Source organism: Halichoerus grypus, chromosome 1 (genome assembly GCF_964656455.1).
Source record: "Halichoerus grypus chromosome 1, mHalGry1.hap1.1, whole genome shotgun sequence".
NCBI lineage: Eukaryota > Metazoa > Chordata > Mammalia > Carnivora > Phocidae > Halichoerus > Halichoerus grypus.
Window position 1 is genome coordinate 202954061 of NC_135712.1, and position 210923 is coordinate 203164983.

Here is a 210923-nt window from a genome sequence, read left to right on the forward strand (position 1 = left end):
TCTCCATAACCAAACTCAAGCCAGGCTCCTCTGAACCCACTTCTCGACTGGGCCTGAACCTTGGCCCTCTAAAGACTCACTAACGGGGCGCCTGGGTGGCTCAGCCATTAAGCGTCTGCCTTCGGCTCAGGTCATGGTCCCAGGGTCCTGGGATCGAGCCCCGCATCGGGCTCCCTGCTCCGCGGGAAGCCTGCTTCTCCCTCTCCCACTCCCCCTGCTTGTGTTCCCTCTCTCGCTGTGTCTCTCTCTGTCAAATAAATAAATAAAATCTTTAAAAAAAATAAAAAATAAAAAAAATAAAGACTCACTAACATGGTGCCTAAAGGCTCAAGACCTCATCCCTAGGATGACCCTAGCCCCTCTTAAAGTACCTGCCTGAGAAAACTCAAGGCTGCTCAACGAACTGGCCATTTGTTCCAGCAACACCTGAAGGTGGGCCCCATCTCCCAGCCTCTGGGGCCGAACTTCAAGAAGGACCAGTTAGCAAACCCAGATGGGTTTCGCAAGGACCAAGCCCTCCCTCCTTTCAGTTTTTTGTACTTGTTCAGTTCCCTGACTGTGAAGCCCCCCTCACCCACCTCCCCGTTCCCCCATTCTCCCTGTAAAGTGCCAAATTGATGTTGAGTTCACGCCACCCTGGGCCCTTTGCCTATTGCAATAGTATGTTACTGACTAAGGTCTGTCCCGACTTCAGCTAGGGTCTGGCTTTACCTTGGACAAGCTGGAACTTGTTTTGCTCTCGAGGCCTTTCAGCTGACTGGATGAGGCCCACCCCAATTACTTAGGGTCAAATGGTGTGGATGTTAATCACATCTACGAAATATCTCCACGGCAACACCCGGGCTGGTGTTTAATAGTCGACTGGGCATTAGGGCTTAGCCACGTTGACATGTAAAACTCCCCACGGCACTGTCTTAGGACAATCGAGATGACTGAACCACCGTTGAGCTCCACCCAGGCCAGGAGCTCAATGGTCGGAGGCAGGTCCACCAACTCTTATCAACTTTAATCACACACTGGGAGCCCAGTGAGCCAGGCCACTGGGAGCCGAACTTTCTCTGGGACTCTGTCAGGCCGGTTCCCTCTTGTTCCCACTGTGTCCCCAGCGCCCGACGGGGACTGGTGCACAGTGGGACAGTAGCAGGTGTTTGTTGAGTGAATACACGATGGAAAATACATCAGCCCCTGGCTTTAGCCCAAGCCTCTAGGGAATTTCTCCCCGGTCTGGGGGACAGGGGCGAGGGGGACTTTGCTCGGGTAGAGAGTCTCTGCAGAGCCTGGACGTCCGAGGAGGGCAGAGGAGGACGGGTGGGGTCTGAGCTGCTCTGCTGAAGGAACAGCAGCGTGACGAGGCCTTTCCACTCTGCGGTCAGACTCCTGGCCCCGAGAGCCATAAAACAGCCCTGCTTGGACTAGAAACATTTTCCTTTAATATGTTCCTGGAGGCGTTGGCAGAGCCTGTAAGGAAAATTCCAGGCGAATAAGGAGAGAGGTCTTCAGCAGCCACTGAGGGCTGGGAGGCGGTGGCCAGACCCGTGGCTCTGGGGGGACCCAACTGTCTTGAGGGGAGGGGGAGGGACCCGGGCAGGGCCAGGGAGCTGACACTGTGTTATCTGGGTCTGGGAGGATCCTGGGGACTGATGGACCTCCCTGAGCCTTGTGGTGGTGGGGATGGCGGGCGGCCTCACCAGTCGGAGGCAGTTCTCCACAGGAATTTGTATAAAGCTGCCTGGAGCTGGTCTCAGCAAGCATGAGCATGTTGACCCCACAGGGCGCTGAGGTCTGGGGAGGGAGCCTCCAAGGGCCTGGCACAGGGCGATGGGGGTACGGGTCTGATGTGCCTTCTGCTCACTCACCTCCTATGGTTCCCCATTGCCCTCGGATGGAATCCAGACACTGTCATCCCAGGTGCTGTCATCCCATCCAGCTCCGTCAGCCCGTCTCCCCTCACCCCATGTGTACCCAGTTCTAAGAACGCCGCCTCGTTCTCTGTCACCTCCAGGCCTTTGCTCACACTGGGGCCTACCACCCCAAGCACCCTCTGTGGCCTCTGACCTGGCTTATTCCTATCCCTCCTTCAGTTGGAGCTTAGAGGTCCTTCTTCCTGGTCCCCCGTGGCTGCCTGTGTGCCCCCCATCACGGCTGCAACCATCCTGGCATGTACTGAGAGCAAGTCTTGGTTACAAATCCCGGGGTGTTGCTGGGGGAGGTCAGGGGGTCTCGGAGGGATAGATGTTTCTCAAACTTTGTCATTGGGACTGGGTATGTCCCTTTGTCCCCAAGAAGACACAACCCCACCTACTACGGACCAGGCACAGTGGTATGCCCCAGGGGATAAAACACAGTTTGCATTTGCATGAACACACCAAGATGATAACTTCAAAGATTGGAGAGTATTCGGAAGAAAGTTGGGTGGAGGTGTTTCTGCTCAGGGGTTGGTGGAGGCCTCGTGAGGTGCTAACATTTAAGCCGAGACTTGAAGGAGGATAGGAGAGTATTGTGTAGCTATGGAAGATGAGCATTCCAGACAGAAGGGATGACTCGTGGGGCCCTGGGGCAGGAAAGGGCTTGGGGGCTGGAGGGACATGGAAGAGGCTGGCGTGGCTGCAGCCGAGTGAGCAAAGGAGGAGGAGACCTGCTAGAGGGATGGGCTGAGGCCAGATCACACGGGGCTCTGCAGGCTGCAGAGAGAAGGTGGGTTTTATTCTGAGAGAAATGGGGAGCCATGAATGGTGTGTGAGCGGGAGGGGAACACGATCTGATTTGTGATTTTGAGACATCCCCTGCGGCTGCTGTGGGGAGGAGGCCAGGGCCGCGTCTGGGCAGGAGTCGGGAGGGCAGAGACCAGGACCGGCTGGCAGGAGAGGACAAGTGGTTGGATTTGGAAGCTGAGGGGACAAGAGCTATTGATGTACTGGACAGAGGGGGGCAGGGAGGAGTCTCAGACGCCACCCAGGTCTCAGGCCCAGCGCTGAGTGAATGGTGGGGTCATTGTCGGAGACAGGAAGACTTGGAGAGATGACGTCAGGAACAACGGCCCCACCTTGGCCGTGCACTTGTGGTGTCTGGTTGGACCCATGAGCCCGGGCTGGGATGGCCAGGCTCCAGATGGAACCATGGGCTTTGCAGGCCAAGAGTGGCCTTCGGTGTCCGGGCCTGGATGGGGTCCACCGGGGAGAGGCAGGCAGGGGGCAGGGGCCAAGCCCTTGACGCCCAACTTTTGTGCACGATGCCGGGCCCACCCCAGGTCCTTTTGTTCCAGCTGGAAACCGGGACCAAATCGAAAGGTCCAGATGTGGAGTTGGACACGGTCCTGTGACCGTGCAGTTTGGGGAGGCCCAGCAGCCAGGCATCCAGTGGGTCAGGTCTCCCTCCGTGTGGCCTTGCTGGCGACCGCCCGGCCGGGTGTGGGGGGCAGGATGGCTTCGGCTTTGAGTCTCTGGCTGCAACAAAGGTTAAAAAAATAATCACCAGCACTGAGACCTGGCCCCTCCCAGCAGCAACCCCAGCGCCAGTGGAAAAACAGGTCCCGGGACCCCCGCCAGCCCACAGGCCTGACACTTGCCCAGGGGGCCCGCCCCGTTCAAGAGCAGTGGCAGGGGTCAAGAGGGCATAAAGCTGGATCCCAATCTTTCCCTACCCGGGTGACTCAGTTTCCCGTCTGGAAAATAGGACATTGCTCTAGAATCACATCATGCTCAAGTTCTCCTGAAACACCTACGGGGCACCAAGCCCCCCTCCCCCTCTCCAGGTGCTGGGGACTTGAATGTCGGACAAGCCAAGCCTGGCTCTGCCCTCACAGCCTCCCAGGCAGGTGGGATGAGATGCAGGATTCGCTGGACAAGGGCTGTCACATCCCTGGGCCTTGGTTTTTCCATCTCTATGATGGGGAGAAAAATAGCAGCTACCTCTGAGAGTCATCATTATTCCTGTGACAGCTTCCCCTTATGGGACTGTTTATGACCCAGCCTGGAGCACCAGGTGGTCCCAAATCTTCCAGGCCAAGGGGGCAAGTTGGCTGTTTAAAATCAGGTGTTCTCGGGGTGCCTGGGTGGCTCAGTTGGTTGGGCGACTGCCTTCAGCTCAGGTCATGATCCTGGAGTCCTGGGATCGAGTCCCACGTCAGGCTCCCTGCTCGGCGGGGAATCTGCTTCTCCCTCTAACCCTCCTCCCTCTCATGCTCTCTGTCTCTCATTCTCTCTCTCAAATAAATAAATAAAATCTTAAAAGAAAAAATCAGGTGTTCTGGGGGCGCCTCGGTGGTTCAGTCATTAAGCGTCTGCCTTTGGCTCAGGTCATGATCACAGGGTCCTGGGATCAAGTCCCTGCTCAGCAGGGAGTCTGTCTCTCCCTCACCCTCTGCCCCTCCCCCCACTTGTGCGCACGCTTTCTCTCTCTCTCTCTCAAATAAATAAATAAAATCTTAAAAAAAAAAAATCAGGTCTTCTGATCCCAGTTGTTAGGAGGAAGCAGTTCACTGTGTGGATGAAGAAGACGCAGACCAGACTGATGGCAGGGGCTGGGACAGGGGGAGTGGGGAGTTGCTGTTTAATGGGGACAGAGCTTCAGTTTTCGAGATGAAAAGAATTCTGGAGGGGCACCTGTGTGGCTCAGTCGTTGAGCGTCTGCCTTCGGCTCAGGTCATGATCTCAGGGTCCTGGGATTGAGCCCCCTGTCTGGCTCCCTGCTCAGCGGGGAGTCTACTTGTCTCCCTCTCCTTCTGCCCCTCCCCCCCTTTGTGCTCGCTCTCAAATAAATAAAATCTTTTTTTTTTAAGATTATATTTATTTACTTGACAGAGAGAGAGAGGGAGAGAGAGCACAAGCAGGGGGAGCAGCAGAGGGAGAGGGAGAAGCAGGCTTCCCGCTGAGCAGGGAGCCTGATCTGAGGCTGGATTCCAGGACCCTGGGATCATAACCCGAGCTGAAGGCAGATGCTCAACCCACTGAGCCACCCAGGTGCCCCAATAGATAAAATCTTTTTTTAAAAAAAGAAAAGAGTTCTGGAGATGCCTGCACAACAATGTGAACTTGATGTCGTTTAAAAATTATTAAGATGGGGTGCCTGGGTGGCTCAGTCGTTAAGTGTCTGCCTTCGGCTCAGGTCATGATCCCAGGGTCCTGGGATCGAGCCCTGCATCGGGCTCCGCGCTCAGCGGGAAGCCTGCTTCTCCCTCTCCCTCTCCCCCTGCTTGTGTTCCCTTTCTCGCTGTATCTCTCTCTATCAAATAAATAAATAAAATCTTTAAAAAAAATTTATTAAGATGGTAAATTTTATGTTATGTGTTTTTTACAACACATTTTTAAAAGCTGATTTTTTAAAAAGAGGGAAAAAAGGTAGAGTTTGGAATCTGATCTGCCTCTTTTTTTTTTTTTTTAAAGATTTTATTTATTTATTTGAGAGAGAGAATGAGAGATAGAGAGAGCATGAGAGGGGGGAGAGTCAGAGGGAGAAGCAGACTCCCTGCCGAGCAGGGAGCCCGATGCGGGACTCGATCCCAGGACTCCAGGATCATGACCTGAGCCGAAGGCAGTCGCTCAACCAACTGAGCCACCCAAGCGCCCTCTGATCTGCCTCTTGTTTACTGTGTGGCCCCGAGCAAATGTCTTACCCTCTCTGGGTTCCTGTTTGTTCCCTGCCTCCCTCCCTCCCAGCTCTGGGTCAGGGTCACCACCTTGATTTTACGGGTTCCCTTCAAGTCTGCGTTTCCCGGTTTCAGCCCTCTGGGGCTCGAAGCAGCGCTGGGAGCAAGGGAGCCGAACATCACTTGAGCTGCCTTGGAACTGGTGATGGGGTGAGGAGGTCCCTCCTGTGGGCTCCTCCACTACGAGCCAGCCATTTGGAAATAACAGGCTGGCAGTAGCAGCCGTTCTGGGCAAAGCCTGTTTCCTGTGATGTTCAAGGTTGCCTGGTACCCAGGAGAGGTCAAGAGGCCACCAGAGTAGGGAAGGGCTTTGGCTGGGCCTGCAGCCGCCCCCAGCAGCACCCTTCCAGGGAAGCCTGGGTCACAGCTGGGACCGCCACCCTTCCCAAGGGCAGAGGGCAGCAAGAAGGGCCTCTCATAGTGTTTGGAGACGGATGGAGAGGATGGGGGCTTGGCACGCTGCCAGAATCACCCCCCATTAAAGCAGGTCGAGCCTAACAGCCTGTGATCCAGAAAGCCCACCGAGGCAGGAGTGAGGGGTGGGGGATCCAGTCTCTACCATTTGCCTACTCAGAGTGGCATCCAGGAGGGGCTGACCACCACCACCGACACCGCTCCCCCCCGCCAAACCACACACCTAGAGAGGCTGGCTCGGGCCAGGGCACAGTGATTGGTCCTGGGAGGGGCATGGGACCTGAGCTGGACCAATGAGAGTTAGCCCTGAGATCTCCGCTGCGCCTATCAGGGGAAAGGTGCTCCGTTTCCTCCAGACCTGGGCTAGGAGAGATGTAAGCCTGGCCCGCCTGGCCCCCCAGGGGCAGGAAGAGAGCCGACCACTGAGACGCAAATCAGAGCCACGACGAGATACCACCTCACACCCACTAGGCTGGCCGTCATCACAAGCCGAAAAAATGAGTGTTGGCCAGGCTGCGGAGAAGCCGGAACCCTCAGGAAGTGCTGGAGGGCTTGTCAGTGGCCTGGCCGCTGTGGAAAACAGGGTGGCAGGTCCTCAGAAAGTCAGACATCGAGTTATAGGATTCAGGGATCTCACTCGCCGGTTACATACTCCAGGGACACGTTCACCGCATTCATTCCGCACAATCGCAAAAGGGTGGGAACAACCCAGCTGTCCAGCCACTGGAGGATGGATACACGAAATGTGGTCCATGCGTCCAATAAAATGCTAGTTAGGCATGAAAAGGAACGAAGCTTTGGTACAAACTGCAACGTGGATGAACCTTGAGGACACGCTCGGTGAGAGAAGCCAGATGCAAAAGGACACATGTTGTATGACTCTGTTTATATGAATCGTCTAGAACAGGCAAATCCATAGAGACAGAAAACAGATTAGTGGTTGCCAGGGGCTGGGGGAGGGGATGGGGAGTGCCTGCTAATGGGGACCAGGTTTCCTTTTGGGAGGAGAGGAACATGTTCTGAGATAGAAGGGATTATTGTGGGGTATCACGAATGTTCTAAAAACCACTGAATTGTACACTTCATAATTGTTGAAATGATACATTTTATGTCATGGGTATTTTACCACAAGCTTTTTTTTTTGAAGGAAGAAGAAGACAGCTGACAGACACAGACCCTGGAGGCTTCATTTGGGGTCTGGATCCAGCCATGCCTGAAGGCAGACCTGCCATTGGGGTAAGGCAGCAAGAGATGGGCTTTCTCTCCCTATAACTTGGCATTTCAGGAAGTTAGCTGTGTTTGTTCTTGCCCATGTCCCCATCATGATGAGAAGAGCCTCACCGAAGGTGCTGGAGGCCTCAGGAAGGTCCAAACCTCACTCCCTAGCCCTCTGCTTTGCAATCTCTAAGATGAGAGGGGGGCAAGGTCCCGCCACACTAGCAACACCAGGTCCCAGTATGCACTCACTAGGATGATGCTTCATTGTCCATCACAGCCTGAGAACAAGGTGTTCTGAGCTCAGCTAAGGGAAGAAATTGCCGGGGCCCATGTTCCTGCCTTCCATGCCATGCCACCTTTAAGCAAACTGCCAGGGCCTCAGGAGGAAGGTGGCTGGGGCCCTGAGAGGCAGCCCGGCTGGGTGCTGATGAGCTCACGCTTAGCATCTGATAAGTTTGGGTTCATGTCTTGGCTCTGGCCCTCTGTGATCCTGGGCCAGCTCTCTCCCGTTCTGGGCCTCAGTTTCCCCTCTCCAAAACAGACTGGTTGTTCTGGGTGTTTGGTGCGGGGTCTGCTGGGTGAACAGTTGCTATCTCAGGAGAGCTCATTAATACACGGATGTGTCTGGTGGCATCCGAGCTGGACTAGGACTACTGGTGTGGGCAGAGCTGGGAGCTGGGGGAGGGGGTGGGGACAGCTTTCCAGTTTACTGCGCCCCTCCCCCCCAGAGGGATGCGGCCAGGATACATCCTCCCCTCTGTGCTGTGTTGCTATTGGCTTCTGAAAGGATAGGGATGTAGAAGTAACTCGTTGATTCTTTTTCCACTTGCTGCCGAGCACTCAGCGTCCCGGGCGCGCCCGGCCGGAGACTGGTGCTGTTCCCAGGCACCTGGACGGCTTCGCTTGGCCCCGGCACAGGGACTCACTGAGTGTTTGGCGGCTGGCGGGCTCCGGGCGTCGGCACATGGCATGGTGCTTCTCTCCTGTGGCTGCTCCAGAGATGGGGGTGGAAAGCGCCTCGTAGCTCCCGCGGCCTCCGGGAGCCTCCCTGGACAGCCATCGCATGAGGGTATGGCCAAGAGGGCGGTTCTGTTGGGGTCAACTCGGAGACTCCCTCCTGTGGCACCTCAGATGTGGGATGCCCCCGTGCCGTGTCTCCAGCCTCCCTGGGGCCCTGTGGCTTCCACCATCCTACAGCTCCGTGCTCCCACTGACAGCCACATCACCCTAGGTCCGTGGCTCTGTAACACCACAGTCCCGCGGCTCTAGGATCCCACAGTCCTGTGGCTTTAGCACACTGTGGTCCTCTGGCTCCACTGACCCATGACGCTATGACTTTGTCATTCCTTAGTTCTGTGTCTCCTTGTTCTGTGGTCTCATGACTCAGATTATTTGGAACTTCATGACTCTAGAAAAGAGTAAGTCATTCACACCAGTGGGAAATAGAGTCAGGAAGCCTCATGAGGTGGGTGTTCCAGAGACCCCCCCCCAGCACCATGTGGACCAACAGCAACAGTGACATCACCCCTTTTCCAGAAGGCTCCATGGAGCCGTCATCGTCCCACGGCTCCCTCTCAGACTGCCCTGACAGTTGCCGTGGTTTGGCCATTCCTGGAGGGTTTTATTAAACACCTCAGTCTCCCTCTGTGGCGCAGGAATATGGACACACAGGCCAGAAAGCCTGGTCTGGCCTGAGGGAGTAACCTTTAGGTTAGGGTGAGCAGGGGCCAGCCAGGTAAAGAGCAGGAGGAAGAGTGCTCCAGGCAGAGGATACAGCCTGTGCAAAGGTCCTGAGACGGGGAGGAGCTGAAAGGTGAGAGGCCCAGAGAGGCAGCCACTGAGGCCTAATTGTTCACCTCCCTTTGTCTCAAGTAGGGCAAAGGGAACAGGGAATGGACAAAAAACACCTACTATGTGCTTCAATTTCATTCTCCCATTGACTCCTTATAGTGATTTCTGAATGGGGTTGCCACATAGCCAGAGAGGCTCCTGGGGGGGGTCCAGCCAGCCAGCCAGCCACCCATTCACCCCCCCACCCCCCCCACCTATCCACTCACTCATCCATTCATCTGCCCAACCACTTGACTGTCCATCCATCCACCCAGCCAGCCAGCCATTCCATCTATCTACCTATCCATCATTTATCCATCCATCCATCCATTCATCCATCCATGATCCATCCATCTATCCACTCATCCCCAACCCATCCAACAATACAAACATCCATCATCCATCCATCTATTCATTCAACCACGCACCCACTCATCATCCTTCCCATCTGTCACCCATCCATCCATCCACCTACTCACCCGTGGAGCTCAAACATGGTTCATGGCTCTGTCCCTGCACAGGGTTCCCATCACCACACCCCTCCCCCCTCCATTGCTCCCTCACCTCTCTGCTCCAGCCACACCTGCCTCCTCGGTGAACCTCCAATGCATCAGACATCTCCCACCTCTGGGCCCTTTGCTGTGCCCTCTGCCTGGGGTGCTCATCAGCCAGAACCCATTCACCTGCCCTGGTCTTGGCACCAACATCCCCCCACAGTGGCCTCCCTGACCCCTGGGCTTCATTCCCTGCAGTCCAGCTGGCTCCTCCTTCCGAGCAGCAAGCACTCCATGCCCCTGCGTGCACTTGTCCACCTTCGAGACCACCCACCTCGGGGCTGAAAAGCCAAGACCACCTCCTCCCTGTTGGCCATGTGGCAAGGGGTCTGTATGGTGGATGAAATTGTCTGATTTCATCCCACTGACCGATGATCATTTCTTTGGCACCCATTGTGTGCCAGTCTTCCTACATTGGGGCTGGGGCTCCTCCCTGCCCAGTACCCTCCCTCCCACACTGGCCCATGCCCTGGTCTGGGCCACTGCCTGCCAGGCAGCCGGTGGGTAAACACACCCCGCCCTCAGCCTCCCGCCCCATCCATCCCTGGCCTGAACAAGGGCCTCCTGTTAATGAGCTGGGGTGGGGGCCAGAGAGGGACAGGAAGAGGGAGGATGAGGAAGGATGAGGAGTCGGGGTCAGGGCCCTGCTTCCTGTGCTCTCTGCTGCCCACCCACCCATCCTCCCGACAGCTGCAGAAGCCTGGGTGGGGGACCCTCTCCCTATGGCCTTTGTGGGGAGGGGAGTGTGTGACTTCCTTCTTTGAGCATCCGGTGCCCCAACTGAGGCAACAGGACGAACCTGCCTCTCTGAGCCTCAGTTTGCCCATCTGTAGAGTGGGGACATTAATGAGTGCCTCCATGGAAAAGTGCTCAGCACACTTCTTATGTATGGGCTAACTTACTCAGTTCTCATGATGACTGTAAGATGTGGGGGCTCTTGTTGTCCCCATTTCACCTGGGTTTTTACTGCTCCTGTTAAGGTGCCCAAAACTTTAGCCATTTCTCTTCTTCACTTCATTAAACACACAGAGAGAAAGAGAGAACAAAACTTGTGTAGTTAGCCCCACAGGCTGTCTCTCTCCCTGTAACACAGACACAGACTTGTTTTACTATTACCCTACAAAACTCTCATTAAATGTGAGAGGAAAGGAGAGAGGAGCAAGGTGCTGATTTGCCCTGAATTATAACTTCATTCTCCAAAATCGGTACCTGCTGAATGCCACATCGGTCAATTCCAGTCAGTTCCTCATGAGGTGAAGTTCTTTCTCCCCTGCAATGACGGTTCAGTACACTCACTAACCTTGAGAATTCAAAATTTACATGATAATAAACTTTTGAAGGTGGCTCTGCCCTTCCCCCCCCCAAAAAAAAGGAAAGAAAAAAGAATAAACCGAGGCACAGACAAGTTAAGCAGCCTACCTCAGGCCCCACAGCAGAGCTGGGACACACGACCCAGGGCCCCCTGCCGGGAAAAAAGCAAGACCTTCATCGCTGTGCCCTGCTGCCCTGCATGAGGAGGAGTTCCGGCCTCCTGGGGCCAGGGGAGGGGGAGCAGAAAGGGGAAACCCACACATGTGGTATGGCAAGGTTTTGAACCCTTGGCACTTGCTCAATAAAATTGTAGCCACTATATTTATTGTTATCTCCTTTCTTTATCAGCACTTTCCTGGGCACCTGGGATGGAATGGGGACAGGGTTGGGGCAGATTGGAAAGCAGGAGCGTAGGCAGGGCTTCCTGAAGTTCACAGTGTAAGTCGGGGTGGGTGTGCCCGACTCCAGTGTCTGGGTGGCACCCTGGCACCCACTCCCATACCCCCAACTACTTGGTCCTTCTGGAGAGATGGGTCCAGTGGCGCCGTCTGAGGCAGGCTGGGTCAGACTCTCAGCTACGGATGCAGCCGTGGCCAAGTGGCCTCCCTCACGGCCCTGATGAATTCCCCAGACCCTGGGCCTGTGGCTGGGCCCGCCCAAGGCAGGGCAGCTGCCTTCCCGACATACTTTCCCTCTGGATTCACGAGAGGCGGCTGGGTAAGCTGGGGGCGCCCACATGTCTCCTAGCCCAGCAAACCCCTGCCAGGAAGGGCCCGGGGGCCCCATCACAAGGCACCGGCCCCTCTGCCCCAGCCTGGCCAGGGTCCCGGAACCACTGGGTCTGGTGTGATGGGAAAGGGAGCCGGCTGGGGCGCCAGCCAAAGGCTCAGGCCAGGAGGTCCTGGGCAGCAAAATCTTCACAGCTAATGAGGGGCCTGGGCCAGCATTTCTTGTCTGGATTCTGGGGCCAAGGGCAATGAGGGGGGTGTGAAGGCCTTAGAGGTCCCGCCTTCCCCAGTTCTAATTCCTGCTGTGTGACCTCGAGCTGTCTCGTTTCCTCTCTAAGGAAAATGTGAATAAGGGCAATCTGAGGTGTAAGTGACATAGTATATACATTTCATATTGTATAGCAAGGCTAATACTGGAGCCAGACATCAGGCACAGGTTAGCTCATTCAATTCTCTCAACCATGATCACCTGCATTTTACAAGTGAGGAAACTGGGGCACAGAGAGGTCATGCAACTTGCCCAAAGTCACACGGCAAGGCTGAGCCCAGCCAACATTTGAACCTAGACCATGTGGCCCCCAAGTCTGTTGTAAAGTATAGTGGGGGCAGGTATTACTATTATTAATAGCAAATAGTAATTAATAATGATTAATAGTAAGTATTAATATAATTAATAGTAATAGTAATGATGTCACATGAATGATAAGGAATAAGAAGTGACATGCTAATCCTAGTAGGTAACCTCACAGCTCACTAGCCTCCTCTCTCTGCACCAAGGGATCCCCAGGCTGTGCAGAGAGACAGAACAAAACAGAGACAATCCCAGTTCCCAGAGTCAGGCCATCCCAACCTTTTCTGCCAGGAATATTCTGCCAGGGATCCCAGAGGGCTGTCATACAGCCACCAGCCCCTGAGCCCGGCCCGGGAAGAGCACGGAGGGCTCCATGGAAGAGGAGGCATCGGAGCCTGGACTTGAAGGATGGAAGAAGGTATTTGGGGTGATGGGGAGCAGTATCTGCGAAGACCGGGAAGGACACCTGGAGTAAGTTATTCTGTAATGTGAGAGTGGTGTGGTGTGCTTGAGAGAAGGAATCACTGCCTGGAAGGAGGATTTCAGGGTTGGTGAGATCCAGGAGGCAGGACTGTGAAAGCAGACTGCTTTTCTGGGCCTCTGTTGTCTGATCTGCAAACTGGGACATCCTCAGGACCTCTGCCTTTGCCGTTCCCCCTGCTTGGAATGCCCTTCCCTGCATCTCCCCGTGGCCTGGCCATGAACAAGGCCACGTGCGTCCAAGTCCCAGCCTCGTGCCCAGCCTGTGGCAGAGGCCTGGCTTCCATGCGCCCTTGTCTCAGCTGCATGAGGCACACGCAAGCCCACGGGCCCTGCTGGAGTTGTGGTTTTCCCAAGAACTCCAGTGCCAGCCGGGAATGGCCCCCAGGCGTGCTGGGCGCCAAGGAAAACAGGAGGTGAGCTCATGGCCCGGCCATAGGCAGCAGGCAAGGTGGGCACTGTCAGGGAGCAGGCTTCACTAGAAAAGCCCACATTGGGGCTGACTGCTCCCACCCAGCCTCCCCACCAGGCCCACCCCCTCCTACACACCCTCTGCAGCTCCCTATTGCCCTAGAAGACAGCCTGAGCTCCGGACCACTGGTACTGCATCTTCTGAGCCCCAACATCTCTCCACGCTGAGATCATTCCTTCTAACAGACCAGGCTCATTTCTGTCTCAGGGCCTTTGCATATTCTGTTCCTCTACCTGGAATGCATACCACCATCTTTTTGCCTGGCCATGTCCTCCTCACCTTCCTGGTCCGAGTTTAGTGTTCCCTCCTCCTCTGAAAAGCCTACCCAGGTTCCCCCCAACCCCACCCCACCCACCCCACCCCAGGCTAGGTCAGGCACCTCACTGGGGCTCCCACCGCTGCCTGTGTATCCCCATCACAGCTCTGGCCCCTTTGGGTGATTATGCAGCTGCCTCCCCACAACCTGGTCTCCCCTCGAGGGAGGAGCCCAGTCTGGCTTGTTCATCCTGTGTCAAGAGTCCGGCCTAGGACATGACACATAGTAGGTGCTCAGTGTGTTTGTGGAATAAATCGATGTGTCTGAAATTTCCCCACCTCCAAGCCATAGGTGCTTCCTCTGCTGATCTGAGTCCTTCCTTTCCTTGAGGTTTCCGTTCCATCTCCTCTGGGAAGCCCTCGGTGACTTCTCTGCAGCCTCCCAGGAGAACAGATCTGGCTATGACCCTACTCTGACTTCACCCTTGCCCCTCGCAGTGGCCTTAGGCTAGCCACTTCCCCTTTCTGGGCCTCCGTTTCCTGATCTATACAATAGAGGCTTCGAGCACTTGGAGGGTGGGGTGGAGAGGGTTAACTCCAGAAAGTCGAGGTGTTTTGTAGCTCAGGAGCGAGGCTGAGGCTGCGCTGGGAGGGACGATTTTCCTGATTAGCAGTAATTTTTATTTTTATTACAGGCTGTGCCCACAGGAGCTGGATTGGAGCTCGGAAGGTATGGCGAAGTCTCCACAAACAGAAGCCCTGGCCACCCCCCACAGACCTCCTCCTGCTGGAGCCCTTGAATTTGTGCGCTCCCCTGCTGAGGATGGACCTGCACACAGCCCATTACACAGATTGGGAAACTGCGTGGGCTCCCGGCCAAGCCGTCCCTACCTACCACTCACCAGCCAGAGAACCACAGACAGGGAAGACCATAAAGCGGATCGGGGAGGCACTTGCAACCCTCTAGACCTGGGCAGGGAACCCGAGAGTCCCCGCTCTCACTTGACTCCCCGTTTTCCTGTAATAATGATAATCATTAACAATGATACTTATTACCTCCATTGTGCAGGGGAGGAAACTGAAGCACAGAGAGATGTCATTTGCCACATTTTGAAGCAAGTGAGGAAGGAGTGGAGGGCCAGTCAGCCTGACTTAAAGCAGAGTGGGGCGGGGGTGGAGGCTAACCTTTAGCCTCTCTTGACTCTGTTTCCCCAAGTGAGAGCTGAGGGGAGAGCCACCGGGATCACCTCGTACTCAGCCATGTCCCACTCGGCATACAGCAGGCACTCAGTAAATAAGGGAAAGAGGGCTGGAGGGTGGTCCCACCTGACAACCTGCCCCACTGACCTCTACACTCAGTTTCCCCCGTGACTCAGTTTCCCCGCCGTGTCCAGGTTCAGCAACACCGGGCGGGGCCTTGAATGCAGAGACCGGTGCCATCTGTTTACCTTGCGGCTGGACGCTGGGCAGGGCCGCGGGTGGGCCGTCCTGGGAGCCGGCTGCGCCGCCGGGATAAATAGGCCCCGCGGCCTCGTGGGCAGCAGAGAGCGAGCTGCAGTCGAGCTCCCCGCCGCCGCCATGGTTCCTGCCGCCGCCTGCGTTCTCCTGCTCACCCTGGCCGCCCTCGGCGCGTCCGGTCAGGGCCAGCTACCACTAGGTAAGCCGCCCCTTCCCCCACGCGTGGCCTCGACCCCCAACCATACCGGAGGACCCGTGAGGCCTGGGGTCGCGGCTCCCAGGGGCTCGGGGACTGTTCACCGGGACGTGCAGGACGGAGGAAGCAGGCAGCAGGGCGGACGTTCAAGGAATGAGGGCGTCCCGGGTCCCTGCCGCGGCGCCGTGAGGACTGGTGGTGGGGGTCTCCAAACCCCGACGCCCCATCAGCGCCTCCTGTCGGCGCAGGTGCAGATCTGGGCCCGCAGATGCTTCGGGAACTTCAGGAGACCAACGCCGCGTTGCAGGATGTGCGGGAGCTGTTGCGGCAGCAGGTGCGGACCAGGGTGGGGAGACCCGGAGTGCGGAGGAGGGGAGAGAGGCGTGGAAGAGGAGGGGAGGGGAAGGAGGATGGGAGAAGGAGGTCCCGGTGGAGAGGGAGAGGGTTCTGGGTACGAAGATCCGGGGAGGAAGTTGTAGAAAAGAGGGAAAGGGGAGTCCCAGGGGTAGAAAGTTCCGCGGGAGAAGACAGGGGTCCGTGAGGGGATTAAAGTCCCAGGGAAGGAGGGGAGGGGCGGGGAGGATAGGGAGTACGGGGTGGGGGGGGGATCCGAGGGGAGTGAGTGGGCCTGTGCGAAGGGAGTCTGGGGGAGGGGGAGGGGAGACCCAAGGGAGGAAGAGAGGGATGGGGCCCCGCTGACTACACCCCATCCCCCCCGCACCGCAGGTCAAGGAGATCACGTTTCTGAAAAACACAGTGATGGAGTGTGATGCGTGCGGTGAGCGCCGCTGGGGCGGCAGAGAGGCGGCAGGCGGGAGCTGGAGAAGAGATGGGGAGACAAAGAGACAGCGACGATAAGACCGGAAGGAAAAGAGACAGGAAGAGACGGAGGCTGACCGAGATGGAGAGATTGGATGAGGGATGGAGAGAGACGAACAAGGAGGGGAGACAGAGACTATGGGAAGGGAGATGGTGGACACACGAAAAGAAGCAGAGGCCGTGCGAGAGATGCAGGGAGATGCAGGGACGCTGAGGCAGAAGCAGAAAACGGACGGGCGCGGAGATACAGTGACTGAGAAAACCTGGCGGGCAGGGAGCGTGGTCCGGGGCGGGGTCCCAGAAAGCCCGGGACCTCGCCACGCCCCCAGGGGTGGCCCCCGGGACGGGGCGTGGTTCCGATAGACTCTGCCCACCCCCCACCCCCCACCCCCGGCGTGGCCCTGACCAGCCCCACTTCACTCCCCGCAGGGATGCAGCCGGCGCGCACCCCGGGCCTGACCGTGCGGCCCCTATCCCAGTGCGCGCCCGGCTTCTGCTACCCGGGCGTGCTCTGCACTCAGACGGCAAGCGGCGCGCGCTGTGGACCTTGCCCCGCGGGCTTCACTGGCAATGGCTCGCACTGCGTCGACATCAACGAGGTGCGCTCGCCCCCCACCGCCCCGACGATCTCCGTAACGCCTGCCCCCACAACTACCCACCTCCCCAACAATCTCCTCCCCCGCTGAGGGTCCTCACATGGAGGACCCCTTCACCTCTGGGGGCGCACGTCCGGACGACCTTGCCGGCGGGGGGCCCTCACCCCGACCACTTCCCTCACCCCGACCACTTCCCTCACCATCAGTGACTCTGGTCCCGCCAACCCCCTCCGTAGCCAGTGACGCCCGCCCCGACCACTCTCCTACGGCAGAGAGCCGTCCGCCCCGACGACCCCCCTCACCTCCGGGGCTCACAAGCCCCAGCGGCGCTTCCATCACCGCGAGGCCCCCGCCCGGACGACGCTTCCCCCGCAGGGCACGCACGCCCCGACGACCACTACCCCCCTCTGCTGGGGACGCCCGCCCTCGCAATTCCTTCCTCCACCCTTGAACACCCAGCTCTTCGGCTCCCGGGAACAGCCCCCTCCAGACACTCCCCTCTCTCCGCCAGGTCGCTCCCCTAGCCCCATCAAGGCAAAGTCGCGCCTGACCCCTGGGACGATGGCCTCTGCCCCACAAGGCACCCCCCTCCCCAAATGCTGGCTGATGGCCCCTGAATTTTCTAAGTTCAAGCCCAAAAAATCCTGAGGCGCCACTCTCGAGGGGGCCCACCTCCTGCATCCTCTGACCCTCCGTGGCCCTTCCTCCCCCAGTGCAACGCCCATCCCTGCTTTCCCCGCGTCCGCTGCATCAACACCAGCCCCGGCTTCCGCTGCGAGGCTTGCCCGCCCGGGTACAACGGCGCCGCTCACGAGGGCGTGGGGCTGGCCTTCGCCAAGGCCAACAAGCAGGTGAGGGCCATGGAGGGGTGGGCGCCAGGAGGCAATTGGGGGGGCGCCTCATTTTGTTCAATAAACTGGTCCTCCAGCCTTGCGGCCATTTTCCTGCCTCGCTTCAGCGGGAAGGGGTGGAGGACCGGGGCCTGGGGGATGGATAGGGGAAGGGTCCTCATCAGGATGGTAGAGGTTGGGGGAGGAATGGAGGGGAGAGGTAGGATGCAGAGGAGACGTGAACCGGGTGGGAGGCCTGAGGGTTTGTGCGTGTGGGCGGTGACCTCTGCGCTCCTTGCCATCCAGGTTTGCACGGACATTAACGAGTGTGAGACCGGGCAGCATAACTGTGTCCCCAACTCCGTGTGCGTCAATACCCGGGTAAGGCCCGGGAGGAGTGGGGAAGGATCGAGACACTGGGGGTGGGTGCGAAGTGGCAGGCAGCCCAAGCTCACTGCCCGCGGCCCGGGCCCAGGGCTCCTTCCAGTGCGGCCCTTGCCAGCCCGGCTTCGTGGGCGACCAGACATCTGGCTGCAAGCGGCGCTCACAGCGCTTCTGCCCGGACGGCACGCCCAGTCCGTGCCACGAGAAGGCCGACTGCATCCTGGAACGCGATGGCTCGCGATCGTGCGTGGTGAGTGCGGGCGAGCAGGGAGGGGCGTGGCATGGGTATGAAGGAGTGAGGTGGGGTGGGATGGGTGGCGATCACGCCGGGGCACCTACTCACTACCCCACCCGCAGTGCGCCGTTGGCTGGGCAGGCAACGGGCTCCTCTGCGGCCGAGACACGGATTTAGACGGCTTCCCTGACGAGAAGCTTCGCTGCTCAGAACGCCAGTGCCGTAAGGTGGGCGGGGTCTCAAGGGCGTGAACTGGACGGCGATGGGCGGGGCTGCCCCGACCACGCCCCTCATGCCCGATGTGCCCGCCCCTAGGACAACTGTGTGACGGTGCCCAACTCAGGGCAAGAGGACGTGGATCGCGACGGCATCGGAGACGCCTGCGATCCGGATGCCGATGGGGACGGGGTCCTCAACGAGCAGGTGGGGCCAACGTCGAGTCTTAGGCAAGGCTGGGTGGGGGTGTGGCTTGGGTGAGGGAAGTGACCTCAGAGGATGTGGACTCGGGGGTCCAGGAGGGATGAGGGTGTCTCTGCGGAGGGGGCGGGGCCTCGGAGATGGGCTGGTCTGGGGAGTGACGTTTGCCCCTCGAGGCCTACCCCCCCCTCCACCCGGCCCTGTCACCCAGGACAACTGTAAGCTGGTGCGGAACCCGGACCAGCGCAATGCGGACGGTGACAAGTGGGGCGACGCTTGCGACAACTGCCGGTCCCAGAAGAACGACGACCAAAAGGACACAGATCAGGACGGCAAAGGCGACGCCTGCGACGACGACATCGACGGCGACCGTGAGCGCAGCAGCAGAGGGGAGGGAAGAGGGCAGGGCCGGCAGCGAGGGGCGGGGCTTGCCTGGGGGCGGAGCTCGGCTACTTTTGGAAGCCGCAGCGGTGAGCTCCCCTGGGCTCCAGGCACCACGATGGTGCTCTGGTGGGCGGAAAGATACAAGCCGGGACACGACACAGAGGGTAAAAGGCAGGAACATTTGGAGGAGGGGAAGGTGGACCCTGTGTCAGATGCTGCAGGGATTAAGTAGGAGCACAGAGACGTGAGCTTGGGGTTTAGTGCCAGGGAGGTGCCAATTTTACATTCACAGTGCCATTGGAAGATCCCCCTGAGCTTCCCCTGTGAGAGTCAGTTCCCTCACCCGCCGGCCATCATTAAGTCTCTGAGGCTTGGGCCCGTGCAGAAGCACTTGATTTAACTTCGTATCTGCTGGAGAGGCGTGGTTTGCATCTGCCTTGCTGGTCAGCCTGGCCCCGCCCCCATCTTGGGATCCTGTGCTGTCCCCCTGCTTCTCACAGGGATCCGAAATACGGTGGACAACTGCCCAAGGGTGCCCAACTCAGACCAGAAGGACAGTGATGGTGATGGTGTAGGGGATGCCTGCGACAACTGTCCCCAGAAAAGCAACCCAGACCAGGTGAGCGCGGGCCACACCCCAGATGGGTCAGATCCCTGAGATGAGCTCTAGACTAGTTAAGGAGACTGAAACCTAGTCTAAGCGCGGTGGGGGGTGTTCCGTGGGGTCAGGATGACCTTGGCTCTGGAACGGGGGTGGGGGTGGGTGGGAGGCTTCTGAATTTCCCTGCCCTGATTTCGGACTCCTGCATCCTTCCTCCCCAGAGGGATGTAGACCACGACTTTGTGGGAGACGCTTGCGACAGCGACCAAGACCAGTAAGGATGCCATCTGGGGTGCGAGTGGGGACCGAGGGTGGGCGGCCCCGACCCAGCACTCTGGGAAATCTCACTGTCTCTGTGTCCTACCCACCAATTCTAGGGATGGGGATGGACACCAGGACTCACGGGACAACTGCCCCACAGTACCAAACAGTGCCCAGCAGGACTCAGACCACGATGGCCAGGGTGACGCCTGCGACGAGGATGACGACAACGACGGGGTCCCCGACAGTCGGGACAACTGTCGCCTGGTGCCCAACCCAAACCAGGAAGACGTAGACAGTAAGGCAGGGGGCGGGGCCTGTGGTGGGATTGGGGCTGGTGTGGAGACCTGGGCAGGTGTGGGCGGGTCTGGGACCTGGTGTGGGCGGGACCGATAGCAGATGTGGGCGGGACCAGGTCTTGGGCGGGGCTGGCGCTGACCCCACCGCTCGGGTCTCTCAGGGGACGGAGTCGGCGACGCGTGCCAGGGCGACTTCGACGCGGACAAGGTGGTGGACAAGATCGATGTGTGCCCGGAGAACGCCGAGGTCACCCTCACTGACTTCCGGGCCTTCCAGACTGTCGTACTGGACCCCGAGGGCGACGCGCAAATAGATCCCAATTGGGTGGTGCTCAACCAGGTTGGGACCGGGCCCTGGCGGGAGGTGGTGGGAGCGGGTCCTAAGCTGGGGGCGGGGGAACCGAGGGCCCACGCGGCCGGCCTGAGGCCCTTCTTCCTTTGACCCCTTCAGGGTATGGAGATCGTGCAGACGATGAACAGCGACCCTGGCCTGGCTGTGGGTGAGACGAGGAGAGGGGCAAGGCGGTGCAGCGAGCGGAAAAGGGGGCGGGGTCAGAGGAGGGCTGGGGCGGGGCGGGGCCAGGGGCGGGTCCGAACGCAGGAAAGGCAGAGCCAGGTTGGGACTGGGCTCCGGGGCTGGACAGTTCCGGACTCCGAAGGAGCGTGGCCCTAGGCGGTTGGCAGGCTCAGGGGAGTGGTCATGGCTGGCCTCGGGGGGGTTGGGGATGGGGAGGGCCTGTGGGTGGGGATCTGGGCCTAGGAGGCAATTTGGACTCCAGAGGGGCGGGTGGGGAGGGGGGCCAGGGCTCCGGTGGGGGTAAAGTTAGCGTCCCTTCCCCCAGGTTACACGGCCTTCAATGGCGTGGACTTCGAAGGCACGTTCCACGTGAACACGGTCACGGATGACGACTACGCAGGCTTCATCTTTGGCTACCAGGACAGCTCCAGCTTTTATGTGGTTATGTGGAAGCAGATGGAGCAGACATACTGGCAGGCGAATCCCTTCCGCGCGGTAGCTGAACCCGGCATTCAGCTCAAGGTGTCTGTGGCCCTACCTGACCTCTAGGTCCCTGTGCCCTTTAGGAGGCCCCAAATCCTTCTGCGGACTCCCAAAGCCTTTACAGGCCCCCAGCATCATTCTATGGATCTCAGAGTCCTCCCAGCCCTCCCCTGGGTCCCACAGGCCCTCACACACTCCCTCGGGGCCCCCCAATCTTCCTTTAGGCCCCAAAACCTTCTCATGGAGCCCTAAACTTTTCCTCAGATTCCAAATCTTCCTGCAGAACCTCTAGACCCCAGTATGTCACTGAAACCCTGTAGTAAATTCCCCAAATCTTCTAGCCCCCCGTTTATCCCATGGACACCCAAGACTTTCTATAGGTCACTAAGTCCTCTTGCAGACCCTTCCAAATCCTCTCAGAACCCAAACCTGTCCATGGACTCCCAAATCCTCTCATGAGATCCTGGACCATCCCTGCCCCCCATATCCCACCTACAAATCTCCATGTGATCCTCAAGAAGCTTCCTTGCAGGTCTCCCATCCAGGCACCCTAAGGCCTCCCAGCACTGCCAAGACCTGCAGCTCCCCACCTGTCCCAGCAGGCAGGGTTCTGGGGGGCTCCAGTAGCCTGTGCGGTCTCTGACTCTGTTCCCCCGTCCCTGGGCTTGGCAGGCCGTGAAGTCCTCCACAGGCCCTGGGGAGCAGCTGCGGAATGCACTCTGGCACACAGGGGACACAGCATCACAGGTGCGACTGCTATGGAAGGACCCCCGCAACGTGGGTTGGAAGGACAAGACATCCTACCGCTGGTTCCTGCAGCACCGGCCCCAAGTGGGCTACATTAGGTGGGGACCCCACCCCTTGCCGATGGACCAAGAGTCCCTTGTTCTGTCCTGGCTCCTGGCGGTTCAGGGGGCCTCAGTCCCCTTATCTGTAAAATGGGAATGATACGGGCAATTAGATTTAACTGTCTGGCTCTGGGACATGATCCTCCTTCTAAGACCCAGGACACAGCAGGTCCTCAGATAGAAGGTGGGGTCCTACTCACTCCCTGTTTCTCAGTCCCCACTCTGCGCTGCCAGCAAGTCCAGGCACTCTGCTTAGCACCTGCTGTGTCCATCCTCTCATGCAGGGAAACTGAGGCTCAGCTCAGAAGCCCCACCTGCCCTAAGTGTGGCCCAGGCAGGGGGGAACACATGGCCCCCACTCCCAGACAGGAGGGGACCCATCTTCCAAGGCAGACGCCAAGGTCTCAGACGGGAGGGCCTAGCCCAGGGCCCTGCCTCACCGTCCCATCCTCCTCACAGAGTGCGGTTCTACGAGGGCCCTGAGCTGGTGGCCGACAGCAATGTGGTCCTGGACACAACCATGCGGGGTGGCCGCCTGGGTGTCTTCTGCTTCTCCCAAGAGAACATCATCTGGGCCAATCTACGCTACCGATGCAATGGTGAGGGGAGCGTCCCGCCAGGGAGGGTGGGGAGTTCATCCTGCCCCAGCTCACCCCTTCTCGCTGCTTGCCCTTTCTCCGCAGACACCATCCCAGAGGACTACGAGACTCAGAGGCTGCTGCAGGCCTAGGGATGGGGGTGGGGATCCATTGCTGGAAGATGGCACCATCGTGGCGGCCCTTACTGCGACAAGCAGGGAACTCAACACCCGGCTCCCGGGGGTGGCTGCCCTAGAGGGGCTCAGAGAGGACAGAATAAAGTGTGTGTGCTGGAGTGGCTGGCTGCGAGCTCTGCTGCAGGTGGGGTGGGGCCTCTGAGGGAGCACTGGGAAAGGACCCCAAACCCAGGCCTGCCGCTGACTCCCTTCCTGACTGGCTAGGGCCCAACAACCTGACTAGGAGTGTCCAACCCCAATGTGGGAGGCCCCAGGCCTGCTGCTGCATCCCACCCACTTGAGGTCATGGGCCTGGATCCCACCACCGAGTGACTGCTCCAGGATCCTGGGGGGGTGGGGGGGTCCTTCCCCTTCCAGACATTAGGCCCAACTAGCTGGCCAGGGGTGGGGATGAGGGGCTCACGCCTGTGTGTCCATATTCATGTGTGTGTGTGGGGGGGGTGCCTGGGTGTGGCTCCCACCCGGCATATCCCACTAGGCCCATGTGCCATCCCCGTTGTGGGGGGAAAAAAGGGGAGGAGGCAGAGATGAAAACATTGGATTTTTATTATGTTTCATTACAAAGGATGCAAAGGTACAAAGACAAAAGCGTCCACGCCAGAGAGGATGGGCAGGGGCCGGCCGAGTGCGCCCTGAGCCGCCCGCCCCCACCCGCCATGGGCACCCAACCCACGGCCCACGGGACATCCACAGCAGAGTGTACATGCTGGGGGGGGGGGCAGAGCCAGCCTGGGGACAGAAGAACACAGGCGGAGCAGGGCTCGGACCAGTGGTTTGCATATATCAGTGGGCCTGCCCGGCCCCCTGGGGGGCAGTTTCCTATGGTGGGGCACAGAGGGGCTGGTGGACCTTGGCTGCCAAAGCCCTCCTCTCGGGGCCTAGTGGCAAAGGCCACAGCTGTGTCCACCTGTCCCGAGTGGGCAAGAGGTCAGAAGTGATGGGCTAGGATGGGTTGGGCATTGATTGCCCCCAAGCTCCAGAACCCTCCCCTGGCAACACCCCTCCCCCGCAGGTACCATGTGTCCCTGGCATCCTGGGACAGGGTGTGGAGGGCTGGCCAAGAGGGCAGAAGACAGGGGGAAACTGTCTGAAGCCAGCATCACTCTCATGTCCAGCCCCTACCCCTGACCCTGCCAGGGAGGAGCCTGAGGCCCCAAGACCCATGGGGTCTGAGCCAGTGACAGAGGGAAACTGAGGCCTGGGTCACAAGGGTCTTTTTCCCATTACCCTCCCCTCCCCCATACGTCTCAGAGTACTCCAGTGCCCAGGCCTGAAGGTGCGGGTCACCCCACCTCCCTCCTGGGGAGTGGCCACTTCGGAGAGAATGTGGCACACGAAGGGTGATGAGAGGTGCCTGAGCCCCACCCAACCAGGACCCCTGGGGGCCAAAGGCCAAGAGAAACCAAGAACAGAGAGTCAGCTCTGGCTGGGCAGGGCCTGATGGGGGAATGTCCCAGGAACCCCCAGGAGGTGGGGCAGCAACAGACCCAGCTGCCCACTCACCCCAGGCAGGCCTCCAGCAGTGGGCAAAGAACACAGAACCCCCCCCACCCCCCACCCCGCAGCTCTGCAAGCCAAGTGGGAAGGGCTCAGGTGGCCAAAGCTCCCTTACCTGGAGCGCCACCTGCAGGAGTGATGGGCCAAGACCAGGGGCACAGGGTACCTTTGACCTTGCAGCCCCCACACCCTCTGTGGTCTCTTAACTACAGCTCCATCAGAACCCAGGGAGGGTGATGGGTGCTGCTGCTGCTCTGTCAGGAGCAGGGTGGGGGGTGGAGGGCCCCCCAATACCACCAGGCCTTACCACACCCAGCCTGTACCCAGGAGTGGGGATGCCTTCTTTGGAAATGCAGAAAACCCAGAATCCATTTGGGGGGTGGGAGTCTGGAAGGATGTCTGGTTATGAACCAGCTGGGGGTTGGCTGAGATGTGGAGGCCTGGGGAGGGGGGCACATTCCCGTGTGGCCTCAGCTCCCCTGAGGGCCCAAGGACAGTCCCTCACGGGGGCTCATCAGGCCCAGGATGCTGGGTGGGGGAGAAGGCAGCCCAGCTCCCCACAGTCCTGACACCGGCTCCCGTCCTGCCTGACCGGGCCACAGCTAGCACCTGGCACACAGCCCACGAACCGGACCTCCACCCCTGCACATCTGGATGGACGTGGAGCCTTCTCACCCTCCATGCGGGGGTCTCCTGGTGTTGGACACCCGTCCTTGCCTGCCCCACTATGACGCATGGGCCTCACAACAGGGTCCACCCGGCTAGGCATCCCCTGGGGACCTCAGCCACCCAAAGAAATCAGGCCAAACACACAGACAGCAGAACCCTTCTTCCCAGCCCCCCAAACCCACAAATAGACGAGACCAGAAAGACGCTGCAAAGGCAGGACCCCTGCCCTCAAGGCACACCCCCCGGGGCAGGCAGGTGGCTCAGAAGCCAGCAGGGAGGTCTGCGTGGAGGTGTGGCTGGGGAAAGGGCCACAGGGGCAGGGGGGGCTGGACTCACCCCAATTAGGGCCCCTTCTGCTCTGGCTTGTCCCCCACAGGGGAGCATAGACAGTTCTTGGATGCTGTCAGCTGTGGGCCCCTAAATTTTGCTTAAGGGTCAACCTGCCTCCTGAGCTTTCCACTGAGGGTCTCAGCGTCCCTTGCCCCAAGGGGTTGGCACCCCCCCAACCCTTCCTGCCCAGAAGAGTGTCGGGAGGAAGCAGGGTGTGTGGGGAGAACAGGGAGGGGGCTGCAGGATGTCCTGAAGAACGCTGCCTATCTTCCCCCTGGTAAGGACTCGGTGGGGATGGAGGTTGGCATGGGTACCTGTGACAGGGAATACGATCCTGACAAGACCCCTTCTCCTCCCCGACGTCAGCCCTGGACACTGTGGGGGGTGACTCTGATGGGTGGGTGTTGAGGGGGCAGGGACACGAGCCCTCTTCTCTGGAGGACACAGAGAGGGGCTGATCCCGGCCTCTACTTTGGCCCACAAACCTCCCTGGGGGTAAACAACTCACTGTCCTGGGGGCTTGGGGGACAGAGGGTAAACTGAGGCAGGTGGGAACACACTATTTGGCTTGTTCCCGGGGCAGAAGTTCCCATAGCTGAGGGGACTGAAATCGGGAGAACTCAGGGCCAGCGGCAGGGGGACAGACTGGCTTGGCCTCTGACTTCACGTGGGCTGAGCATCCAGGCCTGTCCCGAGCGAGCGAGCGAGCGAGGACACAGGCGGCGGGTCTATGTACAATATTCCGGGGCCCCGGCCCACCCCTCACGGCGCGGCTCGTCTGAAATCACAGTATTTTCACATCACAAGTCAAAGGGCTGGTTCCTTAGGCTGTCCTGTTTCAGGAAATCTTGGCAATTCAAGAATACTTAGTAGAGAAGCAGGATTTAAGAAATAAGCAAACCCCTGTTGCAGACCTCAGGAGGCCTGCCCAGGCCCAGGCAGGGTGTGAACCTTTTTGCGGACACAGGGACGCCTGGCCACTGGCTCCTGGCTGGGACCCCCTCCCTGGGAAAACTGCACCTATGCCCCTCCTGGGCCAAAGCGGCCACACAAATACAATGTCACCTGTGCCCCCTCGCCAAGGGGATGCTGGACACAGGCTGCAGGGCTGGACACCCTCCCTCTCCTGCCCATCTGCACTGAGAACCGGGCGCTGAGCAGACGGGAAGTAGGGGCTGACGAGGCTCCCTCACGGGGGTCCCCAATGCCTCGTTTGAAAATTGCATCCAGGAAGGTTGCTTGTAATTTTATTAAGGCCATTTTTTAAAAAGTTCTACACACAAGTCTAATGGTAATCAAACTCTTCTATGTACATGTAGTTTTTTCTTTAAAAAAAAAAAAAAAAGAAGTCTCACTCTTTGCTCCCAGCCCCTGCCTCAGTAAGAGGCTGGGCCCTCGACCTGGACGGACTGACCCCGTGTCCCCCAGCCCAGACGCAGGCAGCAGGGGCCACCTGACGGAGGAGGGGGCCTTCTCACGCCTGTGGCCGCCCAGTCGCTTGGCCAGGTGCTACGAGCCTGGCCCGGGGGACGAGAGGGAGGGATGTCGCTAGGATGAAATCTGGCTCCCACACGGACAGAGCCGAGGGCTCGTAAGACCCAGAAGCAGTGGCCGCGACGCCACACGGAGAGACGCGCACCGCGCAGAAGGTGCCGCCCGGCCTGCAGGCCGAGCGCTCAAGGTGATGCGGCTTCGGAGGGACCGAAACGTAAGTTCCCATCTCAGAGCAGCTGACCGAAAACAAAGACACCCCTGTCACCCCCTCCCAGGGCCTGGAGGGCACAGGGACAGCGCCCAGGACGGTCCGAGCCCCGATGGTCACCTCAGCCTCCCGGAACGCCGCCGCTACAACGCACACTGCTCTTTCCTCCGGAGCCAGCCCTGCCCAGAGGGGCCGTGAGAGGGGCAGCTGGCGGGGACGACTGTCAGCTGGGTCTCAGGGCGAGGGGGCACCTCATCGCTGGGGTGCATCAGGGCAGAGGGGCTGCTGCCGCCGCCAGCCTCGGGGTCTGGGACTAGCCCTCCCTGAGGACTGGCAGGCACCTTGAGGATGACCAGGCAGAGGTGGGTCTTCGAGGGACCCTTAATAAAAGCCGTGGCTCCTTCCTGGGAGTCTGACACGTGGCTGGAGGGCACGGCACCCCCAGCCACCTCGAGCTTCTGCCAGAGACCCTACCAAGCCCAACCCGCCCTCACTCAGCCCTTCCATTTCGAGATAGCGCGGGCCTGAGCGAAAGCGGCCGGAGACTCAGCTCAGACCCTGCAGGCAGGAGCCTGCTTCCAGTTAGCTTAAAAAATATATAACATGGGATATCTGGAATAAAAACATGCTCTCAGGCAAGTGTTGGATTGAAGGAGTCAGCTACTCGTCTACAACCAAAGTGTAAATACAAACCAAAAGAAACAAACAAAAACACAACAAAAAATGCCCTGGCCACCCCCTCCCCACCCCGTTCTTTAAATAACAGTAACAGTGACCACAGTACAGAGAAGAAAAGATGAAAACAAGTTGAGAGACGAAAACAACCCCCAGAAATAACCCCCGTCTCCACATGCATCCCCTGGCAGGCCCCTTCATCCTGGCCAGGGGCTTCACTTTCAGGGCAAAGGTGGCCACAGAGGGACCTGGCTGGGGGAGGGCAAAGCAGGAGTGTGGGTCCCGGGAAGATTTAGCTGCTTTGCATGCTCTGTTCACACCTTTTATAGTCTACCTCCATGGGACGGACTCTAGCATTCTCTGAATGTGCTCAGAAATATAAAAGACAGCAGTCAAAATAGTGTTTATTTCACTTTGTGTCTGCCCCTCTCTCTGGCACCTTCTCCCTTTGGCGGGGCGGGGAGGGGGGGAGGCTGGCTCGCTACCTAACCTCAGGCTGGGGGGTGGCCGGGCGGGTAGGGGGGGGACCAGGAACGAAGGAAGGCAGTGAGAGCTGGACAACAGTCGGAAAATGCACCTCAGCCCACCGCCGCCGTGGACCACAGCGCCCCCTCCAGGCCGGTGGCCCTGCCCAACACGCTTTCCGCATCTTACAGAGGGGACGGCTCATGGCCCAGGGTGGGGGGCGAGAGAGCACGCGCAGGGAGGGACACGCGGCCTCCCGAGGGAGGTGGACAGCTGGGGGGGCGGGCGGGTGGGCAGGGGGCGCTTGGCGGCATTGCAAGCTCAGAATCACAAGCTCGGCCGTTTGCGAAGGACGGAGCGCGGCCGTCCCTGGGCTCAGGGAGATGCCGTCGGGACCACTGACCGGCGGGGTGATGGAGCCGGGGGCTGGGCGCCGATGTGCCGGGTGTGCAGCTCACAGACGGTCCATCCGGAAGGTGTCCTCGGTGGCCGGGTCGGCCAGGACCATGTCGGGGTCGTTGAGCATGTGCAGTCCGTCCAGGGTCAGGGGGTCAATCTTGAGTTCGTCCAGGGGGAACTGGTTGTCGGAGTCGAAGCTGACGTCACCGACCCCGGCCAGTGTGCTGGTCAGTTCTTTAGACAGGCTGGGAGGGGACTCTCCCGTCACTGGGCGGGGAAGGTGGGGGGAAATAGGACAGAAGTCTCAGCATGGCCCTGGCTCTCTGTTCCCATGCCCTGTGCCCCCATGGACCCTGTCAATGCTCAGGGAAGAGGGCCTTGGGCCACCCCAGGGGTACTTACCTGGGGGTTCGCCCTCTGGGGGTTATACTGGTGATGTCTAGGGGCATTTTTAGTTGTCATGACTGGAGAAGAGGAAATGCTACTGCCATCAGGTGGGTGGGGAGCAGGGATGCTGCTCAGCACCTCGGAATGCACAAGATAGCCCCCACCCCCCCCCAGAGAAAGATCCAGCCCCACGCGTTAGCAGTGCCAAGGCTGGGAAGCCCTGGGCTGAGACCTAGGTCACAAACATTCAGCGTGAGCTGGCAGGGGCAGGGGCCTTTCCTGCTCTGCCAGGACATCTCCTCTGTGCGCATCCCTGAGAAGCAGGCTGAGGTGTGTGTGAATTCCCCCCTATCCCCCCCCCAAGACCCGGGTTCAAACCCGAGCTCTCTCCTCTACTTGTAGTGACACCTTAGGCCTTAGTTTCCCAATCTGAGACATGGGTATGAAAATCCTGGTCTTTCTGGGCTACCAGGGCAATCACAGGGGCCTAAGCCTTCTCATGCGTCTGAAGCTACGGCCCCCAGAGCATCTACTGCAGGCCACTGCTCACCCCTGAGGTAGGGAGGAAGCACTACGCCTTGGGGTGGGGGTGGGGGGTTAAGGGTGGCTCTGGGCATGGACTCCTCCATCCTGGAGATGTCAGTGGGACCACCAGAGAGTGTCACTCTCAATCCTCAGGTAGTCCTCACTTATAAGGAAATTGCTTCTTTCAATAAAAGCCAGAACCTACCGGGTGGGGCGGAGGCAGCGAAGGGTCTGGGTTCTATGCCACATGGAGCAGGGACTGACTCACACGTGCTGTGCTCAGGCTGTTCGGGGATGCTCATCGCAGTGTGTGCGAGCTGTTCCATGTCCACTGACTGTGACAAGCCCTGCCAGGCAGGGCCCACCCCCCCAGTCACCTGTGACTCCAGTATACTCAGCTAATGGGGTTGAGGGGCCTGGGTAGCAGACGCAGGGCTGGGTGAGTGACCGGCTCTGCCCGCTCTTGCTCTGAGAACGGGATACGGGAAGCCTGGTCCAGGGTCCAGTGTGTCCCCGGGGGCCTGTTCCACACAGCCCAGCAATGAGTCAAGGTTGGTGGGGTCTGGCCTCCTCATCCTGCAGGGCAGGAGTGCCATCTCTTCCGGGGATGAGGCCCCTTGCAGCTGCCAGGCCCCCTGGAGGCACTCTGCCCAAGACCCCCACCTCGGACGCCACGGCCAGGTGGCCTCACCTGTGAGGATGATGTTGGGGATGCTGCTGTGGCTGGGGTAGCCAAGCTGCTGGGTGTCCGGCAGGCTCCCGTGGCTGCCCGTGAGGCCCATCATGGCCGCCTGCGAGTAGTTGAGCGTCGAGCCCGGGCTGTACAGGCTGCTGGAGCTGATGGCGTTCTCCATCATGTTGAACTGCTCCAGCTGCGGGGCAAGCACACAGGCATGAGGCCGGCCCTGCTGAGCCCCTGGCTATTGCTGGCTGGCTTGTCCTGCAGCAGCCGGGACCAGCTCCTCTGCAAGATGCCCGGCGCCTGTGCTCAGACACTGAGGGCTTGTTGAATAGGAGACTATGCCCTAAGGTCTCCCCCTCCTTCCTCTCTGAACCTGCCCGGGCCTGTCCACATACGGCCCCGTCAGGGCTTGCTGGATGGATGGATTGATGGAAGGATGGATGGGTGAGTGACCTGCTCCAGGAAGCGGCCAACCCTTCTCATGCCCACATGCCCTTGACCCTGACCTCCACGCAAAGCCAGTTCCGCCTCCCAGCAAACCCACATGCACGGCCCACGCTGAGGCGCCAATGCCACAGGCACCACCTGTCCCTGCCGGTGATCGCTGCCCACCCTTCCTCCCCCTCTGCCGCTGGCCTCATTCTGTGGGCCCGGTGCAGGGGCCTGGGGAGGCAGAGCCAAGCCACGCCCTCCAAGGCCTAGAGACAGGAGGGAGCCCTAGGAGCGAAGCTCAGGCCCGAGGGGCGGGCGGGGTCCGGGTGAGCGTCTGCTGTGGGCGCTGTGACCCGGGCACCCGCTCACCTGGTGGGACAGAGCATTGGCCTGCCTGGCCGCCATCTGCTGCTCATAGTACGAGTCCCCAAACACGCCGCCCAAGGTGGAGGAGTGCTGCAGACAGAAGAGAGGCCTGCTGTCATCACTGTCCCCAAGACCAGGTCAGGGGCTGCCGGGGTGGAGGACCTCCCACAGGCTGCTTGTGCCCATAGGGAGGCCCCTGGAACCTCCAATAGGATGCTCAGAATAAAGGAGGCTGAGCACCTATTACAGGCCTCCTGGGAGAGCCCACACCTTCCAGGATGGAGGGGTGTCCCCCAATCTCAGGATGTTTCCACCACCTGCTCCTGGGGGGGCCTCTGTACCCCAATATCCCCCAAAGCATCCCCCCATCTCCTCTACTTGAGCCCAGGTATGGGTGACCCTGTTTCTATCAGATAGAAGATGGGGGGCGGGCACAGGGATCAGGAAACCCCCGACAGGGTCCAGAGGAAAACACGTGACCGGGGCCAGGGTGGGGGGTGTTCTGAATTTCAGGAAGGGCAGTGCACTTGGTGACCCTTGTCAAGCCCCCAGGGAGACATGGGACATGGTGGCAGGCCATATACACGTGGACAGGACAGGTGCACAGAGCCGGATGCCAGCCGAGTGAGCACAGGACAGGCACACAGAAAGCCCCCCTGCCTGGCTATCTGCCCTGGCTGCCGGCCTGGGGGACCCCAGGGCCCATGGGTGGGCAGGAAGCCCACCTCCTGCTCTTCCAAGGCCAGCTGGGGGCCAGGTCTGCTCCTGGGAGAAGAGCAACAGACTGGGGACCCTCACAGGCAGTAGAGATGCCAGGGAACAGGAGCTTGGAGCCCCTGCCTGCTCCCATGATTCCAGAGAGAGACGGCAGGATGGAGCCTGGTGGGATGTGCAAGGGACGAGGGACAGCCAATGTGTGGCCAGACCTCACATGGGGCACCGGGCCCCAGGAAACATTTCCGCAGCCCAGACCTGAGTCTGTTTCCTCCTTGGTGAGTGAGCTGAGAGCAGAAAGAAAAAAATGCCACCTTTGCCCTAACTATAGCCAGCTTCAGGTTTGGAAAAGGGGGCTGCAAGGTTGTGGCCGGGATTCCCCATTAAGGAGGAAGCAGGTCTGTTCTGGGGTATCTGTGTCTATCCCCACGGCCTTGGCCTCAAAGGGGCCCATCACAAGCAGAGGACCCAGGCTAAGGTTTCTTTTGTGAGGCTGCCATGAGAGACTGCCAGAAAGGTCCACTCAGAATGGAAGGGAGGAACACAATACCGAAGGCCAGCTGCCTAAGGCCCAGGGTACGGTCAGACAGATACAATGTGCACTCGAGGCTGGGGAGGCTGGGGAGGAGAAGGGAGGCCCTGGCCCACGGGGCCACTGAATGCAACCTAGGGACCCAGCTGCAGTACGAAGCCAGGCCTGGCCTCCACCCAGCACGGTCTGCCCCCAAGTGAGCCTCTTGGCCATCTTAAACCCAGGTCTGGTTGAGTCCAGACAACCTGACAGCCCTGTCCTCACAGCCACTCGAGCTGCCTGCCTCCCTTGCCAGCACCCCAGTGAATGGATGGATAGACCAACACACAGTCTTGGGCTTGACGAGACAGCAACACACTTTCTCCCTAGGATGGATGAGCCCACTTTGGTCTAGGCAAATCTCTCCTGAGAAATCTGCTCCACCCTTGAATTCCTGTCCTGCTTCCTGTGTAAAAAGAGACATTACTCAAGGACCAGCCCCAGGAACAGGCCCCACCTGCCACTTCCCCTGCCTGAACTGCTTCTCCCATCCCTCAGCATTCCATGACACCACAGGACACGACTAGATGCTTTTCGGGAGCCACAAGAGCTGGGAGCCGGTGTGGATGTATCTAGAGCTTGCAGACACCAGGCTGACCTCTGGCCTGCCCTGAACTCACAGATGCCCTCCCCACCTGCCTCTGGAGCAGGAAAGCTGCACACGGATGGTCCCAGCAGGACCCCAGGCCACTGTGGGGTGGTGGAGGAAGCATCCTAGGAGAGCTCCTCCTATAGCAGATGGAATCATGAGAGCAGCCTTCCTGAACAGGACACCCACCATCTCAATACAGGGCCCAACCTGGGCGCACTTCTGAGAACTGGGGAAGTGGGGACAGCAGGGCATGTCCCCCTGGGACAAGGGAGCCCGACATTGTTCTTGCATGGTCCTGCCTGGTGGGACAGGTCCTCTCCCTTCCTTAGCAAGGAAGGAAAATCCTGTTGCCCCCCCCCCCGGGCCAAGAATGAGGCTTCAGGGCCTTGGGCACTGCCCTGTGGCAGCAGCTCTTGGGAGTCTCTCAGCTTGGTGACGTTTTGGGGATGGGGTGGTGGGGTCCTGAGGAGGCTCTGCAGCATCGAAATTCTGAGCCCAGATGTCAGCTTTGTAGGCACCTCTTCTCCTCTGGTGGAATGTTCCAGATAGAATTCAGCCATGGGCTGAGAGCGGTGCTAAGGAGAATTCTGAGGAACCTGGAGGGGGGTATGTGTGCATGTACATGTGTCAGAGACTGGGGTCCAACGGTGTTGGGGGAAAACCCAAGTCTGATGGATGTGGTCAAGCCCTTCTGTTGCCTGGGGCAAGCCTCAGTCTCCTCCTCTGCTCAGACGGGGACAGAGGCCCCTGAGAGGCTGCAGTGCCACTCAGAAAAGCTCCCTGTGAGGACCTGCCTTCCAGCGAGGCAGAGGGGAGAACAATCTGAGGACTCAGAGCCCCAACCACAGGCCAGCTGTCACCTCAGCTGTGCCCCATGGTGGGAGGAGAACCCCTCCACTTCTGGGAGTCTCGATGCTGTTGGACACGTGCTCTGAGCCGCAGGCTGAAGGGGCCCTGACTGCCGGGCAAGAGGCCAGGGTGTGGCCGACACGAAGGTCCCTAGTGCGAGTGAGGAGCCCACCACCCCCAGACGGGCCCGCGGGCACGTGGCCGCGCCTCGTGCTCCCTGCCCCGCCGGGGCGGACGAGATGGCGTGGAATGAGGCGTGAGGCACAGACGGCGGGCGGGTCGCTACGTGGGGGGTGCGAAGCAGGGCCGGAGTGCAGGGCGCTGGGCGAGGGGCGGCGGCGTCCCTTACTTGCGGGGAGCTCCCCGGGGAGAAGCCTTGATTGGAGACAGGTGAGGTGGGAGACTGGTTAGCCGGGGAGCCGGCGCTAGCGCGGTACTGCTGCAGAGCCGGCGCCTGCGACGACAGACAGGTCAGGACGCGCGAGGGGCCCCAGGCCTGGCGTCCTGGGGCTGGCCATTCCCCACTGGGCACCCCCCCAAACACACACCCCCTCCCCCGCACCTATCGGGTGAGCAGAGTATCGGGAGCACCTGCAAGAGGTGTGGGTCCCTGAGCCCTGTCTGAGCCTGGGGCCTTTTGGGGCTCCCGGGGGGGGGCGGCATTGGTCAGAGAACCCAGCTTCATGGATCATACTGGAGGGCTGTGGGAGGGGCACGGCGGGCTCCAGAGCACCCGCACGAACGCACGCCCGCACCCATACAGGTGTGCACACAGCCACACCTGTGTACAAACACACCCACACCCAGGTGTGCACGGGAGGCCCAGGGCGGGGCAGGGACGTGCTGCTTTCTGCTGCCGACTCCGGGCAGCGCCCTCAGGTCTCTGAGCTCCAGCTCTGCGTGCTGGCACATCCTGCCCACCTCCAGCAGAGGTGGGACGACAGCAAAGGCCACCCGGGGCACGCTGCAGGACACCCAGTACTGCGCAGTCACTATCAGCAGCATCACTTGGGACAAGCCTGATGGGTATGCTGTCCAGAGACCTCCAAGGGACAGCAACCGCCGCACCCGAAGGAGAGAGGGCCTTAGCTTCTCACCAGGGGCAGGATGGGCTGGGTCAGGAACCTGGATTTAGACCCTGCTCTGTTCCCAGTCCAGCCAGCACCCGCTGTGTGCCTCTGGACAGGCTGCCTGACCTCTCCGGGCCTGTTGTTCACCAAGGCCCGGACAACCAGCCCAGGGCCCCATAAACGCTCGGTCTCCCCCATTTCCTCAGTGGGCCGTTCTAAGTAGTCTGGGATAGGGACTGAGCCCGGGTGGGGCATGGGGGCTCAATTAACAAGGTATCAGTGTTGGAGGTGCCAGCACAGTCACTTGGCAGTGACTGGCTTGGACCTTCTCAGAGTTGAAAAGAAGAAAATGTCCAGAGGGACATTCTCCTTGCTTGGCTGAGTCAGCACAGACCAAGGAAGAGGCCACCAGAGCCCCTGCCCCAAGGCAGCCAGAAGTCCCTGGTAGGGGCGCCCGGCAGCAGACGCGCCTGCCTGCGAGCCTGGGGGTAATGCCTGTGCCCCGGACACCCCTGCCTCCCTTGTCTGCCCGGCTCAAAAGTGAGGTACCACTGGTGGAGGGCGTCAGGGAATGAGGTACCCCAGGCAGGCTCCACCATCAGAGCTTGCATGCGTTCCTATCTGGGGGACCCCTGGGGTCTGCCCTATGAGGGGTCAGAGCAGCTTGGAAACAGGTCTCTATTCACCCACCCTGCCCAGCTCAGGGGGGTAGTCTTTGCAGAGCACAGGATATTCTGATGACATTTATCTTGGGGTTGGCAGCCAAGGGCTGAGTGGAGAGAGCTTGCTGTACCCCAAATGTGGTCCCAGTTCCTTGGATATGGCCAAAGGTGGCTCTGACCACCCCCTTGCCACCAGGGCAAAAGCCTGAACAATCAAGAAGCTTTGGGGGTGCAAAGGTCGAAACCTAGCACCCATTACCCCGAGCCCAGGCCCAGGCAAGGGGTCCCATGGTCTAAATTGCACCTCTGGGCCCAGGGCACTGTGCTGCATGAACCACAGGGGCGCTTTAGCTCTTCCCCTCTGTGCTTCTGGCTCCCAGGATCTGTTCCCCAAGCCCTGAGAGTTCTGAGCCCTCCCTGCCCCAAGGAAGCCATTTCAGGTGGGAAGGGTTGAAGTACTGGGCATCAAGGGCCATGGGGGAGCCTTGGCAGTCAGACACAGGGTGGCCCATCTTGGGTGAAGTTGGGGCAAATGATTCCTGCTTGTGTCTCAGCCTCCCCATCTATACATGGGATGAGACCTCAGCCCAGCAGTGTTTGCTTCAGCTCTGACCCCTGGCCAAGTTGGCCTTGAAGTGGAACCTCGAGAAGGCTTAGGCCAGACGCCTGAGTGTTTCTGGGCCTTGGGAGCCCAATGGGGGCCTCCCACAGCCCCTGGGATCCTCCTGCATGAGCCCCCCAGACAGGCCCCACAAAACCCCACCCTGGGCTTACCGAGGTAATGTCGATCCCCATTGGCGGCTGGCCCGGGTTCTCTGAGGGGGACTGGGGGAGAGAGGACGGTACTGTGACCGCGAGCGGGGGCAGCTGGGGCCCCCGCGTCAAGCTGGCACTTGGCATCAGGGGGCCGCCTGGGGGGAGGCCGACGGGCACCTGCGGGGGTGGCGGGGGCGGCTGCTGCTGGGACGCGGGCGGCGGCGGAGGAGGGGGCTGGGGCTGCGGTGGCGGAGGCTGCTGGGAGCCCGCCTGGGTGAAGAAGGCGTAGGGCAGCTGCTGCTCCAGAGACAGGGCATCCATGGCCACAGCCTGGGGGAAGAGGAGGGCGTCAGGTGGGAGGCCACTAGGCAGCGGGGGCCAGGCTGGGAGTACCTGGGCCCTGGGGACACCCCATGACCTGACGTGCTCAGCAAAGATGTCATGGATAAACAAAGGGACATCCAGACCCTGGACTGGAGAAGCACAGGCCTAGAGAGGGCAGGCCTCGCCCAGGGCCACAGAGGGTTAGGCTGCAGCTGGACAGGGCCAGGACTTCTCATCCAGCTGGAAGTGCCCTGCCCCCAACGAGCCTTTCCTTCGTCTCTGCCACACACGGAGAGGTGGGCACCACCTTCCGTACCCACTCAGGCCCAGGAGGTCCCTGGCCTCTCTGAGCTAGAGTTTGCCCATTGCAGGCAGGCACAGGGCGCCACAGTCCAGCAACCCAGCAGGCAGCCTGCGCCTAGCCCAACTCTGCGGGGGTTGGAGACGGTGCGGGTGATGGACGCGCTGGTGTGGCCACTCGGTCATGACCAGCTCAGGTCTTCTTGGAGTTGGAAAGAGGAAAAGTTTTCCCTGGTTAGAGGGAAGTTTTCAACATTTGTGAATCTACAGACAGCTCCTGGGGCAGGCCAGGGCTCCTGCCCTCCGAGGGAGGCAGCATGCAACCAGGAGCTACAGGATATAATACTTCGCAGAATGCCTGGCCTCTAATAAGCGGTGGTTACTTCATGAACAAAAAAGGAGTCTCTAGAAAAGGAAGGCAGGTTTAAGGGAGAGGGAAGAAGGAACAGGGGTCACAGATGGAGAGCTACCTGTGCCTCTGTTTGGACCCTGGTCTGAACAGGTAGACAGAGACATAGAGGAGAACTGGGCCTAGGCGAGGCATTGGAGGGTATGGAGGAATGCCTGTCAGTTTTGTTGGAGGTGGACAATGCCACTGAGGTTATGTTAAAAAACAAACAACAAAAATATTATCTATTAGGGATTTAAAAAAAATAGACAAAATGGACAAATTCCTAGAAACACACAACCTACCAAACTGATCCAAGAAAAAATGGAAAATCTGAATAGACCTATATCAAGAAAGGAGATTTAATCAGTAATCAAAAACCTCCCAAAGGAAAATATTTGCAAATGGCATTTCTGACAAACGTAGTATCCAAACATATAAAGGTAGTATCCAAAACATATAAACGTATAAAGAACTTACAAAACTCAAAACCCAAGAAATGAATAATCTAATTAAAAAATGAGCCGAAGACATGAATAGATATTTTTCCAAAGAAGACATACACATGGACAACAGACACATTAAAAGATGCTCAACATCACTCATCATCAGGGAAAGGCAAATCAAAACTACAAAGAGGTATCACCTCACACTAGTCAGAATGGCTAAGATCAACAACACAAGCAACAACAGGTGTTGGCGAGGATGAGGAGAAAGGGGAACCCTCTTGCCCTGTTGGTGGGAATGCAAACTGGTATGGTTTCTCAAAAAGTTAAAAATAGAACTACCCTACAAGCCTGCAATCGCCCTATTAGGTCTTTACCCAAAGAACACAAAAATACTTACTCAAAGGGATACATGCGCCCCAATGTCTACAGCTGCATTATCTACAACAGCCAAATTATGGAAGCAGCTCAAGTGTCCACTGATTGATAAACAGGTGAAGAAGATGTGGTATATATACAATGGAATATTATTCAGCCATTAAAAAAGGATGAAATCTTGCCATTTGCAACAACGTGGACAGACCTAGACAGTATAATACCAAGTGAAATAAATCAGACAAAGACAAATACCACATGATCTCACTCATATGTGGAATTTAAGAAACAGAAAAAACAAGCAAAGCGGGGGTAAAAAAGAGAGAGAGACAAACCAAGAAACAGACCCAACTATAGAGCATAAATTGCTGGTTACCAAAGAGGAGGTAGGTGGGGGGATGGGGGAAATAGGTGATGGGGATTAAGGAGTATATTTGTTGTGATGAATCACTATATTGTACACTTGAAACTACTAGAACACTGTATGCTAACTGGAATTTAAATAAAAACTTGAAAAAAAAAAACCCTCCCAATGAAGATAAGCTCAGACCAGTGGCTTTGCTGGTGAATTCTACCAAATATTTAAAGAGTTTACACCAGTGCTTCTTAAACGCTTCCCAAGAAAACAGAAGAAGAGGGAACACTTCCTAACTTGTTTTGTGGGCCTAAACTAAGTAAAAAAGAATCAAATTCCTGAAATCAGAAATGAAAGTGGGAATATTACTACGGACTTCAGAAAATAAAAATGATTGAGTGCTATGAACGATCATATGCCAGCACAATGGATAACTAGATGAAAGAGATCAATTCTTAAACACACACAAGCTACCAAAAAAGCAGATGAAACAAAATTATGGTAAACTGAAAAATAAATAAATAAATAACTCTCTAGGGACGCCTGGGTGGCTCAGTTGATTAAGCGTCTGCCTTCGGCTAGGGTCATGATCCCAGGGTCCTGGGATCGAGTCCCGCATCGGGCTCCTTGCTCGGCGGGGAGCCTGTTTCTCCCTCTCCCCCTCCCCCTGCTTGTGTTCCCTCTCTCACTCTCTCTCTGTCAAATAAATAAATAAAATCTTTAAAAAAATGTTTAAAAAAATAACTCTCTAAACAACTAGACCCTCGAGGAAAAGTAACACAATGAAGAGTCACACAATCTGCCCTTGACAGGTACAGGAGACTGCAGGCCAGTAATGAACGCATTTCTGTGTGTTTGAAAATTTGACAAACAGCCAAAAGTGTTGGGAACCTTTGTCTTCAGGATTCTATAGCCCCCAGGAAGGAGAGGGAGGTCTCCCAGAGGGGTAGAGCTGGCCACACCTCCCCCACCCCCCCAAGCCCTCACACCTGAGTGATGGGTGACAGCTGGGAGAGGGTGGGTGACACCTGCTGGGCCTGCTGTCTCCTTGTCTCCGTGCTCAGGGACAATGGGCTGACACCAGCCGGGCGGTGCTGTGGTGAGGAGCCTGGTGTGCTCATCCCTGAAAGGAAGGACAGGAGAGAAGGGTGGGCCTGACTCTAGCCTCCAGAAGGCTGCTCACACACCATGATCACTGCTGACAATAGCCCAATCAGACAGAATCCATTGTGTCCTGGATCACCAAACCCAGGGTGCCCCCTCCAAGGCTCCAATACTTGTGTGGGCTCTGTTCTCCTTCCTGATCCATCCCCATGCTGGTCCACACTCTCCCACTTATCCTATCATCCCTCCAAGAGGAGTGTGTCCCACAGGCCCTGCCAATCAGCACTTCCCTGCCTCTGAACCACCACATGATTGGCTCCCAGATGGACATGTTACCACACTGGCCCAATGAGAGCCTGCCCTGGGACTTTTGAAGGAACTCCAAGGAGGGACGTCTGGAGCTGTGTAGGGGAAGCATCACACGGCTGCAAGGGGAAGAGCCAGCTGGACAATCAGGGGCTGAGGGGTACAGGCAGCACCTGTGCCCTGGATCCAGCCATACTGGTGCTTCCCGGTTTGGGGAGATAATCAGTGCCCTTTTTTGCCTAAACTGCCTTGGGGTTTGGTTAGCTTCAAGAAAGCTGGTCCTGGGGGCGCCTAGGTGGCTCAGTCAGTTAAGCGTCTGCCTTTGGCTCAGGTCATGATCCCAGGGTCCTGGGATTTGGCCCGAGTCAGGCTCCCTGCTCAGCTGGGAGTATGCTTCTCCCTCTGCCCTCCCCACCGCTTGTGCTCTTTCTCAAATAAATGAATAAAATCTTTGAAAAAAAGAAAGCTGGTCCTGTCCAGACGCTGCAGTTTCTCTAAAGCTTCATGCTCCCCTTATCCTCCTCCAACAAAATCGTACCTTCCTGTAACTGCTCCTTCAGCCCCTCCCCCCACACCACCTCGTGTGCTCTCCATGCTCGACCATCAGCCCTGCTAGAAACTCAGTTATTCTCTATCTTCTTCCGATACCCATGTTCCCAATTGACCTCCTGTCAGGAGGGCTCCATGTTGCCCTTTCCCTCACCCTGGCTCCCTCCCCCAGCAATCCTATCCCTGGATGTGTCTGTCGTGAAGGAGCTGAGTGAGGTCAAGTTCCGTGTGGCAGCAGTTGGGGCCTGCTGGGTTTTCCTGGGGCACTGTGCCAGGGAAGCAACAGGCCTCCTGATGTTTGGGGGAGCCCTGGGGGCTTGGCCTGATCCCCCAGACTTGCTTCCTTATCCTTGAGATGGAAATGGTAACAGCCACCCTCAAGAGTTCACCGTGAGGGCCCTAATGAGGTCGGGAGCAGGCTCTGAAGCCAGTCTCGCCTGCAGTCAAGGCCGATGTAGGAGCCTGACTCACCGGGGTCAACTGGGCACATCCTGCCAAGGCCATCAGATCAACCTGGGTCCAGCAGGTGAGACAGCGGGCTCACAGGCCAGTGGGAAGGCACCCAGCACACACCGAGGGGAGAGGACGGGCAGCCTTCTCACTGTGCAAGGCAAGCCTGGTCATGCCGGCATTTCCCCTCGGTCGCCCTGGCAGCTCCACGCAGCCGTGCACCACAGGAGGGCCTGGCGCCGCTGAGTGCTCCCGAGGCAGAGCCCTGGGTTCCAGGTTACGCACAGACCTCGGGCCCCAGAATCAGGCTGCTGCAGACACAGCAACATCAAGGGGGCATGGACAAGAAGCCTGAGCAGGAGGAGTCCAGGAGATGCCTGATCAGAGAACACTCAGAGTCAGGCCCACGGGCTGTTCCCTCCCCTTCTCTGAGCGTCCACGGCCTCTTATGTTCTTCAGGCTGAGAACACGCCACACCCAGGGAGAAGCGATGTCAGGGCTTGCTAAGCAGCAGAGGCCAAGGCCAGGAGAGAGAGGGTCAGTGGGGCAACAGGGGCTTGGGGCAAACTGGACCATCTCAAGGCCCAGGACCTCCACCCACCACTGCTGGGCCTTCCGATTCTTCAAGAGAAGCCAGAAATCCCGAGATTTACATGCACTCTCCTGATTTTTAAATGTTGATTCAGGGGCGCCTGGGTGGCTCAGTCGTTAGGCGTCTGCCTTCGGCTCAGGTCATGGTCCCAGGGTCCTGGGACTGAGCCCCACATCGGGCTCCCTGCTCCGCGGGAAGCCTGCTTCTCCCTCTCCCACTCCCCCTGCTTGTGTTCCCTCTCTCGCTATGTCTCCAACTGTCAAATAAAGAAATAAAAAATCTAAAAAAAAAAAATGTTGATTCAAACATCACGCACGCAACTACGGGCCAGACAAAACACACCGTAGGCTGGATTTGGCGCTTGGGCTGCCAGCCTCTGTCGATCCGGAATACAAGGGAGTTTTTAATCCTCTGCTGGGCTGCAGAGTGAGCTCCTGGTCTCACACTGGGCAGGCCACCACCCCAGGAGAGGCCAGTTGGACCGGGAGGGCGGACGGACGCCTTGCTGTTGAATTCCTTTTGGCAACCTGGATCACCTTTGGGAAAAGGAGTGAGGCCAGCTGGAAGGGAAGTCTGGGGCGGGCAGGGAGAGCTGCCAAGGGAGGGCAGGCCAGGTGGCAGGGGCCCAGCCTGAGGCACGCAAGCCTTGTGTGCGGGGCCGGCAGGCCTCGGAGCCGTGCCAGGAAGGAGGACCCGGGCCTGCCCTCCTCCGGGTTCTGGCCAACAACCAGGAAAACGACCTCAGCAAATGTTTAAGAGGACGAAAGGGGCCGCTGTCTCCCTGGTGGCGGAAGCCTCCCATTCTTTCTCGAGGGGCTCACGTTCCGACTGGCGGGTGGGCTGGGGTGGGGGGGCGATCTCCATGTGTGCCAGGGGCCAGCGGCTCGGCTTCATTTAAAATGCGCCCAGAAAGCGAAGCCCCTGCCAGGCGAGCTGCTAGAACGGCAGGTTCGCAAACAACCAAACACATGTCAGACATTACTGGGCTGGCGCTCCCAGCCAGGCGGGCCGGGGTCTGGGCCCCACGATCGGGGTCTGCGCTTGTTCCCGCGTCTATGACTTTCACATGTGCTGTGTTTTCCTGTGCTTGTTTAGACTCGGCGTGGGCCGGGGGTACACAGCTCCCGGGCCGGCGCTGGGGGGCTGCCAAGGACCCTCTGGAGGAGGGGGTGGTGCTCTCGGCGAGACGTGCGGAGAAAAATGGGGGGCCAGGAAACAGTGGTGTCTGCACACGGGGCCCCCCCACCAGCATCCCGAGCCAACCTTCTGATTTCTTGCTTTGCGCAGGCCTGTGTGGATGCTGCCTGCCCACCCACCTCTCAGGAGGCCGTGGGTCTCAGGCTGCCTGAATCTGCTCATTTTGTCTTCTAGGCCTTCCCTGGGGGTGGGGGGGGGGCACAGCGGGGGCTGGCATCCTCTGCCTGGTAGCTGAGCCTGGGTGGGCACGGGGCCAGGGGTGTACAAGCAGGAACAGAGCCTCAGTGCTGTTAGGCCAGGGTCTTGCTCCCCTTTGCACTGTTCTGGCCTCTATTTCCTCACCTAGAAACCTAGGAACACTTGCATTGTTCTCAACACCCTTCACCTGCCTCTGGCCCTGTCAGCACCAAAGCCAGGAACGGCTCCAGGCTCCTCAAGTTCCTCTGCTCCCCACATTGACCTAGCTCCCAGGCCAGCCAACTTTACCTGGAAGCCTCTCTAGAGCATTCGATGGGGCCCTGCCCTGGTGCTGCCGCCCCTCCTGATAGCCTGTTCTCCCTGGGCAGCCAGAAGGGCTGTGGCAAATGTGAATTTGAGCATGTGATTCTCCCTGGGAAAACCCTGCATGGTGCTGCCCACCACACTTGGGGCAGAGGTACGACAGGCAGATGGATGGGGTGAGCATTGGCTCCCGGGCAGGCCGGAGGGCACAGCAAGGTAGTACTCTCACTAGCCGCCAAGTCCTGACATGTGTGGACTCACAGAAGGGTCCCCCCACAGCCTGTCCTGCCTGTCTCACCACAAGGCTGCCAGGGCTGCCTTATCTCCTCCGTGGATGCAAACCCACACAGCCCACAGTCAACATGGGTGCAAGAATGACAGCGGGGACATGGGGGTCATAGTGGGGACATGGGAGAGCTGGCCCTGACCCAGGCGACAGATGAGAGCAAAGGAGTGACTCAAGAGCAGCAGAGTGAATGCAGAAAAGCGATGCAGAGTGAGACCGGGGGTGAGGGTGTGTGGGCAGGGGGCCGAGACGGCTCACTGAGAAGAGGAGGTATGAGCGGGGATGGCGTGGGTGAGGGGCCCTGCGGCCACCTGGAGGAAGAGGAGGACTGTAAGAGAGGAGCAGCACGTGCCAATGCCCTCAGGCGAGCTCACTGGCTGGACGGGAGATGCTGTGGGGGGCAGGGGTAGGGGTGGGGGCGGGAGACCAAGTCGGAGGGTGAACCGGACCTCCCAGGCCCCAGGGGTCTCAGGTTTTCACTGGGAGGGAGCTGAGGACCCGTGCAAGGTCCTGAGCAGACAAGAGCCACGAGGTGATTCTGGGTGAGAAGAGGCTGGGAGCTGGGGGGTCGGGTGGAGGGCAGGCAGGTGGAGGCCATGCAAGGTGGAGGGGATCCAAGTTGGGCGGGGCCCTAATGGTGGGGCTGAGGGGATGCATCAACAGGCTAGGGCAGGCAAGAGAACAGAGGAATCATGCCACTGGGAAACAGTGCTGCCCGTCCCCAGAGGAGCAGGACTGGGGCAGCACTGGGAGGTACTACGAAGGCGAGGGGCCCGTGGGATGTCCCCATGGCCATGGCCTGGGCTGGAGTGTCCCAAGCAGGTGGGACACCGTCAGCCACTGAGTGCGAGGGAGTGTGGAGGGAGCAGGTCAGGCCTGGTCCTGTCCCTCCGTGAAGAGCTGAGGACAAGGAGAGGCAGGGGCAATGTCTGGTATACCCCAGGTCAAACTCTTGGGGGCTCCCCTCCTAGAATGTTCTGGACTCACTCAGACTCTCTGAAGCCCCCAGTCCACCCTCAGAACCACTGTCTGATCCCTGGGGACACTGGGAGTTTTCCCACCTCCAGGCCTCCGCCAAGGCTGTGTGCCCTCTGCCCAGGATGCCTTTCCTGGGCAACATTGGGAAATGCCAAGCCCCTGTGGTAGGTTCTGCCTCCCACTCCGTGCCCGGTATTTTGGATGTCATCCTGCTAAATCATCATTCAAACCCGTGTGGCATCTTCACTAGATGCTGAGCTCCGCCGGGGAAGGAAGTCCTGCCACCGCCTGGCCTGGCCTTACCCTGGCTGGTGCCGCCGATGCCCAGGTGAGTCAGGTTGGCTGCGAGGCTGCCGGTGCTGCTGGAGCTGCTGAGCACGGGGAAGGTGGGCTCCTCAGGGTCCAGTGGGGTCGGGAGGGGGGAGGGGAAGTGTATGTTGGTCAGGTCAGGCAGGGAGCCCCCTGTGTTGTGGGTGGCAGGGATCAGGGCTGTAGTGTTTTCCTGGTCAGCGGATGGAAAGATGCTGGGGGGAAGGCCAGACAGAGGGGGGAGGTGAGCTCTCGCCCCGGCCCATTCTCCCCCAGAAGCTGTAGTGGGGGGTGAGGGGGTGGGGGGGCTGGCGCAAGAACATTAGGGGGCACCAAACAGTACCCTGGGATTAGGTGCTGCCATGCTCAGAAACGACCGTCAGCCTGCACCTCCAACGGGACCTTAGGAAGCAGCCTGTCTACGCAGGACAGGGGGCTGGGGTGAGGGTCCTCCGGCTGCCCAGGGACAGGGTGTGTCTGATGAGCCCGTGAGCTGGGGCTGAGCTGGGGCTGAGTGGCGGGGAGAGGAGGCTCGGTCCCCGCAGGCAGGGAGGGGTAGGAGGGCCCCTTCTCCCCCCACCCCCACCCCGGTGAGGCTCGTTGGATAGCTGCCAGCGGCAGCGCAGCCCTCTTGTCAGGACTTGCAGCCTGCTGAGCGGCCGGGAAGCCCGGGGGTCATCTGAACGGCCCCAACAGCCCCGGGCATGCAGGGCGGGCCCTGCTGAGACTTACTTGATCCCAGGAACCTCGCAGGACTTGGGCCTGGACCCCGTCTGAAAGAGAAGACAGCAGAGGCTTAAGGGGCCTCCTCGCACACTGCAGCTCCTCGGGGCACGGCTGACCATGCCAACAAGAGGGGGAGTTCATCAGGCCCCAGGATGTCTCACAAACCAGAACCAGGCAGCCTCTAAGGCCAAGGGGCCTGTCGAAGACATGCCCAGGGGCAAAAGCAAGAGTGATAATGGAGAGGGGTCGCTACAGCTCCCACCTCCAGCTCCTGCCCTTGGTGGCAAGCAGGCACATCCCAGCCTAGCTCTGCCTGCCCGTAAGGTGGGCACAGCAGACAGTGGTGAAATGGTCCCTTGTCAGAGCAGGCATTTGAGGAAGAACGTGCCTTGTCCACTCTTTACACCTGGAAACCCCAGGGGCGTGCCACCGCGGTTAGACATGAGCTCAGCGACGGGCCCACTGGAAACCCAGGCACCCCGAGGCCAATCCCCCATTCCATTCCTGGATCAGAGCGGGTGGGGCTCCTGGGGAAGGAGCTGCCTCTGCTCAACACGCGTTTGTCTACGGCAGGCAAGTACCTCATGTGGGGCAGCACGAGGAGGCTTGGACTGGGCACCACGAACACACAGAGGGCGCTGCCCATGCCCCTAGCTGACCCACAGAGGTCCCTCAGCTACGGCTCCCACAGGGACCCACAGAGCCGTGGGTGCTCCCATGCCCCCACCACCTGAGGACGAAGACTCTGGCTGCCCTGTGGGCTGGGGAGGGGGTCCCAGGGAAACCCCGCTGGCAGCAAGACCCTGGCTTCCTCCTCTCGAGCTAGGGCCACCAGGTCACCCGAGAACTGCAGGCTCTAGGCAGAGCCCCCTAGACTCTCATTCAAGGACAAAGGAGGGAACTCTTCAGATGGTGGCAGACATGATGGGACAGAGCCCGCGTGCTGATGGAGGGCTCCAGCTGTGTCACATTCCCTAATTCCCCAGTGGCCTCACAGGCCCTCAGGCTGATGTGTTCTTTAGGGATTATCAGATATAAGAAGGCGGATGCACTGGCGGAGGGCTGGGCTGGCGGCCTCCATGCGCATGCCCAGAGTGCTTGCCGGTGCCGGCGGTGGGGGCTGGGGGGGTGCTGGCAGCGACTGGGGAGCCTGAGGGGTAGTGTGCGACCAGCAGCGTTAAGCCTCTGCAGAGAATGCCAGAGGAACGGGTTTCTACTTGGCCACGGGCTCCTTAATTCTGTGAGTAAACAGTCGCTTCATTACCGGATTTCTGCAAAGCATGAAGACAATGACTTTCTAAAGAATCCTTTCAAAAGCATTCCACGAACATTATGGGGATAACAGTGGATTTCTAAACAGTATTAAAAATTTACCCATCACTGCCTGCCTCCCCCAGTGCCACCCCACTCCCAACAAATCCAACGGAATTCCTTTACTGACATCCTTGCAAACACATCATTTCGCGTGGGCGGTAGTTAAAAGTTGGGCCACAATGCTGGGTCCCGCCACCCTCTTCGCACTCCCAGGATGTCAAGTGTGTTTGCACCAACATTCATCATCACTTTAGGGCTCAGCAGCACATTCAGCTGCTCAGAAGGACCCTGCTGTCTGTCCTTACCCACCTCTCTGCAACCACACATTTCAGTTGCTCCCCAATTTTACTGGGGTTGTAAGAATTCTTTTTGAGTTATTTTCTTCCCTGAATATGAAAATCACATGCAAAATCATATGCCTGTGCAAAACTGGAACATGCAGACAGGGATAAGGGCTGACAGTGGCCATGCGAGAGGACACGCCCCCTCGCACATCTCCCCGGGCATCTGTGTGTAGACAGGCGTACCCTGGAGATACTGTGGGTTCAGTTCCAGACCACCGCAATAAGGCAAGTATCACAGTAAAGCAAGTCAAATGAATTTCTTGGTTTCCCGGTGCATATAAAAGTTAAGTTTACCCTATCATGCAGCACAAGTGTGCGAAAGCACTATGTCTAAAAAAACAACTTAGGTACCTTAATTAAATATGCTGATCATCATCTAAGCTTTCAGCGAGTTGTAATCACTGATCAAACATCACACGACAAATATAATAATAATGAACACAGGGGCACCTGGGTGGCTCAGTTGGTTAAACACCTGCCTTCAGCTCAGGTCAGGCTTCCTGCTCAGCAGGGAGTCTGCTTCTCTCTTTCTCCCTCTCCCTCTGCCCCTCCCCACCACTCGTTCTCTCTTTCAAATAAATAAAATCTTAAAAAATAATGAAAACATTTGAATTACTGCGAGAATTACCAGAATGTGACACAGAGACACAAAGTGAGAAAACTGCTGTTGGAAAAATGGAACTGATATTCTTGTTCAACACAGAGTTGCCACAAACCTTCGACTGGTAAAAAACACAGCACAATAAAGAAAAGTGCAATAAAATGAGGTGTGCCTGTCCGTTTCTAACTGTTGTATGCCTTTCTAAATAGCTTTATCCTGCTCTTTCCACACATGAGGAGTATCACTCATGTCTCTGAAATTCCTTCAAAAATCCTAACTCCAGGGGCACCTGGGTGGCTCAGTCAGTTTACGTCAGACTTTTTTTTAAGATTTTATTTATTTATTTGAAAGAGAGAGTGATTGAGAGAGAGAGCATAGCAGGGGGAGGGAGAAAAGGAGGCTCCCCTGCTAAGCAGGGAGCCCAACACGGGGCTCGATCCCAGGACCCTGGGATCATGACCTGAGCCGAAGGCAGACACTTAACCGACTGAGCCACCCAGGCGCCCCTAAACGTCCAACTCTTGATCTCGGCTCAGGTCTTGATCTCAGGATCATGAGTTCAAGCCCTGCACTGGGCTCCACGCTGGGCATGGAACCTACTTAAAAAACAAAATCCCAACTCCATGCATATGGAACTTTCCGGGGACTGAGGATAATTTTCTTATAAATGCCCTACTGTCAAACATTCAGGTTGTTTCCAGTTGGTTTCAAAAGCTCTGAACACACACCTTTGAGGAACACATTAGTGTTTGCTCATTTGTCACCTCCCTACGATTTCCTGGAGGGGATGAGCAATTCATGTTGCTGCCCCTTTCACCACAACTTGACCAGTAATGGGTTTTAGTGTTTTTTTTTTTAATATTCAAAATAGCTTTGGTGTTAAGTGCATTTTGTTCTATGCAAATTCTCTGAAATCTGTATTCATGGCTCAAATTCTATCTTACCACTAGACATTTTATAGATTGAACTTGAGAAATTTGTTTCTGGACCTGGAAATAATACAGAAATTCCAACTGAATTGGAAATTCCAAGTAGACTTTGTAGTCTAATAAACGTTGTAGTTATTTGTGCAGATGAATGAAAGTTTAAGGATGACTGTCAACATTCATAAACATTAACGACTACCCAAAACTATGGGTTAGTAGGAAGATCAGAGGCTAAGAAGTAGGAGGTATAGGTTCTAAACCCTGAGTATCTTCACAGCCTTGGACAAATCACTTAACCTCCACAGCTTCAACTTTTTTTTTTTTTTTTGAGCTATAACGGACCTATAATATTGTATTAGTTTCGGGTTACATAATGATTCAATATCTGTATATACTATGAACTGATCACCACAGTAAATCTAGTTCCCAGCCAATACCATACATAAAAATCTGGAGCGCTTCATGGATTTGCGTGTCATTCTTGGGCAGTGGCCACGCTGAGCTCTGTACCATTGTACTTTTAGTACACGTGCTGCCACGGCAAACATGGATTTTCATTTCTCATGGCTTCTGCCAGCGTAACAGGCCTGCCGTTCATGTTAAAGAGGCCTATACGACTAATCAAATCTGAGTGAGGGTCACCCTTGAGGGAAGGCAAGACTCCCCCGATAGACTATTTCTCCATCTTGGACCAGGCTATGCTTGAAGAAAAGATCAAGAAGGAAAATCGTTTCTGAAAGCCCTTAAGACTCTCTTACCTTCTTGGTGTCCCATGCTTGCTTAGAAAGATTCTTATCTGTCTCCGATGTGGTTTCCTCCATTCCTGGAACTGTTAGTAGTAAGACTGGGGTGGGGTGGGGTGGGGTGGGGGAGAGAAGGATGAATCAGAACCTTTTCACTCTGAAGCTATGTGGCACCAAGGGGGGAGTTTCCCCAACATACACAGTCATGACCATGACACAGGTGTAACTGCCCCAACAGCAACTTCTGGGGGTTGCACTCAAGTACAACAAAGGGTTTCATTCAGAGCAAAACAAAATAAAACAAAAAACTTAAAAAAAAGTAAGGGGCGCCTGGGTGGCTCAGTCGTTAAGCGCCTGCCTTCGGCTCAGGTCATGATCCCAGGGTCCTGGGATCGAGCCCCGCATCGGGCTCCTTGCTCGGCGGGAAGCCTGCTTCTCCCTCTCCCATTCCCTCTGCTTGTGTTCCCTCTCTTGCTGTGTCTCTGTCAAATAAATAAATAAAATCTTTAAAAAAAAAAAACCCAAAAAACAAACAAAAAAAAGTAAGTAAGTGGGGGCGCCTGGTTGGCTCAGTCGGTTGAGGGTCCAACTCTTAGTTTTGGCTCAGGTCAGGATCTCAGGGTCGTGGGCTCGAGCCCCACGTCGGGCTCCGTACTCAGTGGGGAGTCTGCTTGGGATTCTCTTTCTCCCTCTCCTTCTGCCCCTCCCCATGCTTAAGCATGAGCATGCTCTCTCTCTCAAATAAATAGGTAAATCTAAAAATAAATAAATAAATAAGCCAGAGACCCTGTGACTTAAAAAGAAATGAAAATGGGAGCTCTGGAGCTGAGGACATGTATTAATTCTGCCTCCCATGGGACCGACTCAGGCCTTGGAGGTCAGCAGAGAAATTCTCCCGGCCTCCTTGCCCCACCTGCCACCTTGTGGTCATCTGCCTCCTAGCCCATGATGCTCAATGTCAGCCAGGGGTTGGTTGATCTACTCATTGTAGCTGTGGCATATGAATTAGTTGCAATGTCAGCCAGCCCCACAGGAGGAGAGGAGGGGAAGGAAGGTCTGAGGGACTGGACGGGCATCCTTTAAGGCCCTGGAACCAGCTGTGCCTGAAGGCCCCTTTCTTTGGACCTTTTGGTTAAGGTGAGATTAAACATTATCTTTATGAGACCCGGTTTCTTTATGCATCTTGAAGGTTCAGTCTTTCACTTGCAATAGAGCCATACTGAACACAGATGGGTCAACAACTCCTTCTTAAAACCCAGAGAGACCAGCTGTGGTGGGTGGGAGGGCAGCCAGGCTAACCCCCCACCCTGTCACTGCTTGGGTCCCTCCTAGAGAAACAGGGGCAGGTGACAGGTCTCCCCTCTCTCCACCCCGAGGACAACTGGACTCTGAGCTGCCAAGGGCCCCTGGGTTGCAGCTCCCTTTCATGGTCACAGAGTCCTGAGGGATAATGACGCTTGCCTTGGAAAGCCTACCTTGAAAGTCCCACTTTCCTGGGGAACCCACCAAGGAGACAGCCCCCTCAGAATGGTTCCCAATATTGGGAACAGGAGGGAAGCACCAGGTGCCCTGTGTCCTCTTCACCCCCGGAGCATTTGGAATCCTCACTTTTATTATGGAGACAGTTCCTTCTGCAATCTCACCTTCACTGTCTGATGAGCAGGGATCCTGGGAAGATGGCATGTGCACAGCCCCCACCCAAGGGGTGAAGTTCTGGTTGATAATCCTTATTCTACCAGCAGAATCTCCCTGGTATGTTTACATGTTCACACAGTGCAATGCTACCCAAAAAACTGTAAGTGTTCGGACCTTAACTGTATGTGATGAATTCTCTGGTTTCTGCGTCTCTGGGCAGATCAAGCCTGGGTGGGGTTTCCCACAGCCTCACAGCACTGTGCTCCCCTTTCTGGGTGATGCTGCCCCACTTTTTAAGATGGCATCTACCCTCCCACAAGGCCCAGGGACACTGCCCCTGTGCCCAGCTCTGGGGAGAGGCTGGGGGCCTGGGCACAGATCTGCCCTAGCTACTGCAGGGGTGCATGCAGAGCCCAGTCAGAGAGGAGATTAGGAAAGAGGTGGGAAAGAACTGGCCCCATTTCCACCCACAGTAGGCAGAATGGGTCCAGGGACTGTGAACCATGAGGGTTCTGAGCTGCAGAGCCAGGAAACGGTCCAGCATGAAGCCCTGAATTGAGCCACACCTAAAGCTGAACATCTAGCTCTAGACTGCTTGGTCATGAGCTGATAAATGCCTCCTTTTGCTTGGGCTGGCTGCCCCCTACAACTGTAAGAACTGGCAAGGCCCGCATATTGTGTGGCCATGCCCTGAATCCATGAATGGAAGCCAATGTGTCTTTGCAGGGGCGGTTTTCTCTGCCCAGAAAACTCCTATGCACTCTTCAAAACCCAACTCAAGGGACGCCTGGGTGGTTCAGTCAGTTAAGCGTCTGCCTTCGGCTCAGGTCATGATCCTGGGGTCCTGGGACTGAGTCCCACATCGGGCTCCTTGCTTGGTGGGGGAGTCTGCTTCTCCCTCTACCTGCTCTGCCTGCCACTCCCCCTACTTGTGCTCTCTCTGACAAGAAAATGAATAAAATCTTTAAAAAGAAAAAAAAAAACTCAAGCAGCACCATTTCTGAACATGTTCAAGCCTCTCCCCTTGTCCCATAGCACCCACTGACTCTTCCTTTGCAGGTCTGTCCACCTATGAGTTTGTGACCTCTGGGAGCAAAGGGGCCACCCACTGGACTCGTGTGACCTGAGGAAAGAAGCCCACGTGCCCTGCCAGTACCTCTTTTCTGGTGTGCATCCTGGGACCCGCCTGTGAAGGGCTCTGGTTGGGTGGGTGTCATTGTGCTCTGGTGCAGGGCAGAGTCAGAATTGGTCCTGAGGAGAGGAGAGAGACAGTGAACCTAGGCCCCAGCGGGGACAATGGGAGAGTCCTGGCCCCACTCTATCCAGGAGATGCTCAATGGGACAGGGTGGGAATAGTGGGTCATACTTGCGAGCTGTTAGACCTGCATAAAACCCCAAGGACACTGTTCTCAAAAGAACCACCAGAGTGACCATGAGTTTCATCTGCAAAGCCCGCGGAAGACAAAAAGCTGCTGTAGCAGAGATGTCCCTCCACTCCTAGCCAGCCCCTCCCCACTCCCACCCTGTCTGTGGGCTTCTCAGCTTTGGGGGAAAGGATGGTGCCTTCCTGCGGAAACTCTCTGGAGAGATGGCCCCACGGTCCCACGGTGGCCCAGCCTTGGGAGTACAAGTCCCAGCCCATCGCTGGGTCCCCTTCTGGTGACAAACACCAATGGGCAACCATGCCACCCCAGGGTGCTCAGCTGCAAACCAGGTGTAATGAGCAAAAAGGAGAGGCAGTAATAGGAGGCTCGAAGAACAACCCAGAAAGAATGCAGCCCCTTGAAAGCTGCCAGGAGCTCTGCCTTCTGCACCAGGGATGGAGTAACTCAATGTACTCCCAGCTGCAGGTGCCTGGAGGGATGGTCCCCAGAAGAGCCCCTTGGGTACCCAGGAAACTGTGGGCACCCAGGGGAGCTGGGCAGGTCCAAGCCACATGGCTGGCAATCTGGGGATGAAAGTAAGAGCAGCATGAATCCAAAAGGGACATCCTAGCCACTGAGAGTGACAGGGAGGAAACTTAGTTGAAGGAGACGAGCAGGTTACAAGGGATTGGGTCAGCTGAGTCTCTGACCCTGGGGCCATAGGAGCAGTGAGAAGCTGGTCCGGATCCTGGCCCCCCCATCAGATGTGCGTCCCTGAACAAGTCTTCTGACCTCTCTGTGCTCACTTTCCTTATATCTAAAATGTGGAGAATAAAAGCACCTACTCCACAACACTCTGTACATTTTTTATCAGTTAATGAATATGATGGTTGAAATTGAGCCTGATATATAATACATGCTCAGTAGGAGCTTAATTACATTATTGAATGATACATTACATGACATATTATATTTCATACATATGGGGTTCTTTTTTACAACTTACTTTCGGTCTTTGGTGAAGTCACCTATATTTTTTTATGTATGGTAAAACAGATGTAACATAAAGTTTACCATTTTAACCATTTTTAAGTATACATTTCCATGGTATAAGTATATTCACACTGGTGCGCAACCATCCTGTTATTTGCTGTAGGTATTAGTATCAACTACATTGTTATTCTAGACCTCTGTAGATGATGGCATTATTGATTTTTTTTTCATCTTCTAGGTACACTTGTGTATTCCTAATCTTCTGGTAATAAATATATAATACTTTTATAACTACATCTTCTGTGACTGTTCAGCAATGTGAGAAACCATTCATAATATAGCATTAAACGAAAAAAGGCAAGGGGCGCCTGGGTGACTCAGCCGTGAAGCGTCTGCCTTTGGCTCAGGTCATGGTCCCAGGGTCCTGGGATCGAGCCCCGCATCGGGCTCCCTGCTCCGCGGGAGGCCTGCTTCTCCCTCTCCCACTCCCCCTGCTTGTGTTCCCTCTCTCGCTGTGTCTCTCTCTGTCAAATAAATAAATAAATAAAATCTTTAAAAAAAAAAAAAAAAAAGAAAAAAGGCAAGTTACAATACTGAATATCCAACCTAAACCCAACTCTGTCTATAAAAGAAGAAAAAAAAAAGTCATGGAAGGAGAAAAAAAAAATCCCTGGAAGACTCCAAAGCTATGACCTTGGCGTTACACGGCTAGAGATGATTTCTAGAAACTTCTGGATACTTCTTAGTTTTGTCATTTTAAAGTGACTGCATATTGGTTTTCCAAGCATAAGCATGATGTAAGTTTGTTTTTGTTTCCAACAAGAGGGCTGAGGGCCGGTTCTGGGTCACTGACCTTCTCCAGCTGGTGTCCGCAGGCGGCGAGAGGTACACGGTACCGTACGGGCAGCTGTCCGCTTGAGTGTGAGTTAAGGGGACAGCACTGTTGGCTCAGGCCCCACCCTGAGCCCCAGGAACCTTGTGGCCAGGCTGCTGGGAGCCTGCAAACAGCTGGGGCCGCAGGGCGGGGGCCTTTCCTGCCTGGCTGCAAGCAGCCCCCGGGGTTCGGCCTGTCCACCTAGCACTCAGCACTCACCCCCTGCAAGCACACGTGCGGGCTGCGCCCCTTCCAAGAGGGGCCTCGGCTGTGAAACTGGGGCCCGTGGGGGGCAGTGGGGAGTCTCGTTCAGCTGACCTGGGTCTTGACTCTTAATTCTAGGCCGACAGGGCGGCTCCCGGGGCCCGAGGGCTCTATCTGGGGCCCAGCTGGTTGGGCTGCCCCAGCCATGGGAATGAGAAGTGGGAAATAACAGGCTTCTCTGTTCTCGAATGCTGGGGGGTCCCAAGAGCAGCCACTCAGAATCTGGTGATGGGGGGGCTGGCTGGCCAAGCACCAAGAGGCGGCCAAGTGTTGGGGGCGGGGGAGAAACTCCCGACGATCTCTGCTTGGCCAAGGTGCAGAGGAGAATTCTGTGTCTTCAAATGGAGCCTCCCTTGGATCTGTCTGGGTCTGGCTCAGACCCCCCTCGGCCCGGCTGCCTGGGCTGGGCTGCCCTCTGCATGGCCCCAACACGTGGACACCGTGCTCACAAGCCTTTCTGGGTTCCACTGCTGCCAGGCGTCCAACACAGTGTGGGTCCGACCTTACCTTCCCCAACCCTCCCCGCAGGCTGCATGCTCCAGCAGCCCGGGGCCTCTGTCCCCATGTGCCCCTGCCCTAGCATAAGGCTCTTCGGCTAGCCACACTGCCTCTGCCAGGGTTGCCCTGCAGCTGTGCCCTCCCTCAGTGCTGGCCCGGGAGCGCTGGAGGGCTGGGCCAACCCCTATTCCAGCTCCAGAGCTGGCAGCTCAGTCACCTAGACTCCGGGTCCTGCAGTCACCAACAGCCCCCCTCCGTCCTCCGGGTAAAAGATATCTGCCGTCCGTGTTTGTCCACTGACAAGGGCCGGCGATGTGGGGAGCCCAGCCGGCCACGCTCTCGGTATACTCTGTCCACCAGCCCGTGGTGCCGGGTGGTTCGGCTGGTGTCCAGGCCCGAGGACTGGAAGGGTGTCTGGGCGGGGGGGGGAATGGGGGGGGGAGAAGGAGACCAGAAAAGAGAGAGAAACCCAAACAGTTATCAGCCGTGGCCTGAGATCCAATGCAGCTCTGCCCCCAGGATCTGACCTCAGGGCCCACCCACCCACTCCTGAGACACCCTTTGTCCCCACTCTGCAGCCCAGACGGGCTTCCTCCTGCAGCCAGGGCCCCCCAGCCTCTGAGCACTGCCAGGGTAGGGGCGAGCTGGGGATCCTGGGTGCCGGGCGGCAGGCGTGCAGTGCGGCTGGCATGCACGGGCCAGGCAGCGCAGCACAAGCTCGGGGCCCGGTGCCGGCTGGGGTGCCAGGGGTGCAGACGGCCCAAGCGCCCCCCAGCCTCGCCAGGTGCAAACAGGCCTCCGCCTTCTCTCCCTGGGCCTGGCTGGCCTCCTTTCCCCACCCACGTCATCCCTGGAGGGGCCTGCCAAAAGACAGCCCCCAGGGCTTCCAGCCGAGGACGTCAAGGGGCCCACCTGGCCAAGTGCTGGCTCCCCAGAGGCTCCTTATTGAGCCCTGGCCGGGCTTGATTGAGATGAGCCCCCCACGCCCTCCCCCACCACCTCATCCCTTCACCACTGGAGCCAAGTGCAAGCACTTTCCGGAGCCCTGGCCCACGGCTTGGCTGGAAGGGGCTTCCTTCCAGCACCTGGGGCTGGCACGAGGCCTCCAGCCAGACCTTGCTCCCTCTCCCAGCTCCATGCCCCTGGGGCCCCTGGGAGCCTGCTCCCTGCCTACCCTGGTGCCATGGGGCCCCTCGCCATCTGACTGGGGCGAGACTGGCAACCTTAGCCAGCTCTGGAGGCAGCCAGTCCCCCCGCCCCACCATCTGGCCCTTGGGCCCTTCTGTCTTCTCTGGGCAGCCAGGCAAAAGCAATTTCCTTCCGGAAGACTGCCACTGGCTGGAATCACTGCTCTTCCCTACCCGTCCGAACGCCTGGGCCAGTGTTCAGGGCTGACCGATCTCCCTGGAGTCTGGGGCCCCCTGTTTCTCTCTGGCCCAGACAGAATCCTGCCAGCTTGGGTCTTTCTGCACTTCTGCCCCCAAAAGGCCTTGGGCCTGGAGACTTCAGTGACTGAGGGAAGGTGGGAACCTTGCCATCCAGGCACAAACACCGGAGGGCAGGGGCTGTTCATCTCCCAGAGATGCTTAGAAGGCCGGGGGGTGGGGGTGGGGGGAACCAAGGCAGCTGAAGCGGAGCCAGAGGCAGAGAGAAGCTCGGGCCCGGCCACAGCCCGGTTCACCAAGCTGTATCTGGGATCCACACACACATACATGTGCATGTGTCACAGGAACGAACCATGCAGCATTGATGCCCATGCTCGGATCCCCCAGGTGGGGGCCTCTTGACGCAACTAGACGCACTTCCCCACACAGGGCAGGGGGAGGCGCAGAGTGGATCCACTTCCGTTTGGCAGACAGGACACTTCCCGCCAGGCCACTAGGGCGACCACGCAGGGATACCCAGCACCCGCGCACGTGCCAGGGACGCCGAGGCCTCAGCCCAGGGGCTCATTTACCAGAGAGACAGGAGCCGCTGCCAGGGCCTCCCCCAGATATCCGCTGGGCTGAAAATGCAAAGAACCGATACTTTGAGACACTCCTGCCTCATCCGGCCCCCCAGCGGGATGCCCAACAGGTCCCAGGATACCCTTGGCCCGAGGAGGCTCTACGCCAGCCCTAGCCAGGGCCATACCGGGGGGCTGCCCAGAGAGATGCTCCCTTTGAGGGAGAAGGGGATAGGGGAAACAGAGGAAGGGGAGAGGCAGGAGGAGGGGAGAAAACTCAAACTAGGATGGGCCTTGACAAAGAGGTCAGGGTCTTGGAGCACATTCAGGATCGGCGCAACAGCCCCATGTGTCTGCTCCAGCAAAGAGGCCATCTGAGGAGGGCCATGCTCCAAGGAGCCCAGGGGATGTGGAGCTGAGCCAGGTGGACCCTGAGCCAGCCTAGGGGACCCCAGGCCAGTGCCCTCCTGCATTCCAGCAGTAGTGTGGGAGGAGGAGGAGCTGAGGAGTGACTCGGGTGGGTGGGGGACTGAACTCCATGCAGGACGGGCCTGGCTCCACCTGGCCTGTCAACACATGGACAGACGTGGTTGTTTCTGAGGCCCTGTCCCAGAAAAGGGGCGGGTGTGTGGCCGTCTGGTGGACCTGTCCCTACAGAGGCCAGACAAGCTGGGGGTGGCCCCAGCGCCCGGTCCCACTCCCAGGCCCACCTCACCCCTGCTTCCACCTGCAGACTAGGGTCAGGGCACAGCCTGGGGTAAGAGGCCAGCCCGGCACCCAGGCGGTGGGCCTTATCTCTCATTATTTATGATAAGGACGTGCATGGCGGCCGTGTGGCCTGCGGGAGCCGCGCTGTGTGCGTCTCTGCCAAGAAACGTTTGCAGACAAGTGGGGTCAGGCCACAGGGCCTCCTTCTGAGAATTGCTGGGCTTGCGGATTAGTGAGGCAGGATGGAGCCAAGCCCCAGAGGCCCCGAGCGGTTCCCAATGCCGCACAGCCGGCCAACAGGTGTAGCGGCTGCCGAAATGCTCTTGGCCAGACCACAGCCTCACTGTGGGCTCTGCTGACAGGGGACAGGCAGGGGGATCCAGGCAAGGCCTGGCCAAGCCTTCCCAGGGACAGGAAAAGAGTAGGTGGGGGCGGGGGGAGGCGGGCTGCTGCAACTATCTGGTGACCCCAGCTATCCGCAGTGGCCAACACACACGCGTGCTCGCTCTGTGGCCAGGGTGGGGCCCGGATATGACGTGCACCAGGTGGGAGGCTGTTGGGGGGGGGCGGGGGCTCACCTGGAAGGGCAGATCCACGGTGCCACTCCCGATCTGGTTCACGTTGGGCAGGGACCCACCGTAGTACTGGCCACGGCTTGGGCCCAGCTGCAGGTACTGAGACTTCTGGAGCTGGAGCTGCAAGAGAAGCCAGCAGCTGCAGTGCAGGCCCGACAACTTCCCCAGCACATCATGAACAGTGCCACCCCGGGGGGCTCCCAGAAAGGAACCAAGCGATGGGGTCAAGGGCACCAGTTACGGAGAATATGGGACCCTGTGACTCAGATACTCAAAGGAGCCAGGTGTCTCTCCACCCAAAACAGCAGAATCAGAAAGCCAAGGTGCCCCAGGCAGCTCTCCCTAGGCAGGGCAGCGGGCCCTGTGGGGAACTGCCTCCGTGAACCTGGGGGAGCCTTGCTGCTTCACTTGCATGGTTTGTGAATGAGCAACAGAGCATCGGGCAGACGCGGAGCCTAGAGCCCGTGGAGGAGGCCCCTCACCCACCCAGGGGAGCCATTTCTTATCACAGCCAAAGACTGCGTTCCCGGGGCACAGGCCAGAGGCTGTGAATGGACGCCCGGACACAGGAGAAATTGTCTTTCCAATGGCCTGAAGCCGAGGGACCGTCTGAGAAGCACAGTGCTGACTTTCAAAGAGCGTGATGTGTGATCCCTCCGGCAGCACACACAGGGCAAGTGGGTTGGCCAGACCCTGTCTGAGTGCTAAGGGGGCCTGCCCAAGCCCCCAGCCTCCTTCTGCCTCTCTTGCTGGCCTCCCTGGAGCTGCGCCCAGTGGAGGGCCTTCATCTGGGATGGCCGAATGCCTGCACAGACCTCCACCCGTCACTCACATGGGGATTTGTCCCACTGGGCCACACCTCAGACCCAGGAGCCCAGCTCCCTGACTGGCCAAGGCTGCCTCGAGGTGAGGCTGGGACCTGGCCTCCTCTCCCTTGAATAACTGATTCCACTTTCCTGGGACCAACAGCAGATGTCCCTGGCATGGTCAGCGCCACTCGTGGCCCTCAGGGCTGAAGGTCCACGACGCCTGTCCCACTCCCCTTTGGAGGCAGGCGTCGTGTCCGAGGGGTGGTGGCCGGGCATTCAGGGAGGATGGGCGTCCGCTCTGGCCCGGGCTGGGGTGGTTGCTAGGGTCGACACTGTGTACACAACAAGGCCGGCTCACGTTCCCTCACAAACAGCTCCTGGCAGCGCTCCGTGAGCTGGCTGCCCGCGCCGCCCCGCTCTCCCACACCGGCCCCTGCTTCCTGGGGGGCCTTGGATCCTGGAGGGGGAAGTGAGGCTCAGGAACTGGCTGCCCGCCCAGCAGAGCACCTCACCCAGGTAAACAGCTGTTTCCTGCGAGCTGTGGTGGAGTCAGGAGGGAGACTGACCTTGTTCCATCCTTTCCGGGTGGTTCTTGGGGTCTGTGGGGCCCGCCCAGGATCTGTCTCCAATGGCTGGAGACCTCACTGGGAACACCCCACTGTGTCCCTCCCACCCTACAGTCATGCTAGATGAAACAGGTCAGCCTCCGGCCAGGGGAAGGGGGAGACCAAGCAGGGTGGGGCCCCCACCCCTGCCTGGGCACAAGTCACCTCAGACCCAAGACACCCACAGGCTTCCTTGTGGCAGAAGCCTACATTGCATCCAACTCTCAAGAACCATGTGGCCCCCCACTTCGTGGCCTCGGTTTCCCCCTCCCATTTGTCCAGGAGTAGGTGGGAATGCCTGCCATGTGACACAGAAAGTGCTTACACCACAGGCTGAACTGTCAGCTCAGGGAGCCCGAGCATCCTGTCCAAGCACTCCACAAAGCCTCCATGTTCCAGGCCAGAAAGAGCCTGGTGTTGGGGACGATCTACAGGACCGGGGACTGAGAAGATGCTCATGCTCGCACACTGCCATGACACCAACCCTCCCAGGCCCCACCTCTGTCTGAGCCTTTCTTTCTAGCAACGGCCTCCCGCCCACCTCCCCACTCTGCTACAGGACTGTCAGGCTTCGGAGGACAGCCTCTAGGTTTGCAGTGGAAGGTGTGTGGGGCCCTGCACTTCTTTTGGGGGACCCTGTGCCTGTCCCTGGTTGCATACTGGCAGCACAGGAAAGTGTCCACCTGGCCTAGAGAAGTCTGGCCTCTGTCCCCAGCTCCTGAGAGGTGGAAGCCCTCTGAATATTCTGCCTGACAAGACTATCTTTGTTTGCCTGGGATCTTGGGCCACACTGGGTGGTCTATGCCAAGGGTGTGATTTAGGGTAGGGGGTCTTAGGCCACGTGGAATCAGCTCGCCCCCTGCAGGGGCTAGAGACGGAGATCACCCGTGTGGCAGTCCGCCGGGTCCGTGTGAGTGAGCCCCAGTAAAAACCCTGGACACCGAGGCTCAGGGAGCATCCCTGGACGGTAGTACACCATGCGTGTTGTCACACACTGCTGCCAGGAGAAGTGAAAGCTGTCCACAAGACTCCACAGACAGGGGACACCCAGAAGTTCCATGCACAGAACGCCCTGGGTGTCTCCACCCCAGACACCCCTTCCCTTTGCCGACCGTAACCTGTGTCCTTTCGCTTGTCATAAACCCTAACTGTGAGCGTAACAGCTTCCAGTGAGTCCTGTGTCTCTCAAGTGACCTGCTGATCTGAGTATGGTGTTGGGGACCCCCTAACTTTGCAGGAGCTGACTGCCATCCAAGGTCTTGTCAGGAATCCCCAGGAGCAGGGTACCGAGGTGAGAAGTGGGGCCCTGCCCAAGAACCTGCTGCTCAGAGGGCCCACGGGAAGAAAGGACAGCAGAGTGACACCACCAGGCAGAACCTGATGAGCTGCTGAATGTTGAAACTCAAGCCTCTTCCTATTGCCAAGTCACAGCCCCTCGTGCATCCTTCCACCCGGCAGTCCTCACTCTGTGCCCCCCATGACGGCACTTGTCCCTAACCTCACCAATAGAGCTCCGCAAACCCAGCATCCAAGCCAGGGCTGTCACTCAGCAGCATCTGCTCATGGAACAAATACATGTATGAACACATGAGTGAGTTAATGAATGAACACCGCTATTCCTGCTCTCAAGGGCCGACTTTCACAAGCCAGGTGACAGGCCCATCTGGAGGCCACACAAGTGCCTTTCTGAAGGCCAACATAGCTTCCAACACAATTAGAGGCTCAAAGTCAAAACAGGGCTTGGATGCCTCCCCCCACCCCCATCCCATCCTCATGGCTGTTGGAAAGGGCAGTGCAAAGAGGCCCAGACAAGGCCATCAGGTGCTGGAGGCCACATGCTCTAATAGGAGACCTGCATCTCTCAGGGCGCCCCCTTGCTTGTGGCCTGTGGTTGGATATCCCGGAGTAGGAGTCCCGGCCTCCCAACTGTGAGAGTGGACTCCACGCCAGATTCAGAGGGCCTGGGCTGAGGGTGGGTGGGTGCCCCATTACCCATGCTTTTGCCATAACCTCCCTATCTTCCGCTCTCCCCACTCCTTGGCCCCAAAGCACCCTGACTTTATGCACCTCCAGGGCCTTGGCCTGTGACAGCCCCCCTTCCACGCCCATCCCACAGGGGCCTCCTTGACACCCCACCCAAGGAGTAGCCCCTCCAAGTCACTATCACATCAGCTTCTAGCTTGGTTTGTATTGTTTTTAATAAAGTTTTCATCACAGAAGTTTCAGATTTACAGAAAAACTGCAAAGATGGTACACTGTTCCCCAACACCCCTCAGCCAGCTTCCCCTAAAGCCACCCTCCTGCCTTACTGGGGCAAAATTAGGAAAGTGGCGGTGGTGCGGCACACCTGGCCGATCCAGACCCACTTGTGTGAAGCCTCCAGTGTGCCTCATCAGGTTTGCTGCACTGGAAATACCCTTGCTCCAGGACCCTGTCCACCATTCCTATCTGGTCCCCACCAGATGGCTAGGACCCAAGACTCACGGTCTGCTGGTCACACTGTGTCTGGTGCCAGGACCATGCGTGGTCATGCTGGACCCCCAGTAAGTACTATCACGTGTCTGCCTTACCTCCCACCAGCCTGCTGCAGCCTCGGATCTTTCCAGAACAATATTCCCAGTCCATGCCTCTCAAACCCTCTTGCTCTCAGATTTGAACCGACTAAGCAAGCAGCATCAGGCCCTAGGGGACAGAGGTATCTCAGGGTTGACGCCGTCCACGATCGATGGCCACGAAGCTCAGCGCAGACCTTGGCCACCCTGCGCTCAACGTTTCCCCATGCCAAGCATTACAGATGGCACTCCAGGTGTCCCTGAGCCCCCGCCATGGGCACAGAGCCCTTCCCAGCACATTTACGCTACCACAATAGTCCTACCTTCAGTGTCCCAGGGCTACCGTAACAAAAGACCACAAACAGGGTGGCTTAAAACAGTAAGAATTTACTCTCTCATGGTTCAGGAGACAGAAGTTCAAAATGAAGGTGTGGGCTGGGTTGGTTCCTTCTTGACGGTCTGAGGGAGAGTCTGTCCCAGCTCCTGGCAGCTCCAGGGCTCCTGGGCTTGTGGCCACATCCCTTCAGCCTCCGCCTCCATCCCCTCATGGCCTTTCCCTGCATGTGCCTCAATTCTCCCTCTCCTTTCTCTTATAATACCTGTCACTGGATTCAGGGCCCACCCTAATCAAGAATGATCTCATCTTGAGCCCCTTAATTACATTTGCAAAGACCCTCCTGCCAATAAAGTCACATTCCCAGATTCTGGGGTAAACACATGGACACAGGTTTTGGGGGGATACAAGTCAACCCAAGAGAGGCCCTCTGAGGGGAGCACCAGCACACACCACTTTCCAGATGGGAAAAGCAAGACTGGCCAGGTAAGGGAACTGCCCAAGGTCACCCAGCTTAGAAGTGGCCGAGCAGGGCACGGACTCCACTTCTGGAACTTGACCCCTGCATGACCCTGCAGACCAGCAGGCAGCTGGTGCCACAGTGTCAGAGACAACGTGGCATCGTGGATGAGAGCACACCAGTTCCTCTGGGAGCCTCCAGTCAGAGCACCGATCCGATGACAAGTCTACCACACTGACTCCGTCAAGGTGGGACCCAACACAGTCTCTCTGTAAAAAGCCACTTGGGGTCCTGCCTCAGCCCGAGGACCCTTGTTTCCAGGGAGGCCACCCCCACTTCTTGACACAGCCCATGCCTGGACTGCCTCCCTTCCCCCAGAACAGTGCACATCCCCCACCTTTGTCCATGCCCACACCCTCTGCTGGCCTGCTGGACACACCCCCGCCCCCCTTCCACCCTGGCAGTATCCACCAGCCAGGCAGAGGGGAAGCCACAAGGCTGGGGAATGGGGGCCGGCGGCCCTGGAAAGGCCTGGCGTGACAAACACACATAGTTCTCCAGGGCAGCCCCCAGTCCTCCAGGACCCCACACAGCATGCAGCGACACCCCTACCTGCCAGCTCCTCCCAGTCCTCACTCTATAGATGAAGCTGGCCTTGGCTCCCCCCCACCCCTCACCCCTCCCAGCAATCGCCGTGGCAACTGGCTGGCCTTCTAATGAGATTAAGGGGAGCGGACCTGCTGAAGGCTGAGCTCTGTCCTCTGCAAAGCCAAGGCAGGCGTGGGGGCCAGGCTGCAGAGGGCCAGGGAGGAGCTCTGTGCTCCAAGTGGACCCTAATACCACCCCCCCCCAACACCAAAAAAGGGCTGCATGGTCTGGCCCTCTGCTCTCCACCACCAGAGCAGGGCACTGCCTCGGGGTGTTCGCACGGGCACCACCTCCTCCACTGGGTCAGCCCAACACTGTGCCCCTCACCTCCACAGGATCACCTCCTCCACAGCTCACTGTCCACACCCACCTGACTGAGGTCCATCTCCTCTCACCAGACTGTCAGCCCCACAAGGACCCTGGTACAATGGAGTGGCTTGGCATCCACAGGCGGAACCTTTGTCTGGATGAACATGTGAGTGTAGGATGCACTCAGAGTCCCTTCCTCCCGCAACCACACAGGACTACCTGCCCCCCTCACCTCCTCAGGTAAAATGAGGCCCAAGGGAGAATGGCCAGCTGCCCAAGTAGAGAGAGGCAAAGAACCACCCATGAGAGGGAAGGTAGAGAGTGAATACTCTCTGGAAAGGATCGGAAACCTGGGGCTCTGGGGGAGACAGCTGTGCACGCACACGTGCCCCACCAGGAAGGTCCGTGACTGCTTTTTCGGTCTTTCTCAATTTATTCATCGAAGTAAGAGTCACATAACATAAAATGAACCCTTTTAGCATGTACAATTCAGTGGCATACAGTACATATGCCACGTTATATACAACCATCACCTCCATCCAGGTCCAGAATATTTCCATCACCCCAAAAGGAGACCCCATCCCCACAGTCACTCTCCATCTCCCTCCCCCTGGCAACCACCACCCTGCCTTTGGTCTGATGGATTTGCCTGTTCTGGACATTTCACCCTAAATGGAATCACATAACATGTGGTCTTTTATGACTGGCTTCTTCCACTCAGCACAATGACTTTTTTGGTTCTTTTTTAAAAAGTAATCTCCATGCCCAATGTGGGACTTGAACTCACAACCCCAAGATCAAGACTCACATGCTCTACCGACGGAGCCAGCCAGGCACTCCTCACTCAGCACCATGTTTTTAAGGTTTATCCATGTTACAGCATGTATCAGGGATTCGCTCTTTTTTTTTTTTTTAAAGATTTTATTTTATTTTTTTTATTTATTTTTTATTTATTTGACAGAGAGAGACACAGCGAGAGAGGGAACACAAGCAGAGGGAGTGGGAGAGGGAGAAGCAGGCCTCCCGCTGAGCAGGGAGCCCGACGCGGGGCTTGATCTCAGGACCCTGGGATCATGACCTGAGCCGAAGGCAGACGCTTAACGACTGAGCCACCCAGGCGCCCCTAAAGATTTTATTTTATTTATTTGTACAAGAGAGAGAGAGCACGCACAAGCACGGGGAGCGGCAGGCAGAGGAGAAGCAGGCTCCCTGCCGAGGAAGGAGCCCAATGTGGGACTTGATCCCAGGACCCTGCGATCATGACCTGAGCAGAAGGCAGACGCTTAATCCACTGAGCCACCCAGGCATCCCAGGGATTCGCTCCTTTCTGTGGCTGAGTAATATTCCATTATAGGGATGGACCACATTTTGTTTACCAATTCGGCTGCTGATGAACATTGGGTTGTCTCCACCCTTTGGCCATTGTAACTAGTGCTTCTGCGACTGAACAGGCAAGTACCGGTAACTGTTTGGGTCCCTGTCTTCAAATCTCTGGGTAAATGGCTAAGAGTAAATGAGGGAATGAATTGCCCAGCGTGGAACCCAATGCAGGGCTCAAACTCACGACCCTGAGACCAAGACCGGAGCTGAGATCAAGAGCTGGACGCTTAACCAACTGAGCCACCCAGGTGCCCCTGTTGTTTATTGTTTTACTGTCATATCGAAAAACCCATCACCTCCGGGGCGCCTGGGTGGCTCAGTCGGTTGAGCGTCTGCCTTCGGCTCAGGTCATGGTCCTGGGATCGAGCCCCACATCGGGCTTCCTGCTCAGCGGGGAGCCTGCTTCTCCCTCTGCCTGCTGCTTCCCCTGCTTGTGTGTGCTCTTTCTCTCTCTGACAAATAAATAAATAAAATCTTTAAAAAAAATAAAAAAAATAAAAACCCATCACCTCATCTAAGTCCAGGATGATTCACACTTATGCTTCCTTCCAGGAGCTTTCTAGATTTAGATCTTAGAGTTCGGTCTTTGGTACACTGTGAGTTAATTCTTAAGTCCGTTGCTGCCCCAGCCCCACCTGGCTGGCGGGCCCGAGAGGGCTCTGCAGGGAGGAGCGCCCGGCTGACCCCGCGGAAGCGTGCTGGTACGCTGGAGTAGCGCGGGACGGAATACTGAATGAATGAGGGAATGAATGAAAGCGTCACAGGCGTGTGGCCGAGCGTGGATTCCAGGCTGAGTCACCCCTGCCCCCGGCCCCCTGGCCGACTGAGACACTCCCCAGCTGCCTCCTCACTCGTTCCCAAAGTGTAAATACAGAACCAGATACACAAACACCGAGTGCGCCTCGGAATGCCTTTAATCAGGCTCTGCGGCCGCTGCCAAATTCCCAACCCTGGCTGAATCAGAGGGTCCTCTGTGAGCACGTTTTGTTTCCCTTGCTGGTGGCGGCTGTTGAGCACAGACGTTCCGGCTGGGATGTGTGAAGGGTCCCTCGGGGCCTGAGCATAGCACAGCTGGCTCACGGGGGCCTCTCTGCCTGTGAACGAGACCCCGGCCCTGCCAGCCGGCTGCGAGCCAGACCTGGGTGGGGACTTGCAGCAGCTCTGAGATGGGGAGACATGGCTTCACCTCCATTTTACAAGGGGGGGGAACTGAAACACTGAGGGACAACAGGCTTTCCCTGAGGTCACTCGGCAACAGGAGGGGGCCTCAGCTACAATCCAGGGTCTTCCTCCAGCAAGGCCCACAAGGCCCTTTTAGCTCTTTCTGCCTCTGGGCCCCTGTACCCAACTCACTCTTTTCTGGAACCTTCCATGGAGCTCCTTCTCATCATTTAGGTTTCAGCTCAGTATCACCTCTTCAAGAAGCTCTCTCCATGACCCCCTACTTCTAAAATAACCCTCTGCATTACTCCAGCCGCCGTAACAAAATACCACAGACTGGGGCAGCTTGAACAACAGATGCTTATTTCTCCCAATTCCGGAAGCTGGAAGTCTTGAGACCAGGGTACTGTCCCTGTAAGAGCCCGCTTGCTGGCTTGCAGAAAGCCACCTTCTCCGTGTCCTCACGCGGCCTTTCCGGGTGGTGCGTGTGGGTGGAGAGAACGCCCTCTCCTCGCTCTTCCTCTTCTCATAAGGATGCCTGTCCTATCAGATCAGGACCCCACCCTTATGACCCCAATTCACCTGAGTCACCTCCTCCTCACAGACCCCATCTCCACATACCATCACACTGGTGATTAGGGCTTCCACGTATGAATCTGGGGGACACAATTCAGCGCACAGCACGCCCTCACGGGTATGTTGCCTGCCGGTGTCTGCCCCGTGGGCCGGCCTGCCCTAACAGCTACAGCCCTGCTTGCCAGGCCGCCGTGGGCACCTCAGGCACCGGTGCCTACCTCCAGGAAGTGACCACTGAGAGCTGTATCTGGAATGGGAAACCTCCGCGGGAGTCCTCTGGCAACACCCACAGCTAGCCAGTCCCAGACAAAACCCAGGGACCCCAGGAGTGTCCCAGCAGGAGCCCACAGGGTGCAGGGTGCGGCGGCCTACGAGGAGAGACCTTCTCAGGCCCCAGAGAGCCCCAGAGTCAGTGAGGTAAGGGTGACAAACACTGCATGCTCCCGGGGCTGCCAGGCTACCGAGACATGATGCGTGGAGAATCAGGGATGCCACTGTCCAAATATAAAATGATGCGCCTACTTAGTGGGGTCATGGGCTGGCACACAGGTGAGAGTGTACCTGGAGAGCAGCTCAGGCAGCTGCAAGGGAGTGTGACAAAGCAGGAACAGCCTGAGGTAGATCAGCTCAGCCCCTGCACTGGGCTGATCAGTGGTCCCCAAAATTCACACCCACCTGGAACCTCAGAACGTGACTTTGTTTGGAAATAAATAGAGTTCTTGCAAATGTAATTAGTAAAGACTCTTGAGATGAGATCATCCTGGTTTTAAGGAGGTCCCTAAATCCTATTCCTGGTGTCCTTATAAGAAGAGGACACACAGGGGTGCCTGCCTGGCTCAGCTGGTAGAGCATGCGACTCTTGATCTTGGGGTGGTGAGTTCCAGCCCCACACTGGGTGTGGAGATGACTTAAAAAAAAATCTTTAGGGGCGCCTGGGTGGCTCAGTCGTTGGGCGTCTGCCTTCGGCTCGGGTCATGATTCCAGGGTCCTGGGATCGAGCTCCGCATCAGGCTCCTTGCTCGGCAGGAAGCCTGCCTCTCCCTCTCCCACTCCCCCTGCTTGTGTTCCCTCTCTCGCTGTGTCTCTCTCTGTCAAATAAATGAATAAAATCTTAAAAAAAATCTTTAAAAAAGAAGAGGACACAGAGACAGGAAAAAGGCCATGTGCAGATGGAGGCAGAGATCAGGGTGATGCAGTCACAAGCCAAGGAACCCCAAGGGTTGCTGGCAGCCACCAGAAACTGGGAGATGGGCCTGGGACAGATTCCCCTTCAGGATCCCCAGAAGGATCCAACGCTGCCCACACCTTGATCTCTGACTTCTAGTCTCCAGAACTGTGAGAGAATAAATTTCTGTCATTTTAAGCCTCCCAGTTTACGGTTCTTTGCTATGGCAGCCCCAGGAAACAAACTGCTGCAGAGCAGAGTTCATGGGGGCCCAGGGGGAGGCAGGGCTACTCAGAGCCAAGCTTAGGGCAACGAGGGACCCTAAAATTAAACAGTCCAGGAGAGTCGACCATGGGGACCCTCAAAGAATGAGCTAGTTAGGATCTGGGCAGAGGGAACAGCACGGGCAGAAGTGAAGACCCAGGGAGAGAGGGAGGAAGGACAAGGCCAGGCCAGCTCTGATGGGCAGGCACTGCAGAAGGGCAGGGCAGGCGACTCTGGAGCCCAGACCAGGGCAGCACAAGGGATGGTGACTCAGGGGCTGGTAACACCACAGTGGGCTCACCAGGCAGGGGAGTCTCGGCACATTAGCAGCTACAGAAGGGCCCATCCCCAAGACACGCCTCCCTGTTAGGTCATGGGAGCACCCATCCATGACCTCATGCCAACCCCACCCCCCAGGTCCTGGGGACTGCACTAGGTGGAGCGACAGGGATGTGGGGTCTCACCGAAAACAAAGCTCAGCCCCGGCTACACGTGCCTCCCTTTGGTCTGTGTGTGGGCCCCACATCCTACAGGGCTGGGGTGGGATCCAGTGAATAGGGGCCTGGGCAGCATGACCCCCCTCCCCATTCCCTGACCCACATACTGACTGCAGGGCCGCAGCACATCACTGTTGGACCCCCAGGGGGCTATGCACAGCAGACCAGGGGGATCTAGTGTTCACTCACCCACCTCTGCCTTATACAAGCCCAGGCAAGCCCGGGGCAGGCGTGAGGGCCCCAAGCGGGAGACGGGACGATACTTGGTGGGGTCCACACGAGGCCCCAAAGCAAAGCCCAGTGCCACCAGCACAGCCAACATCAGACAGAGGCCCCCTTCCACCTTCACCTGCTGGAGGCCACGGACGACCCCGCACTGTTCAGATGGCTTTTTACATTCCACCTATCTGCTCCCCCTGGCTCCACGTCATGGTGGCCACGGGAGAGGAAGCCGATTGGCCCACACGGGGACAGGATGACCAGCACCCGAGAGCCACCTCACCCCCCATCTGTCTGAGTGCCAGATTCCCACAGCACAGCTGAGCATGTTCGCTGTTGGCCAGGGTCCCCTGAGACAGACGGCCGGCCCCGGGCACACATCAAGGCCCTGCCCATAGGGCCAGCAGCAGCTGGCTTCACCTGTGACTTCTGGAAGCTCTCCCAGCCAGCCTCCACAGGGGCTGCCCAGCCCTGGCCCGCCAAGAGGCTCTGGGGAGGCCACAGGGCTGGAGGGCTCACGGACAGAGGGGCTTTAAGAAGAAGGCAAACGGCATCAAGTCCACTTCTAAAGATCAGGCTTAAACAAGTCACTTGGAGCTGCTGGTTATGACTACGTCCTAGTGTGACTTGCTTTCGGGAGCTGATAAGATCTAGATCTCTGATATTTTTAAGTCCAAACCGCTTGGACCCTGAAGCTCTTTCCGGGTTTTGCTCCTCCACCGCTCGTTCTGTACAGCTAATTAAGCTGAAGAAGCCTGGGAATAAAGTGCAGAACAAGGTTAATAAAGTTCCTCGCCTCATAACAAAAACAAAGAAAGCCAGAAAGAGGGAGAGGGCGGGTGGCAGGGCACCGGGAGAGGGGTGCTTCTCCAAGGGCAGGGACCCTGGCCCCAGAGGCTCTCTGTCCACTCCCACTCTCCAGCACTCTCCGAGTTTCCTGGGGCTGCCGTGACAGAGGACCACACACCAGAGGGCTTCTAACAACAGGAATGTATTCCCTCACCACGCCAGAGGCCAGACAACTGAAATCAAGGTGTGGGCAGGGCTGGATCCTTCTGGAGGCTCTGATGGAAAATCTGTTCCAGGCCTCTCTCCCGGCTTCTGGGGGCTGCCGGCAGTCCACAGTGTCCCTGGACTTGTAGACGCCTCAGTCCGACCCCCACCTCTATGTTCACACGACCTTCTGCCTGTGTGTCTCTGTGCTATCTTCTTGTAAGGACACCAGTCTCTGGATTGAGGGCCCGGCCCGCCCGACTCCAGGTCGACCTCACGCTGACTTGATGACATATGAAAGACCTCATTTCCAAAAACGTCTCATTCACAGGTTCTGGTTGGACATAAATTTGGGGGCGGGGGACACTCTTCAACCCAACACTGGTGGCTGGCAGTCTGGAGAGTCATTTGGCAGGGTCTGTAAGGAACCTGAACAACGTTCCTGCCCTCTGACCCAGTAATTCCACTTCTGGGAAGCTCTCCTGAGGGAGATCATCCAAAATGCAGATTTATGCACAAAGATGTTCCTGCACGGTCAGTCATCAGAGCAAGGAGCTACACTGTGCTGCAGGATCAGGCCAGGCCAGGGTGGAGCCTCCACTCTGGAGAAGAGCAGAGGACACGCACCCCCAAGCAGGAAGTGGAGAGGAGGGAAGGCAGCCCCTGCAGAGATCAATCCCTGAAGGTTCAGGCAGACCCGAGGTAAGGCCGGGCCACTCCCTTTCCAGGGACGTCCCCAAGTGGGGCTGGACACCAGAGTGTGCAGGGGGAAGGCGGGGGAGCAGGGTAGCCAGCAGCCCCATAAATGCCCCTTGGGACAGGAGAGGAATTCTCCAGAACAAAGGAAGGGCTGTGGAGAACCATATAACGAGTGACCAAGACCACCTGAGCTCAAAGCAGGGTCCAACACTCCATGTTATCCCCTCCCGGCCAGAGGCTGACACAAACCCAAACACAGGCCAGTGCAATGATCTGGACAGTGAGGGGTTCTGTGAGAATGGGGAAGGCTCCCTGGAGACCACGGGGGGGACACCCCACTTGGATGGAGCTGGGGAAGGAGGATGCTTGGGGTGCAGAGGCCCCACAGAGTTTAGAAAGGAGGTTCCCCCTACTCAGGCCAAGATTGCCGGGGGAGTGGCGGGAGTATGATCCCACATATGGACAGCAGGTCACAGACATCAGCCCGGTATACTCAAGACAGAGGGGCATCCCCAGCTCCAGGAAGGCCTCCCCAAAAAAGGGCACGAGGATGGGAGGGGCAGGTACCCGTGAAAAGGTGAAGTGGGTGGGGGGTGGGCAGGCAACAGGGTTGGAAGCCCCTAAACCGACAAAGTCAACAACACAGTAACAGCAAGATCCAGCCGGTGCCTCCCCCCACCTCATGTGGGTGTCATTTGAGCACTCAATGTGGGTCAACTCAGATACACGCAGTGGGTTCACTTGAGTCCTTGAAACCTTATGTCCCCATCCTCACCCCTGGAACCTGTGACTGACCTTATTTAGAAAAAGGGTCTTTACAGATATAAATTAAGGTAAGTATATTGGGATGAAGAAATCTCCCTATGTTATCCGGGTGGGCCCTCAATCCAAAGACAAGGGTCCTTATAAGAGACCCGCAGGGACAAGGCCATGTGGAGACGGAGGCAGAGACTGGGGTCACAAGGTACAAGCCAGGAAACGCTGAAGCCCCCAGGAGCTGCAAGTGGATCCTCCTCCAGAGCCTTCGGAGACGGCATGGCCCTGCTGACACCTTGATTTCAGATTTCTGGCCTCCAGCCTGTGGGATAATAAACTCCTGCTGTTGTAAGCCCCCCAGTGTGTGGTCCTTGTTACATGCATACCCACAGCGCCCCTGAGCCAGGACAGGTGCTGCCATCTCCCCTGCTCAGGGGAAGCTGAGGCCAGGTGGGTGGGCCCTGAACCCCAAGCTCATACCAGGAAACCCAACCCCCCAAACAGCACCCCATTACCTCTTCCTTTTATTTTTTTATTAAGATTTATTTATTTGACAGAGAGAGACACAGCGAGAGAGGGAACACAAGCAGGGGGAGTGGGAGAGGGAGAAGCAGGCTTCCGTGGAGCAGGGAGCCCGATTCGGGGCTCCATCCCAGGACCCCGGGATCATGACCTGAGCGGAAGGCAGACGCTTAACGACTGAGCCACCCAGGCGCCCTACCTCTTCCTTCTAACGTGAAAATGAAACTGACGTCCAGCAAACACAAAAAACAACACACCTCTGCCCCAGCCCAAGACCTAACAGCTGTCACTACCGCGTCGCGTCGGCCTCCGCAAAGTGGACAAGGGGGCCCCCGAGGATGCCACTGGGGACCTGTGTTTGAGGCACGCTTCTCTGTAGGTGATGCGGGATGTCACGACTGTTGACACACTGACTCACGTCCTGCCTTCCAGGGGCTCTGAGGGGATGGCGGCCAGGGGGCAACCCTCTCCCTCCATCTGGGCTCCGCATCCCTCCTGCTCAGAAGCCCCTCTGACCATCCAGGGCTCATGGCTCTTTTAGGCAACCCCACCCCCAAAGGGCCCCAAGCCAGGAAACACCAAAGCAAAAGCACATGCCCCAGAGTCCCCCAGAACGCCCTCCGTCCAGCAGGCACCAGGCCCATCGCTGGGAACGCTGCGCTGAACGTGCCACAGCCAGTCCCCTGACCCTGAACACTGTGCTGTGGTGGTGCTACACGTGCCCCGAGGCTGGGGAGCCCCACGGCCGGACAGAGCTCTACACCTGCTGGCCTTGGGAGGGCGGACGCTCACCCTTCCAGGGCCTCTTGCATCTACACCTGGCTCACAGGTGCTTCCTGAGCACCGGCTTCCGGGGCCGGAACACTGGGGCAGACAGGGACAGATGTGGGGAGACTGAAGGTCAGGGGTAAACAAATGCTGCCACAAGCCAAGAAACACCAAGGATTACCAAGAGCCCCTAATTTTTAAATTAAGATAAAATTTACCATATATTTTTTTAGAGATTCATTTGTTTTACTGTAGAGCAAGAAAGCAGGCATGGGGTGGGGGAGGGGCAGAGAGAGAGAGAGAGAGAATCTCAAGCAGACCACCCCCCCGCCCGCCAAGGGTGGAGCTTGATGTGGGGTTTGATCCCACGACCCCCAGATCATGACCCGAGCTGAAACCAAGAGTCGGACGCTCAACCGACTGAGCCACCCAGGTGCCCTAAAACTCACCATATTTAAGTGAACAGTTCAGTGGCATAAACCGTAGATGAACCATTCACAACTGCCAAGGGATGGAAACAACCCTAGGATGAAGGTGTAAATAAAACGTGGTCCATCCGAGCAGGGGAATATCATTCAGCCATAAGAAGGAATAAACCTCGGACACACGCTACGACGTGGACGAACCTTGGAAACTTTATGCTGAGCGAGAGAAGCCAGACACAAAAGGCCACATTGTGTGTGATTCCATGTATATGGAATGTCCAGAACAGGCAAAACCACAGAGACAGAAAGCAGATTAGTGGGTGCCAGGGGCTAAGAGCAAAGAGGTGGGGGGGAGTGGGGAGTGACTGCTCATGGGGCCAGGGTTTCTTTCTGGAGTGATGAAAATGTTCTGGAACTAGACAGACATCATGGCTACAACAGCATTGCGAAGACACTAAATGCCACTGAACTGTTAACTTAAATATGGTGAGTTTTAGGGCACCTGGGTGGCTCAGTCGGTTGAGCGTCCGACTCTTGGTTTCAGCTCGGGTCATGATCTGGGGGTCGTGGGATCAAGCCCCACATCAAGCTCCACCCTTGGCGGGCGGGGGGTGGTCTGCTTGAGATTCTCTCTCTCTCTCTGCCCCTCCCCCACCCCATGCCTGCTTTCTTGCTCTACAGTAAAACAAATGAATCTCTAAAAAAATATATGGTAAATTTTATCTTAATTTGAAAATTAGGGGCTCTTGGTAATCCTTGGTGTTTCTTGGCTTGTGGCAGCATCCCAGCAATCTCCGCCTCTGTCCTCACATGGCCTTCTTAGAAGGACACAAGTCATTGGATTCAGGGCTCGCCCTACTCCAGATGATCTCATCTCAAGATATTTAACTTAGTCACATCTCCAAAGACCTTTTTTTCTAAATTGGGTCTTGGTCACATAGCGGGGTTTAGGACCTGGACATAGGTGTTTGGGGGATACCATGCAACCCACTCCACCAGGGTTGCTGTAAGGCTGATGGCAAACAGGGAGTGTCCAGTGTGCACATGGCCTGTGTCTGTGCCCAGCCCTGCCCCTGGCCTGCCACTGCCTGGCCCGGGACTACAGCCCAGTTTGTAATCACTTGGCCTCAGTTTCACCATCTGCAACATGGGGCTGGGAGTGTCTCCCTGGCAAGATGGCAGAGTGCTCAAATGATTCTCACACAGGAAGTGTCACATGGTGACTGGGACGCAGTGAGCCTATGCACGGACACCAGGGGCCTACAGTGCCTGTCCACAAAACCCACGGCTCTGTGCCCAGACGGCAGAGACCCCACCCACATTCAGCTAAGCCCCTGGCCTCACCGTGACCCAGGTAATCCCCGTGTGCTTGAATGTAAGGTGGCTATGTCACTGTACCTCTCAGGGGGCCTCACTGAGGGCCAGGGGGCCTGCCTGGTGGAGGATCTGTTGTGGGATGAATTGTGTCCCCCCAAAATCTACATCCATGTCCTAACCACCTGTACCTGGGAATGTGACCTTATTTGGAGACTGAAGCTCACATTAGTTAAGATGAGATCATACTGGAGTAGGACAGACCCTAATCCACTGACTGGTGTCTTTATAAGATGAGGAGGAGCAGACAGAGACACACACACACGGAGAGGACCACGTGGAGACAGAAGGAGGGACTGGGGCGATGCAGCCACAAGCCGAGGAATGCCAGAGCTTCCGGAAGCTGCAAGAAGCAAGGAAGGATCCTCTCCTGGGGAGCCTCTGGAGGAGCACAGCCCTGCTGACACCCTGATTTTGGACCTCTGGCCTCCAGAACTGTGAGAGAACCCATTTCTGTTGTTTAAGCCCCCCACTTTGTGGTTATTTATTACGGCAGCCCCAGGACACTAAGAATGGCCACGAGACCCCACATATACATGCGTGTTATAGGTGCGAGAGAGAGAAAACTTAAAACTTGTCCTTTCTCCGCCTTGACTCTGAACATGCTAAGGTGCACACAGCTTCTGGAGCCTGCGAGTACACTTCTCTATTTGTAGCCGAGGGAACAGATCCTTCGCAGTTTAATTTTAAATCTCTTCACCAATTGGATAACACAAATCACCAGCCGGAACGCCGGCCACTAGAAACGGGGGCTGCCTCCCAGCAAGCGGGAGCCCCCCCACCCCCGGCCTAGGCAGGAGGCCAGACAGGGATGCTGCCGCCCGCAACAGGGCCCGCACCTCCCTTGGCCCATCCCACCTTGAAAACATCAGGCTGAGTTTCTGACAGGTGCCGGACCAGCCTTGGGGAGCGGGGTCCCAGAGGCGACAAGAAGTCAGCCTTTCTCATGCTGGCCTGCTGGCCTCCCCTATCCCAGGTACCACAGGGCGATCTGCCAGAGCTGCCTCGGGCTGATGCCAAATGACTTTTGAAAACGGCATCCACATGCTGACACACAGCCTTGCTCGGGTTCTGGGATGAAACCACCTCTTGCAAACAGCTCCTTCAGGGCTGCCCCCCCCCAGGATGGCTGGCAGGGGCCACGGGAAGATAAGACAAAAGCGAGATGCCCTCATTACCATGGCCCCAAAATAGCTTTATGCTCCATTTTTTAGACATAGCACAACTATGGAGTTACATAACAATGAAAGCCATTTTGTGGTCTGGAAGACAGGATCCTGGAGGCCACCCAGACCCCCTCTGTGCCCCTTGGGTGCCAGTCCTGGCCCGAGCCCCCCAAGCTCCCACATACCCTGGGCAGCACCTGCTCCAGGCATGGGGACAGGGCAGGGTCGGCCCTACGGCTGCCTCGCTGCCCTCAGACCACACGCTTGGCCTGGTGAGACAGGCCCCACACAGAACCATGTGTGGCTCAGGTAGCTGGACAGGCGACACGGCAGAAAGACCGTGAAGGGGTCAGGCCAGAGGGCTGGCCGGGATGGGCTGGAGCCAGGCCTGAGTGCTGCACTGAGGAGGTAAGGGGCTGGCAGGGGAACACTGTGGAGTCTCCTCGGGCCCCCCTTTCCCTCTCCCCCTTGTCCCTTCCATGAGGAAGTCCCAGCAGCTCAACTGCCAGGGCCATGTGTGACCCCTCCCTGGCCCCAGCCTGCGTCATCTCGCACCAGGACATCCACACAACCTCCTCCCCAATTCTCCTGCCCGAAGCCCTCTCTTTCTCTGCACACCGCTGCCAGGAACCCTTCCTTTCCTTTTCCTGATTAATTAAGTTCAAATCACCTCACGCTCCTGTTTTAAACACACCAGTAGGTTGCCATCCTACTTAAAATAAAAACCTGACCCCAGTTTGGCAGCTCCTGAACACGTTAAACAGAGTTACCAGAGGACACAGCAACTCCACTGCTCAGCATACACCCCAACAAAACGAAGACTAACATCTACAGCCACACTTGCACATGCACGTTCCCAGCAGCCAAAAAGATGGCAACAGCCCAAGGGTCCGTCGACGGATGAATGGGTAAACAGAACACAGTACATCCATACAATGGAGTTATTCAGCCATAAAGCCCGGACACACGCTACGGCACGGATGAACCTCGAAAACCCCATGCCCAGTGAAAGAAGCCAGTCACAAAAGACCACATGGCTCACGATTCCACGTATATGAAACGTCCAGAAGAGGCAAGTCCGTAGACATAGAAAGCAGATTAGTAGGTGCCAGGGGCTGGGGGAGGGGTGCAGGGAGTGACTGCTTGTGGGGACGGGGTTTCCTTTTGAGGGTGACAGAAATATTTCAGAAGGAAATGATGGCAGCAGATGCGCAACACAGTGAATGTACTAAATGGCATTTGGTTGTTCAATGGTTAATTTTATGTTACCTCAAAGTCACCTCAAAAATAAACAGACCACCAATGAAAATCAAACCAGATCCCATCACCAGGCTGGCCATGCCTTGCCATCTTCTCTCTTGCTCCCCGGCCCACCTCCCAGGTCTTCCTCCTGCTCCCGGAGATGGCCAAGTCCCTCCCCCTCAGGGCCTCTGTCCGTGCCGGCCCCTCCTGCCTGTGCCCCCGCCGCCCCCAGCTCTGGGAATGGCTGTGCCCCAGCCTGGGGCTGGCATGCGAGCCCCCTCCTCCAAGAAGCCTTGCCTCATCCCCAAGCCTCATCTGCTCCCTACCCGAGGCGCAGCCCTGCCTCCTCCCTCGGGTCCAGGACAGGAGCAGTGTCGCAGCTGCCCGGGGTCCGGGAGGGGCTGCCCATGAGGAGAGGAAGGCCTGGCCCCTTGGCTCTGCCAGCACAAAGTGCACCTGCCCGTGCATGCGGGGTGCGGTGGCAACCCTGATCCTCTTCCCGGACCACTGGGCTTCACCCCGAGGACTACGGCCCGGAGGCTATTAACGTCCCCAGGACAGAGGACCTGGAAGAGAGAGAACTTGTCCCGAGCTCCACACACCCTGGACCCCCATAAACTAGAGGACCCCCTGGGAGAGGGTGCCGGGCGGAGGGGCCCTCCCCTTGGCTCCTGACTGAAGCCCACTTGGACGCCCACTCCCCAGTCCAGCAGCTGTCTTTTCTGCCCCACCTCACGCTTGTCAGGATCCTCTTGAAGCCCCCAAATTCATGCCTCCCACCCAGCGCCTGCCACCCTCCTGAGAAGGCTGTACAGATATCCCGGGCGAGCACACGGACACACCCTCACTCACACGTACGCGCACAGAAGCACGCACGCACTCCCAGGCGCACACACCAACACAAATGTGTTCACACACATCCGGCTGCCGAATACATACACGCAGACACCAGCGCACACTACTTACCACACACTCCTGTGTGCACGCTGACCTGTGCACACATTCACGTCCTCCCCGGGACGGCATCTCTCTCAGTCACAGCCCCCCGACTCGCCCCCACACCTGCTCCCGCACCAGGCCCGTCCACCCCCAGCCATCACCCTCGCCCACCTCTATCCACCGGATCCGAGCCCCACCACCGCCGGCCCCACAAATGCAGAAGCCTCCTGCCTGGGCACCCGAATCAATTCCGCAGCCCCCAATCCCCTTTGCAGGTGGCAGCCACAGTCTCGCCCAACTGCCTACCTGAGCAGAGCGCCTCTCCTCACGGGGGCCCTCTGGCCCTCACTTCCCCAGCGGCCTCTACCAGCACGCAGTCCTTGCTCCCCTACCCACACACACACTTACCCCGGGCTCCACCCCGGAGCTGCAACAAGGATCCACAGAACAAGGTCCCCTCCTTGGGCTGTGGGACCCACAAGGGGGGGCCACCGCTGTTGTGCTCACCATGAAATCCTCAGAGCCCCCAAGGCTTCTCCCTGCCTGCAGTCCAGCATGGGGCCAGGCCTGGCCTCGCATCGCCCCCCTGCACGGCCCCCTGCACCACAGGCTAGGATTGCAGGAACGCAGGCAGCAGCCCCGCACAGCTGCAAAGCGGAAGCCCACTGGGCAGGAATACTAACCACGGCAAACCCGACTAAGGAACACGGTACGGCGCCGAGCAGGGCAGGAGTGCGCACTCCTTGGCCGAAACGAGCCTCAAGACCCAGGCCAACTCAGAGAGACGCCAGCCCTGGGGGATCCATCTGCACGCAGGCAAACGGCACTCCGTTCTGGGCTATGAAAATTCCACGGCAAAAGCAAAGGTGTGATGCCCACACACTGAGGAGTGCGGTGGAGCGGGAAGACGGGGGTTTCTGTGGAGGGCGTCAGGCGGCCGAGGGGGACGTTTTACCCCTGCGCTGGGCTCAGAGCCTTCATGTGCTATTGCCTTACTCACATAGCTTCTGTTGCAGCTTGAATTACGTCCCCCCGAAAAGAGATGTCCAAGTCCTAGCCACTGTACGGGGAATGTGACTTTGAAAATAGGGTTATTTGCAGATGTGATCAAGTTAAGACAAGGCCATACCGGAGCAGTGTGGGCACTAACCCAATGATGGGTGTCCTTCTGAGAAGATGGGACAGAGACACACAGGGGAAGGCAGAGACGGGGTGATGAGGCCACAGGCTGAGGACGCCTGGAGCCACCAGAAGCTACAAGAGGCGAGGAAAGCTCCTCCCCTAGGGCTCTCAGAAGGAATGACCAACCCTCATGACACCTCAATTTCAGACTGCTTGCCTCCAGAATACGAGACAATAAATTCCTATTGTTTTAAGCCACCAGGTTTGTGGTCATTTGCTACGGCAGCCCCTGGACACTAATACACACAGTACCCAAACTGTCCCCGAACATTCCCAGGAGACCCTGCCCAAGACTGCCCTTAGGCCGTGCACGCCAGAGCCCAGGGGGAGCAGGAGGGGCCCTGAGAGGCACTGGAGGAGGGCAAGGAAGGTGCAGGCAGCAGGCTGTGGCTGGGGGATGGAGGCCCCTGAGGTCGTCACCACCCCTCCAAGCGGGGAACGATGCCCCAATCCCTCCGTCCTGCAATACTGAAAACTCTGCAGAAACCCTTCTGGTGAGCGTGGCACAAACCCGCCAGCAGTGACGTCTGATCAGTGGACGGGAGACTGCCCTGGTCTGTTCTCAGAGCATCACTTCTGCTGCAAACATACCCCCAGGTCCATACCGGCAGGCTGCCCAGACTCCACTAAGGGTGCTCCTGCACATCGGCATGGATACTACACCATCTTCCCAGAAATGGAACAGATACGATTTCTGGGGCACCTGTGACCCCCTGCTTCAGACGGTCTGCCTGCGTGTACGGCTTGCCTGGCATTGTGGCACAGGCTGCAAGCCAGTGGGGGGCTGTGTGGGCCCTGGCCAGCACCCCCACTCCGAGGCCTCCGGGCGGGCCCCGTGCACGAGGAGGAGGCCAGCACAGGGTGCCCATAGGGAGCACGTGGCAGCTATATACAAGGTAGGTTTCCACACTCACAAGCCCTTCCGCTAGGACAGAGAATGGACTGCATGGGTCTGAGGTGCAGCTGGGCTGGGGACTCACTGGCTGCCATGGCACTGGCATCCTGGAGTGACCCCGGGCACACAAACGGGTTCCCCACTCCGATCCATGCCCTGGGTGTGCTGCGTCACATCCCTAGGCCTTTACTTCTTGGCACACAAATGGAATATTCTAGATGCACCAGGACAGGAATCCCAACATTCATAGATTCCTTGGACACTGAGCTAAGACCAAACAGCAGTGAGCTTTACAGTTACAGGGCCATGAGCAAACGCCACAAACCTCAACAATGTAAAGTAATAGCGTACCCAATAAAATCAGGAGTGTGTGGGGAGGGATGGAGGACCCAGAAGTGGGCCGAGAGCCCCAGCTCCCAAGCAGGGGTGCAGCCAGGAGCATGGAAGAAGTGGTCTGCAAAACCAGTCTGCTCTTGGAAGATGGTCTGGTGGTTCCTCAAAAAGTGAGACACAGAATTACCACGTGACCCAGCATTTCCACTCCTGGGTATAGACCCCAAGGAACTCAGATGTTCAAACAAAGACTTACACACACACGTTCATAGCAGCGCTAGTCACAATTGCCAAGCAGTGGAAACAACCCAAGTGTCCACCGATGGGTGAATGGATAAACAAGACGTAGTTAGTCCTGACAATGGAATACTAGTCAGGCATAAAAAGGAACAATGAAGCATCGACTCCTGCTACAATGTGGGTAAACCTCAAAAACATCATAATGAGAGAAGCCAGACACAAAAGGCCATAGATTGCACAATCCTGTCTACGTGAAATGTCCAGAACACACGAATCCATAGAGACGGCAGGTGGTTGCCAGGGGCTAGGGGAGGGGCCCTGGCTGCTAACGGGGACAGGGCTTCCTGTAGAGGTGACGGAATTGTTCTGGGACCACACAGAGGTGGTGCTTGTACAACACCATGAACGTACTAAAAGCCACTAAATCGCTCGCTAAAAAATGGTGAATTCTGTTATGCGAATTTTACACACACAGTAAAAAAAACACATGAAGAGGGGTGCCTGGGTGGCTCAGTCGGTTAAGCAGCTGCCTTCAGCTCAGGTCATGATCCCAGGGTCCTGGGATCGAGCCCCACGTCCGGCTCCGGGCTCAGCGGAGAGCCTGCTTCTCCCTCTCCCTCTGCCTGCCTCTCTGCCAGCTTGTGCGCTCTGTCAAATAAATAAATAAAATCTTAAAAAAAAAAAAAAAATGAAGAAAAAGTGAAAAGCATTCCCAACATTCTGGCCAAGGGCAAAGTGCACGTCAGTCTGAAGGTGAGCAGCGGGCAGGGCCCAGAGTGCCTCATCCTAAGCCTGTGTCTTTGGGACAGCAGCATGGGCAGCGGACTGTCACCAAGGACAGCGTCCCTGCCCTCAGAGCAGTGTCATCTAACGGGGAAGCCACTATGGCCCCATGTGTGTACCCAGAGGAAGAGCAGGGCCTGCCAAAGGGCCTGGGCCACGTGGCTTCTTGGCCACTGCACATCCCCTCTGCAGGCAGCCCAGGAATGAGTGGACCCATGAGGCACCCATCCCAGGAGTGGCGCGGCCGCCTGTCCACGGCAACCCAGACGCCCTCAGGGTCCACTGGCTCACATCAGAGCCCGCCACCTGGCAGGCAGGAGCACGGTGGCTGCAGCTGTGACCTTCCTGAGGTCTGAGAAACATTTTAAAGAATGCGAACTGGTGGCCAACTTTTAAATTTTGTTTTTTTTTTTTTTAATTAGCTTAAATATCAGAATTGCTGGCTTCTCCTGAAACACCAGAAGTGCCAACAACTCAGGGCCTGGATTTCTGGCTGGTGAATTTTTTTTTTTTTTAAGATTTTATTTATTTATTTGAGAAAGAGAATGAGATAGAGCATGAGAGGGGGGAGGGTCAGAGGGAGAAGCAGACTCCCTGCTGAGCAGGGAGCCCGATGTGGGACTCGATCCCAGGACTCCAGGATCATGACCTGAGCCAAAGGCAGTTGCTTAACCAACTGAGCCACCCAGGCGCCCTGGCTGGTGAATTTTTATCAGTCAGAGTGGGACCAGGCATAAAGGCACCATGGGTCCCCTCAGACGCCACACCCAACCCCAGGCTCCAAGAGGGTCGGCACAGCCTGAGGTCACCCAGCTGGCTGCAGACCCGGGGCCTCCAAGCCTAGCTCATCCCTGCTGCCCTCACTCCAGCTCGGCAGCTGCGTGACCTGACCCAAGGCCTGGAGGGAGGAAGCCCCCACCCCACCCCAAGAAGCAGGCCAACTGGGACGGGAAGGTGAAGATCTAGGATGCTGCATGTGGGCCAAGCAAGGCCCGGAATGCAGGTCTCACCCTGAGCCAAAACCCCAAAGAAATCCACTGCTGCCTGCTCAGCATTTAACCATTAGCAGCCCAGGCCCGAGTGGATGCTGAGAGGCCTGCAGAGCCCTGGGGCGGGCGGGGGGGGCGGGCAGTGGTGAAAGCAGAGGGGTCAGCAACCAGGCCTAGGCATAGGCTTGCTCAAGAGCCAGAGGTTCCGGGAGGGCAGCTCACACTACACCCCTACCCAAAGCACCCACCTGAGGGAATAGCTCAACACAGCCCAGAACCCCAGCTGCTCACACTGGCTCTGTTTTGCCCTCCAGCAGTCCCTGAAAATCCTGCATGTCTGGCTCAGCCAGCAGGGCCAGTCCCCTCCAGGGAGGGTCCACAGGGCATTGCCTGGGGCCAGCAGGACGGGAGGCCTGGGCAGGCAGCTGGAAACAGAGGGAACCTGTCACCCAAGGGTGCTGGAAAGGAGGCTGGTAGAGGAAGCCAGCAGGCCCATGCTGTCTGGGGACAAGCTCTACCGGCTCACGAGCTTGCCCCCAAGCACAAAGCACAAACAGGTCCTGGTGCACTCTAAGCAGAGAGACCGGTGGAAAAGGAAGGAGGCTGAGGATTTCTGAGTAAGAGGGCCTGTGCCGAAAACAAGCAGGAAATGGGAGGGGGGAGCAGGCAGGTGGCCAAGGAGGTGACATTGGAGCTGGGAAGAGGACTCTAGGCAGGAGGCCCAGCGAGTGCAAAGGCCCTGGGGTCAGAATGAGCATGATGGGGGGAGGACCAGCACGGAGGGGACAAGGGGGCCAGGCCGCCCACCAGTAAACAAGGAGGTTGGGGTGGGCGGAGGCTCAGGGCCTTGTGGGACCTCACTCTGAGTATGATGAGAACCCACCGGAAAGATTTAAGCCGAAGTGACCTGAGCCACCTTCCCTTGCACAGAGTCCTCCGTGCCAGGAGGAGCTGGATTGAGGGGCCAGAGTGGGGAAGGGCAGGCAATGTGGGAGTGGGTGGTTCATTCTTAGTAGATGGGACACAGAGCAGATGGCGATGGGACCCCTGACTCCAGTACCTTCCAGGATGGGGCCCAATGAGACATCTGGATGATTAGCTGCTGTCCAGATACAAGGAAGACTGCCCAGGACAGGAAGAACCTGGAAGCACCTGTCCCAGGCGCTGAGCACTGCCAGGTCGCACCCCTGGATGTACTTACAGCTTCCCAAAGGGTCCCAGGAGGGTGTCCACAGGCATGTTGGCTCACCCCAATTCCTGTCCACAGCCTCTCGTGGACACAGCCCCTGGCCAGGCACTCTGTCTGTCCCTCTCTTGTCCCCATGCAGGTGCGGGACAGCCTTCCTCCTGATGTCTCCCTCCTTCATGTCCAGACCCCCACTCAGAACATGTGGCTATTAGAGACTTATGAAAGGTGTCACAGCTATCCTTGCTTCCCATCACCCTACTTGTGCCCTGAACCAGCAGCTGTGCCCCCCACTGCAGGGTTCTTGCCGCCACCCGCGGGATGAAGTCCATCGTGCCTGCGGGAACCTGAGGCCAAGCTGGGGCACTCCCAGGATCGTCCCCTTGGGCCCTGCCTTCTCACGCACATGCCCCCCCACGCCAAGCCTCTGCAGCTCCTGTGCCCCCTACCAGGTGCACCTTCTTCTACCCCCTGGGCAAACCTCACTCAGGGTATCACTGCGCTCAATGTGGCCGTCCCCATGAGCCACTGGGCACCGACTGCTCCAGGAGCAGCTGCAGCCCCGCACCACTAAGCACCAGGCAGGCCCCGAGCAGGCCCTGGTCACACATTCATTCACTGGAGGAGCCTCTCCAGCCTGGCACCCATGGCCGCCCTCACAAGGGGACCCCCTCCAGCCTCTCATCCCACGGTTCCTCCTCTGGCCTCTGCCTTGTGATCCCCTCCCAACTCCTTCAAATATGACTCTGCAAGGGCTCAGGCCTCTCTGTCCCTCGTGTGCCACCCCTCCCGGAGAGGCCCTGAATGCCAAGTCGGCCAGCAACTCCCGAGTGCCACCCAGCCCTGCCCTCAGAACGCCCCCTGATGCTCACAGGAACCTCCTCCTCTATCCCAGCAGCCCCCCGACCAGGCTCATGTCCTCCCGAATCCTCCATTCCACACTCCTGCTCCTCCTGACCCTGGCAGGTGGCACCATGATCTTCCTGTGTTGCAGCCTGTGTCTCCCTCAGTCCTCCCACCCTCACTGGCCCGGCAGGCACCTCTCATAGCTCCTGAGCTCCCCAGGACCCCTTGCCTCCCACACCTGGTCTCTTGCTCCCCCCAACCAATCTTTTCTCGAGCTCTCCCTAAAACCCAAAGCCAATCCTGGGTCTCTCCTTCCCTATCACATCGGCTAGCCTCTGGATCGTGCCCAAGCTCCCCACCTTGGCTCTTGGGGCCCTTCCAGATCTGACTCCCACTCCTGGCTCTCCTCTCTGGTCACTCGCCCCCTACCGAGAGTCACCTCATACCACAGTCATGCCCCAGACAATCCCTCTCCAAGCTTCTGTGCCTCTGTACACATCATTCCTCCTCTTCCCAAAGACCCTTCCCCTCAATATCCCCTCCTGTCCCACCACAGAGCTCTCCTCTTCCAGGCAGCCCTCCCAGCTTGGCCCCACCCTCCCATAGCCTCTTCTCTCCTCTAAGTCAGTAGCTCCTCAAGGCAGTCAGCAGACACCACTTCCTCCATAGAGCACCAACTTGTGCAGGTCCAGTCCTAAGGGCTATTCATGCGCTAACAGAGTTGACCCCCTCCACAAGCACGTCTGAGGAGTGGCGATGGGGAACCTGACAGGACCCAGGTATGTGCTTGCCCAGGGCCACACAGCTGGGAAGAGGAGAGCAGGACTTCATATTGTTAAGATGGCAATATTACCCAAAGCAATCTACAGAGTCAGTGCAACCCCTATCAAAATCCCAACCATGATTTTTGCAGAAATAGAAAAAGCCACCATAAAATTCATACGAAATCTCAAAGGACCCTGAATAGCCAAGACAATCTTTAAAAAGAAGAAAGTTGGCAGACTCACACTTCCTGATTTCTAAACTTACTACAAAGCTACAGTAACAAAGACAGTGTGGTACCGGCAATAAAAACAGACCTAGAAACCAGTGGAATAGAAAACCCAGAAATAAACTCTTGCATGCATGGTCAAATGATTTTTGACAAGGGTGCCAAAACCATTCAAGAGAGAAAGGACTGTCTTTTCAACGAGGTGCCGGGAAAACTGGATCTCTACATGCGATGAATAAAGTTGGACCCACACTTTATTCCAGATATAAAAATCAACATGGATCAAAGACTGAAAGCTAAAACTATAAAACTCAGAAGAAAACAGAGGAAAAGCTTAATAATATTAGATTTGGCAGTAACTTCTTGGCTATAAAACCAAAAGCACACTCAACAAAAAATATATATATAAATTGGACTTTACCAAAATTAAAACCATTTGTGCAACAAAGGACACAACAGACACAGCATAAAGGCCCGTTCTCAAGGAACGTGAGAAAACATTTGCAAATCATACGCTGGATAAGGGATTAATATCCAGAATGTGTCCAGAACTCCTACAACTCAACAACAAAAAAACCAATTCAAAACCAGGCCAAAGACTTGAATAGACATTTCTCCAAGTAAGATCTACAAATGGCCAACGTGCACATAAAAAGATGCTCAACGTGGGCGCCTGGGTGGCTCAGTTGGTTAAGCGACTGCCTTCGGCTCAGGTCATGATCCTGGAGTCCCAGGATCGAGTCCCGCATCAGGCTCCCTGCTCGGCAGGGAGTCTGCTTCTCCCTCTGACCCTCCCCCCCCATGCTCTCTCTCATTCTCTCTCAAATAAATAAAATCTTAAAAAAAAAAAAAAAGATGCTCAACGTCACTCATCATTTGGGAAACGCACATCAAAACACAATGAGAACCACCTCACAAGCACAAGGATATGATAAACACACACACACACACACACACACCATAAAAGGAAAAGTGTTGGTGAGGCTGTGGAGAGACTGGAACCCTTGTGCGTTTCTGGTGGGAACATGAAATGGCACCACTGCAGTGGAAGAAGGCCTAGCAGTTCCTCAAGAAATTAACCAGCAATCCCACTTCTGCATATATGCCCCCAAAATGGAAGCAGGGATTCGTACACCCATGTTCACAGCACCATTATTCCAAAGAGCCAAAACGTGGAAGCAACCCAAGTGCCCACGGAAAGATGAACGGATCAATCAAATGTGATGCATATGTACAATGAAATATCATTCCACCCTGGAAAGAAATTCTGACACACACTACAACACAGACACATACTACAACACTGAGGACATTATGCTGAGGGAAATAAGCCAGTCACAAAAAGACAAATCCAATGAGTCCATTTATAGGAGTGGTCAAATTCACAGGGAAAGAAAAGTGGAATAGTTGGCACCAGGAGCAGGGAAAAGACAGGATGCGGAGTTAGTGTTTAATGGGGACAGAGTTCCCTCCAAAGTTCTGGAAATGGAAGCACCCCAATGTGAATATGCTCAATGCCCATGAACGCTTTTTTTTTTTTTCTTTTAAGATTTGAGGGTGAGAGAGAGATGGTACACGTGCTTGAGCAGGGATGGTGGGGGGGGGGGGGAGGCAAAGGGAGAGGGAGAGAGAGAATCCCAAGCAGGCTCTGAGGACAGAGCCCAACGCGGGGCTTGATCTCACAACCCTGAGATCATGACCTGAGCCAAAATCAAGAGCTGGACGCTTAACCGATTGAGCCACCCAGGCAGCCCGAATCACACATTTAAAAATGAGTAAGATGGTAAATTTTATGTACATTTTACCACAATTTGAGGAAAGGAAAAATATAAAAAGAAAATTAGCACTGTGGGATTCCTGCCCAAAACACACCACCTCAGCTCAACTGCAAGAAAACATCAGACAAACCACCCTGAGCAACAGAAAGATTGAGCAGTTCTCCTCAAGGGCTTGAAGGTCACAGGTGACACAGAAACCCTGAGCAATGGTCGTGGGTTGGAGACCGAGAAGACATGATGACCAAACGTGACATGGGAGCCTGGATGGGATCCTGGGCCAGAGAAAAGTCACTGGGGGACGTCTGGAGGAAATCCAAACGCAGTCCTTAGCCTAGTCAGTAGAAGTGTGCCGACACTGCTGTCCTGGTTTGACCAGCCCACGCTGGTCACGTGACGTGTTCAAGGGCGGGGGTGAGGAGGTATGGACAGGGTCTGTACCCCTTGCTGAAATCTAAAACTATCTCAAAAGAAGAAGTGAATGGGGCGCTTGGGTGGCTCAGTCAGTTAAGCGGCTGCCTTTGGCTCAGGTCATGATCCCAGTGTCCTGGGATCGAGCCCTGCTTCGGGTTCCCTGCTCAGCAGGGAGCCTGCTTCTCCCTCTGCTGCTCCCCCCACTCATGTGTGCTCATGCGCTCTCTCTCTCTCAAATAAATAAATAAAAATCTTCAAAAAAAAAAAAGAAAAAGTGAAGAGAAATGAATACACCCACTGCCCCCCCAAATGAAACCGAGCAAATTGTTCATAAGCCACGCCGTGGCATCTGTCACATGTCAAACCACGGCACATGGGTCCAAAGGGTAAGACCCTGCCCTCACAGCTGCCCCACAGGGCACCCTGACGCTGGCTAAGCACAGAGCCAAGCACCTGGGGTGGGCATGTCCTAAGCTGTACAACTCTACCAATGGGAAACTGAGGCACTGAGAAGTGCAGTTGTTTGAGGGAAGCCAACAGAGGCAGGGCTTGAGCCAGAGGGAGCCACTTGGCCAGTCGCTGGGGTGAGAGGGCGGGGCCGTGGGCAGGTCCTTAGGGCACAAGTGGCGCCCAGCAGGGCCCTGCTATGGACCCTCAGGGCTCCTCCCTCTGCTGTTGCTGAGCCAGCGGTGAGGGAATTAGCATCTCCTTGCCACCTGCAGGCAAAGACTGAGGCTGCAGGGCCTACAAATCACTCCCGGGGCTGCACATTGATTCCGTGATGATTTAATGAGCCGCTCCCGTCCTAATTACAGCTATCAAACCCCGCCTGCCTGGGAGGACAGAGGGACTGAGAAAGCTCTATGCTCACAGGTGCAGAAGGACCCGTGGAAGAGGGCCGCAGGAGCTTGTTTCTGCAGTTACTTGAGAACCACTGAGCTTACCAAGAAAGGCTTTTTTAGCCAGGCTGGGAGTGGACACAGAGACCCCTCTGCGTGACGTGCTCTGCCTCCCCCTGTCCCCAACTATCTGGCCCCCCAGCCCAAGGACTGGCTGGCCCTGCAGAGCCAGCCCCGGGCACTGTGCCTGGCTGGGCCGACACCTCCTCCCAGAGATTTCCAGGCAAGTGACCAGCTGGCATGCACCCACCCACCCTCTGCGCCCAGGTGAGCTGTGTCAGATGCACAGAAGAACAGAAGAAACCGGAAGTGCTTTGGGTTTTGTTTTCAATTTTCATCAAAGTTTTGAAACATAGTTTCCTTTTTTTTTATTATTTAAACAAACAAAAGGTGTGGCAGAGAGCTCCCCTGCAAGCCCAGCAGGCAGGGAAGGCGGCCTGCAAAAGTTCTCAGGGGACTCCACCACTGGACAGTGGAGTCCTAGGCAGTGAGGGAGAGACCACAGAGCTCTGAGGCTGTAGCTGGGAATGAGTGCAGAGACTCCTCTGGATAGAACGCCACACCCCAACTTTGGGGTGAAAACCCTGTGACCAAGTGGGGTGTCAGGCTGGGACCACAGACAAAGCGAAATTTCACATATGAAATTAGGACTCCAGGTCTCGACTGCAAAAATGCCTTTCCTCGGTCCAGGAGCCACCAGAGCACAAAGTCGAAGCGATTTAATATAAACTCCCCCCATCACCTTCCTGGGGAATCAGATTCCTGATTCTTGGATGAAAGAACATCTCCCAAGTCAGCAAGTCCTGGTCTGTAATGAATCCAACACCCATGATCTCGGGGGGGGGGGGGGGACTGGGAAGGGAAGGAGACCCCTGCCCCAGCCCCCTCTCAGGTCCCTGCAACCGCCCATACGGCAGCCGGAGGGATCTTTGCTAAACCAACATCTCGTATCACATTCCTGCTTAAAACCTTCCCAGAGTCAGGGCGCCTGGGTGGCTCAGTCGTTAAGCGTCTGCCTTCGGCTCAGGTCATGATCCCCAGGATCCTGGGATTGAGCCCCGCATCGGGCTCCCTGCTCCACGGGAAACCTGCTTCTCCCTCTCCCACCCCCTGCTTGTGTTCCCTCCCTCGCTGTGTCTCTCTCTGTCAAATAAATAAAATCTTAAAAAAAAAAAAAAAACCTTCCCAGAGCAGCCCACTACCAGATCCTGACTGCTGACCAGGGCCCATGAGCTATCATTCACTGAGCTCAGTCAGGTCAGGCTCTCCCCCACGACAAGCTTCGTGCTCTCCATCCCCATGGCTCATCCTCATCCCCTGGGCTCAGCTCAAACATCACATCCCCCAAAGGGTCCCCACCCCATTTCACTCTCCTAGAGCCATGACCTCAGGGCTGGGACTAGCTGGCCACTGTTTCATGTGACTTGTTCTGCAAGGCATCCCCAGGACACAGCACCATGTAGGTGCTCAATAAATACTGAATGATGATCTCAGGGTCCTGGGATCGAGCCCCACGTCAGGCTCCCTGCTCAGCGGGGAGTCTGCTTCTCCCTCTGCCTCTCACTCGTGCACACGTGTGCGTGCTCTCTCTCTCTCTCTCAAATAAATAAAATATTTTTTAAAAAGGGGGGGTGCGTGGGTGGCTCAGTTAGTTAAGCATCTGCCTTCAGCTCAGGTTATGATCCCAGGGTCCTGGGATCGAGCCCCACATTAGGCTCCTTGCTCAGCAGGGAGTCTGCTTCTCCTTCTGCCTCTCCCTCATGTGCGTGCTCTCTCTCAAATAAATAAAATCTTTAAAAATAAATAAATACTGACTGAAGGAACAGACTTTCCAGTCCAAACTGTGGCCACTGCAGGGAGACCTCGCTGGGCAACCCTGATGCTTCTTGCACTCTGTCCCAGGGCACCACACTGCCCCAAGCCTGCTGGCCCCAAGCCCATATGGGTCTGCAGTCCACCTCATAACACACCATGCCTGGTTAATACTGAAACTTTCTCACTGAAGTTGTTCAGCCAAACTGAAGCTCTGGGAAGACCACCATGTTCCCCACCTGGCTCCGTGGCCCCTCAGCGCCTCGGATGTGTTCCCAGATTGAGAATAGGAACACACATCACACTCCTGCTACATAAGGAAGGGAAGCCTGACTGTGTGGTGGGAAACTGGCCCTTTTAAAGGACACCTGCACCCAGGGAATTCCAGAATGAACTGGAGACAGGCCTGCCCTCAGGGAGGTCACAGTCCAGTGTCTGCTTAGCACCTGCTGAATGCCCACTATGTGCCTACTGAGTATCCGCTGAGTAAATCCCGTGTGCCTGCTGAATTCCTGCTGAACGCTTGCTGAATACACACTGTGTGCCTGCTGAATGCTTGCCAAGTACACACTGTATGCGGGCTAAATGCCTGCTGAATGGGAGCTGTGTGCCCACCAGCAGTCCACATGTGCCTGCTGCCAAGTGCTGCTGAGCACCTGCTAAGTACACACAGTGTGCCTGCTGAACGCCTGCCATCGGAAGAGTGCCCACTGAGCGCCACCATGTGTTCACTGTGCACACACCCCAGCATCTCAGCAGCAGCCACCACGCAGTGAGCATCCATGTGCTGGCCCCAATCTGGATGCGCTACATGCGTTAACCTAAATCTGACCACAGTCCGGCCAGAGACCACTGTGACCCCTGCTTCACAGAGAGGGAGCGGAGCACAGAGAAAGCTCAGCCAGGCCTAAAATCACCCAGGAGGAAGCAAGGAGAAGCCCAGCAGCCGTGGCCCTGCACCAGGCACCAGGTGCTACAGAATCCCCCCACACTTTCTGCACTTCGTTTCCATTTGGCAAATAATAAATATTGACTCTCTCCACGTCCTTGGCCCATAAGGCAGGCCGTGGCTTCCTTGTTTGCACACCTGGACCCCCATCCGGCCAGCAACACCACGGCCACACCCAGCCAGGGCAAGGCACCCACCTCTGCCCTGGGGTGGGGCTGGATGTGGTAGCAGGAGGCAGGGGAGGGGGTCAGAGACACCCCAGCCAGGACCAGGGAACCATTCCATCTCACAAGCTCCAAGGCAAAGTGGGACTCTCCCACCCCCACCCCTTTCTCTCTGGTTCCCCCATCACAGCCAGGGAGCCTCCACCTTACCCTCCTTCCTCTCACCTCCTGATTAACTCTGTCATTATTACCCTCTAAATGTCCCAAATCAGCTCTCCCTTTGTCCCATGGCCCACCCCAAGCTGCTACATGCCCCCCACTTGCTGTGGGGCAAAAGGCCACACACAGGGAGGGCCATGCCTGGGTGCACGCACCCATGGGAACAAACATAATGAATGTCTGGTTTGCAAAAAACCAGGGACAGCCTCCATGATCTTCAACAGACGGATATGAATTGAAGTTCGGCATACAACAGGGTCCTCTATGCCTACATTAAGAAAAACACAGGCCCCGGATTCAGACATAGGTTCAAACCCAACCGCCCCCCCCCCCCCCCGCACAGAGAGCCAATCACCTCTCCCACCCGTTTCTCATCTGTGCAACAGGAGAAGCAGCAGGCTTCCTCGTGGGTTACTACAACAACCCACTGGGCATACACACATGGGCTCTACCAAGTCTGGCTCCTGCCACTCCCTGCATCTTCATGTCACTCATGCTGCCATCCTGCTGGAACCTTCCATGGCTCCCCATGGCCCACACGCAGGGTCTGGCCCAGGGCCCTCCACCACCCGCCCCACCTCCCTCCCAGCTGCTCTGCCCATGCAGCCTACGCTCCTCGAGCACTGTGGCACACGGCTTCAGGAGCCTGGAAGGCTCTGCTCCACCCTGACCAGCTGGCAAACGCCCAGAGCAGCATGAGAAGGGAGAAAACGTACAGGGGACTCAGGTCAAATCCCAGCTCACCTGTCCCTAATGCTGTGACACTCTCCAAGCCTCAGTCTCCCCCTCTATAAACCAAGGAGAATACCATCGGCTGCCCGGGGGTGTTACTACCTGTCACTAGGCTTCATGCTTGTAGCTCCTGGAACTGGGGCCTCCACCCGGCCCCTCTGCACCTGCACAATCCCCGCACATCGAAGGCTGCAAGAGCAGGGCTGCTCAGCGTGAGCACCACAGACACCTGGGGCTGGATCATTCTCTGGGTTGGGGCTGTCCAGGGCACCGCAGGATGCTGAGCAGCATCTCCAGACTCCACCCACCACATGCCAACAGCATCCTCCCAGCCCGAGTCATGACAACCAAAAATGTCCCCAATGTTGCCAAATGCCCCTGGAGACAGAACTGGCCGGGGTGAGCCCCCCGCGCCACTTGTCTCTGATGCTTCCCTGGCACTGCGCTCAGGCCAGTCTCTCCCCAGACCGGATCCCAGCCCTGACATCAGCATGGCATTTTCCAGAGGGTCCCATTTAAAAAGAAATCACTAGCACAACAGTCTCTTAATCTTGACCCCCGAGGTACTTTTGCCTCGTCTCACAGAACAGCACCAGAGGGAGCCCCAGACCCCCGGGCTAAAATCAGAAGCCCCCAGCACAGAAAGCAGCAGTAAAGGGCTGACGTGTAGCCTTCCACAGTGCCTGCAATGGCCCAGCTCTGACCCAGAGTAATCAAATTAACCCCAACCAGGACCAGAAGGCCCACTGCAAAGACAAGAGTCACCTTGCACCGTCCCCCAGGCCAGCTTTAGGAACAGTGACAGTGGAACACCTTTCTCAGCTCTATGGACCCACAAACACCACCGTGCCACCAACCGAGGGCTAGACAGCTAGTTCACACCCCTGACCAAGGCCGACCCTCTCCCTCTGCGTGGCACAGCCCTGGTGATCGCAGGGCACAGGACTCCCAGCAAGGCCTGCGTGGCCGGCTTCTGGGGTCCCCACTCAAATTCGGGCTCCCATCTGGATCTGCAGAAGCAGAATCTGGGGGGAGCCCAGGAGTCTTCATCCTTTATCTCAGAAATGACAGAACCCGCGCCCACCATCTTCCCGACCTTCCCTGTCGCTCTAAGTCAGCAGGTCTCAAACTGCGGGCAAGACGCATTGTCCTGGGGCCCGCACACCTTCTACAAAGCTCCAGATGGTAAATATTTTCGCCTCTGCAGGCCATGCGGTCTCTGTCAAAATGACTCAACTCTGCCATAGATAAGACATAAACGAACAGGATGGCCATGTTCTAATAAAACTTTATTTACAAAAACAAGCATAGCTCGCTGAACTCCGGATTAGCGGGTTAAGAAATCAATTTGGTGGGTCCCCACTAGCATTCTACATTAAACAGAAGGGAACGGATTTTATCAGTTTTCCCCCCATGGATGGGGGGTGCTGGACTCCTCGGAGAAAGTTGTTTTGACTTTATGTTTGTTGCCGGGTGCTGGGATGTCACGAAACACTAATTTCTAACCCCAGATCACAGTCAAGGAAGTGAGAAGGCATTTTCGGGACTAAGCCCTCAGTTCCCATGCCTGTCTCTCAGCCAGGGACACCACCCCCCGCCCCCCCCCGCCCAGCAAGTGTTTGCTTCAGCCCATGTTCATGTCGTGGGCACAGGCTCAGGAGAGGAACTGCCATGAATATTGATTTGCTAGGCAGCAGCAGGTGGTCACGGTGTGCAGAGGTGGGGCCCACCTGCTCTGAGGAATCCAGGAGGCCTTCCTGGACCTGTAGTGTGCATGGAACCAGGGGTGTCTGGGGCTGGGTGTGAGCTTTGGGAGGGCTTCTCTGCACAGGACCTCAGGCTGGTGGGGACACCCGACAGTCACCTGTGGGAAGCATGCATGGAAAGCCTGGGAACAGGGCTGAGGCTCCCATGAAAAGCCTCCTCCCAAACGACAACTTAGAAGCTTGCTACTTAGAAGCTTGTCTGTTCCAGGCTGTGGAGCGTTGGAGCACCAGCCTGATCTAGGCAGTGACTTTCAGAGGGAGGAGAGCCATGGGCCACACACAAAGGGGCATGTGACGCACCCCACAGCCCCCACCTCTGTGACAACGGTAGTCACTGGCCAGAAGTGTGTCTGCCCGGGTCCAAGTCAAAGGAGGAACATGTGCTTAGCTGCAGAAACGATCACATCTCAGAGAAATCAAAGCCCAGGTGGGACCAACGTGCTCTGGCAAGCAACAGAAGGTTCCAGTCTGTGGTTTTAATTCCTTGTTTCGGACACCTTGTATGTGACTGTCTCGGGGCTGAGCACCAGCTCTACCTCTTCCCAGCTAGGACACCACTCTGGGCCTCAGTTTCCCCATCTGTATGGTGGGGAAGGCAACACCTCCTCTCTGAGGGGGGCTGAGCATCAAGAATCAGGGACTAAGCGAAGGCCCCACGGTGCCAGGCAGGGATCAGGAACCAGGAGGGCAAACTTGACCCACTGCCTTAGAATAAACCCTCATCTCGCCCCCGGGCCTTGCTCCTACTATCATCCCTCTGGCTTATTCACCATTGGCTCAGGGCCAGCAATGGGGTGAGGGTCCCCAGTTCCTGACAATGGATGAAGGAAGGGTCCCCTCTAGTCCTCAACACGACCTGTATGAGCCGGCCAGAGAAGGACAGATGTGTGCATCTGCAGACAACCCCTAGGCCCACTGTCCCGAGGTGGTTTCAGCAAGGTACCCAGACTCTGCCTTAGCCTGGGGTGGGGGGGAGAGCGACCTGGGGCCACCGTCACAAAGGACCACAAACTGAGCAGTGTAAAACAAAAGGACTTTATTCCCTCTCAGTTCTGGAGACCAGACTTCTGAAATCCAGGTGTGGGCAGGGCCGCATTCCCTCCCGAGGTTCTAGGGGAGGATCTTTCTTGGTCTCTTCCAGCTTCTGGGGGCTCCAGGCATCCTTGGCTCATGGGAGCATCACGCCAGTCTCTGCCTCCGTCATCATCATCACGTGGCCTTCTCCCGCGTGCGGCTGGGTGTTCTCTTTTTACGAGAACACCAGTCACGAGATTTAGGACCACCCTAAATCCAGGATGATCTCATCTCGAGATCCTTACCCTAATTTCATCTACAGAGACGTCTTTTCTAAATAAAGTCACGGCCACGGGTTCTGGGGGTCAGGACATGGACAAACCTTTTTGGAGGCCCCTGTCCTACTCAACCCAATGCTCAGTGTGCAGCTCACAACCTGGAGAGCATGAGCCTGCCGGGCTTCCCGGGGGGCGGGAGACGGCTCGCTCCAGCCTCTCAAACAGAGCAGCTCGGGGAGCCCTGCGCGCGTGGTGCGGAGGCTGCAGATGGCACCAGACACATGAAGCAGCCGGCACAGAGGCAAACAGTGCCGAAGCCAGGACTGGGGCCAGGACTGGGGGCGGCCTTCACGCTCCGCGAACCCAAGCCACCGCTGCGCTATGCCTGCCGCCCAGGGACCCGTTTTCCCCCAGCCTGTGCAGAGCCACCCCCGTAACAGGGGAGGGCCAGGAGAACACCCTCCTTCGGTGCAGCCATAACCGGCAGCCCTGGCTGGGCCACCGCGGACTGCTTTGCTTTGTGTGTGGGCTTTTTCTGGCCCAGGTGCCGCTCCCTGGGATGCTTAGCCATCAGTCACACGCAGAGCCTGCTGTGTCCTGAGGCCCTGGCAGGCAGGTGACACACCCCATACTCCCTCCCCTCACTCCCCTACATGAGATCTACCTGCACATCCAGGCAGCTCTGCTGCCCAAGTATCACCCAAAGCCACTAATCCTGGTCACCACCACAGACACCTCCAGGCTCAAGCCACCACTCCCCGATCCCAAACCCAGGTGCCACAGCAACCTCTCACCATCTGCCTGCTTCTCCCCTCATTCCCTGGCCCGTTCAGCCCACAGTCATCTTTGTGAGACATGAAGAGTCCTCAAAGGTTAAACGGACAGTGACCCTATGACCTGGCACCTACCATGTGACCTCCGCTCCGTGGTATCCACTCAAGGGAGAAGAGCTGCAGCCACACAAGCTCCTGGGTGCGAATATCCGTGGCAGTGATAGTCACAATGGCCCAAAGGTGAAAACAACCCAAACGTCCATCGATGGATGAATGGCTATATGGAACGTGGCAGGGCCACAAAATGCAGTATTATTCAGCCTTAAAAAGGAAATGACAGACATGCCCAACTGTGAATGTACTTATTGCCACGGAACTGTCCACTTAAAAATGGTGAAGGTGGTGAATTTTATGATCTATATATCTCACCACAAGTTTTTAAAAAGAATGAAACACTGACACACCCTCCAGTGTGGATGAACCTTGAAAACCTCGTGCCAAGTGAGAGAAGCCGGACACAAAAGGCCCCGTGGTTCATGATTCCACATATATAAAATGTCCAGAACAGACAAATCCATGGAGACAGAAAGCAGATGAGTGGGTGCCAGGGGCTGGGGGAGGGGGAGGGGGCATGGGGCTTCCTTTCACTGATGGAAACGTCCCAAAGTTGACTGGTGATGGTTGCACAACTCTGTGAACATGCTAAAAACCACTGAATGGTATATTTTAAGTGAGTAGATTGAATGTACTTGGAATTGTATCTCAATAAAGCAAAGGATCAAGCCTTTCGCCATCACAAACCTTCCCAGGGCCCCTCCCTCAGTGAAATCGAGGGCTCGCCAAGCCACGCCAACTTCACCTCGACTCTCGCTCTATGTGCCAGTCTGTCTTCTGATCTGTCCTCAACCTTGCCAAGCCTTTCCCACTTTAGGGCCTCTGTGCCTGCCTGTCCCTCACCTGGGACACTCTTCCCCAGTAGGGGGGAGTGGGCTGCATCTCACTGTTGGGGTGTCAACTTCCCACCCTGGCCAGTCCCAGCAAGTCACTCTGTCGCTTCTCTCTGAGAACATCCATTTTGTTCATTTGCAGCAATTCTCTCCTGTCCCCCCTAAAGCCACAATGGCTCCCCAAAACCATGGCCCTCACATGCCCTGGATGCTGCTGTTTCCCCAGCACCCAACATGGTCCCTGAACAGTCCCTGAAATGTGCTGCCCCAACCTTACAGGTCAAGATTCTGAGGCCCAGAGAGGTTAAGAGACCTGCCCAAAGTCACACAGCAGAGCACCATGGCCCTCCCTGCACCTTGGGCTCTCCCAAGTCTGAGGATAAGAATGGAATACTCATGCACCGACCCTTCTACCCTGCGACTTGAAAGTGGTCTCCCCGACATCACACCTCATCCCCACACCCAACCTGGTCCTTAGGGTTCCTGCCCCTGGGTAAGGTCACAGCATGGATTTATGCATGAGGCTGAACGACTGCGGGCTTTCACATGGTAATGGCGTGCCTATCACCAAGGACTGTAGACTGACACTTGGGCATTCACGGGAAAGAGTAGGTACCAAAGCAGCCACATTCCCCGTTTGCAGGTAAAAATTTTGGCATCTATCATAGGGGAAGGCTGCAGCCACAGAAGGGCAGGAGGGGAGCCTGCGTCAGGTGGGTTCGCTCACCTGCACCAGGCATTGCAGATTTGCCGCTCGTCACATGCAACAGCCCAAGAGGCTTGGAAAGAGCTTGCTCGTCCTGGTCCCAGGTGTGGGAAAAGCCACCAGCCCGTCCAAGACGGCACACCATACAGGTGGGTGCAGAGCTTTGACCTCTATCTGACCAGGTGCAAAGCTTGTACCCCCGCCCCCTCAACATTTCCTCCAACCTGAAGGGTTTTTAGCCTCAGCACTGCTGACTTTTGGGCCTGTGTCACTCTCTGTGGTGGGGGCCATCCATGAATCGTGAGGTGTTGAACAGCATCCCTATTCTGTACCCACTAGATGCCAGGAGCGCCCCTCTCCCCCAGACAAGACAACCAAAATGTCTCCAGACACTGCCTAATGTCTCTGCGGGACAGAATTGCCCTCCATACAAAACACCGCTGTCTCACAAGATCCAGTGTAAGTTCACCTCCGCCCAGGGCTCACGCCCAACTCCCAGTGTAAAGGAAGGTGAGAGAGGGAAGAAAGAGACAGAGAATGGTTACCAAGACCAAGAGAATGGCTGTCTGCATATCTTACAAATCTTTTCTAACTCTATCAATAGATGACATATAAGCAAATGTGCTCTGCGTGTTCAATGGAGTATTACTTGGCCATTAAAAGCAACGAAGTTCTCTGATATATGCTACAATGTGGATGAACCTTGAAAATATGCTGAGTGAGAGAAGTCAGACACAAAAGGCCACAGGTTGTAGGATCCCATGTATATGAAATGTCCAGAATAGGTAAATCCATAAGAACAGAAAGCAGATTGGTGGTTGCCAGGGGCTGAGGGAGGGAGGAATGGAGAGTGACTGCACATGGGGACGGGATTTCTTTCGAGGGTGATGAAAAGTGTTCTGGAATTAGACCCTGGTGATGGTTGCACAACTCTGTAAAATACACTAAACACCACTAATTTTTACACTTTCAACAGATGAATTATTCAGTACACAAACTATATGTCAATAAAGTTATTATTTTAATGAAATTTTTTAAAAAACAATAATACATTTCCAAATCCAATGCAGAAACCAGACATCCAGTCATGAAAACAGCCATCAACCTAGCATGACCCCCTTCTTCCCATCACACTACATACACCTACTGCATGAGACAAGATAAAGTGGACATTCTTGCCCTCAGAAGCCCTGACTTATGGGGACACTCAAGGTGCTTGCTTGCTTGCTCTCATTCATTCATTCATTCATTTACCGACCATCTCTTCCTCTACATGCTAAGCAAAAACATGAGCTGCTGGAGCAGGAACAGACGGTACCTGGTCAATGGTGAGCACCCCATCAATATGTGCCAAACAAATGCACAGAAATGAAGATACACATTCTAGCCTACGTGGTCATGATCTCACAGAGAAACAAGCAACTAATTAGAAAAGAGAATGACCTGAAAACTCCACCTAAAGAATCAGAGACTGAGGCTCACGTCACAGAGGTATGTCTGCCTGGGACAGCCAGATCGGAGGCCAAATCCAGAAACCAGCCATATGGGTGTCTGCAGCTCCCATGCAAACCCTCCCCAAGGCCTCAGGATGCAGGACAGGGGGGAGGGTCCCGCCACTCTGCAGGAATGCAGCAGAGACTTACTGCCACCTGTGCAAAGCATGCTCTCCTCTTTGACCCACAAGGAAGGACTTGCTAGTCACACCTGACAAATGAGGATACAGAGGCCTAAGGAGCTTGGGACCTCAGTGCAGTCATGTGGCCAGAGAGGTGGGCCCAGGAGAAGAGCCAAGCCTCCAGCTCCTCTCAAGGCCCACAGTAGCTTCCCAGGTGAGGTTAGCAGGTAACCTGGCCTGCCCCTGCACACCAAACACAGCCAGCAACTTGAGGAAGAACTGTCCCTCCACCCTGGTCCTGAGAGGCCAGGAACCATCTGTGGCCAGCTGTCCCTTGTCTCAGTGGGAGGAACACAACCTGGTCCCCACCATATGGGCTACATGGGGAAGGGGTAGCTGTCGCCACTCCAAGCTCCAGGACGGACCACAATCTGTCTTCCTGACCACCCTCAAGTCCCCACAGGAGAGGGCACCAAAACTTCCCTTCAGATAATCTGAAAGGGAGAAATACCTATCCCACCTCAAGTCTACAAATGAAGATACCTGTCCTTCCTCCAACACCCAGGGAGTGAAGGTACAGGTGACAAAGATGTAGAGACACCCATCCCTTCAGGTAGCAATGATGTGGGGACAGCTGTTCCCCTTAGGTCACAATGATGTGGAGGCACTTTTCCCGCACAAGGTACGAACGATGTGGGACCATCTATCCCCCCCCTCCCCAGGTAACAATGATGCTTGCAAGCAGCGCCCAGTTCATACACCTCACAGTATCATCCTGTCTTCCCTAGGTAGCAGTGATATGGAAGCATCTGACCCCCTCAGGTAGCAAGGATGTAGGGACACCTGTCCCTCCTCAAGTAACAATGATGTGGTGGCACCTACTCCCTCCAGGTAGTAATGATGTAGAGGCCACTGTCCCCTCCAAATAATAATGAAATAGTGACACCTATCCCCACCGCCAAGTAGCAATGATGTAGGGACACCTGAACCCTTTCAGGTATCGGTGATGTGGGGGCACCTGGCCCTCCCACGATGCCCGGGGCGTAGGAACACCTGTACCCTCAGGCTGTGCCAAGCCCCGCCCCGCCGCGCGCGCCCCGCCCCCGCCGCGCGCCCCCCGCCCCGTGCACACGCCGGACACGCGCCCCCTCCCTCCCTTCCCGGCCCCGAAGGGTCGGGGCGGACAGCCCCCTTACCCGCGCGGCCCGCGTCAGGCTCAAGTCCTTCATGACCTCCTCGAAGGCCGCTGTCTCCTCTGCCTGCTTCTGGTTGTGCAGCGCGATCTTCTCGCTGAATTTCCGCGGATTGTTCGAAGTCGCCATCTTCTCGCCGCCGCCTCCTCCTCCTCCTCCTCCTCCACCTCTTCACCCCCCCCACTCGCCAGTGCCACCGCGCAAGCGCCGGCCGGGCTCGCGGGCGGCGGGCAGTGCGCAGGCGCCTTGGTGGTCGTGAGCGCGGCGCAGGCGTACGGGAGTGGCGCGCGGCGCGGGGGCGAAAGCGCATGCGCACGCCCCAGCGGCGCGCTCGGGTCCAACAGAGGAGGCGGGGGGTTGGCGGGTGGAAAGAGTAGGGTTTGAGCACATGCGTAGTGCGTAGACTCCTGGCCCGCTGGACAGCGGCCGCCTGGCTATTGGACAAGCATCGGTCGCGGACGGGCTGGGGCGCTGGAGCCCCCAAGGAGACCGCCGGACCCCGAACCTTCCAAATTACAAGGATGGGGCCAGCAACCCACAAAGACAGGTAGCACCCCGATGCTGAGCCGGGGCTCGGACTAGTTCAGCTTTGAGACCAGTTCAGGGAGTTGCTCATTCATGCATTCATCCATTCAACGAATATTTATTGAGCGCCTGTATGTGCCAGGCACACTGAGGAAAAGGCGTAAGCAAGCAGACGTGGTCCCTGACCTGACGGGGTGCGCAGTTAGGGACGGGGACAGACATAACCAACCAACAAATGACCCAAGAACATTTCTGATGGAGATAATTGTGATGTGGAAAATAAAACTAGGGGCGCCTGGATGCCTCAGTCGGTTAAGAGTCTGCCTTTGGCTGAGGTCATGATCCCAGGGTCCTCTGATCAGCCCCACATCAGGCTCCCTGCTCTGCAGGGAGCACGCTTCTCCCTCTCCTTCTGCCTGCTGTTCCCCCTGCTTGTGCTCTGTGTGTGTCAAATAAATAAATAAAATCTTAAAGAAAAAAAAAAAAAAGAAAGAAAGAAAGAAAGAAAAGAAAACTAGTAACGGACTGGCAGGATATTGATGATAGGGAGGGAGGCTCCTGGCCACCACTGTCAGGGAAGTAGGGGGCGGCATTTGAGCTGAGGCCTGAATCTTGTCAGCAGCCCCCACAGCCCCAAATCCCAGGCATCATCTTTTTTTTTTTTTTTTAAAGATTTTATTTATTTATTTGAGACAGAGAGAATGAGAGAGAGAGAGAGCACATGAGAGGGGGGAGGGTCAGAGGGAGAAGCAGGCTCCTTGCTGAGCAGGGAGCCCGATGCGGGACTCGATCCAGGGACTCCAGGATCATGACCTGAGCCGAAGGCAGTCGCTCAACCAACTGAGCCACCCAGGCGCCCTCCCAGGCATCATCTTTAACATCTTGCTTTCCCTATCACCTTATATTTGACCAGTTTCTACTCTCTGGATCCTTAAGCCTGAAGGAACACAAGTTTGACATGGGGTGCTACAGGAAAGGTTCAGAAATCGCACCTAGACTAGATCCAGCAGTGAAGAGGATAGCAGCGTCTTCCCAGTGGCAGGTGGGGGACCCAGGGAAACAAGAAAGGTTCTGACATCTAACTGTCCCTTCCCAAGCAGAGGGACCATGACCACCAATATCAAAGGTTTATATTCAGAAGGCTCCAGGGATTTCCAGGCATGGACAGGGCGGAAGCCAAAAGGGGCAGCTAGGGAATTGTGGGACAGCTCTAATTGAACAAAAAGCACACTTAAGAAAGAGAGAGAGAGAGAGAGAGAGAGAGAGAAAGAAAGAAAGAAAGAAAGAAGGAAGGAAGGAAGGAAGGAAGAAAGAAAAAGAGAAAGAAAGAAAAGAAAAAGATTTTTAAAAAGCACACTTTTTACTAGGGTGAGGGATGGCTGGAGGGATTGCTGGTGATGATCATAGGGGGATCACCATTATTTTCTGAACATGCTTTTAGTCACACTTTACAACTGTTTACTGAATAATGTCCATATTAGATAGATAGATAGATAGATAGATAGATAGATAGATAGATAGATAGATAGATTTAATTTGGATTATCCTGGGCACTGCCACTGCTTTATTTTATCCTTTTTGTTCATATGGTTTTGAGCACTTTCACGGTCTTCTAACCTTTTTGTCCAACAAGCATCTGCCCTCCCCTTTTGGGTGCCAACAACCAACTGCCCAGGGAACATTCTGCAATTTTCAGTCCATGATATGTGGATGGCGTGAGCTTCATTACCCTCTCTCCCCACAAACCCACCTTCCCAAGTTGGAGGTCTTTGCCAATCATCAAAGCCCATTGCTTTGCTTTCATGATTGGCTCAGGGCAGGCACGTGATCCTGTTTGCCCAATGAGATGCAATTCTGAAATTTTTGCTTGAACCACTAAAAAGAGAAGCACCCTTTTTGCTTGGATGGCTGTTTTGAAGGATAACACAAATTTGCTGTGTCAGAGGTCACTACTTAAGAGAGATGTCCCAAGAGAGTGAACCTTACACAGAGAAAAACAGAGCCAAAGTTAGAGAGACACTGAGCTCCTGGATCCAGCCATGCCTGAAGCTAAACACTCCTACATTTTCAGTTATATGAGCCAATAATTTGTTCTCTTTTTTGCTGAAGTTGATTTGAAGTCTATTTTCTGTCTCTGGCGCTGACAGAGACCACAGACCACAGCTTCTGGGAGTCAGGTGCAGAGCTGGGCATTCTACAAATATGGCTTCCAGTTCCAGCCACCATCCTATAAGATAGGAGAGGAAATACAGAGTAGGAATGGTGGCTGCCTGTACGAAGTTAAGTGCCAGAGCCAGGACTACACCTCAGACCTGACAGCAGAGCTCAGCTTTCTTCTCTGCACTGGGTTTTGTAAGGTTTAAATGCTGTTAATACATGTCAGGTGCCTAGCTTATAACAAGTGCTCAGAAATTGCTGGTAATCCTGATCACTTACATATGTCTGCATAAGCCAGTTTCTGGGCAGAGAAAATAAAAAGATTTGGTAGGTAGCAGGGGTTATCAGGTCCCAAACTGGGCCATGCCCACAGAGCAGAGGTGAAGATCCAGTGCTTGCCCTACTCACCCCCATTCACCCCACACCCAGGCAGTAACCCAATCCATCCTAAACCCTGGTGATGAGTCAGAGGAAGTTGTGAGCCTGCTTATTGCGCAATGGCCAGACAATGACCCAAGCCCTCCTCCCGTTCCATTGACCCCCAGTCTGAGGAAGGCGAGGCTGAAGCGTCTGGTGACCAGGGCAGAACCCAGCCCTGCTGTTTTTGCTTTCTTCACTCATCAAAGAAAGCTGCTAATGCTAGTGTGTCCTGGGAGGGCTTCTCGGACCAGCCCATGGTCTCTGTAAGTCAGGGTGGATCTCATGCTCCCCATCACACTTAGGAAAAAAATCCACCCTCCTGGCGACTCAGGAGGCCCTCATCCCCCTTCCACCTCCCTGGCCTCTCATTCCAGCAAGTCCAGCCTTCTTGCTGTACCACCTCCAGATCTCGGCATGCACTGGTGCCTCTGCTGACTGCTTCTGCATCGTTGTGGCACCTTCTCACTTTCAGGTCTCTCCTCTGAAAGACCCTCCCTGAGGGCCTATCTGAAATCTGTCCCTGTTTGTCTCCCATGACCCATGAACATCCCACTCTCTGAAGGCAGCTGTTTCCAGGGTCCTATCTGCTCCCCACTAGACCGACTGAGACCAGAAGCTGAAAGTATGTTCACCCTACCCAAACACTCCTGGGCTCAAGTTCCCTGTGTGATGCACAGAGGACACAGACATACCAACTCCTTAGTCTTAAGGCTTATTCTTTATCCCTTGAAGGGTCTGAGCACTTTAAGCCTCATTTAAAAAAAAAAAAAAAAGATTTATTTATTTATTTTGGAGCGCGAGAGAGCGCACACACACACACACACACACAAACACACACACACAAATGTGAAGGGGGAGGGCAGAGGGAGAGGGAGGAGAGAATCTCAGGCAAACTCCCTGCTGAGCTCAGAGCCTGACACAGGGGCTCGATTTCATAGCCCGTGAAATCATGGCCTGAGCCGAAATCACGAGTTGGATGCTCAACCCAACTGAGCCACCCAAGCGCCCCTAAGCCTTATTTTATACTTGCCTATTCATTCTGTTTTCCTGGGTCCCCAGAGCTAACACAAACTTAGGCACAGAGGGAGAGTTAGGAAGTGTTTGTTAAATGAATCATTTTCTGCCTGGGAAACTCCTATTCATCCCTCAAAACCCACCTCAAATGTCCCCTCCCTCCAGAAAGCCCATCCTGACCCCTAAGAAGAGCTGTGTTCCTCACTCTAGGGTCACCCAGCCCTGGGTCCTTCTCCAACCAATCCTGACCCAAAAGGGCTGGGAGTATCCAATTGTTGAATAGTTTCACTTAGTTACACACCACATCCAAGTGTGAGCTAAGAAGTGAGTCCCTTTAAGGCACTTCCTGCTGCCTGCAGGATACGGTTTTCTCTCCTCTGCTTCATAGTCCTGCCTAGCTCCATTTGTTCCTGGCCAGCTTCCCCAGCATCATCTCCCACTCTTCCCTTTCTCGCGTCCGCCACTCCAGCCTTGCTGCCTTCTGCCACAGGCTGTCTCCCTGCCTAGAATGCCCTTCCTCTGCATCCAGGCCATAGCATTCCTCAGCATACAAGCTAAATTAAAACCTAAACTCCTGGGGCACCTGACTGGCTCAGTCGGAGGAACACACGACTCTTGGGTCTCGGGGTCGTGGGTTCGAGCCCCACATTAAGTGTAGAGATTACTTGAATAAATCTTTAAAAATAATAATAATAAAACAAACCTAAACTCCTGAGCATTCCTTTGTGGTCCAGCCCTTGCCAATTCTCCACCTCTTTGACAACGGAAAAGTGACTTCTCTCTGAGCCAGGCTGCCCTGTGTTAAATGCGGATGGCGGTACTCCTCGTTGCAGGCTCTTGGGAAGATTAAATAGATAACGCATGTAAAGCACTTAGCTCAGCGCCTGCTTCCTCGCAAGCATTCAATAACTGTTAGGTAAGAAAACCCTACCTCGAGAGGTTAGTTTTCATGCCTTGCTTTTCTGCACTGCCTTATATGGAATCTTAGTCAATCCGGGGTACCCACATCGCATAGAGGTGAATTCGGGCCATCAGAGCAGGAAGGCAAAGAGGAAAACCATCCAGGGCTCGTCTTTGACTTCCAAACCAGGCCCTCATCAAAGTTTTGAAAGGCAAAGCAAGAGCCAGGTTTGATTACGAAGCAAAAGGGGAGAACCTGAAGGAAGCCAGAAATGTCCAGGCATGGAACTCACCCTTTACCATGGAATAGGAAGGGGTCCGCTGAGGACCTAGGCCCCTTGTGCCCCCCATCCCAGGCTGAGTGTAGGTGAAAGGGGGGGATAAGGCAGGGCTGCCAAAGAGGGTAGCAAGAAGCTGGAACTGAGGGGGCAGGGGCCCAGGGGACGGCTTTATGGGATGGCAGGACAGGGGCAGCGCCTACAGTCCAGTGCCTCCCTGGCAACCACCCATGCTGAGGGGATGTTTGGGGTAGGCCTTCCAATGACACCACGGTGCCCTGAGACTTGGACACACCAACTGAACGCCCCACACAGACCCCCTCCCTGCAGCCCAAAAGCCCAGGACACTTATAGGCCCAACCTACATGACAGAAAAGAGGACTGGCCACCAGGGGGTAGACTGGCTGCAGAAGCTATGGAGCAGGCTTTTCCTTTTGGTGGCCCAGCGTCTGAGTCCCCTTCCAAGTCTGGGGAGTCCCCACAATGTCAAGGTGGCCCCACTGACAACAGAAGCTTTAAAGCCACTGGTATGACTGATCAAACGATGGGCCTCAATCCCCCTCTGTTCCTGTGTCCTGCCCTTTGCAACACTCCTATGTAGGTCTTCCTTCTTAAGTTTGAGGATATGTCCCCAGCCCTGATTCTGGACTTGACCCTGTCACCTGCTTTGGCCAAAGGCATATGGGCAGAAGAGACAGCATACGGTTTCCAGATCGGGACCTTAGAAGGCTCGCGTGATTCTGCTTGTCCTCTGGTGGCTCTGTAGAGCATGTCGGCCAGCTGCTAGTCCGAGGCTGTGAGACAGGTGGATCTGAGACTTCCGGCTACTCCACAGCCTTGCACCAGGAGGCAGAGCATGCCCAGCCGAGGGCAGCCCAGAACAAGCACCCTCCAGCTGAGTCACAGACACATGAGAAAACAAACATCCATTTTTGCCTGCCATTGAGACGTGGGGCTGTTCGTTACCCAGCAATAGCAACACACACTGAGGTACCCCTTTTCCCCACTCCCCAGGCAGCTAGGGCATTGACACAGGACATGGGCTAGGCCAACAGGATGTTTGCGCTCCAGAACAAGTGGTGCAAAGAAGTAGCATCGAGACAAGACAGGGGCATCTGGTTTTCAGGGGCAGCTATGGCTGAGTGCCAAGGGCAGGTGGCAGTGCCAATTGAGGCATCTGGATTCCATGGTGATGGCAGAAGTGTCCCCACCCACCAGTTCCCCGGCATGATTTCAGCTGATCGCCCTGGCTGCCTCGCCCCCTTGGTTTCTACTGTTTTCTGAGCCTGGTTTTCCAGCCTTCCTGCCACTTTTGTGAGGAAATGAACAGGCTTCCAATGCACATTTTTGCCGTTTAAATCAGCCTGAGGCAGTTTCTGTTGCTTGCAATAAAAACCCTGGCTTATATAAGATGGGCAATCCCCAGCATGTTACATTTATAATATAATTTTGAACTGTTTTGAGTTACAAGTATCAGAATATCTAACCACTAGTATCTTAAGCAACACAGGAATTGTGATTTCTCATAAAAAGGAGTCTGGAGGTCAGAGGTTCCAGGGTGGGACAGGTGGCTCTGTGATTTCAGCACTTTGGGAGGAGGCATCGCTGCACCTCGCTTAACTTGCTCCTCATGGCCACAAGATGGCTGCAGAAGTTCCTGGCATCGTGTCCTCACAGGAAGCAGTAAGGGAAGAAAGGGGGCAATAAGGCCTCTCTTGTGTCCAGAAACCCCCACCCCAGACCTCCCCTTAAAGCTTGCTGGCCAGATCTGGGAAATGTGCCCAAATCAAAAACAACCCCGGCAAAAGGCGTTGCCAAGAATGGCTCAGCCAAATCCTAAATTAACCCCCAAGGCTGGGCACGCTGCTGCTGGCTCCAAATCAGGGCTCTGTTGGTGAGGAGGGAGAAATGGCAGCCGGGATGGCAATAAGCAGGGTCAGCCACAAGATGTAAGCTGTGCCTTGCTGTAGGCAGGAGTGCGGCTTCATGGCCCTCTTGCCCTTGGGGTCCATAGGCAGATGGTACCCATGGACACTGGAGTGGGTGAGGCTCTGCTCCCACCTCCCCACCCCAGGACCTCTCGTCTGTGCGGTAAACATTCGGACTGTGCCTCCGAGGCCAGGTGCCCCTAATAAAACCCAACCACCGAGTCTCCACCATGAGAAGCAAAATCTCCGGGGCCTATGAGAACACAGGAGAAGGAGCTACGTTCTTGGAGACAAAGCCAGGGGCAGGTTTCCAAGCTGGCCAGGTCCGGGGCAGATTCCCACCTCACACAGCTCCCCGGAGGCCCCTTTGGCCTCGCTTGCTGCGAGGCCCCAGAAGTCACACTTGGCCTGCCTCTAGCGGGCCTGAATCCCACCGTCCCGGGAGACAGTGTTTTCCCACAGCCTGAGCCCAGGTGTGGAGGGAGGCTCCTGCCGGCCGCATCCAGGGCCTTGGTGGGGAAGCAGGCCATCTGGAAGCACACGGGCTTTCCCCAAGCACAGTCCCTACACGCAGTGGCTGGCCAGTCATGGCCCAAGCCGCCCTGGGTGAAAGGTGAATGGAGGAGATGAGGTGACAGGCTCCAGACCCCTTCAGGGTGCTAAGTAGAGAGGCCCAGGCTGGTCCAAGGGTGAGTGTGATTGTGTGTGTGTGTGTGTGTGTGTGTGTTTTAAGGTTTTTTTTTTTTTATTTGACAGAGAGAGACAGCGAGAGAGGGAACACAAGCAGGGGGAGTGGGAGAGGGAGAAGCAGGCTTCCCGGCAGAGCACGGAGCCCGAAGCGGGGCTCGATCCCAGGACCCTGAGATCATGACCCGAGCCAAAGGCAGACGCTTAACCATCTGAGCCACCCAGGCGCCCGAGTGTGATTGTGTTTGTGTGAGCAAGCATGTGAGCACGTCGTTGAGCATGCAAGCAAGGCTACATGTGAGCACCAGTGTCACCATGTGAGTGTGCATGTCACAATGTGTGAGTGCAGGTGTGCATGTGAGCTTACGCATGTGCGTGCATTTGTGTAAGCGTGTGTGTGCAATGCATGTTCCGCCTTTCTCTGAAGGACACAAACGTTCACAAACTGAAGATTCAAGCCAGTTTCTGCTAAATTAAAAACAGCTTTTTCGTGTTTAAAGTTTACAATACGAAAAATAATTTTCCTTTCTTCCGGGGGGGGCGGGTGAAGAGGGAGGGGCAGGGGGCCCCTGAGAACATTCCATGAACCAGCCCAGACGGTTATGCACAATCGACCCGGTTAGATACGGCAGCGCCCCCCCAACCCCACCCCCTGCGCCGGCACCCCTGCCAGCTCATTGGGGACAAGATGTTCTGAGGTGTGAGCTGATCTGGGGGGACTTGCAGCTGGCAAAAGATTCTCACTGCCCCCCCCTTAGGGGCCATGCCTCTAGCAGGGAAGGGTTCTCCTTGGGGGAGCTCAGGTTGGGGGGGGGAAAAGGGACTGGAATGTTCTGGTAAGTCCCCAAGGGCTGCTGCTTTCGTTTCAATGCCCCTGGCAGCATGGGTTCCTTCCTGGTTCCCAACCAAGTTTTTATTTCAACGCTGCCCCCCACCCACACATCCGGCCTCGCTCTGGGGCCCCAGTGGCTGCTGCACAGGAGCACCAGGCCTGCGGGTGCATTTTGAGGGGGATCCTGGACGCCTCTCCTCTCAGAAAACTGTCCGTGAACAGCAGGCTTTCTCCACCAACATACAGCCCGGTTCGTGGTGAGGCCAGCCATGAGAGCAGGGGTTGGGGGCCATTCACAGAGCTCTTAGGCCCATACGGAATAGAGATGACTTCATGCTTCCTTTAGGACCTGCCCTGCGTCTCCCCCATCACGGCCTCCAGGGAGAGGGGCTCCCCAGCTCCCCAATTGCACACCCCAGGACTGAGCAGATGGAAACAACCTGCCAGGAGCTGGGGGCTGTCTGGTGGCAAGGGGCCAAGCCACCAGGCCCATGGAACAACCTGGAGAGAGTCTCTCCGAAGGCCACCCAGCCCAGGGCAGATTTGCCCTGTCTTCCCGGCACCCGGTGGAAGTTCTGGCCACACTTCTCACTGCCCCACACCCCGGAGCCAAAGGCCAGCCCCCCTTCCAGCTCCTCTGCAATGCTAGAAAAGGGCAAAGAGGGTAGGGGAGCCCCTAACCACATAGAGGACATGAGGAATCTGTGACCCATCAGGCCCCACAAGCTCAGCGCTGGGCCTGCTCCATCTTTTCACCATAACATTTTTATTAAATGAAGGAAAATATTAGGAGACGACATCTGCTAAGATATGAGGTTAATTCTTTACACGGTGAGTGGGTCACAGAGACACGACATCAATCATCCATTAGCAGCAGAAGAGACACTTTAAGTTGCCCCAAGGGTACAAATCCCATTTATAAGACAGCAATGCCAGTGTCTTAAAAAAAAGCAAAACAGAACCCCCCCCAAAAAAATAATAATAATAAACAGCTTTAGAGGTTTGACACCAAAACCAATGTGGCCGGAGATGCTGCAAAGCCCTTGAAGGGAAGAGGCCGCTCCCCCCACCTGACTTCCCTTGCTAAAGGGGCCCAGGCCTGGTGGCAGGACAACCTGAACACGGGACAAGGCGGGAGTGGAGGGCTGGAGAAAGGGAGAGAGATAAAAATCATGAGACTCGTAGGAATGCAGACACACTGTGAGTTCTAAAGCAGGTGTCACCCTTGAACCAGGGGGTGAGGACGGGAACGGGGGCATCTCGGCCCGCTCCTCATTGAGGCCCCACGAGACGCCCAGCGCCAGCTGGAAGGCTGGCTGACTATGAGGACAGTCTCTGAGAGCTGGCTGTGTTTTTTCCTTCTGAAAGTGGACAACCGCACACACCGAAGGTACTGGGACCGAAGACAGGCATGGAGGCAAGTATGAGACTCTCCTCCAAGGCCACCCTCCCACCCCAGCAGCCTGGGCTTATTGGAGGCAGAAATATGCCCACCCTTGAGGTCAACCCTGAGCTGGGTGCTTCCCTGCCACCTCACCAGCTCCTGGAGGTCCATATGTTACAGAGTTTGGGTGTGGTGTTTATTTTAAAAAATAGATGGTACAAGAAACTTGGGAGGGGGGCAGGGCACAAACCATGGATTTGGGGATCGACGTTAACGAGCTCGCGTCGGAATGTCTGAGGCTGCCGAGCTGGGGGAGGAGAGAAGTGGGACAAAGCCACACAACCACACCTCAAAGGAGACCCTGATTCCCTCCGTGAGCAGGGATGTGGGGCAGGTGAGGAAACCTCCTTGGGAGTGACTCTGCCGCCATGGCAGCCTCATCGCTGGCAGGCTCCCTCGGTGCGCACGAAGCCAGGACCTACTCTGGGAAGGAAGGAGGGACCCCAGGAGAGGGCCTCATCAACACAACAGGCGCCGAGACGTCAGCCCATGGGCCTGGGGTGGTTCTGTGGTTCTCGGCCCCAGTGTGTGCTCACCACGTCCCTTGCAGAGACAGCCTGAGGCTGGGCCGGGTCCCAGGGGCTACCTCCTGGTCCCTGACTGGGGCAGCAGGACAGGGGCACAGGCGATGCCCGCGAAGGACTCTGGGAAGTGCAGGTCGCGCTCCCACTCGTCCGTCTCCGTGTTGTACACCTGCACGATGCCCGTCACATTGTTGAGGCGCCAGTTGTAGCCCCCCACGATATAGATCTTCCTATCCAGCAGGCAGCAGCCAGCCTCCGACTGGCCGGCCCTCATGGGGCTCACGCTGGTCCACTGGTCCGTCTCGGGCACGTAGTACTCCACCGCCAGCACGTCAAAGCAGCGGTCCACGTGGTCCATGCGGCCACCGAGGGCATAGATGCGGCCGCCGGCCCCCACCATGGCGTGCAGCACGCGGGGCTCGCTCATGGGTGCCTTGAACTCCCACTGGTCGGCGGCAGGGTCGTAGCAGTGCAGCGCCTTCTTGTCCTCCACGGAGATGCCGTAGCCGCCGGAGATGTAGAGGCGGCCGCCCACCGAGGCGCCCGCGTGGCCCCAGGTGCGGCGCTTCAGAGAGCAGGCGTAGCCCCACTCGTTGCGCCGCGGGCAGTAGCGCTCGACCGAGGCCAGGCTGCCGGCCCGGTTGCGGCCGCCCGTGGCGTACACCATGCCGCACAGCACGTTCAGCTGGAACTGGATGCGGCTCTCCTGCATGGCCTGCAGGCGCAGCCAGCGGTTCAGGTGGGGGTCGTAGCGGTAGCAGGCGTCCACCGCGCCCTCGCCGCTGCGGTACTGCAGGTGCTGGCCCCCGGCCACGTACACGAAGTTGTCCAGGACGGCCACGCACGTGTGGCTGCAGCCCACCTCCATCTCGGTGAGCTCCCGGAAGTGGCGGGCGCCGGGCTCGGGCAGCTGGTACACCTTACTGCTGACAGAGCGGTCGCTGTCGGTGTAGGGTGTGCCACCGAAGGCGACCAGGGAGGGCACGTCGGAGCGCACGACCGTGCGCGGGGACTGCATCTCGTGCTGCCGGAAGGGGAGCACCTGGTAGTTGAAGGCCTCCAGCAGGTACTGCCGGCACAGCACATCCTCCAGCATGATGTCCAGCGTCTGCACGCTGTCCACCAGGTCTGACGACCGCATGAGCGGGAAGCGGATGTGGCAGAGCACGTGGCTGGCACGCGGCCGCCGGGCCGGGTCGTGCTGCAGCCAGCGGACCGCCGCGCGGAACAGGTCAATCTCGGCGCAGCTCTGCAGCCGATTGCTCTGCAGGAAGAAGACCAGGCGCTCCAGCGGGAGGTGCAGGAAGTCCTCCTCCTCCGCGATCTGCAGGAAGTGCTGGAAGGTGAAGGCATCCACGGACTCCTTGAGTGAGGCCAGGCTGAAGGTGGTGGCCATGTGGCCGATGTTCAGACAGGTCTCTACACTCATGGCGGCCTTAAGAAACTCCTCGCACAGCTCCACCACGGGAAGCATCTGCAGGAACACGGCCGCACCCAGCACGTCCTGCACGCAGTCCAGGTCCAGCGTCACCTCGGCACTGTAGGCAAAGTCGATGATGTGCCGCAGGCCGCGGGCAGACACGCCCTTCAGCTCGATGATGTCCTGGCTCGCCTCCCTCATGCCACCCGTGAACATGGCCCTGAAGTTCAGAAACACAGCATGTGGGCTCGGGGCAGCCAAGGGGCCTCATGGCCACCCAGGAATAGCCTGGCCCCTGGACACCATGAGCAGGGCACAGCCAACCAGGGGAAAGAGGTCAGATGCTCATTAAAGACATGTTAAAAAAATAAAAGATTTTTAATCCACCCAAGCCTTGTGTCTTCCTACAAACATCAGCTCCCCACTCTGCCCCTCCGCATGGGGCCACGTCCACCCTACCCAGAGGTGTGGAGTGCTGGGACCCCCCCCTGGCTCAGAGGGAGGGGCCGGGGGACCACTCACGGCAGGGCAGATACAGGTGGGCAGGAAAAGGCCAAACGTTGACTTTGGCCATGAGACAGGCGCCAGCCCCACTTTGGCACCCAGCCCTGTAAGACCACACACACGGCAGGCTCAGGAGACAAGGTGGGGACCCCAAGAACACCATGTACCATGGTTCTCAGAGCCGAGCCCCTCACCAGCAGGCACACGTGGGCAGGTGGCTCCACCTTCCCGAGCCCGAGTCTCAGTCCTGCCACACAGGGATGGGGAGGGGGTGAGGGTCCCCAGGTCAGAGCACCCACTAGGAGGCCCCGCCAAAGTCACTGTCATCTCCAGACAGTCAGGAAAGCCCTCCAAGAATGGCCCACAGGAGCCCTAGTCCACTGTGAGACACCCCCCACCCCCAGCGAGTGACACTAGCTGTCAGCCTTTCTGTCCTGCTCTGGAAAGTGGCGCTAATGTGAGCACCAGTAAGAAAAACAGGACCTGGGTCACAGCACCCCATGGCCCTTGGGCTCGGAGCCCCCCATCAGGAAGAGGGGCAAGAACCCCAGCACCCTCTGGGAGTTCATAAGAGGTTCCTCTCACGAGGCAAGCACACATTGTGACGGCTGACCAAGGAGAAGGAACTTCCCTCATCCATTCATCCAAGAGATGCCTGTCCCCCAGTCACACACCCAGTGTGGCCTGGGCTCGGGTCCCACAGTGGGAACAGCTGAGCTTGGTGCTGCTGTGGGGTCACCAGCTAACAAGTGCCCAACACTCTGAGCAGCAGCACCATGGAGCCTTCTAGGAGCAGGGCTCGGGCAGCCCCCCGGACCCTGCCCCTTCTTGTCCCCATGAGTCCCATCAGCCCATCGAAGGCAGAGGCAGCCACGGCGACGGGAGGGAGCTTTGCCTTTTAAGGCCTCGCCGGCTGCAGTGCCAGCGCAGAGGAGCCTTTAAAGGGCATTTCTGGCTGGGCCGGCCCACCCGTCCCCAAATCCAGAATAAAAATAGAAACGGCGCCCCAGATGGCTTGGCTGCTCTGGCTCCCCAGAACAGCCTTGTTGAGCCTGGGGGGCGGGCAGCTGGGGGGCGCACCAGGCAAGCCATCCCAGCCTTGCCACCCTAGCCTCGAGGACCGTGCAGCCCTCGGAACACACCTAAGCTGAGGCTCTGCGAGACAGTCTGCAGGGGCGCTCCTGCCACCACTGGCAAAGCGGGGCCAGAGCACCACCCCCAGGACAGCACCCCAGCTCTCTCTGGCAGGGTCACAGCCTGGCAGGAGGAACTGGCCAGCTGGTCACTGAGGAAATGAGGGAGACTGTCCTCAGCCCGTGACAGCCCCCAGCTGGTGAGAACGGCCCTAGCCCTGCTCCAAGGGGCCCTCACCCCCCCACACACAACCCTGCACGGGGAAGGGGATTTTAGGAAAGGGCTCTCGCAGCAGACTGACCAGTACACCCAGAAAGGCCTCACCTGTCATGAGGGGACTATGACACAGCCTGGCACACATGGGGACACCCATCTGGGCATCCCTCCTATTCCCTAGCCTGAGTACAGGAACCTATGGGGGCAGAGACTTGTGTCTGTCCTGTCTCTGCTGGATCCCCGAGGCCAAGCACAGGGCCTGGTACACACAGGTGTCAAATAAAGACAGAATGAAAACAAGGCCAAGCCCTGCCACTCCCCCAGGGCAGAAGCTGCTAATTGGGTGCCCATGGGCCACGCTATCCCCCAGGCATGTTCTGCTTGCCTGCACCATATCCCCCAAAAGTTTGAGAAAGTTACAAACCTAGAAAAAGCTCCAGGTTTACTGAATGTGTGGCCAATACCAGCCACTTTCCCTCAGAGCCATCCTGGCTGGCTGGCTGGCTGGCTGGCTGGCGCTGAGATCACTCCCTCTTAGTTGGGTGGGCACTCTTCGGCCTATCCCCCGAGACCTGTGCTCACCTGAAGTAGTCGCTGCAGGCGGCCAGGACCACTTTGTGCGCATGGAAGGTCTCTCTGTTGATGGTGAGTACAACGTCCAGCAGCTGGCCCTGGGCACGGAGGGCAGCAAGACCCTGCAGGAGGCTGGTGCTATGGCCGGGTGCCGAGAAGGTGCACTTGAGAGCTCCATTTTTGTCAGCCATGCTGCAGGAGAGCAGAAGTGGGGGCTGAGCTCAGAGGCCTCAGGTCTGTCTAGTCTCTGCCCAGGGACACTGGGCTGGCTCACCTGGGCTCTGAAGCTGCCCCCGGCGCAGGCAAAATCGCCAGAACCAGCTCTGGAGAAGCAGAAACAAAATCTGGGTCCCCGTCGCATCGGCCATCTGCCTGGCAACTGGCCTTGGCAAAGGACACCGCCTCTCCGGCTTCCATTTGCCACCTGCGAAAGGGGCAGGGTTTCTCCTAGGACCTGAGGAGGCTCTAATGCCCATTTTGGTTTTTAATTGAGCTAAGATTCACATAACATCGAATTCACCATTTTAAAGTGAACAATTCGGTGACATTTAGTACATACACAACGTTGTGCAACCATCACCTCTAGCTAGTTCCAGAACATCTTCATCCCCCACCCAAAATAAGACCCCACCCCCATCAGCAGTCCCTCTTCACCCCCGCTCCTCCAGCCCCTGGCAACCACCACTCTGTCTTCTGTCTCTGGATTCGCTTCTTCTAGACACTTCATGTAAATGGAATCACGCACTGTGAGGCCTTCTGTGTCGGGCTTCTCTCGCTCCACATGTTTGTGGGGTTCATCCACGTTGTAGCATGAATCAATGCTTCACTTCTTCTTTTTGTGGCTGAGTAATATTCCATAGTGTGGACAGACCAACTCTCTGCGTCACATCACCATCCCCCATACCCTAGCAAGCCGCCCCAGAGGGCAAAGCCCTCTTCTGTCCCCTGCAGAGGGTGGGGGTGGGATGAAGGTGCTAGCACGGAGCCCCAGTGCGGGCAACAGGGAGGAAAGTACGGCTTCCAGGGCAGCTCTTCCAGGGCCGGGGGTGTCACAGGCCAGGAAAGGCCAACCTTCTTGGAGGCCCAGCTACTCTGACACCTGCCCAGTGAGCTCCTTGTGCTCAACACCCCAGGGGAGGGCAGCCACACGACCACAAAGTCATTTTCCAAAGACTTTGGCTCTGGGCTCTACTTGGTGACTGCCCAGTGGAGGGGAAAGGCCCGTTGGTCCTACTTTCCAGGGATAGGGACACAGTAAGTAGCTTGTCCATAGTCCCAGAGCTGTAAGACAACATAGCGGGATTTGAACCCAGGCCCAGGATGTGACAGAGTGGGTGGGATCTCCCTGTCTGTCATGGCCAATGAAGCAGGCAGGGGGTGGGGCACAGCAAACTGTGGGGAAGCCACAAAACCAAGAATATCTACCCTAAGAGGATGGGTTTGCCTATGGGGGTAGTTCAATGGGGGGATGGGGACAAGTTAAACAGAGATTGCTGCACCTCAAAATAAACGTTCTGGAGGCAAAGGTCGTCTTAGAACAAACAATGAAGTTTTAAAAAAAGAGAAGAGGTGAAAACAACCCAAATGTCCACCAAAGGGTAAATGGATAAACACAATGTGGTCATCCACACGATGGAATAGTACTCAGTCATAAAAAGGAATGAAGCTGATTCATGCTACAACGTGAATGAACCTCAAAAATACCACACTGAGTGAAAGAAGCCAGTCACACGAGGTCATAAATTATATGATTCCTTTTATATGAAATGTCCCGAACAAGCAAATCCATAGAGACAGAAAGCAGATTCGTGGTTGCCAGGCTGTGGAAAGCGGGTGCGGAGTGACAGCTAATGGGCACAGGGTCTCATTTGGGGGGGAGGGAAATGTTCTGGAACTAGATATAGGTGATGTGTGCACAACACTGTAAATGCACTAAATGCTACGGAATTGTTCACTTTAAAATGGTAGATTTTATGTTATGTGAATTTCACATCAAATTAAAAGAAATAAGTAAGATTAAACAAAAGGATATCTGAGCTTTCTCAGGCCCTGCATAAAACCCTGCCATGACCACCAGCACCCTCACAGTGTATGAGGATTTCTGTGGTCCATTCCCCCTTGCCCTGCTCACCCCCACATCCCCTCCCCTCCAGCACCACTGTCCCCTCTGCTGTTTCATCTTGGAAAACTTGTTGACTATATTAAAGAATGAATGGTGTAGGAGGCCCTAATACATCACTTCACCCCCTGAACACAACGGGAGGGAACAATGCCATCACTTCTAGGGTCAGGCCACTGTGGGGTCAAGAACCCCCACCAGGACTCTCCCAGCCCATGCCTCACCCACCCCAGGCCAAGGCCAAGTCCTCTGCTCTCTCCCCACGGCCTCCAGCTCTCTGGAACTCGCTTTCCCATTCCTGGGACTGACGCCTGCCCACAAATGAGGGCCAGGAATGTGGGCACTGGTCTTTCCAAGAAAGCAGGAGAAAGAAGGCTCCTCAGCCCTCACTGTCCAGCAGCTCCCAAAACAATACTGGGGATAAAAGAGCTGATGCCAAGCACAGGGCATACTGTCGGTGCTCAATCAATGCAGCTGCTGCCAACTGGAGGTCCCTGACCTGCACAGGCCACCGGCCTCAGTGGCCCCTCCATGAGAGCCTCAGGAAAGGGGGGCAAACCAACCAAGGGGCAGAGGAGCTGTAGGGCCCTGGGGTGCTGACCACAGGCCTGCAAGGTACTCAGGGTCCCAAGGGTCTGGGACCTGGTGTGGGAGGGGAGAATGGGACATGGGACATGGCATGGGGGACACGGGACATGGCAGGGGAGACATGGTCTGCACTTGGCAGACCTCCCACCCCTGGGAGGCTGCAGCGCATGCTTCAGAACTCAGCACTGTGCTCCCCTGGGCTGGTAATGCTGGGACGCCAGTGGTGTCAGTGGCCAGAGCCTGGGTTTGCCCAGGAGATTTGGCATGCACCCCCCTGAAGGCCACAGAGACCCAGAAAGACTCCAAGTCTCTAGCTTGGTCTGGTCGCCTCTCCCTGCCAGGTGGAGGGGATGCCCACCTCGCATGCCCCCGTTCCCCTCCCACACTGTTACATCCCGCCCGTCATGCCTGACCAGGCCACTGCTGGGAGTTCAAGTCTCTTGCTCTTCCAGTTTCCCACAATGCACCCAAGTTCTGCGGATCACAAAGAGAATGTCACTGGTTCATGGACCCTCGGGCTTCAAAGTGTGCCCATCCTCTGGTCAGGGCTGCCCTCCAGTGTACAGCCCCCACCAGGACATCTCCAGACGGGCTCCCACCGTGTCCTCCCACCAACACCCCCCAACAGGCCTCCAGTCTGCCCAAGATAAGGCCACATGCTGCATGAGCCTCCAAGAACCCTGGAGGTGCTCAGGTCTGAGCCCCCTCCCCCTGCCCTCCTCTTGCCTCACTGGCACTGTCAGCCTCCTGCCCCTTTCCCATGGGTGGGGACACAAGAGCAAAAGAGATGGAGAGGCCTTGCCTTCACTGGGTACACAGTCTGGGGAATGGAGGCCCAGAGTGGCCAAATAATCCAGAAGCGGCTTCACATTGCAGTTCTGAGTGTCCCACAGCTGGGGAGGGGAAAGGAGCCTGGAGCAGAAATATGCAGAGGCCAGAAAGTTGGGGTGTTCCCAGCCCTGCCACCCCCACAGTTAGACAGTGACCCCAGCCTCTCCCTTGGAGCAGAGGGCTTGGCTGCATCCTGGGTGTTGGTCCCAAAGGCCTGGCTTCCACAAAAGGCCTGCCCTGAGAAGCCCACCCTCTCCCTGCAGCCCCACCTGGGGCCCAACCTGCACCAAGACAGCACAGGGAACCACCTTCCCCCACACCACAGGCCCCTCCTGCCTGGGGCCAGCATTCGACCTCTCTGTGGAGCACAGAGGCCTGGAGGCCAGGGACAGCTGGTGTGACCCCTCAGGGCCTCCCTCCCAGGGCCAGGGAGTGGAGAAGAGGCACATCTCAAACTTCACCATGCGGTGAATAACCAGGGACCACAACGAGGCTCAGACTCAGACTCGGCAGGTATGGGCAGCCCTGGGGACAGAAGTGCCACTCCCCACAGACCCCACTCCATACTGATGAAGTTGTAGGGTGTAAGAAGTGACACACAGACACCATCAACATGCCACCTTCATCATCAGGATCCCTTAGAGTCACACACATCCAGAGCCTGGCCCTAAGCAGAGTGTCTCAAGGTTGGTCCAGGACCCAAAGGTGGGAAGATGCAGCTCAGTGAGTGAGAGAGACATGCTCCTCCAGGAAGCCTGCCAGGGCCACACCATGGCCCTTGCCCCACCAGGCTCTACCCGGTTACTGGTATGAGAGGTAGAGGGCAGGATTCCGACCCCTGCTCTGCCATCCATCAGCTCTGTGACTTCAGCACATACTCTTGTCCTCTGGGTCTTCACTTTCTTGGCTGTCAAAAGGGGCAGGCAGAAGCATGGATGTCATAGGGCTGCCATGAGTTTCTCCCTCATCCCCATCACCTCCTGGTAAATGAGGGGCCGCAGCTATTTCCCTCAGCTTCCCTTTGGGCTGAGGAGGTGGCACGGCCCAGAGAGGGGCCACATCCCGTCACCACCCATACAAGCCACCCACGTGCCCCTGAATGGGGCCAAGTGCTTAGAAACTTCAAGCTTGGAACCACTCACAGAGCACTGGCACATGGCAGGTGCCTCTCTGTGGACAACTTGCCTCATAGATTTTGTACATGTGTGCCCCCTCCTACACCCCAGCCTTTGCCATTTTGCTTTCAGCTGGCTTCATTTTTTTCTTACAAGTTTCTGATTGATTATGAGGCAGGGCCAAAGGACTTCATGTGCTTCCTCTAAGCTCCAGGGATTGGCATGCACATGCATGCCCTCCACCAGAAGAAGATTTTACACTAGGGGAAACTTCATTCTGGTGCTGGCTGGTCCATACGTCTACTATGGTCCTCCATATATAAAGAGCACCAAAAAATCAATATAAAACCAGCAATCTCACAGAAAGATGCACAAAGGATGTGGGCTGATCATTCATAAGAAAGGAAACACACCTGGCTGGAGAGACCTAAGAGTCAGTAGGGCTCACAATAAGAGAAGTGCACTCAGCAAGGGACTGGCTTTACCCCTCGTGTGAGCAGAAGCATTGGCTGTCTGGGAGTAGACACTCACATCGGTTCCCAGTGGGAGTGTGAAGTGGAACAATCCCCAGGAAGGCAGTTCAACAGACCTAGCAAAATTCTAAAGTCTCACATCCTTGATTCAGCAAGTCTGCTTCTGGGATTTATCTGATATACTTACATGTACAAGATGATGGATGCAGGAGGATATTCACCAAATCCCGTTTCTGGGGGCCAAAGATGAGAAACCAGCTAAACACCTTCCAAAGGGGTATAAAGAATTATTGTACCTTCTGACAAAGGGCTGGCCTTCAGCTGAGCACAGAGGCATGAAAATGCTCCTCTGTAGGAGTTAGGACACCCCTCACCCAGAGCCCCCGACCAAGCCCATCGCACAGCTGCTCACAGGGTATGAGGCCTGAGATGCACTGAGTGGGGAGGAAACGGCTCCTTTCTGTACACACCTCATCCTCCCCCAGGCCCTTCTCCTCACGCCCCTGGCAAGGCTCATGGTACCTACGAGGCTGATTTTCCCCTCTCATCTCACAGATGGTACAGCTGTCCCTGAAGCCCCCATCAACGCCCCCCACACACACCTCACAGCCTCTGAGGAGCTCAGGGAAGGAGGGAGGAAGCCGGCAGGGGCTGGGAGTCCCCAGGACAGACAGGGTTGGCTGGGCGGAGGTGGGCAGGAGGAGGAGGGAGGGCTGAGGCCTGGGACTGATGACTAAGGGAAGGACCCATTACTCAGGCCAGCCCAGACAGGGGGCGGCCGGCGCGGCGGGGCCACGGGCCCCCAGGAAGGCGGCGGCAGCAGCCCTGAGCCTGTCCGAGTCTCCAGACGGCCACCCGAGCCACGGTCACCCGCACTGAGTCATCGGAGCCAATGCGTCAGCAGCCGGGTCAGGACGTCTCTGGAGGCCGCTTACTGCCGCCCCAGCTGCACCCTTGGCCTGGATCTGGCCTCGGAGGGGCTACGCGTGCCCCCTCAGGTCTGGCCTGGGCTCAAGGCTGTCCTGACCCCCTACTCCCATACTGCATCCCCTACCACTGTCATTAGGCACCCCTGGCCGGGCCCAGGCCTGTGCTGGACATGGGGACACAGCCACTGCGTCCCTTGGAGTTTCCCCTACACCAAGGCTAACATAAAGTGGGACTGGGTAGGGTAAAGACCCCCCCAGGTGGACCACCTGTGGCAAGGCGTCCACAATCCCCTGGGGGTCCTCAGCTGGCCAAGCCCTTTGCCCACGTTGTCTCCAGCTCCTGGCTGGCACCCCCTGTGTGGGTTCCTTCCCCCTCCGACACCAGTCCTTCATGGGGTCACCCCCAGATACACCATGGGCTGGAATCTTTGTTTGAGGGTCTGTTTTAGGGGGACCCAGCCCAAGATAAGATGGCCAAGTGGGGAAAGCCACAGGAAGTGCAGGACCACACCAACTGCGGTCCCCGTGCCCCAGTGACAGGGACCCACAGTGGAGGTGGGGGCTGCCCTGGAAGCGACACCTGGTGGGGTGGGTGCTCCCCAACTCCTGCCCTCATCTGGCTGCTGGCCCTGGTCTCCATGGTTGGTTTCCCAACCCTACAGGAGAGATCTGAAGCCCCGGAACAGTTCTTTTCACTGGAATGTTGAAAAAAAAAAAAAAAGGGAAAGGCAAGAACAAGAAAGAATTTCATGGAAACATTTCTTTGGGGTTTTGTAAAATCCTTTCCCACCCCCACATGGAGCCCAAAGCTCGGGCCAGAACAGAGTCTGACGGTATTGCCCCTTTAACATACTGTTCTGACATGCAAATTCCCTCACTTCCCCTCAAATCGGAGAGCACTTCCACTTTCAAAGCCAATTTTGGTTTTATTGTCCATGTGGCTCGATGGAGCACAGCAGCGCAGCACAGCTGGTTGGCTCACACCCCGGCCGATGTCGTACCAGGGAGCTCCAGGCCACTCCACCCGAGGGTCCCGGGTGCATCAGCAGGGAAGATGCCGCACTTCACTGGAGAGAGGGGACAGAGACCCAGAGAGGGGACAGAGACCCAGAAAGAAGTGGGGAGGGAGACCGGGAAAGGGGGGGTAGACAGAGACCCAGAAAAAGGGGGATAGAGACCCAGAGAGGGAGACAGAACCCGGAGGCGGGGTGGGGGCTGGAGAAGTTCTGGCAGCCAGCTGGTCCACCTCTCTGCCCTATTTCACACAACACCCTCCCCCTACCCCCTGTCCTCCAGCCACACTGGAAATTTCTCTGCCTTCTCCCTCCTATCCACCTCTGACTCTTAACAAGGCAGGCCCACTGACTGAGCACATGCCAGGCGTGGTTCTTCACATGCAACCGCATGAATCCCCCTCCAAGACAGGGAAACTGAGGCCCAGCACAGCCCCTACAGTTGCAAGCAGCTCCAGCACTGGCTTCTACTTCTTGCTCTACCACAACCTGCTGACTGCCAAGGCCAAAGCGCTGGCTCCTAGGCACGCAGCTCCGTGGGGAAAAGTGCATCTGAGCCAGAGTCCCATATGCCCCACAAAGGCAGACACCCCCAGCTACTGTTGCCATGGTTACCACAATATTTCACAGCTCCGGGTACTGTGCTCCCAGCCCAAAGGATAGAGTCACCATGTTCTGGCACCTTGCACGGGCCCTCAAATGCTCAGGCTGGCCAGCAGCCCCCATGCTCACGTCAGTGTGCTTTCTCTGGGGACTGCTCGCCAGAGGCCGCCCCGCCCTCCTCACCCCTCAGGCGGCAACAGCCCATTCCTGGGGCTATCCTCCTGAGTAAGGGCTTGATCCCTGGGCTCCTAAGGGAGCAGACAAAAGACCGGGGCTTCTGGGTGGACAAGCGTGGAGCTCAGGAGCAGATGAAGGTCCTCACTGCAGTGTCCCAGCAGGCCAGGACACCAAAGCACTAACAGACATCTAGGGGGGAACAAAGACTCAGAGAGTGAGGGACAGAGACCCAGACAGGGGAGGACAGACACCCAGAGGGAAGGAGACAAAGACCTAGAAAGGGAGAGAAGAAATCCAGCAGGGCCCCTAGATCCCATGTCTCCCCACCGAGCCTGGGCCCTCTCTATGCCATCAGTGGTTGTTTACTTCTCATTCCTGGTCATCATGCTGTTTTGTTCCCACGTCTTCTTCGATAATTTAAGACAGGATGCCCAGAGCCAAGGCCTATCTGCGCACCCCATGAGTGGATCTGTGCCAGGAGGGCAAGTGCACCAGGCCGATGGACAGGGGCAGAGTCTCCTCCGCTCCCTCCCACCCAACCTGCCTCCAAGCGCCGGAGGCGTGGGAATGGCCAGAGCCCACTCTGAGTCCATCCTGGAAACATGTTGCCTACAGAGATGCCCTCCCAGAGTCCTGCAAAGGAGCCCCAGGCCACACTTGCTCACTTCACCTTCTTCATGCCATCACCATCATAGCTATCTCCCTACGTGTATGTCCTTGGCTCCTGCCTGTCTGGGCTCACCAGGCAGTGACAGGGTGACAGAAGAGAGGGGATGTCAGGTAGTTCCCAGCAGGAAGTAACAGTGCCACCTGCAGGCACCTGGGGCTGGCAACTCCTGAGAGCCCCCACGTGACAGCCAGGGAGCCTGAGGGTGGAAAGGTCATCAAGGCAGGCAGGCAGAGGTTCTGGAACCCACATCCACCTTGAAAGAACCATCCTGGGGCCCCTGGTGGCTCAGTTGGTTAAGCGACTGCCTTCGGCTCAGATCGTGACCCCGGAGTCCTGGGATCAAGTCCCACACTGGGCTCCCGGCTGGGCGGGGAGCCTGCTTCTCCCTCTGACCCTCTCCTCTCTCATGCTATTTCTCTCTCTCTCTCTCTCAAATAAAATAAAATCTTTAAAAAAAAAAAAAAAGAAAGAAAGAACCATCCTGAATCCTCCCAAGGACCAAGGACCCAGCATGGTAAGAGAAGTAAAGCTTCGCGGGGCTTGAACTCATAACCCTGAAATTAAGACCTGAGCTGAGAGCAAGAGTCAGACACTTAGCCAACTGCGCCACCCAGGCGTCCCGAGAAGTAAACTCCCCAGGGCTGGAAGCAGTGGCTGGGGTCTGCCTCCACATAGCACAAGCCTCACAGTGAGACCCCGGCGAGCCTACCCGGAAGCCCGCCCAAGATTCCGTGTCCACAGAGCCTGGCGTGGGGTGGCCACACTTGGTGCCGGCTCCACTCCAGGCAGGCCCTGCCAACTCGGTCATCCTGCTTTTCTATGACAGGGACAAACCACATGGATCCCTGCATTCCCCAAATATCCACTGGGTCACAGCCAGAACTCTGCAGGCACTGCCCGCCCTCCCACCTGGGTAAGCCAACAACATCGAACCCCAGCACTCTCCCGCCTCAGCCCCCCGTGGCCCTCCACAGCCTCATTCTTCATGGGCCACTGTCAGCCCAGTGTCCCTCGAGCTAGGCTGTGACCTCCTGCCCAGGCCCTGTGCCATCATCCCAGCCTCTGACTAAGCCTAGGACACACAGGGTCCTGGCCACTGCTGATGGACAGGAAGACCCTGTGGCAGCACTCCTCCAAACCCAAACCTGCCCTACTCTGGCCACTTCTCAAGCCTAGAAAGAAAAGTGGACACCCAGACCCTACTTCCCTCACCAGCAGCAAGCTGTCTTCACACTACCTCTGCCCCTCCCTGCCCTGCAGTGAGCACCCACCATGCAGGGCTGTGGGCCAGGGTGTGTACAGACGTGGCTCCCAGCTCACCTCCCGGTGGGCAATACGGAAAGGAGGATACCACTATTATCACCATCTTACAGACGGGGACATTGAAGCACAGAGAGGTTCAGGCACCCACCCAAGGCCACACAGCATACAAAAGGCCTTGGCAGGTGCCGGCCTCTCTGTAGCCTCAGATGGGTAGGCCCCATATCACCTCCATGATATAGATGGGGAGACCAAAGCTGGGCTGAGACCATTCTCCAAGGACACTGAACCATGACTGAACATAGAGCTGGCCAGCAGGAAGGGCAGGCTGTGGCTCCTCAATGCTGGCAGGGCAAGGGTGTGGACTATCCCACCAATCCTCCAGCCACCATGAGGGACGTAATCCCACTCTGCCAGGTCACACTGGGAGAGCCTTACCCAGGACCCTATGCCCCCCGAGCCCAGCTCTACTTGTCTTCCCTGATCATTGCTCCATCTGGTACACCATCCACCAGTTTCCAGCCTATCTCTCCGAGGCTAAAACAGGAGCCTCACCAGGGGAGGGCAGGGCAGGTTCTATCTCCTGCTGTGTTCCAGCACCTGGCACCATGTGCTCAGAGCTCAGTCATGCTCACCGACTGGATGGCTGAATGGCTGAGTGGGTAGATGAGTGGGTGGGTGGATGGATGGATGGATGGATGGATGGATGGATGGATGGACAGGTGGGTGGATAGGTGGGTAGATGGATCGGTGAGGTGGCAGGTAGATGGTTACCAGGTGGTAGCATTGGCTGGCTGGAGCCTGACTCATCTCTCTGCTCGCTGCAGATATCTACTGCGTATACCTGCTCTCTTCATCCCCTCCACGAAACCTCCTGGTCCAAGTTCTGGGACTGGGTATGTTATCCTTTGATTGGGCTCAATCCAGGAAGCAGTGAACAGGATTTTATCTAGAATGTCTGGCCTCCACACTTTGCTCATGCTGTTCCCCGTGTTGAAGGGCTGACTCCTCCTGCCCCCCCACCTTCCTCCTTATGCCACACTTCCAAGGCCACCAGCTTTTCCATGCACCCCTGCCACGTTACCCTCTGAGCCTTCTGAAAGGAGAAGCTCTCCCCTCATGGTGGCTGGAGGATTGGTGGGATAGTCCACACCCTTGCCCTGCCAGCATTGAGGAGCCACAGCCTGCCCTTCCTGCTGGCCAGCTCTATGTTCAGTCATGGTTCAGTGTCCTTGGAGAATGGTCTCAGCCCAGCTTTGGTCTCCCCATCTATATCATGGAGGTGATATGGGGCCTACCCATCTGAGGCTACAGAGAGGCCGGCACCCGCCAAGGCCTTTTGTATGCTGTGTGGCCTTGGGTGGGTGCCTGAACCTCTCTGTGCTTCAATGTCCCCTCATGACCCAGCCAGGGTTCTCCACAGCCTCTCTTTCCCCTCAAAGCCCAGCCAGGGCCTCCATGTGAGGGGCGGCAGGGGCAGACGAGTGGACAAGTCTCGGGCTGAGGCTATGCCTATTCTGTTCCCACCCACTGGCACAAGGCCAATCCCAGGCAGAGCCCATCCCCCCACATTACCCCCACTGCACTGGGCTTGGAGACAGAGCCACTTGAATAAGCAAAACCCCTTCACTCTAGAGGTCAGGCAAGTAGGTGTATGACTACGTGGCCCCAAAGCACCGCTCACTCAGAAACCTAGTGAGATTCTAGCACTGCCAAATTCCAACATCTCAGTGTCCAGCCCAGCTACCTCACCTGGCAGGACAGGTGCTGAGGCCCCAAAATAGACAGTTCTGCCAAATGGCACATGCTCATGACCAGTGGGTGCTAGGCCAGACACAGGCAGATGCAGATATGGAGATGGCTCAGCCTGGCCCTTCCAACAGCAGCACAAATTTAGGCATCAGAAGGGGCCTGTCATGAATACCTCCATTTTAGGGGGTGCCAACATCCCTCCCCTCTTCTGACAAGGGCCTCCTGTTTTCCTCAGGGAACCTCCTATTCCCCAGTGGTAGGAATCAGAAGACCCCATCTCTGGACTGAAAAGGGAGACTCATGACCAATTAGAGCTTCCCAGATCCCTGGCCACAGGATGCGGGTGTGACCCATGTGATCCAATCAGAGCCTTCCCTGGGACTTTTGCTGGAGCGACCAGAATGGAGATTAGTGTTCCCCCTGGGGTTGCAAGGCTAGGTCACCTTGCCCAGCCAGGAGGGAAGGCAGAGCTGAGAGAAAGGAGTCACAGAGTCCAAGGGAATCATCTGAGCCCTGAATCTCAACGTACCTAAAACTAGAACTCTCCCTGAACCGTTTTTTGTTTTTAATGTGAACAATGAACTTTTCTTTTTTTTTTTTTTTAAAGATTTATTTATTTGACACAGAGAGAGAGACAGCTAGAGAGGGAACACAAGCAGGGGGAGTGGAAGAGGGAGAAGCAGGCTCCTGGCTGAGCAGGGAGCCCGATGCAGGGCTCGATCCCAGGACCCTGGGATCATGACCTGAGCCGAAGGCAGATGCTTAACGACTGAGCCACCCAGGCGCCCCTGAACTTTTATTTTCTAATTTAAGGCAGAGAATTGAGTTTCTGGCGCTCATAACCGAAGGGGGCCTTCAATGTTAGAAGCCTCTGATCCAGGGCTCCTGTCCACCACGTTCCAGATGAGCCTCAGAAAAAACCACCATGGAGTTACCACTTCTCCAGCTGCCGCCTCTCCCTGCGCAGCACACAGGCTTTCTACCCCGGGGATGGGAGGGGCAGGGAGGGTTGAGGAAGTACAAGCTGGGTGATCTGTAGCAAGTGGGTAGTGGCCGAACTCAGCCTAAGTCCTGCCTGCCTGTGACAAGACAGCCAGCTCCCCATGAAAGGTCAGCAAGCTCCCCATGTACCCCACCGCGAAAGTTCAGCAACTCTAAATGCTAAAATGCTGGAAGCAAGCCTAAGGCTGGAGCTGCAGGGCTGTGCTATGCCATCAGCCTCAGCAAGAAAAACACCACCCCTTGCTTCTGTAAGTGACTCACGTGGAGCATAAACATTTGTGTGCTCCCAACTGCCCTGCCTCACCCCCTTGCATGACAGAGAGGGGGAGAAAAGAGAGCAAGAGACACTCTCCTGGGACCCACCAGATTTCACCAAGGCAAGCACACAGTTACAACTTTCAAACACAGTCCTGTCAGTTTTCTATGTGGAGGCTGCCTCGGGGGTCCTCAGGGGGGCTCCTTTACACGCCTGCCGCCTCAAGGACACAGTGCCACCCCTCAACCCCATCTTGAGGGACTGTCCTACTCGCAGCTCCGGTCTCTCGGTAGATTCTGGTGATCAGGTCTCTCTGCTCCTGCTTCCTTCAGCAGGCTGCTTCAAATTCTAACATCCCATTGAGAGAGAGCTCTCCGGATATGCAGCCCAGCCCGCTCCCGCCCGATCCGTCTTTGACCCCTGTGGAATTCTGCAGTTGTGGCGTCAGAAAACATCTTCGGTCTCAATCTCGGGTGACCCCCCTCGAGACCTTTAAAAGCCCAAAGGTCCACCCCTCAAGATTTCCTCTAGGCTGAGCTGTTCAATTCCGGAAGCTGCTTCCCTCACAGGAAAGGTCTGCGATTCCCCAAAGGTGCCGGTTACTTCCTCCCGAATCACAATATTTTCAGTGTGCGGTGAGGTGGTGTGTGCAAAGAAATCAGCCCCTCAGCCGGTCGGCCAGGGGTCTGAAACCGCGCTGGCTGCGCCCCAACACCCGCTCCCAGCTCGGCAGAGGAGGAATGCTAAGGAAGCGCTCTCTTAGCCGTGGGGGACGAGTTCTGTGAATCCTGAGCAGCCCTCTCTGGAGAGAAATGGGAAAGGGGAGGGGGCAGGAGGAAGGGACTGGAGACTCGGGGTTAACAAGTGTTAAGAGCTCGTCTGCACAGCTGCGGAGCGGCTACCACAGGAGGAAGGCGGGTCTGCCGGCAGTGGGGACCCCGCGGCCCCGGCCCCCACTTCCCAGTGCAGGCAGCTGGACAGGGAGAGTGGCTGGCCGTTTCCCATCCTCAGCACATGGGGCTGAGATCCTGTTCCTTAACTAAATGAAGCACATGCAAAAGGGCACTGCTCACTGGCTTCTCTCTAATGGGCCGATTCACTGACAACATGCCTGCTTCTGTTTCTCTACCCAGACCATGCCATTAAATACAGTGAGGAAAAGGGGGATCCTCAGCCAGCAGAGTGCAGAAGGCTGTTCCAGAAGCCTCTAGGTCAGGCCAGGTCCCCTCAAAATCCTGTCACAGGCTATGTGTGGGGTATTTGCTGGAGCAAATCAGAGCCACCACGGGGAAGCTCTGCTCTGGGGAGCACACACATTCTAGGGGACATGGGTCTTTAAGCATACAGAATGTACTGTGAGCACAGGGCAGAGGATGCAGAGAGGCGGGTGGACAGAGCCACCAGGCCCCAAGGAGGCAACACTGGAGCTGTGCAAAGCACTGGGACAAGACACTCTAGCCAAGGAAGAGCCAGGCCAAAGGCCCAGGAGGGGTGCCAGAGGAGTGCTGTTGGGAGACCAGCCGGGCTGCGGAAGCACAGAGAGCCCAGTGGGTGGGTAGGACCTCACTATGAGGGTGGGGGTGGGGGTCACATGGAGAAGTAAAATTTGTTCTGAGAGTGAAGAACCCGCCCACAGGTGGCAGGCAGAGCAACATGGTCTGATGCCTATCTCAGGAGGGACCCACTGGCTGGAGTGTGGGGCAGCAGCTGGGAGGGCAAGAGCCAATGGTGGCTCAGAGCAGGGATGAAGAAGAGATGGAAGAAGGGGCAGACAGGGATGTGGCTCAAAGGTGGAACCAACATAATGTGCCAACAGATGATGGGAGGAGACAGTAGTGTGGTGAGTGCTCCCAAGGTGAAGCTCAGAGCAGGCGGGCAGAATCGAAACTGGGGAGACCTCCCAGGGTGGCTAAGGCTAGGCCAAAGCCTCTTCTCAGGAGAAGGCACATTCCTGGGACCAGGAGCTGCTCGCTGGAAGACCTGAGGCCCTTGAGCAAGGACAGGCACGAGGGCTTTCCAAAGCAGAGACAAGCCCTCAAGCCCTCCAGGCTGGAAGTCCGCCTCTGCCTCCCATCTCCACTGGATGCTCACAGGCAGCACAGCCGCAGGCCAGTGGGGCCTCTCCTACCTCCTGCCTGCCTGCCTGCCTGCCTAATGGATCCTTCCCCAGTACTCACTCCTCAGTCCTGGATGAAACCTGAGAGCCAGTGACCCTGTGCCCGGCCTCCACCGGTGATCAGCACATGGCACGAGTTCAATCTCGAATCTTCCCTAAACCCCTGCCTACCTTACCATCTCTACAGCTCCCACCTAGGTCTAGGCCCCTTTGTCTCTCAAAAGAGGGATCCTTCCCAAACACAAATCTGACCCAGGCCCCCCCCCACTCAAACTTTGCACCCCCCCACCGAGTCTCCCAGCCTCCTCCCTCCCACCCCCTCCAGCTCCTCTCTGCCCTCATGACCCCTAAAAAGCCAGGCTGCTCCTCCTTCAGTACCTACACATGCCACTTGCCTATACCCAGAAAAGAGTCTACTTCCCATGACCCCCTTCCCCCAAGCTGATACTAACCCTCAGACTCACCTCAACCTCATTCATGAGGAGGCTCTCAGAACCTTCCAGAAAAGGCAGGAACCTCCCACTTGGCCTCAGGATCATTTATGGCAAGTATGGAAAAATGACTGCATAACTGTCTTGCTAACCCTGCTAGCATGTCCACGTGGGCAAGGCCTGACCATCCTGGGGGCCCATATGCCCAGCACCAAGCATAGCAGCAGGCACACAGGAACCATGGGACCATCACCAGAGGAAGAGAAAGGTGTCAAACGCGTCCTGTCCACAAGAGAAAGGAGTCAGAGATGCCAGAAGTCACCTCTGTTGATGAATTGTTTCTATCTGGGCCTTTCCTCCCAGTCCCCTTACTCCTCCCATCCTTCTCCAGGGCCTTCAACCCCAGGTCTGCAACATGACCTAAGACCAAAGGGCAGGAATGCAGAGAAAGCCTCACTTTTAAAGTGTCTGGGGAGGGATGCGAGCACAAACCTCTGACCTGGTCTCGCTAAGCTCTCCCGTGCGGATCGGCAATAAAAAATAACTGGCGTTAAGAAAAGCGGGATGACACACAGCACGGGCTCCCTGGAGATGGCACTATGATAGCGGAGGCTAATAAAACCTTTCTATCCCTATGGCCGACGACAAGAAGGCCGCCCCCAGGGGAGTCACAGCTACCAGGTGGAAGGGGTCCAGCTGTGAGACAAATGCTCCACAATTCGGGGCAAAGTGAGCAGTTTTCAGAGCAATTTCACATCATGAGCTCTCAGGACCCTGCTGGCGAGAAGGTGAGGAAAGGGGCGCCTCGCTCCCTGAGGAGGAGCTGAGCTTCTTGGCCTGGCCCTCTAGCACCTCCAGCCCAGTGCTCCCCCTAGCCTGCCTCAGATTCAGCTGCCCCCACCCCAATACCCTGCAGAGACCCACGGAGCTGCGCTCTGTACTGCTGCCAGGTGCCAGGCCCGCCCGAAGGCATCTGCCCTCTCCGTGTTGCAGAAGCACCTTGGATTTGGAATGTGCCATTCTCCTACTACCCCTGCCACTGACCCTCTCATGACCACCAAGTAACGGTGCCACCCTCCTCCCAACTGCTCAGCCAACTGCATGTTTGTGTCCCCCAGAAATCACATGTTAAAATCGAACCCCCAATGTGATGGTATTAAGATGGCCGAGGGGGATGCTTTGGGAGGTGATTGGGTCATGAGGGTGGAGCCATGAATGGGACCAGTGCCCTTATAATATGGACCCTGGGGTGTCTGGCTGTCTCAGTTGGTAGAGCATGTGACTCTTGATCTCGGGCTTGTAAGCTCGAGCCCCACATCGGGTGTAGAGATTACTTAAAAAAAAAAAAATCTTAAAAGAAAAGCGGGGGGTGGGATCCCAGAGTGCCCCCTTGCCCCTTCAACCATGTGAGGATACACTAAGAAAACAGCCATCTCTGAACCAGAAAGTGGCTTCACCAGACACCAAACCTGCTGGTGCCTCGATCTTGGAATTCCCAGCCTCCAGAACTTTGAGAAACATGTTTCCGTTGTTTATAAGCCACCCAGTCTTTGGTATTCAGCAGCCAGAATGGACTAACACACCAACTTTCTCTTTTCCCCACCTGCCACACTGACTCGCAGGCAAGACCTGCCAACGACAACCCGCAGCCCTGCCAGGCCCCACTGGGCACGGCAGGCAGAACGTGGGCAGCATCAGGACTGCAGGCTAACATTGCCACTTCCGCATTAACATTTAGATGCACAGGGGCGCCTGGGTGGCTCAGTCGGTTAAGCATCTGACTTTGGCTTGGGTCATGGTCCTGGGGTCCTGGGATTGAGCCCTGATTCAGGCTCCCTGCTTCTCCCTCTCTCCTCCCCACTCATGCTCTCTCTCACTATCTCTGTCTCTCTCTCTCAAATAAAAAAAAAAATCTTTAAAAAAAAAAATTTAGATGCACAGGCAACATGCCGGGCACCCGCTGAGCACACCCTGGCCCCAGCTTGCTTCGTCCCAGCTACCCTGCCCAGTGGGCCTGTGGTCCCACTTCCCAGATGAGCAGTCTAAGGTGCAGAGGGTTGCAGACATGCCCAAGGTGCACAGTATGTGGGGCGGCCCTGCTCGTCAGACGAGGGGCCACAGACACAGGTGGGTCTGATGAGGCACCTGCTACCACCAAATCTCCCAAAATTCTGAAGAGGAGGAGCTGAGGCCCCACCTCTGAAGGGTCAAACCCCTACCCCTCCCTCCTGGCTGAAAAGAGGACAAAGCCAAAGGAACAAGAACCTTCTCAGAAGGCCAAAAGGTCCCCCAGTCTTTCACACAAGGGTTGGGGGCCTGAACTCTTCCAGGGCCTCAGGGCTGAGTGGTGACAATCTAGGACACCGCCAGAGAGGGCTTGTTAAGAAAGTTTAAACAAGCAAAGGTCACCAAGCCAGAAGCAGATAGCTGCCTTGCTGAACTGTGCCGAACCCGCTCACACTGTGTCTGGGCCATAGCTTCCCATGAAAACACCTGTGGCTGGCACGTCCCTCACCCAATACCCTCGCCTCAGCCCCCAGGAGCAGCGTGAGTCAGCCAGACTGGGTCCCATCCAGACACCTTTCGGGAAGATGGGCTGAGGAGTGAGGATGCCAACAACCCAACATCTGAAGAGCCTCTGTGGCAAGAAGGTCCCTCCAGAACTCAGCCAGCTGGGCACCTCACAGTGATGGAATTTTAGCTAGGAAAGTGCATCTCCCAGGAGAATTCCTCCACTCTCCCCCAACTCAACACCCCAAGTGGCTGCAAACCTCCCCTCCCTCCTGAGCCTGGACCCTTTTGGAGGGCCTGAGGTGGAGCTGGGAGGGGGCCCACTAGAGAACAAGTGTCTTTTGTGTGAGTGAGCCTGTGGCTAGGACCCCACCTCCCCTCTGCAAACCTCGGCTGAGACAGCCACGCTTCAACCATCCCGAGGTTCGGCTTGGTTATTAACGACCATCTCTACTAGGCAACAAGTTTTTTGTTGATCCCTCGAGATGGGAAGGAAGGAGAATAAGCTTTTCTCTTTCTTTTTTTCCCCCTTGGTTGCAGAAAAGTGAAGTTGGAACAAACAAGTTATATAACGCTGGGGGCGGTGGGGGGGTGGAGGAGCTCAGTCCCTCCTGAGGACAGTTTCTTGAGTTGTGGGACCGCTGGAAAGGCCAAGGGGAAGACAGGAACCGCCCCCATCCCTGGCCAAATGACAAAACCCTTCATGGGACAAAAAGGCAGATGCAGGAGCCTCCTGGAAGACTGGAAAACCAACCCCACAGCCTCCCCACAGCTCCCCACAGCCAGCCTCCCCCCAGCCCTCAGCAACCCCACAAGTCTCCCTGAAAAGGCGAAGGACTGACCCGATCCCAGGGAAGGGACTTCCTACCCGCCAGACTGCAAGCCCTAGAGAGCTTTTCCACACCCCTTTCATCCATCCCTTTCTCTCTCCCTCCCCACCCCCAGCCATATTTCTTGAACATTTACTTCCTCTGTGCAGCCCTTGCTCCAGGCATATAAGACAGAATGAGGCAGACGCTCTCCACCCTCAAGGCATTTCCACTAATAAACACACCAAGGAGTGTTGGGTTGAGATAGTGTGATCAAGGACACACAACAGCCATATGACCCAGCCACTCCGCTCCTGGTATACACCCCAAGAACTGAACACAAGTGTTTCCACAAAAACTTGAACATGCGTGTTCACAGCAGCACAGTCCAACTAGCTAAAAGGTGGAACCAACCTAAATGTCCACCTGTTGGTCAAATGGTTAAACAAAATGTATGGTATGTCCACACAGTGAGATATTATACAGTCGTAAAAAGGAATGAAGTACTGATACACTTTCCAACGTGGATGAATCCTGAAAACATTACACAAAGTGAAAGAAGCCTGACACAAAAAGTCACATATTGTATGATTCCATTTATGAAACAGGTAAATTATATAGAGATGGAAATGAGATGAATAGTTGTAGGAGGCTGGGGTAGGAGGAATGGGGAGTGATTGCCAATAGGTACGGAATTTTCTTTTGGAGTGGTGGAAATGTTCTGGAACTAGACAGATGGGATAGTTGCTCAATATTATGAATATACTAAATGTCACAGAATTGTTCACTTTTTGTGGGTGAGTATTTAACGCTATAAAAATTTTACCAAACAATCCAAGGTGACCAGAAAAAGCATTCTGAGGGCTAACTGAGCTCGGTGGTCAGGCAGATGGCTCTGAAAGGATATGAGCTGGGAGTGTGGAAGGCTGAAAAGGAATGAGGCATGGGCAAGTGATAGACCAGGCCTCGCTGGCCCCTTTGGAATAAGTGAAGGAAGGAATAAATGAACATTACAAGGGCCTCTAGATCTCAAGGGATCCTTGGCAAAATATTGTGTGCCACAATCTCCCTCAAAACTGGATCCTCTTCCCACGTGCTCCATCTCACCATATTAGGGATTCTTGCCCTTCTCCCCATACAAGCACCACAGGGATAAGAGCCCCTTCCCTATCAGTTGCTCTAGACAACTGTAATCTTTCCACTAGGATGGATAGAAGGGGGCAAATGGGAATCTCGGAAGTGGGGGAAATGTCTTTTTAAAAAATGCCTCCAGGGGGGCGCCTGGGTGGCTCAGTTGGTTAAGTGACTGCCTTCGGCTCAGGTCATGGTCCTGGAGTCCCGGGATCGAGTCCCACATCGGGCTCCCTGCTCAGCAGGGAGTCTGCTTCTCCCTCTGACCCTCCTCCCTCTCATGCTCTCTGTCTCTCGTTCTCTCTCTCTCAAATAAATAAATAAAATCTTTAAAAAAAAAAAATTAAAAAAAAAATAAATAAATAAAAAATGCCTCCAGGACACCTGGGTGGCTCAGTCAGTTAAGTAAGCATCTGCCTTCAGCTCAGGTCATGATTCTGGGGTCCTGGGATAGAGCCCTGGAGCCCTGCTCAGCAGGGAGTCTGCCTTTCCCTCTCCCTCTGCTCCCCCCCCACACACACACTTGTGCATGCACGCTCTCTCTCTCTCTCTCAAATAAATAAATAAATAAATAAAATCTTAAAAAAAAAAGTGCCTCCATTCAGAAAAGATTTCTTAGAGGGGTGCCTGGGTGGCTCAGTCAGTTAAGCATTCAACTCTTGATCTTAGCTCAGGTCTTGATCTCATGGTCATGAGTTCAAGCCCTGTGTTGGCCTCCATGCCCAGCATGGTGCCTGCTTAAAATAAAATTTTAAAAAAGAAAAGATTTCTTACATATGACACTAAAAGTGTAATCCATTAGAGAAGAACACTGATCAACTGGACTTCATCAAAATGATAAAATTTTGCCCTGTGAAAGATATCATTAGGAAAATGAAAGAAAGAAAGATAGATAGATAGATGAGCCACAGACTGGGAAAAAGTGTTTGTGAATCATATATCTGATAAAGGACTTGTAGCCAAAATACATAAAAAATTCTTAAAAGTCAACAATAAGACGACAACTCAATTAGAAAATGGGCAAAAGATTTGAAAAGTACCCAACGAGACCATGAAAAAGTGTCCAACGTTATTACTTATTAGGGAGATACAAATTATAACCAAAATAAGATACCCGTATATACTTAAAATGGCTAAAATTAAAAACTGGCCACATCAACCGTAGACAAGAATGGGGTGCAACCGGAACTCCTGTACATTTGCTGGTAGAAATGCAAATGGTACAGTCACTCTGGAAAACAGGTTGGCAGTTTCTTAAAAAGTTAAACGTACATCTCCCATAGGACCCAGTCAGTCCACTCCTAGGTATTTACCCAAGAGAATAAAAGTATATATCCACACAAAAACACATACCTGGATGTTCACAGGGCCTTTATTTGTAATTGTCAAAACGGAAACCCAAATGTCCATTAACCAGTATATGAGTAAGCAAACTGTCTATGCATACAATGGAATACTCCGAAGCAATGATAAAGAACATCCTTCTGATACTTGTGACCACACAGATGAACTTCCAAAAGCATTCAGTTAAGGGAGAGAAGTCAGACATAAGAAGCCACATACAGTAGGATTCCATTCATATACAATTTCTAAAAAGGCGAAACTAGAGAGCAAAAGCAGATCAGGATGTGTTTGAGGCTGGGGGTTGACTGTAAGGGGCTTGAGGGAACTCTTTGGGGTGATGGAAGCCTTCTCAAAAAACTGGATTGTTTTAAAGGGTACATAACTCTATAAAATAATTAAAACTCAATCAACTGCTCAGCTAAAATGAGCGAATTATACAGACAACACCTTGCTGTTGTCCCCAAACTATCCCATTCCTGGGCCCAAGGCAGGGACCTGGGGTTAGCTGTCCCCTTTTGTCTGTTCCTTACGTGTCACCTCATGCCTGGTCAACAAGCCCTGCCAACTCTACCCCCTTAATGTCTTAAAATCTTCTGATCTCTTCTCACTCCCCGTTGTAGGCCTCTAAAGCCCCACTCATGCCTGGAGCCATCAGGTCTTTCAGGTCAGCACCAGCCCAAGTCTCCACAATGAGGACTGCCTCCACAGCACACAAGTAGTGAACGACTTCATCACTTATCACACTGGAATTATTTGCTCCCGTAAGCTCACCATCAAGGAAGAGCCCAGATTTCCTCCTTGGCCAACCAAGGGTGGCAGGCTTTCCTGGGAGGCCAGGATGGGAGGATCTGGGCCACGCTGGCCCTGTAAGAAGAGGAAGGTTGTGCTACCTAAGGCAGGCGTTCCTCCCCTCTGAGAATCCAAAACAATGCATACCAACACCTTCAATTTTTACACCAATTCTGGGGTTCAAGCAACCCATCTCAGGACTTGGACAAAGGAAAAGGGAGCTTCCCTTTTCTGTGGGCAAGACCTTGCTTCAAGTCCTTTAGTCTGGGGGAGGATTTGAACCCCATGGGGATGGGAGACAGGAGCACCAAGGATGGACCCTCCTTAGATTTTCAGGGTTCTCTCATCATCCTCAGGCTCCCCAAGACCCACCCCAGCTCCTTAGGACCCCTGGGAACTCCAGACCCTTTCCTGCCCATAAGGACACACTGGGACCCCTGGGGACAACGGCAGCCTCTGCTTTCAGGTTTTCCTAGGCCCTTTAGGCCTCTTTCAGGCCCTCAGATTCACTTGAGCCCCCTACCTCTAGCCTTCCACAGTCCTCACTCCTGCCAGGACCCCTCAGCATGCCCACAGGACCACCTTTAAACACTTCAGGGCAGGGTCCTACAGCACCCTCCAGGAAGCCTTGGGCCTCAGCCCCTCAAGCTCTCATCAGTCCCCTCCTTAAGAGTCCCCAAGACAGCCTCAACAAGCTCAAGACTGCCCATAGTCCCCTCCTCAGGCCCTCTCTGCCTCCCAGACCCTTTGGGATCCCCAGTTCCCCCATGGCCCCATCACAGTCAGGAGTCCATGGGTTTCCCTTCAGACTTCCATGCTCCTCAATGCCCCCTCAGACCCCTAGGGCCGCATGCAGATACCTCGAGGTCCTGGGGCCCCCAGCCCGCCTTCGGCTGCCCCTCAGCAGCCCTCGGTCCCCCCAGTACTCCATGACCCCCTAAAGCCAGCAATCCCCCGTAAAGACCCTCGAACCAGCCCAGGTGGCTCCTCAGCCCCTCACGACCCCCAGGACTCCCCACACGTCACCCTGGCCCCGGGTCAGGTGCCGGCCCACCCTGCGCACGGGTCTCACCTGCTCGGACGCTCGGGGCCCGGGCCCGCGCCAAAGCCGCCGCCACCAGCGCCGCCGCCGCCACCGGACTCCGCCATCTTCCCGCCGCCGCCGCCGCGCGTTCAAGTGACGGGAGCCGCGCGCGCCGGCCCGGGAGACAGAGACGCGGGGGGTGGGGGGGGCGGGGCGCCACCGGGCCTGCTCTGCAGGGGGCGGGGCCCTGGGCGAGGGGTGGGGCCTGGCCTAATGAGGGGGTGTGGCCTGGGCGGAGAGAGGTGGGGTCTGCGGATGGGCGGGGGCGGTGAAGGCAGGGGCCGGCTCAGCTGAGGGAAGGGGGCGGGGCCTGGACGGAGGGCGGAGTCTGTGATGAGGGGCGGGGCGTTATCTAGGTGGCGGGGCCTACTCCGGGCAGGCGCGGGGCAAAGGCGAGTTGTGAGGGGTTGATGGGACCTGAGAAGGGGCTCGGAGAGTAGGGGCTGGCCCGAAGGTGAAGTGCGGCGGGTCCGGGGAGGGGTCTGTTCTACGAAGGGGGCGGGGCGAGGCCGAGATGGGAGGAACAAGGAGAAACTGATCCAAGAGCTCTGATAACTTTCCCTGCCCTTCCAGGGCCACTCACTCCCCAAGACCTCCCTCAGATGTGGGAGTTCATCCCTTGCCCAGGCCTCAGACTTCCAACTGGGCTTTGGGTCCCAACCCTCCCCTGACCTACCCTCCCAGAGCCTCCACCCTCAAACCCAAGAACCTCCACCTTCAGACTCCAGTCATCTGCCCTCAGATCCCCAAACCTCCTGCTTCACCCACAATTCTGGTTTTCACACTCCCAAACCCTCCCCTCAGATTATCTCCCCCATCCTCTACACCAATCCTAACTCCCAATCCCCCAAATCCTTGCCCACAGACCCTTCATACCCATACTTATACCACCAAAGTCCACTCTACCAGAACCAACAGCCTTGGACCCTCAAATTCCAGCCCCCAATTACCCCATCTTCAGCCAACACTCAAAGTTGTGCATCTATGTCCTTCCTTTTTCTCTTTGTTCTCCTTCCTTCTCCCCTCCCTTCTTTCACTGCTCCCCACTCTGGACCCCATGGAGCCCACGGCCAACAAGGCCTTTGTAAAGCTTCCAGAGCCTTTCAAGGACACTCCCCACCCCCCCCCAATCCACTGAAAGCCTGGAATCTCCACCCTAGAAGGGTCCAAGTTCCCAGGATCCTCCCTCCAGCCTTGTGCCCATTTATACTTTCACCTTCTGAGTTGGAATACCCTCCCATGTGCAGCCTTGAGCAGGGTTCAGGGGTCCAAATGAAGCTCAGAGCTTTCCCTGCAATCAGTGCTAGGAGAAAGGAGTAGACATGCAAGGGGCAAGGAGGAAGCAAGGAGTCTGCCTGGGTGGGCTCCTGCAGCTAGAACCAGACTCAACTGATCATCTGCCGCTGAGGATCAGGTGGGTACAAGGTAGATACTCAATCACTTTTGTTAAATGCTCAGGAGTTGACATTGTGCAAGTTGAAAGATACCAGGTGCTGGGGGGCCCTGCTGACTTCTCCAGCACACCATAAGCGCTCAATAAATGTTGAATTGTGCATGCATGAGCAGCTCAAGTTCTAGCAAGCTCTGCACACACACCCTTGCCCATCGGAGGTTGGCCTGCCACTTGAGCCTTTGTTCCAAATGAACCACATGCAGGCATCAAACCCTGCTCAGCAGAAACCTACAGCTCACACGCCCGCCACACATACGGCTGCAGTCAATGGCATCCATATGCACTCACACTTCATAAACACCAAGATTTGACCCACATGTCAGACACACAGACATACGGCTGAAGATAAACAAGAAGAGGTTCACTGGGCCCCTGGCTGTGTGCTCACATGTAGCACTGCAGACACATGGTGCAGGGGACCTACCAGGTATTCAAAGATCATGTGGCACAGGACAGCCAGTGCAAAGGCCCTGAGCCAGGAGCATGCCTGGAGCGTTGCCTAGCAGGGGAAAATTGAGGGAGAGGGAAAGGGGAGGAGAAGATGGGGTAGGTGGCAATGAGTAGTGCTCCAGGTCACGGAGGACTTTATGGACCACCATGGAAGCATTTCCCCTGCATGAAATGAGGAGTGAGAGGGGGCTTGTGAGCAGAGGGGATATAACCAACACCAACAGTCGGGGAAATATCTTGAATTAGGGATATTACTTAGGAGGCAAGTATTCAGGCCAAGTGATGGGGCTCGTCCCAAGGTGGTGGCCAGGGAGAGGTGGGGGGTGGTCCTAGCTGGGACGTACTTTGCAGGTGGAGCCAAGAGGAGATGCAGCAGATGGGATGTGAGGATGAGGCAGAGCGAGGCCAGGGACCCTCCCCCAGGGTTCTCGACTGGAGCCTGATTGGCTGTCATACCTGGGATGGGACACAGGCAGGTTGGGGGACCCGGAGGGCCCACGAAGGTTATTGCAAACCCTCCTCCCATAATGCTGACCTGTGGTCTGGCAGAGCTTGGAAGCAGGACACGGCAGACCGCGTCCACGGGTCTGGCCGCCATCTGGCCCACAGCTGGCATTGTTCTCCCAGAGGCGGGGGCCTCGCCACCTGCTCCCTGGCTCCAGACCAGCTGTGGGACTCACGGTCCCAGGTCAGAGCTCAGAGGCCTCCTTGTAACCCCCAGGTGTTACAGAGGAGGAAATGGAGGCCTGGAAGTTGGGGGATGGCTTGTTTTCCTACGGCTTCGTGCTGGGGCCGGGCGTCCACCCCGTCTGCCCTTCCCTGCTGAGAGGCCTCAGAACAAGCTGCTGATGCTCCCAGGGCCCCTTTTGCTTCTCTGTGAGCTAGACAGTCAACATCTGACAAATGCTTGCCCTCTTTGCTATTACCCTTTGTTCTGCATCCACTTCGTACAAGCCTCAAGTCCTTGGGCGGGGTGCTCCAGTTCTTTATACCTCAGTTTCCCCATGTTTAAAGTATCCCTGCAGGACAGAGCAAGGCCAGGATGAAGTAAACAACGTACAGCACTCAGGGCAGCTCAGGTAGTAAGCCCCAAGTCCATGGCGGCTCTTGGCAGTTTACCTCTCCCACGCCCACTCTCTGTCCCCATGCCCTGCTTGGTTGTTTTCCCATAACTCTGTACGGTATTTTAGTTTTCCGTTGTTTAAAATTGAAATATAAGGGCGCCTGGGCGGCTCAGTCAGTTAAGACTCTTGATTTCGGCTCAGGTCGTGATCTCAGGGTGTGAGATCGAGCCCCATGTTGGGTTCCTCACTCAGTACAGAGTCTGCTTGAGATTCTTTCCCTCTGCCCCTCCCCCCATTCTCTTTCGCTCTCTCTCTCTCTCTCAAATAAACAAATTTTTAAAAAAATAAAATGAAATAAAATTGAGGGGCTCCTGGTGGCTCAGTCAGTTAAGCATCTGCCTTCGGCTCAGGTCATTATTCCAGGGTCCTGGGATCGAGCCCCGCATCGGGCTCCCTGCTCAGTGGAGAGCCTGCTTCTCCCTCTCCCTCTGCTGCTCCCCCTGCTTGTGCTCTCTGTCAAATAAATAAATAAAATCTTTAAAAAAAACCCAAAACACAAAAAATTCCATTGGCCCAAAAGGAAACCCTGTTCCCATGAGCAGTCACTCCCCATCCCCCTCCCCCAGACCCTGACAAACATCAGTTTGCTTTCTGTCTCTATGGGTTTGCCTGTTCTGGACATTTCGCATACACGGGATCCTACAATCCATGGGCTTCTCAGCATAACGTTTTCAAAGTTCCTCCACGTTGTAGCGAGTATCAGGGCTTCATTCCTTTTTGTGACTGAGTAATATTCTGTAGTGCCGATGGACCACATGTCATTTATTCATTCATCCATTGATGGACATTTTGGTGATTGTGACTAGCACTGCTGTGAACATGTGTCTACAGATAGCTGAGTCCTGTTTTCACTTCTCTTGGGTACCTCTGTAGGTGTGGAATTGCTGGGTCACAGGATAGCTCTAGGGGGAGCTTTCTGAGGGATTGTCATGTATTTCCTTTTCTTGTTTACCATCCATCCTCCCCCTGGAATGTCAACTCCCCAAGAGGTGAAGACCGTCTTTTCTTCTTGGCTATGGTAGTTGCACAACATTGTGAATGCACTAAATACCACTGAATTGTTCACTTTAAAATGGTGATTTTTATGTTATGTGAATCTCGCCTTGATGGGGAGAAAAAAAGGAGGGGCATATAGATCACTTCCTTCCAGGATTATGCGTGGGCTCAGTGAAGAATAAACACAGTTGCCCTTGATCTTGCTCTCTCCGTCACCCCAGCTGGCAGCACCTCGAGTGTCTCCTTCAAGTCAGGTCTGAGCTAGGTCCACCTTCTCTAATTTACCTGCAGTCTAGAAGGTTGCATGCCTGCAGCCCCTCCCACCACCACCATAGCTACACCTCCTAGGTTCCTATTGGGTGCTGGTGACCCCCAGACTTTTCTCCTGGTCTTCGTGACGACCTTGCAAAACAGGGAAAGTGAGACTCAGAGAGTGGAAGAAGCCTGCCAAGGCTCAGGAGCAAGAAATGGGACCCTCACTCTCTGACTCTGAGGCTCAAGCCCTCTCCAGAGCCCTATGCTGACCCCTTTTCTCCTTTCTTTTATTTTTTTATTTTTATTTATTTTTTTTTTTAAAGATTTTATTTATTTATTTGAGAGAGAGAGAATGACAGAGAGCACATGAGAGGGGGGAGGGTCAGAGGGAGAAGCAGACTCCCTGCTGAGCAGGGAGCCCGATGCGGGACTCGATCCCGGGACTCCAGAATCATGACCTGAGCCGAAGCAGTCGCTCAACCAACTGAGCCACCCAGGCGCCCTCTCCTTTCTTTTAATCAGGCATTCAGCAAGCACTTACTGACAGCCTCCTGTGCACCAGACCCTGTGGCGGGCATGGGACACACGTGCCAGACAAAAGGAAGAGAGCCCTGCCTCCCCTCCTCCGGGGGGAACAGTCTCGCTGAAAAGACATTGAACAAACATTCTCAGCATACTGCTTGAATGGTGTCCCCCCAAAAGACGTATCTACCTGGAACCTCAAAAAGAGTTTTTTTTTTTAATAAGAGTCTTGGCAGATAGAATTAAAGTAAGGATCTCAAGATGAGATCATCCTGGAGTAGGGTAGGTCCTAAATCTAATAACTTGGTGTCCTCATAAAAAGAAGGAAAGCCAGGGGTGTGGATCGGGAGGCTCCTGGTTGGCTCAGTCCGTGGAGCGTGTGACTCTGGATCTCAGAGTTGGAAGTTCAAGCCCCACGTCGGGTGTAGAGATTACTTAAAAATAAAATCTTAAAAAAAAAAAAAGAGGGAAATTCAAACAGAGAGAAGGCCATGTGAAGAGGGAGGCAAAGACTGAGGTGATGCTGTCACAAGCCAGGGAACATGTGGCGTAGCCAGGGCTGGAAGAGGCAAAGAAGCATTCTCCCCGAGAGCCTTCAGAGGTAACATGCCTGCCAACACTCTGATTTCAGACTTCTGGCCTCCAGGACGGTGAGGGACAGAGTGGTCTCTGGGCATCGTCCCACATTTTTCACACCCACCACAGGTCTCCTCCTGCAGGGAGCCTTCCTGGCTGCCCAGCAGAGGAGGGCCATTTCCCTTCTGCCCAGCCTGGCTGCCCAGGCTGTGTCTAGGTTGGGGCCTTGCCAGGGTCCTAGCCTCCTGCGTCCAGCATTAACTGGCAGCAAATCTGTTCGTGAATGAATGAATGCATGAATGAATGAATGAATGAATGAGGTTTTCCTGTGCTGACTATGCTTTGGTTCACCTTAGTCACTTCCAGCCCTGTGGCCTCTCTCAGGCCTCCCAGTGTCCCCACCATCACCCCAGAACCCAGCCTCCCCTGGCTTCTCCTACAGAAGGCAATTGTCCCTACCTGTGTGTGACTCTGGCTGGGGACCAGCAGAAAAAAACAACTTTAAAGATAGACGGAGACGAGTTGCATCTTGGCTGTCACTTTTTTTTTTTTTTTTAGTTACCATGTACAGAGTATTTTCAATGCCCCAAACTATGTATTCTCACCACATCCCCAAAGGGAAAGAAACAGTTATTACTATCGCCTCTGGATCATTAGCTAAATTACATGTGCAAAGACTCTATTCCCAAATAAGGTCACGTTCTAAGGTTCCAGGTGGATATGAGTTAAGTGGGGATGCCACTTAACCCACTACAGGTATTTATCCAACAGAAAGGAAGATATGTTTTTGTGTGTGTTTTTTTATTCTTTTTTATTTTTAAAGATTTTATTTATTTATTTGAGAGAGAGAATGAGATAGAGAGAGCATGAGAGGGGGGAGGGTCAGAGGGAGAAGCAGACTCCCCGCTGAGCAGGGAGCCCATTGCAGGACTCGATCCCGGGACTCCAGGATCATGACCTGAGCCGAAGGCAGTCGCTTAACCAACTGAGCCACCCAGGCGCCCCTGTGTGTGTTTTTTTAATATTTTATTTATTTGTTTGATAGGGAGAGAGAGAGAGAGCGTGCGCACAAGCACGGGGAGTGTCAGGCAGAGGGAGAAGCAGACTCCCTGCTGAGCAAGGAGCCCGATGTGGGACCCAATCCCAGGACCCCGTGACCATAACCTGAGCCAAAGGCAGACACTCAACCAACTGAGCTACCCAGGCGTCCCAGAAAGGGAGATATGGTTTTACCAGAGACATGAACACAAATGGTCATAAGAGCCCCAAACTGGAAACCCATCCCAGACGTCCATCAACAGGTCAGTGGGTAAACAAATGCAATTCACATAATAGAATACTACACAGCAAGGAAAAAGAACAAACCACCACTGTGTACATCCCACAGGTGGATCTCACCAATGCTGAGTGAAAGAAGGGGACACGAAGAGGACACATGATACGATTCCATTTATGTAAAGTTCATACACAGGCCATGCTAACCCGTGACATGTTGGGGCCCCCTGGGGCAGATCATCAGGAAACAAAGACCTTTACCACAAAGAGGCACAAGCACTTAGGGTGATGGAAATGTTCTATATCTTGGTGATGGAGCAACAGGGAGGTTTACATTTGTCAAAGCTCGTTGAACTGGGCATTTAAAAATGGTTGTGTTATTAGATGTCAATTATGCCTCATTAAAGCTGACTTATTAAAAAGCAAACAAAAAATGAAACTGGTCAGAAGGAGCCAAGATGATAGAGGTCAGACCCAGGGCTACCTCTTGGGGGTGACCAACTGGAAGCGAGCATGAGGGAGTCCCCCCGGGGGCTGGGGGTGCTCTGTATTTGGGTCACAGGAGTGTAAACATTCATTGAGCTGTAAGATGGGCACACCTTGCCATTTGTAGATTACGCCTCGATGAAAAAGAAAGAGCCTGGGGTTCCGAGAGGTAAGTAACTCTCCCGAGGTCCCAGCACGAGGGCATCAGAGTTGTCTTACTCTGGAGCTCAGCACCAACTCCTGGTCTCATCCCTGACCCCCTCCATTCAATAGCATGGGGGTTATAACAGAAGACTCTGTTGTGTATCTTACAAGGAGAAAGACAAACCTGAGACATGCATACAGATCAATGACCAAGGCCTTTCTGGATGGTGGTAACTGTCATAAAGGCAATGGGCTGAGAGTGACTGGGTGGAAGGGACTGCTTGAGCTAGGAGATTAGGGAGACCCTCTTTGAGAAGGTGATGTCCCAGCTTTAATAAAAGGGGACAGAATGGTCTAAGATGTTCTGGGACATTCCAGAACATTGTAGAAGGGCCCAGAATGTTTCAGAACATTTCAGGTGGAAGCAATATGTAGGGTCCAAGCCTGGTGCCAGAAAGAGCCTGAGGAACAGAGATGAGACCACATTGTCTGGGGTGATGTGGGCAAGGCTTGGAGTGAGAAGGGAGAGTGTCGACAATGATGTACTGAGAGCAGCCTCCTTGGTGTGTGGGACACAGCTGTGACCAACACTGCTAGCGCGTCACATCTGGCAGGGGGAACATTTATTAAACCAATCATCACACAAGCAAAGAAGCAATAACTTAATTGTCAACATGATAGAGGCTTGATTTGGGGCGTAGTGACTTAGAGGGGCCAGGCTGAGCCGGGAGGTCAGAGGGGGATATTCGGGCTGAAGAATTGGCCAGGAAGAGAGCAGAAACTTTTAGGCAGAGGGGACAACCTGTGTGGGGATCCTGAGGAGGGAGAGTGCCAGGAGCCGCAGGGAGCCTGGCAGGACTGGGTGTGAAGGGGGCAGTGGGCAGTGTTACGTGACACAGGACCCCTGGAGGCTTCAGCTTCCCTGTTGGGCTCATGCCTGGCCCTGAGCAGGAACTGGGGCAACCCCCATCTGGGGCCCAACCTGAACTGCCCACCTACCCCTGCCCCAAGAGAAGGACATGAGTCCCCATCCTTTCTTTTTCTTTTTTTTTTTAAGTTTTTTTTTTAAATATTTATTTATTTATTTAATTAACAGAGAGAGAGAGAGAGAGAGGGAACACAAGCAGGAGGAGTGGGAGAGGGAGAAGCAGGCTTCCCGCTAGCAGGGAGCCGTATGCGGGGCTCAAACCCAGGACCCTGGGATCATTACCTGAGCTGAAGGCAGTCGCTTAACCAACTGAGCCACCCAGGTGCCCCCTTTTTAAGATTTTTATTTATTAATTTGACAGAGAGAGCGAGAGAGCACAGGCAGAGGGAGCGGCAGAGGGAGAGGGAGAAGCAGGCTTCCCGCTGAGCAGGGAGCCGGATGCAGGGCTCGATCCCAGGACCCTGGGATCATGACCGGAGCCGAAGGCAGACGCTTAACTGACTGAGCCACCTAGGCACCCCGAGTCCCCATCCTCTCCTCCATGTGTTTACGAGTGTTGCCAGGCACACCTTGCTCCCTCCCTCCCTTCCTGGACAGATTACCACCTCTGGGCCCAGAACTCAGGCCTGTCACCAGGGAACCAGGACTGCCGGTTGCCATGGCAACACTACAGTACAGGGACACATGGGCGCTTCTGCCTTATGCCATGATCCCAACCACCCACCCACCCTCCATCAGGGCTGTATCAGTGCGGGAGGAAGGCACAGGAAGGGGCAGAGGGGGCAACTTCCCAGATGACTCACGGAGCTGGGGGGACAGACAAGGAAACTGAGGCTCAGAGAGCTATAGAGAGTCAGATCTCTTCCACAAGGTCCCTTCTGCTGGGACTTACTCCTTAGAAGAGCCCTGGACAGAGGCAAAGTGCCCTCTCACTCCTGAGATTCCAGAAGGGGCCAGGACTTACTTGGCAGAGGAGCCTGAGGGTGTTTGCTTGGCACTTGGGGGTCTTCCCCAGAGGTCCCAGGCGGCCCTGCTGGGAGATTCCTCAGAAGTCTGCAGGTATGGGTGCTGACGGCACACCAGACCCAATCATGCCCTGGCAGTGCGTCCAGTTTGGGGTGGTGGAGGAGACAGATCATGGAGCCATAAGCAAGTCAACGTAGGAGAAAGACTAAGCAGGTGAGGAGCTGAAATAGGCCTCAGGAAGGAAGGAAGATCAGATAAAAAATGAATCCAGGGACAGGGCTAGATTATCCAGGGAAAAAGAATTCTGGGTGGAGGGCACATCAGAGCAAAGGCCCTGAGGTGCATGCTATAGCAAGGAGAGAGGAAAGGAGAGGGAAAAGCACACAGGAGGTGGCAGGGGCCAGGCCATGCAGACCTTGTGGGCAGTGAGCGAAGCCCTCAAAAGGGTAGATGATATGAGTGAACATTGCTTTTCTCTGCACGTGCAGACGCACACCGGCCATACACACCCCTGGGACACCTCTAACACACCCACGTATCTGGGACACCCTGCCTTCTCAGATTCTATCCATCCCTCAAAGCCCAAACAAGCCAGCTGCCACCTCGTTGGGCAAACATCACTCACCACATATTTGGAAGGGAGTCCTCTACCCACACCACATGCCCCCAGCACTCATAGTTTCTACCCACACCACCTGCATCATGCATTCCAAATCTATGAGGCACCCACTCTAGGCCCAGCCCTGGGCTGGTCACCAGAGCTTCCAGAATTCATACACCAGACACATAGCAGCAAAACATACAAACTAAAAACAAAACAAAACAAAACAAAACCACTCTGCCCTTGGGGTCACAGTCCCGAGAGAGGGGAGGGGGATGAAGAGACTGGGACCAGTCACAAGTTTTCAGTTAAAGAAGCCCAACACGGGGGCGCCTGGGTGGCTCAGTCGTTAAGTGGCTGCCTTCGGCTCAGGTCATGATCCCGGGGTCCTGCTCGGCGGGAAGCCTGCTTCTCCCTCTCCCACTCCCACTGCTTGTGTTCCCTCTCTCGCTGTGTCTCTGTCAAATAAATAAATAAAATCTTAAAAAAAAAATAAAAAATAAAAAATAAAGAAGCTCAACGTGAACTGGCTTAAGGCAAAAAAGGGACAGGGTGGACTTCAGGCCCATTTGAGCCAGGACTTCCAGCAATGGCATGAAGACGTGGTCTCTCTCCACCCCTCTGGTAGGCTCTGTTGTGGTGGTGACCAATGCCCCTTGGCAGCTGCAGACTCACACCCTCCCCGCTCAGTAACCCCAGCTAACAGCGTGTGCCTCTCTCCCAGTAAATCCCACCAGTGCCTGAGAAGTCTCGGGTCATACTGCTCAACCTCCCCTGAACCACATAAGCTTGGTCACACCAAACCAGAGCTCTGTTAAGAAGGAAGAAGAGAGCGACAGGTGCCAGGTAGATCCCTATCAAATCCATGAAGGCCTTCCAAGCAGAAGGAGCAGCTATAGAAAAGGCGAGGCTGGACCAGTGATGATGTTGATGTTACCGTAGGAAACAATGAGGACAGGACCCATGTTGTCCTCAGACCGAAAGGTAGGAGGCACATAGCAGGAAAGGTGGCTGCCACAGTGGTGAGTATTGAAAGCCTTTATTTTCCTATTTTTTAAGATTTTATTTATTTATTTGAGAGAGAGACAGAAAGAGCACAGACCGGGGGGTGGGAGGAGGAGAGGAAGAGGGAGTAGGAGAAGCAGATTCCCCACTCATGGAGCCAGACGTGGGGCTCGATCCCAGGACCCTGGGATCAGGTCCTGAGCCGAAGGCAGACGCTTAACCAACTGAGCCACCCAGGCGCCCTTATTGAAAGCCTTTAAAAGGTAAGCAGAGAGGGGCCGCCTGGCTGGCTCAGTCGGTGGAGCACGTAACTCTTAATTAATCTCAGGATTGTTAGTTCGAGCCCTATGATAGGTGTAGAGATTATTTAAAAATAAAAATCTTGTTGCGCCTGGGTGGCTCAGTCCATTAAGCGTCTGCCTGTGGCTCGGGTCATGATCCCAGGATCCTGGGATCGAGCCCCATGTCAGGCTCCCTGCTCAGCGGGGAGTCTGCTTCTCCCTCTGCCTCTGCCCCTCTCCCTGCTCGTGTTCTCTCTCTCTCAAATAAATAGATAAAATCTTAAAAAAAATTTTTAAAGTAAATAAATAAAAGGTAAACAGAGGAAATCAGGTGGTGTCCAAGGGCAACAGGGCGTCATGGGGAGTCAGCAGGGTGGGGACAAGGTCTAGCCCCATGTAGGGAATGGACTTGACCAGGTGAGGCTGCTTCTAGGGTCTGAGAAACAGGGAGACATTCAAGCAAAAATAATTAATAATCACCTGCTCCATGCCAGGTCACATATGAGACTCTTAGGAGCTACCTTCACAGAGTTTATAAAGTTACGTTAAAGCAGGCCGACCTTGAAATAAGTGACTATTAATTAGCTATAAATATTGTAAGTATAGGGGCAGGAGCCGAACACGGGGATAACAGGGGATGTTGGCCCACACTGAGGAGGACAAGATAGATGTCTTTTGCTGAGGAGGAGCCCTTTTAGATGAGAACTTGAGCAGAGCAGAGCCGTGAGGGAGTTCCTGGCATAGGGACATGCAAATGCGAAGGTCCCGGGACAGGAAGGAACAAGGTGGGCTCCAGGAAGCCAGAGAGATCCACTGTGGCTGGAGCATAGTGAGCGATGGGGAGTTGGAGAGGAGCGCCTGTGTGGCTCAGTCGTTGAGCGTCTGCCTTCGGCTCAGGTCATGATCCCAGAGTCCTGGGATCGAGCCCCACATCGGGCTCCCTGCTCCGCGGGAGGCCTGCTTCTCCCTCTCCCTCTGTCTGCCGCTCTGCCTACTTGTGCTCTCTATCTCTGTTAAATAAATAAATAAAAATCTTTAAAAAAAAAAGAAAGAAAGAAAGAAAGAAACCGTTGGAGAGGTTCATGGGGCCAGATTGGGGAACGCCTCGTTGGTACATGTGGATGTTCGGACTCCTCGTGGCAGCAGTAAACCCAAGAAGGGGGCTGATATCCAGGATCAGATTGCTTTATCCTGACAGCTCCAAGCTGCTGCATGGAGCTGGAGGGCGGCTGGAGGGGAAGCAGGGAGCTCCAAGGGGAGGCAGGGGCAGCTGTTGGATGAGAGGTGGTAGTGGCCTAGACCTTGGTGGTTGCCATGGAGATAAAGAGACGCTTGTGGGCTGGAGGGCTGGGGAATCAGGCCCTGCCAATGAGATAAGGTGGAAGGAGAACAGGGAAGACTCAAGATGCCACCCAGGTGTTTGGAGCCATTGAGATGGGAGGTCGTGCGCAAGGCCACTAGGGTCCCCTTTGAGCTGGACTGAGCAGTTACAGCAACCATGTAAATAGCGGTGATGGTCACACAATTTTGTGGATGAACCTAACGTCACAGAATTGTACACTTAAAAACCGACCAACGTAGGGGCACCTTAGTGGCTCAGTCAGTTAAGCGTCCGACTCTTGATCTCAACTCAGGTCTTGATGTCAGGGTCGTGAGTTCAAACCCCACATTGCATTCCACACCAGGCGTGAAGCCTACTTAAAAATAAATAAATAAAATTTAAAAATTTAAAAATAGGGGTGCCAGGGTCCTGGGATCAAGCCCTGCATCGGGCTCCCTGCTCAGCTGGGAGTCTGCTTCTCCTCCTTCTCACTCGTGCTCTCTCTCACTATCTTTGTCTATCTCAAATAAATAAATAAAATATATTTTTTAAAGATTTTATTTATTTATTTAACAGAGAGAGACACAGCGAGAGGGGGAACACAAGCAGGGGGAGTGGAAGAGAGAGAAGCAGACCTCCCGCTGAGGTAATAAAATATTTTTTTATTAATAAAATATTTTTTTAAAAATTAAAATTAAAGGGGCGCCTGGGTGGCTCAGTCGTTAAGCGTCTGCCTTCGGCTCAGGTCATGATTCCAGGTCCTGGGATTGAGCCCCGCATCGGGCTCCCTGCTCGGCGGGAGGCCTGCTTCTCCCTCTCCCACTCCCCCTGCTTGTATTCCCTCTCTCGCTGTGTCTCTCTCTGTCAAATAAATAAATAAAATCTTAAAAAAAAAATTAAAACTAAAAATTAAAAATTAAAAATTTGGGGACGTCTGGGTGGCTCAGTAAGTTAAGTGTCCAACTCTTGATTTCGGCTCAGGTCATGATCTCAGGGTGATGAGATCGAGCCCTGCATCCTCGAGCTTAATGGGGAGCCTGCTTGAGATTCTCTCCCTCTCCCCCCTAAAATAAATAAACCTTTAAAAAAAACTGATTAAAATATGTGATATAGGGGCACCTGGATGGCTCAGATGGTTAAGCATCTGCCTTCGGCTCAGGTCATGGTCCTGGGATCGAGCCCCGCATCGGGCTCCCTGCTCAGCAGGGAGCCTGCTTCTCCCTCTCCCTCTACTGTTCCCCCTGCTTGTGCTCTCTCGCTCTCTCTGTCAAATAATTAAATAAAATCTTTAAATAAAATAAAATATGTGAGATATATAAATATATATTACCACCACAAAAAAAAAAAAAAAAAGAGGAAAAACCTTAAATGTACACTAACTCTAACTAAATAAAATGTGAAATGAAGTACTTCAGTCACACTGCCGCATCACAAGGGATCCACATGCCACGGGGCTGGGGCTGTTGCAGACAGAATGCTTCCATCATTGCAGGAAGTTCTACTGGGCAGCACTGGTCTGCTGCTGCTGCTTAACTCCGCCCAGGTATCATTGGCAACATTCCAAGGGGCTGCCTTGAAACCCCACCAGGACCCAGAACAATACCCGGGGAGCGAAATTGTCTTTTAATATTGGATCCTGGGGAGCCTGGGTGGCTCAGTCGTTAAGCGTCTGCCTTCAGCTCAGGTCATGATCCCAGGGTCCTGGGATCGAGCCCCGCATCGGGCTCCCTGCTCCGCGGGAAGCCTGCTTCTCCCTCTCCCACTCCGCCTGCTTGTGTTCCGTCTCTCGCTGTCTCTCTCTGCCAAATAAATAAATTCTTTAAAAAAAAAATAATGTTGGATCCTGATGCTCATGGTATCAGGCAGGGTGCTGGCAGGAAGCAGGAGCTGCTCAGAAGGGATGCCTCAAGAGTTGGTTGTAGTAGGGGTGCCTGGGTGGCTCAGTCGTTAACCGTCTGCCTTCGGCTCAGGTCATAATCCCAGGGTCCTGGGATCGAGCCCCGCATTGGGCTCCCTGCTCGGCGGGAAGCCTGCTTCTCCCTCTCCCACTCCCCCTGCTTGTGTTCCCTCTTCTCGCTGTGTCTCTCTCTGTCAAATAAATAAATAAAATCTTTAAAAAAAAAAAAAAAAAGAGTTGGTTGTAGTAAAGGGGATATTTGCCAAGGTGTGGGCAGGGTTGGGTAACTGACATGAGGGGGCGCAGCACCCCGAGTGAGTAGTAGTGGGGAGCTGTGACCACGCACAGGCTGAAGGTTGGGGAATGCAGGGAGACACCAGGAGAGAAACACCCTGACCTCTCACTCTTCTCTCCTCCTACCTCCTGACCGTGCTAATCCCCGCCCACCCCCACCCCCTCCCCAGCTGAGTCTAGCAGAAGGCAGAGACCCCAAGTGGATCTCCTGGGACACAAGCAAGGTGAAGGGTGGACGGCTGATAATAAGCCCCACTTGATTCCCTCTAACCCCCGCCCCCACCCACCTGTCACCCATAGGCCTCCATTGGCCCCTGAAAACCTCCACCCCACTGACCACCACACCCCTCATCCCAAACTCTCCCCAGGAATCTCTGATTGCCAGCAATAGAAACCACTTCAGTTGACTGAACCTAAAAAGGGATTTTGGGGGGAAGATCTCTGGGAGTCTGCAGAATGGACAGGAAGGATGGAGAGCCAAGGCTGTAGCCTCATTGGGGTAGGTTGCTCCTGTCTTGCAAGACTCCTCTCCAATGCAAAGTACAGGGCAACAACGCCAAGTCTGGATCCCTTGGATAGGGAAGGGGAATAGGACCCACTGTCAGTGCCCTGAAGCTGCCCCCAATGGGGCAGAGCTCCATCCCCAAAAGAAAGGGGAATGGAAGCCAGATGGCTGCAACATTAACCAAACCTCCTCCTCAAGATTCGACCAATGCATTTCAGAGGAGGGATCCCAAAAGGAAGGCAAGAAGGGGTACCGCCCCATCTGGGCCAAGCAGGTAGCAAAAGCCACTTTTCCAGGTACATCCCTAGTCGGAATCGTGATGTGGGCTGGGCAGCCGCAGGGGGCTGTCCTTCCTGAAGCCACGGGGAGTTCCCAGGGCTGTCTCCTTCTCAGAAGGGGCCAAGTGGACAGGTGCCATGGCCATACTCAGGCCATTTCTCCCAAGGGCAGATGGAGAGACAAGAAGTAGGCTCAGTCCAAAATATCTTTTATATACATGGTTTATTCCTCCCAACCCCCATGCTGCAACCCCAGCCTCAGCCACTCTCCCGGCATGGAGCTGCCCACCACCTCTCTCAGGGGCCTCCTCTCTTGGGACTGTATCTCTGGAGGGGAGGTGGGGAAAAGGAGGGAGCCCTAGCACAGGGTGGTTCCCCTGTGCTCTCAGCCCCCACCCAATAAGGGAGAAAGGAGGAAGGAGAGAGGCAGCACAGAACTGGGGTTTGAATACTCAAGAAGCTACAAGATAGAAGACAGACGTAGCACACTCTGGGGAAGGGGGGAGCAGGGAGGAACCAAAGCCAGATCCCACCCCCCAGTAGGGGCATGGCAATCCCAGGACCCAGAGGGGCAAGGGGAGGGACTGGGGAAAGAAGAAGGATCAGGGGTGGAGGAGCCCAAGGATGGTCCCACCCTGACCTGGACTCCTGGGCACAGGGCAAGTGAGGCCCAAGGAGCCCCTGCACTGGGCGATGCATGGGTCGATCGAGACCTACAGCTTGGTCAGGTCCAGCTTCAGCTTGTAGGGTGGGGGGCTGTCCCCAAAGGCATGTGATGGGGGAGGATACAGGGGCCAGTCTGGCTCTACCATGAAGCCCTTGTGCTGCTCCAGGGTCAGGGGCTGCAGGGGGAGGAAGAGGGAGGGAGGGAGGGCTACTGAGCCCCCACCCTGCCAAGGCTCTTTCCCACCCCTGATCTCAGGTCACCCCAGCTAAGGGCTGGCATTGTTCCCCTCACTTGATAAGGAAATAAAGAAACTTGCCCAGTGTCACACAAGAAGTCAGGGGACCTTGTCTCCAGGGGAGAGTGAGTGGCCCAATTCAGGGCCAAGGAGCGGCCCTTCTCCCATCCCTCCACCCAGCCCCACCCACCTGGAACTTGAGATGCTGGCCAGGTGCGGTCACCAGGGTGGAGCAGCTCAGCCACAGCATCACCAGCACAGAAAGGAAGAGGCAGCAGGCCAGGATCCAGCGAGGGAGCCCCGAGCGCCTGACCCGCCCAGAAGGCACGCTCAGAAGTCCTGGTGGGGTTTGGGAGACCCTCCCCTCCAGCTACACTCCCATCCCACCCCCAGGGTCTTGCCACCCACCGGGACATGCAACTGAGGAAGTCGTTGTCCTGCAGCTCATCGGATTCCACCTTGGTCTTACTGCTAGTCTTGACTCGGATCTTGGCCTTCCTTACCTTGTCCAAGGGGCCTACAGGGTCTGAGAGACAGGTCACCTCTTAGCAGCCCCCGGGCCTCTCCCAAGAGGCCACAGCAGCCATGGAGAGGAGAAAGGAGGCCGGGACCTAGGGCAATGGGGCATGGAGTCCTGGAATAGATCAGAACCCTGGGAAATGGACCGTGTAATCCTGGGGAAATAGACCATGGAACCTGGCAGCCCTAGGAGATGGACCAGGGAACCTAGGAAGATGAATCACAAAACCCTGGGAGACAGACCATGGAACCCTGGGAGAAGGATCATGAATCCCCAAGAGAAGAATCACAGAACCCTGGAGATGGACTGTGGGATCCTGGAAAACAGACCACAGAACCATGGGAGATGGATCATGGAACCCTGGAAGATGGACCAAGGAACCCTAAGAGTTGAGAGATAGAAATCCCATTCCTAGAGGGTTCATTTGCCAGGAGGATTCCTTATGGCTGGGGAGCCACCGGTGGAAGGAACATTGGTCTACCCTCGGACCTTACCCACGTGCACCTCCAAGGCCTCAGGGTGGGATCCCCGCCAGGTCACCTCTACTCGCTGCAGACGGGCCCCCTCGTGCCCCAGGCTCTCTACCACAGGCTGGGTCTAGGCCAGGAAAAGACAGCACAGAAAGAGCCAATTAGAAAGGCACCACGTTGGCCCTGGGAAGCGCATCTCTGTGTCCCATGTAGGTTACATTGTCCCATGCCTAGCTGGGACATAGTTCCCCTGGGTGCAGAGAGGACACCCTTCTGTTGGGCTGTGGGCTGTGACATCAGGGACGTGGTTCCCTGTTGGTGCAGGCATCTCAATTCCTCTTGACCCGATCCTTTAGCTCCTGAACTAGGAACACGAGCTAGGCTGATAGAATCACAGGGATTGGCTGAGAGATGGTCACATGACCCAGCCAGGGCCAATCAAAGTAAGTCTCAATTGAGCTAAAGCTTCAGAGAGGTTATACCTTAGAGCCTTAGGCATCCACCCAGCCATCAGGAGGGAAGAGCTTGCCTGGGAATGCAACCACCACAAAGCGAAGCAGAGTCAAGGAGGGGAGTGAGGCAGTGAACCCCTAAACCTAGCTGGCTCCGAACATTGATCACCCGAGGACTTTGCATCCCGTGAGCCAACAACCAGTGCATCCCACCTTCTTACCCTGATCACCCACCTACCACGCTGGCACGGCCTCTGCCAGACCCCTCACCTGGAACACCACCACCTTCCCATTGTCAGTCTGCAGGTAGTACGTCCAGGTGGAGGAGACAAAGCCCTGGGCCGAGTTGACAAGGTCATTGCAGAGGGTGGAAAACAAGTCCAGGAGCGAAAGGGCCCCGCTTGGAGCTTCCAGGACCTTTCTCTGCCAAGCGAAGGCCCAAGGCACAGACATGTCACCAAGGTAGGGAGGTGAGCTGGGAGAGTTCACTGTGACCGGAATTTGCTGAGTGGTTTGGGGCAACAGGGCTTCATGCCATGAATGCGGCATTTGGCACGCTGTTGCCCTTGGAGAAGGGGACTGCCCTTTCTGAGCCCTCAAACGGGGCTGATTCTCTTCTGTCATGGGGTTGTTGTGAGACTTCAACTAGACGATGGCACAGCACCGATGTGTAGTATGTAGTAGGTGCTATTATTAAACATCTCACACCATCATTCTTATTTTGACAGCATCGGGAGAGAACTCAGAACAGGAAGGAATGGTAGTGCAGCGTGCTTTTATGAACAACGAAGGCCTGGAGGGGGTGGAGGCAAAGGGGTGAAGGGGAGGAGCTTTCTGGGCACTCTCGGTCCAGGGCTCCCTGGCTGTGATAAATGATTTCCTGTGCCTTAGTTTCCCCTGACACAGTGTTTCCTAGACTCACTCATGGACACGACGGGTGAGCAGTTATGATCTCTCCCTGGGGTGGGGGAGTTCCTCCTCCCTAAAACTCAGTTCTGAGCCCCCCCCCATGACAGGGGCCACCTGTTCACCAAAAGGAAAGTGCTTAGACCAGCACCTGGCATGCAGTAGGGGCTCAATAAAGTCAGCTCTTCAGATAGCACTGAAGATGAGTGAGGTGAGGGGTGTTCACAAGCCCTGGTGGCACCGGCTTTAAATGCCATCTCTTGCCCAGCCCTAACTGTGTGACCTTGGGCAGTTGCTTCGTGGGCATGAAATGGGAGTGACACTGTCCCAGGTGCCTCTAGGTGGCATAAGGAATTTGGGACAGGCTGTGATCAGGCCGGGACCAGGACAAATGATGGATAACCACTGGCTGTTTTCTGCATTTACTCCTTGTACGGTGGTGGGAAGGGAGGGTATTTCCCATATCACAGAGATGATAATTGAGGTTTGAGGCAAGACAAGACTCCATCGAGGATCCCCAGTAAGCCCAGAATGGACTACAGAGCCTGGGACACTCTGGACATGAGTGCAGATTTGGGGGGTGGGGTAGAGAGAGGAGGGGGGATGGTCCCAGGGCCACAGGTGGGAGGGTGCCCACCTTCTGCTCTGGCTCCGGCTCGGGTTCAGGCTCCGGCTCCGGGTTCTGGCTCCAGCAGCCCTCGCTGCAGGCTTGCTGCTCCGTCTCCTTCACATAGGCCTCCACACAGGCTGGGGGGGTGGGGGGTGGGACGGGGAGGGGGCAGGAGAGGTGACTAGAGGGTGACCCTTCCCAGGCCACCTCTCCCCACCCCAGCCCACCCGGCCAGCCCTCACCTGCTTCACACTCAGTCTGGGTGGCGTTAGGCTTGGAGCTCCTTGCCACAAATCGGCAGATGGAGAAGAGGCGGCAGCCGCGCTCACAAGCACTGATCAGGACAGCCCTGTCATACTCATAGGGGGACTCAGAAGGGTCCTCCTCCTCAAGCTCTGCCTGGGAGAGGGGGCATGGGGTTCAGGCCAGGGGGAGGGGCAGGAGGAGATTTGTACTGGAAGCACAGGCTCAGAGCAGGAGGTAGAAGATTTGTTGTTCTCTCCCTCCTCCCCCCCCAAATCCAGAGAGATTGAGGTGGGGAGGGGAAGGCTAAGAATATTAGTGGGGGTTCTTAGCTCTGAGGAAGGGAGAGGGGGGTGGACCATGGAGGACACTGGGTTTGGGCAATGGTTGTAAAATGGATAAGTTGGGGAGAAATGCCCCCCTCCCCCCACCCCCCGGGACCACGCCAAGGCTCCAGGGAGGAGGGCAGAGATTGAGAGGGATTGTCAGGCCTGAGGAAGGAGGGAGGAGGCTAAGAGGAGGAGGTTTTGTCATCTTTTCTGGCCTGGGAAAATGGAGATCCAGCTGGTGGGGGGTGGGTGAGGATGTGAATGGGGGCTGGTAGCTCTTGGGGGGGTAGGGAGGTGGATGTGGAAGGAGGAGGAAGAGGAGAGGAGGAGGGGGGAGGAAGAGGAGAGGACCGTCAGACCTGAGGGAAGTGGGGGATGGGCGCCCCGAGGGTCTTGGCGCAGCCGAGTGCAGGCAGAGCCCGCAAGCTGGCCTAAGAAGCCTCAATCCCCTCCCTGCCCCTCCCTTGGGTGGACCCCCCCAACTCCGCATTCATCGGAGGGACTCGCATCTCCAAACCCTCCCCCATCCGAGGGACCCCCCCAGTCCCTCCCCCGCTGGAGGAACAACCCCCATCTCCATCCGAGGGACCCCCGACCCCAGCACTCGCCTCGACAGAAGGGACCCCAGTCCTTCCCTCACCAGAGGGACCCACCTCCATTGTTGAGCCCCCATTTCCGACTCCTTCCCGCTCTGAAGAACCCCTATCCCGCGCTCGCAACGGAGGGAACCGCATCCCCAGCCCCTCCCCCACCGGAGAGATTCCCGGGTCCTCCGGCTGGCGCCGCATGCGCTTCACCTGCGACAGCTGCGGACCAGGATAGCGGTCGCGGCACCGCAGCTGGCAGCTCTGCGTATCCCCGAGTTGCGGGGCGAAGGGGTCGCGGGCGGGCGGCGCGGGGGTGGCGGGGGGAGGCTGCAGCAGCAGCAGCAGCAGCGGCGGCATCAGCGCGACCGAAGCCATGGCCGTGCGGGGAGCGCGGGGCTCGGGGGACGCCGGCTCCTGGCAGGCACCGAGGATGCAGCGGCGGCGGCGGGGACCGGGTCGCTGACGTCACCCGAGCGAGGCAGCCTGGGAAGGGGGGGCGGGGGATGCGGAGAACGGGCGGGGGAGACGCGCTGCGGCACCGTCGGGGTGCGGGTGGGGCGGGGCAGGTGGACGGTGATCCCCCGCCGTCTGTCCCATCTCGGGGGTGCCGGGACACCTCCCTCGTATCCACGGGCTAGAGGATCTCAGCCAGCGCTATGCGGCCAAAAGGAAACAAATAGGGTGATGGGATGGGGTGTCTCTTGGCCAAGGGATTCAGGGAGGGCCTCCCCGAGGAGGCAAAATTTGAGCTGGCCACGCAGGGAGGGCAATCCAGGCACAGGGAACAGCGAGCGAGTGCCCTGAGGCGGGAAAGAGAGTGTTGGAAGAGGAGGTAGGAGGGCGGTGGTGCGGGAGCCAGAGACTGGAGATGGAAGGACATGAGTGAGGGTCACAGCGCTGGGGCAGCGAAGGCCTCGGGAAGGTCTGTGGCATCGTGTCCTTTGCCACCCTAGTGAGAGGGGCGGCAACTTTGTAATTGGTTTGCCCCCTGTAGGAAGCCCTCCCAGGCCCTTCAAGGTCTCCCCAGCCTCGCCCCCTTCTGGCCCAGCCCTGATCCATAGGCCTGGGGGATCTAGCGCTGTCTACCCCAACTGGGGGCCTCTCGGCCCCGGAGCTGAGTGGGAGGGGGCACAGAGGTGCAAGTAGGCGCGGGGTCGAAGTGCTGCTAAAATTCCTAATTCTTGTGGGAAAACTTGGGACACACAGGGACACTTCTGGCTTCCATAACTGCCACACTCCAAGGTGACAGATTGGAGCCCCATGAATCTCGGTTTAAGAGGTCTCCCTAGCTTCCTCTCTGTCAGCCATGGTAGTGGGGGCGCCTCCCTAAGCCTAGGTCCCCTGCAAAGACGACTCCCCCTCCCCCCCGCTGGCATGCCCCGTGCAGGTGCCTGCCGAGGTCGCGCTGCCGCCCGCGTGGCTTCCATCTACGCTCCGCCCCCACAGACGGGGCGGCAGCCACTCGGGGTCGGCGGGTCAGAGGGCGCCGCAGGTTCCGGCCGAGGAGGAAGGGACCCCGGGGGGGCCTGGCGCACCCCCTCCCCTGGCCGGCCGCGGCGCTTTCATCTCCGCGGCCTCTGCCGGCCCCCACGTGGCTTAATCAGGCGCGGCTGTGCCTGGCGGACCCTGAACATCTGGATCCCGGCGCGGCCCCTCCCCCGCCCCGCCCCTCCCGGGCTACGCCGCTGCGACCCTACGGCAAGGGCCTCCAGCCCGCAGTTTTCGCGAAAGCGAGGGAACCCCGGGTCGAGCCCCCCGCGAATCAGGGCCCGTGCCTTGGGAAATAGCCATTGGTTAAGACCAACGCTGTCTCCCATTTCACAGGTGGGAAACAGGCTCCAGGACCCTCAGCTGAGCTAGGATTCAAGCCCACACATGTCAGTTCAGAGCCCTGAGCGCTTAAGCCTCTTCCACAATTACTGTACTTCATTCATTCCAAACAAAGCCCTTCCCAGGTATTTTCTTGCAACAACCTATAAGGAAGTACCCGTAGCGTTGTCTAATTTACAGTTAAGGAAACTGAGGCTCAGGGTGGGAAAAGGGGTGGACCCAGATACAAGCGAGAGAAGCAAAGAGAGGCGGGCGGAGGTTGGGGCATCGGACATAAGAGGCGTCACTTAAAGAGCAACAGAAAAGAAAGACTCCCCGCATCCTTTTGCGGAAGGGGAAACTGAGGCTGGAGAGGTGGGAGCGCGGGCCTAAGTTGCCGGAGAAGAGCGAAGGGGCTTGGTTGCCGCCCACCCAGCCCCCTTTCCGCTTTACGAGGTCGCTGGGGGCGGGAGCGGAAGGAGGACTTGACCCTGGCCCCCCAGGTGAGCCCCCGCGCCCCTCCTGCCGTTCCCGAGGGAGCAGGTCCAGGTGAGGGGCGGGAGGGCCGGCGGGCGGCCGGGGTCGGGTTTCAGGAAATCCGCCGACATTCCTTCGGGGCTTAAGAGGGAAAGTTGACTCGGCGCCGCCCCTCGCCCCCCCCTACTTCCTACCCCCCGGGGCGGCCCGGCCGGGGGCGGCGGGCGCGGGGCGCTGCGGCCGGCCTGGGCGTGAATCAGCGGCTGGCCGGGCGTCCGGGAAGCGGCGGCCGAGGTCAGGGCGGGCATCGGACAAGCGCCCTTTGTCCCTTGCCGCCCTCACCACGACCCCGCTGACCCCCACCCTCAAGCTGGGTACAGGCTGAGGAGGAGGCACGGCACGGTGGCGCCGGCGCTTGCTGACGGTGTGGGGGGGGTCTTGGGGGGGAAGGGGTACAGCTGTCCGCCCCCCCACACACACACCGCAGCTGGCGCCTCCTAGAACCCAGACATCCGAGGTTCTCCAGGGTGCAGAGGGGCAGGGAACCCAGGCCTCCGTGGCTGGGTGCCCAGGGGCCTTGACCTAGACCTAGGGGGCACTCCTGAGGCCCCACCTCCAATGCCTGTGGGGTCTGAATTTTTCAAGTTCGGTGCACAAAGCTTTCAACCTAGGCATCCCAGTTACCCAGGCTCAAGCTCCAGGGTAGAAATGATAAAGCCCCACCTTTTCCTGCACACAGGTCCTGAACCTGAGTTCTGCTGTCCCAACCCCGTGTCCAGGTCCAGACCCTCACTGCCCCTGCTTCCTGGGAACATAGGCCTGGAACACGGGCAGCTAATCCCATACTGAGGGGCCCTGAGCATGGGGGTCTCAGCATGGGAGAGGCAGTGCTGTGCTCTACTCATTCCCACTGGCTCTGGGTTCCTATGGGCCACTGAAGGTACTGTTAACCGCTGCCTTCTCCCCAGCGTCCCCTCAATGCCCTTCACTTACACAGGGAGCTGGGGCTGGAGGGTGTCCCCCAACCTAATCCTTAGGTGCAGAGTGTGCGGACTACGGAGGAGCCCTTCCCCGGCCCAGGTGGGCCCCTCTCTCCATCTGCCCCCTCAGTACATTCCCAGCTGCCTTCAAGGACTTGGGTCAATATTTGCCAGAAGTTCCGTCAATGCTGGCTCCCCTGCCAGGGCAAAAGGCGGTGGGACTGGGGAGGAAGGGGTTAAACTGCTGGGAGCACCGTGGGCAGGGAAGGGAGCCCCTGGGGGGGGGGGTGTCAAATCTCTTTCCTTAAAGTCAAAGGTATGAAGTAAAGGTTCCCCAGGGGAGAGAGGGCTGGCTCCAGGGCAGGGCTGGGCAAATGATTCTTACCCTTCCGTGGGTAAGGACCAGAGAGGGATGGCTACCAGCTTGGGTCACATAGCAAGTCAGGGGGCGTGGGCCTCACGGGGACGCCAGGCAGCATGATTCACTAGGACTGAGTTTTCTTGCCACTTGGAAGGACTGAGAATTCTCCATCCTTCCATTTTGCAAATATTCATTGAGCTCTTCTCCTGTGGCCCTCACTGGGCCCCGCGCAAGGTCCTAATGGCTCTCAGGGCACTCACAGTCTAAAGAAAGTAAGTCTCAAGAGTAAGACAATGTTCAAAGAGCTGTGTTAGAAAGACAATTTTAAAAGGTGAAGGGCATGAAGGGTGCCTGGAAAGGGTAGGGGGCCCCTCTGAGATGACACTTGGCCTGTGACATGATGGAAGAGAAGGTGGTAAGTGGGGGAAGATTTGGGGGAAGCGCATCCCTGCAGAGGGAACAGCAAATCTGCAAAGACCCTGCGATAGCAACAAGCCTGGTGTGTTTGGGGAAACAGGGCTGCTGTGGCTGGAGTGAAGTGAGGGAGAGGAAAGGGAAAAGGAGAGTGGAGGAGAGGAAGAGAGAGGAGGGGGGATAGGGAGGCTGGGCAGAGAAGACCTGCTTTGCTTCTTTTAAAAGCTCTCTCTGCCTGCCCTGCAGACAAGGAAGGGCAGGAGGGCCACCGGGGACGCCCAAGAGGAAGCCGGGCACCATCCCAGAGGGAGATGGTGGGGCCTGAACCTGGACAGGGTGAGGAGAAGGGGTCAGAATCTCAGAATGGGGATGTGTTTTGGAATCAGAGCCAACAGGATTTGCTGATGGATTGGACGTGGGGGATGAGCGAAGGAGAGAGTTGTCACGCACGCCTCCAGGTCTCTGGCCTGAGCACCTGGGTGGATGGGGGAGCCTTTTCCCCGAAACCCGGGGATGACTGGGGGAGGAGCAGAGATGGGGGGGGGATATCAAAATATCCCTCCAGAAGTCTGAAGTCCTTCAGGAGGGAGTCAAACTTTGCAGGGCAGAGGCTGCGGAGGAGGGCTTGCGCTCTCCTGGAAACACAATTCCAGTCAAGAACTGCCACCGCCTCTTAATCCTCTGGATCACCTGGCAGGTGGAACTATGGCCCCGTTTCTCAGAGGGGACAAACTGAGGCCTGGGGACCATCCCTGCTCCAAGAGAACATGCCCCCCCCCAGTGCTGGGCGCTGTGCCAAGGGCTTAGACTGTGGCACCTTCTATAACATTGCGTCTTCTCACAGAGGACCTTAGTCTGGCTGGGAGCCGCCCATTGTACAGAGCAGAAAACTGAGGCCGAGAGGCCTGGTTGCTTCAGTAAACGGAAGTGTACCACTCCAGGGCTTTACTCTCCCCCTCATAAACCCATCCAGAATCCAGATTGTGGGTGTGCAGAGCCTCCAGGATCCTGTCCTCCAATCCTCTTTTCTCTGACAATCTGGGGTCTGAGCTGGGGATCCAAATAACGGGGAGGGTAGCCTTGAGCAAACGAGGTGGGGACTCCTGAGCCACCCTCAGACACTTTTACCCCATTGGCTAGTTAGGGATATGGAGAGAGGGTCCAGGCCTCTAAGGGAACCCCCCTGTAAGGGGGAGTTAGAGCCCTTCCTCTCTCTGGGCACACCACTGGGGGCAGGGCTGAGACTCAAACCTCCAGGCTGGAGGCGTCCCTGGAACTCTCCTCTCAAGCACCCCCTAAACCTCCGCCCTAGAAGCCAGAAGCCCTTCTATCTTGGGAGCCGTATTGGGTGCTGACCGAGAGGAGGGGTTGGGGGTGAGGCGCCCAGGCCAGAAGGGGTCCCGAAACCCAAGCAGTGGCCAAGAATAATAACACGGAGAAGGATCCGGGCGCAAAAAAAGGAAGACAGACTATGCGTCGCTCCGGGCAGCCGGCGTTACCTGGAGTCGGCGGGCGGCGGCCGCCGGAGCGATTACTCACTGCGTGGCGCACCCCACCCGCGGGCCGCTGAACTGATGTTTCCGTGGGGAGAGGTGTCACTGACTCGGGGGGAGTGCTCCTTATGGCTCTCCTTCTGGGAATCCTTCCCGTCCCTCTTGCGGGACCTGGGCAAACCCCCGTCCCCGCTCCCACCTGGGCCCATTTCTCCCGGTCTGTCCACGCGGGAGCTCCCTCCTAAGGTCCCCGGGAGCCCCCCGAGGAACCTCAGCCGTGTCCTGCGTGAAGGGGACAGCTGAGCCAGGGCGAGGGCCCGGGACTCCTTTGCCTTCCAGCTTTTTCTCAGTCTTCCCTCCAGCAAAGCCTGGGACCGAGGCTGCGCGCAGAGGACCGAGGAGAGGCGGGATGAAGTGGGAGGCGGGGGGCGCTGGGCCGAGAGCTGTGGGACCCGCGCGTCCAGGGCGTGGGGCTGGGGGTTGCGACTCTCAGGCCCCAGGGAAAGAAGCGGGGGGTGGAAATGGGAGCAGGCGGGGCTCAGGGACCACTGGGGGGGCGGGGCCAAAAGCTGGGGTGGGGGCCGAGACAGGATGGGGGGAGGAGCGGGCCAGGGCTGGGGGCCGCAGGAGACACTTAAGGGGCACGGGGCTGAGAGCAGGGTGCAGAGAAGTGGGCAGGGGTATGGAAACGGGATTGGGGGCGCCAGGTCCCAGATTGGGGGTGGGGAGCCTGGAGCCGGCGGGGTTGGAAAGAGAGTTCTCAGGCTGGTAGGGGCTGAGTGGGGGCTTCCGGGCCGCGGGACAGGGCGCGCGCGGTGCGCGGCGGGGCGGAGGCCGGACGGGTGGGGCGCGCGGTGCCCGCGGGCGGGCGGGCGGGCGGGCGGCGGGGAGGCCGGTGCGGGGCCCGCCGCCCCCCCGGGGCCGGGCCGGGCCGGGGGCGGGGCCGGGCGGGGCCAGCGGCGCATTAGCGCCTTGTCAATTCGGCTGCTCAGACTTGCTCCGGCCTCCGCGCCCGCGCCCAGCGACGTGCGGGCTGCCCGGCCCGCGCCCTCCCGCGCCGGCCTCGAGCCCCGCGCCCCGCGCCGCCGCAGCCGCCGCCCGCCGCCTCCTGCCGCGCGCCCCCGGCAGCGCCGGCCCCATGCCCGCCGGCCGCCCGGGCCCCGCCGCCCAATCCGCGCGGCGGCCGCCGCCGCTGCTGCCCCTACTGCTACTCTGCGTCCTCGGGGCGCCGAGAGCCGGATCAGGAGCCCGTGAGTACCCGGCGTCCTGTTCCCTTCTTCCCGCCTGGGCCGGGAGCGTGCGCCCCGGGGGCAGCTGCGGGGGGAGGGGGCGCGGGCGCCACCTGGACGGCCCGGGAACAAAGGAAGGCGCCCCCGGCGCGGCCCTCGGGGCGCCCTCACCTGCGGGGCGCACGGAGCCGCAGTTCCCCCGCCCGAGGGTCCGGCTTCCGCGCCCTAGGCCTTCTTACCTGGGCCGCCCGGCTGGGGATACCCGGCCCTGACCCGGGGGGCCGGGGGGAGCCGCGGCCTGGGATTCTCTGAACTCCGGGACGCGGCGGGTGCACGCAACAGCGCCCGCGGACTCGGAGCGGTAGAGACCGAGGGGCACCGCTCCCGGGCAGGGGCGCACGCGGTAGGCGCGTTGGGTGCTGGCCCTGGGCGGCCCCCCCCCAGTGGAGGGATGAGCCCCGCGAGGAAGGCGGGGCGGCGGGAGGGGGGCCGCTCTGGCCGCCTGGCGCGCGGCCCGGGGTCCCCGGGGACGCGCCTCTCCGCGGGCCGGCGCCGCCGCCCTCCCCTGGCGGGACCCCGCGCGCGGGGGTCCGCGGAGTCCCAGCCACCGGCGGGCTCGGAACCATTCCTGGCCAGGCTGCGCGTGGCTGAGAGCCTCCAGCGAGAGAAATCTTTGTGAGCGAGTGGGTGAGAGGGAGAGGGAGAAGGAGCCAGCGAGTCCGGGCACCGCGGGCCCAGCCTTGGTCGGGGCGGGGGCGGGGGGGGGGCACCGGGAACCCACAGCCCCGCAGGCCGAGACCCCTGCCCTGTCAGGAGCTCCTGGGCTGCGGCACTCTCTGTCCCCCCACCCGAAGCACACCCCCTCCAGGACACCGTTTCTACATCCAGACCCTCTCTGGGACACACCCAGAGACACACAAAGACACACTGGCTTGTGGCCCGTCGCCCTCGCCCTCAGATGAGCGCACACTGCATCCCAGATGCACATTGGCGCACCATCGGGGCGCGCACACACACATTCCACATTCGTGCTCACACACATTCCGCAGGGGGAGGCAGCACAGGGGTATAGAGGCAGAGCCTGCCCTAGACGCTCACAACGGCTGCAGGCACCCCATCCAGGCGCTCAGGTCCATTCGGGCCAGCACCCATTGCTCCCCAGGCCGTCCCACACTGAACAGAGCTGTTTGCAAGCTTCCTTTGGTGCACCTCCAGAAAGGACAGGGTCTGGGCACCCCCGGGGGCACTTAGTGAAAGCCCAGCCTGCCCAAGGTGCCTGGGCAGGTGAGGGGCTGCCCCAGGCCCTCCTGGGGTCCCTGGCAGTTCTGCTAGACAGTGAGCAGCGCCGGTAAAGACTACTCTTAGTGACCGGCTTTGTTTCCCAGCTCAGAGAGCAGCAGGCAAAGGTGGTGGTGCTTGGAGGGATTGTTGTGCGTGTGTTTTTTCCTTTAAGGGGGAAGAAATTAAATAAAAAAGATTCTCACACCTCAGCAATATGTTTCTACTTACGGTGTGTCTTAGCACCTGACCAGCAGGCGGGTGGGTCGTAAAGTGTGTGTGCAGGTACCAGCGGGACAGGAGATGGGGACCCCTGTCGGGACCCTGGGATGGAGGCCACCCTCCTGCCTTGCTTGCAGAGAATCTCACACTTTTCCCTTTTAAAACACATGGTGTTCCTTTTTAATAACGGCAGTGGCTCCAGATTGGGAAGGGAGAAGGAAAAAACTTTTAAAGGCCCCAGCTCTGTGTGAAAGTCAGGGAGGCAGGGAGCAAGGGGGTGGGGGTGGCTGTCCAAAAGCTTAGCTCAGGGATCTGCTTTGGGGAGCCTTCTAGGAGGCCCCCCAAACCAGGCAAGGGCCCCCACGACCTTAGTGGGCTGTTCCCAGCTGCTTCGCCTGGCTTGGAATGTGTGCATCCAGGTCCCCCCCCGCCCCCCCCCCCCCCGCCGCCTTGGCCCATTGTTTGGGGAGGCCTGAAGGGAGTTGGGAGCCTGCTGGGACCCCAGAGCTGGGAGGGGCTGGAATCTTAATAGTTCCTAGGTGCTGCAATGTGTTGGGCCCTCTGGACATCATGATCTCATCTCATTAATCTCCCCAACAGGTAGAACTTATTTTCCTCCCATTTTATGGAGGAGGAAACTGAGAACTGGAAAGGGGAAACCAGTCGCTCAGGTGCTCCAGCTGGGATTGGCACCGCCGTCCCAGGAGAAGTCCTCCCTCTGACCTTTTCTGGTGGAACGTGGTGGTGGTGGAGGGGGGGACTGGCCTGTCCAGGCCCGCCTGGCCTTGCCCTCTCGCCCTGTCCCCCGCCCAGCCCCAGGAGGGCAGCTGCAGCTGCTGGCAGGCAGTCCACGCCAGCCCAGGCCAGAGCGGGTGTGGCAGAGGGGCAGTGCCCCCCAGCCAAGACCCCCCAGAGAGCCCCTTCCTGGCTAGACCCTGCTGGTGGGTGGGGGGCCGGAGGGGCGTGACCTACCCCCAAAGGGTTGAGACTGGGCCTTGGGGTCCAGGCAGGCCCGGCCGTGCCTCCCACCCTGTTGGGGGGGCCCAGGCAGGAAGCGGTGGGTGGGCCGGGGCAGAGACGCTGGCACGCCCGAGTTCATGCCGAAGGAATTCCGAATTAGCGGGCGGCTGGCTGCCTGGGACCTCCGGGGCGGCCCCCTGGCCCCCGCCCCCGGCCGCCCCCGCCTCCTCGGCTCTGGCCCGCTCAGCCGGCTCCTTCGCACGGACGCCGAGACCTCCGGCGAGCCCTGGGCCAAGCCCCAAACGCAACTGTGATCCCAGGCTCCAGCAAGAAATGGCCCTCAAGCCAAGTTTGCCCCGGAAAATTGTCAGGGCCGGCCTGGAGAACCGCGTCCACCCCACCTCGCCCATCTGGGGCAGTGAGGGCCAGCACAGGGCAGCCGCTGCCATTCAGAGTGCCTCCCAAGGGGCCAGGATCACCCTGTCCTTGGCTGCCATCTCACAGAATCTGGGCTACCTCCCCCTGTCCTCTGCTGCCCTCCCCCCACTCCCTTTTTACAGCTGCCTGGGGATCCTTTTAAAATGTAAATCCTCCCCTGTGCGGAGCCCTGGAATAACCCCTCCCTGCAGGTCTGGCTCTGCTGATCTCCCAGACCTCATTCCCCACCACTCCTGCCCCAGGACCTTTGCACTTGCTGTTCCCACAGCCTGGTACTCTCTCCTAGATATTTCCATGGTGACTTCTTTCACTTTTTTCAGGTCTCAGCTCAAATGCCTCCCCAGATAGGCCTCCTGGGCCATTGAGCTGCCACCACTACCATGTGCTTCACGTTCTCATATTTATTTGTTCTTTCTCCTGTTGCTCCCTTGGATTCAAGGCCCACAAGGGCAGGAATTTTGAGTATCTTGGTCACCATTGTGCCTCCAGCTCCTGGCAAACTATAGGTGCTCCATGCATGGATGCATGAATGAATGAATGAACAAATGAATGAATGAGTCCTCACAACTGCTGCTGGTGGAGGGAGAGGCCCCTTCCCAGAGGCTCAAAGACATAAAATGAATGGGCCAAGCTTCCGCAGTGAGCTGGGAGCATTTGAACCCCGGTCAGCCTGGTTTAAAGGTCCCACAGGGTTGTTCCTTAAGACAATATTTTCACTCCTCTCAAACGTGTGGTTGATACCATGATGCGCACTTCCCAGATGGGGAGACTGGGGCTCAGAGAGTGGTATCAGGGTCTTGGACTGTGCGACCCCTCGCCCTTATCTGGACCTTGACTTCTCCTCAGATAAAAACAGACTCCTCTTAGGTTCTGACCTCCAGAAGGGGAAGCCCTTGGCATCTGAGACCCTCATGCCCAGCACCCAGTTCACACACAATCCTGTTTAGGAAGTCACTTTCCATCTAATCTTCACAATGGCCTTAGGGATCATGAGCTTTCTTGTTCCCATTTTGCAGATTAGGAAAAATGAGTTGAAAGAAAGAACAATGATGCCAAGTCCCTTTGGGTGGGGTTTGGGGGCCTAGAGTTTGCCCCAGCCTCCTTCAGTTCCAGCAACAGCACAGAGCAGAACTCTGGAGACCAACAAATCGGGGTTTAAATTGTGTGCCCTTTCCTCACTCAGTGACTTTGGGCAAGAGATAATTTCTCAGAGCCTCAGTTTTTTCATCCACAAAATAAGAAGGATTCTAGTAGGAGTCAGGGCACCCCTTTTTAGAAGCGTCTTTCCCCCCAAAGACACACTGTGTGTGAGGTTCTAGGGGTACAAATCTTTTTTTTTTTCCTAATTGCCAAGAATAAAATGAAATAAATAAAAGAAAAAAAGCAGAATGTAATAGTTGTCAGAACTACGGGCCGAGCAAGATTTACTTGAATCTGAGTGGACATTTATGCCTGCGTTTTGTGTCCACTCCCAGAGCCTTGAGCAAGTCGGTGAAGAAGCATCTTGGAAGGACCTGAGTTGTGGAATCACACAGTCCTGGGGCTGAATTTTGGTTTGGCCACCAACCTTGGGCTGGTCACTTGGCCTAATTGAACCTCAGTTTCCTCCATGTAAAATGGGAGGGAGACCATAGGAAACAGCTCCTTCGCAGGACTGCCATGAGTCCTGGAGGTCCTGGCATGGTGGGGGACGGGGGGCTCAGGGCGACTCCATCTCAGGCCTGACAGGCCCTCCTCTCTGACCCCAGACACGGCTGTCATCAGCCCCCAGGACCCCACGCTCCTCATCGGCTCCTCCCTGCAGGCCACGTGCTCAGTGCACGGGGACCCACCAGGCGCCACAGCTGAGGGCCTCTACTGGACCCTCAACGGGCGCCGCTTGGCCCCGGAGCTCTCCCGTGTGCTCAACGCCTCCACCCTGGCCCTCGCCCTGGCCAACCTCAACGGATCCAGGCAGCAGTCTGGCGACAACCTTGTGTGCCACGCTCGGGACGGCAGCATCCTGGCTGGTTCCTGCCTCTATGTTGGCTGTAAGTGGGCCCCCAGAATAAGCAGGGGTAACTCTTGGGAGCCGCATCTTCCTCTGGAGAGGGGCATGAATCATGGGCCCTCTGGCCCCTGACTGACAGTGGGCATGCCGGCACAGATGGAGAGGTAGGGACCTCTGGGGTGGAAATGAGAGCCTGGAACCCCCACCCCTATCCCCAAGAGACTCCAGGCAGGCTGTCAGGTCAACATCCGCTCTGTTCAACCCTCCTTCCACTCCAAGGTGGGGGCCCAGCTGGTGGCTAGCAACTTCTCCACCTATCCAGGGCTGGTCCAGACCCTCAGCCCCCTGCATCCCCCTTCCCCAGTGCCCCCAGAGAAACCTTTCAACATCAGTTGCTGGTCCAAGAACATGAAGGACCTGACATGCCGCTGGACGCCGGGGGCCCATGGGGAAACCTTCCTCCACACCAACTACTCCCTCAAGTACAAGCTGAGGTTGGTGGTGGCCCTTGGGTGACGCGTGTTCCAGCCTGGCTGTGAGGCCTTGGCAAAGCCCACCCTCTCCAAGCCCGGTGTCCCGTCTGCACTCTGGGGCTGCCGCGGGGAGGTCTGGGGGGCCTGAAGCGTCCGTCGTGTGTCCTCACACCCCCTCCTGCCCTGCAGGTGGTACGGGCAGGATAACACGTGTGAGGAGTACCACACCGTAGGGCCTCATTCCTGCCACATCCCCAAGGACCTGGCTCTCTTTACACCCTATGAGATCTGGGTAGAGGCCACCAACCGACTGGGCTCGGCCCGCTCTGATGTGCTCACGCTGGACATCCTGGATGTGGGTGAGCCCCCCACCCCAGCTGCTAGGCCCACAAGCGATCCTGCACCCCCTCTCCTAGCTCAGCTCTCGGCTGCAGCTCCAGCCCTGACCCTGCTGGTTGGGGCCGGGAAGAACTAGGCATCCACCCATAGGTCCCCAGTCCCCTGAAGCAGCCAGGATACCCCCACTCTGTGGAGAACACCTGGCCTGGCTGCCTCCCCCTCGGCAGCCCAGGTGTGCAGGAGGGGGCCCCGGGGGAGCTGGGAGGGGGCGCCCAGGTCGGGAGGCGCCCCAGGAAGCCTCAGCCTGGAGCTGGGGGGGGGTGCGCAGGCGGGAGGCAGGAAACGGATGATCTGCGAGCAGAATTGGGCCTAATCTAATTAGGGTGTTTCTCAGCCCCAAGCAGGCCTGTGCCTTAACCCTTTCAGACCCTTACTAAGGCCTCAGGGGGAGAGGCCAGACCTCCATGCTGCCCACAGGGCTCCCAGAAGGATCCCCAGAAGGCTGGTAGCCGCCCCCGACCCCAGTCTGCTTCCTGCTTTGCTTCCTCAAGTCCTAAAGCTGCAGTGAGCAGGTTCTAAGCCTCAGTTTTCCCTCTGCACCAGCAAGGCTGTCCTATTGAAAACCTCTGCAAAGTAGGAAGGATCTGGAGGTGCAGGTGGGCAGTGGGGGGTCAGGAGGAGCTTCCCAGGGGTCTGGCAGCCTGCTGGCCCCCTGGCCTCCTGGACATAATAATAACAATGTCATCAGCCAGGCAGTGTCTGCTTTTCCATCGGTCCCTGAAGATAGGATTATATTTCTCCTGTCACAGATAATAACGGTGATAACAGCTAACATTAATTGAATGTTTCTAGGTGCTGAGTGTTTCCCAAATACTGTCTAATGTAATCCACCCTTCTGGAAGGGGGGAGGGGGGAGAGGGCAGAACAGAGGCAGGTGCCACCCAAGCCATGTGCTCTGAGATTTGAACCCAGATGGGGGCCAGCCAGGTCCAAGGAAGGCTGAGTGATTAAGCCCTGCCCTGCCCCGTCTCTCAGTGACCACCGACCCCCCACCCGACGTGCACGTGAGCCGAGTCGGGGGCCTGGAGGACCAGCTGAGTGTGCGCTGGGTTTCCCCACCGGCCCTCAAGGACTTCCTCTTCCAAGCCAAGTACCAAATCCGCTACCGGGTGGAGGACAGCGTGGATTGGAAGGTGCCTGACAATCCCCCCCGTCCCTCAGCTCCCACCCCACTCTGCGCCTCCCCGCCCCCACCTCTGGCCTCTGACCCTGCCATTGCCACCAGGTGGTGGACGATGTCAGCAACCAGACCTCGTGCCGCCTGGCCGGCCTGAAGCCGGGCACAGTCTACTTCGTGCAAGTGCGTTGCAATCCTTTTGGCATCTATGGCTCCAAGAAGGCAGGGATCTGGAGCGAGTGGAGCCACCCCACGGCCGCCTCCACCCCTCGCAGTGGTGAGCACCCCAGCAGGGCTGGGTGGTCAGGAGACCAGTCCCAAAGCAGCCAAAGCCTTTGTTTCTTTGTTTCCTCCAAGAGAGCAGAGTTCTCAAATTGGTGGCCCTTAGGGGCCAAATCTGGTCCTTGGATCCATTTTCTTTGACCTGTCATTTGAAAAAAAAAAAGTTTGACCTACTTGGCGGACATTTAAAAACAGGAAGTTTTCACACAAATATCCTAGGTTTCCTAGAAAGATTGTCTAGAAAATGTTGGGGCGCCTGGCTGGTTCAGTCGGAAGAGCATGTGACTCTTGATCTCGGGGTTGTGAGTTCGAGCCCCACGTTGTGTGTAGAGATTAGTTAAAAATGAAATTTTTTTTTTTTTTTAAGATTTTATTTATTTGAGAGAGAGCGAGGGAGAGAGAGAGAGCATGAGTCGGGGGGGGGGGCAGAGGGAAAGGGAGAAGCAGACTCCCCCCTGAGCAGGGAGCCTGATGCAGGGCTCAATCCCAGGGCCCTGGGATCATGACCTGAGTGGAAGGCAGATGCTTAACCGACTGAGCCACTCAGGCACCTCTAAAAATAGAATCTTTAAGCAAGAAAATGTAACAGGACACAGCCAGAGTGTGTCCACAGCCCCTATCAGGCCCCATCATTCAGGGGCCTCACTCTCCAGTTGCCCCACCCCCACCTGGCACATTTTGCCCACCTGTGCCCTCTCTCGAGTCCCTAAAGACAAGGGAGTTTGAGACCTCTGCTTCTGAGGCTGATCGGCTACCAACTCTCCCTCTGATGGGCCTTGGGTTCCCTTTCTGATCAAGGTGGGGGGTGGGGACAATCAGGAGCCTGGATCTGACTTCCCTTGCCCTCTGGGGTTTCTCTAAGCCCATGATCCTCCATTCTCTCCTTGGTGAAATGTTACAAAATACGTTAATTGAAATGTCTGGCCTCAGCTTTTCCATCTGGAAAGTGGGCACAATAATACCCACCTCAGGCTATTGTTAGGGTTAGATGAGATAACCCAAGAAAGTGCACTCGTGGTGGGCGCCATCTAAGTGTTTGCAGGTAGTAGTGACCAAGGCTCCCATCTCTTGCTCCCCCATGATTTCCCCCCCTCCCGAAGGGAATCCCTTTTCTCAGGTGAGGACACTGAGGCCCTAGGACGTTCAGCCAGCCCCCAAAGTCACACAGGGATCTGAACTCAGTTTCCTGGAAAGTCCAGGCCCATGCTCGTGGGATGATGGGGAAACTGAGGCCCAGAGGGGGGGTCCCAAAGCTAGGGAGGGACAGAGCCAGGCTCCAGCCAGTTCCCCAGCCCCCATCCTGGGCCCCTCCAGGTTCTGGGGGTGGGCGGGATCTACGACGGCCGGGAGGGGCCTGCGCCTTGGCCCCTGCTCGTGCCCAGCACCTGCGATTCTTGCACGGGAGCCAGCAGGCGGCTGCGTCCGCTGGAGAGGCTGGGGAGGCCGGGGGAGGCCAGCAGGGGCGGTGGGGGCCGTGGCCGTGCCAGGGCCTGTCAGCGGGTTCCCGGCCTTATTTATGATGTGAGGCCGATGTCCTTATCTGCCGGCCTGCTAGGGGCTGGCTGCGGTCGGCAGCTGGACCGACAGGCCAGCCTCCCACCTGGCCCTCCCAGCCCACTCCCCATCCCACTGGCTCCCGCTCTCAGGCCTGTCCTGGGGACTGCCTCCCCGCCGCCCCCCCTCCGGGTCTCCTCTGTCTCCCTTCATCCCTCTGTCATTCTCTTCCCCTGTACCTCTCTGCATTTTTGCCTTTTTTGGTTTCTGTGTCCCTACACGCCCATGGTCTCTGTCTCTGCCTGCTGCAGCCCTCTCTTGATCTCGCCCTTTTCTATTCCTCTGCATCTCTTTGGCTGTCCCCTATTGCTTTGGCCCTCTCCACATCTCCCTGTCTCGCCTTGTCTCCATCTTTCCATCTTTCCATCTCTGCCTCTCTCTCTCTCTCTCTCTCTCTCTCTCTCTCCAGCTCTCCCTCACTCGTGTCTCTCTTGCCCTTTCTCCGTCCCTTGCTCTGGGTCTGGGTCTCATCCCTCTGGCCCTGGCTCCTCTCCTTCTTCCCCTCCCTTTCACTCACACCTGGCTCAGGCCACGGGAATCAGGTTCCTGCAGGAGACATGGGGGAAGAGCCCCCTCCTTCCCCTGCCTCCCACCTCCTCCGGGGCTCAGCTGGGCCGCTGTGCTGAGCGGTGCAGAGGACCCGATCCGGAGACACCGGGAGGGAGGTGCCCAAGGGGAACACGGTCCCGCCGAGCCGCGGAACCTCCCTCTCCTGCCCTCGCGCGCCCTCTGCCGGGCGCGCCGTGACGCTGCCGCTCCCCCCATCAGAGCGCCCGGGCCCGGGCGGCGGGGCGTGCGAGCCGCGGGGCGGCGAGCCGAGCTCGGGGCCGGTGCGGCGCGAGCTCAAGCAGTTCCTGGGCTGGCTCAAGAAGCACGCGTACTGCTCGAACCTGAGCTTCCGCCTCTACGACCAGTGGCGAGCCTGGATGCAGAAGACACACAAGACCCGCAACCAGGTAGGAAGGAGGGACCGGCGGGCGAGGAATGGAGTGGTGGGGGCAGAGAGGGAATTGGGCTGCGGGGGGGAAAGGAGGGAGGTCCGCAGCCCCCAGACACTGCCTCCTTCCTTCCAAGCACAGGACGAGGGGATCCTGCCCTCGGGCAGACGGGGCACGACGAGAGGTAAGGGAAGCCCACCCCAGCTGGGTGGGTGGGCAGGGAGGGAGACAAGGGCCCCTCCTCGTGGCCACAGGCCGTGGGCCCCCCCACCCTCAGCCTTAGAGTTGTTGAGATGGAATCCCTTCCTCCATCTCCTATTTATCAGCATTTCCTAACACCCAGTGATTGCCTGGTCCTGTGGCCTTCAGCCTAGTAAAAGCATCTGACCCCCGCAAATGTCCAAAGTGGAGCATAATCCTCAGGAATGAACATACTCATCCCAGTTAGCATGTATGAGCACCTACTGCATGCTCACCCTGTGCCAAGAGCTTTACCCACAGGAGACCCCTGGGACAAACAGATATTCTTACTTCTCAAAGGGGAAAACCAAGGCCCTGAGAGGGGGCAGTACCCTACCCAAGGTCCCCAAGCTGAAAGTGGCAGGACCAGGACCTGAAGTGGGGCTTCCTCAATTGCTCTGTGGTACTGGCCCCTCCCAGGCTCCCTGCTTAGCTTGGCTTCCCCTCTGCCTGCAGGTCCTGCCAGATAAGCTCTAGGGACTGGGGCCACCCTCCCTGCTGCGTGGAGACACGGGGGCCGCACCCAGACTGGGGGCGAACTCTGTACCCTCACCTCAGGGCACCCAAGCACCCTCGGCAGGAGCTGGGGTGGGTATTCTGAGGGTAACAACATCTTTGGCCTCCACGTGAGGCCACTCTTGGGTGCAACTCCAGTGGGGGTGTGTGTGAGGGTTGGCTAAGCTGCCAGGGCTGGGGGTGAAGAAGGGCCATTGCTTCCCCCCCCCCCCGCCCCATCCAGGACCCCTACAAAGAGTCTTTTTAAATAAACAAGCTATTTAGGTGCCCTGATTGTGAAGATATTTGGGGCTGGATTGGCCCAGGGTAGGGGCTGTGGGGTTTAGAGAAAGCATGAGGAATCCTAATGACCCTATGGGATTGGAATCTTTACATCCCAGAATTTCAGACTCTCCAGGAGGTGAACTATCTGGCTTTAAACTCATTGGAGGGTGTGATTCAAAAGGCCAGCTCTACTGGGAGCGGGGGGTGGGGGTGTCTTGCACCTGCCATCCCTGGCCTTGTGGGGCCTCCTCCCCGGGGACACCCATCCCAGCACCCCAGGACACAGAGACAGTGAAGCAGCTGCAAATGAAGGGTCCTTTATTGTGGGAGTCACAGCAAACTCAAGGGCTGTCAGCAACCTGGTGGAGCGTGACCCCAGCCAGCTGACAGTCCAGGGGTGGGCTGGGTGCCATTCACGCCATTTCCCATGTCCCTCGGCGTGTCCCTGGGGAGCCACCATCACTCGGCAGATTCTGCATCAAACCTAAGGTCCTGAAGAACCTCGCTGATTGCTTCCATGGTTTTAATTACCCTACAAGAGCGGATCGGGACTATAAATAAAACCCAGATGGGGAGAATTAGCCGCCATTGCGCAGCTCCTAGGGGGCTGTGCAAGCCCCGGGCCCTCCTGCCTACCGCCAAAGTTCCAGTGGCCAAGAGGACCATTTGGCTGCCAGGGAAGGAGGGGTGGTCTGTGGGTGAGGGTGGGCAGAGACAAAAAGCCACCTTGGTGGGTGCCATCCGAAGATGTGCTGTGTCACAGAGCAGAGAGCCTGTGGGCGAGCACTCGGGTGTGTGCTGGATGGGGGCTGGAGGCAGGAATGTGCAGGCCTGTGTCTGGTGGGCCTGGGCAACCACGTCCAAGCTCAAAGTACAGCCATGTGAGCGGGATTGGCATGTGTGAGGTGCCCAACTGTGTCCCGGAAATGCACGGCGAGTCTGGTGTGAAATTGCAGGGCGCGTGCACTTGGGGGCAATGTGTGCTGTATGTCTGGGAGCCACCAGGTCAGGACTCCAGTGTGCATACCCTGAGGGTTGTGTGCAGGTCCAGAGGGTCAACCCAGTATGACCGTGCCAGCCCTGGGGCACAGCTGGCTAGGGATGGGTGCCTGAAGGTGCACGTGCAAATCTACCACCGCCACCCCCTGGGAAGGAGTGCTCACTTCATCTTCAGCTGGTGCATCTCCAGAGTGTTCTCCTGCCCAGACAGCTCTGGTGCCCCCATCAGCTGCAGCAGGGCCACCTGGTAAGGGCAACAGGGAGGCCGTCACAGCCGGCAGAGACCCTCCCCTGCCCTCCCACACAGATCAGGGAGGGAGACGCAGAAGCACCCAGAAAGGCAACGATGACCCAGAGCCTCAAGGGGCGGTGCCTCGCACGGGAGGAGTCTGGGATTCAGTTTAAAGGGGCTCCTGAGGAGGACCGGGTGGGCAGGCCCTAGAGTGAGTGGGTGGTGCCGCGTGGGTGTGGTCGCAGGAAGGCGTGGTATGGGAACAGCGGAGAAGGCTCAGCCTGGAATTGGTGACAGGGGTGGAGCAGGCAGGGCCTCATAGTCTCAAGGATGTGGCAGGGCGTTATAATCCCAGGGTGGAAGTAGGCCAAACACCTAGACTGGGATTGGGGTCTCCTAAAGCAGCGTGGCCTGGAAATCCCAGGTTGGAGGGTGATGTGGGCGTGGCCTCAGGTGGGCTGGGTCTGGGAATATTGTGTTTCGGCCAGGATTGGCTGTAGGGGCAGAGTAGGCGGGGCCTTGGAACCCTAGAGGAGGAGCAGGCCCAGAACCTAGGCTGGGATTAGGGTTACTCAAGAGGGGGCGTGCCGTGGAAATTCACACTCTCCAATGTGCAGGGGGCTGAGGGCCAGACCTGAGGCAATGGGAACAGCCAAAGGGGTAGGAGCGGAGTTGGGGCCCGGCCCTGGGCATCCCGGCAAAGCGCTGGGGCTGCGGGAGGGAATGAGATGAAGTGGGCCTGTCCTGGGACTAAACAAAACCTGAATGACCCGGAGAAGAACTGGAGGGGTCAGAGCCAGAGAATCCCGAGTGAAACCTTAGTGGAGTTTTGAGGTGGAAAAGGAAGAAGTGGGGTCTGGGGCGCCGGGGGTGGGGTTGCGGCGGGGGCCGGATTCTGGCCCCTCCCCCATGAGGCTCACAGCGGGCCGTGACAGACCAGGCGCTGTGCGGGGGACAGGGGCTGGGGGTGGGGCCTCACCGTGGCCAGGCGAGTCTGCTCCAGCTGTTGCAGGCTACGCACGTGGCTCGCGAGCAGCGGCTGCCCTCTGGGCCCGGCCAGCTCGGCCTCCACCGCCAGCACCTCTCGCGAGGCGGCCGCGAAGGCCTGGGTCACCTCGTGCACCGTGCTCCGGTAGCGCGGGAAGTCGTAGGGCGGGCCGCTTCGCAGGTACTGGAGGTGGCCTCTGCGGCAGGTGGGGGTCCTGAGGCTACGCCCTCAGGTTCTCAGGCCCTGCACCCGCACTGACCACCTGAAAGCCCCCAGGAAGTGTCCCTGGACCCCAGAGTGTGGAGGACGCTCTCTGACTCCCGCAGGGTAACCGGAGATGGGCCCACTCCTGCGCTTGGGGAAGGGCGAGACGCCACGTGCAGTGGTCCATCCGGCAGTGGGGCCGCACCCTGGGTCCCAGAGGGGGAAAGCAAAGATCTGGTGCCCCAGCGAATCCCGCCCCACCTCTGACAACGCAGCCGCACGGGGATCCAGCTCCGCCCCCAGGCACGCCCATCCCCGGAGCCGGCAGGGGCTGCACTCTGCGACCCCCGCCCACCCCTGCGCCCGCACTTACTCCTCCAGCCGGCGGAAGGCCTGCGCGCGCTCAGCCTGCAACTGGTGGATGCGCTGCACCAGCGCCCGGATCGGGGCATCTTTCTACGGAGCGGGGGGCATGGCTGGGGCATGAAGCCGGCGCCCCCAAGCCTGCACCGCCCACCCCGCGCCTGTTCCTGCTCGAGCCCGGGCTCACCCAGGGCCACGCTGGCTCCTCGCGCTCCGGGACACCGGCAGCCACTGCAGTACCGGGCACCGAGGGGACGGCGGAGTCCGCCGCGGCCTCGGCAGTGATCATGACTGCGCAGCCCCGGCCCCGCCCAGGACTACGGTGCTCCGCTGCGCCAGGCGCCCCCTGCAGGCCCGGAGGTTTTCCAACCTCAGCCTGTGGCCAGCTAAAACGGAAACCTGAAGATCCGGAGCAAAGACCGGAGTCTTAGGCCTCACCTGCTCCACCCACCCCCCTGCTTGTTCCCGTCGAGCGCGAGCGCTTGCTGTCTATGGTGTTGGTCCTCGAATGTAAGGCTTCGTATACAGCAAGGCCGACCCTCGGTTTGTATACATTTATCCCAACATCGACTTCATTTCAACCTCACATCCTGTCCCCACTCCAATAAAGAAAACAGAACCCGAGAGGTTATATTCTGTCGTCCAAGGTAACATGGCTGTGACATGAGGATTTGGATAGAGGTTCAATACTGGAGAGCCCAAAAGGCTGGAATCCAGCTGTTGAACAAATGTGGCAGGTACTACATGCACTGCTCAGAAATGACCTGGAAGAGGGCCTGTGCAAAGGCCCTCAGAGTCTGGGGTAGGCACAAGGCCAACAGGGCCTCATTTTAAGGGCAAGGCAGGCCTCGGAGCTTTCTGCTGGGGATACACTATGTAGTTTGAGCTTTGGGAAGCTTCTTTCTCCAGGGATAAACGTGGGAAAGGCCAGAAAGATATTGGTAGCCTAGCCCTAGGGAGCAGGGGGCAGTTGACAGGGGGAGGAGACCCATGAAAAATCAGACACCAGCCTTTAGCTGGCACCCCAGGTCTCAGCAGTACTACAGCATCACTGTCCTGGCCTGTCATCTGACACCAAGTCCAAATCACCCTGAGACTAGAGGATGGCCTTACCAGGGCCAGTCCAGGGCACTACAAAGTTCACCTGATTCTCAAGAGCATCAGCACAAGTTTTATAAACACCAAGGCTCACTCCTCCAAGATTGAGGTCATAGGTCTCAGGTGGGGCCCAGGTGCTCCTCATGTTCAGCAGAGAACAGGTTTTACACTAGGTGGGGTGTTGGTCTACCCACCCACCCTCAACACCTCCAGGGCACAGGCATGAAAGTCATCAAAGTGCCTAAGGAGGGCCCAGCCAGTGACATAGCTGACCTGCAGGCCCACAAGAGCCTGGGCTGGGGGGGGGGGGGGGAGGGGTTCTTTATTCCCATTTATAGATGACAAAATCCAGATGTGCAGGTTCACTAGGCTATGTGGCAGAGAGCTGAGACCACAGCACATTTTATAGATGAGACAACCAGAACTCAAAGGACACAGGACGCTCAAGGGCTAGGCAGACTCAAGTGACAGGGAGTCCCTAAGGGAGAGGCCCACAACTCAACCAGCTCCTCGTTGGACAGACCAGCCACGCAGACACCAGTTACTGCTCCAGTCAATGAAAGGGAAACTTTATTGAGGCCCCAGGGCCTTGGGGCTCGGGCAGGAGGCCGCCCTGCGGGTAAAGGAAGAGCCGGTGGAGGGGCCTTATTTGACCTTCTTTTTGGGGCGCAGGTTGTTGGTGTGGCCGCACTTCTTCTTGCGGCAGTTGACAGCGCGGGGGTGCAGGCGAGCATAACACCTGCACAAAGACGAGAGAGACCGGTGAGGGCACACCCCAACCCTAAGCCCTCCCCACCAGGGCTGCCACCCACCCCCCTCTGAGAGTACATACTTGCGGCAGATCATCTTGTCGCAGTTGTATTTCTGGGCCAGCTGGCGGAGGGAAGGCTCGATGATGCCACCCCGGAGGCGAAGCACCAAGTGCAGGGTGGACTCTACAGGAGGGTTAAAGAGAGACAGTGACTAAGCCTGGCCCCAGCACCTCAGGTGCAGAGTAGGGTCCTCCAGACCAGAGCTTCTCAAATGTGATGGGGTATTCTATACACAGATGGCCACACTGGCTCAGACCGCCCCACAGAACCTCCATCTCACTTCCCACTAGCCCCTGGGGAGTCTGAGGCTAATACATGCCAACTATAGTGTGCATCACGGTTTCCTGACAGACAAGGCAATTTCTAAGTGGTGCAAAGATGAACTTTCACCTTGCTGAGCAAAATAATTAAATCTAGTTGCTACAAAAAGTGACATCAAGGGGGTGCCTGGCTGGCTTAGTCAGGAGAACATGTGACTCCTGACAATAAAATTTTTTATTTTTATTTACTTATTTTTTAGAAGATTTTATTTATTTGTCAGAGAAAGAGCGAGCACAAGCAGAGGGAGCAGCAGGCAGAGGCAGAAGCAGATTTCCCACCAAGCAAGGAGGCTGATGCGGGGCTCGATCCCAACCCTGAGATCATGACCTGAGCCAAAGGCAGATGTTTAACTGACTGAGCCACCCAGGAGTTCCCAAAATCTTTCTTTTTAAAAAATTTTATTTATTTTAGAGAGAGAGAACACGAGTAGGGGAAAGGGCAGAGAGAATCCCAAGCAGACTCCCCGCTGGGCCTGATCTGGGGCTGGATCCTAGGACCCTGAGCTCATGACCCCCGCTGAAATCAAGAGTCGGTCACTTAACCTACTGAGCCACCCAGGTGCCCCAAAATAAACTCTTTGGGGGAAAAAAAAAATGTGGCACCAATTTTTACAATAGTGATACAATTTCTCTTATCACCTTTTTTTTTAAACATTTTATTTTATCATTTTAAAGATTTTATTTGTCAGAGAGAGACGAGAGAGAGAGTGCACAAGCAGGGGGAATGGCAGGCAGAGGGAGAAGCAGGTTCCCAGCTGAGAAAAGAGCCTGATGTGGGACTCAATCCCAGGACCCTGGGATCATGACCTAAGCTGAAGGCAGATGCTTAACTGACTGAACCACCCAGGCATCCCTAAGATTTTATTTTTAAGTGATGCCTAGACCCGACAAGGGGCTTGAACTCACAACCCTGAGGTCAAGAGTCCCATGCTTTACTGAATGAGCCAGCCAGATACTGTTTTAGCGCATTTTTAAACAAAACAGTCTTAAAAGGGGCATCTGGGTGGCTCAGTCGTTTAGCGTCTGCCTTCGGCTCAGGTCATGATCCCGGGGTCCTGGGATCGAGCCCCGCATCGGGCTCCCTGCTCTGCTGGAAGCCTGCTTCTCCCTCTCCCACCTCCCCTGCTGTGTTCCCTCTCTCGTTGTGTCTCTGTCAAAATAAATAAATAGAATCTTAAAAAAAAAAAGTCTTAAAAAAAAAAAAAAGGTAAGCAAGTAAGCAAGAACATGAGAAACCACTGCCACTTGGAAACCTAAGTGGAGACCGTAAGATCCTTCCCCCCAACAAAAACATTACTTCATAAAAGTAAAACTCATCAGCCCCATCTGATCCTCACCTTAAGACCTCCCCCCCCCCCCCCGCCAGTGAGGCCATCAAAGCTTGATCCTTGGTCCTAGACCTCATGGGGCCCTGTCCAGCCACCCTACCCCCAGTACCTTTCTGGATATTATAGTCTGACAGAGTACGGCCATCTTCCAGCTGTTTGCCCGCAAAAATCAGACGCTGCTGGTCAGGCGGGATGCCTGGAGAGAAGAAAGCTCAGTTACTGAGGCTCTGGCAAGCGTATTATTGGAAGTTTCTCCTCTCCCCACAGGGATGCTCTGGCATTACCCCCAATCTGTCAAAAGGGAAACTAAGGTAGAGAGAACAAGCTGCTTTCCCAAAATCACACAAGGGAAGTACCAGCCAAGGCTGAGGTCTATACAAGCCCAGCACCCATCTTGCACATGACAGTGGCTCCTCTGGGTTGGGGACTCCTGCGGGATAGCCTCTGGACTCAGCCCAACTCACCCTCCTTGTCTTGGATTTTGGCTTTGACATTCTCAATGGTGTCACTGGGCTCGACCTCGAGGGTGATGGTCTTGCCCGTCAGGGTCTTCACAAAGATCTGCATCTCTGCGTCTGCTGGACGGTAGGGAGTAGGAATGGAAGAGTGAGAACTGCAGTCTGAGCAGCTTGAGTTCAGGGGCTGGCAAGCCTTGGCCCTGCCAGCCCTGTGCCAACATCAACCACAACTACAGGCCCATTCCAGTGCCTGTTTCCTTCCACCCCTCTAAGCCTGCAGCCCAAACTTGTCCTATAATCAAGGATCATGCTTCCTCCACCTTACCTGGGGGCCCCTGTGGCAAAGTGTGCTTCACAGGAACAAGGACTGTGGTTATGCTCCTTGGGCCCAGCAAATGAGATTGTCAACTTTGATGATGGAATGAGAAGGACACGGCTGGGGCACTATTTTGGCAGACACATTTTTCTCTGAGTGTGGTCTGGAGATCCTGTCCTCCCTCCCCTACCCCTTTGTAAGCCACATTTGCTCCACAAGCAACCCTTCCTGCAACCTGAGTGGGAATCCCATTTTAGTAGCCACTCCTCCAACACACTTTCCTCCCTTGCAGTTCTCTCCAACTCCAAGCTCAGACACCCAACACCCTGGCTTCCTTCCCAGTTTATACCCAAACTCGCCAGACCACGCTTCCTGCCTTTGCTCCAACCCATAAGCAGTATCTGCCAACCACGTTCCAGGTACTTGTTTACACATAATTCCATCGTCCCCCCCCCCAAAAAAAAACCCCTAATTGGTGGACGCTACCACTCTCTCCTTACGGATATATTAAAGAAGGCAAGTAGAAAATAACCTTGTAGGCGGAAGAGGGATTGGCGCACTACATGGCACGGAAAAAAGCTACACGCTTCATACCCCTCCTCCATTGAGAGATTTGCCCAGGAAGACCATCCACGCCCCCAGGCCTCGTGGGATAGCTTGGGCTGGCAGGGCACACAAGACACGCTCCCAAAGTCCGGTTCGCATCCCGGGACCCAGTCCGGGCTCCGAAACCCGGCCCCACGCGCCCAACTCAGCCGACTCGGCCGCCCTGCGGAACCTGGCCCACGCGGACCGGTTTCGGGCCTCCTCCTCCGCTACCCGGACGCCCGCGGCCTCCCACAGTCTCCCGCCCGACCCCGACCTGGCGCGAATCCGCAAGGCCGCCGCCACCAAACCGCTCGGCCACCTCGTTGAAGAGAAAGAGGGCGGCGGAACCGGAAACCGCCGAGGTGCCGCCGAGAGCGCCTGCGCACCGAGCACGCTGCGCCCTTGCGTCACAATTCGCGCCGCCCGTTTTACCCCACCCCGGCCCCGCCCTGCTGCCATGTTGGGTGCTGGCAAACGAAGCCGCGGCGCCTGTGGGCGAGCGTCGCCAACCCTCTTCCGGGCTCGGGCCGCGTCCTCCAGGTCACGTGAGGGGACGGCTTCACCTTTCCAGGTGTTTCCACCTGTTGTCTGTGGGTTGGCCAAAAACTGATGGCGCGTAGCAGCCTCTCGGGGAATGCTTGCTGACTAGAGATGAGACCATTTGTGGTAAAGCAAAGGAATGAAGCAGGGGGTCAGCGGGTCCAGGACTCAGGGGTCAGGACAGGGAAGGTAGGAGGCGGCGCCGGGGTGGGACATGCGAGACCCTCCGGAGCCACCTAACACCAGGAGTCAGTTATTTGGAAAACTTTCTGGACTCTATGCGTGGATGAATTTCAAGGCGGCGCTTACCAAGGTAGTGAGGGCAGGTGGAGCTGGTGCATTCACTCAAGAAAATGGGGTGCGACCCAGGGTGTTTGGGGCCGGGGAGGACTTTTGTTAAGACTAAGGAGTCTTGTGGGTGGCTAAAAAGTGCCGGGAGCGGTAAGGGTGAGGACTGAGAAGTTACCTATGGGTTTGGCAGTGTAGCTCTTTATGTCCTTGAACGCTTACCAGCGCCCCCAATTGACAGGCAAAAGCACACACTCTTGGATCTAGGAAGATGCCTTTAATAACAATTTCTAAGTGCTTAAAAGATGAGGGAACTCTACAGAGTGTCTACTCAGGAACAGGACCCAGCCTGGCTCCCTGGGGAGTCCATCCTGAGGCAGATATGGAGATGAAGTTATTCATAGAGGTAAGGGAACAGTGTTGTGAGCAGTGGGAACAGCATGTGTGAGTACATAGGTGGTGACAGGAACTTGGGTTATTATGGTTGCTACCACTGGAGACTCCCACCAAGAGCAGCCACATCTCTTTCTAGCTCAGTGGTGCCTGGCCGTCCATACCCCTCCTGTCTCACATCCTGCAGTTGTTCCCCTTATGGCCTAATGGGCCCAAGGATGGAAGGAAGCCACTGCTAAGTACACCCTTCCCTTTTTAGGAACAGAGTCTTTTTATTGATAACTTCCCAATAGCATCTGTAAACATCGGGTACAAAAATATTCCGTTTAACTCTGTTTTCCAAGGTGGCTCAGCTTGCTCCACGGAGGCCCTGGGAGAGGCCTGCTGGGCCTTCAAGGTTCACACCTCTGGTCAGAGAAACACAGGCCTTATCAGGCTTGCGGCTGAATGGCCAGCCTCCATCTTGAGCCTTCTACAATTGTCTCAGAAACCTCCTTGAGATACCTATTGGAGACAGTATTCAATACTTTTGTTGGAAGAAGGGACAGGGAGACCAGAATTGGTAGGTGCAGGGATGGGCTGGGGTGAACTCAGACAGACAGTGCTGGTCCGCTTTGAGGAGGTCTCGACTGGGGCACTGGGGCAGGGGCAATCTGGCTCTGGTCTTTGGGAGCCTTTAGCAGACCTCAAGCTTGGCTCTGGAAAAGCTCCCTCACACCCAGCCCAACAACTCCAGCTGAGCTGGTCATCCCCTGGCCTGGCAGAGGGGTCTGCAGAAGACAGATATTCTCAATGAGGAAGAAGTAGGAATGACAGACCCCCTAGGAATTCCACACCCCCAGAGGGAGCCAGGTCCCCCGGGGAGCCCTGGGTGACAGAACAGGGTGGCGAAGCTGCTGATCTCCAGGCAGGGTTACCTGCTGCCACCTCAGACACCGGGGGAGTGCCACTGCCCTGAGACCCCTTGGGGCACCAGGGAGTAGTGTTACTCACCCGGTGTCTCCTCATCATCCGTCTGGCTTCGGCCATTGATGGCAGGGGAGCTGGACCCGACATGGGAGAGGTCCTCAAAGCCGGGGCTGAGGGAGGGTGAGACAGTGTCAGGGCTGGTGTCACAAGAGCCCGTGCTCTGTTCCGAGGTGGCAATGGTGGTTGTGGTGCTGGGTGGGATGGGGTCTTCATCCTCGTCCTCCAGGAGGGATGCCTCTGGGATGTCTGGGGGATGAAAGCCAGGAGTTGGCTGAGTCACTGTGGTGGACACTGTGATGAGAGAGTACCTGGGCCTATGACCCCTGACCGCTCCCCTGCCACCCCACAGGGCATAATGTGGCCCATTTTACAGAGGAGGAAACTGAGCACAGGAAGGTGAGAGGTTTTCCTTCAAGGTACAGCCAGGACCTGGCTTCGCTGGGGTCAAGCCAACATGGGCCCTTGGGGTGAGCCTGAGCCCTGGCTCTGCCCTCTTGACTGTGTTGCTGGGGCCAGGCCTCTCACCACCCTTGCCTCAGCATTCTGCTCTATAAACCAGGCCTGATGACAGCATTGCCTTTTTTTTTTTTTAAAGTAAGCTCTACACTCAACGTGGGGCTTGAATTCACACCCCCAAGATCAAGAGTTGCATGCTCTACTGACTGAGCCAGCCAGGCGCCCCGACAGCATTGCCTTTGTGCCTATGGTTGTTAGCGGCCTTGGGGTGGGGAAATGTTGGCCCATTTGGCAGAGGGGGCAAACTGAGGCTCAGCATGGGGGATGCTGCACTTCCTCTGAGAAGTCACTGCTCCTTTGGGCTACAGTTTCCCCCTATATGAAATGGGATACTCACAGCCCCCACTTCGTGGGTGGTTATAGGTAAGAGCCTGGCTCATAGGGCTATGTTACATCCCCTTGGGCAAGGACTGTCATCATTCTTACACACACTCCCCTGTGTAACCTCCCCCCCGGGGGGGATCCTGGTCCCAGCACCTGCTCTACAGGTTGCCAAGACCAGCCAAGCACCCCCGCCCCTGCTCCCTGCACCAGATCTCTCTGCATCTACTGCCCACCAGGGCCCGGGCTCAGGGTCAGCCAGCCCTGGGCTGAGGGTACTGACATCCGCGGGTGCAGAGGCCAGACGTGGGGCCCAGGAGCCCTGGGTGACACTTACGGCTGAAGGCCTCCGGGTGCTGCCTGGCCAGCTTCCCTTTCAGCGTCCTGCAGGGGAAGGGAAGGCATACAGGCTGAACCTGCCAAGCAGACAGGCTGGGCCTGGTGCACGCCAGGAACCCTTGCTGCCAGCTCCAAGTGGGTGGGGGATGGGAACTCCCCGCACACACACACCGCTTGTCACTCTCTGCTCCTGGGCTGGAGGGAGGCCCATGTGCTCAGCCCAGCAGACCTCTCACCCCTAGGGCAGATGGCAGCCACCCAGCTCTCACAGAGCTTGTGCGTGTCCTCGGTGCTGAGTCGGGCTGGGCCCTCTACCTGCCATGCCCTTCCTAGGTCTAACCCCGCTCTGCCCAGATAACCTTCTAGGAAGCTTCCTCACCACCTCCTCGGCAGTCACTCCTCTGGGTGACTTGTCCCAGCCTGTCCCCCATCGGCGGATGAGAGTGTCTGTGTGGGGGCCAGGCGTGGCTAAGCCACACCCAGACACTGGGTACTTGCACACGTTAAACCGATGTTCACAGAGAAAGGCCCGCTTCATTTTTATCCAGGTGTTTTTCCATTTTTCCCCAAAGTCATGAAGTCATGTTTACAAAGAATGATAAAGGGGTTTACAAAGAATGATAGTCAAGTCTCATCCTTGACTATGGCCAACCAGTGCCCCCCAGAAGTATCACCACTGCTGGGTCCCTGCCCACAGGGCAACGGGGCAGAAGCAACTATCTTCTTCCTGGGTGACACAGATACGCACAAAGGGTGCCAACGCTTGGGGTTCCTGCTCACCCCCAACACCACGCCTGGGCAACCAGCCTGATGAGACGCCCCAGAAAAGATGTGCTTTTATAAAGGACTGAATTGGCCTGTCTCATGATTTCTGCTCCTGAGTCTGCCAGTGGGTGCGGCTGCCCCCCCGGGGCCGAGGAAGCGGCTCTGTCAGCGGGAACGACGGCTGCCGCTCTGGCTCGCTCCGGCCCGGGTGCGTGGCCGTGGTCGGCAGTGGTGGCACTGATGCAGGCTCCAGCTGCTGCATGGAGCGTGCTGCGTGCTCGGGGACTTGAGCATCATTTTTCTCTGTCCTCACAGAAAACAGCTCAGAAGGGACCCCCAAAACCCAGCAATCTCATATGCCTCCTCATGGGTTGGGGACTGGAGGACCAGAGGCTTGCCTTTCCCGGGCTGCACTTGCCTGTCTTTTGCATTAGGCATCTGGTGCTATGTTGCATTTTTGGAAAGATAAATAAAACGGAAATTCAGAAACTTCAAGATCTGTCATCCCAAAGTTCGGATCTTCTCAGATGCTAAGTGAGCGCTGAAGCCTCATAAAACAAATGAGCTGAATCTCCACATTGCTCTGTTGTGTGGAGTGGATGGTCCTTATTGAAGAGGGGAGGAACCTGAGGCTCAGAGGGGGAGGCAGAGGCTGGAGGGGCTGAGGACCCACCTGATCCTGCGGAAGATGCTGTCCAGGTCCCGCTTCATCTCCACCAGGGTCCTTGTGTGGTGCAGGAAGCGCTCACTCATCTGCTGCAGGCGGGCGCTCGACAGGTTGTTGAAATTCAGCAGCATCTCGTTGGTCTTCTCAAACCGGTCCAGCCTGGCAGCAGACAAAAGGTACCAGCCCTACAAACCATGCACTACAAAATGGCCATGCCCTACAAACTAATCATGCTAAGCCCCTTCCTGTTCCATGACCTTTGCGTGTGTTGTTCCCTTGCCCTGCAGAACTCTACCTGCTGTTTGAGCCATCTAGCAAACTCCTATTCAACCTTCAAAACCCTACCCAAGTAGCCTTTACTCCCTCCCTCAAGCAGACTCTGAATCCCCTGACTCTCTAGACCCAGGTTATTCCTCTGGCCCAGCCCTGACACCATGAGGCCAGGAAGGTCTGTGTCTGGTTTTGTCTCCCCTCATTGTGGGAGTTCACCAGGCCAGGCCTAAATCTGACCCAGACAAACCCAGCACCCCCATCACAGGATGAGAGATGGAAGGGTATCAGGTCTGTGCTGTGTCATAAATGGAAGGAAGAGCTTTGTCTTAAATACACAAATATAAAGCCGCAGGAGGCTGGGCTTCCACCCCAAGATTGTGTAAGATTTTCTTCCCCCCAGAGCAGGCTGGAATTAGGGTGAGGCTGTGGTGGTCACAGTGCCAAGCCCCAAGGAGGGCAGAGGCTGTTGATGGCCCTCCAAAAGACCACAGATACTCTGCAGAGACACCCTCGGCTCTGAGAGACCAGGCTCCTAACGGAGACCAGCTCACTGGCTTCCTTAAATCCCCTCCTACAGTCCCTTCCTATCCCAACTCCTCACCCCAGGCCCTGGGATAGGAGCTGCTGCGGCCCCTGCCAAGCCATCCGCAGCTGCAAAACCACCCCAAAGCCCTGCTTCCTGTGCCAAGGCCTCGCCTCCAGACCAGGAAGGAATTTACTTTGGAGCCAGCCGGCAGATTTGCTCATTTCCTTCATTTTATCACCAGTGTGGGCCCAGGGTAAGGGCGGGCAGGGCAAGAATGCTAGCCAGCGGGTAGATTCCTTCCCACGCCCGGGGCCCACAGCTCTTGGCCACCACTCACATGTTCTTCTGAGCCAGGATGATAGCGTTGACGTCATCTGTGTTCACCATGCTCAGGATGCGGCTGCAGAAGACCCTCGAGGCCGAGTCCGGGGGGTCCATCTCTTCCTCCTCCTCCGCTGCCTGAAACAGGCAGGCAGGGAGTCTTCAGTCTACACCAGGCAGTGGGGTAGGTGGGGCAGAAAGGAGGGGCTGAGAACCCCGGGCCCCATGACCATAAGTCGGTCATACCACCTGAGCCTCAGCTTTGTCATCCTGAGAATTCAGGGGTGTTGGAAGGACGTATTTGTAAATTGCATCAAGCACATCAGAATCCCATCACCCACCCACCTCTGTGGCCCCCAGTCTCCATGGGCCCAAGTCCCCATGGCCACCTTCCACCTGCACAGATCTGCCAGCCTCCACCCACATCCCCCTGACTTTGCTCATCCCACCATAGGGCTTTTGCACCTGCTGTCCCCACATGCATGACTGCCCTCTCAAATCATCACCACCTCCACTATCTTCTCTCCCAAGAGATCTTTGATGACTATCCCCTACCCCAGTCACTTTTAGCACTTCATCTTACTGCTTCATTGGCTCATCCTTTCCTGAAATTATCTTAGTTATCAGTTGACCTTTTTTTTTTTTAGATTTATTTCTTAGAGTGTGTGCGTGCACACACACAAGCAGTGGGGAGGGGTGGAGAGAGAGGGAGAGGGAGAGAATCTCCAGCAGACTCCCTGCTGAGTGCAGAGCCTGACCCCGGGCTCGATCCCATGACCCCAAGATCATGACCTGAACTGAAACCAAGAGTTGAACCTTAACTGACTGAGCCACCCAGGCGCCCAATCAGTTGACCTTTTTGCCTGTCACTCCCAAAGCAATGTCAGCTCCAAGAGAACAGAAGCATGTCTCTGCCTCCAGAGCCCAGCCCAGAACCTGGCTCACAGCAAGGGATCACCAGAACTTAGCTTGGTGGCTTTCAAACTCAGCTCTGACAGTAGACTCGTATTAGCCAATTAAAGCCAAAATTTTCAGTCAGGCTGTGGGCCCCCGCAACCTAGATGGCTCTGTGGCTAGACAGATGACCATCATGGTGGGTGGGGGCCTCCTAGACCATGCCAGGGTAGGAGGGGGCCACAGGTTCAGCACTCACCCTCCGGGGGGTAGGAGGGGGGCGGTGTCAGGCAAAACCCGGAATCCTGACATAGCTTGGCTCTAAGGTCCACATATTTAATTGCCAATAGAAAGGCCCAGTTGCAATTGGTTGAGATTCACATGCAGAACCAGGAAGGGCTTTCAGAACCCACTTGATCCACCCTCCTCTTTATTGAGCACTTACTGTATGCTACCAAACCACTAAGCTTCGTACACCGAGAACTGTTATCCTTAATTACGTATTAGGAAACAGACTCAGAAACTGAGGAGCTGGACCATTGCCACAGAGCCAGTAAACCTGAGTCACAACTCAAATGCCCACAGTCTACAGGATCCACAAAGCTGTGAATCTGAACAGATGTTCAGTGCCCACCTATGCCGGGACAGCTGCTTCTTACAGCAACTGACTTCTGCTAGACTTCTGAATTTTTCCAGGAAAAAAACACAGAAACGTGGACGGATGTGTGTGTGTGTGTGTGTGTGTGAGTGTGAGAAATGGCCTCATTTACAAATAGCAGCTTGTATTTTTCTCCCCAAAAAGCATGGAGGCCAAAAGTCATTTGCAGCCCCTATGTGCCTTCTGGAAATAAACTGCCACACCTGGTGAAGTTCACCCCACCCAATAACCACATGTTTACTGAATTCCTACTATATGCCAGATACCAACACCCACAGTATCCACATTTCCAAAGAAGTGTGATCATGTATAAAGAGGATACTTGGGCTCAAAGGGCAGACTCCTCTGGCAGGAAGCCCCACAGCTAGTGCTTGGCAGGCGCAAGATTTGGACCTGTGGAAAACGGTTCTGCTTCAAAGTAGGGCTCTTTCCTGTCTCTGGCTCCCAGATGTGAGGGCTGAGGGATTCAAGGCACACTCTCCACCCAGCTGCCTTTCTCAGGAAGACTTCCCTAACTTCCCTTCCCTAGTCTGGCCCACATACAAGGTGGAAATGACCACCTGCTCCAAATATATTTATGAGGGAAACACGCAGAGAGGGAGGCTGTGTGATCTTGGGAGAGTCCCCTCACCTCCCTGAATCAGTTTTCTCATCCAGAAAATGAGAATAACAAAGAATCAGAATCTCACAGCGCTATCTGTGGGGACTGAAACCAACAGTGATAAAGGAGCTGGGCTCGGAGCAGGCTGTTTCTCCAGGGGGAGTATGAAGTCCTAGGGCGGGTCCCGGGAACCAGCATTTTAGCAAGGGGCTCCCTGGTACTTCCAAGAACAAGAGCAAACACTTGTACAGCACTTCATTTAATCCCCAATCATCCCTATGAGGCAAACACTATCATCTCCAAGGGCAACTAAGGCTCACAGGGGTGGGCTCCGTTACCCAAGGTCACACGGCAAGGCGGAGGCGCCAGGATTCCACCCAGTTATTGACGCAGAATTTAATCTGGCGGCCTAAGCTCAGCAAAACCCGCGAGTGAGGTAGGACTCGCATACCCCCTCACGCCCCGCCCCTCCAAAGCGGGGAAACTGAGGCCCAAAGAGGGCAATGCCTGGTTCCGGGTGACACTGCACAGCCTGAACACAGGCGGCCCCAGCTCCCGCGCCCCGGATCCGGAACCGGCCCGTAGCGCCACCGGCGAATACACTGCGCGGTCGGGGAAACTGAGGCCTGGACGCAGGAATGGTGCCCAGATGTGGCCAGCGGCACGTCCCACCCCGCGACAGCCCGGGGGCCGCGCCCGACCCGGCCCGGCTCCCCAACGGCCCCGGCGTCCCCAGCCCCACCCCGAACTCGGCCCCGGCGTCGGTGGCAGCAGCACCTGCACATCTGGCGGCCTTGCTCGCGCTTCCGGGATGGCGCCCGCGCCGCCACAACGTCACCACGCACCATACGTGCGACCCCGCGTGTAGGCGACGGGCACGGGGCCGATGTGCGTGCTAGGAGGCGCGGCAGGAAGGGGTGGGGCTTAGGTGCTGCTACCGTTGGCCAGTGCGTCACAACGAATAGCCAATCAAGCAGTCCCTCTCGCGCCTGCGTGGTTTCCAAGGCCCGAGATGCGCCACAGCCCTGAAGGGGGCGGGGGACTCTAGAAGACGTCCTACTTAGTAGATGGTAAGACTGAGGTTCAGCAGGGGCAGGTACTCCCTCAAGGTCAGGCAGTGCTCAAGTGGCCTGTGGTTGACCCAGAGCCAGACATCCTGTTTTCTAGGTTGGGAATCAGATTCATCCAGTCCCTGCTTCGCTTTTGGTGACCTTTCTCTGGTCCAGGATCCCATCCAGGAAGGATCCCGTGTTACGTTTAGTCATGTATCCTTAGTCTCCACTTGGTGACAGTTCCTCAGTCTTTCCTAATCTTTTATGACCTTAATACTTTTGAAGATCAGTGCTGGTTTTGTAGACAGCTCATCAGTATGGGTTTGTCCAATGTTTCCTCATGATTAGACTGAAGTTTCTCACTTTTGGCAGGAATCCCACAGAAGTGAAGTTGTGTCCTTCTCAATACGTCATATCTGGAGTCACAGGATACTAATGTGTCTCATTATTGGTGATGTTGACTTTGGTTACTTGCTTAAGGCAGTGTCTGCCAGTTTCTCAACTGTTAAGTTCCCCTTTCCCCTTTGCAATAAGTATTTTATGGGGAGATACCTTAAGAGACCATGCAAATACCCTAGCTTTTAAAAAAAAAATTTTTTTTTTTAAAGATTTTATTTATTTGACAGAGAGATAGAGCCAGAGAGCACAAGCGGGGGTGGGGTGGGGAAGAGGGAGAGGGGCAGAGGGAAAAGGAGAAGCAGGCTCCATGCCAGGATTCTGGGATCTTGACCAAAGCCAAAGGCAGACCCTTAATTGACTGAGCCACCCAGGCGCCCTGCTTTTTTTTCTTTAAACATATATTCACCCACTAGTTTTAGTATCCATCCATGGCTCTTGCCAGCAAAAATTACTATGGTGATTTTCTGTTTATTAATTAATTATTAATTGGAATTCTATTGTAAAGAGCTGTCCATTCTTCTCTAGTTATGCATTTATTCAAGTATTTATATCACTATGAACTCATGAGCATTTATTTTATTCTGTGGGTTACAATAATTTCTTTTTTCTTCTTTTTTTTATGTAGGCTTCATGCCCAACATGGGACTTGAACTCACAACCTGAGCTCAAGAGTCACATGCTCTATGGACTGAGCCAGCCAGCGCCCCTACAATTAATTCATTACTTACTTTGCTGCCAATTTAGGTTAGCTTCTATGTTCTTTTAATATGTCTCCATCTTTGGGGCACCTGGGTGGCTCAATTGGTTAAGTATCCGACTCTTGATTTCAGCTCAGGTCGTGATGTCAGGGTCGTGGGATAGGGCTCCATGCTCAGTAGGGAGTCTGCTTGAGATTCTCTCCCTTTCCCCTCGAAAAAAAAAAATTTTTTTTTTTAAATATGTCTTCATCGGGGCGCCTGGGTGGCTCAGTTGGTTAAGCAACTGCTTTTGGCTCAGGTCATGATCTCAGGGTCCTGGGATTGAGCCCCGCATCGGGCTCCCTGCTCGGCGGGAAGCCTGCTTCTCCGTCTCCCACTCTGCCTGCTTGTGCTCCCTCTCTCGCTGTCTCTCTGTCAAATAAATAAATAAAATCTTAAAAAATATATGTCTTCATCTTTCTCTGAGAACTTCCTTACTTTTAGCACTACAAGATGTTCCATGCTTGGTTTGGAATATCCCTGGAATCAGCCATTTCTCCAGGGAGCCTGGTTCCTTGTCTTGGAGAATGGTCTTGAGAAACTAAGATCTGGCTGCTGGGTGTGCTCACTGCTACTGGGGTATCATTGCTCAGAGATCCTCTCAGCAGTAAGAGTTAGAAAATACTGATATGTATACTAACCAATGCATACACATTTATATTTACTTCTATATCTGTTCTCTTTTATATACACTGAAAACCATGACTTCATAATGATACAAAGATGCACTTTAAGTGAGGTAATTCAAGTTAAATGCATGAACAAAATGGCAAATAGTACTTGCTCAATAAATGTTAGCAATTATCATTAGTTATTGAGGTCTTATGATGTGTGTATGTTATATATTATGCATCTAATTTTTCTAGGTCTCAGTTTATTAACTATGAGTGATCACAGCATCTGCCTTTTAATGTGGTTGACAGCTTGGAAGATACACACATGCCCTTGGGTACATGGAAGACTCTTTCGGAGCCCTGAAATTGGACAAACCTGAGTTCTAATTCCAGCTCTGTCACATCCTAGCTGAGTGGACTTGGGCAAATGGCTTAGCCTTATAAAATCATACAGATTAATTCCTTACAATAAGGCTTGGCCCACTATAAGCCCTCCATAAACTGAGGGTAAAGTATTATTATTCCCAGATTCTGTTGCCTTCATTCATTGAAAAGTTAATGAGGACCAGGATTCTTATATATTTAGTTCAGAAGTTTTAAAAATTGTTCAGTAAACCCTCTAGGCACTTCCTCTGGATGTGGCCCATATTGTGGGGATCCAGAGAGTACTTAGTCCCTGCCTAGCCCTGGAGGATGAAAGGAGACAGGGTCTGACACAGACAATCCCAGTACCAAAGGGAACAATGCAGGGCTATAGAGAGGAGAGATGCAAGCCTGGAGGAACCTGAAGAGTGGGGTATGAGGACTCATTTGGGGGCAAGGAAGCAGGTACATCTGGATGGGGTTTTGGGATAGGATTAGGAGTTTTCTCGGTGCTGACAATCATTCAGGACTGAGAGAATCACAGGAGCAAAGGCAGGATGGTGGGAAAGCACACAGCGTGCATTTGATTTCTGGAAGAAGTGTGGAGCTCTGTGAGTCAGGCAGCAGCCAGTGCTGAGGGAAGAGCCTGGGTGGGGAATGCTGGGAACCATGGCTCTTGTCTGCAGACTGCAGCAGAAGAGGCCCAGGCTGGAAAAACCAAGCTTTTCAATGGGTCCCTCGGGTTCTGTTGGGAGCCTGGAAACATTTATGAGGGTCCTGGAAGGGATGAAGGCTTCAAGTCAAGGCTAAAAGGGACTTGGTTGGCCCTGAATGTTTTGTGAAGAGTGGAGTAGAGACAAGAAAATATTTTTCTCCTTTTTGTGTTCAAGGGAGAGGGTGAAAAGTGATGGGAACACTCAGACCAGTGATGGGGACGTTGTCGGGGGAGGCCCAAGTCTGGGGACTGGAAGCCGCTCTCTGCCACTTTTTTCTTTTTTTTTTTTTTTGACAGAGAGAGACACAGCGAGAGAGAGAACACAAGCGGGGGAGTGGGAGAGGGAGAAGCAGGCTTCCTGTGGAGCAGGGAGCCTGATGCGGGGCTGGAGCCCAATGCGGGGCTCGATCCCAGGACCCTGGGATCATGACCTGAGCCGAAGGCAGACGCTTAACGACTGAGCCACCCAGGTGCCACTCTCTGCCACTTTTTAAGTTTTATTTCCTATTTAGTGCTCATCACAGCTGCAATTAGGTACTTACCTGAATCATTGTGCAATATCCAGCTCCCTAGGTGAAATAAAAGCTCAATAGGGGAAGAGACCTGACCTATATTGTTTTTCATCACTGTGACCTTGAACAAGGCAATTTCTTTGTGCCTCAGTTTCCCCATCTGTAAGATGAGGATAGTCTTACCAAAAAACATGCATCCAATCCTAAAGAAGGCAAGAAAAGAGAGAGAAAAGGAGCACAGAGCAGGTGAGTCAGAGAAAAAACACACAGGAAGTCAAATTTAAGTCCAAACAGGTCCATAATTATATTAAATGTAAATAGGCCAAATGCCCCAGTTAAAAGACAAAAATGGGCAGACTAGATCAAAAAGCAAAACTCAATTCTGTGCTGCTTACAAGAGACACACATACAATGTAAGGATACAGAGAGATGGAAGGTAAAGGTTGCAAAAGGATGGTGCATTTAAAAAATGAGCCAAGGGATGCCTGGGTGGCTCAGTCAGTTGGGTATCTGCCTTTGGCTGGGGTCATGGTCCCGGGTGTCCTGGGATCGAGTCCCGTGTTGGGCTCCTTGCTCAGCAGGGAGCCTGCTTCTCCCTCTGCCTGCTGCCTCCCTGCTTGTGCGCGCGCTCTCCCTAACAAAAAAATAATATAATCTTTAAAAAAATGAGCCAATGGGGCGCCGGGGTGGCTCAGCCGTTAAGCGTCTGCCTTCAGCTCAGGTCATGATCCCAGGGACCTGGGATCGAGCCCCACATCGGGCTTCCTGCTCGGCGGGGAGTCTGCTTCTCCCTCTCCCACTCCCCCTGCTTGTGTTCCTGTTCTCGCTAACTCTCTCTCTGTCAAATAAATAAATAAAATCTTAAAAAAATAAAATAAAATAAAAAATAAAAATAAAAAAATGAGCCAAAAGAGAACAGATGTGCCATCTTAATATCAAAGTCCATCCAAGGCAAGAAACATTGAAATAAAGAGGAGCACATCATAACAATAAAAAGTCTAGTTCACCAGGAAACTGACAATCACAATACCATGCAGTCAATGACGTGGTCTCCAAATATCAGAGCATTTGTTTCATAAGGCTGATGCGAGGATTAAATACATGTGAATGTTTGCCTTCACCTCTGATGAGTGTCGGCCATTACTATTAGTGTTGCAATAGTTGCTGTTATCAGTTTACATTTAACTTAGTTATTTACTTATTAGTATCCTTGTTTATTATAGTTCTTCCAGCCCTTATAACAGAGGTGGGGCTGGATTGGTAAGAGACTCCACTGTGCAGATGAAAACACTGAGGTTCAGAGATGGACAGGGAGTAGTCCAAGTCCCTCAGAACCAGCACTGGCCCAGGGGTTATTTGATGTTCTTTCCCAGGATATTTCTCACATATCTTCACCAGCCTAGCACCTCTCTGGCTGGCTAGCCTGCCTTCCTTCCAACCACAGTGATTTCCCTGAATTCCCCCCACCTCCTCTCCTTTTGTGCCAGTCACTGTGTAGGCTCCAGTGTTAAAACAATGACAAACAGACCCTTCCCAGACTATGGGGTTTTTCCAGTCTAGTGGGCAAAGCAGAGGTAAGTCAAATAATGGCACAGACATAAAATCAGTTATGAAGTGAAGGTTCATCAAGCTAAAAGGACAGCCAATCAGGCTTTGCCTTGGGGAGGTCAGGGAGAGCTTCCTGTAGGAGGTGACCTTGGAAGGAGCACCAGTCTGAAAAGTTAGTTACTTCCAAAACCAGTTACCTACTCCAGTGTTAGCTACCTCCAATAGGCAGTGACTCATTCGTTTGTTCATTCATTCATTCATTCATTCATTCAATTATTCATTTATTGAACTCCCATACCGTAGGTGCTAGGCATCACTCAAGGATGCAGTGGGGAAAAATCAGGCAAAATTCTTTCCAGGTGGAGCAGAGTGGGATAAAGGGAGAGAAGCAAAAGAATGAACGAGATCATTCTGTAAATGGGTAACTCCTGGGAAGGAAATAAAATAGAAAGAGGGAAGAGTAAGTGTTCCCCCCCCTTTTCAAAACAAGATCCATAAAAACCCAACTAATCGAAGCTGCCACCTTCTCCCGAGGCCATGGGTACCTTATCACCCTCTGGCAGAGGGTGCAGGGAGGAGAAACTCTTTCCAGCAGCCCTGCTTGCTCAGTCGCTCACCTAACCATTAATTGAGTTTCTTCTCTATGCAAAAGACAACCTTTCGGGGATTAGACCGACCACGCGAGGGGCGGGGGTTCTGTGTGCCCTTGGGTGATCGCTTCCCCTCGAGACCTTGGGTCCACATCTGTAATTAGGGCTTAAGGGTGGGTTATCCAGCAGTCCCAGAGCTGCACTGACGGTCAAGTCTGAGCTCCTTAAGGAAATACCTTTTAGGGCTGTCCTCCCAAAAGCCCCCCAAGGTGAGAGTGCGTGGACGGGAGTGTTTATCCCCATTTCGCAGATGAGCAAGGTGAAGCTCACACGGGAACGGTGAGTCCCGATAGGCAGCGAGGCGCGGATTGGCGAAGAGACTCCAGTCCGGAGACCCCGGCCCCTGCCCCTACCCCTTCCCCCGCCCCTGCCTCCGCCCCCGCCCCCGCCCCCGCTCCGGGTGGCGCTGCAGCTTCTGCCCCTTTAAGAACGCCCCGCGGAAACAAGCAGGAAGGGGGTGGTGCTTGCTCCCGAGACGGATGTGCGCACGGACCAATGGCTGCTGCAGTCGCAGGAGCGGCGGCCAATTGGCGCGGTGGGGGCGGGGCCGGGCGCCCGAGCCTGGTTCCCGAGGCGCGGCGGCCGCGGCTGGGGGCGGGGAGGGGGGCGCAGGACCCCAGGTGGGGGTCCCGGAGCCGGAGGCACGTGTCCCGGGGCGCCGGCAGGGTTGCGCCGGCTGGGGGCGCTGCCCAGGCCTGGGCTGGTCTGGGTGCTGGGGCGATGGGGGCTGGGGCCAATGGGCGGGGCCAAGGGCCGCGGGGGGAGGCGAGCCCGGGGGCGCGGAGGGTCGGAGTGCTAGAGGGGGCGCGGCCGAGCGCGGGCGGCCGGGGGTGGGAACCAAAGGGGACTGAGGGGAGTGGGTGGGGGCGGTGCTGGCAGAGAAGTGCAGGGCCGGGGGCCCCGAGGGGTGCGGGGGGTCGGGGGCCCCAGACTGGTGGCGTCAGACAGGCATGAGGCGTTGGGGGCCTGGGTGGGAGGTTGACGGAGAGCCAGGCCGGGGCGGGGGGGCGTCTGGAGGGCGTAGGGTGTTAGGCTATCGGGAGAGGGGCGTCTGGGGACATCAGGGTGTTTACGGGTCGACTGAGTGGCTGTGGGGGGGAGCTGGCCCGGGCTGGGGGCGGTAGTTGGGGGAGGGGGGAGGGGGAGTTATGCGGGCGCAGGGGATTGTGGGGGTGGGGGCTGGGAGGGTCTCAGAAAATGGGGCCAGAGCCCAGAAGGAGCAGGCAGGTGAGGGTTAGGGAGGAGATGCTGTGGGTTAGAATGAAGGCTAGGCTCTACCACCTCCGAGCTTGGGTCCTGGGGCGGGGGGGGGGGGGGCAGTTGTTCAAGCCAGAGGAGGAGGCTGTAGAATGCTGTGGGGGTCTTGACCACTCCTGTAAAGGAGGCTACTTTGAGAGAGTGATCAGGAGGCTTGAGGAGAGGAGAAAGGGCTCCCAGGGAAGGCTTTAGGCCAGGGTCCTTGGTGTTGGGGAGTGGTATTAGATTCAGGGTATGGGAAGAAAAGCCTTGGGATTTCTAGTGGCAACCCTTAGGAGAAGGGGCAGCTGGAGATAGGGAGTCCTGTTAAAGATTCAATTCCCTTTGGGCTCTAAAAATAGATTTCCTGAGACTTCAGTCACCCTAAAAAAAATCCTAGCACCCCCTCTGGGCATTTAATCTGATAAAGCCCCAGGTTCAAATTCTGTCCCTGGAGTTGCCTTGCTATGTGACCTTGGGCAAATAGCTTTGCCCCTCTGGGCCTCAATTTCCTTTTCTGTAAAATATGGAGGGGGGGATGTTTCCTACTTCTCTGGGTATTTGTAAAAACTAAAAAAATAATTAGCTGTAAAACAGCTTACATTGTTTGAAACTGACTGATCCCCAGGGTTTGATGTGTGGGGCAAGCCTGGGTTGTTCTTTACCCCCTGTATAGATGAGGAAATTAAGGCCTGGTGCCCCTAAGTCACACAGCAGGTGATAGGCTGTGTGGTGAATGGATGCAGAGGAGAATTTGAGGGTGGGATTCTTACCCCATCAATTCCCCCTACCAGGGCCAATTCCCGTCCCCCCAGCAGCATGGCATCCTGTGCTGAGCCCTCTGCCTCAGGGCCTGAGCCCACTGCCCCACCGCCTGCTGGGGTCCCACCACTTGAGGACTTCGAGGTGCTGGATGGGGTGGAAGACGCAGAGGGAGAGGAGGAGGAGGAAGAGGAGGAAGAAGACCTGAGTGAGCTGCCACCACTTGAAGACGTGGGGCAGCCTCCACTGGAGGAGGCTGAGCAGCCTGGGGCCCTGGCCCGAGAGTTCCTGGCCGCCATGGAGCCTGAGCCCGAGCCCGCCCCAGCCCCGGATGAGTGGCTGGACATCCTGGGTAAGGAGCAGGGGTGGCTTGGGTTGACCCACACGGCCCGGACAGCTCAGGTTCAGGAATGACGTTGGCCTAGGCCCTCTTCTCCCCTGAGCCTCATTTCCCCCTCTCTGCTATGCAGTAGGTTGGAAGTAAAACATGTAACCACGGTGATCGCCCGCCACAGGCAACTGGTTGAGACACTTCATATCTTTCATTGTCACATGCACACACGCACACGCACGTCGTGTTATGTCCCTGTTTCCCAGAGCTGCTAAGAGCAGCTCAGAGAGGCTGAGTCACCTGCCCAGGGCCACACAGCCAGTATGCCAGGTGCTGGCAGCTCCTAACCCCCACTATTGCTTTTTTGGCGTTTGTCTGACAAGTGCCTGTCCCCTGAAAATGTGTTCAGGGGTCAAATAGGTCTGGAGAACATCCCATTTTGTTCAATCCTCTGCCTGGCTCATAGCATGCATTAGCATTGTGACTGTTCAGAGAAGTCCTACAAGAAAGAAACTAGGGGAACCCACACACGTGCCCCACCATGTACCCCATGATAGCGACTCTGGAAACTAAAGAAACATATTGCTACTGGTACTGTTATCTAGTATATTAAATAACGTTAGTATCTGCTAATAAATGTGGTAGTGAAACGTCATTAATCAGATCACGGATACTGATACTGAAGCAATAGTATCAAGTAATCCTGATTTGATAATGCAGAATTGTTACTATTATCATCTCTACTGTTGATGGAAACGTTACTTCTTTTTTTTTTTTTTTTTAAAAGATTTCATTTATTTATTTGAGAGAGAGAATGAGATAGACAGAGAGCCTGAGAGGGGGAGGGTCAGAGGGAGAAGCAGACTCCCTGCTGAGCAGGGAGCCTGATGTGGGACTCGATCCGGGGACTCCAGGATCACGACCTGAGCCAAAGGCAGTCGCTTAACCGACTGAGCCACCCAGGCGCCCCGAAACGTTACTTCTAAAAATAACACCAGGTTGGGGTGCCTGGGCGGCTCAGTCGGGTCGGTTAAGTGTCTGCCTTTAGCTCAGGTCATGATCTCAGGATCCTGGGATCGAGTCCCGCATCGGGCTCTCTGCTTCTCCCTCTCCATCTGCCTCTTCCTCAGCTCATGCTCTCTCTCATTCTCTCTCTCTCAAATAAATAAATAAATATAATATTAAAAAAATAAAAATAATACTAGCACTGGGTGTGTGCCAGGCCTGTGCATCATATTTTAGCCTCACAACAACCCTGTGATGTAATTCTTACCATGTCCCCATCTTTTTTTTTAAGATTTCATTTATTTGAGAGAGAGCGAGCACACGATAGGGGAGAGGGTCAGAGGGAAAAGCAGATAAGGGGCTCGATCCCGGGACTCCGGGATCATGACCCAGGCCCGAGGCAGATGCTTAACCAACTGAGCCACCCAGGTGCCGCACCATATCCCCATCTTGTAGATGAGGGAACTGAGGCACAGAGAAGTGGAGGTGCTTGCCCAACAGACAGCCTCCTTTGCCGTATTAGAATTTGGGAAGCTCTTCTTTACTGATACTAAGAGCTGCCCTGCTTCCCCTCTGAGCACGAACCTGACTCCATTTATATTTGAGCCAGCCGTTTTCTGAGGTCAGAATTTGGGCTTCTGAACAAGGAAACTGAGGCCTTGAGAGGGTACGTGATTTGCCCAGAGTCTACCGCGGTAAGAGGCAGTGCCTGGTTGTAATCCTACCAGCACATCCACCATCCGTGCCCAGAAACTTAGAGACACAGGGTTTCCTAGGGAACCACTGATCTGAGACTGGATATGAGGCATGTACAAGTTGGGGAACAGTACAGAAATTTGGAACATTCTAGAATATTCCAGAATATTTATAGATATTTCCCTGTCCCTCAACTTTAGTCAAAGGTCCATTCGGAATTATGGTATATTCCAAACTGGGGGAATAATATGGAATCCAGGTAAATGTCGGGAATATGGATGACTGCAGTCATCAGTCTGATGGGCCTCACAGGTGTAAGCCCTCAATTGCCTCAGTGGTGGTCATGGGATGACAGTGGCTGTTTTTGTTGTGGGGGTTCCTTGAGTGGATTTGTGAGGGTGCTGGGCCTCATGGCTGCTCAGTAGCTGTTGGCCGTGGCCATTTGGCCATTCCTGTGATTGCTTGGGGCTTGGAGGAAAACATGGGCTGTGGGCCCATCAGGGGGACTGTTGCTTATAGGTCCTCTGGCTGCTTAACTTTGAAATGTGATGTGGTACTTTGGTAGGGACACCTGTTGTCACAGATACTCTGTTAACCAAGCAAACTGCTCACTCGGTGTCACCAGGGTTCTCCCTGATGACCCCATTTCATGGCTAGGTAAATTGAGGCTCAAATGTTGAAGGGCTGAATTGGAACCTGGAGAGGGAGTGGAGGGTGGCTCCAGAGTCTCTTGCTTGGGCATCCCTGCCAGCCTGACTCTGCTGGGCAGGATGACTTTTCTTAGCTCTTTGCCCTGAGTCTTAATTTTCTTTCTTTTTTTTTTTTTTTTAAGATTTTATTTATTTATTTGTCAGAGAAGGGGAAGGTGTACGTGCAATAAGGGGGAGTGGCAGGCAGAGGGAGAAGCAGGCTCCCTGCTGAGCAAGGAGCCCAATGTGGGACTCGATCCCAGGGCCCCAGGATCATGACCTGAGCCGAAGGCAGACGCTTAACCAACTAAGCCACCCAGGCGTCCCAAGTCTTAATTTTCTTAACATAATGGTCAGACGGGCCATTATCGTCACTCCTCAAATTGATCCTTTCATGCCTAGTGTCCAGACAGGGACAGTCCCAGGGGCATGGGATCACTTACCCAGTAAGTGGCAGAACAGTTGTTTGAGGCTCAGCTGGGTGCTGGGAGAGGGGTGCTTGGGGAGCAGGCACCCATCTGACCTGCCCAGTGACAGGCTGCTTGTCCCTGGTCCCCGGCAGGGAACGGGCTGTTACGGAAGAAGACGCTGGTCCCAGGCCCACCCGGCTCGAGCCGCCCAGCTAAAGGCCAGGTAGTCACTGTGCAGCTGCAGACCTCGCTGGAGAATGGCACTCGGGTGCAGGAAGAGCCAGAGCTGGTGTTCACCCTGGGTGACTGCGACGTCATCCAGGTGGGAGGGCGCGAGGGGCCTGGCAGCTGGCCTGGGGCTGACTGGAGGAGGCCCGTTGGGGTGGAGGGGAGGTGGTGGTGGCTGGAGGGCAGGGGCTGGGCGGGGGGGTAAGGCGGGGGTGGGGTCAGAGCGGGCATGGCATTGCTCCTCTGTACCTGAGCCTGCCTGACCCTCTTGCCCCACATACCCAGGCCCTGGATCTCAGCGTTCCGCTCATGGATGTGGGGGAGACAGCTATGGTCACTGCTGATTCCAAGTACTGCTATGGCCCCCAGGGCAGGTGAGAACCTGTTACCAGCAGGGTCCCCACGAGGGACCCCTTTGCTTACCAATTTTATAGAAAAAGAAACTGAGACTTAGGGACGGGAAGTCACTCACCAAGTCAGGTAGCTCATGGGTCGCAAGGTACTTCCCTTCCGTTTTACTGAGGAGGGGGTGACAGTGGGGCCAGCTCCCAAGCCTTGAGCCTTCCCCCCCCCCCCCCCCCCCGCTCCCTAGCCAACCCAGTGTGTCTAGGGTTCATTCATGGTGGTCGCTGGGTCTGAGTGCTGCTCTTGCCCCATCCCCCAGCAGGAGCCCATACATCCCCCCACACGCGGCCCTGTGCCTGGAGGTGACCCTGAAGACTGCCGTGGATGGGCCTGACCTGGAAATGCTCACAGGGCAGGAGCGTGTGGCTCTGGCCAACCGGAAGCGGGAGTGTGGCAATGCCCACTACCAGCGGGCTGACTTCGTGTTGGCTGCCAATTCCTACGACCTCGCCATCAAGGCCATCACCTCTAGCGCCAAAGGTGACTGCCAAGTCAAATGTGCCGGCCCCTGCAAAGGCATCCACTAGTGCCAGAAACATCCAGCCACAGAGGGACTCAGACTCAGAATGTTCTAGAATATTCCAGAATATGGATAGATGTTCAACTATTCCTACCTTTAGGCTAGAGTCCACTGTAGAGTTATGGTGTGTCTCCGATCAACGGAATGTTACAGAACGCAGGTAGATGTTGGAATGTGGGTGACCATAGACCATGTCAGTCCATGTGCCCTGTGGTTAAGCCTTCGCATTGCTTAGGCTCCATCTTACAGACTACTTAGGAGTGCCCTGAGGATGGGCTGGTCTTGGCCTGTGTTAGAGATAGGGAAACTGAGACCAGAGAGGCTTGAGGTCCTCTGAGGAATAGATGGTGGAGGCCCTGCCCCTGGGAATTTAGAGCCCCTTTCTCTCCAGTCTCTTGGGACTGGGGTACTCAGAGGCCCTCCCCACTCAGTCTCCTCTGCCACCAGGTACAGAGGGAGTGGGCCTTGGCCTGGGTCACACAGTGTGTGGGGCGCCTTTCCCTGGGTTAGAGGGTGGCCGGCCCTCTACAGATGGGCGGCTGTGGGGTGCTGGCAGCATGGTAACCACGGCCACGGTTGAGCGCCATCCCCCCACAGTGGACATGACATTCGAGGAGGAGGAGCAGCTCCTGCAGCTGAAGGTGAAATGTCTGAACAACCTGGCAGCCTCACAGCTGAAGCTGGACCACTACCGCGCCGCTCTGCGCTCCTGCAGCCTCGTGCTGGAGCACCAGCCCGACAACATCAAGGCTCTCTTTCGCAAGGGCAAGGTGAGCTGCGGGCTGCAGGTGGATGGACCACAAGCCGTGGGCAGATGGTATGCATAAGCTACAGGTGGGCAGGCTAATTCCCCCCAGCCAGTGCAGCGGGGCTGGTTCCAAACTCTGGGTTTGAGATGGGCATGGGCATCAACCAGCCAAGCTCTCTGGGGTACAGGTGGGGAAACTGAGTCCCAGACAGGTGCTGGGGTGTGGTCTGGATCATAGCAATTCATTGACTGAGGCCAGACTTGATCCCTAGGTCTTAGGTTCCCTCTTATCCCTGACATTGCTCTGTGGCCCTTTGGTGACTGCTCCTTGCATATAACCAACCCTCCACGGTTCACATGTCCCTCGGAGTAAAAAGCCAAGTCCTCATTGCAGCCCTTGGGGCTCTGAGTCATCTGGTCCTCCCGCCATCACCTTCCACCTCTCCTCTTCCTTCTCTCCATCCTGCTCAGCTTCCTCACTGCTTGCTGCCCAGGTCAGGGCTGTTCCCATCCTAGGGACATTGCACAGGCTTGCCCTCTGCCTGAAACTTTCACACCCCAGACTCCCCTCCCCTCCCCCCATGGGTCCCTCTTTCACCTCCTTCAGATCTTTGCTCTGATGTCACCTCCTCAGGAAGCTCTCCCTGCCACACCCACCTGACCCCCTGCTTTGTCTTCATGTTTTCCGTGTTGCTGTCAGCACAGGCAGGTGTCATCATGGCTGTTGTGTCCCTTACTAGAAGCTGGAGATTTTGTCTCTTTCACTCCTTGGTAAATCTCTAGCCCTGCAAACAGGGCCAGGTACACAGTGGGTGCCCAGTAAGTGCTGTGGAATGTAGGGATGAATTTGGCTTGTGTAGACTTGACTGTAATTGCTTTTGTCCCCATCTCTGTTCATCCCCACCCTTTGTGTGTGTGTGTGTGTGTGTGTGTGCACGTGTGCGCGTGTGCCGTATGTGTGTGTTGGGGAGAGAGGTTCAGCACCTTCTGGCAGTAAACTGAGGATGAGACAGAAGCAAATGGCGGGTCACATAGCCTGTTTATGAGAAGCATGAGCAGGGCCTCCCTCCAACCAGCATTTTTTTCAGCACTTGTATGTAGGATTCTGTGTAGAAGCTTGGGAAGAAGATGCTGTCTATTTTTTAGGGGTCTATAATCCCGTTGGGGGCAGTGGGATTGTCTGCTCATGTAGTCTCACACACGTTTATATCTGCTGGTTGTAGGCGACAGAAACCTATTCAAACATAGTCAAGCAAGAGGAGGAATTAATAACTTGTGGAACTGCCAAGTATGGGAGGTTGGCTTCAGGCATGGCTGGATCCAGGCGTTAGCAATGTTGTAGGGATGCTGTGCCTGTCTGCTGTGGGTTTTTCCCTCAGGGTGACCAAGATGCTGCTTCCTTTTCCCTCAGAAGTTCAAGGCTGGGGTGCCTGGGTGGCTCAGTCATTAAGCGTCTGCCTTTGGCTCAGGTCATGATCCCAGGGTCCTGGGATAGAGCCCCGCATCGGGCTCCCTGCTCAGCGGGAAGCCTGCTTCTCCCTCTCCCACTCCGCCTGCTTGTGTTCCCTCTTTCGCTGTGTCTCTCTCTGTCAAATAAATAAATAAAATATTTAAAAAAAAAAAGTTCAAGGCTTCCATCCTCCCCACTTAGTATCTGGTCTCTCAGTGATACCAGCATAGTTCAGATGGATCTCATTGGCTGGCTCTGAATCATTCACTGTAGTCAAAGCTTTGGAAATGCTCATTTGGCTTCTTGAGCCAGTTAGGGTAGCAAGGGAGGAGGTGAGGCCAGCACCTAGGTTTCCTGCAAAGTCTGAGACAGACATGCAGGGGAGGGAGCAGACTGGGACACTGAGCCTAGTGGGGTGCTTATGTAGTCTGAGGGCTCGGGAACAGCATAAAGGTGGCTGGATCCCTGGGGTGATTGTTGGTGATAGATTTGGGACTGGTCGGGGTGGCCAGGAGCCTGGCAGGGCTGGGCGTTTTGAAGAAGATCCTGGTGCATTGTAGTTCCAGAGTGATGCCATCCATTTCCTCCCACAGGTGCTGGCCCAGCAAGGGGAATACAGTGAGGCCATCCCCATTCTGAGGGCAGCCCTGAAGCTGGAACCTTCCAACAAGGTGAGCAGAAAGGAGGCAACCTTGGGACTTGCCCTGCCCGCCTTTCTGAGAAGTCATCCTGTGATCTTTGCCTTGTCCTTCTTGCTGTGGCTCTTCCTATCGTGTTCCAGCCTGGGCAGTGACAGGGAGGGGGTGGGTGGCTGAAGAGTCCCAGCCAGCTTGCTGAGACCCTCATGACCCCTGCATAGGTGGTCTGGGCTCACCCCTCCCCCACAGGGATCCCAGAGGCCAAGGGTGCCACCAACGTGGCCAGGTCAGTGTCCTCAGCTTTTCTACCAAAATCTTCCTCTCTCCTGGCCACCTTGTGCTCTTCCCCATCCACTGGTTACCTAGGGGGATAGAGATGGCAGCCCCCACTTTGCTGATGCCCAGAGAGGGGCAGATGGAACTTTTGTGTCCCAGTGGCCCTAACCCCAAAGTGCCCAGGGGCCCCAGAAGGGCAGAGCATCAGAAATGATGGTGAGGTTCGCTGCTGCCGCTGCGTGTTCTTAGCCCAGCTGACACCCACCTCTTGCAGACGATCCACGCAGAGCTTTCAAAACTGGTGAAGAAGCACGCGGCCCAGAGGAGCACAGAGACCGCCCTGTACCGGAAAATGCTGGGGAACCCCAGCCGGCTGCCTGCCAAGTGTCCTGGCAAGGGTGCCTGGGTGAGCTGGGGCTGGCAGGCACAGGGATGCAACCAGAGGAGGGGCAGGGGCTAAGGGCGGGGCATGCCACCCAGAAGGAGTTTCTTCATTTTGCAAGCATTGATGTCCCTGTCAGCTGGGCTGTGTTGGACCATGTTGGGGACACAGAGAAGCCTCAGCCCTGTGCAACCAGGGCTAGAGCAGAAGATGGAACACAACCTGGAGGGCTCAGGGTGGGGAGTGATAGCTCTTTCAGAGGGCAAGGGGAGGTGTTCTAGAACAGAGGCCACTTGGCTTGAGTTTTGATGTATGAATAGGAGTTTGCCAGAAGGTGGAAAAGGCATTGTCAGGCAGTGGTTTGCTGGGAGGCCTGTTTGGGCCATGTTGGTAGCTGAAGCCCGCGGTATCGGTCTTGACCGCCCTCCAGCCTTCTCTTCCCTCCCCTTTATCCACAGTCCATCCCCTGGAAGTGGCTGTTCGGGGCAACTGCTGTTGCCCTGGGGGGCGTGGCTCTCTCTGTGGTCATCGCTGCCAGGAACTGACCACCCAGGTGGCCACCACCCCCTCGCACACCATGGACCCCACCCCGCGCTCCCTAACTTCCCCAGGCTCCCTGTCCACTGCCCTGTCTGATCTAGCCCCCTCCTCTGGGGCAGGAGCAGTGAGGTGTGGGGGCCACGTGGCCCCAGTGAGCCAGGAGGGACTATGGCCCTATAGGAGGAAAGTGAGGCAGGGCCCGGGCTCCATGTCCAGCCCGGAGGGAGGGGGCCCTCATTCCTCCAGACCCAATTCCCATTCCCACCCCCACCCCCTTGGGTTAGGTCTCAACAGAGGCCGGCCTCAGTTTCTCCTTCCCAACAGGCCTGGGGGCAGCCCTTCCCCAACCCAGTCCCTGTCCAAGCGTCAACCCCCGCCCACACCGCCTGCTGCCCTCTGTCCAGGTTCTCCCTCCCACCCCTCCAGTGAAATAAAGCCTCCTACCCCGCACTCTGCCGCCTCCAGTCCCTTCTTCCACTGTCACTTGGGGCTGGGCCAGAGACAGCCTGTGTGACATGCAGGGTCATGCAGGACTAGAGCGGGGGGGTGTCTCCTCCCAGGCCACGGCAGACCTGCTTTACAAAGGGGGCAACAGAAGCCTGGAGAAGTGGGGCGATGCGTTCAGGGTATACAGCCGGGCTCTGCTGGGGTTCACACCCAGTTATGCTGGTTACTCTACTTCTCTTGTCTCTTGTTGCCCCATCTGTGGATCCTGACAGGATCTAACTGGGGACAGTGCTGAGACCTGAGCGACCACAGGGGGCTGGCTGTACGGCAAGCAGACAGCCCCATGTCTGGGTAACAGCACAGCCAGTGCAAAGGCCCTGGAGCAGGATTGAGCCCGGTACGTTCAAGGTTGAGAAGAGTGTGTGGTCAGCAGAACTGGACCCTGTGGGGCCTCAGGGACTATGGGGAGGGGTTAGGCTTGGTTCTGGGAGTTCCTCTTGATCTCCTTTACTTCTTCCCCCAACCTGGGGCTGTAGGAGCTTCTCCCTTAAATGCTGCCCATGATCACAGCCAGAACAGGCAGAGCCAGTGGTCAGGCCTCTGCCAGCACAGCACCTGAAACCCTTCTCTTGGCTTCATCCTGCCTCCGGGAGAGGAGATCTCCAGGAATAGATCACCACCACAAGTATCTGTCCTGCACCTGTCCCCTAACAGCCGCGGGAGGGAAAGCCACTGGCCAGAGCCAGCCAGCAGAAGGTAGCCGTTAGGCCTTGACCTTGCCTGCTCCAGGCCCCTGCTCTATGAGCCACCTGGATGACTCTCTGGGCACAGATCTGTGGGTGGCTTGAACCTGCTCCTTTCCACCATTCAGCCCTCTTAAGCTTATACTTTGTACTCAGACAGCGGAGGGCTTTGTGGGTGGTGCTGCGGTACGGGCTATGGGTTGGCCAGGCCTGGGGGGCCAGAGTCCTAGGTAGGACACCCCCTCTTTCCCTGGTCTTGCTGACCTCAGGCTGGAAAGCTGGCCTGAGTGGTGACCAGCGGGGGGCGGTGGGCTGGCAAGGGTGACTTCCTGGCCTGGGTTGTGAGGGTCATCGCTGCCGCTGATCGTGTGCTGGCGTGTCATTAGTCCACCAGGGACCCACGATGGCTTCATTCTGTGCCCATCCTTCGCATATTCTGGAGACAAGTCCTTTGTCGGATAGGTATATTATGAATATTTTTCCCATTCTGGAGCTCACTTTTCATTTTCTTAGAGCAGACGTTTTAAATTTTGAAGAAGTTCAGTTTATGTTTTTGTCAATATTTGCTAATCAGGTTTGTAGGGATTTTCTAGGCTTTCTTTTAAGTGGTTTATGGCTTCAGCTTTTCTATGGAGATCCATGATTCATTTTCAGTGAATGTTTGTATGCAGTGTGGGTTGGAGTTGAGGTTCATTTTCCAGATAGCCCATCCAGTTCTAGAAACATCTGTGGGGAAGACGTTCTTTTCCCTAGCAAGTTATTGTGGCAGTCTTGTTAGAAATCAGCTGATGACACATGTGTGAGTCCTCTGGCCTCTGTTCCATGCTCAGGATCTTTGTGTCCTTGGGGTCTCTGTGTCCTCTTCGTGGGTCTCACACTGGGTTCCATGCTGTCCTGAAGCCTGTAGCTTTTTAGTAATGCTGGAGTCAGGCTTTGCTCCAAGGTTCTTTTGGTTGTGCCCATTATTAGCTGAGCGTACCGAGGCCCAGAAAGGAGTCAGCTCCTGCCCAGGGTCCCATCACCTGGACACAAAAGACAAGATTAGGCCCAGGTGAGCCTACCTTCAGAGCCCATGCTCTGACCACCAGCCAGTTCTACACCTCCCTGCAAGTTAGAGCCAGGAAACGAGAGAGGCTTTGAATGCCACGGCCAGGAGTGTGAACTTTAGTATGTTCATTCCCTTGGTCATTCCATCCTCAATGGTCTGAATGGGGGGGGGGGAGT

General features: G+C 56.3%; 9 protein-coding genes and 1 non-coding gene across 24 annotated transcripts; 3 read left to right on the plus strand and 7 right to left on the minus strand.

Annotated features, from left to right (window-relative positions):
- Positions 1 to 14971: 14971 nt before the first annotated feature.
- Positions 14972 to 22678, plus strand: COMP (cartilage oligomeric matrix protein). Its single transcript, XM_036093832.2, has 19 exons — positions 14972 to 15134; positions 15380 to 15465; positions 15858 to 15909; positions 16380 to 16549; positions 17260 to 17397; positions 17683 to 17757; positions 17852 to 18010; positions 18118 to 18222; positions 18311 to 18418; positions 18624 to 18783; positions 19297 to 19415; positions 19619 to 19671; positions 19775 to 19956; positions 20119 to 20297; positions 20409 to 20457; positions 20800 to 20996; positions 21630 to 21802; positions 22265 to 22404; positions 22489 to 22678. The coding sequence occupies exons 1-19, from the start codon at positions 15056 to 15058 to the stop codon at positions 22533 to 22535; spliced, it is 2271 nt and encodes a 756-aa protein (XP_035949725.1). The 5' UTR covers positions 14972 to 15055; the 3' UTR covers positions 22536 to 22678.
- A 426-nt stretch (positions 22679 to 23104) lies between these two features.
- Positions 23105 to 100641, minus strand: CRTC1 (CREB regulated transcription coactivator 1). Of its 4 annotated transcripts, none has more exons than XM_036093806.2 (15): positions 100461 to 100641; positions 57897 to 58013; positions 56623 to 56670; positions 54942 to 55079; positions 53883 to 53944; positions 51829 to 51923; positions 49053 to 49138; positions 45116 to 45156; positions 44378 to 44445; positions 39101 to 39234; positions 35942 to 36253; positions 33785 to 33889; positions 30713 to 30799; positions 29921 to 30101; positions 23105 to 28584 (listed from the first exon to the last, which is right to left on the minus strand). In XM_036093806.2, exons 1-15 carry the CDS (start codon positions 100584 to 100586, stop codon positions 28373 to 28375), a joined length of 1812 nt encoding a protein of 603 aa, XP_035949699.1. In that variant the 5' UTR covers positions 100587 to 100641; the 3' UTR covers positions 23105 to 28372. The 4 variants fall into 4 exon arrangements, with proteins under 4 accessions (XP_035949699.1, XP_035949693.1, XP_035949695.1 ...); XM_036093800.2 differs by having other exon boundaries at positions 44378 to 44598; XM_036093802.2 differs by lacking the exon at positions 56623 to 56670 and having other exon boundaries at positions 44378 to 44598.
- LOC144380243 (U6 spliceosomal RNA) lies at positions 48739 to 48842 on the minus strand. Its single transcript, XR_013444217.1, has one exon. It is a non-coding gene; the product is annotated as a U6 spliceosomal RNA (small nuclear RNA).
- Positions 100642 to 109943: 9302 nt separating the features above from the next.
- On the minus strand, positions 109944 to 138124 carry KLHL26 (kelch like family member 26). Its single transcript, XM_036093809.2, has 3 exons — positions 138005 to 138124; positions 115023 to 115205; positions 109944 to 112806 (listed from the first exon to the last, which is right to left on the minus strand). The coding sequence occupies exons 1-3, from the start codon at positions 138079 to 138081 to the stop codon at positions 111225 to 111227; spliced, it is 1842 nt and encodes a 613-aa protein (XP_035949702.1). The 5' UTR covers positions 138082 to 138124; the 3' UTR covers positions 109944 to 111224.
- Positions 138125 to 153577: 15453 nt separating this feature from the next.
- TMEM59L (transmembrane protein 59 like) lies at positions 153578 to 158820 on the minus strand. Of its 2 annotated transcripts, none has more exons than XM_036093816.2 (8): positions 158603 to 158820; positions 157476 to 157632; positions 157261 to 157370; positions 155988 to 156140; positions 155290 to 155392; positions 154684 to 154801; positions 154466 to 154583; positions 153578 to 154215 (listed from the first exon to the last, which is right to left on the minus strand). In XM_036093816.2, the coding sequence occupies exons 1-8, from the start codon at positions 158765 to 158767 to the stop codon at positions 154087 to 154089; spliced, it is 1053 nt and encodes a 350-aa protein (XP_035949709.1). In that variant the 5' UTR covers positions 158768 to 158820; the 3' UTR covers positions 153578 to 154086. The 2 variants fall into 2 exon arrangements, with proteins under 2 accessions (XP_035949709.1, XP_035949708.2); XM_036093815.2 differs by lacking the exon at positions 158603 to 158820 and adding an exon at positions 158459 to 158592.
- A 6203-nt stretch (positions 158821 to 165023) lies between these two features.
- Positions 165024 to 178497, plus strand: CRLF1 (cytokine receptor like factor 1). 3 transcript variants are annotated; one of them, XM_036093814.2, is made up of 9 exons: positions 165024 to 165176; positions 169802 to 170083; positions 170408 to 170537; positions 170706 to 170875; positions 171891 to 172048; positions 172141 to 172309; positions 174637 to 174824; positions 174948 to 174990; positions 178372 to 178497. In XM_036093814.2, exons 1-9 carry the CDS (start codon positions 165065 to 165067, stop codon positions 178374 to 178376), a joined length of 1257 nt encoding a protein of 418 aa, XP_035949707.1. In that variant the 5' UTR covers positions 165024 to 165064; the 3' UTR covers positions 178377 to 178497. The 3 variants fall into 3 exon arrangements, with proteins under 3 accessions (XP_035949707.1, XP_035949705.1, XP_035949706.1); XM_036093812.2 differs by lacking the exon at positions 178372 to 178497 and adding an exon at positions 175503 to 175830 and having other exon boundaries at positions 174943 to 174990; XM_036093813.2 differs by lacking the exon at positions 178372 to 178497 and adding an exon at positions 175503 to 175830.
- REX1BD (required for excision 1-B domain containing) lies at positions 176128 to 178956 on the minus strand. Of its 3 annotated transcripts, none has more exons than XM_036093820.2 (5): positions 178800 to 178956; positions 178623 to 178705; positions 178037 to 178265; positions 176990 to 177069; positions 176128 to 176377 (listed from the first exon to the last, which is right to left on the minus strand). In XM_036093820.2, exons 1-5 carry the CDS (start codon positions 178899 to 178901, stop codon positions 176359 to 176361), a joined length of 513 nt encoding a protein of 170 aa, XP_035949713.1. In that variant the 5' UTR covers positions 178902 to 178956; the 3' UTR covers positions 176128 to 176358. The 3 variants fall into 3 exon arrangements, with proteins under 3 accessions (XP_035949713.1, XP_035949712.1, XP_035949711.1); XM_036093819.2 differs by having other exon boundaries at positions 176128 to 176358; positions 178037 to 178241; positions 178800 to 178944; XM_036093818.2 differs by having other exon boundaries at positions 176128 to 176358; positions 178800 to 178944.
- Positions 178957 to 180251: 1295 nt separating this feature from the next.
- On the minus strand, positions 180252 to 183937 carry UBA52 (ubiquitin A-52 residue ribosomal protein fusion product 1). Of its 2 annotated transcripts, none has more exons than XM_036093821.2 (5): positions 183807 to 183937; positions 182635 to 182748; positions 182280 to 182366; positions 180543 to 180645; positions 180252 to 180449 (listed from the first exon to the last, which is right to left on the minus strand). In XM_036093821.2, exons 2-5 carry the CDS (start codon positions 182735 to 182737, stop codon positions 180356 to 180358), a joined length of 387 nt encoding a protein of 128 aa, XP_035949714.1. In that variant the 5' UTR covers positions 182738 to 182748; positions 183807 to 183937; the 3' UTR covers positions 180252 to 180355. The 2 variants fall into 2 exon arrangements, with proteins under 2 accessions (XP_035949714.1, XP_035949715.1); XM_036093822.2 differs by having other exon boundaries at positions 182635 to 182745; positions 183807 to 183930.
- Positions 183938 to 185000: 1063 nt separating this feature from the next.
- KXD1 (KxDL motif containing 1) lies at positions 185001 to 192528 on the minus strand. Of its 4 annotated transcripts, none has more exons than XR_004917808.2 (6): positions 192381 to 192528; positions 189467 to 189588; positions 188337 to 188489; positions 186897 to 186943; positions 185671 to 185968; positions 185001 to 185257 (listed from the first exon to the last, which is right to left on the minus strand). XR_004917808.2 is itself a non-coding variant. In XM_036093797.2 (6 exons), exons 2-6 carry the CDS (start codon positions 189565 to 189567, stop codon positions 185226 to 185228), a joined length of 555 nt encoding a protein of 184 aa, XP_035949690.1. In that variant the 5' UTR covers positions 189568 to 189588; positions 192381 to 192528; the 3' UTR covers positions 185001 to 185225. The 4 variants fall into 4 exon arrangements, 3 of the variants coding, with proteins under 3 accessions (XP_035949690.1, XP_035949691.1, XP_035949692.1); XM_036093797.2 differs by having other exon boundaries at positions 185747 to 185968; XM_036093798.2 differs by having other exon boundaries at positions 185747 to 185968; positions 189467 to 189617; positions 192381 to 192474.
- Positions 192529 to 198740: 6212 nt separating this feature from the next.
- On the plus strand, positions 198741 to 208959 carry FKBP8 (FKBP prolyl isomerase 8). Of its 3 annotated transcripts, none has more exons than XM_036093794.2 (9): positions 198741 to 198834; positions 200224 to 200543; positions 203475 to 203644; positions 203836 to 203924; positions 204215 to 204435; positions 205073 to 205245; positions 207267 to 207344; positions 207862 to 207993; positions 208428 to 208959. In XM_036093794.2, the coding sequence occupies exons 2-9, from the start codon at positions 200249 to 200251 to the stop codon at positions 208512 to 208514; spliced, it is 1245 nt and encodes a 414-aa protein (XP_035949687.1). In that variant the 5' UTR covers positions 198741 to 198834; positions 200224 to 200248; the 3' UTR covers positions 208515 to 208959. The 3 variants fall into 3 exon arrangements, with proteins under 3 accessions (XP_035949687.1, XP_035949688.1, XP_035949686.1); XM_036093795.2 differs by having other exon boundaries at positions 198741 to 198813; XM_036093793.2 differs by lacking the exon at positions 198741 to 198834 and having other exon boundaries at positions 204218 to 204435.
- The last annotated feature ends 1964 nt before the right edge of the window (positions 208960 to 210923 follow it).

Coding starts and splice junctions, on each gene's coding strand:
- COMP (XM_036093832.2), top strand. CDS start 15,056: ATGGTTCCTGCCGCCGCCTGCGTTCTCCTGCTCACCCTGGCCGCCCTC. Junction 19,416..19,618: donor AGAAAAGCAACCCAGACCAG/GTGAGCGCGGGC, acceptor CTTCCTCCCCAG/AGGGATGTAGACCACGACTT. Junction 19,957..20,118: donor AAACCAGGAAGACGTAGACA/GTAAGGCAGGGG, acceptor CGGGTCTCTCAG/GGGACGGAGTCGGCGACGCG.
- CRTC1 (XM_036093800.2), bottom strand. CDS start 100,586: ATGGCGACTTCGAACAATCCGCGGAAATTCAGCGAGAAGATCGCGCTG. Junction 51,924..53,882: donor GCGGACACCAGCTGGAGAAG/GTCAGTGACCCA, acceptor TCCTCTCCTCAG/GACCAATTCTGACTCTGCCC. Junction 44,599..45,115: donor TGCGAGGTTCCTGGGATCAA/GTAAGTCTCAGC, acceptor CCTTCCCCCCAG/CATCTTTCCATCCGCTGACC.
- KLHL26 (XM_036093809.2), bottom strand. CDS start 138,081: ATGGCGGAGTCCGGTGGCGGCGGCGGCGCTGGTGGCGGCGGCTTTGGC. Junction 115,206..138,004: donor GGCCCCGAGCGTCCGAGCAG/GTGAGACCCGTG, acceptor GCTCTCCTGCAG/CATGGCTGACAAAAATGGAG. Junction 112,807..115,022: donor GCCTGCAGCGACTACTTCAG/GTGAGCACAGGT, acceptor TCTGAACTTCAG/GGCCATGTTCACGGGTGGCA.
- TMEM59L (XM_036093816.2), bottom strand. CDS start 158,767: ATGGCTTCGGTCGCGCTGATGCCGCCGCTGCTGCTGCTGCTGCTGCAG. Junction 157,633..158,602: donor CTGGTCCGCAGCTGTCGCAG/GTGAAGCGCATG, acceptor CCCCTCTCCCAG/GCAGAGCTTGAGGAGGAGGA. Junction 154,802..155,289: donor GGCCTTGGAGGTGCACGTGG/GTAAGGTCCGAG, acceptor CCTGTCTCTCAG/ACCCTGTAGGCCCCTTGGAC.
- CRLF1 (XM_036093812.2), top strand. CDS start 165,065: ATGCCCGCCGGCCGCCCGGGCCCCGCCGCCCAATCCGCGCGGCGGCCG. Junction 172,310..174,636: donor CGCCTCCACCCCTCGCAGTG/GTGAGCACCCCA, acceptor TCCCCCCATCAG/AGCGCCCGGGCCCGGGCGGC. Junction 174,825..174,942: donor CACACAAGACCCGCAACCAG/GTAGGAAGGAGG, acceptor CTTCCTTCCAAG/CACAGGACGAGGGGATCCTG.
- REX1BD (XM_036093818.2), bottom strand. CDS start 178,901: ATGATCACTGCCGAGGCCGCGGCGGACTCCGCCGTCCCCTCGGTGCCC. Junction 178,706..178,799: donor AGGAGCCAGCGTGGCCCTGG/GTGAGCCCGGGC, acceptor CCCGCTCCGTAG/AAAGATGCCCCGATCCGGGC. Junction 176,359..176,989: donor ATGCACCAGCTGAAGATGAA/GTGAGCACTCCT, acceptor CCGCTCTTGTAG/GGTAATTAAAACCATGGAAG.
- UBA52 (XM_036093821.2), bottom strand. CDS start 182,737: ATGCAGATCTTTGTGAAGACCCTGACGGGCAAGACCATCACCCTCGAG. Junction 180,646..182,279: donor AGACTATAATATCCAGAAAG/GTACTGGGGGTA, acceptor ACCCTCCTGTAG/AGTCCACCCTGCACTTGGTG. Junction 180,450..180,542: donor GACAAGATGATCTGCCGCAA/GTATGTACTCTC, acceptor GTCTTTGTGCAG/GTGTTATGCTCGCCTGCACC.
- KXD1 (XM_036093797.2), bottom strand. CDS start 189,567: ATGGACCCCCCGGACTCGGCCTCGAGGGTCTTCTGCAGCCGCATCCTG. Junction 188,490..189,466: donor ATCCTGGCTCAGAAGAACAT/GTGAGTGGTGGC, acceptor GTCTGCTGCCAG/GCTGGACCGGTTTGAGAAGA. Junction 186,944..188,336: donor AGCATCTTCCGCAGGATCAG/GTGGGTCCTCAG, acceptor CTTCCCCTGCAG/GACGCTGAAAGGGAAGCTGG.
- FKBP8 (XM_036093794.2), top strand. CDS start 200,249: ATGGCATCCTGTGCTGAGCCCTCTGCCTCAGGGCCTGAGCCCACTGCC. Junction 204,436..205,072: donor CATCACCTCTAGCGCCAAAG/GTGACTGCCAAG, acceptor ATCCCCCCACAG/TGGACATGACATTCGAGGAG. Junction 207,994..208,427: donor GTCCTGGCAAGGGTGCCTGG/GTGAGCTGGGGC, acceptor CTTTATCCACAG/TCCATCCCCTGGAAGTGGCT.